The following is a 288,358-nucleotide window of genomic DNA, read 5'->3' as shown; positions in this document are numbered from 1 at the left end:
TAACACCAAACAAAGAATAGCATATTACTTTAACCATACTTTGAAACCTGTTAAAACTAATTATAGCACTCTTTCTCTCTTTCTGAATGTATTGTTGTAAACTTACTGTTGATTATGATGTTAACATTTTTGAAATGCATTAAGAAAGATGTGAAGATTTTCAGTCATTTGCTTTTATCTCAGTTTTTTTAGAGTAGCTAGTATAGTTTTTTAAAATTCATATGAAGGAATATTGCAAATTCCCGTTTGAAGAGTAACCACAAACATAATGTTTTAGCCATGAATAATCTCATTAAAATATCTTTTAACACTTAAAATGGCAAGAGTTCTGAATTGGTGATTTTTGAAGGAATAGTGTTGAATTTATTAGTTTTGTTTGGGAATGTTGATGTCAGATTGTATTGCTGTTCTCAGAGAGGAGGAAGGAGAATTATAGAATGATATTCTCATATTGAGATAATTTAAAGATATCTAATCCTACATTCTCCCTGATAGTTAAGTCCTTTCTAGAACATTCCTGACAAGTAGAATTAGAGTCTGTTGCCTTCTGGTTTTCAATTTTTTGATAAACTATACTTCTGGGAGATACAAGCTATATAGGCTTTTGATGTTGGAAAGACCTGGGTTGTAGTCTGCCTCTCTCAAACTCTAAAGTATATAAACTTCTTGCACTCCAATTTCTGTATGTGTAAAAATGAGGTATAATAATACCTGTATCTCTGGATTGTTTTTACTATTAAATGGAATACTATATTTAAGAATGCTTAGTATAGGGGCACCTGGATGGCTCAGTTGGTTAAGCATCCTACTCTTGATTTCGGCTCAGGCTATGAGATCAAGCCTCATGTCAGCTCAGAATGAAGCCTACTTGAGATTCTCCCTCTCCTCTCCTACTCTTCATGTCAGCCACCCCTCCCCCCGCCCCGAAAAGAAAAAATCCTTGGTATAGTGCTTAGCACCTACTTAAGTAAGTAATAGTTGTACAATTTTTTTTTATAGATCATTATATGAACTGTAATCTTATGAATTAAATTGAATTAAAAGTTTAAAGCTGTATTTCTATATTTTAGGCATATTTATCATTACTATATTCATGGCCCAAAAGGAAATGAAAAACATACATCAAAAGAAGTTGGACCTTTCAACAACATTGATATTGAAGTAAGATAAAATTCTTTCTTAAAATATTACAGATTATTACATATCTGTTCCACTTTCAAGTCACTCTGGATAAGAAAAAACAGTCCATAACTAGACAATCCTTCTCTCCCTGTGGTTCTCCAAAGTACTTTGGCAATTTGATATTTAAGTAAAGAAATCATTACTAGATGTATATGGTTTTTGAACCTTTATTTACTATAGTATTTGATTTCACTTTTTTCCCTGGCTTCTAAAGAGATATGAATTGTTGCTGAACAGCATGTCTCAAAGCAGAGAGAAAAAGGGATGTAAATGTTTCTTTTTGTTCATTGAAGTCTTACAGTGATGAAGTAAGATTTAGAAGCACAGAACATTTGAATATTGAGGTCTCAATATCCTTGCCCACAGATTGGAAAGAATTTCACATTCAAATCATTGTCCTACTTCCTACCTCTAAGCAAGAAGCCTTAAATGTACTCTGAGTTATCTGTTCTTCAGCTCTGCTTTGCTCTTTCTTTGTTTACGTTCTGTTATTTTAATAGTATATTATATTCCTTATTGAGATGCTACTTAGAGTTATTTAACCCATATATAAACATGTGTATATTTAATTAAGCTATATAATTACTTGTACAAATACAAGTTTTTGCCTTTTCTGTTGTTGGATCGTAATTGGGAACAAAAGTAAAGTCACCATAGAATTTAATTATTTTTGTTTTATTTTTATTTTAGATTTCTATGTTTGAAAAGGGGAAGGCACCTAAGATTGTCAACCTAAGGGAAATAGAAGATGACATGCAGACGTTGTATATAAACACAGCAGCTGATAGTTTTGAGTTCAAGGCTCATGTTGAAGGAGATGGTGTAGTAGAAGGGATTATTCGATATCACCCTTTCTTATATGATAGAGAAACTTACCCTGATGATCCATGCTTTCCATCAAGTATGTTAATCTGTTATCTTAGCTACAAAATGTAAAGTTGTGATTTATTAGTCGGGCTGTTAAGGCTAGATAAATAATAAAACTTTTTTCCTTAGGCATATCTTAAGTATTTATAAATTTTGTAATTCTTGATTTTTGTGTGAATTCACTTCCAGATGAATAAAGCACTGGCTTTAAAGAATATTACATATTCTTTACTCATGGATTTCTTAACTGAACTTCTAGCTATGGACCGCATATTTAATCCTTTATATATTCCCCATATTGTCTTCCCATTATCTTTGTAGACACTTGTAAAGAAGCTTAAACTTTATGTAATCGTATCAGTTTTTTCTGTATGCTTTCTGATTTTGTCTTGCTGTGGAAAGACTTCTTATACTTAAGATTATAAAAAGATCCTATAGTTTTATTTTTTAATTGTTTTATGTTTAAATCTTTACTTATAATCTCCTTTTTTGTGTGTACAATGAGGTAGGGCTTTGACTTAATGTTTTGCATGTGAGTGTTTGGTTTCCTAGGACCAATTACTGAAAGTTGCTATTTTTTAAATAGTTTGAAATATTATTTTCATAATTACATTAAATTCCCCTAAGTACATAGATTTGGATTCTTTACTATAAGGTATTGATCTATTTTATATTTACATACATGAGTAATGATACTCTTGTAGCTTTATACCATGTATTAATACCTGTTGGGTAGGAAATTCACTATTCTTCTTTGAGAAAATTCTTAATCTGCTTTTCTGGATAAATTTTGGAATCACTTTATACATTCACTTTTAAAAAATCTTAGTGGAATTACTGAAATTGCATTGAATTCATAGGTTAACAGTAATAAAAATTCCTCATTCAGAATACTTAGTATATTTTTAGTCTTGTGAGTTTTAGAACCAGATTACCTAATTTAAGTTCCATCTTTGCCACTTTCTATTGTGTAAACTTTGACAAATTACTTCTTCTCTCCATTTCTTTATCTGTGAAATGAGAGGTAATCTCTTTTTTTGGAGAGGTATTATGTTAAATAAGAAACTGGGACAAATCCTTAGAATAGTGTCAAGCTTTATTGAGTAAGCGCTCATTCATGTTATTTCTCAGTGGCTCTATATCCTTTCATTTTGCTGACCTCTTTTTAACTTATTTGTAATTTTTGTATGCTGTAGGCAAAAAGATAAAGTTCTTCAAAAGATATCTTAAAGTAAGAATCAAATAAATTGAGTGCTCTAGAAGGGTTCTCTAAAAGCAAAGTGATTTGGTTTAATAGAAAAAACTTCTTAAAAAAAAAAAAGAAAAGAACTTTTTTTTTTGAGGGGCAAGAAGGGCTTATTTTAGGTGAGTGCCTTAATGCCAAAATAACTAAGATGTTACTGTATTAGGATCATAGGGTTTGATCTTAATTTGCTTGGGTATATGAAAATGTCTTGGTAAGAAGCATAAAAATGTTATAGACAGTTATGCTAATTATGTGTTTGATGCTTTGTAATATGTTACAATTGTAGCTGTGTATCACCTGAATCTGATCTTTGAAAATTTAGTAGTTCATTTAAAGTAAAATTAAATTTAGTATTCTTAATTTGTTCAAATGAGATAAAGTTGTTGCTACTAGACACTGTAGATTTCCCAGGTGATTTTTGTGTGAACATATTGATTCGGACAAAATTGTGGAACTTACATTTGAGATACAGGATTCAAACTCCTATATTTGTAGGGAAGAGGGTTCTGCTATAGAGCATAATATATATGACCCTTTTACTGTATAAATAGATTTTAAAGATTATAGGCTCAGTAGCTAACTCTGATAAGCATATAAGTAACTAAATATTGACCTAAATCAGAAATACCACTGGTATTGTGGCACCACTTTGGAAATCTGCATTTCTGAGGGCAAATGAAGAGTCACTAAGTTTTATAAAAAGCAGTGTAAGAGATCTTATGAGTTTTTGTTAAAATTTCTCTGAAGCAACTTTAATATTTCACTTGAAGTTGGTTACTCAGTGATAAAAATCGCATAATTTTTATAGCAATAAACAGTTTGTTCCACTGATGCTTTTTCTTTAGAATTAAAAGATGAAGATGATGATGATGATTGTTTCATACTTGAGAAAGCTGCAAGAGGGAAAAGGCCTATTTTTGAATGTTTTTGGAATGGACGGCTAATACCATATACATCTGTTGAGGAGTAAGTTTTGATTTTTGCTGAAATTACATGCTTTATAAACCTAATTATTTTACTAATTATAATATTAATATTTTGTTCTGTTCAAGCTTTGACTGGTGTACTCCTCCAAAGAAGAGAGGGCTTGCACCAATTGAATGTTACAATAGAATATCTGGTGCATTATTCACCAATGACAAATTCCAGGTCAGCACAAATAAACTGACTTTTATGGATCTTGAGCTAAAGTTGAAAGATAAGAACACCCTTTTTACAAGGATTTTAAATGGACAGGTATGATTTTAAATATCAATTTTGAATATTGGTATGTTCTATTTTAAGTAAAATGAAAGTCACAAATATAGATTTGTACTAATAATTCACATGCTTTTTATTAAAGCAGAAGAGTGTGTGTGTGTGTGTGAGAGCATTTATGTGTTGACATTACCCCGAAATTTCAACCTGATTAGACTGTGTTTGGGTAAACTTTACAGATGTTCATTTAGATCTTAGTATCAAGACCTTGACAGTGAATAGAAGCCATAGAAACATGTCAATTTAATGAAAGCATATGAGAACAATATTATATACTACAAGAGCTGTATGTTGAAGTACAGTATAAAATTTGGTAGACTTAATTTTTTTAATGATTAAGATACTGGTTTTTGAACTGCAAATTAGAATAATTTAAAGTGAAATCATTTTTAATTTTCATTTGGAAATGATATATTATGGAGTTAGGTTGTAGGAAGAAATGAACTAATTTAACTATATGTGTTATGAAAAGCCTATAGTGTGGAGATTTCTACCTTACTAATTCTCTTAAAGACAAGCATTAAACAGCTTATGCTTGAGTATTAATCTCTCTGTACTATTTCCCAACAAAGCGAGGAACAATAAACAATAACACATTTTCTTACATATTATTAGAAAACACTTAGGGGCACCTGGGTTGCTCTGTGGTTTAGTGTCTGCCTTTGGCTCACGTCGTCATTCTGGGGTCCTGGGATCCAGTCCCACACAGGGCTCCCTGCAGGGAGTCTGCTCTCCCTCTGCCTATGTCTCTGCCTCTCTCTGTGTCTCTCATGAATAAATAAATAAAATCTAAATAAAAACCACTTAATTTTCATTTCATGTTTTAACTTTTTTGAATAGGTAATATGTATATATGATACATAAAGGAAAAATGTGTTTTTATAGCAGTGTTTCTCAACTTTTTTTCATTATCATCTTCATAAGGAGCTTTTTTAGCCCTTTCCTCCCCTAATCATTCTTCCTCAATGATATTTTTCACACTATACTGTATATATGTTTACTATATATATGTGTATCTGTGATTGATAAATGGAAAGAGATTTTTATCTCCTTGTTGAGAATGTGCATGGTTCACAGTGAGGAATTTTCTGCTCACCTCTTTCCCATGGCCAGCTAGTTCTCTTTCTTCTAGACAGCCAATGTTCATCATTCGTGGTGTACTCTAGGATTTATACAAGGGAAGGAAAGCTTTGTTGTTGGTAGTGACCACTGAGACCTTGGTTCCAAAGATGATAGCAGAGATTTTCTTTCTTAGCAATGCTTCTGTTAAAAATCTATGGGAGAAAGCTCCAGCAAAATGTTTTAGTTTTTTATTTTTCTGAGGGTAGCGTATGTGGAAAGAAAAAAAGGAATGAATGACAAGTGTCTGTGGTTATATTTGTTTACTAGTAGCTATGTTTCATAGAGCATTAAAGACCTTTTTTTTTTTTAACAGGAGCAGCGAATGAAAATTGACAGAGAATTTGCTTTATGGTTAAAGGACTGTCATGAAAAATATGACAAACAAATAAAATTTACATCTTTTAAAGGAGTAATTACACGTCCTGATCTTCCTTCTAAAAAGCAGGGCCCCTGGGCAACATACTCAGCAATAGAATGGGATGGAAAAATATACAAAGCAGGACAGTTGGTAGGTTTAACTTATTTCTAGATTCAATTTTTAAATAGAATTTGAAACTAAGATGTATCAGAATTTAACAACAACATAATGCAAGTTTTTGGCTCTTCAGGAGCCAGGAAAGAATGAAAAAGTCAAACTCATTTTAATTACATAATTTAACATGGCAATTTTTAAAAACCGATTTGTTCCCCTAAATCTCAATTAGCAAGGTTTTTATTTTTTTCTTGGCACCAAACTTTACTCAAACGCAGACTCTTAATTTTTTTATGTGATATAAAATAATATTAGGGAGAATGAAGAGATTTGGGAGAGGTCTTTTGTCCTTAGGGATATTACAGTTTAAAATCAGAAATAGGGGATCCCTGGGTGGCTCAGCAGTTTGGCTCCTGCCTTTGGCCCAGGGCGCGATCCTGGAGTCCCGGGATCGAGTCCCACGTCAGGCTCCCGGCATGGAGCCTGCTTCTCCCTCCTCCTGTGTCTCTGCCTCTTTCTCTCTCTCTATCACAAATAAAAATAAATAAATAAATCTTTAAAAAAAAATAAAATCAGAAATAACCCAAACATAAATAATAGTAGATGAAAAGGGAATAAGTGCTATGGAAAGAGGATGAATACTTCTTTGGCAGTCTGGAAGGAGAGGGTGAGGATTTACTGACTTTGGATGGGCCTGGGAGAAGAGCAAATCATGAAATTCTTTGGGCAAGAAGTGGCATTTGTATGGACCTTGAAAGAGGTAGAGGCTTGAGTGTTTGTACGGATATTACAAGGGTCAGAGGATGTTCATTTACTCTGTAAATTCAAGTCATCATATATTTAAAGCTTTGGAATTGGATGTGATCACTAGAGAAGTAGTGTGTAGCTAGAGCCTGGCTTTTCCAACATACAGGGGGGCTACAATGAAAAGGATGAGCTAGCAAAGGAAAATAAAAGGGATAATGGATGCCTGGGTGGCTCAGTGGTTGAGCATCTGCCTTCGGCTCAGGGTCCTGGGATCGAGTCACATATCAGGCTCTTTGCATGGAGCCTGCTTTTCCTGTCTCTGCCTGCCTCTCTCTGCTTCTCTCTGTGTCTCTCATGAATAAATAATAAAATCTTAAAAAAGAAAGAAAGAAGAAAGAGAAAGAAAGAAAGAAAGAAAGAAAGAAAGAAAGAGAAAGAGGATAAGCTGATGAGACAGAAACTAGGAGAATATGGTATCCCTAAAGTCAAGCCAAGAGTTACAAGGAGGAAGTGATCACTATGAGTAAGGTGCTTTCTCAGAGACCGTTATCTGAGCATAGACAACAAATATAGGTAAGTGCAGTGAAATAGCCAGTAGTAAAGTTGGATTGTCCTGCAGTCTGTTGTGTATGAATGAAAGGAAATAATTTAGAAATGAGGCTGAAAAAGTAGATTGTGTATGAATTCTTACAGTCCTTATCCAGAGTTTCTGAATTGGACTAATGAAAATTATCCTTAGATTTTTAAAGCCAAGTAAGGGAAAGATACATAGGCAAGCTTTGAGCCAACTAATTTGAAAGAATAACTTGTCAGAGTTTGTAATTACTATTCAGAGTCTCAAAGCATGATTTTATAGGGAGGGAGGAAGGGTTTGAGGTATGTTGGTTTTCATATTTGACTTTGAAGGATTCATGGACCTTTTATACACGTGCATAGCTCTGACATTTTTGTATGAAGAAGCCACTGTGTCTTTAGAAAAATTTTAAGAGTAAGTGGGAAACTCATATAAACAAATATAAAAAAGTATAACTATTAGAGTATTAGAATGCTTTTTTCATTAGTTTTTCTGATACCAAGTTTTTTCCCTTGGATGAAATAGTTCTGTGAAATAGTTATTAATATTAAGCCTGATTTCGTAAATACTAAAAGCCTTTTTTCTAAAACCTAAATACTAGGTCAAGACAATCAAGACACTTCCTCTCTTTTATGGAAGCATAGTAAAATTTTTTCTTTATGGTGATCATGATGGAGAAGTATATGCCACAGGAGGAGAGGTTCAGATTGCAATGGTAAGATAGCAAGTAATAAAAAATTTTTATTGAAAATCTCTTAGTACTGCTTTTGTTTAATGCTGAAATAAAGATATAGTATTTTATATTTTGCTAGCATTTGGGTTTTCTATTGAATAAAGTATTGTTAGTGTAAATTTTTATGTTTTTATGTTTCTTATTTGGTGATTTAAAGCTGTAGAGTTTGGGGTCCCTGGGTGGCGCAGCGGTTTAGCGCCTGCCTTTGGCCCAGGGCGCGATCCTGGAGACCCAGGATCGAATCCCATGTCGGGCTCCCGATGCATGGAGCCTGCTTCTCCCTATGCCTATGTCTCTGCGTCTCTCTCTCTTTCTCTGTGTGACTATCATAAATAAATAAAAATTAAAAAAAAAAAAAAGCTGTAGAGTTTAACATCTTATATATCCAATGTTTAACAAACATATACATTATTTCTGGTTGTCAAAAGTAGTTTTGTAAAGTGTTCATTTCATCCACATTGGAATAAAAATTGAAGTCCGAATTCTTTCTCAATAATAAATAACTCCAAAACCAAAGTGGGCTTTATCCTTCCCTGCTCTTTTTAATATTTGAATATTTAATTATGCCTAAGGAGGTTACAAGAAAAATAGAAATAAACACTGTAGTATAATGTAATGATAGTTATTATGATTTATATCCTTAATTAGGGTAAAATATGTTTCTTTAGGAGAATTTTCATTGTAGCCAAATTTGAAGAGATTTTTTTAAATGTTAATAAAAATTTTTTTATTCAGGAACCTCAGGCGCTATATGATGAAGTAAAAACTGTGCCAATTGCTAAGCTCGATAGGACAGTTGCTGAGAAAGCTGTCAAAAAATATGTAGAAGATGAAATGGCAAGGTAATTCACATTTCAAAGTGCTGGAGAAGAATAAACTAAAAAAATGAATTGTACATTCTTGAGTATGTTATGGACACATAATAGGACAGTTGTAGTCTTGGATTTTATATACTGTAGTGCACATCTTGCTGTTTAAAAATTGAGAGCTCTGGATGTAAAAACAGAATCCTTTGTTTTATATAAAAATGTCTCCCTTTTCTATATCTAAAGTGTCACTGTTACAGGCACTATGAATCCAGTATGTTAGGAAATAACTTGGTTTGACCTACAACTAGAAGAAAATTGTAGTAACTGTTGAGAAGTAAAGATTAGTGCAAGAGAAGTAAAAGAAAGTAGAAAAACAAAACTGTTTGTAGCTCTTTTGTAGCTAATCAGTCATTTTGATTCTCAGTGAATATCTATTCTTAAAAGTTTATTTCCCAAAGTTAACTTGCATTATACAAGAGCAGGAAAACCACCAAAAATGGGCAATTCCTGACAAATCCTGGCTCTTAATACCAAGAGATTTTTGTATTACTGTTTCAGTAACCACAGTAATGGTTAAGGAAGAAAAAATTTTTAGATTATTGATCATATGGAATTTTAGCTTTAACCTTTCAAAATATATCCGAAATATTAAAGTTTCTAGTGACTTCTGTTTATCTAATTAGATTATAATTAATGTAATTCATGAAACATTAATATGCTCATTTTAATAGACTCCCTGATAGATTGTCAGTAACTTGGCCTGAAGGAGATGAATTATTGCCAAATGAGATTAGGCCAGCTGGAACCCCCATTGGTATGTTGTTGTTTTTTCCATATTACTGAAAAAATGCTGTTTGTGTGCTTTACGTTTTGAATATGTAAAAGACTAACAATTTAAAATGCAATGTTCAGACCTAGAAGACTCATCTTTTTTGGGGGGGTGTAACTAAGATATTCTTATTTTAATTTTGAACCGATAGGTGCATTAAGAATTGAAATACTGAATAAAAAGGGGGAAGCAATGCAAAAGCTTCCAGGAACAAGTCATGGAGGATCAAAGAAACTCCTGGTTGAGCTCAAAGTTATATTACATTGTAAGTATGCAAACTAATTTGTATCTTTAATATTAATGTTCTTAAATGTGTAATACAGGTTTTTCATCTTTTTATAATTATTGATGATCTAGCAATCTTATAGACACAGAAGATTTGATTAAAGTTCAGAATTTCAAATGTGTTATGACTAATTTTTTTAATTGATATTTTTCTGAGGGTTTTTTTTTTTTAACTCTTTATTTTGAATTTTCCCAAGTAGGTAGCTGTGGACCTAAGATACGGTGCATATATGTATAGGGATTTGAATTAGATAGGAATTCATATTAGATAATCTATAAAATCTATTGTAAATCAAAAAATAATGTGTCTGAACCTTGAGCTAGATAGAGATACTTGGTTTAGATTATAGGCCTGGTGGAGAACTGGGTATTATTGCTCATCTTGTATTTCCCTAATTTGAATCATCTTGTTTGTTTCTTGTCCATTGTTTTTGTCTTGACGGCCTAAAAGTATTTTTACCTCTTATGTTTAATAATTTGTTCTATCATTATATACTTGGTGTCTCATCCATGGATTTTAAAGACACAAATATTCAAAATATGTTTTTCTGACATTTAAAAACTAGTTAATGATCATCTATACTTGAATCTTGTATAAATGTCTTGTTAGGTGTCTCAGCATTAAACAGTTTAACTTATTTCACTGAAATACTCCTATTTTTGGCTTCTGTGACACCCTGCCCCATAGTTCCCCAACTTTATGTGTGTGTAGATTAAAACAACAAAAATTTATTAGAATTCTATAGATCATACATCCCAGATGAGTTTCACTGACTAAAATCAAAGCGTCAGCAGGATTGAACGTGGTGCCTGAGTGGCTCAGTCCGTTGGTTTGAACCTTTGAACCTTTGGCTCATGGTTCTGGGATTGAGCCCTGCGTTGGCTCCCTGCTCAGTGGGGAGCCTGCTTCTCCCTCTCTCTGCTGTTCTCTCTGCTTGTGCTCTTTCACTCTCTTTGTCAAATAAATAAAATCTTTAAAAAAAAAAAAAGTGTCAGCAGTATTGCATTCCTTCTGGAGACTTTAGGGCAGCCTTGGCTTTTCCACCTTCTAGAATCTATATTCTTTGGCTTGTGGCTCCTTCCTCCATCGTCCAGGTCAATAATACAGCATTCTCTAATCTCTCTGTGACTGACTCTCCTGCCTCCCCCACCCCATATATTTTTTCCAATCAAAAATATTTTTATTATCTTAAAAATGTATAACGTATATTTATCATTTTAACATTTTTAGGTTTTACAGTTCGTTGACATTAAATACATTTATATTGTTGTGCAGCCATTACCACTGTCCATCTCCAGAACTTTTTTTTATCATCCCAAACTAAAACTCAGTAGTAATAACTCCCCATCACTTCATCTCCACATCTCCTGGTAATCATTGTTTTACTTTCTGTGTCCGTGAATACAACTGTTTTAGGTATCGCAATAAATTGAATCAAATAAGTGAAATCATATTCTTTTGTGTGTATGTACCATATTTTGTTTATTTATCCATTGATGGATACTTGGGTTGCTTTCATGTATCCGGTATTATGAATAATGCTGCTGTGAACATTGGTATGCAAATACCTGTTTGAATCTCTGATTTCAATTCTTTTGGATGTAGAATTGCTAGATCGCATGGTAATTCTAATGTTTAATTTTTGAGGAACTGCCATACTGTTTTTCACAGTGGCTGTACTGTTTTACATCCACACCAGCAATGTACAAGTGTTCCAATATCTCTACATCCTTGCTAACACAAAGGGGGGACAGGGATGGAGAGTTAGGAGGGAAAGAATCCAAAGCAGACTCTGTGCTGAGCACAGAGCCTGATTCAGGGCTCCATCTCACGATCCTGAGATCACTACCTGAACCGAAACCAAGACATTCAACCAACTGAGCCACCCAAGCACCTCCAATTTTTCTGTTTTAGCATTTGTTGTTTTTACTTTTGGTATTCTGTCCAAGAAGTCATTGCCAAATCCAATGTTGGGAAGCTTTTCTTGTCTAAGATTAGTTTTATCATTTTAGCTCTTACATTTAATTATTTGATCCATTTTGAGTTTAATTTATATAGATTCACTTCTTTTGCATGTGCATATCCAGTTTTCATAGCACCAATAATCAGAAACACTGTTCTTTCTCCATTGAATGGTCTAGGCGTTCTTATCAAAAATCATATGACCATACGTTCAAGGGATTTTTTTGGGGGGGGCTCTCTATTCCATTGGTCTATAATGTCTTTTCTTATGCCAGTACCACTGTTTAGATTACTATTGTTATGTAGTAAACTTTGAAAGGTAATGTGAGTTTCCTAACTTTTTTCTTATTCAAAATTGTTTTGGCTGCCTGGATTCCCTTAAGATTCCATATACATTTAGCAGGGTTTCCTATTTCTGTAAAAAAAAAATGGTATTGGGGTTTTGATAAGTATTACATTGTGTCTTTAAACCAATTGGTTGTTATTGTCATCTTAATCCATGAACGTGACTTTGTATCATCCAAGTGTGCTGAATTTATTTATTCACTACTAATAAAAAAAAAAAATAGTCACTTGAGAGGCTCCTGAATGATACAGTTGGTTAAGTGTCTGACTGTTGGTTTCGGCTCAGGTCATGTTCTCAGGGTTATGGGATTGAGCCCTGAATTGGGCTCCACATTCAGCATGGAGTCTACTTCGATCATCTCTCTCTCTCTCTGTCTAAAATAAATAAATGAATCTTTAAAAAAACATAAAGTCATTTGAAATAATATCCCTTTTTAATGTGTCATGTCACCTACTTGATGTATATTTTTTTGTTTATGAATTGCTATTTTTAATTCTATTTTTTCATTTTTTAAGTCATTTACATAATTTCAAAGTCAGAAATAAATCTTCAGAGAAGTTATGTCATCCATCTACTCTGTTTTCTTCCTCCCTGTTTAGTTAGTAATTTATTAGTTTTTGGCTATCTTTCCTGTTTCCTGCTATAATGTTGAACAAGAACAATTAATATTGTCTCTTTCTCTTCCTTACAGAAGAGGTATTATTTTATGTTTGTGTTTTTACTACTCATAATAATAGGTTGCTAGATCTTAGCAATTCTATATAAATAAACTATGGTATTTTAGTCTTGAAAACTCTTAAGGAAAATTTTTAAGATTTTATTTATTCATGGGAGACACAGAGTGAGAGACAGAAGCAGAGACACAGGCAGCGGGAGAAGCAGGCTCCACGCAGGGGGCCTGATGTGGGACTGGATCTCAGGACTCCAGGATCATGCTCTGGGCCGAAGGCAGGCGCTAAACCACTGATCCACTTAGGGATCCCAAGGAAAATTATTATTATTATTTTTTTTAGGAAAATTATTTTTAATATCAAAAGAAAATTATCTCTAATCTTTTGTAACAGTTAATCTTATTTACGGATACATTCTTAATTGAGATAAAGGAATTTTAATGAGCTGATGAGTAATTTTCATTATGCTATTCATTTGTATGGGATAGCTTTAGATCCTTTGATGAAGTTTCAAAACAATTTTTTTTTTCAAAACAGTTTCTAAAAATGTACGACAAATAAAGTTATTTGATGCCAGTGTGACATTTCATACTCATGTTGTGTATTCAGTTTCTCAAGGTATAAATATTTCTTTTTTCTTTTATTAAGCTTCCAATGGAAATAAAGAAATCATTTCACATATTAGTCAACATGGAGGAAAATGGCCTTACTGGTTTAAAAAAATGGGTGAGTTATTATTCTGAATGTTAAAAATTGTATCAGTAATTCTGTTGACTTGATTTTTAATTTCTTCTTAATTTGTACAGAAAATATTCAAAAGTTGGGGAATTATACATTGAAATTACAAGTTGTATTGAATGAAAGTAATGCAGACACTTATGCAGGAAGACCACTACCTTCAAAAGCAATTAAATTTTCTGTTAAAGGTAAGTGAAACACTATATGCCTACATATTATACCGAAAGTGTCATTTTCAGTAAAGGGATAATAGATAATAAAAGATGTTTGGCCAGTTGTGGGATCATCATAATCTTAAAATAGCCCTATGATTCTGCTCCATAATCGAATTTCTTCTTTAAGTTTTTATTTAAATTCCACTTTTTTTAAAAAAGATTTATTTATTTATTCATTCAAAGAGAGCGAAGAGAGAGGCAGAGACACAGGCAGAGGGAGAAGCAGGCTCCATGCAGGAAGCCCGATGTGGGACTTGATCCTGGGTCTCCAGGATCACACCCCGGGCTGCAGGCGGCGCTGAACCGCTGCCCTTAAATTCCACTTTTAATCGGTGTAATACTATTTGAAGTGTACAATACAGTGCTTCAACACTTCTATACACCACACAGTCCCCATCACAAGTTCACTCCTTAATCCCCATTTAATCCTATCCACTTGCCTATATAACCCATCCCTTTACCCATATTCCCTCAGGTAACCATCAATTTGTTCTCTAAGAGTCTGTTTCTTGGTTTGCCTTTCCTTCTCTCTTTTTTTTCCCCTTTGCTTGTTTCTTTTATTCCATATGAGTGAAATCATATGGTATTTGTCTTTCCCTGTCTTATTTTGCTTAGCATTATAATCTCTAGCTCCATCCAAGTCGTTGCAACTTCATGGTCCTATTTTTTTTTTTATTTTTTTTTTTATTTATTCGTAGAGACACACAGAGAGAGAGAGAGAGAGAGAGAGGCAGAGTCACAGGCAGAGGGAGAAGCAGGCCCCATGCAGGGAGCCCGACATGGGACTCAATCCTGGGTCCCTGGGATCACGCGCCAGGCTGACCACTGAGCTACCCGGGCTACCCTGTTTAAAATTTTTGAAGGCATCATTGTTTTCTTCTGTTGTTGCTTGTAGCACCTAAAGCTTTTCTGATTCTTGACCTTTGCATGTGAGCTTCTCTGCCCACCTCAGTCTCCCCTCTTCCCTGTTGCCCAACTGTTTAGGAATCTTTTTTTTGTTGTTCTGGTTTCTGAAATTTTAAATTCTCTAAATTTTTCTTGAATTACTTGATTTCCTACTCTATTTTCTACATCATCTAATATTAAAAGACAGTGAACATTTTGACTGGTATACTAATATTCTTTTTTCTACTTTCCATCTCATTTTCCCGTGTTAATGGGAGCTTCCTTTAACATGACATGCTACTATACTTTCTATTGAATATTTCCTTTCTGCTGTCATTTTTTTATTCTGGTTACTCCTTTTTCAAAGCATTCTCTGCTTACTTCATAAATCCAGTATCTTTAATAATTCTCTGAGGGTATTAGTAATAGTGGTGGTCTTTTGAAGCATTTGAACCTTATTTATAGTCTGTTTCCTCTGTGTTAATTTTTTTTTTTTTTAATGTTTGCCCTTTCATAAGTAAATGCTCTCTTACATGACTGGTGATTTGCCTACATTTAATCATAGGACATTTGAAAACTTTTATTTCATTTGGGGTGATTATGAGAATTTTTAGGTTTTCTCTCTTTAAGCTGTTCAAAGCCCCAAATAGAGCATTTTAGTCTCCTGTGAGGAGGGTAAACACCTGGCTGCCAGCATTTTGGGAGCAAACTGGAGAAGACTGTTGGGGGTCTCACGTCTACTATAGAATCTTTCACTTGATATTTTCAGCAGAATGTGATGCTTTTAGTAGTGTTTTTGTCCCTCACTTCTTGGCACTATTTTACCTTCCTCAGAGAATAAGCCTTCTATCTGTTGCTGGGGCTGAGGAAGGCAATTTACTGGTTTTGTGTATTGAGGGATGGAGACCTGAGGCGGGCTTTTTTTTCTCTTCTCTTCTCTTCTCTTCTCTTCTCTTCTCTTCTCTTCTCTTCTCTTCTCTTCTCTTTTCTTTTCTTTTTTCTTTCTTATTTTTTTTTAAAGATTTATTTTAGAGCAAGTGAGCATGAATTGGGAGGGGAAGAGGGAGAGACAGACTCTTACGCAGACTGTGCTCTGAGAATGGAGCCCAACCTGGGGCTGTTTCACACCCCTGAGATGACAACCTGAGTTGAGATCAAGATTCAGATCCTTAATCGACTAATCTACTCAGGCGCCCCTATCACATTCTTTTAGTAGCTGCAGAATGCATTCCGTAGTATGGATATGCTATAGTTGAAGCAGTTTTCTTTTTTTTTTTTTAATTTTTTTTTTTTTTTAAATTTATGATAGTCACACAGAGAGAGAGAGAGGCAGAGACATAGGCAGAAGGAGAAGCAGGCTTCATGCAGGCTCCATGCACCAGGAGCCCGACGTGGGATTCGATCCCGGGTCTCCAGGATCGCGCCCTGGGCCAAAGGCAGGCGCTAAACCGCTGCGCCACCCAGGGATCCCTGAAGCAGTTTTCTGTTGATGAACATTTCAGTCAATCTCAGTTTGTTTTTTTTTTTGTTTTTTTGTTTTTGTTTTTTGTCTAACCATGGGTTTCTATGTGAAAAAAAAAATTAATGCTGCTTTGTGTACATGTGCTAGAAGTTCTCTAGGGTGGATAAAAAGTAGAATTGCTGAGCTGGCATGTATATGCCTTAATGTTTTAAATATATTTACCATCAAATTGGCTCTGGTAAAAGGTGTGTCAGGGTACCCTCACCAACAGACCATGAGAGTTCCAAAGTTCCTTATGCTCATTCCTGCCTGGTGTCTGTATTTATCCTAGTTAATGGTTAAATTATTTAATTATTAGGTTGTGCACCTCTTCTCACCTATCTTTGGCTCTCTCTGTTATCTGTGAAAGCTTACATTTGCTCTGCTGATTTTAATAGTGTAAAGCTGTGATTCTCACATTTGACCTTCTGTCTTAATCACCTACAAAGCTTTTTAAAACACTGGACTGTGGGGCATCACTCCCAGAGTTTCTGACTCAGTAGTTTTGAGTGAGCCCTAGAATACACATTTCTAATAATTTCTCAGGGGATGACTGAAACTGTTTGACTAGAGACCACCTGTAAGAATAGCTGATTTATAGAAGACTTTCATGTATTCTGGATTTTAATCCCTTGTTGTAGATGTTGCACATATTTTCTCCTATAAAGCATCTCTTTTAACTTTGTGTATTATAACTAATAAGATATTTTAAACTTTATCACATAACATTATTTCATAGCTATTGAATACAGTAGTCCCCCTTGTACACAGGGGATATGTTACATGACCACCTCCAGTGGATCTCTTAAAATTACAAATAATATCAAATTGTATATATACTGTTTTTTTTTCTGTATATGTATACCTATAATAAAGTTTAATTTGTAAATTGGGGACAGTAAGAGATTAACAATAATAAAATAGAATAATTATAACAATATACTGTAATAGAAATTATGTGAATGTGGTCTTTTTCTTTCTTAAAATATCTTATTGTGCTACTATACTCACTCTTGTGATAATGTGAGATGATAAAATGCCTGTGTGGTGAGATGAACTGAGGTCAGTAACCTAGGAATTGTAACATAGTTTTAGGCTACTGTTGACCTTCTGATAATATGTCATTAGTAGGATCTGCCTCCAGACTATAGTTAACCACGGATAAGTGGGGGAAGGGATATTGTGTTTTGCCTTAGTTTTTTCTATGATAATGTTACAAAATTTATCCTTTATTATATTCTGATAATCTCATAGTTTAAGAACACATTTTTTTTCTAGAATTTTATATATAGTAAGATAAAGATCTAACTTTTCCCAGTTGGCTTATAGATACAATTTATATAAGTTCTTCACAGATTTAAAATGCCATCTTTATCATAGTTTAGTTTCCTGTGTATAAAATATGGCTATTTCTGACCTACAATGAATTTTCTCCTCATGTTTACTTTTTTTTTTTCTTTTCTTTTTTTAAGAGGGTAAACCAGAAAAGTTTTCATTTGGTCTTATGGATCCTCCTTTTCGTGTTGGAGTCCCATTCAATATCCCTCTGGAGTTTCAGGATGAATTTGGTCATACTAGTCAATTAGGAAATGATATTCAGCCAGTATTTGAAGCAAGGTAATTTGAAGGATCAATCTAAATGTGACTTTTTGTATTTACTAAGCATTCAGTCTTCTTTCTTTCAGCTTAAATTACTTCTGTGTTTAACTTTTATCATTTGTCACATTTATCATTTAAAGTGTTTAGTGTATTTTATGATATCTGGGGGATTTATTTAGCCCCGAGCTATGCTTTGTGACATGTATAAAGTGTCATATATAAAGTGCTTCATTAAAGTTTGTTTTGACTGAATTTACTGTGAAAGTTGTTTAGGTGAGACTGATAAAACTCTTTCTCCATTGTTTTTTTTGCAAGTAAGATGTGAAGTTATGGCTCCTTAAACTTAGTGAACCTGGTAATACAATTCATTTTTAAAACCATAGCAAAAAAAATAAAAATAAAAAATAAAATAAAATAAAATAAAACCATAGCAACAAAGTTTATGGTTTCCATGGATATTTGGGTCTTTCTGTAGAATTTATCTTTATTTAATAAAGTATTGTGATTGGCTTATATTAAGAAATAACTCTGAGAAACTTCATAGTGTGTCCAATGATATAACTAAGGGTATTCATTATTTTCAGTTATCTTTTTAAGGTGCCTTGGGAGAAATTCTTGTTCATTCTCAAGAGCATGAATGCTAAGTGTTTCTTTTTTGCATTAGCTGCCAAATTCATCTTTTGAGCCCACTTTTTATATATGCTTTCTTCTGTTGTCTCTATGTACTTTTTTCCCCTTGTGTTGTATTCGTTCACTCTTAGACATCTGAGCATGTGCAATACTCCAGGCATTTGCTAGCTAGACATATAGAGGTGAATAAGGACATAGTACTTGCCTTCTAGAAGCTCACAGATTAGTGATATAGTTTAGTAGTTAGATTTGTAGCATTTTTAAGTTCTTGAAAAACAATATATAGTTATAAAAAATATTCAAAATGAGTTTTTAGTTCTGTGTCCCCTTAAGTTGCAAAAAGTGATTCTTATCTTTTGACCTGTTGTATTCATTTGAATATTGTAAACAGTAATGAAAGAGCTGAACACTTAAATTATTTGTTTAAAACACTAGAAGTATCCCTTCTAGTCACAAATGGAAAATATTAGTGCATTATATGACATCTATTATTGATTATAACTCCATCATCCTATCCTTGATAGGATATTCTTAAATAGGAAATCTCTGTCACACATACATATTTATATTTGGGGTTTTAAACTTATTTTATAAAATCCTGATGGCATAGCCATGTGAATTTATCTTCAATAAAAACCATTTTCTGAGTAGGTTTTATTTTTCCCCCAATGTTAGGTGAATTTTTTAAAAATCATTCATGCATATAGTTTAAAGAATTAATAGTTTGATAAGGCTATTTTAAAAAAGCAATTTCTCATCCTTCTGCCCTCTCTATCTCACTCACAATCCACTTCTCAGAGAACCACCTTTGACTTTTTTGACTTGAATCTACTTGTAATTACTGCCATATATGTAAATTTTATATTGCTATTTCTTCCTTTTTTAGTTTTAGGCATTATCTCTTGATCAATGGCTATAGACAATGACATATTCTCTTATTGCCACTTCTCTTATTTATAAGCTTCCTTCCTGTTCCTCTGGTCCTCAATAAAGGTTATACTGTGGCTTGGTCAATATGTAGTGCTTGCTTTATTGCAATGATGTAAATACTAATCACTTTATTGTACATACAACTTTGTTGCTACTGTACTTTTTTCTTTGCTGAGTTTATGACAAATTAAACTGTAAACTCTCTGCCAAATTATCTCTTCTCAAAATGAGTACATAGATAATCTAGCAGTTTCATTTTTGTGGAGGTATATTTTTTGGAGTTTGTGATGTGCTACGTTCTGTAATGATTGTTTTTTTTTTGTTTGTTTGCTTATTGTAGTTCACATTCTGTGATCTTCCTTCACCTTTATCCTGGGGATTCACTATGTCTTCTGTGTTGGGGAAATCAAAACAAAACCTACCGTCAACTTAGAAAACTTCATCATAAAGTTAGAAAGAAAACAGTTTTACTGTTGACTAAACATTAAACCAGAATGTGATGATTATCACAAGCAATCTGATACAGAGACTGCAAAGACTGAAATATATGGATAAGTTGCTGGAACTCATTACATTCATGTTTTAAAGATAAAATAACTAAGTACCTTTATCACTACTTGTGGGATTTGCAATCTGGAGTCAGCTGACTAGAAGTTAGGCCCAGGAAACTAGGAGATAGGGCTTTACCTTTTTTGATGATTACACTGCAGAGAGTTGGCTCTCAGGTCCCTACGGAAACATTCCTGAATTCTGAGTCTGTTACATGGCTTATTTTATTTAGCATTTAACTTTTCATGGCTCTCCAGGTTTTTAAAAGAATGCCATGTCCTCCTTTTGCTGAAACACATCCAGTACATTTGCAAGAGAGTGCCCCTATTCTATTTGATTAAATTGAAAATTGGATGCTATTTTCCTCAAAATCAGGAAAGCATTATTCCATTTTTGCTTTCCTCAAAATTATGAATCATTGCTCCATTTTAGTTTTTTAGCTTCCACTGTTGCTGATAAATTTAAATTCACTTTGATTAATTTTCATTTTTGTGTTTTCCATGTATTATCTCTGGAAGCTTTCTTTATAGGATCTGCTTTTAATTTGCAACATGGCAAAATTTTATAGTAATAAATCTTTGCATAGATTCTACATCATTTGAAGTATTTTATTCTCTATTTTTTTAAGTTTTTATTTATTTTATTTTATTATTATTTTTTATTCATGAGAGACACACACAGAGAGAGAGGCAGAGAGAGACATAGGCAGAGGGAGAAGCAGGCTCCATGCAGGGAGCTTGATGCGGGACTCAGTCCTGGGTCTCCAGGATCACACCCTGGGCAGAAGGTGGTGCTAAATCGCTGAGCCACTTGGGTTGCCCTATTCTCTACTTTCCATCATCACGGTTTTCTCTTTCTGGAATCCTTATTTTTTGGTATTGAATCTTCTGGAATGTTTCTCTGATTTCCCTAATTTTTCTGTTTTTCTTTTTGTGGTTCTGCTTTTCCTTTCTGACAATTTTTTTTTTCAGCTTAATCTTTATAACCTCCCCATTGAGGTTTTCCTTGTTGCTCTGTTTTAATTTCTAAAAATTTTTCTTTGTTTTCTGAACTTTTTTTTGTAGATCATCTTGTTTTATGAATGTAGTATATTTTTTCACTGATGAGTGGTAGTTGTTTTTTTTTGGCTTTTTAAAACATTACATGTATGGAAAATTTTTGTTTCTCCAAGCTGGTTGCTTTTTGTTTGTTTGGTTTTTTTTTTCTTCTAATTTCTTCAGAAACCTGGTAATTTTTTATCATCTGCTTATAACTGGCTAAAAAGCAGATAAGGAAACTGAAAATGTGGGAGAAGCTGTTGAATATGAACTGCACTGTACGATGATATGTCTGTAATGCTTTACTGGGGGAGTCTTCTTTGTTGGGGTAGGCAGTTTTCTCAAATATTTGTTTGAAAATAATTTTATTCTCTTGCCTGGAGGGGAATAGTTTGTCCAGGTTCCCAGTCAAGAAAAGGGATTGGGAAGGTCTCAGCATCCATATACATTCATTCAAGATTACCCCTTCTGTTCTGTTTAGTATTTACCTTATCATTCAATTTATCTGCTACTCCCTGGTTTAGAGATTTCTCTTCTTTAGCCTTTTCAGAGATTAATCTTCCAGTCATCATCCAGAGGCTGAGAGGGAAGATCTGGGGATCAGTCTTTCTTTTCCCCTTTTTGTTTGCTCCTACTTCTAGAGGCATGTAGTACCACCAGTTCCAGAGTGGTACATAGGAATTCTGGACCATTACGTTGATTTCCAGCTTTTTCCATTGCTTGTTTTAGGGTTCAGTTTTCTTGGGAGACTAAGTCCTGTTTTCTAGGAAATGAGATTTATTGTTCTTGTCTCTTTTTCCTTTCCTTCCTTTTCTTAGCCTTTAATAGTAAATAAAAGAAATCCCCTTGTTTTCAAATTAGAAATGTAAGAGATAGTGAAAGTAGATGTGTGTGCGTTTAGTGTCCATTTTCCCTAGGGAGTCTTATTTTCTCTTACACATCACTTTATAGCTTTTTTCAAACAAGGCATACCATTTAATTTTATAATTTAATATTTAAATGCCATTCTTCAGAAAAATTAGGCTTTTTCTCCCCGATGGTGTCTCTTTTATTCCCTCACCTTATCCCCGTTAACAAGAGTAAAATGTTTACACTCTAATGACCTACATGTGGTCAAAGGCAATTTAGGAAAGAAATTGCTCATAGTAATAGATTAGGGAATCTCAGTATATATTCTAGCAAGGGTATATCATAAGACTGTACTTGATTATTTGAATTTTATCTAAAATTGCTATTTAGTTTAATAAGTGCCAAAAACTTTCTAATATCTTACTGGATGAAAGATTTGAAAAAAAATACATGGTGAAGTCTGAAGATATCCCTAAAGCTGGCCTATTTGTATATTTCCTTTCCTTAGACCTGTATACATGGTCTAGCATTTGATTATTTTCTGCCTTGTATCTTATTTAATAAATGAACTTTACATTTTAGAATTTTTCTTTTACAGTATTTGGCCCAGTGCTATCACTTACAGATGATTTTTGTTTGTAAAATAAGTTCTTGGGAATTTTCTCTTGTTGAATTATTCAATTTTAAAAAATATTATTAGATTTAAAATTTTTATTAGAAAAGTGAATTAAATACAAGAATGGCATGTGAAAATACAACTTATTTATAGGTAATGGAGGGGAAGTTAAAAAATAATTTGTTTTTTCCAGTGGTTTATCTTTACATTATGAAGAAATAACCAAAGGACCGAATTGTGTGATTCGAGGTGTTACAGCTAAGGGCCTTGTAAACTCTTGTCAAGGCAAGGTAAGCATTGTACATAAATGTTTTAATACATACTATTTCTTGTAAAAATAAAATGGAGAATTTAAAATTGGATGACGTGTTTTTGTAACAGGATAACAACGATATGGGGTTCCTAAGAATTAATCAAGATCATGTCACTAAACTTACCATTCACATTGCTAAAGGAAACTAACATGTTCACTTACATTTATGAATTAAATATTTGTTAACTGTCTTCATCTTCATTCCATTCTTTTCACATTCAGAGTCAATTTTATTAACAGTTACCCAGTACTGTTTTTTTTCTCTCCAACTTTTAAAATATTTTGAGTAATATTTTTAGAACACAAAAATATGAGAAACTTTAGTTCACATTTATGAACATACTGGGTTTGATATTTGGATAAAGGAATGTGTTTTTGGGAGAGATAAAATTAGGAAAGGTAAAAATATAAATTCCAATAAGGTAATTTTTCAGTCAGGTATATAAAGTACCTAATAGATTTACATGACTAAAGGGAATACTGTGGCTAATAACGAGTAATATATATCTTTTCTTCACTGTACCATTAACCTACAACATATATTCAGAATTTTTCTATCAAAATGGTGTTTAAAATAGAGCATACGAATTTCTTTAAATGCCATATACTACACTGCATTTTATAATGAAATCAAATTAAAGATCAATTTCTATACATCTTTCTGAATTCAGAATTTCCTGGAAAAAGAATTGAATTTCAGGGAAATTTGACTTTACTAAGATAAGCTTACTAAAAAAACTAAAATAGTTTCTGGATTTTTAAAAACTTTTTGAAATAACTTTATATTTACAGAAGAGTTGGAAAAATAGTATAATGAGTTTGCATATACTCTGTACCAGTTTCCTCCATTAATATCTTATATAACTATCAAGTTTTATCCAAACTAAGAAATTAACATTGGTATAATACTATTAACAAAACTATAGTATAATACTATTAACAAAACTATGGACTTTATTCACATTTCGCCAGCGTTTTTACTAATTAGTTTTCTATTCCAGGATCTAATCTAGGATACCACATTGAATTTAGAGATTTCTAGATTTTTGTTATTTTATACTTCATTCACTATTTTCCATATTTTTTATGATGCCCATCTTGATTCTGATTATTCAGAGGTTATTCCTTTTGAATTTGAAGAGACTGTTATCTGTAAAGAAGCAATATGAGTCCACATTTTCATCTCTTAGAGACATAAATGATCATGTTTCTCAATATAAATTTGCTGCATAGATTTCTGTAATGTTATGGAAATGAAAAAATAAATCAGAATTTTTGGCACTTATTAAACTAAATAGCAATTTTAGATAAAGTTCAAATAATCAAGTACAGTCTTATGATATACTCTTATTAGAATATATACTGAGAGTCCCTGATCTATTACTATGAGCAATTCTTTCCTAAATTGCTTTGACCACATGTAGGTCATTATAGTGTAAACATTTCACTCTTGTTAAAGGGGATAAGGTGAGGGAATAAAAGAGACACCAACAACATCAGTTGTTAAACTACTGAGCTATTTAGCAGTTGGATTTAATTAAAATAATTTTTTTCAACAGAATTTTAATTTGAAGGTTATTCTGCCGGGTTTAAAAGAAGACACACAGATTTTAAAAATTAGATTACTACCAGGTAATATTTTAATAAATATTTCTAATATTTACCTTTAAATAGTATTCTTATTATAAAATATATTAAGATGAAGTGTTTTTTGTTATGGTATAAGTCTTGAAAATACATCTGAATGTCAAGTATAGCACAGACAAAAATGAGTAATCGAAAAAATAGGAAAATATTTAGGAAGACAGGAAGTTCTAAAAGTAATCGGGAGAAAAGTGTGAATGTTGATAATATTAAGGAACTACTCTTAAGAGATATACTAATTAGGCTTATTTTAGAACTGACCTTTTTTATCTTTTCTGATATGACTGTAAATGTTTCTTTCATATCTTAAGAAAAGTTTCTCATGCATTTATGTTGTTAATTTGTTAGTTACTTAACAACCTGATAGTAAAGTTACATTAAAGTAATACAGGATAGGAAATGCTGGCTAATTTGAGAGGCAGTCTTCCAGATAGGTTCAAAGAGTACATTCTGATAACTCTTCTGAGTTTGAATCTAAGCTGTAACACTTATGAGCTAGGTAAACTTGTCCTGTGCCTCAGTTTCCTCATGTAAAATGAAATATCTACTCTCTCATGGTTGTTGTGAGGATTGAATGAGCTAATAATATAAGCAACATTCACTTTGCAAGGTTTTGTGATAAGGAATGGTAGACAGCACAGTTCAGTATGCATGAGTTCTCATTAACACACTCCTGTGCAAAGTGAGAACTGCGTGTCTTGTAAAACATAATAGCGCTTGGTGTGTCAGTTTTAGCTCTTTCTGATAATACTATAATCATATCTTTGTCCATATATGACCTTTTGTACTGTTTTTTTTTTTAAGATTTTATTTATTTATTCATGGAGACACACAGAAAGAGGCAGAGAGACAGGCAGAGACACAGGCAGAGGGAGAAGCAGAAGCAGGCTCTATGCAGAAAGCTGGACATGGGACTCGATCCCATGGAGATCCATGGGTCTCCAGGATCATGCCCTGGGCTGAAGGTGGCGCTAAACCACTAAGCCACTGGGGCTGCCCCCTTTTGTACTGTTTTTAAATGAAAAGAAACATATTAGCTGTGTCCTTTCACAAGTTTAAGTAGTTTGGTTTCCCTCAAGCACAAATTGATAAGGATGTCAAAATTAGCACACTGGTAGAAGTATAAAAATGTTGAGGCACCTGACTGGCTCAGTCAGAAGAGCATGTGATTCTTGATCTCCACATCATAAGTTTGAGTTTGAGCCCCATGATGAGTGTAGATTACTTACATCTATACATAAATATACAAACAGAAGCAAACTTTTTAAAAAGTTGTTACATATTAAACACAATGCTTTTATTTTAAAGATTAGTTAAAAGGCATAGTTTTGGGTAGTGAAATTCTTAGTAACTAGATTGTTTGACATTGTTTTGAATTTGAGAATGAAAACTGTGAAGTAGGGGGTAGCATGGCATAATGATAATGGTCAAGAGGTTTCAGATAACTTAGGACATTAACCTGAGCCTGCTGTTTACTAGTTGTGTGACCTAGACGAGGTACTTAATCTCTCTGGATTCCAGTTTCCTCATTTATAAAATGTGGATAATAATAATATGACCTTCTTTATTAAGCTCATTGTGAAGATTATGAAGATAGTGCTTAAAACTTAACATGTTGCCTGGCATATAGTAAAAAGTAAATAATAACTAATGTTACCAAAAAGTGTTTTTAGTAACTGTCCTTTGTGAATTTTTGTTACCAGCATTTAGCATAAATTGTATTTTTTTATTTTAATTTTTAATTTTTTAAAATTTTTAAAAAGATTTTATTCACGAGAGACACACAGAGAGAGAGAGGGGGGTGGGGTGGGAGGGAGAGACACAGGCAGAGGGAGAAGCAGGCTCCATACAGGGAGACTGATGTGGGACTCAATCCTGGGTCTCTAGGATCATGCCCCGGGCTGAAGGCAGACGCTAAACCGCTGAGCCAGCCAGGGATTCCCTAAAATTGTGTTTTAAAAATGTGAGCACATGAAGTCATCTTGCTACAGAAGTATAAGCTCTCTTTGATTAATTTTAGAAGAAATATGTGTAGTTTGCTTACAGCATCAAAGTAGAGGACAATCAAATTATCTGACTATATCATTACATGAACTGATTCTTTGACACTATTACCTAAAATGTGTGTTTTCTCTTAACATGTTTTTGAGAAATTAGTCATTGTACAAAGTTACAGTGTATAAATAAAATATTTTTTTAAAAACTTGAATATTTTTTTCCAGGATCTCTTTAAGGTTTTACACCTTCAGGTGATTTCTAGCATTAGTTACCATTATGTCATAGCTTATTGGGTAAAACGAAGTCTAGACATCAAAAATTTTACACAATCGAGACAGCTATGGTCATTTGTAGAATCTGTGCATTTTGGTGATACAAATGATTAAAGATGCTTATTTTTTTAAAAAAAAGCATTAAGAAACTAAAACTTGAAATGTTAGAAGTTTTTGTTTTTTGTTTTTTGGGTTTTGTTTTTGTTTTTGTTTTTTTTGCTATTTCAATATTTCAGTCTTAGAAACTTGAACCTGTATTTCATTATATAATTCTCTGGTAGGTCCCCCTCATCGATTGAAAGTGAAACCTGATTCTGAAATTTTAGTTATAGAAAATGGAACAGCTTTCCCATTTCAGGTAGAAGTTTTGGATGAATCAGACAATATAACAACACAACCAAAATTGATTGTTCATTGTAAGGTAAGTTATTTTAAGATAAGAATATGCAGATTTTATTTTGAGTAAGATGGTAGTAAATGGACATAACTGTCTCTTAGCTACTTTATAGTGAGACTTATATTGTATTTAGATCTTTAATGATTATTCCATGGAAAAATTTGTGGGTATCCCATTGCCTGTACTTTCAGCATCTGTAAGCCAATAAAAGCATCACCCATACCAAATTTCAAAAAGAAATTTATAGACAAAATATTCCTCTCCCTCCTCTCTTGGTCCATTTCCCTCAATTTAGATGAAGTATTTAATTTATGAATAGAATGATAGAAATGTCTTTTAGGGTTAAGGATGGATAGACAAATGAAGGCAAGTAAAAGCACAGAAAGAAAAGGAAAACCCAAATACATAAAGTAAAAAAAAAAAAATAGTGATTGAGGAAGTTGGTGTTTCAGAAGACATAAATTTAGGTAGAATTATTGAAAATTACTCTTCTCATTCAAAAATTGTCTAGAATATTGGTGAATTCTATTCCAGTTTTTCCAATTTATGGCCAGAAATAGTAGCTGTAGTGAATTATTTGAAAATTTAAATAACAGTTATTGAATAATTTGTTATATTTGATTGGAGTCTTAAATTATTTTGTATGTTCTCAAAAGTTTTTAGGTGCTCCAAACCTTCCAGTGTACGTTGTAGATTGCAGCAGTTCTGGGACCAGTATTTTAACAGGATCTGCGATTCAAGTGCAGAACATTAAAAAAGACCAGACTCTTAAAGCAAAAATTGAAATACCTGTAAGTTGTTACTATTCATTGATATTAATATTGTTTTCATATAAATATTTCAAATAGCTTTTATGTAACATTTGACTTTTAAAAATGAAGTATTTGTGGTTCTTTTAACTAAAGTTAAGAAAAGGCAACATGAAATGGTATAGTAACACTTTGTATTAGTAATATTTTTGATTAAATCTTTTGTAATACCTATTGCTACTAATTACATAGTCCTAAAATTATCATTTTTCTTATATTAAAATGTGGCATTTATATGTGAGGTTTTTTTTTGTTTCTTATATATTTACACTGTTCCTTAGAAAACCTGCTAAACCACCACTAAAAGATATATAAACACTTAATTTATATGCATAATTTAAAAAATAAATATCTGGTTAGTATTGTCACTTAAAAGAGATTTCTATAGTAATGTACTACTAGGATACTTGTTACTGGATAATAATACATCATAGTGGAAGGTGAAGCCAGGCTGGAGGAGGGCAAGCAGTTGTTGTGAGCAGTTGATTTCCTAAGATTGCAAAGTGGGACAACAAATACTTAAGTAAAATATTTAAGTGTGATTTCTCCATTATTGATGTGGTAGATGATGAATAAACCTAACCTAATCAGTTGATTAACTGATGCTTTCCTACTAAATATACATCACTTCAAATATCTTGAGCCTCAGAAGGGTAAAAGACAGCTTTTGTTGTTGTTTTTCATTAGAATGAGATGACTCTTCATTCTGCTTCTGATCAAGCTGGTTATATTGATAACCTTCAAATACCTGTTATGCTTTTTTTGTTGTTGTTGTTGTTAAATTCATTTTTTAAAATTCAGTAATGTGGACAACTTGTTTTTGAGCGTGCTGTCTCACAAAAGATCAGGAAGATTCAGGAAGGAAAGACATAGACTTAGGGAGGAATTGGGTTTGTAAGCAAAGAGTAACAAGCATTAGGAATCCTATCAAGCAGCAACAGAAGACCAAGAATCTAGATCAGGTAGGACAAAGATCAAAGGATACCTTATAATATGTAGTTAGAAAATGTTATCCAAAGGCGTTGACTTGAGTTTGAATCATGTAAATGCAAAATGTTTGTAAAGAGGATGGGTTATTTTCCTGATATTCAGGAATTTTGTATATGTCTTTATTCATGTAGATGGGCTTAAATAGAAATGACTGCAAATGGATGAGGAAGGAGAAATGAGCTAAATAAGATTGTAAAGATATTTTAGGCTTAGGCTTATTTTGAGTTTTGTGTACCTTGTGGAATGCACTATAACCTAGATAATTTATAATGTTTTAATTTTTTATGCCTTTAAAATCAATTTGGCATAATCCAGCTCATTCTTACTGATAATGTGGAGCATTGATGTGCCCATAATAAATTATAAATGTGTCAGCTTAGCCTTTAGTGCATCTAGAATCCTTGCTTAGCTATAAACAGCCGGGCAGCCCAGGTGGCTCAGCGGTTTACTGCCTCCTTTAGCCCAGGGCCTGATCCCAGAGACCCAGGATCAAGTCCCACTTCAGGCTCCCTCCATGGAGCCTGCATCTCCCTCTGCCTTTGTCTCTGTCTCTCTCTTTCTCTCTCTCTCATGAATAAATAAATAAAATCTTTAAAAATAAAGAAACAGCCTTATTCATTTATACCAATGTATTGCTTCAGTGTAAATAGTGTATTTTATGGCAACTATTTGTCTCTGATTTTATGGGAAGTTCTTAATATTTTATATATTTATTCCTGTTTATAGATGCTAGTCACCAAATCTGTCATGTGACTCCAAATAAGAGGAAGAGAATCATTTTAAATCCAAATGCGCTAGTTTTCGGCTTTAAGAATATGGCCACTGTCATTACTTATAACTTGATGGTGTAAAATATGGTTATTAGTAGTATTTTCTTTCTTTCTTTTTTTTTTTTTTAAGATTTTATTAATTTATTCATGAAGGTCACAGAGAGAGAGAGGTAGAGACACAGGCAGAGGGAGGAGAAGCAGGCTCCCTGCAGGGATCCCCATGCGGGACTCAATCCCAGGACCCTGGGATCATGCCCTGATCCCAAGGCAGATGTTCAACTACTGAGCCACCGAGGCCTCCCTATAGTATCTTCTTAATGACAAAACTTATGAATGTTAACAGTGTATAAGGTGATCTTCTGTAGTATTGGAAATAAATCCTTAATTCTAAATTAAAGCCCAGTAATATGTTTTTTAAAAGTGCAGATGTCATTCAATATATTTTTGTGTTTTTCTCTTTTTCTAGAGCTGTAAAGATGTGGCGCCTGTGGAGAAGACTATTAAGTTGCTTCCTAGTAGCCATGTTGCAAGATTACAGATATTCAGTGTAGAAGGACAAAAGGCAATCCAGATCAAACATCAGGATGAGGTTAATTGGATAGCAGGCGATACTATGCATAATCTTATTTTTCAAATGTATGATGAAGGAGAAAGAGAAATTCATATAACATCAACTTTAGCAGATAAAATTAAGGTAAGTATCTCAGATTAGTTATTTGAAGAACTATCATTTTATGATTATCAGGCTCTGAACAAGAAGTTTTCTAGGGTAGCTTTTAAGAAGCTTATCACAGAAAAATAATACTGTTATTTAGAGTTCCAGGCTAAATAACAATCCCTTTCATGCACTAGATTGAAATGTGAATGATTCGTATGCGACAAGTTCATACCTAGAAAAATGATTTTGAACTTAACAAAAGCCAAAGATTGGAATTCTCTTTTAGCTGTATCTTTATCTTCCTGACCAACTATTTCGACAGCCACAGTCAAGATCACCTTACCAATGCACTGTATTTGTGACTGTTCTAAAGGCAGTAAACAAAAGGTCTGTTAGAACCAAATGGTGAAACATTTTTAACAGGACCCTAATTTAAACATTTTAACAGGACCCTAATTTGACTATTTGAAATTGGCATACCACTCTCTAAAAGCATTATCCTAGAAAAAAAGTTTTGTAGATTTTCAGTAACTTCATATGGTCCTCATCAGTCAGCTGTAATTAAATTCATCATTTGTACCTTGTTAGGGTGAATCTGTATATTGAAACTTAACATCTCTTAAGAGAACCAAATCAAAATACATACTTATCACCTAAGGTAGACCTCTCTAGTACTCCTCTTAAGAATACTTCTCTTGATTGAAAGACTAGTGGGTATTCTGTGCTTACTCCTTTCAAAAGGTACAGTCAGTTCTGTTATAATGAAACACATGCATTTCTTAAAATCACTGTGCCAGATAAAAAAGTACAATAAAAATCACAGGGCTCATGGGGAAAATGGGAATTAGAGCCACAGTACTCAAACTTTCCAGTCACCTATTTAAAAAAAAAAAAGATAGGAAACTAATAAAATAGTACCAAAAATAGTAACAGTAACACATATTAAATGATAAAGACATTTGGGTTTTTTTTGTTTTTTGTTTTTTGTTTTTTTTTTTTAATTTTTATTTATTTATGGTAGTCACACAGAGAGAGAGAGAGAGAGGCAGAGACATAGGCAGAGGGAGAAGCAGGCTCCATGCACCGGGAGCCCGATGTGGGATTCGATCCTGGGTCTCCAGGATCGTGCCCTGGGCCAAAGGCAGGCGCTAAACCGCTGCGCCACCCAGGGATCCCTGATAAAGACATTTGTAAACAGTACAATAACATGTCAGTTTACATTGTGGAAGTGAGTATAGGAAAGGTTGCAGCCTGTGAGTTACTGTGAAGTTGTGGAAACTCCACTAAATGTGGACATGTGTAGCTCAATATACATAATCACACAAGATAGCTGGTAAGTTTGAGTTGTATTATATGTGTATTTCCATGGATTGGTTTAGCTGAGTACAGGTTTCCACGTTTGCCTATTGTTTTTACTGGTGATATTATGCATTAGCAAACATAAAATTTGCTTCATACTCAAACTGTTCCCTAGTATTTTAATGTCATTGGAACAAATTTGCATTTTTAAACCAAGCAGTATAGCAGAACCAACTGTACTTTTTTCCTTGATAGTCATGGAGAAAAAACTCAAATCTTGTGCGAGAAAATAATATTTTAAAAATTCAGTGTTAAGTCAGAGACAATACATCTCCCTTTCTCTGGAAAGCCAGCATTTGCAGACCCTTATATAAGGGAGACCCAAGTAACTAAATTTGTGGAGAGTTGCTCTGTGGGACAGAAGGTAGAAATTGTTTCTTTGTACTGTTTTATATTATAGACATCTTGAGTTTCCAGCTATAGGATCTGATATTTTAAAAGAATTTTGTTCAGCATGGGTTTAGCAGACCTTATTTTTAAATCTTACTTGAAATATTCCTTGGCCTAGCCAGTTTATCTTTTCCTTCCTAAATGAGGGACTGGAGGATTGTTATAGAGATATAATCCAGATCCTGCTTCTAAGGAGAGGCAAGCCATTTTTATCTATATCAGCAAATGTGAAGTCAAGTGTTTAAAAAGTGATACCAGGAACCTGACTTCTGAACTGGTTCCTTGCTTTCTCGTAGTTATGTTCACACATTCTGGTTTCTTATCAGTGTTAAGAAACATTGAGTGGAGAGCCTATACTTGTATAACTTTCATTTTGCCATTTTCTAAGCATGTGACGAGCATTTGACAGATTTTACCTCAAATTTAGTAGTTATATATTTATTGGGTTCCAGAAATGTTGAAACATGCACCTCTTTATTGGCAATAAAATATTAAATACTATACTTTTGTTAAAGGTATAATCATTAAAGTGATTTTTGTAGTCTTCAGAGAATTCTCCAGTATTGAGGAATGTCACCCCTAACTGAACTGGGAATCCATTGAAGGGATAACACAGCTAGAGTGAGGGAAGAAAGCCTTTTTAAAAAGTGTTGCTTCTGCTTCTTCCATTATTTTTTTTAAAATGTGTGTGTGGGGGGATCCCTGGGTGGCACAGCGGTTTAGCGCCTGCCTTTGGCCCAGGGTGCGATCCTGGAGACCCAGGATCGAATCCCACGTCGGGCTCCCGGTGTATGGAGCCTGCTTCTCCCTCTGCCTGTGTCTCTGCCTCTCTCTCTCTCTCTCTCTCTCTCTGTGACTATCATAAATAAATTTAAAAATAAAATAAAATAAAAATGTGTGTGTGTGATATATATGTGTATTATATATATTATATATATATGATAAAGAATAAAACATTTAAAAGATAAAAAGGTAACAGAACAGCATGAATTAGGGGCAAAATATTAGAATATGACTTGAGAATCACAACTATGGGAGGCTAAAAGAGTAAGTTGAACTAAAAATTCTTACATAGAAAGGATTAGAAGTTTAAAAGTAGGATAGATAAGGTACTCAATTTAAAAGAATCAAGTAACAAATTAATATATGGAATGCGGGATGCAAAATTAAAATAGAGCTAAAAGCATCCAAGAATTGATTAAAACCAAAAGGTGGCCAAAATGGTAGTTAAGTGGATATAACTGGTTTTCTTATCTTGCTGAATAGGAATTAACCTAGATCTTATTCAAAGCCCATATAAATAAGTTTATTTTAACAAAAATTTGCATATTACCTCTTATAATTGATAACATGATTTGACCTGTATGGTATTTTATTTTTTTAATTATTTTAAGAAAACGAATGCACACATGAGTGGTGGGGGCATAGAGGGAGAGAGAATCTTATGTGCAGCATGAGGCGATCTCATTACCCTCAGTTAATGACCTGAGCTGAAATCAAGAGTTGGATGGTTAATTGACAGGCACCCTTGATTCTGTGTTTATTCATTTGGTTGGGGGTTTTTGTTCTTTGTTTTAGATTCTACTTATGAGTGGACTCATATGGTATTTTTCTTTCTCAGTCTGACTTACTTCACTTAGTATAATACTCTCCAGCTCCATCCATGTCTCAAATGGCATCATCTCATCCTTTTTTATAGCTGCATAATACTGCATTGTGTATATATACACAAATAGAGACACACATATACATAGACACTTTTTAGTATCTAAATCATAGACACAAGGTGTCATTCGTCTGCTGATGGGCACTTAGGGTTGCATCCATATCCTGGCTATAGTAAGTAACATGCAGTAAATATAAGGGTGCATATGTCTTTTCAAATTAGTGTTTCATTTTCTTTAGATAAATACCCAGTAGTGGAATTATTGGATCGTATGGTATTTCTGTATTTAATTTTTTTGAGGAAAATACTGTTTTTTGCAGTTGCTGCACCAATTTACATTCCCACCAACAGTGCACAAGGATTCCCTATTTTCCACATGCTCAGCAATACTTGTCATAACTTGTGTTTTTTATTGTAGTCATTCTGATAAGTGTAGGGGAATAATACCTCATTGTGGTTTTGATTTGCATTTCCCAGATGATGAACGATGTTTAGCTGCTTTTCATGTGTCTGTTGGTCATCTGCGTGTCGTCTTTGGAGAGACACATATTCAAGTCTTATGCCCATTTTTTAATCTGACTGGAATTTTTTTGGTGTTAATTTTTATGCATTCTTTATATATTTTGGATACTAACCCTTTATTGGATATGTCATATGCAAGTATCTTCTCTTAGTAGATTGTCTTTCTTTTTTGCTGATGGTTTCCTTTGCTGTGCAAAATTAATCCCAATAGTTTATTTTTGCTTTTGTTTCATATGTCTTAGGAGACATATCTAGAAATATGTTGCTATGGCCAATGTCAGAGAAATTACTTCCTGTGTTCTCTTCTAGGATTTTTATGGTTTCAGGTCTCACATTTAGGTCTTTAATCCATTTTGAGTTTATTTTTTATGTATGGTGTTATAAAGAGGTCTAGTTTCATTCTTTTACTTGTAGCTGTCCAGTTTTCCCAACACCATTTAAGGAAAAAGATTGTCTTTTCCCCACTGCATATTCTTACCTCCTTTGAGATTATATAATTATATAATTATGGGTTTATTTTGGGGGTCTTTATTCTGTTCCATTGATCTATGTGTTTATTTTTGTGCCAGTACTATATTGTTTTGATTACTACAGCTTTGTCATAGTAGGTCTTCAAATCTGCTGCTGTGATACTTTCAGCTTTGCTGATCTTTCCCAGGATTGCTTTGGCTGTTCTAGGTCTACTGTGATACCATACAAATTTTAGTGTTACTTACTCTCGCTTTGTGAAAAATGCTGTTGGTATTTTGGTAGGGAATGCATTGTATCTGTAAATCTTTGAGTAATATGGACATTTTAACAATATGAATTCTTCCAATTCATGCATGAAATATCTTTCCATTTGTTTGTGTCATCTTTAATTTCTTTCATCAGTGTTTTATGGTTTTTGGAGTTTAGGTTTTTTGTCTTTTGGGTTAGGTTTATTCCTAAGTATTTTATTCTTTTTGGCGCAGTTGAAAATGGTGCTTTTAAAATTTCTCTTTCTATACATTGTTATTAGCAGATAGAAGTACTACCAGTTTCTGGGAAAATATCCTGCCACTTCCCTGAATTCGTTTATTACTTCTACTGATTTTTCGGTGGAGTCTTTAGAAAGGAAGGAACTTCTTAATCTTATTAATAAACCACCACCATTTATGGTCATAAAGGGAGGTGGGGAGGATGAGTTATAATTTAACTTTGATTCTTCAGTAAGATAAGTGGCAGTAGGAGGACCTTAGGCTAAGCTTTATATTTTTCTTAGATAATATAATTTTTCTTTCAGGTTAATTGGACTCCTGAGATTAACAAAGAACACTTGCTACAAGGTCTGCTTCCTGATGTACAAGTACCAACATCTGTGAAAGATATGCGTTATTGCCAGGTTTCATTCCAAGATGATCATGTGTCTTTGGAAAGTGCATTTACAGTAAGGTTTGTGGGAATATTATATTTTGAGGTATTTCAAAATTCATATGATAAGAAAAATGCTTTTATCCAAAGCATACTAGTGAAAGTTGTTTTTAATGTAGAAAATAATTGTAATTTCTATGAAATATGTGGTAGGTTGTCTTTGGAATAAAACTTCACTGGAGATAGTGATTAATTCATCAATCTTTCATCTCTTTGGTTAAATTCAGTCCTGTATTTTACTCTTTTATATACTCTGTGCTTAATTGGCTCTCTGGTATTTGTAAAATCTAGAACTGTCAATAAAGGAAAACCCCTTTAGTGCAAGCAGCAGTGAAAACACCTGTAAATGACAGATGTGAAAAATATAAAAGGTAACAGTATGACCAGTCAATATGTTGTTCACAAGGAAAAATTCTTTCATTTCCTAGTGATGATTTTTAAATCTGAGTCCAGATAGACCTAGTATTACTAAAAGAAAAGGAGAAGACTTATGCAAATATATATAAAAAAAATCTTTCACCCAGACCTGTCAACTCCTTGCTCACCTGTTCCAGTAAGCTCATTCACTGAATTCTTCCATCCATTTTCATAATATTTCCAGGCTCCATATTTGAGATTTTTTTTTTAAGAGAGCATGTATGTAAGACGGGAGGGACAGAGTGAGAGGGAGAGAGAGAATCCCAAGCAGACTCCACACCCAGCACAGAGCCCAATGTGGGGCTTGATCTCACAATCCCGAGATCATGACCCAAGCCGAAGTTAAGAGTTGGTCACTCAACCAACGAGCCATCCACGCACCTCTGAGATAAAATTTTTAGATATGGTACTCTCTACCCGCAGCCTGATCTCTTGATGATGAGTTATTCTTACTGACCTGCCTTTTCTTTCTCAGTTCCCTTTTCATAATTCCTTTTAATCTCGCATAGATGTTATGATTTATCACTTCTTTGCAAGCTGTCTTTTCTCTATTTCTGTTTGGGTTAATAGTGATCTATAAATTGAGATATTTGGAGGAGTGTTGTATTTAAGTTTTAGAAACCAAGTGTTAAATATATATATGTTATTCTTTAGCATATTGAAACTAATTGTTCTCTACAGTCAGTGGCATAACTAATTTTAACTTGTTAACTAATTTCAGACCGCTTCCTGATGAACCTAAACATCTAAAATGTGAATTAAAAGGAGGAAAAACAGTACAGATGGGCCAAGAGCTTCAAGGAGAAATAGGTTAGTATGGTCTGCTTTTTTTCTTTAAAATACTTACGTAATATGTGGTTATATTTATGTTTTGGCATACACGATCTGAAAGGAAAACCTTAGTTTTATATATATCTATTGGTTCAAAATCCATTGTTGGAAAAGATTGCTGTATTTTCATGGTCTTTGCCTAGGCCGACATAACTATGAAATCAGTTTGACAAAAATAGTTTCGTGGGAAAATGCTGGCTTTTGTTAGAAATAATAATAGTTAATATTAAAAGTGCAAAGTAAATGTATCAGTGGAGTCCTAGATTTTTCTTATATTTAGAATATTACATAATACTAAGTTATTTTCTTCAAATATTGATGGTGAAGAATCTGATTAACACCATATTAAATATATAAATATACTTAAGTAGATTCTTGGTTTTATTTTTTGGTGGTTATTATAAAAGAAGCAGGTATGATTACTTTTTATAAAATAATACATAAGAGAACAATGTTAGTGGTTTTCTAAGCATAATTTTCAGTATATAAATGTATTTATAGACATTTATATCTTTTATTAAAAGATAAAAGTTTGATTTTAAACTTTTCTTTTTTATATAGTTGTAATAGTTACAGATCAGTATGGAAATCAGATTCAAGCATTTTCACCAAGTTCTTTATCTGCCTTGGGAATTGCTGGGATTGGACTTGATAGCTCTCATTTGAAAACTACCTTTCAGGTATGGCTGCTTTTCATAGCAGTTGGCTTAGACCATTGGTTTACAATTAACAAAATTTGGGAAAAACTAAAATAAAAGAAGTTTGATTTTGGTGTTTACAATGCAAAATCATTAAAGGCATTAAAAAAGATTTTGTAATGACAAACTTTAAACTCAAAAAATAGAATAGCAGAAGGAATTCTGTGTTCCTATCACTCAGCCTCAATAATCATCACTTTCCCCATTACCATATCATTTTGAAGCAAATTCCACACATGATATCATTTTATCTCTAAATATTTTCATGTGTATATAGAGGTAGTTTTTCATGATTAGTAAAATTTCTTAGTGCTTACGTCCTGCATTAAATAGGAGGCTGGGGAAAAAACTAATTGGGCAAATTTGCAACTGTGGAGTTGAGATTAGCTTGAAAAATAAGAACGAAAGTGGAATTATTTCTTTAAAACATGCAAGCAAACATGATGTATTCTGTTTGGAGAGATCGAAGACAAATTTTTTTGGGGAAAAAAAAAAGATGTCTTTTGAGTTGGGCCTTTAAGGAACCTGTCAGGCCAGAGAAGGTGAGAGAGGAGGAAGGAATTCTAAGGCCAAATAAAGTTGAATCCATTCAGAGCACTTAATGCTTTTTTAAAACTCTTTATTCCTTTTAGAGCCTCCATTACATTTTTAACTTGACAAAATAATCACAAGAGTAGCCTCTTTGTTGCCCTTCCTTACTAGAGTTTCTTTTTTCACTAATATGTTCGACACAACTCACTGTATCTTAGCAATGCTGAAGAACTTTTCGTGATATTTTGTCTACTTTACAAAGGTAAAGTTTAGTCCCTGACTTTCAGGTTCTTCTGTTATTTATCTTCATCCCATGTATATCTGAAATTAGAAGATAACTATGTTTCTGCTGTTATACATGAACAATCTCTATACATAGACACCCAACCTTGCATTCAGTAATTTCTCCTAAATTGTAAACTGCCTTCCTATATCTTCAATCTTCCCCATCTGTTCGAGTCCCATCAGGATGTAAACATGCTGTCATATCTCACATCTTAAAAAACAAATTGCCACCCTCCTTTCCCCCTCATACTGACCAAAACGTCCTTTGGCCCTAATGCTTTGTCCATCTATTGCTCTATTTCTCTTCTTTCTATAGTATAACTCCTTAGAAGGGTTGTATGTATTTTGTTTTCACATTTTTTTCTGTCATTGTGAATTTCCCATTCTCATTTTATGCCACCTATCAGATCTGTCAGCATTTAATGCTGTTAATATAGACTTTCATCTCCCCAGTATGGCCTAAAATATCTAAGGTATTACACTGAAGCATAATCTCACACCTTTCTCCTCCCATAGCTCATTATTCTTTAGTCAAGGTGACTTACTTTCTTCATGTTGTCATTTTACAACTGGTATATACTATCTTGACTCACTTTCAGTCTCTGCAGAAGAAATGGAGCCTTCTGTTTTAAAACTAGTTTTTTAAAAAATAGTGGTTTGGATGGGGGGGGAGTAAGTAGTTTTAAGATGTCACCATTTCTTCAAATTATTTCTGCATTTACATAAAATGTACTGCTATTCTAAAGTACGTTCCTTTGATAATTTCAGAATTAGACCTTAAAAAGCGCCTTTCACAGTTTTATACTTAATTCTATTTGGACTCATCTACAATTTGTAAATGCATATACAAATTTCATCTTTAAGATTTTCCAGAAGTAAAGGGGATCCTTGGGTGGCTCCACGGTTTAGCACCTGCCTTTGGCCCAGGGCATGTTCCTGGAATCCTGGGATCGAGTCCCACATTGGACTTCTTGCATGGAGCCTGCTTCTCCCTCTGCCTGTGTCTCTACCTATCTCTCTCTCTCTCTGTGTCTCTCATGAATAAGTAAATAAAATCTTAAAAAAAAAAAAAAAAAAAAGATTGGAAGTAAAACTGAAATAACCTCGAAGAGGGCTTAAACAAGAAATCATATCTTTGAAAGGGCTTTTGGTGTTTCAGTAATAAGTGTGGAATTCTAGGTTAGACTTTACATATTTTCAGCTTTCAGTATGTTTTATTAATGAATATTTGTTTTCCAAATACTGAAAAGTTCTGTGCTCATTGGGATTTGGGTAGAAATTAATTTTAATTATTTTTGCCATCTCTTTGTACAGAAAATATTGTACAAACAGTTGTTTGAGAATGTAAAACATGAAATTTTAAATCTGATTTTTAAAAATCTGATGGAATAGATTTGTACTCAGAAATTTAAGATGACAAAGTTAGTAATGGTCATTGTTAAAATATGAATGGTATAGTTCTCCTGCCAGTATGGAATTAGTTTTTATCATTCAATCACATTGCAGAAATTATAGGGTAGTTTCATTGATTCTCATTAACATGATGTGAACCAGCGATTGAGCAGTAACAAATCAAAGCCCCTACCTTCTTGGAGATCACTTTATAATGGGAAGAGCACACAGCAGGTAAGAAGTGAGTGATAAGAAAAATAAAATGGGGTAATGAAAACAGTGCCATTATGTGGGGTGGTCAGAGAAGACCCTCTAATCATGGTAACCTGTATGAGAGATAAAAAGAGAGGTCATGTAGGTTGGTAAAGAATTTTGCAAATAGCAGGAAAGAACAACTGCAAAGGGTATTAAACCAGCATATGCTACTTGGGGAATAAAAAGACCATATAAATAAGAAGGACATTAGAAAAATATAAGGTGAAAGGACATAGCCAGAACCTTTTAGATCTCTCCCTCACAAAAAAGAAATTCAGTTTCACTTCTCAAGGAAATGAATTTCATAGTGTGCCAGTATTGGTATGTGTCCAAGGTATTTGTCATTGTTTTATGCAGAAATATATCTATATGCATATTGGTAAATTACAAAATTTTCTTTTTTTCTTTCTTTTTTTTTTTTTAATTAAGCATAATATCCTGTCTTTTCTCAACCTACTTTTCTTCACTAGGAAAATACACAAAGTATAAGTGTAAAAGGCATCAAATTTATTCCAGGCCCTCCTGGAAATAAGGATCTTTGTTTTACTTGGCGTGAATTTTCTGACTTTATTCGAGTGCAGCTAATTTCTGGACCACCAGCAAAAGTTCTCCTTATAGACTGGCCAGAATTAAAGGAGGTAAGTAACTCTCTGCCTTGATTAAAAATTTATTATCACATGGCTTATTACTTTCAGATTGTCAGTGGATCAGCATAGATATATTTTATTGTCAAAGTAATAACATAGCAATAGTAATAATAACAAAAGGACAAAATAATATTATTCTGAATACTTCATTAGTTAATTCATCACTTGTGTTCTCATTTGTTAAAAAATAGTGTAATACTTATGAATACTATGTAATGTGCAGAATTGTTGATCACTAGATTGCATACCTGAAACCAGTGTAACACTGTATGATAATTTTACTGGAATTCTAAGTTTATTTTATTTTTTATTTTTCTTAAAGACTTTATTTATTTATTAATGAAAGACACAGAGGGAGAGAGGCAGAGACATAGGCAGCAAGAGAAGCAGGCTCCATGCAGGAAGCCTGATGTGGGACTCAATCCTGGGACTTCAGGATCATGCCCTGGGCCGAAGGCAGGCGCTCAACTGCTGAGCCACCCAGGGACCCCTGGAATTCTAATTTAAAAAAAATTTTTTTAAATATTGTAATTCACACCTTTAAAATTTTACTGCAGAAATTTATAAATCTGTAAAAGTGAAAATAGCATAATGAACCCCCAGTTTCAACAGTCACTATTTTTTCCCAATTTTGTTTCATTATTCTGTCTTACTATCTTAAATGTTTGCTCTGGAGTTTGAGAAGTATGCCTTTCTATGCAGGTAGTTAAATCTTAAATACTGATTATGCAAATGTCTGTTAAATGTGTTGAATTTTTAACAAATGTTTAGAATTCCGATTTTAAAAAGTTTAGATTTTGGTATTTGTTTTTGGTCTAACAGGGCCTTTACCTGTTGGTATGAAAGCTTACATTATTTTCTAAAGGGAAATGAGCTTATATCACCATGGTAATGAATGAAATTATGCTATTAAAGGAGAGGATCATCTAAGAAAAGTTTACATTACCTGTGCCCTAGTTTGAGATTGCCCTTTTTGATTTGTGAGTTTAAAATAACAAGTGATGACAGTGAGCATTAAGAATTTTTTTCTGTGATATTGTGTCGACTGAAGAGTTTTACTGAAAAGCCAGTGCATTTATTTTTATCTAGGAGCATTTATACTACATAAATTAATATGTTCTTTGTGCCCAGTAATGTCAATAAAGGATTTGTTTATTATGTTATGAAATAATTTTTTACCTTTGAGGTGGAAAAATGTTGGCATGTCCATCTTTTAATATGATTTTGTGTTGAGGAATGTCAAAAATAATGATAGCTTAACTCAAATTTCTTAAAAGATTAATTTGTAGACCGTAGAAATCCAGAAATTTTTAAGACAAACCAATTTCTTGTTCTGTCACAGATATATATATGTAGATAAGGCTATAAAAGTAATCATTGAATATCTCATCTTCCTAAAATTTCCTAATTAATTCTTGACCCACTTTCCCCCTAAGCAGGATGTGAAGTGGAAAAGGGGAACTGATTTGCCAACTAGCTGATAAATAGACAAAAATATACATAAATGTTATATATTTTTCTCATTTAACCCTAACATGATGTATTATTATCATTCTTATTTTATAAATGAAGAAACTGAAATCCTGAAACATTAAATTCCATGCCAATACTAAAAAGTGGCAGAGGGCAGATTTGTATTTATGAACATTCGATTTCGGATACTAGCTTTTTCCACTTTTTCCCAGATAACTTTATGACTAAAAGTGTGGACTATAAGCTATTTTTAAAGAATATTCTTGGGCAGTCCCAGTGGCCCAGCAGTTTAGTGCCGCCTTCAGCCCAGGGCATGGTCCTGGAGACCTGGGATCGAATCCCACGTCAGGCGCCCTGTGTGGAGCCTGCTTCTCCCTCTGCCTTGTCTCTGCCTCTCTCTCTCTCTCTCTCTCTCTCTGTCTCTCTGTCTCTCATGAATAAATAAATAAAATCTTTTAAAAAAAAAAAGAATATTCTTTAAAATTAGTCACTATTTGATGTATAGACAATTAACATGATTATGAATAAAGTACCACAGGGCAGCCTGGGTGGTTCAGTGGTTTGGTGCTTGCCTTCGGCCTGGGGCATGATCCTGGAGACCTGGGATCAAGTCCAGCATTGGGCTGTCTACATGGAGCCTGCTTCTCCCTCTGCTTGTGTCTCTGCCTTTCTCTCTGGATCTCTCATGAATAAATAAATAAACTTAAAAAAAAAAAAAAAGGAATAAAGTACCAGGATATGTTTGCATTTGGAAACTGTCATCAGTTTTTTTTTTAATTTGGGCTTTTATTTATTTATTTTTTTTTAATTTACTTATGATAGTCACAGAGAGAGAGAGAGAGAGGCAGAGACACAGGCAGAGGGAGAAGCAGGCTCCATGCACTGGGAGCCCGATGTGGGATTCGATCCCGGGTCTCCAGGATCGCGCCCTGGGCCAAAGGCAGGCACTAAACTGCTGCGCCGCCCAGGGATCCCTAATTTGGGCTTTTAATAAACTTTGGCAGATGGAATATAGTCAAGCATTTTAACCAAACTAGTCTCAAAGGCATCTTTTTTTTTTTTTTTTTTTTTTTATTTATGATAGTCACACAGAGAGAGAGAGAGAGAGAGAGGGGGGGGGGCAGAGACATAGGCAGAGGGAGAAGCAGGCTCCATGCACCGGAAGCCCGACGTGGGATTCGATCCCGGATCTCCAGGATCACGCCCTGGGCCAAAGGCAGGCGCTAAACCGCTGCGCCACCCAGGGATCCCTCAAAGGCATCTTTTTTTAAAAAAAAATTAAGTTCTGCCTGAAACAGATTATAAATTTTTTTCCCACTTCTAGCAACCTCCTAATGTTATTTGTTAACCAACAACCTCCCTGTGATTGGAGAAAACACAGGGATCATTATTGACAGGAGATGATAAATCAGCTTTACTTTATCACTAGTTTGTTCTCTCCCATCTTCTTTTTTTTTTTTTTTAACTTTTAAAATCTGACATATTAGACTGGAACTTTATCAGGTTTCTCACTGAACAATGTGTTTCCTTTGATATGTTCAGTATTACTAGGTCAACAGGCAAATTCCCAGCATTACACAAGCCTCACATAAAGGAGGGAAAAAGCAGGAAGTATTTTAAACCAATAAGACTGTAGATTATCAGTGACTAGTCCTATTTAAGGAGCACTAGAAAGCTGTGTATTACTGCTTCATGTAGAATGGCAGAGTACTGACAATTGACAGAGGAGCTAAACTATAACAGCCAGTACTACATCTGAGAACCTAAGATAGGCTTTTATTTCCATTAAAGTCATTCTAATAAATAACTTAGGAATGTGTTAAAAGCCAGTAATGTTGGATGCCTGGGTGGCTAAGTGTTTGAGCTTCTGCCTTTGGCTCAGGTCCTGATCCCGGGGTCCTGGGATTGTGTCCCACATCAGGCTTCCTGCAGTGAACCTGCATCTCCCTCTACCTCTCTGTGTCTTTCATGAGTGAGTAAATAAAATCTTTAAAAAAAAAAAAAAAGCCAGTAATGTCAAATGCTGTTTTTTCTTTATTATATTGATAATTTCTATAGGAAGATGATCACTTGTGACATATAATTTGACTTTCAAAAGTTTAATTGATGACAGAAGCCACTTGTGACTAGAACAGAGATAAAAGTTAATCATTTAACATGTGTACAAGTAGTAATTACATTGTTTGGCACATATGTTTTAGTGCTTCTTAAAATACTTATATCTATTTTAGTCCATTCCAGTGATAAATGGAAGAGAATTACAGAATCCTCTCATTGTTCAGCTTTGTGATCAGTGGGATAATCCAGCACCTGTATCACAAGTTAAAATAAGTCTCATAAAAGCTAACAATTTAAAGGTAGGTTTTAAATATCCGTTACATAATTTTCTTCTACTTAAAATTTTGAGTTTTATTGTTATGATAGTGTTATTAGATGTCATATTTTTAAAAATATAGCCTTATATAACCTTTATTATTATTGTTTAGTTTAAATCAAAGATTTTTGATAATTATTTTGAGGAAGTAAAGTTTTTATCTTGGAAGCAATGTAACAAGGGGCAACATTCTATAGTTATGATTGAGTGGTTATTACATAATAATAATATTTGAATTTCAGAATAGGATAAATAGATAACTCACCTGAGAAGGTGAGTAAGGCAAATAGAATGACCTGCAGTATGGGTTAAGGAACAAGTAATATTCAAAAACCTTACAAGCTGAGTCGTGTGAGTACCTGTCCTCTACATACTTACGGAGAGCTACCAGGGCCTGGGCATAGCTGGTACACTGATACCAAGTTGTATTTCTAGGGTATGGGGCAAGCATAAATATGGCCTTGTAACATTTGGGGGGTAAACATAGTGCTTGATACCAAGAAGTCCAAGATTAGGTACCACCTATTTGCATGAGCCATGGGATAGCCAGTTGTTTAGGTTCTGGTGGGCACTTCGCCTACTACAGAGTTGGAGGGCCCCCCATGAGGAAAAATAGGTGAAGCTGCCAGCTGCAAAGTTGTATTTTGACACAGACCCTCCTGTTGAAGAAAATTAATTTGTCCCAGTCAGGTTGTTACCCAGCAACATGGAAAGTTCCTGGGGTTATATTCAGCTGGGTTTAAGTATCCCTCTATAAACATTTTATAATTTTATTGGATGAAAACAGTTGATATTATGTAAATATTCAGTTCTCCATTAATTAGTTCAATAAGAATGCTAAGAGATTTCCAGGACCTGACAAGTTGATCTTCTATATCATTTGGAAGATTAAAGTGCCAAGAATGGCTTGTGATCCACATGAACTTATTTTCATAGTAAAATTCTTAAAGACTGTTTAAAGAGACTATGATATTGCTTGCTATACAACCTAAAATAGAAGCCTTGCTTTAGAAAAATGAGTTGAGAGTGGATCAGAGAGTAAATGAGATGGGTACAAATACAGGATTTTATTCTGTCATTTTGATATTCCTTCTCATTTTTGTGTAACTATTGCCTTTTTTGTTTGCATGTACCATAATTACCTAATTTTTAGGTTCCATTAAGCAGAAATAGGAATTAGGGCTTAGGAAAGAGTCTGATACTCTGCTACAACAGTTTACAAATTCACTTTTATTCTTAATATTTGCTTCTAGAAGAGAAACTGATTATTTTTTTGCCACAAATAAGAATATTATTTTAGTTTCTAGAGAAGCATTTGTAGAAAGCTGAGAGATTTTTCTAACCAATGATTAGTACCATTGATTCTTAGTCATTTGAAAGTAAACTTTGGTCATCACTGAGAGAGTCATAACTGCAACAGATACAAGAAGCACATCTGAGTAAACAGCGAGAAAGATGAAATAACAGTATATAGTATTACATACTATTATACTGTAGTATAATAGTAGTATTACGATGCCTTGGCTTAAACATGTATTTATGTTTATTTCACCTGTGCCATTCTCTTCAAACCCCAGTTTTGGAATATGCCTTCAGTGTTTATATAACCAAACTTCACTTGAAATATGAATGTTATTGAAACAGTGAACATTGAATTCTGCAACTTAATAACAGAAATACACTAAATTGTAGTTTAATCGGTAAAGATAAGTGATTATTGTCCTTTGGGTTATGTAATTATGTACCACGTTATTTCTACTAGTTCAGATTAGGACATTAAAGATTTTAAAAGTGTGTGCAAATGAAACTTTTAAAATAGTAATGGAGGAAAGGAACATTGTAATAGAGGAAAATAATTTGATCTCTAGAATTTTCTAATTTACTGTTTTGTTTTGTTTTTAGCTCACGCCTTCAAATCAACAGCATAAAACAGATGAAAGGGGCAGGGCTAATTTGGGAGTGTTCAGTGTTTATGCCCCTAGGTAAGAACCAAAAATTTGATAGTTGTTAGTATTATAGAGATTGATGTTTCTTATTCCTTGTTAAGGTTAAGAGTAATAATTAGCCTTCTATTTAGTGGAAGGAGATGGAACTAAACAGGATAAAGAGGTTTTTTAAATGAGTTAAACTTTGTGTAAATTGTCTCAGAATTTTTAAGTTCTAACTAATGTAATTTGAACCCTTTGTCTGTTTTTTTCCCCTCTCCCTGTTAGAGGAGAACATATGATGCATGTTAGAGCCATCTATAACAAGAATATCATAGAAGGACCTATAATTAAGTTAATGATTCTTCCAGACCCTGAAAAACCTATTCGTCTCAATGTTAAATATGACAAAGATGCTTCCTTTCTAGCAGGGGGTATTTTCACTGGTGAGTAAGTGACAAATTTCAAATAAATTTGTAATGATAATTTGCTTTTTACATTAAAGGAATAAGTTATCTTCTATGTTAGGCATGATAAAAAAAAAAGCAAAAAACAAGCCTGTGATAGTCTTTTAAATGGCAAAGAAAGTACGTTTGTCTTAGTTTTGTTTTCTTTCATCTCTGTGTCCTATATTCATTCCCCTTAATGGTTAAGAATAAACTGAAAGTTTCTACATAAACTGAGAGCCTGTTGTAATTGAGTTTGTAAATGTTCATTCACTGGATTTGAAGCTCTGCAAAAGTTCTGCCATTTAGCAATGGCAAGAAATATGGGGGCTCTACTAAATAGGTTGTAATGTCATCTTCAACCAAATAATTAGAACTAGGATTGCTTAACTTAATTTGAAAATACATCACATCAGAATTTATGATTAAAGATGCTCTAGAACAAATTGGGCTCTTAGACCTCAATGGAAATTGTCATATTCATTATTGGAACTGTCTAATGCAAGAGACTCTTAAGCAAATAATTTCAGTGGAGTGCGGCAGGTGCCAAGTCAATAGGAAATGGTATTTATTACCATTACCATTGAAGACCTCTGTTTTCTTGAATGGATAAATTCCTATACATAATTATAAAGAATAGAAACAAGCAGAGCAAAACATTTAGAATAGAAAATTAATCATTTTTAATAAGTTACATATATACAACTTTTATAATCATAATTATGAATCTGTTTTGGGTGATAAGACCTATTTCCTGTGATTAAAAAAGTAAATCTATCATATGGGTACCAAATGAATGATAAACATAAGGGGAATACTATATGTAATAATAGTTTAGCTACCCTATGCTATTAAAAATCATGAGAGAGGGACGCCAAGGTGGCTCAGTTGTTGAGTGTCTGCCTTTGGTGGCTCAGGGTGTGATCCCGGAATCCCGGGATTGAGTCCCCTATCGGGGTCCCTACATGGAGCCTGCTTCCCCTCCCTCTGCCTGTCTCTGTCTCTGTCTGTCTGTCTCTCTCTCTCTCTCTCTCTGTATCTCTCGTGAATAAATAAATAAAATCTTTTTAAAAAAATCATGAGAGAAAATAAACACTATATTCCCAAAATATATAAAGCATAAGGATTTATGACCAGTTGCCTTAAACCTAGGTTTAATATGAGTATCCAGTCTAACCTTTGGTCTTGCCTAGTAATTTTATAGCATTACAGACTGAAAATAAGACAATGGACTAGTAATAGCAAAGATGTATGTGTTACATTTCTGGAGGAGACTTAGCACTAGAGAGAGTTGTCTGTTTTGATTAGTACATTTTTATAGACATGATTGGGGAATGCTGATTGTTTTCTTCAGAATTTCATTATTAATATTTAAACAAGATATATAGTTTAAGACATAGAGTTATTTAACCAAATCCATTAAATGGACTAGAAAATAATTTTTAATATTCATCATGACAGATTTTATGATTACTGTTATTTCTGAAGATGACAGTATCATTAAAAATATTAATCCAGCACGTATCTCCATGAAAATGTGGCAGCTGTCTAACAGTGGGAACCGACCACCAGCAAATGTGAGTTCTGGAAAGCATTATCAAAGTTTAAACTAGCTCTTACATTTAACTTAAAATTAAATGTACTTAAAATTAAATATGCTAGAGAACTAGACATTAACCTGCATCATCACTTGAGATTTTAAAAATATATCAGTATGTCTCAAAATTAAGTGTTGGTGCCTTTCGAAAAAAGCAGCCTACATTGTGATATTTCTTAAACTTTTAAGCTATATTACACTTTAAAATTATCTGAAGGACAGTGGCATAGGGCAAAAAGCCATTGAATACCACTAAGAGATAATATTGACAATGAGATAGTAAAGAGATATGATTGATACACTTGCAGGATAGAGAAGGGGGGTGGAGTGATGAGAACAGTTTGAGGTCTAAAAGAGCACAGTCCAAAAGAAATATAATACAAGTCCCACATGATATTTATATTTTTCTAGTTACAACATTAAAAATGTAAAAAGAAAAATTTTAATTTAATTTTAACCTAACATCAAATTACTATTTCAGTGTATACTCAGTTTTTAAAATTTATTAATGAGATTTTACATCCATATATGTTACTAATTCTTTGAAATTTCCTGTGTATTTTATGCTTGTACCCATCTCTTTTTGAACCAGATATGTTTCAGTTGCTCAGTAGCCACATGGAGCTATTGGCTACCATATTGGACAGTGTGAACCTAAAATTGAAAGCTAAAGCATATTAGAGTGTCTTAATTTAACAATGCCTTTCAGGATTTATGATTCATTTTAATTATGTGTTTAGGAAACTAGCTTCCTAGATTTATACTGTCCCATCAAGCAGCTGTTACCTTAAAACTGTGTCACCACCATGGAGATCTATTTTGTGCCCTTTAATAATGGTATATCATCATGACTTATCCCATTATTAAATTTTAAAATGCATGTAAAGTTATGTATGTATTTATAAATCCAGATGTGATCTGTATTTGCATTTGGGAAAGATAATATAAAGTTTCATCCTGAATATACTATATGTTAAATGTGATTTCTCCTTCCCCCACCTTCACCCCTATTTCCTTTCTAGGCAGAAACATTTAGTTGTAATAAAATAAAAGATAATGACAAGGAAGATGGCTGCTTCTACTTCAGGTATTTCTCAAATCATTTGATTTTTTTGTGCATAATGTTTACAAAGTGATTTCAGCCTTGATGGTACTTGTCTGCTCAACTTGGGAAAAATAGTTTATGATTGAAAAGAATATGTTTGTATCTCTTAATTTTTCTCAGGAAGTATTTTGAGAAAATGTGTATATTATTTGTAAGCTTTGTAAAATGGTTTGGGGAGAGACTTGTGATAGTTATATTAGCTTTCAAAACAATTAAAGTCATCAAAAAAATAACATTGTCAGAGCACTTTATGTTATTATATAGGAGGTTTCTGTAGTTCAGAGCTTAAATGTTATGAAATAAAACACATTGAACTAGTTTTTTATGGTTTAACTATATGACTTTAAATTTAATTCACTTGAATTTTTGTTTCTCTGTTCTAGACTTCTACTTTGAAATAGGAAAATTGGTTTTGAATAGACTATGTCCAGGATTTCTTTCATTTATTTTTAAATGAGAAATGTTCTTTTAACTTTTAGACTAAGTTTTGTTTCTTCAAATATATTAGTCTCTTAAATCATGTAGAAAACAAAAAATGCGGTTATAAACATTGTTACAATAATACTGGCATTTATCATTGCCTGTGTATTTACCTTTATTGAGATCTTTGTTTCTCCATGTAGTTTCAAGTTATTGTCTGTTCTTTCATCTTACTCTGTAGTATTTCCTTGAACATTTCTTACAGGCCAGGTCTAGAAGTAATGAACTCACTTAGCTTTTGTTTATCTGAGAATGTCTTAATGTTCCCCTCACTTTCTTTTTTTTTTTTTTTTAAGATTTTATTTATTTATGAGACAGAGAGAGATAGAGAGGCAGAGACACAGGCAGAGGGAGAAGCAGGCTCCATGCAGGGAGCCTGATGTGGGACTCGATCCCGGGTCTCCAGGATCACGCCCTGGGCCAAAGGCGGCGCTAAACCTTTGAGCCACCGAGGCTGCCCTCCCCTCACTTTTCAAGGGCAGTTTTGCTGGATATAGGATTCTTGGCTGACAGTATATTTTTTTAAAGCACTTTGAATATTGGTCCATTGCCTTCTGGCCTCTAGACTTCCTGATGAGATATCTGATCAGTTTCTTGAGAATCCCTTGTGTGTAATGATTCACTTCTCTCTTACTGCTCTCCATATTCTTGTCTTTGCCTTTTGAAATACTCTCTCTCTTCCCCTGGTGAGAGGATACTTGCTGGTGTCCTAAAGGTCCCTCAGGTTTTGTTCACTTTTATTCAGTTCTTTTTCCTTTCTGTTCTGTAGACTATGATATCCATTATCTTCAGATTTAGTAAGTCTTTCTTCTTCTACTCAACTCTGCCTTTGAATACCTGTACTGAAATTTTCACTTCAATTACTGTATTTTTCAGCTCCAGAATTTGTTTTTGGTTTCTTGTCGGCTTTTCTGTTTATTGATACTTCCATTTTTTCCCTATACCACTTTGATTTTCTCCACATGTTGCTTCAGTTCTTTGAGCATCTTTACAATAGGTGTTTGTTGTGTTTTGTTGTTGTTGTTAGAGAAAGAGACGGGAGAGTACAAGTTGAGGGTTAGGAGCAGAGGGAGAGGGAGAGACAGTATTTGAAGAATGGCTGGAACTACCCAAGTCTAGTTTTTATTTATTTATTTATTTTATTAAAGATTTTATTTATTTATTCATGAGAGATACATAGAGAGGGGGCGAGGTGCAGAGACACAGGCAGAGGGAGAAACAGGCTCCATGCAGGGAGCCCAACGTGGGACTTGATCCCAGGTCTCCAGGATCAGGCCCTGGGCTGAAGGCGGCACTAAACCACGGAGCCACCTGGGCTGCCCCCAAGTCTAGCTTTTAAAATAAAAACCTCAAGACCAAGAAATAGCAAAAGTGTCCACCATTCATAGGAAAAAAACAAGTCAGCCAAAGCTGTTCCTGAAAACCCTGATGGCAAACATACTAGACAGGGACTTAAGAAACACTATCTTAGCTCAGAGTTGTAGGACTGAGCCCCACTTTGGGCTCTGCACTCACCCAGGAGTCTGCTTGAGATTCTTCCATTTCCTTCCCCCTCTACACCTCCCCCTGCTTGCTCTTTCAATCAATTCAATCGGTCAATCTTAAACAAAAATCTTTGCTGTGTAGGCAGATGGGCAAAATAGGGAAAGGATATTGAAAGGTGCAAACTTGCAATTATAAAATAAAACATTAGGATGCAGTCTATAGCTTAGAGGATATATATAATTAATAGGTATTTACATTAATATGCAAATACTTTGTACAGTGATGGTAGCAAGTTTTATTGTGGTGGTAGTCGCTTTTTTATATGTATAAATGTTGAGTCACTGTGTTGTACCTCTGAAACTAATATAATAGTGTATGTCGACTGTATTTCAATTTAAAAAATTAAATTTAAAAAGTGGTTAAAAGGAAAGATTTTTAAAAATCATGTACATGGTCAATTATACAAATAAAATATATTTCCATATATTGGGTATATTTGAATACATGAAAATATTTGCATTCTTAATGTGTGTCAGTCACTGTGTTTGGTGTTCTGCATATAATCTCAACTTTTTAACCTTTAAAAACAAATAGAAAATTCATAAACTTAAAAAGATATGCAGTTTTATGACTTCTCCCAAAGTGAATTTCTGTACAACCACTACTGAAGTCAAGTGCCAGGACCTGGGAAGCCCCACCTTGTGCCCCTCCCAATCATTACCTGCTTCCTTCCTGCTACACGTACACACACACTCACACACTAAACTCTCTCCTGAGTTGGTTTTCTTTGCATCCCCAAATTCTTCAGTTGTGCCCATTTTTAAACTCCATATGTACTATCTTTTGTATACAAGTTCTTGGAGGATCCCTGGTGGCGCAGCGGTTTAGCGCCTGCCTTTGGCTCAGGGCGCGATCCTGGAGACCTGGGATTGAATCCCACGTCGGGCTCCCAGTGCATGGAGCCTGCTTCTCCTTCTGCCTATGTCTCTGCCTCTCTCTCTCTCTCTCTCTCTCTCTCTCTCTGTGTGTGTGTGACTATCGTAAATAAATAAAAATTAAAACAAAAAAACAAGTTCTTTCACTCAGCATTATAACTTAATCTTTTTCATGGCTTGTAGCTATAAATTCATTTATTTTCATTGCTGGATAATTGCTAGATCTTACATTATGTGTATGTTTAACTTTATTAGCTGGTGCCAAGAAGTTTTTCAAAGTGTTTATGACCATTTATACTCCTACCAGCAGTTATGAAAGTTCCCATTCTACATTCTCCCCAACAGTTGGTTTTATCAGTCTTTTCTGCTTTGCTTCTTATGGGTATGTAGTGATATTAAGTTTAGTTTTGTGTTTCTCTTTTCATAGTGTATTTATTGGCCATTTGGATAACCTTTTGTGAAGTGCCATTATGGCTTATCAGTTTTTCTGTGGAGTTTTCTTTTTCATATTAATTTGTAGCAGTTCTCTATATATTCTGGGGATAAGCCTTTTGTTAGACATCTTTGCCTATTCCATTGCCTTGCTTTTGGACTGTATGATATCTTGAACAGAAGTCCTTATTTTTTAATATAATCAAACTTGTTAATCTTCTCCTTTTTAGGTAGCCCGTTTAATGTCCTTAAGAAGTAATTTCCTTACATTTAAGCCTTGAAGCTATTCTGTATAATTGTGTTGAGGGTTCCTGAGACCACCCCAGGTTTGATGATTGATTTGGAGGACTCACAGAAGTCTATTTATAGTCAGACATCTATGATTTATTACAGTGAAAGGATACAAAGCAAAATCAGGAAAGGGAAAAGATGCATTGGGCAATGTCCAAGGGAAAACATACACAAATTTCCAAGGGTTCTTTCCCAGTGAAGTCACACAGGACTTGTTTAATTGCCCAACAAGTTATGATAACACGTTAAAAATGCTGCCAACCAAGGTAATTTTATCAGAGAACTAGCACTCAAGAGTTTTTTAGGCGGCTAGTCGTATAAGGGTCTTCTGCCTGCGCATATCAGAATTCAGATTCCCAGAAGGAAAGCAACAGTTTGTCATAAGCCATATTATTTGTAGAAACAGTTTAAGCTTTGTGAATCACTCTTAGCAGTTAATGGTGGGAACCTTTCTAAAATCTGAGTTCACAAATGCTAACCAAAGGCTAAGCTTGTGAGCAGGGCTTTGCATCTACTTTGTTAACTTTTTTTTTTTTAATTAAGTAATCTCTACACCCAGCGTGGGGCTCAAACCCATGACCCTGAGATCAGTAGTTGCGTACTCTTCTGTTGCAACCAAGCACTCCTAACTTTGTAAAGTTTTTAAATTATAATTTGTACAGTTCTACTTGGAATTAATATTTTTTGGAATTAATATTTTTAATGAATGCTGTGAGTTATATTAAAAGTGGGCCATTTGTTTTTATGTATGTATAAAACTTTATAAACAGTTGTGGCTGCTTTATTTCTTGAGATCAATTTTTTGCAATGCCATCTTTAAATCCTATGTCCAAATATGTGTATATTTTACTCCATTTGATTTCTTTGCCTATTTCTCTATATTTTGCCATACCTTCTTGATAAGTTTGGTATCTTATAAAACAAGTCTGCTAACCTTGTTCTTCATGCGTATCTTGACCCTTTATTTTCCATATAAATTTTAGAATCAGATTATCAAATATTCAGTAACACAGCTTTAATAACAATATCTATTGGGGGGCACCTGGATGACTTAGTTGCCTAAGGATCTGCCTTCAGCTCAGGTCATGATCTCACGGTCCTGAGATCTAGCCCTGTGATGGGCTCCCTGCTCAAATGGGAGTCTGCTTGTCCTTCTCCCTCTGTGCCTCCCTGCCATTTGTGCTCTCTCTTGTTCACGTTCTCTCCCTCTCAAAATAAATAAAATCCTTAAAAAAAAATACTTGTTGGGATTTTTGTTTCAGTAAAAATTTGGGAAAATCTTACAATCTTACAATCTTACAGTATGTCATATTCCTCTATTTAAATTTCTTTATTTTCTCTTACATCATTTCATAAAATTTTGAAACAAGGTGTCATACATTTTTCCTTAGGTTAATTTTTAATTAGTTGATATCTTTTCCAGTTTTATTGAGATATAATTGACATATAATATTGTATTAAAGTGTACAACATAATGATTTGAGAGATATATATCCATCCATCCATCCGGATGTATTCCATAGTAGTTTGGTTACTATCCATCACCTTAATAGCAACAATTTTTTTTCTTATATTGGATACTTTTAAGATTTACTCTTTTAACTTTCAAATAAACACTATAGTATTGTTAACTCTATAGTTACCATGCTATACATTACTTCCTCAGGACTTATTCTCCTTTTAACTGAAACTTTCCATCTCCCAGTCCCTGTCTCTGGCAATAATCAATCTCTTCTTTGTATCTACAAATTTGAGGTTTTTAGATTCTACATATGGGTGAAATAATAGAGTATTTGGGAAAAATACTAGAGTATTTATAATTTTCTGTCTTATTTCACTCAGCATAATGCCTAGATAATTAATATTTTGGATGCTATTTTAAACAACATCCTTTAAAGGGGTACTTGGGTGGCTCAACAGTTGGGTGGCTGCCTTTGGCTCAGGTCGTGATCCCAGGATCCGGGATCAAGTCCCACATCAGGCTCCTGCGAAGAACCTGCTTCTCCCTCTGCCTGTGTCTCTGCCTCTCTCTCTCTCTCTCTCTCTCTCTCTCTCTCTCTGTGTGTGTGTGTGTGTGTGTGTCTCTCATGAATAAATAAATAAATCTTTTTTTAAAAAATCCTTTAAAATTTTTTATTTTGTTGTTACTGAAATCTAGATGATTTGTGTTTACTCACATTGTAGCCAGCATCTCTCCTAGCCTCTTTAATTTCAGATTCTTTGAGATTTCAAAATATTTGCACATTCATGTCGGTGAATATATGATAGGTGGATTACTTTCTAGTCATTGTGCATTTTCTTTTTCTTGCCATACTGCAGTGGCTTGGACCTTCAGTAAAATGTTAAATAGACATGATGAGAGTGATCATCCTAATTTCATTCCCAATCCTGAATTTCATTTGTAGGTATCTTTATCAGACCGTTCTTTGTAATCATTAGTAAGAAAATTTTCTATTTATTATGAACTGACATTACATTTCATCACCTATTCAAGTAATATGTCATATTTTTGCTTTCTTTTTTAATGTACTGAGTTTTGCAGAACATTAATTTTCTGTATGTTCATTCAGCCAGTCTTGCATTACTGGAGTAAACCCAGTTTGATCATGGCCCATTACCAAAATGTGTTGGTGGATTTGTTTTGCTAATTGTTTGGAATTTTTACATTTACATTAATGGGTCAAGATTGCCTATACTATCTTATATATTCTTTTTAGGTTTGGAATCTAGGTCATATATGCCTTACTACAGTAACTGGGAGAAGTGGTCCCTAAGTCTTGGTTTATTTTCTGGATCTTGTGTGAGAGTTGTCATTATTTCTTCCTTAAATGTTTGGTAGATTTCATCAGTGAAGCCATCTATGCCTGGAGTTTAGGGGAGGAAGGTTGTACTTAATGGATTCAGTTCCTTCAAATTCAGCAGTTATGTGACTATTTGTATTTCCTGTGTCATCTCTGCTCAGTTTTGGTAACTTACAATTTTCAATTTGTCAGTCTTAGCTAAATTTTAAAAGTTGTTCACAATTTGTAGACTCTGTAGTTATCTCTCATTCAAATTATTTGTACTTTTGTTAATTGGTTAATCATACCTGGAGATGTAAATTTTGTAGGTCTTTCAAAGAACCAACTTCTGCCTTTTTAAAACTACTTGAGATTGGTTTTTTTTTTTTTTTTTTTGAGATTAGTTATTTAACACATTTATTTTCAGCCTGTATATACATATATATGTATGTAAAGCTATAAATTTCCCAAGAGTTTTTACATTGTTATTTGGATCAAAATATGTTTTCATTTCTATTTTATTTTCATTTTCTGCCCATGGCTGTTTTTCAGAAGTGTACTGTTTAATTTCTAAATCATGGGATTTTCTTACTCTTTGTTATTGATTTCTAGATTAATTCTGCTATGGTCACAGAGCCTGCCTTGTGTAATTTCATTCCTGTGAAACTGACTGATAATTGTTTTTGTAATATGTGCATATGATCAGTTTTTGTAAACATATTCCATATAGTAGAAAATAATATGAGCTGCATGTAAAATAGTGTTATGTTCATTACTTCAAAATTTGGTAATTATTGTGTTTCAGTTTTCTGTAATTAAATTTTTTCTATGTATTTTAAACTTTGCCATGTATATGTATTTTAAAGCCGTGTGGTAAATTTCCCATTATGGGTGTGAATTTATTTTCCCTCTGAGTTCTGTTAGTGTTTACACATTTTAAGGCTGTGTTATTCTTTACATATAGACTTACATTATTATATTTTTCTGACACATTGAATTTGCTATCATTATGAAGTATCTACTTTTTTCTCTAGTGATGCTTGTTGCTTGGAAGTCTGCTTTGGTAACAGTATACCAACTTTCCACATAAGTGACATGCAGAAACCACTTTAGGGATCATGAGAATTAGTATTTGTATAAATATCTTTTTTCATTATTTTTGTGTCCTTATATTTTAAATGATCATTTATAGATGGCATAATGGGTTTTTTTAAATAATCTTTTTTTGTATATTTTTTATTGGAGTTCGATTTGCCAAAATATAGTATAACACCCAGTGCTCATCCCTTCGTTAATAATCCTTTAATTGAAAAGTTTAGATCTTAGAAATAATTACCAGAAGCACTTGTTTTTTACTCTACCTTACAGTTTTTCAGTTGATTCTACTATCATTTGTTCCTTTTCCTTTTAGATTTATTAAGTGTTTTTAGTTATCATGTGTTACTCTTTATTAACTTGGTCTTCTTATTCTCTAAATGATTTTTTTTTGAGAGGTTACAACATGCATAATTACATACTATACCGGTGTGTGATGACACTTTGCATTTTTTACCCTCTCCTTGGTCAATGCATGAATCTTAAAACACTTAAACACCATTCTCCCTCTTGCAACTTGGATGCCTTTGTTGTGTGTGTTAAATCTATCAATACATAATTATTTCATATAGTTAGTGTTCACGTAGCTTTATTAACTCATTTCTGAAGGTTTCTGTTAATCTTCAATTCAGGTTTTCCATTCAGGTTTTCCATCTAGGATCATTTTGCATCTGAGAAGTTCTTTTAGTATTTATTACCTCTAGTGTACATCTGCTGATGATGAATCATCTCATTTTTACTTGAAAATATATCTATCACACCTTCATACTAGAATAGTATTTTTCTTGAAAATGATACTTTACTTTATATTGGCAGTTTCTTTCTTGCAGTACTTGTAAGCCAACCTTCGCTATCCTTTTATTTATGTTGAGAAGCTAGCTGTCATCCTTATTACTATTATTATTTTTAAGATTTATTTATTTGAGAGAGAGAGTGTGTGTGTCTGTGTGCACACGCGTGCGTGAGTCAGGGGAGAGGGAGAAGAGTCTTAAGCAGATGAGGGGCTCTATCCCAAGACCTTGAGATCACATGAGCCAAAACCATTAGTTGGTCCCTTAATAGCTGTACCACCCCTGTGCCCCAGCCTTACTATTATCTTGAAAAGTAATTATTTCTATTCTTTTTTGTTGGGTTCTGCTTATTCTTTCCCTCTTCTTTTTCTGGCATATTAGTTCTTACAATGTACTCTTTCATCCTCTTTCTATTTGCCATTCTTTATTGTCTCTCTTCTAGATATTTTCTTCTAAACTACCTTCAGTAACTGATATCTACTCAGTGTACCCAATTTGCTGTTAAATCCATCTTTCAATTATCAATTTCTATTCAGTATTTTTAGTGTTATTTGTTTTTTAAGGCCTAGTTCTCTGTTGGAATTTTCAGAATTTTCAATCCTGTCTGTAATTATGCTAAGAATCAGTAACCAGAGTTTATCAAAGCCTGTCTCAAGTTCCTTTTAGTCTGATTCAATGGGCTCTTATTTCTGTTGTTCTTATTTTTTGTTGTTTACCATACGTTTTGCTTATGAATATTTACAGAAATAATTTGAAGCCTAAAGTATTTTCTTTCTCCAGGTCAGGTTTACATTTGTTTCCGTTATCTGGGCCAGTAGCAGTCTGTTTTCTTTTCCATCCACATTCAGAGATTCATATGATTTAAAACTGAATTGTAAAAAAAAATAATAAATAAATAAATAAATAAATAAATAAATAAATAAATAAAACTGAATTGTTTCTCCCTTGGGACCTAGGATAAAGCCTCATATTACAGGAAATATTTGTTGAATGAAGGCAAATATAGTGATAGTCATTCTTTTTTTATTCATTTACTTTTTGTAGAAGGAGTAGAAATGCTGATGTTTTGAATACCTTCCCTTTTTATTTAAAAGGTATCAGTAATCTTATCTCTTTCTTTCTAACATAGGGATAAAGCAATTCCTAACAAAGTGGGAACATACTGTATCCAGTTTGGTTTTATGATGGATAAAGCAAATATTCTTAACAGTGAACAGGTTTGCTTGCTCTTTTTATATACCGTAGTTAGCTTTACATTTTCTTGGTTAGTATAGGAATGAAATGGTTTTGTTTAAAAGTGAATTAATTATTGGATGCAGTTGATAATAAAAGTATAAATAATGCAAATTCCAGAAATATTAGACTATATTTAAAATAGGTTGATTAATATGACCTGATACTTAAGTTACTTTTCCATTTCTCTTTATTTTGAGGAGTTCAGTAAGCGTTTTAATGTGTATCATGGTATAGTTACTCCTATCAACCATACATGAAAAATTTTCAGTTAATAATATTTTATGTATTATAATTCTGAATAATGAAGTTTTCTGGATAATGAAGTTAAAGGTAATCTTGATATACATCATCTCCATTCAATATGTTAGTGTACTAAATGTCTAAAAATTACCTGTATTCCTAAATCTCCTAAATTTGCCCTTAGATGGCTGTTAACATTTGAAAATTTATCTCTGACAAATCTTTCTACTGAATTTTAGAAAATAAGTTGATTAGTTTTGGGTGATTAATGGAAATCTATCTTAGAAAGTAACATTACATTTTTTTAGTGTATGCTAGCATTATTTCTTGTCTTACTCTTAAATACTAAACCATTAATATATTGTTAATCACAAAGCTGCTTCTGTTTTGTAAGATTATAGTTGATGTTCTCCCTAATCAGCCTGTGAAGTTAGTGCCTAAAATCCAACCAGCTACACCAGCTGTTTCAAATGTTCGCTCAGTTGCCAGCAGGACCTTGGTCAGAGATTTACATCTTACTATTACGGTAATGTTTATTTACTTGCAAACTTGTAAAGAGTAACAAAAATTATTTTTGTTTTAGTGTGCAAAATAGTTCTTTATAGAGTCAGATACTAATTATTCAGTTTAAGGCTATAGAGAAAATTTGTGTGGATGAAATATTTATAAACACCTTTGTATTTTAATACCAAGTAGAACTGACTCAAAAATGCAGAAATTTGCCTGCCTTTCTTAATATATACGTTTCTTTAATCTCCTGTTTCCCATATGTTCTATGAATATGTGTGAGACAAATTGACTCCTCAGTGTCCATTTTACTGATGGGAAAGAAGGAAGTAATTATTTTTAAGAGCTCTGCTCTGATTGATCATAGTGAGCTCCTCAAAGCTTTTGATTACTGGAGGAGTAAGTAGCAATAGACCTGCCAAGAATATTAAGAAAAACATGTGACACTAGTAATGGGACTTGACCTTTGTGGAAAATTTTCCTAGTGGGATACTATGTTCTTGGTTTAATTTTACCAGTTCTTCTAATTCGTTTTTTATTGTTTCCTTGAAGGATGACTACAACAATCATACCGGAATTGATTTGGTTGGCACTGTAGTAGCTACCATTAAAGGATCTAATGAGGAAGATACAGATACACCACTCTTTATCGGGAAAGTGAGAACACTTGAATTTCCCTTTGTGAAAGGTTCAGCTGAAATCACGGTAATTTATTATGTCTTCTGGTAGATAACGTTACTAAGTCATTTAAACCACAGTGTTACAATACCTGTTCATTTGTATATATAGCTATGAAAATGTTATAAGTATAGCATTAGATTAAAAAGTGAGTGGAAATATTTTGTGATTTTGCTGTAAGCTATTACAAATTGAACTTGTGGGATTATTATTACTTTGGGCAAGAACCCCTTTTTCCCTGTGAATGTTCTCTCTGATTATAATGATTTTTGGCTTCAGTGATAATATATTTATGTATTCATATATTTAAAAGTTACCATTCTGTGGATAGAAGCAGAACATAACATAGCCAGGTAAAATGTATACATATCTAGAAAAACTTAACAAAGCAGCTTACCTTTGTTACCTTTTTTTTTCCAAAAGGGAAATATTTTTACTTGTATAAAAAATACACAGTACAAACACATAAACAATCACTGTTTTACCACTCTTCAGAGATAATGATGATTAGCAATTTAGTGACTTACTTTGCAGACTTTTCTGTACAAACACAAATACTGCACAGATACCCTATGTGTAGATGACTTATATACATGGGTGGGGGGTAAAATTTCATTAATAAAAATTTTTTATAAAATTTATAAAATTTTGCTTTTATAAAAATTCTTATTGGACACATCTTTGATGTATTTCTTCATCATTAAGTATAAACGTACACCATTGTATTAATGAACATAAATTTATTTGACCAATCCTAAGTGGAAATTTAGTTTTTCTTTCTTTTTTTTTTTAATTTAGTTTCTTTCCAAAGCTTGTAGTTATCACTAGTGCTTTTTATCATGTTTCTTCTGTGTATATGCTTGCATAGTCTGATTATTTCCTTAAGAAATTACTAGAAGCCTAATTGGTGGCAGGATATGTTTATTTTAAGCCTTTTGGTCATTAGCTATTGCCAATTGCTGTTCAGTTTATAGTCCCACCACAAATTTGTGTATGTTTTTCATAATATTGCCAACTCTAAATATGAATAATTTTTAGAATTCTAACCCAAGTTTCTTATGTTTAAAAAAATACTTTGTTACCAGTAGGTTGAACATTTTTCTTGTTCTTGATCTTTTTAGGATTGTCTCTTGATGCTTTTTCTTTTGGAATGTTTATCATTTCCTTAACTTTATATTAAAGATATATATATTTTAAAGATTTTACTTATTTATTTATTTGAGAGAAAGAAAGAGAGCAGGGGTGGGGGAGAGGGAGAAGCAGGATCCCTGCTCATGCAGGGCTTAATACCAGGACCCTGAGATCATGACCTGAGCTGAAGGTAGACACTTAACCAAAGTCAGTCTCTATTGGAAGAATACACCTAGCCCACCCTACCTTTATCCTGTTTCCTTGACACTCCCCCACCCCTAGCCCCTTGTAGGCATTTGAAATTGCTACCCCAGCTATACACATTTGTGAGTTTAAGATGGTGACGTAAGCTATTTCCTTGCAGCTGCATGTAGAATTGAAGCTTCATGTCATACATAGGAATTTCCACTAGAGGTTCCCAATGCCACGCTGAATAAGCAGAAAACTGTTGAGTCCTCCATGGCTTCTGACTCATAGATTGCTTTAGTAGGTCTAGGGTAGGGCTCTGGACTCTTACCAAGCCAGTAATTCTCATCAATATGGACATTTAGGAAATACTGGCTCAGAACACAAGGTTATTTGTAAATATTCCATGTTTGCTTGAAAATATGTACTGTTTTCTGTAAAGTTATAATCTAAGCTTATTGTTCAAGTTTGTTAATTATATTAGAGAATTCTAAATTCTCTATACTTTTGTTTATTTGATCTAGAAATTTCTGAAAAAGGTTTCTAAATTTTATTCTACGTATTTGTCCATTTCTCATATGCCACATTCCCATTTGTGCTTGGATCCAGTTATGGACTCTTCAGTTCTCATTTTTGTTACTCTGTTTTTCTTTGATAAGTTGTACATCAGAGATTGCAAACTATAAAACTTTGAAATAATATAGGAAAGGCCTCCTTAAGACATAAAAGAAAAGATTTTATATTTTTTTAAATTTAATTCAATTAGCCAACATATAGTGCATCATTAGTTTCAGATGTAATGTTCAGTAACTCATCAGTTACTGATCACCCAATTACCAGTTACATCACCCAATAACCCCATCCCCTCACCCAAAGATTTTATATTTAACTATATAAAAAGTTAAAACTTTATATATCATAATCATATCTTAGAATTAAAAGAATGATGGCAGCGTGTTGATAATTATTGACCCTGAATTGTGGATATGTAGAGAGACCATTTATCTGACCATACGATAAAAAAAAATGTTCTTAATTATGTTGTGTAGAAATATTGCTCTGCACACATAACAGTGTTGGGTTAGATATATTAAACATTTTTAAATCTGAAGAACTTCCTACAAATCAATAAGGAAAAACAATTTGGTAGAAAAATTTTAAAAGTAATTTTTTAGTAAAAAATAAAGAGTATGAGCAGGCAGTTAATGGAAGAGAAAGTAAAAAGGACCAGTAAATAAGATGCATGACCTCAGTACCAATCAAGGAAATGCTAAGTGAAATGATAATGACTGGTTGTTTTTCATCCATTTTGGAAAAAGAAAACTTGATAATGAAGTGTTGGCCAGCACCAGCGAAACTAGATATTCCTACTAATGATGAGAAGATAAATCAACGGGCTTTTTGAAGGGAAATTTGATATTACCTATTAAACTCTTTTTAATGAGTCCTATTTCTCATTATTCTAGAGAACACACAGAAAAATACTGAAACATACTTTCTTTGCTATATTAAAATTGTAGTTAAAATTTTTTAAGGAAACTAAATGTTCACCCAGCAAAAGGATATGTACCATATACCTATACTATGCATAAATTTCACAGATTAGTATCTAGATATTCACTTGTATTGATCAACAAATTAGATTGCTGAAAGAAAACTGATGAATTCCACAGTTTTAAAAACATGAATTACATGTTTTAAAAATGTGAACTGTATTTTCTGTGTTTATATTCATGTAAATACATTGAAAACAGCTTTAATAACTAAGTATGACTGCATATTAGTTTAATGGTAGATTTGTATTCTATAGTCCTTGGAAAGAAAAGAATTGTTATCTGTACTTTATAATTTTATTTCATGGATTGCTCTGCAAGTGTTTTACGGATTTACGTTTTTAAAAATTCTGCTTCTCTATCTCTGAATTGTACTAGTCTAAAAAATAAAATAATATCTTGTTTCCTGTAAAGAATGTAAAAAAAAAAATTAGAATGTAAATATATCTTCATTATTTACTTGTTACGTGCTATGGTCTTAAGCTAAATTATATTGCTGGTGTTTTAAATGTGCATTAATAAAGAAAATACAAAAAATACAAAAATAATTAAAAAAATAAAATAAAGAAAGAAAATACATTATAAAAAATCTTCTGAGCTTTTTAGGACCTCTTGTTTGGTCACCTGGGATTAGTGGGTCTACTTCCATGGTAACAGTTGTAACTTAAACTCACCATTGGGCTTTGGGCATGTCTGTGACTGTTTTTATAACTTTTATGCCATCCACTGTTTCACACTGCTTCAGCTTCTTAAAGGCTAGCGTCAAAAAGACTTTGCCAGTTAAGATAGTAATTGGCCATTGATACTTCTGTTCCAAAAGAAAAGATACCTTTTTTCTTGTAATTATCTTGCATAATCTATCCATTGATAAGATCATAAAAAGTTTTATGTCTTGAGTGATGCTGATGTTTTAATTAATGTTGATGAGTCTTAAGGATCAGTCAATGCCTGTTGCCTTTAAAATTTACCCCACTCACTTGGAAACAACACAGTAAGATAGATATGTAACATTTATACATTGACAATACCATTTTAAATCTTGTTTTTCTAACTGTTCTTTTCTTTTTACAGAATCTAGTGCTGGCAGAAAATAGTCCTGGAAGGGATAGTACTGAATATTTTATTGTATTTGAGCCTCAGCTACCAGCTCTGTCAAGAACATTAGAATCATATATCCTACCATTTATGTTTTACAATGGTAAGTTTTTAGGAAAATAGAGGATTTTTCTTATGTTTATGGTACTTTTTTTTTTATTATTATACTTTCCATTAACATGGTGCTTATTAGTTACCTAATCATGTTATGACATGTTTTGAAAAAGTCACAATTTTAGAATTGTTTAAATTATCTGAATGCTTTTTCTTAGATGTTAAGAAGCAGCAACAAATGGCAGCACTTACAAAAGAAAAGGACCAGTTATCTAAGAATATTATAATGTATAGAAGTTTATTTGAAGCCAGCAATCAGCTTCTTGATGAAATGAAGTGTAAGTCATTCTGTATTCAAGGATAATAAAAAATTAGGCTTTGGGGAATGGTAAGGCATAAGGTTGAGACCATGAGACAGAAAAATTGTCTACTTTCCTGGACTACAAATAAACTGCAGAACACTGCAGTAATGGTTGCATTCTTGGTTATCATTTTAAATAAATTTATATCCTGCTTACCTATAAAAATTTGAGATTTTTTTTAATAGAAATCAATCTGTGGAAATTTAAGGCTTTTAACAAGACAGTAATGTTTATATCTGGCTCCAGGTTCTAGCAGAAGATACTAGACAGTCTTACTGCAGAAGTGATATGTAATTTAATTTTTAGTTGAGTCTTGTGACTGTGTATTTTGCTTAAAATATTTGCGGTGTGTCACACTATGGAGGTGTACAGGGCAGCACACATGGTATAGAAGCATCTAACTTTTAAGTAAATGCACCATGTTTGCTGCAATTCATAATCAATTTTATAGATTTAAAATAAGACTTTGGGTTGTGGTTTATCTTTTTCCATTTGTCAGATTTTTTCGTTGTGGTTTTTGTCTCTGTATTAACTACATAGTTAAAATTTTGATCAGTTAACTAACAAATGTACTGCCTGCCTCAAGGTACTCACTTTTGTATATCCAAGGTCAATGATATTTAGAGGATAATAGAAGCTATGTAGGATGATAAGAAAATACATCAGTAGTAGCATTCAGGGTTCTTTTTATAAAGTCTTACTTGGTTCTTGTCACAATCTTATGCAATTATGTATGTTATATATAGTCATGTGAATCAGGATCAAATGATTTATTACTTGGAGTTTGCAGTATTAATATATACTATCTTCCTTAACCACCTTAAAACCAAATTTGGGTGTGGGTATTTTTTTAAAGACATTATTTATTTATATACTTACTTATTTTATGAAAAAATAAATAAATTTATTTGACACAAAGTGGGAGTGAGGGGGGTACTCTGGAGAACAAGCACAGGGAGAGGGAGAAGGAGAAGAAGGCTCACCACTGAGCAGGAGCCCAGGACAGGGCTTGATCCTAGAACCCTGGGATCATGACCTGAGCCAAAGACAGATGTTTAACCGACTGAGGCACCCAGATGCCCCTAAATTTTATTTTTTTAAAACCACCTTAAAAACCAAATTTTCTTTCTCATTATTGTGTATTAGACCCAAATCTTAATTTTAGACTTAGTTTCATTTTGGATTTCTAAAAGAATCACTTATATTTTTTACTTTAGCATCAGTCATTACAAGGTGGGGGGAACCCAAGAGATTGAAAGTATTTTTAAAAACCTGTGTTTCTGGGATTATTACAAATTGATGCAGATTTGTTTGTTTTGTTTTTAATTTTAGGCCGAGTTGAAGAAGCAAAATTAAAAGAGGCTCAGTTGCAAAATGAACTAAAAACACATAATATTGACATCCCTACAGCACAACAGGTATAGTTTCCATGTATAAGTGAAAGGCTTTTTTTATTAAATTATAGTCTCTAATTTTTTTTTACAATTCATTTTTTATTTACAGAGTAATGGGCACACTTGTTTTGGGGGTACCAAGACATGTGGATTGGTCTAGTCACTAGACATTAAAAGGGGCTAACAAAATGATACTTTTTTCAAAGAAATTGAAGTTTGTATTTCTAATTTAATGACACCAATAAGTGAAATTAATGATACAACAATTTGAGAACTGTGCTGAAAGGGCTTCATAAGCTATAACCAGTATACATGGTGGCAAAGAAAATGAGATAAAGTGACAATAGATTTCTTAAAACTCATGTTTTTTTTTATGTGTATAATGCTGTAGTTAGTTGCAAAGAGAAGTCCTATTGTAGGTTGTGTATTTCCTAAGATAATCAGTGAGGTGAAAACTTTACATTACTATAACCACATTGTTTTAAAGTGATGCTTGTTTAATAACTTTATATTCTTGAGTTGTCCAAATTGTTGATTTTTCCTGCTATCCTTATGGCTGTCTGGTACAGGAGTAATAGCCTTGTAGTTAATTTTTCTTTACAAATTACAGATGCCACACATTGAAGCACTTTTGAAAAGAAAGCTATCAGAACAGGAAGAACTGAGGAAAAAACCTAGAAGATCGTGTACTCTTCCAAACTATACTAAAGGCAGTGGAGATGTTTTGGGAAAGGTTTGTGTTTAAACCTTTTAAGAGGCAATCAGTACATTTTATTACGTTATTTTGTTTAAAATGTGTTTTAATGTGACATTATAATAAAATAGTGTTGATTTCTTTGTACTTTTTAATTTTTTCCCATAAATTTCTTGTTCTTATTACTATAGTAGGGATTTGGCAAAATTTAAAACAAATGCATAATTCCATAATTCTTATTTACTATTGAAGGCTATGGTAGAAATTAGCATGTTCAAGGCTTATTATCTACTTACAGATGCTTTCGTGTCATATGACTTTCTAGATAGCCAAGACCCTTCCATGTGCTCAGACTTGAGTGAGATAATGAAAGAAAAAGATTAGAATTTTTCTGAGTCTAATATTGTTAGAGAGTGAATTCTGGGATGTTCCTAGAACTTCAGAAAAAACAACAATAAGTTAATTGTTACTTGTTAAACTTTTCCATTTTAATATGCATCTCTCCTTTCTGCTTTTACCTCTGTTTTAAAATTGAGGAAGCTGGGATCCCTGGGTGGCGCAGCGGTTTGGCGCCTGCCTTTGGCCCAGGGCGCGATCCTGGAGACCCAGGATCGAATCCCACATCAGGCTCCCGGTGCATGGAGCCTGCTTCTCCCTCTGCCTATGTCTCTGCCTCTCTCTCTCTCTCTGTGACTATCATAAATAAATAAAAATTAAAAATAAAAAAATAAAATAAAATTGAGGAAGCTGAAAGTAAGGTACAGAAAGACTTTTTAGAAACTTGTCCAGGGTTACATAGCAAGCAGTTAAAATTGTAGAACATGGACTCAAGACCAGGAGTTTGACTCCAAAGTGTGTATGTTAATCACTGTTCTTTATGCCTGTGTACATACTACTTTTACAACCATTATTTTTTTTATAGTGTTTCTAGTTTTTGTATGAGGATATTGAAATTCAGAGAACTTAATTGTCAATATATAGTTATTAAGGGGCAGAACTTAGACATAAACCAAGGTTTCCCTGCCTTCAAAGTCCAGTGTAGTTTCTTTATAAGTGGTTCCCTAACATCACAGGCTAACTACACAGTGAAAATAGAGGGTAATGGTTACTCTAAAAATGTGTGGCCATGTTTGCTGTTGAAACCATGTTGCATGAATATGAAAATTGAAATATTCAGTTTTCAAATATGAAAATTGAAAAATTAAGATGAAAATTTAGGGCAGCCCGGGTGGCTCAGTGGTTTAGCGCCGCCTTTGGCCCAGGGCGTGATCCTGGAGACCCAGGATTGAGTCCCACATCGAGCTCCCTGCATGGAGCCTGCTTCTCCCTCTGCCTGCGACTTTGCCTCTGTGTCTCTCATAAATAAATAAATAATTTTTTTAAAAAGATATAAATTTATAAATTTTTAAAAAGATATAAAGATATAAATTTATAAAGATTTTGATTTATAATTTTTAAAATTTTTAGTCTTCAGAACCAATTTAAAAAATTTATAGAAAGAAACAGTTTATAGAAGAGGCAGTCCTGTGATTTAAGCATATAGATATCTATAGTTAGCCTGCTTTGGGGTACTAACATTCCACATTCAATGGTTATTTGATACAGAATTCTTAATAGATAAGATTTTACCAAAGCATAAAATAAATTTTCACAGAAGAAATGTATTTTGAAGTCTTTCATTCAAATATTTCTTATTACGTATCATGAAAATCTGGGGGAAACCTTTGGAATCTCATTTTATGTAAATTCTCCTCTGTCCTCTAAGACTACAAGCCCTCTTCTAACCATCAAGTGGAAGTTTTCTACTCCTTTCAAATCATACTTAATCTTCCTTGATTCCTCTTTTAAAAAATTCTTCCTGGTATTTATTCTAAAACTAGAATAAATGTGGAATATAGTAAGGGAAGGGACAAGAGGAGGAAATTTTCGCCTAGACATTATAAAGTAAATAATTTTGTAATTATGAATACCTCAGTTAAGTTGTATATTTTAGTCTTGCCCTCCTGAATCCCAAATACCTATAAATCCCATCTGTATTTCTTTCAAGTGCCATTCATCTGGTATCCCTGAGGAAAAATTGATAACATCCATGAAAAATGGCTAGAGTAGGCTCAAAAAAGTTGAAAAAAGTAGTTAAAGCTTAAATAAACAAAACATTGTATATGGGTACACAAGTAAAAAGATTGAGTTATATCTACAAAAGGATTAGGTTTTTGGAAAAGAAAATACTGTATTCTTAAGGAGAAACCTGTGTGTAGTTTAAGGAGAAAGTGTAATGTTAAGGAGAGCTTCTGCTCATAGCTTTACTTGAAATAATTACCCCATGGGCCGCCGGGCAGCTCAGTCAGTTAAGCATCCAACTCTTGATTTTGGCTCAAGTCATCATCTCAGGCTTGTGGGATCGAACCCACCCACGTTGGGCTTTGTGCTCAGTGGGAAGCCTGCTTGGGATTCTCTCTTCCTCTACCCCACTGCTTGTGCATGTGCATATTCTCTTAAATACCTGTCGTAACACTTGTGGTCACAAGTAGAATGAGATTAGTCACTTTGATTTGCTTCTTCTAATCCTTCCTTTGTTTGCTGGAACCTTTCCTTCCTCCCTCCCTCCCTTCCTTCCTTCCTTCCTTCCTTCCTTCCTTCCTTCCTTCCTTCCCTCCCTCCCTCCCTCCCTCTCTCCCTCCCTCCCTCCCTCCCTCCCTCCCTCTCTCTTTCCCTCCCTTCCTTCCCCTTCTTACCCTCTCTTTTCCTTCCTTCCTCCCTCCCTCCCTCCCTCCCTTCCTCTCTCCCCTCCCTCCCTCTCTCCCCTCCCTCCTTCCTTCCTTCCTTCCTTCCTTCCTTCCTTCCTTCCTTCCTTCCTTCTTTCCTTCCTTCCTTCCTTCTTTCCTTCCTTCCTTCCTTCCTTCCTTCCTTCCTTCCTTCCTTCCTTCCTTCCTTCCTTCCTTCCTTCCTTCCTGATTTTATTTATTTATTCATGAGAGACACAGAAAGAGGCAGAAACATAGGCAGACAGAGAAGCAGGCTCCCTGCAGGAAGCCTGTGCAGGAGACCCAAAGAGCGGTAGAGATATAGGCAGATGGAGAAGCAGGCTCCCTGCAAGAAGCCTGTGCAGGACTTGATCCCAGGACCCTGAACCAAAGTCAGACGCTCAGCCACTGAGCCACTTGGGTGCCCCAGGAACATTTTTTTCATCTTCATTTACATGTACTAGTTTCTTTGCATGTCTCTCTTCTTACCTTTATTCCACTAACGTCTAGAGAATTGGAATACAAGAGTAGATTTTTTGATGTTTCTAACAATGACACAACATTTTCATTGCTAGGGCAGGTTTTTGCTGGCTGGTCAGTTAAAAAGAATAAAGGGTAGATGTGACTGTACCAATGTAGTAAATGAGGTTTTAAAATTGGCCCAAACTTTTTAATGTTGTTAGACTGAGCAAAATGCTTGTGACTAAAGTATTTGTAAATAGGAGAGTAGCCATTTATCCTAAGTTCCAGTGTGTTCTTATAAGCAGAAATTATTATTTGTGACATTTAGGTTTGTTTTCAGAAAAGAATATTGGAATAAGATACCTACTTAAAAAGGTATGATATATACTTATTTCTAATCGAATCTTAATCTTCCATCTATTTAATATGTATATTATTTAAATGTATATTATAACTTTATCAAGACATCTCAATACTAAAGATACCAACTGTGAAAATTACATCATTAGTTAGCTGATAACATTGTAAATATTTTTTCTTGCTCATTTCTAAAATTACAGGAGTTTAATTTGTAGGACAGTTTTTCCAAAATTTAATAGCAGAATCGATGTTTAATATTCAAGCATGTATAGCTTGAGAATTTTTTAATTCTTATATTTCAGAAAAGTTTTTGCTATTTAGATGTAGGCTTCTTAAAATACTTAATATCAAATTTTTATATACTTAAAAGTTTTTTAATTGATTTTTAAAAATGGCTTATAGATTGCACACCTGGCACAAATTGAAGATGATAGAGCTGCAATGGTTATTTCTTGGCATCTGGCAAGTGACATGGACTGTGTAGTCACCCTGACCACTGATGCTGCACGTCGCATCTATGATGAAACCCAAGGTCGTCAGCAGGTCTTGCCCTTGGATTCTATTTATAAGAAGACTCTTCCAGATTGGAAAAGGTTAGAAAAAAGTGGGAGTGATGATTTTTTTCTGAAATATCTTTTCTGTTAACAAAGGGCTTAATTTTAAAATGGTTTCTATAAAAGATGCCTAAAACTGAGCAGGGACTCAAATTATCTAGATTATTTTTATCTTCATTACAAATGTGTATACTTCATGAAAGTGGGTATTGCAGTGTATTTACTTATATATGCTGGCCATATTTAATTTGCCAAGTAAATCTTACTTGTATATAAGTTACGTGGACACATACAAACCCAAAGAAGATTTTTGGCTTTTACATAGGAAGGATGTCAATATCATTGATGAAATATGAAACTCTTTTATTTGGAGTAAGGGTATAGATGAATGTGTTTTGTCCTGTTTGTCCATTGAAGATAAGTAGTCATGTTTTAGGTAGAGAAGATCCCTATTGGAACTGCCAGTAACAAAGTTGAAATGTAAGAGACTATCTAGTTAGAATGTTTTATTATTTTGGTTTAAGTAATTATTTCCTCATTTACTTTTCAAAATATGTTTTTAGGGAATAACCATGCAAACCAATTAGGCATTTTTTTTATCTAAATTTAAAAATACTTTATATATAGTCTGATTTTGACCTTAAAACACTGGAAGGAAATGCTAACAAAACAAAAAAATGTAGAACAGTATTGTTAATTTTCTCAGATTCCTAAACAAAACTTTACAATTGGGTAGGAATAGGGCCTATAAGGAGAATAGGAACTCTAATATATTAAGAGCTTACTGTATTATTAAACTAAATGTAATTCATTGTAATCTAAAAATAGTTTTAGGAAACAACCAGAATTTGAACTCAAATCTATCAGTTTCTAAAAACTCCTGCTGTATTACTGGTCAGTACCCATTTTAAACAGTATTGGAAATCTAGTCAGATCATAATTCCTGTATTCATAATACTTTTTGTGTGAATAGTTTTTCCCTTTGGGGGCGCTTCTTTTATCATAGGAATCTGTGAAGACAAAGTTAAGAATCTTTGATTTAGGGAAAATATGGATTTGGTATTTAGGACTAATGTTTGCACTAGAAACTAATTATCATCCTGTCTGTTCCTGGTGTTGTAGCTCTTATTGAGATTGAGTTAATTAGCTCCTAGAACCACCCCTACCTACCCTCCAGCACTCATACTTTCAAGACTTGTGAAAAGCTATGCCACATGGAACCATGAGAAAGGTCCTGACACTCCAGTCAGCCTCCACTTCTTGAATATCATTGTTTTCTCTGGGCTTCAGTTGTTCATTTTGTACTGTGTGGGAAGGGACAGGGAGCCAGAGTACCAGATCTGTCTCCCTCACGTGGATATCTTCCCCTGTCCATACTTGGGCCACTCTCCACATAATATAGTCATATTATTGGCATCCCCATTTAGGGCTAGCTTTAGAGGCTGCTTTTCTTTTTCCCTTGTGAAACTCAACAGTTAGTTTATATTAATTTTAGTAGACAGATAAAACTAAGTAGATACTCTTATATAGTAAATATTCTCATTTCTAAGAGTGTAATAGGTAATCATTAGGAGTGCCACTTGTGGATGGGGAAATGATTTAAGTGATCACAATACTGATAAGCAATATATACATACTATTTTATATATTTTTTTTATTAGAAGTATATTTTTAATATATTTTTAAATTTTCTTTTTATTCAGACCTCTACCTCATTACCGAAATGGAAAATTGTATTTTAAACCCATTGGAGATCCAGTCTTTGCCCGAGATTTGTTAACATTTCCAGATAATGTAGAACATTGTGAAACAGGTAAAGGAAATTATGGTGACTTTTTAAAAAAGATGTTACACTTATGATCCAGATATACAAATTACTGGTTGTAGAAATTTATGTTCTTGTTTATTTAATAAGTTATAGTTTTATCAATATTTTAATCTTATTTTTTCTTGTTCAAGTGTTGAATAAAATTCTAATGTTACTATTCTTCCTAAGAAAATTTTGTAATGTGTTAATATTTTAATATAGCCAAAAAGGATGTCATAATTTTTTAAATTTAATTTTTTAGTATTTGGTATGCTGTTAGGAGACACCATTATTTTGGATAATTTGGATGCTGCCAATCATTATAGAAAAGAGGTATGTATTTGAGGATTTTTTTTTAATTTGTAGCTCTAATTTTAATGTATATTTTTAAAGCTTAACATACTAGGACCCTATATAGAAATAATTTTATGATAATGTTCACATGACTAACCTTGTCAAAACTGATTTAAATCCTACAAATTGACAAGCAGTGCAAAAATGGGTATAATATATGAATGAATGGGCCAAGAAACAACTTCAAATGAGACATGTTTTTGGGATTTGAAATTTTCCAAAATTCAAAGCCAGTAGCTACTATTGATGATAGTATTGGAAAAAGAGTATTCTCAGATAATGTTGGTGGAAATGTAATTTGGTGTAACTCTTATTTGTTGTTAGGACTGCTGTGATAAAGTACTACAGACTAAGTAGCTTAAATAATAGAAATTGATTGCCTCACAATTTTGGAGGCTTGAAATCCAAATTCAAGGTATGAGCAAGATTGATTCTTTGTGAGAGCTATGAAGCAAGGGTTTGTTCCAGGCTTCTCTCCTTGGTTTGTGGATGGTCATCTTCTCCCTGTGTCTGTTCATATCTATGCCTGTCTATATCCCCTTCTTATAAAGATACCACTTAATAGATTAGTACCTAACTTTATGACCTCATTTTAACTTCGCTATTTCTATGAAGACACTTATCTTTAAGGTCATGTTTGGAGAAATTGAGGGGTTAGGACTTCAACATTGGAATTTTGCAGGACAAAACTCAACTAATAACACCTTTGAAGGGCAGTTTGCAATATAAATGTTTCAGTTATCTATTGCTACCTACCAAAACACTGCAAAAATTAGTGGCTTTAAACAATAACAACATATTAGTTCTCAGGTCCCTGTGGACATCTCTGAGTAGTGTTAGCTAGTTGCAGTGGTGGCTAGTTACACTTAGAATGGTGGGAGCTCCAAAGTGCCTCACTCACACAGTTGGCAGTTGGTGCCAGTTAACTTTCTGGGAATTCAGCTGCATCTGGCAACAGGCTCAGCTGGCTCTGTCTTCTGGGATTACTGTTTTCACACACATCTCTACCCCAGGGTGCTGTAGTATAATGCCATTAAGAATTTTTAGAAATTCTTATCTACTTAAGAGAATCTAAGGAAGCAGTGCCTTAAACCTGAGGTCATAACAAAGGGACATCCTTAACCTCAGGATATATTTTACAAGGTGGGCACTGTATTTTACTCTTAGTTCTGAGGCTCTCCATTTTGGTCACAGAACAAGCCAGAGATAAAAATCACCCAGCACATCCAAGATTAGAAGTATTTCCTCAAAATTATTTTTATTTCTTTATTATCTTTATTAATTTCCTTGACATTAGTTCCTGTTTTTATCTATCTCCCACTCATACTGACTAGATGATATTGGCTACTGCCCAGGCATTGAGCTATAAGCTGGCAGACTTGGATCTCTCCAAGTGAAGATATATATAAGAGTATAAAAGATTTTATAATGAGAAACATTGGAAACAATTTTAAATGTCCATCATTTAGGATTGGACAACTCCATTATAGTAATTTATACAGTAGAGTATATGTTGCTGTTTAAAAAGTATAATAAGTTTTTATGTCCTAACAAAGAAGGTATACAAAATATATTTTGTTGAAAAGGTTAAAATCATGTATAAAATGATTCTTTCTTTTAAAAAATAAGCTTATGGTGGTGAGGGGACAGCCAAAATGGGTGAAGAGGAGTGGGAGATACAGACTTCAAGTTATGAAATGACTAAATCATGGGAATAACAGACACAGCATAGGAATATAGTCAATTATACTATGATAGCAATGTACGGTGACAGATGGTAGCTACATTTGTGGTAAGCATAGCATAAAGCATAGAGATGTGGGATCATTATGTTGTACACTTGAAACTAATATAACATTGTGTATTTCCTATACTCAGAAAAAAAATTAATTTAAAAATATATGAGTTATGTACTCTAAACAAACCGAAGAATGTATTTTATACTGTTGGATATACTTAAGTTATCACTTCTGTTTTACTTTTAAGTTTTACTTACGAAAAAAGAAATCTCAAGGAGGGCCTTTCAGAGCACTGTTCTCTAGAGGTTTAATAAAATAATACATATAAAGCATTAAGCATAGAGTCTGGAATATGGTAAAATTTCATTAAAGTTCTCTTTGTATCTGAGATCCAGGGGTCTTGAATTTTTGTAATACACAGGAAGGATTACATTTAATGAGTATAGTGTTAGGAGCTTGGAATTACCAAGTGATAAACATGTATGAAAAATATAGGTTTGTGAGTTACTATAACTAAAAATGAGTAAGAATGTTTGCGGTTACATAAGAGAAAACAGGCCAGTTTAAAATATAAGCCAGTATCTATAGAAAGTGTATTCTAGAATCGTGGATACCTTAGAGATAATATATACTCTCACTTTATAAATGAGAAACTTGAAGTTCAAAACAAATAATGAAGCTGTACTAAATCACACCAACTTATGGCAGAACTAGAACCATCAGAGAAATTTTCCTTTGGACCCAGTTAAGAAGAAATAAATGTACCCTGATTTACGAGAGCTAAATTAGTGAGATATTGAAAATTATGCAACTAATTGGGGAATAGTATTTGATATTTTCATGAATGTTTCCATGGGAACCTAATAATGGCTATAATATACTATACCAGAAAATAGTTGTGGATGGAGAAGCTACTATATTCTGGTAGTGATTAGCATATTTATATATCCTGATTTACAGAGTAGAAACCATGCCCATTAAATGTCACGACAATATAGAATCTACTAGGAGAAGATGAGAAACTTACTAGTGAGGATAGAATTAACAAATTTGGATAATAACTAAGGTTCTACTTATTCAACATTTGGACACTTGACTATATGAGATACAGTGGATGCAATTACATGTTGAACAACTGGCTCTCTGGTCAGTGGGGTGATGAGACCCTGGTTTGTAGCTTTTGCCCATGGTGTATTCCTATCATGGCCGATTTCCAACTGCCTATGTGCAGCCATTGAATGAAGTGCTCAAGAAGATTGGCTCTCATGACCCAGTAAATTCTTGCTCCAGCACATCATCCAGGCACAGTGGGTTATACAGAGATGGACTAGACAACTCAAATTCTTGCAGAGATTAACTAAAAGGCTATTTCTGGCTATATATATCATTAGAGTATGTATCTTAATGTTTGAACTGGCAAAAAAAGTAAGGTTTCTAAGTGATGGTAGAACTCAAAGATAAATAGAACAAGCCAGGTTTTGCTTAGAGAACATGTGTCAAACTAATTGAAATTGAGCTCAGAGAGTAGGAAATTGAGTGTCTCAGAGGACAGGAAACAAAACCCAGGGCTTTAATCAGAGTGGGGAATCTGATTCCCAATAACCGGGTCCCCCAAAGGGCTAACCCTTAGTATAAGTTGAGCAAAAATCCTGCCATTTCCATTTCAACTCCCAAGTGCCTCTGCAGACTGCAAGATAATTATCGCTCTTGAACCTTGGCACCAGGTAGAAAAGGAAAAACAAAACAAAACAGGTTGTTTTCCCAGAGAATTCATCAATATCAATAAATTGGCCTTTGTTTGCAACCAGCATTCATAATACTTGAATGGTCTGAAAAATCTCAAGGTAAACATTTGGTTTCACATGGTGCTGGACTGGTAGTGTCCTTAGATACCTGATTGGAGGAAACACAGATTATCCCTGGAAGAATTCATCTTTATCTTAGACCTGAAGTAATTTCCATATTGAACATTAAAGCAAATATTTTTAAAGTGTATTTAATATAATTTAAGAAAAGTGTTGAAAATGAGAAAAGAGCAAGTTGACTTGAAAAAATAAATAGAGCTTTGTTAAAACTAGAAAATATACATTAAGAAAAATAAGATTCTCACTGGGAAGGTTAAACAGCTTAAGAGAGAATTAGTGAATTGGAAGCTAGGTCAGAAAAATTGTCCAGACTGCAGCCCAGAGAGAAGGAATGTAAGAGGAGCAGGTTGAGAGTCATGGACACAATGAGAAAATCCCAAATAGTAAATAAAGTAATCAGAGTGCCAGAGTGGAGGTAGAAAAGGATCATAAGGCAGTATCTGAAGAATCTAATGGGTGAAAACTTTTTCGAATTGGTGAAAAACACTGATCCATAGCTTTAAAAAAGAATGTAGAGGTGCCTGGGTGGCTTAGCTGGGTGAGCATCTGACTCTTGGTTTTGGCTCAGGTTGTGATCTCATGAGTCATGGGATCAAGCCCCACATTGGGCTCTACACTCCGCATGGAATCAGCTTGAGGATTCTTTCCCTCTGCCCCTCCCTGCACTCGCTCTCTCGCTCTCTCTAAAATAAATAAATCTTTTAAAAAATTAAGAATGTAATAGAATATATGACAAAAGCTGGTGCATTATTTGTTCCTCGTAATTGGTGTAGCAAATACTGATTGCTTTGCTTCTTAAGTTTCTAATCAAGTCTTGTAATTCTACCAGTTAAGTACTATTGGAAAGCTTTTCTGAGAAAAGGCTTTTATAGCATCCCTTTGTAATACTGTTTTTGCTAGTGTTACTGTTTTCCCTTCCTCAATACTTTATGCCATTTGCTACTTCAACCTGTCAGCTCCTCTGTTTATTCTACCCCCACTCCTAGTCCCCACAACAGTGTTGAATAGGCATTTCCCAGAGCCATTGGACTGTTGCTCACTCACTGAATTTACAAAAGCTGTTATTACCATTTTTGTCCTAATTGAGTGCTTAGAAAGGTAGAACTGTAAGACTGAAGGACACTTTGAGAGTTGAAATTGTCCATGGAAATAATATTTGCAGAATTGTTGTAGAAGGGAGCCAGACTGTCCTTTTTACTGGAGGCTTGTAACTCCTACTGTCAGTCTGTTAACAAGAGAATGGACAAGTCTATAAATTTGAGTGTGTGTTAATTTAATATGGCATCAAATCCTTAAAAATATGATCTGAGTTCTGATAAATGGATAGTACATGATTCCAGTTTGTATTTTTAATGTTCACTTTAAGAAAACATATTAAATCCAAACTAAAACTAAAAAAGATGTGATTGTAGTAAAACAAAATTATAGTAAAACAAAAAGATTGATTTCACCAAAGAGTTTTTTTTTTTCACCAAAGAGTTTATCATAGATTTTCCTCATATAGTCATCTTATTGCATTTAAATTTTCTTTTTAAGATTTTTTATTTTTGAGTAATCTCTACAGACCCAACATGGGCTCAAACTTAAAACCACAAGATCAGGAGTCCCATGCTTTACCAGCTGAGCCAGTCAGGACCCCCTGCATTTAAATTTTTTTTAAGTATCCACTTCAATGGGAAAACATTTGTAAAGTACCTCTGGAATTATATTAAAAGAATAAATACTAGTTATGATTTTATGTTATATTTTTTCATTTATATTTTTCATTTTTAAAAATCAAATTTAATATTTTTATAATTCAGACTACGCCCAATATTAGATTGAATTAGGTATTTTTACATATTGTTAAATTATATTCTTCAATCATTTTTTAGTATATGTGTTCTATTTCATTGTATGGATGTACCCTAATTTATGTAACTTGTTGAGACATGCAAGTTTCATATCTTTTATTAAAACAGTGTTTTAGCGCAAATTGTTCACATCTGTGATTTTTCTTCAGAATAAATTCTTAGAAGTGAATTGCTGGGTGGGTCTTGCAAAACCAAGCTTTTTAATACTTACTATATTTCCTTTGAGAAAGGCTGTCTCAGAATAGATTAGTACAAGAAGACTTTCTCCCTAGGTCTCCCAACATTTCAGTGTGTGGTATGTCTTAACATTCTGAGTAGTCAAAAGATCTTACTTGAATTCCGCCTCTCTCATTTTACATTTTATTTTTGTCTATTTCCTAGGCCTTTTTTGAAAGACCATTCTTAGAGATCATGAAATACTAAATCCAATGTCTTTCTTTTATTGTCCGACTTCTCTGAAGCATCTAATTCTTCACTAACCCTTCCTACTTCGCACTCCATGACTTAGGCTTTACTACGTAATTCTAGTCATCCCAACTCTGACATTACTAGCTCTTTTTCTTCCCATAGTTGAGATCATGGTATTATCTCTAAAGATTAAGCCTGTGCTTTTCTGTATTCTTCAGTCTCATATCCTCTTTTTGCTCTCCCTTGGTCATCTGGAAAATTTGTATGTATCTAATAGAAGGAAACTGAGGTAGTGATGCTGTGCTTTTCAGATCATGGCTCTCTGGCTTCTCTCTTCCTTCTTATTATCAATTAAGCCGTCAGTTTGACTGTTTCCATTTGCATTGTCGCTATTCCAGTGTAGGTTGACACAAGAAGTAATTAATTCATCTGGCCTGCCTCTAGGTTGTTACACCCAGTTCATCTTATATTTCACTAGCTTATTTTGTGAAAATACTACTGTGATCATGTCATTACTAATCTTAGAACCCATAGTGATTTGCTCATTCTTAAAACAATTGAGATACATTTTATAGGCTCACTAATTAATATTCATTTGCTTACAATAGGTTGTTAAAATTACACACTGTCCTACACTGCTCACCAGAGATGGAGATCGCATTCGAAGTAACGGAAAGTTTGGGGGTCTTCAGAATAAAGCTCCTCCAATGGATAAACTTCGGGGAATGGTATTTGGAGCTCCAATACCAAAACAGTGCCTGGTCTTAGGGGAACAAATAGGTAGGTTGAATAAGTACTTAAATAACAATTTCTCATTTGATTTCAATCCTTTGGGGCTTATGTATTTCAATCCTTTCATGTTTTTCTAACATGAAAAATTAACCAGTAAAAATACGAATACAATGTTTTTATCAACTACTTTTTTATGTCAGGTAGTTTTGAATTATATAGAAGGTAGGGACTAGATTACAACTAAGAACTTTAATTTTAGGGTGTATGACACGTGACCTCCCTCCCCAGTTTCCCTTCTGCAGGCCTTTCCCCTTTACAAGAGGTCGGTCCCCTGCAGGCTGTTTGCTCTTTTATATAGTTATAATATGCTTGGGTATCTACTTTTGTAGCAAGAAAGTCATTGTCATTATTAGCTTTAAAAATGTTTTTGACTACTCTAAACACCTCTTAGAAGCAGAATCATATACGGTTATTTGTCCTTTTGTGACTGGCTTATTTCACTTAGCATAGTGGCTCCCAGATGCATCTGTGTCGTAGCATGTGTCAGAATTTCCTTTCTTTTTAGGCTGAATAATATTCTCCTGTATCCATATACTTCATTTTCTTGTTAACTTTTATTAAAGCATTATATGCACATAGAAAAGTATACACTTGGTAAACACATAGCTTGATAGATTTTCACAAAATGAGCACTGCTCCTGTATTAAGGAATAGAATATGATAGATCCCACAGAAAGTCTCTTGTGCACTCTTCTGTCACTGCCCAATCCCCTCTCAAAAGGATAACAACTTCCTTGACTTAAACAGTATGTCTGTTTTCATAACTTACGTAAATGGAATCATGCAATACATACTTTTTTGCGTATCTGACTTTGTTCATTCAATGTATGTATGTTAGTTATTCATTTTCATGGCCAGATAATATTCCATCGTATAAATATACTGTAGTTTATTTCTTTATTCTGTTGTTAAGGAACTTGGATAGTGTTCAGCCTGTGATTATTACCTCAGCCACCAGCAATATTAATATCAATATTAATATTTAAGTAATAGCTGGGAAAGATGGTGAGAAGAAGGTTGTTTTGTATTCTTTTATGATATGATCAGTCAGGTACAGCTGAAAGAGGAGATCCAGGAGAGGCTCAAGAAAACCATGTGTAGTATACTCACAAGTCTTAGAGACAGGAGGCATACCATACCACTCAGGACCATAGGGAAAAACACAAGTATGGTGAGGAGACAGAAGACCAGAGCAAGGAGAGTGCTTAGGCTACAGCCTTTATTGAGGTTTCCATAGGAAAAACAAGGCATGGCAGGGCAAACAGCTTGGGATCAACTACTATGAATAATTTCAATGGGCTTTGGGCTGTAGATCTGATCTCTAGGCAAGGGATGATGATTAAGGCAAAGGAATACTGCTGCTTGGGGTGCACAAGCCAAATAGAAGAGGTTTGGCTCTAGATTGGTTAGTTTGCATGCTAATTGGCCAGCCCCATAAGGGGCAGTCTTTACCCAGTCAGAAAGGTTTTTTTAAGATGCTAAAGCATCATAATACACAGAAAATTAAAATCATATATGATACCAAGGCTGATGCTTCTGTTTATGATGGCAATGCATGCAAAAATCTCTGTAGACAGTAAGTGAACATCTACACAAACTGATTTTAAAAAAATCAAAAAACAATTCAGCAGGACTAGTGAATCAATATAAAAAGCCTCAACTCATGTCACTCTAGCACTAACAGCTCATGGCAGTGGTTCCCAAGCCAAAAAGAATTATCTGTGGAACTTTAAAAATGCTCAGCTGTCATACTGACAATTTTCAGTTTACCTGGGCTTCTGAATGTTAGTATAACAGTGTGAAGCATCATCTGTAGATCTTTGGAAAGGAAACATTTAATTAAAGATTTTGTGGGTTATCAAATATGTAAAGTTAACAGATAATGCAAGGGTTTCAAAAATACAACAGTTACATATCTTTCTTGGTAAATATCTTCAAAAATACACTACACATACCAACTAATGATTCAGCATTAAGAATTCAAATATTAGGGGCACCTGGGTGTCTTCAGTCGGTTGAGTGTTAACTCTTAATATCTGCTCAGGTCATGATCTTAGGGTCCTGAGATTGAGCCCCCCTCAGTGGGGCTCTGCACGTAGCAGGCAGTCTGATTGGGGTTCTTTTCCTCTGATCCTCCCCCAGCATGTGCGTATGCTCTATTTCAAATAATTAATAAATCTTTTTTAAAAACTCTCAAATATTAATTTAAAAAAAATCAAATGAGATTATTCAAGATTATTGGTATATATAAAATATTTCTGGTTGTAAGTCAATAGCAAACAGCCCTGACCACTTTAAGCATGATGGGAACGTACTGGCAAGAAATTGGAAGAAATCACAGATTCAAAGGAGATTGGAAACCGCCAAGATAAAATCAAGGATGACTCTGTGGCATTCAGCAACCTTGAATTCCTTGTACCTAGACCTCAGTTTGCATTTTGTAACATGACTCAGACTTTGCACTCCTAGGCAAGGGAAATTCCTTCTCAATCAGCTAGCCATAGTAAAGTGCAGATAGACAAGAACTTTGAGAAACCTCTTTCTTGTATATCGTGGGATTATTAGAGAAAAAGCAATTTATCACCACAAAAATTGTCTACTACTAGCACAATTAAAAGCAAAGTGTCTTCTAAGTAATTATCCCTATACGGTGTTTTGCATTACAGTATTTGATACGAGATATGAGCAAATAAAATCAGCATAAAACAAAAAATAAGTATGTACATGTTATAAAGTAAGATGATTAAAAAATAAGATCTCGAGTAACATGTAAATACATGATTTTTTTTCATTAAAAAGCAAAGACACTTTGATTTTTAAAAATCTGGTCCTGGGATATATAAAAATTCTGTCATTTGTCATTTGTTGGGTGCTTAATATATGTCAGAAAGTATAGTAAAGTTAGATGAAGTGAATAAAAAGAGAACTTTGTGGCAATTTAAGTAAGTGACCTACACAGTCCACATGATTAGTAAACTATAAAACAGGAATATCTTCTGTAAAGGCTGTGTCTCTCTATGACACTCCTTTATGTTCTTTACAAGGAATCTCCTAAACAAAATATAAATTAAAATAATTAACAAAAATGTCATGTAAATATTAAATAGAAGAAATCACCAGTAACAAGTATTAATCCCAAAGCTGACCTCAAGGCAAAGGCACTAGAAGTGCAAAGATAAATTCATTTTGATGAAAGGATGTATTCCACACTGCAGGTACAAAACTAAATAAACTTGATGCAAAAAATACAGAACCTAAATTTTTAAACTAGTAATAATAGAAACATTGTTTTGAGGAACAGTTTTTCTGTGATAGGTTATTGGTCAAATACGCAATGAATTACCACGTCTAATAAGTATTACCAGTACTTTCTTCGGTATTTATAGAGTATGTCACAAAAATTGGTCATGAGGGAACCCTGGGTGGCGCAGCGGTTTAGCGCCTGCCTTTGGCCCAGGGCGCGATCCTGGAGTCCCGGGATTGAGTCCCACGTCAGGCTTCCGGTGCATGGAGCCTGCTTCTCCCTCTGCCTATGTCTCTGCCTCTCTCTCTCTCTCTCTCTCTGTGTGACTATCATAAATAAATAAAAAATTTAAAAAAAAATTGGTCATGATTTCAGAGAATCAAATTGCTACTCAGCTATAATGAGACTATAAATTTTAAAAAGCAAATCTTATATAGGAGGCATTTTGTAGAATAATGTATTAGAACTTTAAAAGTAATTATTCCTTTCATCCCAAAGTAACTACCCCAAATAGTGGACATTTAGAAAAAAATATTTCATCAAAAAAGAAAAAGCTTAAGTGAGCATTACAAATCAGACTTAGACAAGACAGCTGAGATCAAATATCAAATCTATAAGCTGAATGCTTTTATTATTAAATGAGAAAGCAAATTAACTAAGCATTCAAGTCAAATGATAGGAAAAATATATTTCAAGAAACAAGTACAGCCAAATGAATTAGAAGAAGAAAAAACCTTGTACTGAATATGCAATTCCTAGAGATGGTCTTTAGGCAGGAACAAATACAAGAAGAATGTTGGCTCAGAGGATCTATTTAGACATAGAGAAATCTAATTTCTTAGGTTTCTATAACATTTTAAATACATTTAGCATCTCTAAATAAAATGGACTAAATTATAGAAAATTGCAGATGAACAAAATTGCTTCAAATAAGGCAGAAAACTTACATAGACCATTACCTGAGAAAGTGTTCAAACAGTTCATCCTTAAAGTTTTATAAGTAAATGTTTAATATATACTGTTGTATAATATAAATATGAATAATATCCACATCATCTTATGAAATTAATAACAAACCTATTTCCAAAAATAGAGAAAAAGAAAACTAGGAATGCCTGGGTGGCTCAGTGGTTGAACGTCTGCTTTTGGTTCAGGGCATGATCCCGGAGTCCTGGGATTGAGTACTGCATCAGGCTCTCCGCAGGGAGCCTGTGTCTGCCTTTGCCTATGTCTCTGCCTCTCTTTCTGTGTCTTTCATGAATAAGTAAATAAAATCCTTAAAAAAAATTTTTTTTGATATTAACCACTCTTCAGCTATATTCAGGAAGTTCTTAGTACAGTTAAATAGAAATGAGTTTAATATTGAAAGGAACAGTTTAATGGCTTTACATACAATGATTTTGGCCGAGATGTATCTGTGCATGACTAGCTTCTTTGCTTCTGGTCCGTACCCTAGTGTTCTGCCTTCAGAAGAGCTTCCTTGATGACTCTACCTGAAATTAGAAGAGCTTTTTGATACAGAAATACTAAAAGAAATGAGGAAAGAAAATATAGTTAATTTTTATAGTTAATTTTTTTAAGTTTGCATAAAATTTTAAAGCACTGTGAGGAAAACAGGCAAATGACAAACTGGGGAAAAATTGCAACATATGGTAGACATAGGTGTTATAGCCCTACTATTTAAAGCAACCTTTAAAAATCAAGAAAAAAGTTTATGGAAAAATAGGTGACATAAATAAGCAGTTGTCAGTGGAATAATAATAGTTAATATTTGAAGGCTTACTTATGTATTAGATACTTTTTAAGCTTGTCACTGGAATGATTTCATTTACTACTGCTCTCCTCATTTGATAGATGAGGATGTTGAGGCTTGATCAAAGGTTAGAGAACTTCCCCAAGTTTAGAACAATATACGTATTCAGCACGGCAAAGTGGAAGAGTAGAAAGAAAATTGTTTTATTTCTGGATTAGATAAGGTAATTTTCTTCTCCATTATCCTTTTCTATATTTTTTCCAGATCTGACCGAACAGTGTATTTATAATCAGAAAGGTTCTAATTGCTTTTAATACTCACATTCTTTGAACCGTAATTGATCTTCTGAGGAATATGCTTAAATAAACCATCTGACATACACACAAGACTTTTTTCTTCAACTCAGATGAATATTTGAGAATAGCACTTTTTTTCAAACTAAACATAAGAAATGTCAAGTGCTTTAGTTGAATTTAGAATCTGGGAAATGCCTATTAAAATGTTAAAAGGAAAGTGGTTAGAACATATAAATGCAAATATCATATATGTTAAAAATAAAACCTGCAAACTTTGTAGAATGAAAAACGAGAAGAAAGTAAGTTGATAGACCTACTGATTTTTTTCCTAACCTTCCTTTTCTATATTACTCCAAGTTTTTTATAGAGATCTTATAAGTAGAAATACTTCTTAAAAAAATTAAAATAACTCTGGATATTGCAGAAGCCAAGATATGAAAGAAAAAGTTATTAATAGCAACTGAAGAAAAATCCTTTTAAAATAGCCAATGATTAAAAAAAAAATAGCCAATGATTAGTTAATATATAATTTATAAATGTGACATTAACACTTTTATTATGTCCATTTATTTCAAATATGTATTATATGTGTGGCCAGTTTAGAGATTATTATAGCATACCTAATTTATTCTACTTCTCAGTTATTACTCTCCATTTATTTTGTTGTTACTGTTTTTTTTTTAAGATTTTATTTATTTATTCATGATAGACAGAGAGAAAGAAAGGCAGAGGGAGAAGCAGGCTTCACGCAGGGAACCCAACGCGGGACTCGATCCCGGGACTCCAGGATCGCGACCTGGGCCAAAGGCAGGTGCTAAACTGCTGAGCCACCCCCCCAGGGATCCCCTGTTGTTACTGTTTTAAGTAAAGCCACTCTTGATGTTTTTAGATGTAGTGACCAAGATTATTTAAGTGCTGTAGTATTCAGGGCAAGGATATTTTGTTTTGTTCTATTATGGAAATAAATAGAGCAGTAACAATGAGCTCCCATGGACCTACCATCTAGGCACTCGTATTTCATTCATAATCTTCTTGTCTCACAACTTGCCTCTCACCACCTCTCCCCATGTGGATTATTTTGGAACAAATCAGAGGTTCTACTGTATTTTCTCATTTTTTCTTAGTCATAAGGGCTTACCATGTTTTTGCTGAATAAAATTCTTAGAATCATGTAGGGCATAAATGTTTGAAGAGATCTAAATATTTAGTAAAGTCTGCATTCCCATCTAACTTCTTGAATCTTCTATTAGTAAAAAAGTTGCTTCTGCCTTCTAAGCAAACCTTGAATACTTGACTAATACCAGCCCTTCAGCTGTACTTTCAATTCCTTTATATTATTTTTGGTAGCTTTGCATAGGAGGTCATTCATCAGGATACATTGAAATAATCTGTATTTTCTTGAATATGTATCCTACAGAAGTTAATGCATTGTATTTTGAGCTTTATATGAATTAATTTTTTAAAGTATTTTTCTATTTTCATAGGAAAAAAACATGTTTTTTCCCCTTATAAGGTAATTGAAATTTTTAGGCAACATATAAGACCTTAAAAATCATTTATAGCCGAAACTAAATGTGAATTTTGAATTTTTGTCTTTGGCAAAATTTTGTTAAATGCATTAGGAAAGACTTTTATAGACACCATGATAAACAGAAGTTCCATTTCATGTACAAAAAATTCAGGGTTGATAAGGCATATTAAATTAAGCTGCTAAGGGGTACCTGGCTGGCTCAGTTGGTGGATGCAAGTCTTGATCATGGGGTTGTGAATTTGAGCCCCATGTTGGGCATAGAGATTACTTTTCTTTTTTTTTTAAAGCTGTTACTGTCTATCTTCCACATAAAATATGAATCTACTGTTAGTGCTGCATTTAATGGGAAATATTTAACATTCCATCTTATAAAATACAGGACCACTGTCAATTAAAGTGCTTGAATATACTAATTTCTTGGGTTTTTAAAGTTTGGAAGAACCTCATAACTAACTTATTAGGAATAGGATATCAGACTCTTGACTAGAGAGAACAAATTCATGGTTCCCAAGTGGAAAGGGAGGGGCGGGAGATGGGTTAGTTAAATAGGTGATAGGGATTAAGGAGGGCATTTGGGATGATCACCTGGTGTTTTCTGTAAGTGTTGTATTACTATATTGTACACCCAAAACTAGTATTACACTGTATGTTACATAGAATTTAAATAAAAACTTTTTGGGACACCTGGGTGGCTCAGCGGTTTAGTGTCTGCCTTTGGCCCAGGGCGTGATCCTGGGATCCCGGGATCAAGTCCCACATTAGGCTACCTGCATGGAGCCTGCTTCTTCTTCTGCCTATGTCTCTGCCTCTCATGAATAAATAAATGAAATCCTTTTTAAAAAATAAATTAAAACATTTTTTAAAAAAAGAAATAGAATATCAAGCCCTAATGGCCTGAAGTTTTGTGTATTGTCTTCTGAAGAAGGACAGCATCACTGATAAACAAGTCTGACATAATTTTGTAACACATTCACATACTAAATAAGTATTGTTTTGCAGTATTTTACTGTGTGAAAACTGTACTTTACAATGTAAAGAATAACCTATGTAAAGTAAGAAAACATTATATTACTTTGAAATTAGAAGTACCACATCAGACTAGAAAACCAGTCATTTTGCCACATACCTTTAAAAGTTATCAAAAGGTCATAAAGAATTATGGATCGTAAAGACCTTGCCCTTGCTCGGTTACATATAGAATTTGTATATAAATATATGAATATATTCATGAGCATACACGGGTATATGTGAGTGTGTATTTGCCTGCTCATCAGAATGCTAGTTGTTCTCTTTTCCATACACTGTTCTTGACCTTAAGGTGTAGAATATTTCATCTTCTATCTCATGTCATATCTAATATACTCAGACTCTTAAAATTTTTTTTATAGTTTTAAGTGTAAACTAGTGTGCATGTTAAATATTTGAATTTTGAATGTCCATTCCCATGCATATTAATCATTGTGACCAGAGTGTCAAGAGGCCAGATAGTAAAATTTGAGGCCTTGTGAGCCAAGAGGCAAAATTGAGGGTGTTACGGAGGGTATTTATATAACCATTTAGAATGTGACCATTTAAAACTGTATAAAGCATTCTTGTCTGTTGACTGTAATTTGCTGACCCCTAAATTAGAGTACAGTCCCAGTATTTAATATTTAGTGTCTAGTAAATCATACAGGCAAAAAATAGTCTCAAACCTGAATATTATGGGACACCTGGGTGGCTCAGTGGTTGGGCGTCTGCCTTTGGCTCTCGGCGTGATCTCAGGATTGGTGATCGAGTCCCACATCGGGCTCCTTGCAGGGAGCCTGCTTCTCCCTCTGCCAATGTCTCTGCCTCTCTCTGTGTGTCTCTCATGAATAAATAAATAAAATCTTAAAAAAAAAACAAACCTGAATATTGTGAGGTACCTGGGTGGCTCACTCCATTGAGTGTCTGCCTTCAGCTCAGGTCATGATCCCAGGGTCCTGGGATTGAGCTCCACATCAGGCTCTCTGCTCAGCGGGGAGTCTGCTTCTCCCTCTCCTCCTCCCCCCAGCCTGTGCACGCTCTCGTGCTCTCTCTCTGCCAAATAAAATCTTTTTAAAAGAAAAAGAAAAAACCTGAATATTGGAATGCCTGGATGGCTCAGCGGTTGAGCGTCTGCCTGCAGCTCAGGGCATGATCCTGGGATCTGGGATCAGGTCCCACATCGGGCTCCTTGCAGGAAGTCTGCTTCTCTCTCTTCCTGTGTGTGTGTGTGTCTCTCTCTCTCTTTCTCTCTGTCTCTGACTCTCAGGAATAAATAAATAAAATCTCTTTTAAAAATAAATAAACCTGAATACTGCAATACATTTTTAGACATAGTAATTTATAGAAAGTTTTTTGAAAATTAAGTATTTTATCAAGAGTGCATTTCTGAAAGCTTTAATAAGGTAATGGTCATATCTTTTGGAAGTATTGATTTTCTAGTAGTACTATACGTATTTAAAAAAATTTTTTTAAGTAATCTCTGCACCCAGCATAGGTCAAACTCATGACCCAAGATCAAGAGTGGCACATTCCACCAACTGAGCTGAGCCAGGCACCTCTAGCGTTTCTATATTTGATGCATATGCCACCCCCCTCAACTTGTCTGTGTGGAATTAGATTGAATAATGACTATCAAAACATTAACTGTGAGAGAGTGATCCAGTTCACAGAGTACTTTTACATAGAAAACTCTTTCCTGACACAAATTTATTAAAGTCAAGCAATTGAAAATTAAAATTTAACGAGCACTAGTTTTGTGCAAGGGTCTAAACTGCATTTTTATTTCATTTGTATACATTGAACAAAGTCTTGAGGCTTTAAAAATGGTTCCCAAATGTTACTATAATACAATACCTAGTGTTGCTAATTCTTCTTTCTTCAAACACTGACTTGATACGGTATCAGTTCTTTTTTTTTTTTTTTAAGATTTTATTCATTTATTCATGAGAGACAGAGAGAGGCAGAGATACAGGCTGAGGGAGAAGCAGGCTCCATGCAGGGAGCCTGACGTGGGACTCGATCCTGGGTCTCCAGGATCACACCCTGGGCTGAAGGCGGCACTAAACCGCTGAGATACCCGGGACTACCACCCCAGTATCAGTTCTTTTAATCAGATGTCTTTGGTTTCTTTGCAGATCTTCTCCAACAGTATCGTACTGCTGTGAACAAGTCGAACAGTGTGATCGAGGACCTTAACCGTCAGTTAGAGTACCTTCACACTCCTGATATGAAGAAGAAAAAACAAGAACTTGATGAACAAGAAAAGAATCTGAAACTGATCGAGCAAAAACTAGGTTGGTGCTTGCTTTTTGTTACCTGTACTTTCTCTGTATGAGGGCGGATATTTATATTAGAGTTTAACTCCAAGAAGAATGTGAATGACGCATAACCTAAGTCAACACTCTTATCCTCCAAGTCATCTGATAAATGCTTATAAGGTTTTCTCTTACCAGAAATAGTAGGAAGCATTCTCAGTATGATTAATTCTTTTTCTTTTTTTTTTTTTTTGATTAATTCTTTTTCTATAAATTAAGATACTATAATAATCCCAGTCTTTTAAAAGTTCATTTTCTGCATTTTCTATCTTTACAGGTATGACTCCCACACGGAAGTGTAATGACTCATTGCGCCATCCAGCAAAGGTTGAAATGACAGATTGTCCAATTCCTCCTAAAAGAATGAGAAGAGAAGCTTCAAGACAAAATAGGTGAGTTTATTCTGACCTCTGAGTTATCATTGGTTAGTTTATCAAAGCTTTTAAGTCATACTTGAAAATCAGCATGGGGGGCGCCTGTGTGGCTCGGTCAGTTGAGAGTCTGATTCTTGATTTCTACTCAGGATATAATCTCAGGTTCATGGGATCAAGCCACCAAGTCCGGCTCTATGCTGACTGTGGAGCCTGCTTGGGATTCTCTCCTCCTTCTCCCTCTGTCCTTCCCCATTCATGTGCTCTCTGTCTCTGTCTCTCTGTCTCTGTCTCAAAAATAATTCTAATAATAAACTTCTTAAAAAAATAAAAACCAGGATGAATTTATTCCTGATTTCTTCTTTGAGCCAGAATTAGGGGTTTTGTCTGATTTAAAAAGACTAAGTGATAAATAATGAAGATAAGACATAATTATTATATTTTCCTAGGATACTCCAGTTTTCTAAATGATTTTTACTAATTATTTGGAAATGTTTCTAGTTTATGTTTTGTTTAAAATCAGTGTCAAGATTTAAATTGCTTTTCTGTTGTTTGGCTTACCTTGTAAATACACTACATTCTGCTTTATAAGATCAGCAGTTTGCTGAGTTAGAATATACAAAACCAGTTGTATATTATTAATTTTTAAAATGCATATAAATGGTTGGTTTAGAAAATCAGATACCATTTAGATAGCACACCGAAAATCCCAGCAAAGCTACCTGCAACCTAACTCAATGGTAAGACAACTGTCCTTTTTAGATTAGATATTAGGCCATCCTTTGGAGGATAGCATGATACTGGGATTTCTTGTACATTATTTCAAAAGGTTTAAATATGGACTCTGCCTGAATAAGTGTCTCATTGACTATAGAGGAGTTTCTTTGAGACTTTAACAGTCAGAATTGGTATTCCATGCCCTATCCATCTACATATTCTACATTTATTCAGTTATTGTTTGAATGCTTATTTTGTGCTATCTGTTGCTGATGAGTAAAAGTAGCATAGTTCTTGCTCCCTCATGGAGCTCTACAGTCTTGTGCAGAAGGATAGTTCCAAAAAGTAAACATTTTCCTGTGTATGGAGTAATGTTAAGTTCTATGAAAGAAAAAAGGATGAAATGATATAAAATGATGGGGAAACTATGTTGGTTGTCAGGAAAGATGCATTTTAGAGAAAGGATGAGAAGCTGCCAGCCATATAGGAATTAGTTTCAGTAAACAGAAAATAATGAACGTTCTGAGAAAGTAGCAAGTATTGTATGTTTGTGGAACTGAAAAGATGTTTGTGTGGCTGAGGCATGGGAAGGGGAAGAAGCAAGAGTGTTTGGAGAGGTAGGCAGAAGCCAGGTTATCTGCACTCCCAAAAGAGAGAAATTTGTGTTGCTAAAAATTGTGAGAGAAAATTCCTTATCTCACTGATATCTCTTGAGTACCTAATATTGTGTCCAGATGGGGGCAAGTGTCTTGGAATTGCTGCCTTTGAATTATGGAAGAGAGATGAAATGATAATGAGATTATGAGAGAAGTGTTTCCACATGTGAGTATGTGAATGATGTATATTTATTATGAGCACGCAATATATATATAGGAACTATTAAGCTGACTGCTGAAAGTGTGTTGGGGTAGTACAGCACCAGAAGAATATTTGTAATTGGTTTAAACACAACAGTTTTTACAAATCATAAGTTCAAAATGATGCAAGAGAATCTTCACTGATGATCACTGGCAATTGCTAGGGCACCAACTCATTATTGTAAAAATTGATATATCCATATAGTAAAGACATTCTTTTTTTTTTTTTTTTTAAAGATTTATTTATTTTAAATAGAGACTGTGTGGGGGCAGGCAGAAGAAGAGGGAAAGAGTCTTAAGCAGACTCCACGCTGAGCGGGGAGCCTGATGTGGGTCTCAATCTCACAGCCCTAAGATTATAACCTGAAGTGACTGAAAGCAAGAGTCAGACACTTAACCAACTGCACCACACAGCTGCCCTTTTTCTGTTTTTTTTTTTTTTTTAAAGACATGGTCTTACTTAAATGAACTGTTTTCAGAGTAACCAAATAGTTGAAGTTGTGTGTGTGTGTGTGTGTGTGTAAGCATAAGGGTAGTATTTAATGATTCATCGGTTGCATATAATACCCAGTGCTTATTACATCATGTGCCCTCCTTAATGCCCATCACCCAGTTACCCCATCCCCCTTCCCCCCTCCAGCAACCCTCAGTTTGTTCCCGTAGTTAACACTCTTATGGTTTGTCTCCCTTTTGCTATATTTATCTTATTTTTCCTTGAAGAAAGTTATTTATAGAAGTTCTTCTTTAAAAGGCATGATAATAAATAAATAAATTAATTAATTAATTAAATTTTAAAAAATAAAAATAAATAAAAGGCACGATAAAATTGTGACATGATTTTGCCACCCCTAATAAAATAATAGATTTAGGCAATAATAATCAATAGATACTCAAGTGATTAAGTAAAAAGTTGATGGGGAAACTTAGTAATGGAAAGATCAGATTGATACACATGAATCCACTGATTGATCTTAGCAACACTAAAAGTAGGACATTTACTATTATGTGATTGAGTAGGAAATAACCTGAATCCAGTGAAGCTTCTAATTAGTGTTTCCTGAGGTTCTGCAGAAGAAGTAAGCAATCCAGAAAACTATTTTCCCCAAGATAGTGTGTAAATGGTAACCTCCTAGGTGCTTGGGAAGGAGGTTAATGCATTGCAAAGAATAGATACTGTAAGACATGAGAGCTTAAATCTCTTACAAATTAAGAACAGTTTGATTTAACTACAAGTATAGAGGAAAAAGGAAGTTAGAAACAAGTTAAATGATACCACCAAGAAGTATCAGCCAAATCCAGAATGTCTAGAATGGGACATTGTACAGGACAAATGACAGTTTTATTAATAAAATGGTTCCATAAAAGAAGGAAAGGAAGGATGAACTATTTGTTATAGAATAAAAGTGATTGAAAGGTATAAGAATCCAATGCAATGTGAAGTCCTTGTCTGGATCCACATTTGAATGTTTAAAATGACAACTTTGAAAAAACTTGAAGAAATTTTAGTATCACCTAGATATTAGCTACATTAAGAAATGTTGTGTATAACAACATTGTATATTTACATTAAAATAACTATATTATTAGAAATGTGTACTGAGGTATCAGTTAAATAACATGATGTCTGGGGTATACTCTAGAATACTGCCAGGGACGCCTGGGTGCCTCAGTGGTTGAGTGTCTGCCTTCCACCCAGGGTGTGATCCTGGAGACCCGGAATCAAGTCCCACATCAGGCTTCCTGCATGGAGCCTGCTTCTCCCTCTGCCTGTGTCTCTGCCTCTCTCTCTCTGTGTCATAAATAAATAAATACATACATACATACATACATACATACTAACTGCCTGCCAGGGGGAGTAAAAAATGATAGGATATCAAAACAAGATTGGGCAAAATATAAAACTATTGCAGCTTGAAATAGGAATTCAATATATTAATCCCTTTATTTTCATGTAGATTTACTATAATTTTTTGCAGGGTTATTTTGTTGTTGTTTATTTACTTAAGTAATCTCTATACCTAACATGGGGCTTGAACTTATGACCCCAAGATAAAGAATCACATACTCTTCTGACTGAGTCAGCCAGGCACCCCTCCTATAATTTTTAAAGACTATCCAGGTTTGTAACATCAGGGAGGAAATACCTACCAAGCAGTTCTAGACTAAAGTATATATTCTTGAAGCTGCCCTATATAGCCTCAGCATTGAATTAGCCCTAAACCTTGCAGTTACTACAATACACTACACATGTCACTAATTTGAATCCTAATTAAGATTTTGTAGCAATTCAGAGGTAGTATGGGCTAGAGTTGATTTTTTTTATCATTATGTTGTTAGTGATAGTATCATTTCCATTGAAGTCATACATGTAAATAAATCGAATGGTATATAAGATTTAGTGTTGTAATATGAGCCACATATGTAATTTAAAGTTTTCTAGAAGCCGGATGAAAAAGAAACAAAAAAAAGAAAAAAGAAAAACTGAGATTTATTTTAATAATTGATTTTTTTAACCCAGTATACAAAACATTATCATTGCAACATGTAAACAGTGTAAAACATTCTTGAGATACTTTAAATAATTTTTTCATACAAAGTCTTTGAAATTCAGAAGACAGCAAATCTTTAAGCACTAGTTACATGGCAAGTGCTCTGGAGCCACATGTGGCTGATGGATACCAAATTGGAGAGCACAGGTGCAAAAGAGAGCTTATGATGATGAAATCTTCTATCTTCTGCATCTTGATGAAATCTTCTATCCTCGCATCTTCACCCATCCATTCCCCAGAAGCAACCTTTGTTTTAATTATTTAATTTTAGTTATTCTGTTGCCTCCCTCTTTTTTTTTTTTTAAGATTTTATTTATCTATTCATGAGAGACAGAGAGAGGCAGAGATACAGGCAGATGGAGAAGCAGGCTCCATGCAGGGAGCCCGACGTGGGACTTGATCCCAGGACCCCAGGATAACGCCTTGGCCTGAAGGCAGGTGCTAAACCGCTGAGCCACCCAGGGATCCCCATCTCCCTCTTTTTTATATACTCTATCCATCTTATCCGCTTTAAGACAGCACAGGTCACCTGACCACTTGGTGTGGATGTCCATCATCCCTAGCCTACTTAATGACTTTCAGACTGAATTGTTTGGAAATGTTTTAGAACTTTCCTTCTGTCATTATATTATTTAGTTATAGTCTGTACTATAACCACAAGCAAATCCTCTATGCTTTTTTCAAAGATAGAAAGCTATAAAAATGCACACATTATTTTGGCTATGTAAATATTTAGTACTAGGCAGAGTTGTGTGCTAGGATTTTATTGACTTCTCGATAAAGTTTTAGGCCACCAATTAGGGTTCCAAATATCAAGATCAAGTGAGTCTTCCATAGTATATCAGTTTTTTTAAACATGTTAAATTTTAACTCAGTTCCTATTTAGACTGTTTCTCGGATGTTAATTTTTCTGCACTTTCTAATTTCCTTTTTTTCCTTTCACTATTTACCTTTGTTTTTTTCTAAAGAATTTATTTGAGAGAGTGTGAGCATGAGTGGGAGAAGGGGTAGAGGAGGGAAGAGAAGGAGAGAGAAAATCTCTCAAGGCAGACTGTGCTGAGCATAGAGCCTGACATAGAGCTCAGTCTCACCCTGAGATCATGACCTGAGCCAAAATCAAGAGTTGATCAACCACCTGAGCCTCCCAGGTGCCCCGTTTCACTGTTTACCTTGACCACATATTCTTCCTCCTCCTCCTACAGTGACTAGTAACTATATATATATGTAGATCTCATGGGTCTTCTTTGGCTACTCTTGGGTTGAATCCACTGTTTCTTGGATTCCTTGTGTTTCTCTCATAACTTTCTTAGGAAAAGTGTATACAAAAAAACTTGGGAGTCCTTGTGTATCTGATAATGCCATCACTCTGCCTTCACATTTTTTTTTAATTGTATTTATTTATTCGAGAGAGTGCACAAGGAGAGGGGCAGAGGAGGAGAGAGAAAGAAAGAGAATCCCAAGCAGACTATACACCAAGTATGGAGCTTGACATGGGGCTTGATCTTAAAACCCTAAGATCATGACCTGAGCCGAAACCAAGAGATGGACTCAACTGAATGAGCTACCCAGGAGCCACCTGCCTTCACGTTTGATTGAAGTTTTCTGGGGATAACAAGAAACAAGTCTAGAGTATACCAAAAGAGAAGGGACGGGGAAATAGTCTGGAGACAGTGGGAGACGGTCTGCCTGCCTGATGGAACTCAGGAACAATAGAGTGAATGGGAGCAAAATGAAAAAGGAGAGGAAACCACAGCCTAGAATATGCCAGATTTTCAAAACAAATGTTGATTTCCTTGTTTCTAGGAATCAAAGATACCACCACAAAGTTAGACAATAGTAATTAATTAAATTTTGGGATATTGGCTTCAGGTATAGTTGGTGGCACCCTTAGACACTTATCTAATGCTGGCACCTAGGGAGCTAGCAGCCTGATAGTTGGCTCTCCAGCCATGCACTTATAAAGCAGAGCCTGCTGGCTCTTGGACTCTGCTCTGCCCTGTCCCACCTAAAGTTTCCACTCAGAGGAACTTGATGGAAAAATAGTTACGATTTTTGTTAACAGGAGAAAAAATCCAGGCCAGAAGCATTCTTTTTCTTAAATGTAATTATACAGCCAAGAAACATGCATATGAGAGAGTCAACATGTGAGAGAAAATCCAAGATAAATAGTAAAACCAACCCTGGAAGCTGATTCAACTGAACTTAAAATTTTTAATTCCTACTTAGATTTTCAGGAGTCCTATTAACGAAACTCAGAGTGTATTATTAGAGACAGCCAGGATAAGATCACAGATTACAAATACTATTGCTGAAATAAAAATTTCAGAAGACTAAAGTCAAACTTCCCAGAAAAATAGAAAAAAAATATATGAAGGAAACATAGGGAACCAATTCTGTTCAGAATCCTAGAAAGAAGAAAATGGAGAAGTAAAAAATACGTGGAAGATATTTTCCCAGGGATAAATTAAAGGGTCCACTGAAAGCCCAGCACAATGACTGACAAAAGATGTGCCAAAATATATTTCATAATACAGTTTTAGAATACCAAGGAAAAGGGGAGGAGTGTAAATGTTTCCAGAGAGCAAAACAGAACCATATTGGCTACACAACTTTTGACACAGGAAGTAGACACAAAAAATTCACCATTTTTGTTTAGCTTTGTGGTGGCAGGGTTACAAGTTTTAGGTTGGGGGTGCCTGAGTGCCTCTGTTGGTTAAGCAGCTAATTCTTGGTTTCTGCTCAGGTCATGATCTTATGGGTCATGGGATCAAACCCCACATTGGGTTCTATACACAATGAGGAGTCTGCTTAAGAATTCTCTCCCTTTGTGCTTCCCTCTACTTGTGATCTCTACTTGTGCTCTCTCTCTCAAATAATATTTAAAAAGAAAAGTTTTAGGTTGAAAATTTGGTACATTCTATCTCATGGCTTTCTCCCCCTTTGCATACTATTTATATTTGGGAGATTTAAAATCAGTTTAAATCTCCATTAAAAAATTTGTTTTTAAGAATTATTTTTATTTACTTTAGAGCACAAGTAGGGGAAAGGCAGAGGGAGAGAATCTCAAGCAGACTCCTCAGTGAGCCAGAGGTAGGGCTTAACAGACTGAACCAACCACCCAGGCACCCCTAAAATTTAAATTAAGATTTAATTAGTAGTTTCCTCATCCTTAATCTCTACTAGTTCTCCATAGATCTTGAACTAATAATTCTTGTACAGTCTCGAGCATTTGAAATAAAAGTATCTTGGGGTACCTGGGTGGCCTAGTTGGTTAACCATTCTACTCTTGATTTCAGCTTAGGTCATGATCTCAGGGTCGTGAGATCGAGCCCCGTGTCAAGCTCTGACACCTGGAGCCTGTTTAAGATTCTCTCCCTCACCTTCCACTCACTCTCTCTCTCTCACAGACACACACACACACACAAGAAATGAAAGTATCTTACAGTGTTAAAATGCTGATATAGTTCATCCCTACAATTGGGAACAAATATTAAGTAGTAAACAGCAAGCAGCATGACTTTGTATTTATATGTTTTATTTTTATTTGTATAGGCATATACTATGTGTAAACTGAGATTGTATACCATGTTTCATCAACTCTAAGAGGATATTATAAAAATCACCATTTCATGAAACATTAAAAAAAAACTTTAGATTAACTCATGACATTAAAAGGTAGAGTTCAAAGATGTTAAATGTGGGGGAAAAAATGTGGATCTTGGAATCCACAAAATTTGCTTAGCAGTGGATGATTCTCTGCAGTAGATTCAATAGAGGCTTTAGTTTTCTAATTGATTTTCTACTCATAGAGTAAAAATTAGCTGTTTATCAAAAACGTGTCTTCTATTTGGAGATGGCAGATCAGGGAACTTTCATTAGAAAATTATTTAGATACATCTGACTGTTATCTGAATATATATATGTGTATACATATATATGTATTATCTATATATAATTAGATTATATAGATATAATTATATATATGATTAATATATATCTGACTATACACATACACACATCGTGTTCATCTCTATATGATGGATCTATATGGATCTATATGGATGTTTTTAAATACTTGTCCTTATTTTGTGACTTTCTGTAATCACTATAATTCTTGTTTACTTTTAAAGTAGTAATTTCATGTAAGAAAAGGGGAAAAGAAAAATGAAACTTCAGTTTTGGGGTCTAAGATACACCATTCCAAAGAACTGTGGTACGAATTGCTTAACCTTTACTCTATGTGTTAAGTGCTGCTTTTATTTTGAGGATCTCTCTCTCTCTCCCTCTCTCTTTGGCATACATGTGACAGAAGTAATTATATACAAAGATTTAATTAAATATGTTTATACTAGGGTGTCTGGGGTGGCTCAGTGAGTGTTAAACATCTGCCTTCAGCTCAAGTCATCCCAGGATTCTGGGATCAAGTCCTGCATCAGGTTCCCTGCTCCATGGGGAACCTGCATCATCTTCTCCCACTGCCTGCCACTCCCTCTGCTTGTGCTCACTCTCTCTCTGTCAAATAAGTAAATAAAATTTTAAAAATAAATAAATATGTTTAAATCAAGAATTATCTAATTAATGGAACATAGTTCCATTTGGTATTTAACCATCTAGTTCTGCTGAGGGAGTTTAGGAAAACTATGGTACATAAAATTTATTTTTTTTCCACATTGACCAGGATTATAACCAAATCAGATGTGTGAACAATTACAGAGAAGAGGAGGCCATTGGTCTCATGAAGAATGCTCTGCCTTCTGCAGCTCTGTTTCAGAAGACCGAGAGGGTGACTTACCGGACTGAGTATTTCTGGGGACAATACGATTATCTGGGCATGCGTTTCCATGTCAATTCAAATGGGACTGGAAACAGCCCTTCAATTTTATGAATCTCACGGGACAGTATGGATTTACTGGAATTATTCCAGTCATCATGCCCTTTGGTTGCAAATGTATCAGAGGAAAATGTGCAAACATTGCAGTGACTGTAAAACTGGCACATGGCATTTATTAATCCTGAAGAAAAGCATATGTACTATTTTTCAGTATGATTATCATGGATATGCTAGAACTATTTCTTGAAAACAAACCTTTTTATTGCTTCTGTGTGAATTTATTTAACAAAACTTTTTTGTCTGTTGTGTTTAAGGAAAGTTCTAGAGGTTAAGTATTTAAATGTAAATATGTGAGGAAACTCTTAATGAAGAATTCAGAATAAAAATAGAAAAAGCACAGGTATCTGGAAATTCAAATGTTGAGATACAGGGAGTTAAAATTGATGAGTGAATTTGTGACAGCAGTAGCATTTTAAATTTCTAAAGACTTATTCTGTATATATATATATATATATATATATATAAAATATGCAGCAGCAATTTTTTAAAGTATTGTTTGACTTTATTAATACTAGATGATATAGTCTCAGCCTTAATTCTACATTTTCATTATTTTGTAATTTTTTATTACTATTTTTAAAGGGTTACAGAAGTCGTACACTCCCACATTAATAATAGTCTGCTAGAAAGTTGCTGCAAAAATGTTAAAATTCTGTGTTAATTCAAGCTAATGTATGTCAATATATATGTTTTTGTGTAAGTCCAGGACTATTGGTTTGTGAACTTATTTTGTAAGGAAATGCTTTTGGTACAGTTTTGTGTCCCAGGAAATGTGTGTGTTTTTAATCCTTTCTGAATATACAGTGAGGTTAATAAAAAGGATTGTTTCTTCCCTATTAAATACATAAGTGTTTTCCTTTTTTAACATTGAAAGCTCTCTAAAAGTTACTTGGTAAAAACTATTACAATATTGATTTATCTTTATAACTGGAAGTCATTTAACTTTTGTTGAAGAAGGAAATAAATTGGCAATAATCTAGCTAAAGGAAAGAATAGATTCCTTTTAAATGACACTTTCTTACTAGTTAAATGTTAGTGCTAAAAAAAGAGTTCCAAAAAAAAGAGTTCCATCTTTCAAATTGTTTATACTTTTTACTATATGACTTATTTACAATCATTATGAAATGGGTGAGATTGTTATATTTTTAGTATGTAATTTTCTAATTATACTTGTTAGTAAAATGTTTGCATTTATATCCTTTTTATACTGTCAGAATGTCTTCAGTTCTGTCAGCTAAACATTTTCATGAAATCATCTCTTCCTCTTCATGACTGTGTAATTACATTTGTGAAATTATACGTGTTAATTTTTATTTGCATGCCTGTTGAACACTTTGTATTTCTTTTGACCTCAAAAAGAGATTGCTACTTTTCATTAACACATATAAGTTTAAATTTAGGAATAGAGAGATAGCAACATTAAAATTCATTGTAGGACATTTGGCCTTAAAATACTAATTATCGGGCAGCCGGGGTGCCTCATGGGTTTAGCGCCACCTTCACCCCAGGGCGTGATCCTGGAGACCCAGGGTCAAGTCCCACGTCGGGCTCCCTGCATAGAGCCTGTTTCTCCCTCTGCCTGTGTCTCTGCCCCTCTCTCTCTCTCTCTCTCTGTCTCTCATGAATAAATAAATAAAATCTTTAAAAAACAAATACTAAATATCTTAAACATAAGGTCGTTTCTCCAAATCTGGCTTTGTGCAAGCAGTTATTTCGTTTACAGATGCATCAATAACCTAAGTGTCTGAAAATATCTTAATTCCCTTTTGGAGAGTGATTAAATTGGTGTTAAAGAATCACCTATCCCAGTGATAAGTAATTTATAGTGTAGACAGACATTCATAATATTATGTTAGGAAGCCTAAATTCAAGAAAAAGTCCAATAATATGAAATAGATTCCCAGTATTCTGATTCTTTAAACCATGCTTTAATATAAACAAATGTGGAATAGAAAATATTAGTAATTATATCTCTGCAAAGTACTGTACTTAAATCTTTGCTAATAGCATTTATGTTTACCTTTCTCTTGTGTTTTCTCCCACACTTATTCTTAATTGTTTTTTTTTTAAGGTTTTTATTTTTAATTTATTTGTTAATGAGAGACACAGAGAGAGGCGGAGACACAGGGAGAGGGAGAAGCAGGCTCCATGCAGGCAGGCCGATGCGGGACTTGATCCTGGGACCGCGGGATCACACTCTGGGCTGAAGGCAGACGCTCAATGGCTGAGCCACCGAGGCGTCCCTTAATTCTGTTTTTAATTTTCGAAAAAAATAGAAAATTGCATTTCATTTTTCTACATTTTTATTTTAGAATAAAGAATTATGTACCTTGACTATTTACTTGATATTCCATTTGGGAAGATTTTAATTTTTTATTGGTGTACTTAAATATAATTGGAATTCAGTTTTATGCTTGAAAATAGCAGGATCAAAAACCAATTAGAGTGAGACCATTACACAGGGAGAGGGAGAAGCAGGCTGTGCTAGAAAGCCAGGGAAATCTTGTAGATATGAGTTCTGTGATATATTTAGTGGTAAGTGGTTAGCAAATTTAGTGAAAAAATTTATTTCCATGCTTGTATAAACCAGAAGTTGGTTTTGATTTGTTAGACTTCTTACATATTTCTCCTCTTCAGTAGTTTTGCAGAGTGAATTACTTCTTGGAAGAACTGACAAGTCAACCATGGATCCCTTTGTCAACTATAATGATATAATGAAAAGTCAGAAGAATCCTAAAGAAAACAATCAGATCTGTTGAAAAAGAATAATAAATTGAGCTCTGGCTACATTTGTATGAAATAGGTGCTAATTGCATAATGTTTTATATAGCAGAATTTAGATTATTCTAAATAATAATGGATGGTTACAATGGTTGTCTAGAATGGAGTGCCATTTTCATAAGACATTTATAAATATGATTACTGAGATGCTTCAAAATATAAAACAAAAAAATTGGCCTTAGTTGTTTGAAATACAAAATAATTTTTATTGCAGAATTTATGAATTCATTAATTTAGCAAATACTTATATCTGCTATTTTGCAAACTAGTGTGTCTGACCTGTGGCCAAAGATAATTGCTATCAATGAGTAACATGCTGAATAAAACATTTACATGTATATTATTTACAGAAGACACAGTACATTAAAAACATTTAAAAGATGGAAAAGGATACATCATGCAAATAGGAATCAGCAAATTTGGAGTTAGATCAATACACAAAATCAACTTAGAAGCATGTTATTAGAGATAATGAGAGACACAGATTGTTTGTTTTTTTTAAGATTTTATTCATGAGAGACAGAGGCAGAGACAAAGCCAGGGAGAGAAGCAGGCTCCCTGCAGGAAGCCCAATGCAAGACTCGATCCCAGGGCCCCAGGATCACGACCTGAGCCAAAGGCAGACACTCAACCACTGAGCTACTCAGGTGCCTGAAAGAGGGACATTGTATAATAATAAAAGGGTGAATCCATCAGGAAGATATAACAATTCTAAATGTACATGTATCTAATGACAGTACCAAAATACGTGAAGCACAAACTGACAGAAATGATGAAAAGACAATTCAGCCATAACAGATGGAGACTGTATGCCCTGTTTTCAGTTAGGGATAAAACAGCTATACCAAACACAATAGAAGACTTGAACACTATAAACCAACTAGACTTAATAGACATATAGAACATAGCACCTAATAACAATGTACATTCTTCTCAAGCACACAAGGAATATTTCTCATGATAGATCATAGACTAAAACATAAAACCTTTAAAAATTTAAAAGGACAAATAATACAAAGTATGTTCTCTGATCACAAGGCAATCAAAGTTGAAATAGATAATGGAAAACTGGGAAACTCACAAATAGATGGAGATTAAGGAACTAGATAACCAATGGATCAGAAAAGAAATTTAAAATTTCACAAAATATTTTGAGATGAGTGAAAACATACAACATATCAATTTATGGGATGCAGCTAAAGCAGTGCTTAGAGGGTAACTTAGAGCTGTAAATGACCAAGAAAAAATCTCAATAACCTGATCTTTTACCTTTAAAACTAAACCTAAGTAAGCAGGAAGAAATAGAGGTTAGGGTGGAAGTGAATAGAATGAAATAAAGACTAGAAATACAAGGGAAAAAAGTAATGAAACCAGAAGTTGTTTCTTTGAAAAGATAAAAATGAGATAACTTAGATGAAATTCCTGGAAAGACACAAGCTATTGGAACTGACTCAAGAACAAATAGACAACTGAATAGACCTATAACAAGTGTCAAGATTGAATCTGTAATAAAAACACAAAAGCCAAGGCCCAAATGGATTTACCACAATTCTGCCGAACATTTAAAAGATTAATGCCAATGCTTTTTGTTGTAGATCATATGCTATTTAATAAAAGAAATAATGAAGTTGTTTCCTTCTTCAGCATTTTCTTTAAGAGAAAAATCTTGAAATTTATAGGGATTTCTGATGTCAGAAAAACATGAAATGTAAGATTACTTAACAATTTGCATGTCTTAGTTCATGGCAGTCAGCATATGTACAATTATAATTTGCATTCCAGTTACTCAGACTGAGATATCCTTCCTCAGGTTAAATATAGTGTGAATAGGAGATCTCTTCTAAAAAGTAAGATGGAGTCTGTAGAATGGCCTCACTGAATTGGTAAGTTAGCTTTCTCCAGATTTTGGTGATTTCCCCAGTTCTTCCATGATTTCTCAGTGTTCTAGCCATCTTCTGGTAAGTCATGGTCTTCTGGTTGCCTTTTCTTTTCCCTCAAAGTTGGGCAAGTTTTTCTTTGTTTTTGTTTTTTAAGTAATTTCTACCCGCAGTGTGTGGCTCAAACTCATGACCCTCAAGATCAAGAGTGGCATGCTCTTCTGACTGATCCACCCAGGTGCCCCCCTTCCTTTTTTTTTTTTTTTTTTGTTGTTGTTGTTAAGATTTTATTTATTCATGAGAGAGAGAGAGGCAGAGACATAGGCAGAGGGAGAAGCAGGCTCCGTGCAGGGAGCCTGACGTGGGACTCCATCGATCCCTGGTCTCCAGGATCACACCCTGAGCCGAAGGCAGCACTAAAGCGCTGAGCCACCCAGGCTGCCCCCTTTGTTTTTTGATACAAACTGACAGATGCCTTTGATTTTATCTACCCACTGAATAGAGGATGCCACTTCAGGATTACACAGAATCATGAAGATATTCAAACAGTTGGAGCTTCTTCCTGTCTTTGCTTCCCTTTTGCTGGAAAACAATAGGTTGTACTAGCTGGTTTTCAGTAATGTTCAGTGGACAATAGGATCCAACGGTACATTAAAAGAATTATTCGCCATGACCAAGTGGGATTTATACCTGGGCTGCAAGGGTGGTTCAACATCCCCAAATCAATCAATGTGATACACTACATTAATGAAATAAAGGACAAGAACCATCTGATCCTCTCAATAGATGCAGAAAAAGCACTTGACAAAACAGCATTCTTTCTTGCTTAAAACTCCTCACAGTATAATTAAATATAATAAAATGATAGTTGATCCAAAACCCAAAAGATTCAACCCCCAAATTGCTAGAACTACAAGAATTCAGCAAAGTGGGAGGATATAAAATCTATGCCCAGAAATCAATTATATTTCGATACACTAACAATGAAACAGAAGAAAGAGAAATTAAGGAGTCAGGCCCATTTGTAATTGCACTCTAAACCATAAGATACCTAGGAATAAACCTAACCAAAGAGGCAGGATCTGTACTCAGAAAACTATAGAGCACTCATGAAAGAAATTGAGGAAGCAACAAAGAAATGAGAAAATGTTGCATACTCATGGAAGAACAAATATTGTTAAAATCTATGCTTCCCAGAGCAATCTATACTACTCAGTGCAATCCCTATCAAAATACCACCAGCTTTTTTCACAGAGCTGGAACAAATAATCCTAAAATTTGTATGGAACCACAAAAGACCCCAAATAGACAAGAATGTTGAAAACGAACACGAAAGCTAGGGGCTTCACAGTTCCGGACTTCAAGCTGTATTGCGAAGCTGTGATCATCCAGACAAGTATGGTACTGGCACAAAAACACGTAGATCAATGCAACAGAATTGAGAACCCAGAAATAGACCCTCAACTCTAGGGTCACTAATCTTCAACAAAGCAGGAAAGAATATCCAATGGAAAAAAGACAGTCTCTTTCACAAATGGTGTTGGGAAAATTGGACAGCCACATGCAGAAGAATGAAACGACCATCTTACACCATACACAAAAATAGACTCAAAATGGAGGAAAGAGCTAAATGTGAGACCAGAATCTATCAAAATCCTAGAGGAGAACACAGGTGGCAACCTCTTGCTAGACACATCTCCAAAGGCCAGGGAAACAAAAGCAAAAATCAACTATTGGGACCTCATCAAGATAAAAAGCTTTTGCACAACAAAGGAAACAGTCAACAAAATCAAAAGACAACTGACAGAATGGGAGAAGATGTTTGCAAATGACAGATGAAGGGCTAGTATCCAAAATGTATAAAGAAGTTATCAAACTCAACACCCAAAGAACAAATAATCCAATCAAGAGATGGGTAGAAGACATGAACAGATATTTTTCCGTAGAAGACATACAGATAGCCAACAGACCCATGTAAAGATGCTCAATATCACTCAGCATCAGGGAAATAAAAACCACAATGAGATACCACCTCACATCAGTCAGAATGGCTAAAATTAACCAATCAGGAAACAACAGATGTTGGCAAGGATGTGGACAAAGGCAAGAACCCTCTTACACTGTACGTGGGAATACAAGCTGCTGCAGCCACTCTGGAAGTTCCTCAAAGAGTTGAAAATAGAGCTACCCTACAACCCAGCCATTGCACTACTGGGTATTTACCCCAAAGATACAAATGTAGTGATCTAAAAGGGAACCTACACCCCGATGTTTAGAGCAACAATGTCCACAATAGCCAAACTATGGAAAGAGCCCAGATGTCCATAGATAGATGAATAAATAAAGAAGATGTGATACACACACACACACACACACAATGGAATACTAAGCCATTAAAAAATGGAATCTTGCCATTTGCAATGACATGGATGGAACTAAAGGGTATTATGCTAAGTGAAGTAAGTCAATCAGAGAAAGACGATTATACTATCTCACTCATATGTGGAATTTAAGAAACAAAACAGAGAATCATAGTGGAAGATAGGGAAAAATAAGACGAAATCAGAGAGGAGACAAACCATAAGAGACTCTTAATCATAGGAAACAAACTGAGGATTGCTGGAGGGGGAGGTGGGGGGATGGGGAAGCTAGGTGATGGACATTAAGGAGGGCATATGAGGTAATAAGCACTAGGTATCATATGAGATTGATGAATCACTGCTACCTCTGAAACCAATAATACATTATATGTTCATTAATTGAATTTAAATGAAAAAATATTTTTAAAAATTCCTACAGCTCAATAACAAAAAGCAACCTGATTAAAAAATGGACAGAGGCTCTGTATAGACATTTTCCCAGAGAAAACATACAGATGCACAACAGGCACGTGAAAAGGTGCTCAATAACATTAATCATCAGAGAAATGCAAATCCAAACCATGATGAGATATCACCTCACACCTGTCACAATGACAGTTTTAAATCAACCCTAAAAAAGGGAATTTAAAGATATAATAATCCTTTTTAAAAAGCAGTGGAAGTGGTACCTGGGTGGCCCTGTTGGTTAAGCTTCTGCCTTTGGCTCAGGTCATGATCCCAGAGTCCTGAGATTGAGCCCCACATCAGGCTTCCTGCTCAGCTGAGAACCTGCTTCTCCCTCTCCCTGTGCCCCTCCCTTCTGCTAATGAACTCTTTCTCTGCCAAATAAAATCTTCTTTAAAAAGATAAAAATAACAAAAGGTAGTGGAAAATCTAAATTTGGGAATAAACTGAATAAATAATAGAAAAGAGAAAATGAAGAGAAAAATCCTAAAGCAATAAGAGATGGAATAAGGTGATTTAATGACATCTTGCCATCACAGTTGGTCAGGAGTCCAGAGATCATGAGGATAAGTCCTGCTCTCAGAGCCAAGCCCTCCCCAGAATAGTGTATTTTTGACTCTTTGAATAAACAGTCAAAAAATATTTTAACAAGTATGTCGAATATGTTTTGAGCCTCAATATTAGTAAAGAATGGAGTTGGGCTATTTTTTAAGATTTTATTTATTTGAGAGAGGGAGATCACAGAGGGAAAGGAAGTGAACACAGAGGGAGAGGGAGAAGCAGACTCCCCACTGAGCAGAGGGCCCGATGCAGGACTCCATCCCAGTACCCTGGGATCATGACCTGAGCCAAAGGTAGATACTTAACCAACTGAGCCACCCAGGCATCCTGGAGTCAGACTTACAGAGTTTTCCAGACATAGACAAATGCACCATGATATTCTTAAACATTTCTGTCTCAAAGAAGCACCCAAAGCTTTTTTTCAGGATGATTTAAAGGATACAGATCCCCATTTTGCTAGGTATGCTTTTTAAAAGATTCCTCCTTATTCTGAAATGTATATATCTATTTTACATTATATTATAGATTTTATTTTTATCAATATATGTGAGAAATGAAGCAAACATCCACTTAATAACTAAATACCTACAAGAGCTAAATGGCTGTCAGGAACAAGAATGCTGCTCCAGAGGCTCTCATGTGCCCTTCTGATCTCCCTCTCTGGAAGAAACCATTATCCTGCTTTGTTTCTCTCTTCCTTATCTTTATAATTTTATCACATAGTATGTATCCCCAAACAACATGGTTAAGTTTTGGCATTTTTTTGAACTTTAAATTTTTAAAATCATACTTTAATGGAATAGCCTCTCTAACTTGCTTCTTTCAGCTAAAATGTTTGTGAAAGGGGCAGCCCAGGTGGCTCAGCGGTTTAGTGCTACCTTCAGCCCAGGGCCTGATCCTGGAGACCCCAGATCAAGTCCCACGTCGGGCTCCCTGCATGAAGCCTGCTTATCCCTCTGCCTGTGTTTCTGCCTCTCTCTCTCTCTCTCTCTCTCTGTCGCTCATGAATAAATAAAATCTTTAAAAAATAAAATGTTTGTGAAATTCATCCACATTGATGTGTGTATCAGCAATTCATCCATGTTCATTGCTGTATGGTATTCTATCATAACGTATTGTATATATACCACAATTTATTCATTTTACTTTAATGAACACTTGAGTTGTGTCCTGTTTCTGTTAGAAACAATAATCCTTAGAACATTTTAATATGTTTCTCAGTGTGCATGTATAAGATCTTGTCTAATTTCTATATCTAGGGGTGTGATTGATGGGTTTGAGGGTGTGTGGACTGTTCCACATACCAGATCTGTTTTTCCAAACTGTTTTTGGAAAATCCATTCCAATCTATACTGTTTTTCCAAAGCAGTTGTACCAGTATACACTCCCAACAGCAGTATAAGAGAGTTTGTCTGCATTCACCATAAATAGTGCTTGGTTTTTTTATTACATTTTTTTAATTTAAATTCAATTTGCCTACATATAGTATAACACCTAGTGCTCATCCCATCAAGTGCTCTCCTCAGTGCCTGTCACCCAGTTACCCCATCCTCCCCCCCAAATAGTGCTTATTGTTAGAATTTAAAATTTTTGTCAAACTGGTAGTAAGTAATGGAATCTCCATCTTAGATATTAATTAGGTATTAATTTGCATCTCCATGATATTAATGAGGTCGAGCATATTTTTATTGACCATTTGAGTTTCCTCTTTCGTGAAGTGCAGATTCTAATCTTTTGTCCATTCTTCTGTTGGATTGTCTTTTTCTTATTAATTTGTTAAATTCTTTTTTTTTCAGATTTATTTATTTATTTATGAGAGACACACAGAGAGAGGCAGAGACATAGGCAGAGGGAGAAGCAAGCTCCCTGTGGGGAGCCTGATGTGGGACTAGATCCGTAGACCTGGGATCATGACCTGAGCCAAAGCCAGACGCTCAATCACTGAGCCACCCAGGTGCCCCATATCCCTTCTTTATGTTGGAAACATATGAGATATATGTTGCAAACATGTGAGAGGACTTGGAGGTACCCAGGGGAGCTTCAGAGAACAGGTAAAGACTCCAGGGTTGTACAGGTGAAGTTCTGCAGACATGGAGAAAATTCAACACAGAGGGAACAGTTTATGCAAAGATTATATTTGTTTAAGGACCTCCAATCAACATAACTTGGAAAAGGTAAAAAGGAGAAATAACCACTTGCCCTTCCCAGGCAAATTAGATTTACTTCTGGATTTAACATTGTTCGTTTTAATGGGGATGAAACAGATTTGTGTGTTTCTCTAGTTTGGGCTTTCACTCTGCTCATCTCTGATAAAATACAACATATTTTTGAGCAAGGGGGAGGCAGGAAATTAAAGGAAACCATCCTCTAAAAAAATTTTTTTCTTGTCCAGATTTGCTCCCTTACAATTTTTGTATTACCCTGAAGAAGTATTTAAAACTCCAACCTAATGGGATTACTTGACTATTCATAATGAATCTATCCTTCAGAGGACATAATTTATTTGTATTTCCCTGGGTATCATTTAGGATCAGCAGTTCAAAGCCTGAGGTGGATTTTCCTCTTATTTGTTATCTCTACAGTTGACAGATCTTTCTGGCTAAGCAGGGATTTGGCAATGTTGGGTTCTTAATTCCAGCTTTTTAAAAGGAAAACTAATTCTGAGGTGACATATGTTTGAAACCTCATTTGGCCCCTTATTACCTCATTCATTAGAGGAAGAAGCACTCTGGCTGGAGATCACATGCTGTGGCCCAGTGAGAGGGTGACTCTTATTTTGTTCCCTGACTGACCGGGTCTCAGAGCGGGGTGGAGAAGGCCTGAAAATAGTCATTTCTTGGCTGTGTTGGTCAGGCGGGAGGGCCTCTCTAACATGGGTCCATTACAAAGAGAAACAAGGTCTCTGGAGGTTGGCCTCATCAGTTACCGTGGATATGATGTGAACAGAGTTGGTTAAGGCCCAAGAAAAACTTTAGAGAGGTTTAGATTTATTTGAGTCATTTACATTTGTTAAAAGATAAAACCGAAGTGTACTCTTCTAAGTTTGAGTTTTCAATTTGTTTTCAAGTTAGCATCCCCAGATCCCAGTTCTCTCTCCAATTTAATCCCACTTTCCTCCCTGTGTATAAACCATGTGTGAACTCGGTCAGCTGTCTTATAAAAGTCAGATGTCTGTCTGCTTTCTCTCACTGATTCAATGAATATTATTAAATAAAATGTTATGTGCCAGACACTGTGCCAAGGATAGGGATAAAATATAAGATGAATTAGAAACATTTTTTTTTAATTCAGCAAACATATTCAAACTAATCGATGATGTTGGAAGTCAGAATCAGTGTGACTTTTAGGAAGGATTAATGATTGGAAGGAACCATGAGGGGCCCTGGGGTGCTGGTCATGTTTTGCTTCATGATCTGGGTTCTGGTTACATGGCTGTGTTCACTTCATGAAAATTCATTGAGTCACTTAGGCACTTTTTTATAAGAATGCTATACTTTTGGGCACCTGGGGAGCTTAGTGGGTTAAGGATCTGCCTTTGGCTCAGGTCATGATCCCAGGGTCCTGGGATCCAGCCCCGCATCAGGCTCCTGGCTCAGTGTGCAGCCTACTTCTCCCTCTCCTTCTGCTCCTCCCCCTGCTTGCTCTCTCTCCCGTTCTCGCTCTCTCAAATAAATAAAATCTTTTAAAAAAAGGGAGAGAAAGAGAGAGAGAATGCTATACTTTGGTAAAATTCACAGGAGAAAACCATAATCTACAAATACTTATTTTTAAAAATCCTTTATGAAATTGGAATCCCTAGTACTAAAAGGGAAGATTCTTTTTGGGTTGAAACACATTGGAACTGAGTTCTGATAGTTTTTTTTTTTTTTTTTCTAATGTTCTTCCTATTTTCCCCAGGAATCCTGGCACCACTCTGCCCTCAAACAGTCCTTTGGAAAGCATAACCTCAGAATACTCAGGGAATAAAATATTTTTGTTTATGTATTTTTAAAAGTTAGGGGGAAACATGTAAGGGCATAATAGAAAACCAAGGCACTTTCCTGCTTGATCCCTCAACATTCTCTAAATATGAAACCCTTGTTTTACCTATATTTTGCATTAATCAAAAGATATTAGTAACTTTTATCTGCCCATGGCTTATTATTTATGTTGTTTTAGATTTTTTAACCAATGAATGTTCCAAGATGTCAATAGGACCTAGAAAGAGAGCTGCATTTAAGCAGGCCCTTCCCTGCTCTGCACTACTTAAAAATGCTATGACCAAGCCAGAGCATTTTTTTGGTATTTGTATTTTTATTATTTTATTTTTTTAGATTTTTAATTTAAATTCAATTTGCCAGGCAGCCCAGGTGGCTCAGTGGTTTAGCATCGCCTTCAGTCCAGGGCCTGATCCTGGAGACCCAGAATCGAGTCCCACGTCGGGCTCCCTGCATGGAGCCTGCTTCTCCCTCTGCCTGTGTCTCTGCCTCTCTCTCTCTCTCTCTCTCTGTGTGTGTATGTGTCTCATGAATAAATAAAATCTTAAAAAAAAATTCAATTTGCCAACATACAGTATAACACCCAGTGCTCATCCCATCAAGTGCCTTCCTGAATGCCCATCTCCCAGTTACCCCATCCCCCCATCCACCTCCCCTTCCACAACCCTTTGTCTGTTTCCCAGTTAGGAATCTCATGGTTTGTCTTCCTCTCCAATTTTCCCCCACTCATTTTCCCTCCTTTCCCATATAATCTTTCACTATTTCTTATATTCCCTGTATGAGTGAAACCATACGATGATTGTCCTTCTCCGACTTATTTCACTCAGCATAATACCCCCCAGTTCCATCTACATCGAAGCAAATGGTGGTTATTTGTCCTTTCTGATGCAAGCCAGAGTGTTTAAATAGAATGGAGCACCACAGTGTTCTTACTTAGCTCCTGAGGATGAGTTTAAGAATGATTAAGTCTGAGAAGACAGAGCCAAAGAAAGCTCATGCAAATGTCCACCTTCATCAACCAACTAAACAACCAAGTTTTCAGTGCTTAATCAAGTTTTTTTTTTAATAATATAAAACTACAAAAAGTTTCCAAAATGCACATGAGGCAGTAACAGAAGAATTTGATCCAAGTAAGGTTTTTACTTTAGTTTTGACTTTTGAACACCAATTCTTTCTCATTTTTTGATTTTATTATTTGCATTGACATTTACTAATGTTTTAGTCTCTATAAAGGCTAAACAAAATGTGGCTTTCAGTTCATTTTAGGCCTCTGAGAGTGATCACATAATTTATTGTCCAAACCCAGGCACTTTTGAAGATGAAAAGAGACACTAAAAATCATTAATAGTGTTAACTGATCCACAACAGGACTGGCCTGGGCAAATCAGGACATCTGGTCTCTCTACCTATTGTTATAGATAAGGGAAAAAAGAGAACCAGAATCGTTTTGTTTTGTTTTGTTTTGTTTTCTCTACCAGCCTACACTGTGCCCATTCCTCCTGTTGAGGGCTCCTCAATGCCACCTGGCCTCTCTGCCTCACCTACCCCTTGGCTATGTCTAAGACCACATACCTTAGTCTGGCTACTCTACCAGCTGGATGCATTAGAAACATACCAGGTATAAGGTCACATTAATTGCCCCTTCCTTGCAAGCAATCACATTCATTTTTGATATCATATCAGATTTAAAGCAAAACAAAAACTGTAACTCTTCGCTTAAACCCATACTTTTCCATAGACTTTCCTAATTAACATCCAACTTTTCTGATTGCCTCAGCTCTATTTCTTCATCATCACGTAGCTACACATTTTTTACTATGTTATATTCTATTTACTGACTGTAACTTTATGTTAAATCATTTCAGTCAATTAAGATGAGAAAGAACTAAATCTGTTTTGCTCTGGCTCCCACATTGCCTAGTTCAGTGTTCAATATGCAGAACTCGCCCAATTTGCTTACTGACAAAACAAACCTTTTGATGGCTACAAAATTTCAAGAACTTTCCCTTATCCTCCCAAATGTAACATTTTCTGACTGTTCCTGGACTTACGCTGAAATATAGTTCATCCTCATTATTCATAGATTCTGTATTTGTAAGTTTGCCGACTTGCTAAATTTATTTTTAAGTCCAAAAGCAATACTTGTAGCATTTTCATGGTCATTTGTGGACTTGTGCAGAGTGGCAAAAAACTTCCCTGCCCGATGTGCATGTTCCCAGATGACATCCAGCAAAACAATGCTCTGCTTTCTTGTTTTCCTTCTCATACTGCAAGTGTCCTTTTCTTTCCTTTTTTTCTTTTTAAAGATTTTATTTGTTTATTCATGAGAGACACAGAGCGAGAGAGGCAGAGACATGGGCAAAGGGAGACGTAGGCTCCATGCAGGGAGCCCGATGTGGGACTCAATCCCGGGCCTCCAGGATCACAACCTGGGCCAAAGGCGGCACTAAACCCCTGAGCCACCTGGGCTGCCCCAAGTGTCCTTTTCATGGTAAATTTAGTGCCATACTTTTTTTTTTTTTTTTTTTGCATTTTTGTGCTTTTTGTTGGTGGTTTTGCTATTTAAAATGGCCCTCAAGCATAGTGCTGAAGTGCTAGTAGTGTTCCTGAGCACAGAAGGCTGTCCTGTGCCTTATGGAGAAAATATATGTTAGTTAAGCTTTGTTCAGGCATGAGTTACAGTAATGTTGGCCATGACTTCAATGTTATTTATGAAATACAGTATCTTTAAATAGAAAACACACATATGTACTGATTGGTTGACAAAAACATCGTGACTGGAGGCCTGTAGGAACCTAACCCTGTATTTCCCCCTAGGAGCAATTGCTCAGTATTTGTTAATTCAGTGTTGGCAGCAACTTTATGGGATATGCTGCATCAAATAATGAGAATTAACCGTACTTAAATACTTATAACATTGTTTAGGACTGCATATAACCTGAAATACTAGAATTAATTTGTTCATGAATACTATTTGAATGAGTATAGATTGAAATTGTGCTAAAATTTAATAATGTATTTTATAATCATCAAACACATTCTGCCTATTTAAAACATGTTGATTCCAGAATAATCAACTCTTATTCCATAAATAAATGATGAACTACAGCATAGTTTGATGTGGCTCATATATAAGACATTACTGCCTAAGCTATTATAGCTGTCTTGGAAAGAGATCTAATTCTAAGAGCCTATTTTTGTCAGTTATTTCTTATGAAGAAAAAAATGTGTTCAAAACCACACCATAAGTGTGACAGCAATAAATTCTCAAACATATTATTTGGCTATAGGAAGCATTCTTAGAACGAAGAAACATCTGAAAAAAATTAAGAGATATGGAATTAGAAACTAATTTTATCTTTTTGAGGAAAAAGATATTCACAATTGAGTTGCCTGCTGATCCTGAGTTTATTTTTGTAGTTATTGATCCTTCCAAAGTTCTCACTGAATAAATTTATTTGCAACGCAGAAGATGAACTCTCCTGAACAATAAACTGAGCTATATGTTTTCCCCTGGAGGGCAATAAAAAAGAGAACTGGGATGGAAGTCAAGAGCCCAGTATTCCATTTCTGACTATCCCATTTAGAGTCATTCTGAATGAGTCATGCATGTGCTTTCATGACAGCCATTTCTTTATATTTCTTACTTAGAAAGGAGAACTGTAGTAGATGCTCAGCTGCCCATGCCAGTTGGCACAAAAAAAAAAAAAAAAAAAAAAAAAGAATGACAAAGCTCAATAACCTGATTGCAAATCTGTTGCAGTGCTAAAGTGGTAACAGTAACAATTGTGAATATTTATCCTCCACTTGCCAGGCACTCCTCAGTTTGCCTGGCACTGTGCTAGGCAGTTTATGTGTGGTAACCAAATAATCCTCCCAATAGCCACACGAGGCATTCCCATTTTCAGAGCAGAAAATGGAGGATAGAGAAGCCCACTGACTTATCTGAGTTCATTCTACTAATAGATGAGGGTACCCAACTCCATTGCATGAGGTCTTGACCACTGCTTGTTTTCATGTGTGATTTCAGGCATGATTTTAACAGTTTGGAAGTTCTCATGTGATGGTTTAAATGTAAGTCATACCCCGCTGACCAATATAGGGAAATTTGTTCCTGCTGTCTCTCAAGAAAGATGATTAAAATAATGGCCGTAATCCTTAGTAATGTCATTGAATTAATCAATTGATAAATAAGATCAGTTCTGGGTTCAGAAGATAGAGATTTTGAATCTTTATCTTTGTACAGCAAATGGACTATTCGCAAATAAGTATATTAAGAAAAAATTGAAGAGAGTGATTGTCCTTTGTTCTGTTTGGCTCTATTTGAGCAAAGCCTTTGACAAGACAGGAAAGCAGCTGTTTGTAAATTTTGAAGTCTAGGGACTCACTGACTTCATTCTGAGGGTGCCTATATCTAAAGTAGCCGAATGAAATTGTATCAATCAAACCTTAGCATTCCAAAACAGACTAAGCTAGATGGTACAGTTGTGTGTTTTTTTTTTTTTTCCTCAGAGATATTTCTGTCTTTCTTTCCCTACCAGGCTGCATTTCTTTTTAATGAAGTGCATCTTATCACTAACTTATGAATGCATAGTAAGACATTTTCTCAGGGTTCATTATGTTAGGAATGCTTTGCAATCAAAATATTCAAGATATCCAGTCTACAAGGACTTCCTCCCCCATGATTAGATAAGCAACACAAAGAAGTAGTAAAGACATCTAAAAGTACACCTAGACATGGGGGGGGCACTTTTTTTGAGTTCTAGAGAGCAAAACAAGACATGTGAAGGATGGGACACTCACGCTAGTCTTATGACTCTTGACCACATACATCCTAGATTCAAATCAGTTCATCTTGATCAAACATCATGTGCTCAGATGGCTGAATATAAGGATGGGAGGAAAATACCCCACTGCTGCCTCTGTAATGATCACTCACTCTCTCCCACCAGGTAACTGAAGGGGAGCCTGGGGGAACTGGAGGCCTAGCAGGTTCACTGCTTCATGAGATGTGCCCCCCAAGTACAGAGCCTGATGGGCATTTTTATCACGATCAACAGTGAGGAAATGAGTTTTAGGAAGTAGGTCTAACTTTGCATTTTTGTTTTAGCTAAGTTGGTCACACAGTTGAGAGTAGACGTTACTATGAGGCACTTTGATTTTAAAACAGGAGAAATGCCTTCAGATTGTGATTAGAAACTGACAGTTTTCAAGTGGTTGTTTAAAGTAGTTGGCGGCTTATAAAGAATTCACATTTACAGAATTCTGCCAATGGTACCTCCATTATTCCTTACGGCTGGGGCCACATGACCTGCCCAACCAGTCTCTTTCCTAATGTGCTTAAGCTCCCTATCCTCGGGAATCTTCCCTCTGCTTTGGGAGAGGGTTTTCTGGTTCCCAAGTTTGATGTGTCTCTTCCCATGGCTTGAGGAGAGAAAGGGAAGGGGGTCCCTTGGGATCTTGGCCTTAAGTCTTCCTGAGAGCTGAAAATCTTCTTCCATCTTCCCAGAGCAGCCCCACACCAGGTACACCTGGACATGTGCCTAGAGAAACACATGTGACAAATATTGTCTCATGGCATTGACTGTACATCAGAAATTTTCTACCCTTCACTACACAGGAATGCCTAGAAGCTCTGTGAACACAGAGCCCACCCAGGTCAGTTTTGGCTCACTTGTGAATTCTCGGTATTTTCACACAATGCCTAGCCTATAACAGATGCTCAGAATAAAATTTATCTACTGATAAGTGCCATTTTATAGCTGATTAAATAAAGAGGTCACGTGATGTGATGAGCAATGGGTATTATATGCAACTGATGAATTACTGAAAACTGCATCTGAAACTAATGATGTACTATATGTTGGCTAATTGAATTTAAATTTAAAAATATAGTATTGTGGTCATCTCAATGGAAAGTTAGTCCTCAAACTCTTGGACTAGAATACAGCTTCCTAACATAACTCCAACGGATAAAGTAGATTTGACCTCATCAGTTCAACTCACTCTCAAGTTTGAGAATAACCTGTACTGAAGAGCCATTGTGGTTGTTAGCTGCTGGGTGTAGACATGCATCATTTGTGTTTCCTTTTTTTTTTTTTTTTTTTCCCCCTTCTGTCACTTCCCTTCATTTCTGTGCTTGGTTTCTTCCCTACCACAGTTCATGAACAAAAACGGTGTTAGGGTGGGGACGGTAAGAAATTCACGAAGACACAGATTGGGCTATGCAAGACCACTTTTTATCCCTTTCTGTGATTTCCCCCTGTGGATGTATCTTCTGAAGGCTGGGATGACTCCAGCCCTTTATGTGCATGATCTTCCATAAGAGAGTTCATGGAAGGATTATTTCCTTACATGGCATAATTTTCTGCTTGGCTCTTGTGAGGTTTCTACTTAGGGTATATCCTTTCTTCTGTTTGCAAATCAAAATGCCCAACAACATCATCAAACCACATTAGAAATAAAATGGACCAATGGCTTCATTTGGTGAAAGAGCAAATGTTTACTGTCCTTGTAACAATCCACAGCCAGCAGCAACCTGTTCATTCACAGATGCTGTAGTTTCTGCAGTCTGCAAACAACCTCGCTGCAACGTTCATTAGATAAAGCAGGTTGGTTCAAATAACAGCCCCAGCGTACACCCCTTTGGCAGGGATTTTATGTAACATTCTTCTCTATGGGGTTGTCTGATCCCCAAAAGAAATTGGTAGAGATTAGTGTAACTCAAGAAGAGTCAGAAAATACGCAAGCAAGTGAAAAGACAAACGTCCAGCAGGCTTTGAACTGTTGGGAGCAAATGCGACGGTCGTGGCGACTTTGATGTTGACAGGAAAAGTTCAGGGTGGGACATGAGAAGCGGAGGCTGTGAGATTATCTTTCAGAATTTAGTGTGGCATTCACTGGAGCCTGCTGCGGTGCTCGGGCAGCTCTGGTGCGGGGAGGGGACCCCGAGGCCCTGCACCTTGACTTGGACACTGAAGCGGACGCTGCGGCCCGGGGAGCGGAGGGGACCCGCCTTCACTTCCCCCGAATCTCCTAAGCCCAAGCGCGGCAGAGGAGGAAACCCGAGCCGATCCCCTCCCAGGGCTGATCCAGATGTCCCTCGTTCCCCCCGGGGAGCCGGCACCCGGCACCGCAGACCCGCCGACGGCGGCCGCATCCCCAGGGGCCGGGGCGCGCCGGGGGAAGGTGGGAGGCGGAGCTGCCCTGCTTCTGGGAAGACACCAAAGGAATGAGTAATTGGACATTCTGTAACTTGGACCCTTCTCCTAAACTCTTTCGCCCTTTCGCCCCAAGCCCCCTGCCGAGAGGCCCGGGACACCGGAGACCGGGGGCCGCGGTGGAGGAAGAGTCACGTTTCGGAGAGGGAAGTGAAATAAAGAGGGCGGCACCCGGGGGGACCTGTGCGTCACTGAGGGACCGCGGAGAGGCGCGGGCGCACGGGTGGGAAAGGAGCAGCGGGAGCGAGAAGCCGGGCGGCGGCTCCTCCACGCGGCCGAGCGGCCCCCGCCTTCCCCGGCCGCGCCCCGTGCGCCCGCAGCCTCGCGGCTCCAGCCTCCGCGCTCGGGATCCGGCCGGCGGGGCGCCCGGCGCGCGCGGAATGTGGCCGCGGACACGGCTCCGGCACCGCGCGCCCCGGCGCTGGGCGCTGGCGCTGGCGCTGCTGGCCCTGGGCGGCGCAGGGCTGTGCCTCGCCGGCCCGCAGCCCGCGCAGCCAGTGCAGCCCGCGAGGCCCGTGCAGCCCGCGAGGCCGGGCGCCAGGAACAAGTAAGTGCGCGGCCCTCTCCCCGCAGCCGCCCCGGGCCCTGGGCCCCGCCGACCCTCCCCGACCCGCAGCCCGGCCCGCCGCGACTCCCGGCCGAAGGCGACGAGCTGCAGCGGGGACCCCGTGGGCTGCCCCGACGGCAGCTCCTCCCGGGGGGGGGGGGGGGGCGTGCGCTCCGCGGCCCGCGAGAGGCGTCCCGGGTGGTGTCGCCCGCCCTGGAGCCGCGGGGCGCCGGGAGTGTCGGGCAGAGCAGGGCGGCCAGACGCAGACTCCGGGAATCGCTGAAGCCCCCGGGACCGCCGGCGCTGCTCCTCCGCGTCTTTCGTCGGCTCCAGGCGCACGGGCCCCAGAGGCGCAGCCGCGCACCCCGGGAGGGCTGCTTTGTGGCGCTCCCGCCTGCGCAGAGCCTGCGGCTTCCTGACCCCCGCCTCCCCCAGCCTCATTGCTCTCGGGGTTCACCCTGTGCTTCTCGCTCGCTCTCCTTCACCCCAGGAACTGGTGCGCCTACATCGTGAACAAGAACGTGAGCTGCTCCGTGCTGGAGGGAAGTGAGAGTTTCATTCAGGCTCAGTACAACTGTGCCTGGAACCAGATGCCCTGCCCGTCCGCGCTGGTGTAAGTGCCGGGGCCGGGGCCGGGGCTGGGGGGCGGGCGGGGTGCGCACCGGGGCGCGGGCGGTGGGTGGCGTCGGAGCCTGGGGCTCTTCCAGAGCCGGAGAAAACCGAGAAGTCGGAGCGCCGAGCGGGGTCCCAGGCGCGGGAGCGGCCCCGAGCGAGCAGGGGGATGCGCACGACTCGCGAGCCTGTGGCCGCCGGGGCAGAGGAGGGGTGAGCAAAGCCCCCACCCCCACCTCTTTTTTTTTTTTTCTTTCAATTTTATTACTAACATAAGGCAGCTGGACCTAATTAGATCCACATTGTGTGTTCTGGGGCACAGAGAAGATTCCAAAATGTATACCGCTAAGAACGTTGAAATGTAGGATTAGTCGAGAGGTTTGTTCTAGCCCGTGTCTTAACACAGGCGAGTTTCGTCCAAATGTCCCCATAAAACGCACCTCTTCCTCTGTTGTGGCTCTCTAAACTCAAGTCCCAGCAATAACTTGCTTTAAAGTGAGAACCGCCCCCCCCCCTTTTTTTCTTCTTCTTCTTCTTTTTTTTTTTTCATGTTTGATTTGGGGATTCAGCTAAGAGAAAATGGTCATCGTTTTGATGAAAAGTAATCATCTTTTTTGCTTATAAAGATTTCACTATCTATAAAAAAAAAAAAACAGGAAGCAATGCCTTAGAATACAAATTCCCTTAAATACATCACACACATCCAATTGTCTTCTGGCAAGCCTTTGTGTTTTTGTGTAAGTCGGTTATCAGAGGATGAGCGATGTGAATCAATGGCTGTTGGGAACACATGTGATGGTTGAAATTAATTGTTTTCCCCTAAGAATAAGTTGTTTGTTTTAGGGCACAGTTGTCAGTACAGCAAAGAATAGCCAGTAGGCGGATCTGTCTTTGGCAAAGCAAAGGGACAGACTGAAACTGTACTCCAGGAAACTTTTTTCCAGAAGGCAGTACATGAGCCTTCAGGCTTGTGGGGTGGACATGGTCTCTGGATCTTTCTACATGGGGTGTTATGGGGACTGCAAACAGGGAAGAGATAATTCCTGTTAGGCCAACAACAACAACAACCTAGAAGAGACCCTCACTTTCAAATATACAGAGAAACAGGCAGAAATGGAATCCCTGACTCACCGAACTGGGTTTGTCAGAGGACTGCAGTACTGTCATAATGCCTATCTCTGCTTGGTCATTTGGCCAGCAGTCAGTGAAATAAGAACCAAGTAAGATTTTTACATTGTGGTAGAGACACAAAGTATTCAACACAATTTGAATGGATTTATTTAAACTTAGAATTATTATTCAGAAACATTTCACTTATTTTACTTAACTACATTTTGTGGTTTGTTATACCCTTAATACTTACTTGTGGCAACTCAGATACATGAATTTTTTCACTTGGAGAGGTAATGCTTTTCATTTAAAAGATGTTTTTTCAGGCGCCTGGGTGGCTCAGTCTGTTAAGCATCTGCCTTTGGCTCAGGTCATGATCCTGGGGACCTGGGATGGAGCCCCACATTGGGCTCCCTGCTCAGCAGGAAATCTGCTTCTCCCTCTGCTCCTCCCCTGCTCATTCTCTCTCACACACACATGCTTTCTCTCTCAAGTAAATAAAATCATAAGAAAAATAAAAGATGTTTTTTCCTTTGAATTTTCTGTAATTATTTTAGTGCTTGCAAAATTAAGTGATGATTTAATTGTTGTATTTGACCAAAACTCAGTGAAATAGATTCTTTGTCGTCATTGGGGAGCAAATCACCTCCAGATCAGCAGGTTAATGAAAGGCAATTGGAGCATATTTTTGCCACCCTGTGGGAAGGACAACAAAAATTGCTATAAGAAACGACAGATGTTTTTATTGTTTTGTTAAATAAAACCAAAACAAGTGACCTGGGTGTTTTTCTTCAATAGTAGTCACTTAAAGAGTTCAAGTGTGTTTTTACATTTTAGATACTGCATTGTAGGTGTGAAATTCTAAAAATAAGAACAGGCTTTTAGCTAATCAAGCTGAAAATGTTGAAATAGTTAATTCAGTAAAGAGGAATGGCTTACCTTATTTTTCAGCTAGTAAGTGTTTCCTAAATTTTGATGATTGGTGGGTGATGGAAATCAAAGCCTCTTTACACTTAAAGAGAATGAATGGCTGTTTACCATGGAATTTCCCAGTTGTGTTTCTGATGAATCCAGAAACCCTAGAAACTTCTCTCAATTCATGGTCGTTGTAAGGTGAGGTCTTCATTATTGGATCTTAGAACCTGAGACATGTGGAAGCGAGAATCCTTTGGAAACTCATCCTGCAGTTACTGAGGGATACTTTCCAAGTGGTAGAAGTGTAGGGCTGGCGTGGCGGTTGGCTGAGATGTTGGAGCTAGAATGCAGTTTGGCAGCTGGTGCCAGCTGAGTGCCTGGGAGTAGCAGGTGTGTGCCAGCAAGGCCTGAGAGAGTTGGGCCGGGTAGAGTTTCTAGGGATGGTGGAGGGAAAGGAGGAAGAGGAGCCAGGAAGGGAGAGAGCAAAGCCGACTTTGGAGGAGGAAACTTCATCTTAGGGATCTCAGGGTCTGGAGAGGTCTGGAGGCTGAGGAGTCCATTGAGGCCAGTGGCTTTAGCTAGCTGGAAGAATTTACTTCTGCAGAAAGGACAGTTTCAGGTCAATGTGGGCAGGCATTGCAACTTGTATGAGATTAGGGGAGTAAGTTGAGAAGAAACTCAGTTAACACAGGCATCAAATATGTTTCAAAGGCTTTGCTGGAAAAAGGGAGTTGATGGTAGCCAAGCAGATGAAGAATCACTTAGAAAATGTTGCATGTTCTAGGACAGAAGTGGAGAATCCAAAGGAGACACTGAATATACTCTTAGACATAGGGGGAAATCAGCTAGGAAACGAGCTTTTATGGGGAACTCCATAGAAATAAGTGGACAACATCTATGCCTGGTCATGTTATTGGGTACTGAGCCTCTGTGGGCTGTAGAGACCTAGTACATGTGCATTTCCAGAAGGTTTAGACCTCGCCCCATTTGCCTACATGAAGAGCCTTCGGTTCCACACTGCAAATTTGGGCACTGTTATGTGAAACTAGGAGTGGAGAGGGTTTGTGTTATATGGGCATTGAGTCATTACTTTCCTGAAACTGTAAAGAAACTTCTGTGTGTCAGGTGCTATGTTAGGGCTTTTTATTCCATACACGAGGTTATTTAATTCTTGTAACAACCCTTCAAGATGAATACTGTGGTCCCCATTTTGCCAATGAGGAAGCAGAAACTAGATGTTCCCTAACTTGTCTATGGTCTCATGACAGTAAGTGGCTGAGCTGCCCGCAAATCCAGGGTTCCGTTGGCCCCATAGCAATGGAGAATGCATTCGTTCGTTTTAACGTGTACTTTCAGTGGATTGCACCATACTCAACTATTAAGAAAAATTACACCTTCTTTCATGGAAGCCAATTCCCTGTAAAAGTGATTGAGAACTGTGTGTGTATGCGTGTGTGCTCAAATATCTTTATTGTGAGTTATTTGCTATGATGCATTGGACAGTATCATTTTTCATAATGTCTGCTATGCTATACAGTTTCTTTTTAAACTTTTCTCCAGTTTTATTGAGATTTCATTGACATATAGCACTTCATAAATTTAAGATGTATAGCATAATGACTTATATATGTTGTGAAGTGATCGCCACAGTGAGTTAACATCTATCATCTCATAGAAACAAACAAAAAATGGAGTTTTTTCCTTGCGATGAGATGCTTAGGATCTACTCTCTTAACAGATTTCAGATATACCATACAGTGTAACTACACTCATTATGTTGTATATTACATCCCCAGGACTTTATGTTACAACCAGAAGTTTGTACCTTGACCACCTTCATCCATTTCCCTCCCACTCCACCTTTACCTCTGGTAACCACAAATCTTTTTCTGTGAGTTTGTGTTTTTTTTAGATTCCATGTATATGTGAGAATATATACATACAGAATTTGTCTTTCTCTGACTTCCTTTACTTAGTATAATGCCCTCAAGGTCTATCCATGTCACATGGTAGGATTTTCTTTTTTTTTAATGGCAGAAGAGTAGTCCGTTGTGTGTATACACGACAACTTCTTTATCCATTCATCAGTCAGTGGACACCTAGGTGGTTCCCATGTCTACTGTAGATAATGTTTCTGTGAGCACGATGTGCAGAGATCTGTTTAACATAGAATTTTTGTTGCCTTTGCACATATACCAAGAAGTGAAATTGCGGGGTCATTTGGTACTTGTGTTTTTGACTTTTTGAGGAAACTCCATGCTATTTTCCATAGTGGCTGCATGGATTTACATTCCCACCCACAGCATACAAGGGGTCCCTTTCTCCACATCCTCAGCAGCATTTATGTCTTGCCCTTTTGATGTCTTATTTTAATAGTATCCAGGGCTTGAGTTGGGTGAGAGTACCTCCCTGGAGCACATTATTTTAATGTGAGGAGCCCCTTCATCACCTTATATCTTTTTTTAAAAAAAAAGATCTTATTTATTTATTCATGAGAGACACAGAGAGAGAGAGAGGCAGAGACACAGGCAGAGGGAGAAGCAGGCCCCATGCAGGGAGCCCGACTTGGGACTCGATCCCGGGACTCTAGGATCAGGCCCTGGGCTGAAGGCGGCGCTAAACCGCTGAGCCATCCGAGTTGCCCATCACCTTCTATCTTTAGAGCAACTCCATAGGGGCATTATCCCCATTCTACAGAAGGTCATTTAGTTAGGAAGTAGCTGGTCCTGGATCCAAATCCAGTCATATTTCCAAATCTTAGGTTCTTCCCCCTCCACACCTCACGGTCCCTTGGTGTCTGGACCCACATCTGAGGGTGCATGAGTGTGGTGCCTGCCACAGTGCATGCTGGGACATTGGCACCTCTGGTGAGATGGAAGGGTGGGGTGATGGTCTAAGATTTCCTAGATCCCCCTCTATGCAGGTTGGTGGTGTTTGGGTGGACTGCTGGTAGGAGACAGCACCATCTTCTCCTTCTTGGACTAGGCATTGTTTCCTTTCATGCATCATTCATGGTTTGTGGCAAAAATGCCAGAGAGTCCATAACCTCCCACTCTGCTTGCATCAGTCCCGCTGACTGCTGTTAGTATTTGAGGCATTTGGGGGCGTCCTGTATGCAGAGCAGCTGCCTAGTAGGTGAAGACATCCGGGGACTCCCAGATGTAAGGCAGGATTATTTCCCTATATTTGCTTTGCTCCCAGCTCAGGGTGAGGTTTCCTACTCTCTGAGCCCACAAACTGACTTGGCTTTATCAGCATCTACCCAACCCCACTCTTGCCCCCTTCTTGGGTGTGTTGCATCTGGGTGGAATTTTTCCTATGAGCTTTTTAAAAGAATCTCATCGGTTGGGAGCGGAACTGGGTGGGACCAACTAGGGGAGCCTGTATTGCTGTGATAGCACAGAAGAAGAATTTGTGAATTTGTAGCAGGTGTGAGTTCTACGTGCTGAGTTTCAGAACTCCTCTAATTGTCAGATTCCAAGGGGGAGCAGATGGTCATTCAGTTGGAAGAAGAGTTGTCTATTAGAAAGCAATCTCAGCCAGGAAAAGCTTTTTTTTTTCTTTTTTTCTCTTCTTTAAACAAAGAACACTGAAGGCTGTGAAAATAATGAGGACTTACATCTTCTGGAGTAAATTCTACAGTTTCTACATCTCCAGGAACAGAATTCTATTCAACTGGAAAACGTGCCTCTTATGTGTATAGCTTTGGGGGAATTCTTTTTCCTTCAGCTTTTAAACATCTTGCAATCAACTGGCTGTTAAAAGCTTTGCTCCTTGGTTTTGAGGGTAATTTGAATCAACTGAGGGAGCCTGAGCTCGGAGCATCTGGAGAGGGGGAGAAGGCAAGTCTTGAGAGGCGGTACCCAGACCCTGAGAGCCGCATGCATGCTCCTCCCTCCTTAGGTTGGCCTTCCTTATCAGCTCTTCCGGGGCTGCCCTAGAATCTTCTGATCTTCCTTTCAAGCTTCTTTGTACTTTTGTTCTTTCCCTCTTCTTAGGTTTCTGGTAGATCAGATGCTGGGTTCGTAGAGCCCTTCCACAGTCATGTTTTTCTCATCACAAACTCAGCCAGATTAGTTAGGGCAGAGATGGTGGTCTTAGAAGTCTATGGTTATGGCTACATTTTCCACCTTTCTTATCTTGGAGAAAAATTAATGGGATTTAAATAGAGCTTGCGGTCTTAAGAAAAACAATTGCTTCTCGTTAAACCCCATTTTGGTCCTTTTATTTGGTCTTTCTCCACAGATCTACTCTGTTGGCACTTGGTAAATGAACTAAAATTCTGAGGTAGTCAGGAAAGGGGAGGCAAATGGAGCAAGCGTCCCCTGAGGTGGTCCCTCGAGGCTAGCTCGTGTGGCCAGTGTGTTCTGGAAGCGGAAATAGAAACCTTGGCTTCGGGCCTGAGCTTTAACCGTTACCGAGCTGTGTGACTTCAGGCAAGTCCCTCAGCCTCTCTGAGGCACATTTTTTCTCATCTCTACATTACTATAGCTGTCAGAACTTTTAAAAGTGTGCTGTCATACTCCTATAGGATACACTGAGCAGTCATGTCTCGTGACACCCTTTATTCTCCTCGTGTGGAGTGTTGTTGCCTCTCAGGTGGCCTTATCTTTGAAGGCTCTGAATTTGAAGTTAATGCTTCTGGACATTTAGAGAAAGACTGAAGGCTGAAAACTGAAAGAAACTCAGTAAACCGAGGTAATAAGTAAATGAAATGAATAAAATCAACTTCCAAACATGCAGTTAACTGAGAGATTGCTTTGGAAGCAGAGCCAGCAGTGGCTTCTCTGGGGAGTGCAGGTGAGTGATCACGGCCCATTTAAAGGAGATGTTGCAGCTGTGGGGGGCACTGGGGCTCGCTGGGTGGAGAGCCAGCGCCCTGTTCCAGGTTGCCAGGGCGGAGGAAAGCTCTGCCCATCCTCTGGCCACCTTTCACCAGCCACAGCGCTGCTCTAAGCCTTTGCCTTGAGGAAAAAGTCCTCTTCCTCCAGTTGCTAATAGCGGGCTGTTAGCACTGTTTACTGAACGTGCGTCATACAGCAGGTACTGCACAGAACAGTTACCCAGTGTTTTACATGCTGTTTTTTTAAAAACCTAAAGCTGACAGACTGTGCCAGCGTTGAGACACCTTACAGACTGTCACCCAAATGTTCTGATTTATTGCTGGTCCAAACAAACACTGGCTTTTTTCCTTTTTTTCTTTTTTTACTATTGCTTCTGTCCTTGATAAAAGCTGTTTTCTGGACTTAAAGATAACAAAGAACCACTTGATAAAATGATGCGAGCCTCACTTCTCACGAAGAACAATTTTCCTGGACAGCCTGAGAGAGGAGCATAGTAGCTGTTAATGTGATGGCAGTTCACATTGGAGGAGAATAATGAAATGATTAAAATGAAACCAGTAAGTTTTCCTCTTTTCTTCCTGTTTTAAAGTGGTGATGTGTGCTGGACAAAAGGAGGGAGGGTTCAAACTAACCAAATCCCTGGTTTAAAAATGCTGTAGAAGCAAACTTTTCTGGGTGTGTTAGGACCCAGCTGTTCTTTTGCTTCCCCCCCCCCCCACCCCCGCCACAACTTTCCACTAAGAAAAGATTAGATTAGGGAATACGCCTAAAAATCATTTTCTGCAGTGTCAGCCTTTCAGGGTGGAGTATTTTACTAGGCATTTGCTTAAGAGACCAATGGTTTAGGTGAAGCCTTCACAAACTGGCCATTTTGATGGAAGGGAGTTTGCTATGAGACCCCTCAACTTTTTCCTAACATTCCCCATCTTCATTCACATTTGTAATTGTATGGGGTCTGCTGAATGGGCTTTATTCTTATCTTTTACAGAGATTTGCTCACAGTCTATTGTAAAACAAGGTTCTAGAGATTTCCTTCCTTCTTCAAGTTGTTATAGCTGCTCAGCAGGGGCGCTGTTGGAGGATCATGGGATAAGGACCTACATTTTTTTTCTGAACTACAGTGGTGCAAACGCCACTTGTTTTTCTGCTAAGGTTCTCCATATATCTTGATTTTTAACATTTAAATTCAATTAGCCAACATAGACTATATAATTAGTTTCAGATGTAGAGATCAGTGATCCATCAGTTGCATATAACACCCAGTGCTTACCACATCACATGGCCTTCTTAATGTCCATCACCCAAGTTACACCATCTCCCCACTTCCCCCCCTCCAGCAACCCTCAATTTGTTTCTTCTGGTTAAGAGTCTCTTTTGGTTGTCTTCCTCTCTGAAAGCAGAGCCCCAAAGCTGTGGCTGTGATTGCGACAGAACCCAGGGTGGGGTGAGTTTCACAATCCAGCCGTTTGCAGGAGATTGTATTCACCATTAAAAGTGTCTCTCAGGCTTGTGTTGGTGTCAACGCGAGGAGCTCTCCCGTGTTGATGGAATGAGGCCTTGGGCAGGGAGGCCGAGTTGAGCCTTTCTGAATATTGTGAACATTCCAGAATCTCCAGTCTGGCCTGCTGTCCTGACAGTGTTCAGGCCTGGTTCATGCGTCAGGGGGCGTGTGCTGGAGATTCTTCAGCTTTCAGCGGGGGCAGCAGCTTTCCAGGACGACAGTGCCAGGTCAGCTCTGGCTTGGTCATGATAAACGAGGCACCCTTTTCCCATCCCAACACGCTGCATCATCTTCTGGCAACTCACAATGTTTGGGAGTCATTCTGTTGCATTATTGCAAAAATAGCAAGATACAACACAGATTCCTTGCTCACTGATGGTGCAAGAGGAAAGGCAGAAATGCTAATTTGTGTCTTTGATGTTTTGTGTGTTATTTTGCACAAAATGGCAACTTTGCCTTCAAATTTCCATTTTGTAAAAACAATTAGAAAAAATTCTGTTTCAGCTATCTTCCCTAGTAAATGATCCATACCTTTAAAAGTACAAAAATAAATATTAGGTGTAAATTCCCAACAGATAAAGTAAATAGTTGTGCAAGGAATAATCTGATATGTTTTTAAAAAATGCAAAACTTTAGTTAAATCCTAATTGTGAAAAATCTGAAAAAGAATGATGTGGTTTTGGTTTCTACTTGATTGAGTTCTGTTATTGCATTGTCAAGACAAGACTACCTGATAAATAATTTCATAGTCCTGAAGAGATTTTAAAGACCCTGATGCAGAAATGTGTTATATATATAATCTACATAAATCAAATATATTTAAAGTTGTATAATTAAATGCTTTGACATTTTTATGCACACGTGATACCAACATCACAATCAAGATATTGAATATATTCATCACCCCCAAAACTTTCCTCACACCCCTTTGCAATCCTTTCCTCTGGTTTCTCCCCATCTATTCCCCAGGTACCTGTTGATCTGTTTTCTATCACCATAGATAAGTTTGCATTTTCTAGAGTTTGATAATATAGTCATATAGTATGTACTCTGTTAGCCTTTTTTTATCCAGCATAATTATTTGGAAGTATATCCATTTCATACTATATATATATCAATACTTGATGACTTTGTATTGTTGTATTCCTTTGTATGTGCATACGACCATCTGTACATAGTTGCCTTATAGCTGAGAACTTGTGGCAAAATGGTGTAGAAAATCATTTGTATTGATAGTAAGGTTACTTCTCTGATTTTTCTGAAGACAAATTAGATGGTATATTAGATACTCAGATAAATGGGGCACTAGATAAAACCATAGTGGATGGGGTAAGAAAAACACATTTCGGGGGCACCTGGGTGGCATCTGCTTTCAGCTCAGGTCATAGTCCTGGGGTCCTGGGATGGAGCCCTACTCCCTGCTCTGTAGAAAGTCGCCTTCTCCCTCTGCCCCTACCCCCTTGTGTACCCTCTCTCTCTCTCTGTCTCTAATAAATTAATTAAATAAAAAGAAAAACACATTTCACATTTATAGCACTGGAAAACACTGAATTGAGGCTACATAATTAGCTTAAACTATTTCAAATTGGCAGAAAGCTCAGCAGTGTTAAGTCTTATTTAGAGACTCTTGGTTACTCAGTTTCATTAAACATATATTTTTGTGGAAGGCCTATGGCTGGCCCAGGACTAGACCCCACAGGGACAAAGCAAGGAACCTGATCTCTCTCTTGCCCTCCAGAAGTTCACATCCAGTCAGTGAATGAGACATAGAAATAATTTACAAAATAAAAGGTGAAATGAGAATTGCTGTACAGAAGTACAAGTAGTTGAGGATGTTCAGAGGTAGAAGTTACTTCTGCCCGAGGGGAGTCTGAGAACCTGTTTGCAGGTGGTGACATCTTAACAGGGCTTTGAAGAATGGTTCCAGTTGAATATATGCAGATTTGAGAGGACACCAGCATAAAACCAGAAAACATGGCTAGGGCCTAGTGGTGGGAAATGAAGGGGCATCTGTGAGGAAGTGTAAACCCGTGTCTGCAGGGCTGGCTCTTCCCAGGGCTGAGGGAAGACTGCTCCAGCCTGCTCTCCCTGGCGTGTAGATGGCCACCTTCCTTTCAGGATCTGTCCCATCCTTTCCCTCTGTGTGTTTGTGTCCCATTGGATTAGGGCCCATCCTAATGGCCTTGTTTTACCTTGATTACCTCTGTAAAGACTCTGTCTTTAAATCTGGTCACATTCTAAGGTACTGTGTGGGAGTGAGGACTCCAACATATCTTTATGGGGTGGCACAATTCAACCCATAACAACCAATGTTGGGAGGTTGGACTTTATCATTTAGGCAAAGGGGAGTCATGGAAGACTTTTGATTTGGGACGCCATCAGAACTTTACTTGATCAGATCAAATGCTGATCAGGCTATGTGTGCAAAATAGATTTGAGAAGGGGAGAGCCAGGTGGAGGCGAGGGTTGGTGAGAGGGGCCTTGTGGGGAGACTGGCTGCAGTCCACACAGAACCTGTGGTGGGTGTGGTGGGGGTAGCCAACCTGGCCATGAAAAGGATGAAAAGCAGCAGCCCAGTTGATGGCTAGGTGGCCTCTCCTCTATGCTTATTGCACAGTAGCACTGCACAGGTTGAGGATACATGAAGAGCTGTCACTGGGTGATCTGTGTAGTGTGTCGTGAAGGGTGTTGATAAAAAGGACCACATGTTGTGAAGGAAGGCCAGTTAGTTCAAGGACTGTCATTTGAAGGTTGTGGCAGGAATGCCTTTATCCACTGGACAGTCACCTCATTATTCTTCACCTTTGGTCAGAAAACAACTATAATTCTTCACATGAGCAATTGAGACCATTATTGTGGGAGGAACCTGTATCTTTAGTCTTATTGCAAATTTTTGTCGTATGGTAAATTTATATATGCCCACGTGAGCACAATACATGGAGTGTATGTATATCATTTATATAGAGCTTTATAGTTTCACAGTTTTCACAGCTATTGTCAACTTTTATTCTTATAATAATATATGAGAGGTAAAAGGGGCTCAAATAGTATAAATGCCAATTTAAGTTTTTCTAGTTAGCTAATATATAGTGTAATATTGGTTTAAGGAGTAGAATTCAGTGATTCATCACTTATGTACAACACCCAGTGCTCATCACAAGTGCCTTCCTTAATGCCCGTCACCCATCTAGCCCATCCCCCCCACCTCCCTCCACCAATCCTGAGTTTGTTCTTTATAGTTAAGAGTCTTTTATGGTTTGCTTCCCTCTCTCTTTTCCCCTTCCCCTATGTTCATCTGTTTTGTTTCTTAAATTCAACATGAGTGAAGTTATATAATATTTATTTCTCTTTGATTTATTTCACTTAGCATAATACAGTCTAACTCCATCCATGTCATTGCAAATAGTAAGATTTCATTCTTTTTGATGGCTAAGTGATATCCATTGTATATATACCACATCTTCTTTATTCATCAGTCAATGGATGTTTGGGCTCTTTCTATAGTTTGGCTATTGTTGATAATGCTGCTATAAATATTGGGGTGCAGGTGCACCTTCACATCACTATTTTTGTATCCTCTGGGTAAATACCTAGTAGTGCAATTGCTGGGTCATAGGGTAGTTCTATTTTTAACTTTTTACTGTTTTCCAGAGTGGCTGCCCCAGTTTGCATTCCTATCAGCAGTGCAAGAGTTTCCCCCTTTCTCTGCATCCTTCCCGACATGTGTTGTTTCCTGTGCTGTTAATTTTAGCCATTCTGACAGGTATGAGGTGGTATCTCATTGTAGTTTTGATTTGTATTTCCCTGAACATGAATAGTGTTGAGCATCTTTTCATGTGTCTGTTGGCCATCTGGATGTCCTCTTTGGAAAAATGTCTATTCATGTCTTCAGGCTATTTCTTAATTGGATTATTTGTTCTTTGGGTGTTGAGTTTGATAAGTTATTTATAGATTTTGGATACTAACCCTTTGTCATTTGCAAATATTCTCTCATTCAGTAGGTTGCCCTCTAGTTTTGCTGATTATTTCCTTCACTTCATAGAAGCTTTTTATTTGATGCAGTCCCAATAGTTTATTTTTGCTTTTGTTTCTTTCTCCTCAGGAGACATATCTAGAAAAAGGTGCTATGGCTGATGTCAAAGAGGTTGCTGTCGATGTTCTCTTCTGGGATTTCCTGTCTCATATTTAGGTCTTTAATCCATTTGGAGTTTATTTTTGTGTGTGGTGTAATAAAGTGGTCCAGTTTCTTTCTTTTGTATGTTGCTGTCCAGTTTTCCCAACGCCATCTGTTGAAGAGACATTTTTCCATTGGATATGGAATCTTTGTTGAAGATTAGTTGACCATAGAGTTATGAGTCCATTTCTGAGTTTTCTACTCAGTTCCATCGATCTGTGTGTCTGTTTTTGTGCTAGTACCATACTCCCTACAGCTTTGTAATATAGCTTTAAGTCCAAAAGTGTGATGCTGTTCCAGCTTTGCTTTTCTTTTTAAGTTGTTTTGACTATTTAGGGTCTTTTGTTGTTCCATACAAATTTTAGGATTGCTTGTTCTAGCTCTGTGAAAAATACTGGTGGTATTTTGATGTGTAGATTGCTTTGGGTAGTATACACATTTTAACAATATTCCTCCAGTCCATGAACATGGAATGTTTTTTTATTTCTTTGTGTTATCATCAATTTCTTTCACAAGTATCCTATAGTTTGTAGAGTACAGATCTTTTACACCTTTGGTTAAGTTTATTCCTAGGTATCTAATGGTTTTTGTTGCGATTGTAAATGGGATTGATTCTTTGAGTTCTCTTTCTGCTGCTTCAATACTAGTGTATAGAATTGCAAGACATGGGGTGCCTGGGTAGCTCAGTCAGTTAAGCATCTGATTCTTGGTTTTGGCTAAGAGCAGGATCTCATGGGTCATGAGATGGAGCCCTATACTGGGCTCTATGATCAGTGGGGATTATGCTTGAAAATTCTTTCCCTTTCTCCTTCACTGACTCATGTGTGCATTCCCTCTCTCTCTAAAATAAATAAATCTTAAAAAAAAAAGAAACGCAAAACATTTCTGTAGATTATCCTGCAAATGTGCTCAATTCATGTATCAATTCTAGCAATTTTTTGGTGGAGTCCTTCTGGTTTTCAACACAATATCATTCATCTGCGAATAGTAAAAGTTCGCCTTCTTCCTTGCCCATTTGGATGCCTTTTATTTATTTTTTGTTGTTGTGGTGGTCTGATTGCTGTGGCTAGGACTTCCAGTACTATGTTGAATAACAATGGTGAGAGTGGACACCTCTGTGTTCCTGACCTTGGAGGAAAAGCTCTCAGTTTTTCCCCATTGAGGATGAGATTAGTTGTGGGTCTTTTATATATGGTCTTAAGATGTTGAAGTATGTCCCTTCTATCCCTACTTTGTTGAGGGTTTTTATCAAGAATGGCCTTTGTCAAAGGCCTCTTCTGCTTCTATTGAGAGGATCATATGATTCTTATCATTTATTTTATTAATGTTGTGTATCACATTGATTGATTATTGATTGATTTGCAAATACTGAACCACCTTTGCAGCCCAGGAATAAATCCCACTTGATTGTGGTGAATATTTTTTTAATGTACTATTGGATTCAATTTGCTAGTATCTCATTGAGAATTTTTACATCCATGTTCGTCAAGGATATTGGCCTGTAATTCTCCTTTTAGTGGGGTCTTTGGTTTTGGAATCAAGGTAATGTTAGCCTCATAGAATGAGTTTGAAAGTTTTCCTTCAATTTCTATTTTTGGAACAGTTTGAGAAGAGTAGATATTAACTCTTCTTGTGTGGAAGAATTCCCCTGGGAAGCCATCTGGCCCTGGACTTGGGTTTGTTGGGAGATTTTTTTTGGGGGGGGCGGATTTTTGATTACTGATTCAATGTCTTTGCAGTTTATAGGTTTGTTCGGGTTTTCTATTTTTTCCTGTTTCAGTTTTGGTAGTTTATATGTGTCTAGGAATGCATCCATTTCTTCCAGATGCCAAATTTGTTGGTATATAATTTTCCATAATATTCTCTTATAATTGTATTTCTGTGGTGTTGGTTGTGGCCTCTCTTCTTTCATTTGTGATTTTATTTATTTGAATCCTTTCTTTTTGATAAGTCTAGGTAAGGATTTATCAATTTTATTCTTTCAAAGAACCAGCTCCTCATTTCATTGATCTATTCTATTTGTTCTTGGTTTTCTGTTTTTTTCTATATCATTTATTTCTGTTCTGGTCTTTAGTATTTCCCTTTTTCTGCTGGCTTTATTTGCTATTCTTTTTCTAGCTCCTTTAGGTGTAAGGTTAGGTTGTATACTTGAGACTTCCCTTGATTCTTGAGGTAGACTTGCATTGCTGTGTACTTATAAATGCCAATTTATATTTGAGGTAACTCTTGAAGATTAGAGAAGTTTTCAGGTCTTTTCTAACACAACTAGTCTTTGGCTAAGTTGGGACTGTAACAGTTCTCATGGATAATAGAATTGGATGTTGTCCTCCATATGGTCTCCACAGAACTATGATTGCTCAGTATAGGATCCTGGAGATGCAAGGAAAGCCGTAGGGTGGTGGCTGGTACGCATCCAAAGGATGTTTGCTAAATGCATGGTTGAAGGAGAGCGTGTGCATTGTTAATTTTTCTATTAAGACTAATTTTTTTAAGAACAGTGTAATGTTCACAGCAAAGTTGAAGGGAAGGTGCGTAGATTTCCCCCATTCCTACTTTCTCAGCAGACAACAGCCTCTCCCAATTCTCACCATTCCCCACCAGAGTGGTACATTTGTTACAGTCAATGAGCCTACATTGGGATGTGATAATCACCTGAAGTCCATAGTTTACAGTAGGCTTTATTTTGGGGAGGGCCTGTGATTTTAGCCTATTCTTCCTCTCATTGTTAAGTATCATATGTACTGAGTTCAGTTTTCAATTTTTAGTCATGGAGACCATAAGTTTGAACAATTGTCTTTTGTTTGTGTTTTTAAATGAAAATTGTGGGGCACCTGGGTGGCTCAGTAGATGAGTGTCTACCTTTGGCTCAGGTCGTGATTTGGGGGTCCTGGGATCAAGTCCCGTATTGGGCTCCCCATGAGGAGCCTGCTTCTCCCTCTGCCTATGTCTCTGCCTCTCTTTTTGGGTCTCTTATGAATGAATAAATAAAATCTTTTAAGTAAAATAAAATGAAAATTGTGACACACATATAGTCTTGAAAATAATTGTTAATACCGAATGAAAATGTGGTGCCTTGCAGCTAAAATGAGGATTTGAGTGAGATGTGTTAGATTCCAGTCAGTCAGTCAAAGTAATGACATGACTTAGCTTCTTGTGGGATGCCTGAGTGGCTCAGTGGTTGAGCATCTATCTGCCTTTGGCTCAGGGCGTGATCCTGGGATCTGGGATTGTATCCCACATCGGGCTCCTTGCAGGGAGCCTGCTTCTCCCTCTGCCTATGTCTCTGCCTCAATCTCTCTCTCTCTCTCTCTCTCTCTCATCAATCAATAAATAAAATCTTAAAAAAAAAAGCTTCTTGAACTGGCAATCTCAGTGTAACCTTTAAAAATTTTTTGTCAAGATATAAGTGTACATTGACTATCTCTGATACATGGTATAGCTTTTGTTCTGTAAGAGTTCATGTTATAGAATTGTAAATCAAAATTCAACTGAGTAAATTTTAAAGATTGTACTAGTGTTATTCAATAATTCATGAATTAGGGAGCATCGCATTTAGTAGAGAGAAAGGAGCTCCAAAGAACTGTTCAAAATGAACAGCTTTTATAAGTAGAAAATGGTGGTGGCGGGTAAGGGAAGTTTCTAGCAAAGAATGTATTGTTTCAGACAAAGTTGCGTTTGTATGGGGGACAGCAGGGGTCTATCGGTGGGTTACCTCACTAGTGCTGACCATGTAATTCCAGATTAACTGGTTAAAGGTTACATTCCTAGGAGAGACTTAAACTGCAGTTAGGTTAGATATTGAGTCTTGGCTTGCTGACATGGGGCTTAACACAAAAGATTCCATTTGGAGTCTGTTTACTCTTTTTTTTTTTAATATTTATTTATTTATTTGAGAGACAGCATGGACAGAAGGGGCCAAGGGAGAGAATCTCAAGCAGACCCCACACTGAGTGTGGAGCCTTGGGTGGGGCTTGATATCATGACCCTGAGATCATGACCTGAGCCAAAATCAAGAGTCAGCTACTTAACTGACTGAGCCACCCAGATGCCCCTGTTACTCTTTTTTTAACATAAGTACAAAGAATGGTTTGGTATTACTGGGAAGTTACAATGACCAAAGACAGAACTTCATTTTGAGATAGTTAAATTATAAAAATATAGGAAGTATTTCAAAGATTAATTTTGTGGCTTTGAAAATATTACACTTGCTTATATATTTTATTTATAAAAAGTGAAGCCAGTTTCAGTGAAGGCTTTGGGTGGTGGGCCAGATTAGGCACCTGCTTATTGGGAGGACAAGAACTACTACTTAAACCACATATTTAATTGTTTAACTTAAATTAAACAGCACAATGATGCAATCTACATAATATTTCTTTCCTTTTTTGGGTAATTTTTACATTTAAATTCAATTTGTCAACATATAGTATAACACTCAGTGCTCATCTCATCACATACCTTCCTTAATGCTCGTCACCCAGTTACCCTATCCCCCCCCTACCCACTTCCACTTCAGCAACCCTCAGTTTGTTTCTCTGAGTTAAGAGTCTCTCATGGTTTGTCTTCCTAATTTTTCCCCATTCAGTTTCTCCTCCTTCTCTTACGGTCCTTTTCACTATTTCTTATATTCCACATATGAGTGACACCATGATATTGTCCTTCTCCAATTGCCTTAATTCACTCAGCATAATACCCTTCAGTTCCATCCATATCCATGTAAATGGTAGATATTCAATCCTTTCTGATGGCTGAGTAATATTCCATTGCATATATATCTATCACATCTTCCTTATCCATTCATCTATCAAAGGACATCTCGGCTCCTTTCACAGTTTGGCTATTGTGGACATGGCTGCTATGAACAGTGGGGTGCAGGTGTCCCATCATTTCACTACATCTCTATCTTTGGGGTAAATACCCAGTAGTGCAATTGCTGGGTCATAGGGTAGCCCTATTTTTAACCCTATGAGGAACCTCCATACTGTTTTCCAGAGTTGCTATACCAGCTTGCATTCCCACCAACAGTGCAAGAGGGTTTCCCCCTTCACATCCTTGCCAACATTTGTTGCTTCCTGTTTTGTTAATTTTAGCCATTCTCACTGGTGTGAGGTAGTATCACATTGTGGTTTTGATTTGTATTTCCCTGATGGCAAGTGATGTGGAGCATTTTTTCATGTGCCTGTTGGTCATGTTTTGGTCTTCTTTGGACAAATGCCTGTTCATATATTCTGCCTATCTCTTGATTGGATCATTTTTTCAGTGTTGAGTTTGATCATTTCTTTATAGATCTTGGGTTCTAGCCCTTTATCTGATATGTCACTTGCAAATATCCTCTCCCTTTATGTAGGTTATGTTTTAGTTTTGCTGAGTGTTCCTTTGTTATACAGAAGCTTTTTATTTTGTTGAGGTCCCAATAGTTCATTTTTGCTTTTGTTTTCCTTGCCTTTAGAGATGTGTCTTGCAAGAAGTTGCTGCAGCTGAGGTCAAAGAGGTTGTTGCCTGTGTTCTCCTCTAGGATTTTGATGGATTCCCATCTCACATTTAGGTCTTTTCATCTATTTTGAATTTAACTTTGCATATGGTGTAAGAGAATGGTCTAGTTTCATTCTTCTGGATGTGGCTGTCCAATCTTCCCAACACCATTTGTGGAAGAGACTGTCTTTTTTCCATTGGATATTCTTTCCTGCTTTAGAGATGAGGGTCCATTTCTGGGTTCTCAGTTTTGTCCCATTGATATATATGTCTGTTTTTGTGCCAGTACCATACTGTCTTGATGATCACAGCTTTGTAATACAGCTTGAAGTCCGGAATTGTGATGCTCCCAGCTTTAGTGTTCTTTTAAAACATTCCTTTGGCTATTTGAGATCTTTTCTGGTTCCATACGAATTTTAGGATTATTTGTTCCAACTCTGTGGAAAAAAAGTGGTGGTATTTTTTTTTAAGATTTTATTTATTTATTCATGAGAGACACAGAAAGAGAGGCAGAGACACAGGCAGAGGGAGGAGAAGCAGGCTCTCTGCAAGGAGCCCAATGTGGGACTTGGTCCTGAGAATCCGGGACCATGCCCTGAGCCAAAGGCAGACACTCAACTGCTGAGCCATCCAGGCGTCCCAAAAGTGGTGGTATTTTGACAGGGATTGCACTGAATATGTAAATTGCTCTGGGTAGCATATACATTTTCACAAAATTTATTCTAATCCATGAACATGGAGTGTTTTTCCATCTCTTTGGGTCTTCCTCAATTTCTTTCGTAAGTGTTCTGTAGTTTTTAAAGTATAGATCCTTTACCTCTTTGGTTAGCTTTACTCCTAGGTATCTTATGGTTTTTGGTGCAATTTTAAATGGGATTGATTCCTTAATTTCTCTTTCTTCGATCTCATTGTTAGTGCATAGAAATGCATCTGATTTCTGTGCGTTGATTTTGTAACCTGCCACACTGCTGAATTGCTGTATGATTTCTAGCAATTTTGAGGTTGAATCTTTTGGGTTCTCCATATAGAGTATCATGTCATCTGTGAAGAGTGAGAGTTTTACTTCTTTGCCAATTTGAATGCGTTTTATGTCTTTTTGTTGTCTGCTGAGGCTAGGACTTCTAGTCCTATGTTGTACAACAATAGTGGGAGTGGGCATCTCTGTCATGTTCCTGACCTTATGGGAAAAGCTCTTGGTTTTTCCCCATTGAAAATGATATTTGCTGTGGGATTTTTGTGTTTGGCTTTTATTATATTGAGACATGTTGTCTCTATCCTATACTGTGAAGAGTTTTGATCAGGATGCTGTATTTTGTCAAATGCTTTTTCCGCATCAATTGAGAAAATCATATGGTTCTTGTCTTTTCTTTTATTAATGTGATCTATCATGTTGATTGATTTATGAATGTTGAACCACTCTTGTATCCCAGGAACAAATCCCACTTGGTTGTGGTGAATGATCCTTTTAATGTACTGTTGGATTTTATTGGTTAGTATCTTAGGGAGTATTTTGACATCCATATTCATCAGGGTCTGTAATTCTCCTTTTTGATAGGATCTTTGGTTTTGGGATCAAGGTAATGCTGGCCTTATAGTGTTTGGAAGTGTTCTTTCCACTTGTATCTTTTGAAACAGCTTCAGTAGAATAGGTATTATTTCTTCTTTAAATGTTTGGTAGGATTCCCCTAGGAAGCCATTTGGCTCTGTACTCTTGTTTCTTGGGAGGTTTTTGATGACTGCTTCAATTTCCTTGCTGGTTATGGGTCTGTTCAGGTTTTCTATTTCTTCCTGTTTCAGTTTTGGTAATTTATAAGTTTCCAAGAATGCATCCATTTCTTCCAGATTGCCTAATTTGTTGGCTTATTGTTGCTCATAATACGATCTTAAAATCGCTTGTATTTCCTTGGTGTTGGTTATAGTCTCTCCTGTTTCATTCATGATTTTATTAATTTGAGTCTTTTCTCTTTTCTGGCTAGGGATTTATCTATCTCATTAATTCTTTCAAAGAACCACCTCCTATTTTAGTTGATCTGTTCTACTGTTCTTCTGGTCTCTATTTCATTGAGTTCTGCTCTAATATTTATTATTTTCTTCTCCTGCTGGGTTTAGGCTTTATTTTATTTTCTTTTTCCAGCTACTTTACGTGTGACATTAACTTGTGTATTTGAGATTTTCTTACTTTTTTTTTTTTTTTAAGATTTTAAATCTCTTTTTTTTTTAATTTTTATTTATTTTATGATAGTCACAGAGAGAGAGAGAGGCAGAGACACAGGCAGAGGGAGAAGCAGGCTCCATGCACCGGGAGCCCGATGTGGGATTCGATCCCAGGTCTCCAGGATCGCGCCCTAGGCCAAAGGCAGGCGCCAAACCGCTGCGCCACCCAGGGATCCCCGAGATTTTCTTACTTTTGATAGAAGATTGTATTGAAATATACTTCCCTCTTAGGACCGCCTTTGCTGTATCCCAAATGTTTTAAACAGTTGTGCTTTCATTTTTATTAGTTTGCATGAATCTTGTTAGTTCTTCTCTAATTTACAGGTTGACCCATTCATTTTTTAGTAGGATGCTCTTTAACCTCCAAGTATTTGAGTTCTTTCCAAATTTCTTCTTGTGATTGAGTTCTAATTTCAAAGCATTGTGATCTGAAAATATGCAGGAGACAATCCCAATCTTTTGGTATCAGCTGAGACCTGATTTGTGGCGCAGTATATGGTCTATTCTGGAGAATGTTCCATGTGCAGTTGAGAAGAATGTATATTCTGTTGCCTTAGGATGGCATGTTTTATATATATCTGTGAAGTCCATTCTTGTCCAGTGTGTCACTCAAAGTTTTTGTTTCTTTGTTGATCTTCTGCTTAGATGATCTGTCCCTTGCCGGGAGTGGAGTAATACATTACTATTAATGTATTATTATCTCTTTACTTTGGTTATTAATTGGTTGATATAATTGCTGCTCCCACATTAGGGACATAAATTTTCATAATTATTAGGGCTTCTTGTTGCATAGACCTTTTAAATATGACATAGTGTCCCTCTCCATCTCTTACTACAGTCTTTGGTATAAAATCTAATTTATCTGATATGAAGATTGCTACCCCAGCTCTCTTTTGAGGTCCATTTGCATGGTAAATGGTTCACCACCCCCTCATTTTCAGTCTAAGGGTGTCTTTAGGTCTAAAATGAGTCTCTTGTAGACCAACATATGGATGGGTCTTGCTTTTTTATCCAGTCTGATACCCTGTGTCTTTTGACTGGAGCAGTTAGTCCATTCACATTCAGAATGAGTTTGTAAAGATACAAAATTAGTGCCATTGTATTACCTGTATACAGTCCTTGTTTCTGCAGATTGTCTCCATTTCTTTGGGCTCCCTTTTTGCTTACAGTCCCCCTTAATATTTCTTGCAGTGCTGGATTGGTGGTCACATATTTCACATTTTCCTGCCTATCCTAGAAGCTCTTTATCTCTCCTTCCATTCTGAATGACAGCCTTGCTGGATAAAGTATTCTTGGCTGCATGTTTTTCTCATTTAGGACCCTGAATATATCATGCCAGCCCTTTCTGGCCTTGTAGGTCTCTGTGGAGAGGTCTGCTGTTAATCTAATATTTCTCCTACTGAATGTTAGATCTTTTCTTTCTTTTTCTATCTCTTGGATATGAATGCCTGTTTCATTCCTCACATTAGGGAAGTTCTCAGCTGTGATTTGCTCAGATATACTTTCTGGTCCTCTTTCTCTCTCTGCACCCTCAGGAATTCCAATAATACAGATGTTATTTTTTTTTTAACTACCACTTATTTCTCAGAGCTTCTCTTTGTGGGCTCTTAGTTTTTTTTTTCTCTCTCTCTCTCTCTCTCTCTCTTTTCCTCTTCTTCCTTCCTTTCCATCAACTTGTCTTCTGTGTACTTACTCTCTTTTTCCTCACTTACCCTAGCTGTTAGAACATCCCATTTAGGCTACAACTCAGAATATTTTTAATTTTGGCCTGATAAGATCTTATTTCTGCAGTAAGAGATTCTCTAGAGTCTTTTATGCTTTTTTTCAAGCCCAACTAGTAATTGTAATCCTGAACTCCATCTCTGACATGTTACTTAAATACATATCCATTAGATCTGTGGCAGAGAGCAATACCTCTGGTTCTTTTGTTTGTGGTGAATTCCTCCTTCTAGTCATCTTGTCCAGTGCAGAATGGCTGTAAGAGTGAGTAGAGTCAAAAATACCTATCATGACCCAAGCAAAATACACACTAGACAATTCTAAAAAGGTCAGAAATCAGAAAATAAAAAAGATGATGAAAATGAAAAACAAATTAAAAAAGAGAAACCAAAGAGAGAGAGAGAGAGAGAGAGGGGAAGAGGAGGAGGAATGGGAGGGAGAGAGAATAAAATCTCACAGAGTGGACAAAACAAGGTGATCCATTTCGTTCTGAGTGTGTTTTGGTTTCTGTGTTAGAAGATATTAAATTCCAAAATAATAAAAAAATATATATACACAAAAATAAAATTGAATACAGTGAAAGGAAGCCAAAAATGGAGAATATATCTATAACATGTAATCGTAAAATATGAAATTTAAAAAAGAAAAAACTTAAAAATGAAGAGTTGATAAAATAAGAAACTAGTTGAGGTGGAAAAAAAGAAAAATTATTAGAAAATTTTAACCTGAAGGATAAACAAATCATAAGAGAAAAAATCAAGTTATATATACTATTTTCTTCTAGTCCTGAAGTTTTACAGTTCTTTTTGGTCAGTAAACTTGCTGTTCCCCTGTTCTTCCAGCTGGTCTTCTGGGGGCAGGGGCCTGCTGCATTGATTCTCCGGTATCTGTGCCTGGGTGAAGATGCACTGTCCCTTGCCAGGGGGCCTGGCTCAGTGTAAGCTGGTTTTCTGTGTGTGATTTTTGTTCTCTGTAGGTTTTCTATGCCTCTTTTGAGGGTGAAAGGGGAAAAAAGGCCAAGCCCCGATTTCCAGCCCCGGAACTGAAAGATCGGGGTGTGTGCCAAATTCTGCAGACTTCTATGGTGCTCACTCACTCAGATTCTCCCTGGGGAAAGTAGGGGGACACTGATTTGTGCAATTTGTAGGTTTCCATCAGGGAGAGACTTTGTTTGCTGGTGCGTGAACCTGCTCTGCCCTTCCTGGAGGAAGCAGAGAGTCACCTCACTTCTGCCCATTGGAAGGCCCTGTCATGGAGAGCTGTCATCCTGTGGAGTGCACACCCAATCCACCTTCCCAGACAAAGCGGAGGGTTGCTGCATTCCAGTCCTTTGCAGGGACCCAGCATGGACAGTGGTCACCCGATCTGTCACGGTTTGCAGTTTATGTCACAACAGGCTGAGCCTTCTCTCAGGCTCACTGACCTAATCCCATTTCCCTGCTCTGATGCTTGGAACTCTGCTGGTTGAGGCACCCCTGTTCTTTCTGTACCTCCAGGAATATTGAGACCTGACTGTCCCTTCCTGTGATTTTGCCCTGCTTCACCACTGAGTACCTTTCAGGCAGGGAAGTCTCACAGGAGCAGATTTCTAAAGATCCTGATTTTGAGCCTCAGGGCTGCAGCAGCAGCCTGCCATCAGCTTACTCACCCTTTATATTATGATATATCCCCTCCATTTCTCTTCTCTGCACTCCTACCTTGCAAAAAGAGTTCACTTTCCTATTTGTGGAGTTCCAGCCATTCTTTCTTTATATCTCAAGTTGAATTCATAGATGTTCAGGATGGTTTGATAGCTATCTAGCTAAATTTAAGGGACCAAACAAAACAAGGACCCCCACTCTTCCACCATGTTGCCTCTCCCCACTATGTAATTTCTCTTAAAAAATAAACGTGATTTCAAGGAAATGGAAGCAAGCTACTATCTTTGAAACTAGTTAACTGATATCAGGTGGGCTCCCCTTCACCTCAGAGTCTATATATTTGTCTTCCCTCTCAATTTGCAGGAACTTGGATGCCCAGAAGATTCCCTCCAAACTGGGATAGTGTCTAAGGTATATGGTCCAATAGCCCTCTGTGTACTTGGGTTCTCTTTGGCTCTCTCAGAACCACATGGAGCTGGCCAACATATGGAACACCATATATCATCCAGTCCCCTGAGAAAAATTCAGTCTGACCAGACTGCATGAATAGTGAGGACATTACTGAAGACTGTGGTAACACAAATTGTTAGAGGATGCTATCGTGTCACTAACCTTAAAAATCCACTGGCTACCCTAAGTCATGTTGAAGAACAGCTCCTCCTTACTTCCGTCTCCTCCTGCGGCCTCCTGCTCTGTCACCGATAACCATTTGAAAGCAAATAAGCCAAATTTTTCTTCTTGCCTAGTTAGGCAGCTCCCACCCCCTGCTTGCCCACACCTTCAGAACTGGATTTGGGTGGGTTTAGTAGCACCTTCCAAAGAAAAACCGCACTTTCTAAGTGGAGCGCAGGTGAATGAAATTCTCTCCACCTCACTGTGTTAAATGTTAAGAAAAAGCCTAAAGTAATTTTGGGTTATCTTAGACAATGTGAGAAATATGAAACTGGACTATAACATTTTGGTCCCTTTTCTCCCCAGTGTGGTCACAAATTAGAAAAGATTCCTGTATTTTTCAATGCTCAGATTGTTTTTACTGAGAATGAATTGGCCTGAAGGAAGGTGTTATTTTGTATCTGCTGAGAAATTCCTACTGTCTTAGGATTTTCTAAGCATCTAAGGGGCCTCACCAAGTCACAGGTGTGGCCTAAAGCTTGCCAACATCCATGGTCTTCATCCAAAGGACTGAGATCCCTATAGGGGAGGGATAGATGTTGCAAACCAAGTCAAAGGAACACAGGAAAAAAAAGATTTTGAAAGGACCATGACTTTTGTAGGAGAATTTGAGGAAATGATTTCTTCTCTTTAAAAAAAAAAGAGGAAGCAATCAAAATAGAGTTATTTGGTAGTTCTGGAAAGAAAGGTTTGGATCCCCAACCACGGAGAGTCGTATTTGCAGTGAATATCCTGTGCAGGGCTGAGGCCAGCAGATGTTCTCGTGGCTCACACTGTGGGAACCTAGAGGATGAGGGCATCAGGGAGTGAGCAGGCTCTGGGAACGTGTGATCCTGGCTCTGGGAAACGAGGAAGCATGATGTAAGTTTGAGAAATGGAACGGTATAGAATTGTGGCGTGGGGGGGTGAGGGGGTGCGGGTGCTGGGGCGGATGGGGGAGCAGCCTGCAGCAGTGATGACCTTCCTGGAAAGAATCCTGTGGGACAGTGCAGGCCTTCATTACGTGTGGATTACTGAGCCCTCCAGAAAGCCGTCACAGTTGAGCCTGCATTGGCCGGCCCCCCTCCCTATTGTGGCTTTACTTTCGTAATGGATTTCCCAAAGTCAAGAAGTTAAAACTAAGAATGTAGACTCAGGAGCACATGCCCAGGCCATTTGTCACAGTGCTGGACACACCCTGCACTTGGAGACGTTTTAGCAAATGCAAGCTTCTCCTGACAAGGTGCCCACCACCCTGGCGGGCCGTCCAGGAGTAGCAGCCTCACTGTCTCCTCGGCCCACTTGGGGCCCAGCCTCTACTGAGCTGCTGTGGTGTCCCCAGGTTGCCTTCCCTTGGGACAGCAGAGTCGCTGTGTCCCCAGCGTGAAGGTGGGGATGAGTGTAAAGGACTGAGGGGAAATACCGCGTGTTATACTATGTGATCCAAACAAACCACTGAGGGGCAAAGAGGAGTCTAGGCTTTGAAATCTAACTTGCCACCCTACGAAGTAAGGAAATTAATTCAAGAGAAAACACAAAAATAAGCAGCTTAGGATTGTGGTGCCTCTAGCAAATATAGCCTTTGTGCTGAGAAGCAGACAGTCTCCTGTGTGTACGTTTTCATTTTGAACACATTCCTTTGGTCTAGGGTATTTTTTTTTTTTTTAAGGCGTACAAAGCTATTTTGTAATCTAATACCAATCAGGACTCCTCAATCTTCTGGTTTCATTAATGCATTTTGTATTTCAAAACTATATTTGCCCAAGCATTCTGGCGTTTAACACTGAGATGGATTTGCCTAAAAACCCAAGGAAAATATTTTCTATTTCTTTCCTTCCATTCATTTCTCCATGCAGAGAGCTAGTTAAAATTGTGTCCTAGAAAAGGCTAAGATGAAAATTCTGGTTTGTGTGTGTGATGTGCTGTAACCTGGAAGAAGGCCCTTTGGTTCTCTCACTTTGTCCTGTGAGGGAAACTTTCTCATCCTGTGGAAGGTTAGCATTGGAAGGGAGCTTGGACAGATAGCTCCTCAGATTGTAGAGATTTTAATCGCAGATGCATGCGGTTTCAAGTGGTCAAGGTTCGATAGTCAGAGAGAGTGGATTCAAATCAAATGACAAGTGTCTCTCCTGCTGGTGCAGAACCACTTTCCCTTCAACATAGTTCTAGAATCGCTGCCAGTTTTTTTTTTTTTTTTATTCAAACTTGATAGCCTCTGTTGCCTGTGTTTTCTGTTGCTCCGTCCATAAAAAGCACATTTTTTTCATTGATAGACAAACAGTAATAATAAAAGCCAGAAAAAAAAAACCCAACCTATTTGTCAAAAGGAGTTTCTAGAAAGGTTAGTTTACTGTCTTGTCAATCTCTAAATTAGAACATGAGACCAAACTTTGTAAAAGTGAATTACTGCATAGAAAGCAGGGAAATTTTGACACTTGCCACAACATGGGAGAACCTTGAGGGTGAAGATGTTCAGAACAGGCCGCCCCAGAACACGCCACTTTGGCACATTGAGTACATTCACCAGAAGGCAGTTGAGGAAGAGCAGAGACGAGAAGAGCTCCCTGTCTTTCTTCTTTCTGTCTAAAATCAGGTTTATAAGTTCCTGCCTCTCCCGTACCAGGATGAAGGAATGACCCTTGTCACTGTGGATAGACAGTCTCCACCAAGATGCATCTGCATAAGCAAACTTCACTAACAGCCTTTATCTTCCCTTCCCTTCCCTCACGTACTTCTTAGCCACATTTTATTGCCCCTAGAAGCCCAAACCCCTTTTTCTTGGTGTAGGCACTTCCCAATTTGTCACCTGGTGTTAAAATGGTATATTAGGCCCCAGAGTCTAACTGCTTGTTTTCATTTCTTTCCTCCGAAGCTTCCAGGCATGTTAAAATATCAACATCAGTACAATGTGGATGTCTTTTCTCCTGTCTTTTGTCCATTTAATTCACAGGACCCAGAACAAACGTAAGAGGATAGAGGAAAAGTGGTTTTCTCTCCTACAAGGACATTGGACTAAGGGAAAGAAGCCGGTCATGAAAGTTCAGATGTGATATGATTGGGCTTATTCTAAGTCCCCAGAGAGGTCACATTTGCAGAGACAGCGGGATGGTGGTCACAGGGCGGGAGGGAGGGCGTGGAGGGCTAGTGTTTAATACGTGCAGAGCTTCAGTGTGGAAAGATGAAAAGAGTTCTGACAGGGACACCTCGGTGGCTCAGTGGTTGGGCGTCTGCCTTCAGCCCAGGGCCTGATCCTGGAGACCTGGGATCGAGTCCCACATTGGGCTTCTGCATGGAGCCTGCTTCTCCCTTTGCCTGTGTCTCTGCCCCTCTCAATCTCTCTCTCTCTCTCTCTCTCTCTCTCTCTGTGTCTCTCATAAATAAATAAATAAAATCTTAAAAAAAAAAGAGTTCTGATGGTCCTACAACAATGTGGGTGGACAGTGGACTTAATGCCACTGACCTGTGCTTGTAAAAATAGTTAAGATGGGAATTTTCTTTTTTTAGGGCCAGGGTTTGAATCAGTTACAGCCTCACGCCCCGCTCCCCTCAGCCCCTACCACGTCCACGGCAGACAGGGCTAATCCAGCAGAGCAGTCTTCCTGGATGGGGCCAGAAGGCTTTGCCACGGCTCCCACACTACCGTCCCCACCTACCCTTCCTTTCAGCACACTTCCCTGGTTAGGATTTTCCTGAACTTGGGGGGAAAATATTCTTCTTCAGCCCCCTGTTATCTCCTGGTCTTCACCCTATTTCTCATTTCCTATCACAGCACACTTGGTGGACGAGGTTTTGGGGGCTGCACTGTACCTGCTCTTGCTTATTGTGTCCTGTTTTCTGACCCGGCGTCCTCTCTCACCATTGATCCGAGCAGCACTGGCTCAGCTCCCTGAGAATCCCCTTGTCTTAAACACAGTATCTCTCAGGCCATCTGTTGCTTGACCCTCTCAGTGGCACCAAAAATGTGAACTCACTGGCCTCCTTGACATGCTCTTTTCCCTTTGCTGCTCGAATAGTGTGGCTTTCCATCTCTCTCTCCAGAAGCATGTGCTGGCCATTTTCTGCTTGCCTCCAGATCCACTTTCCCTCCTTCTCCATCCTGACTTCATTCTAGGAATCTGACCTGGGTGGGTTGTGATTTCATCCTTTCATTGTCTTCGTGAAAAGAATTTCACAGAGGTGGGAAATTCCTTGCCTGGCATTCAGGTGACTAATGAGAAGGGCTGTTGCTTTTGTCTAGGGATACTTGGAATTGGTTACTGTTTCCAGAATTCTCTCACTGGTACCGCCTCACTGGGTTCCCTCCCCACCCAGCCTCCTACTGCTCCGGCTGCTCTAGGCCATCTGCTCTCTCCATCCAGAGGGTGAGTTGGAGGGGACGGTTTGTTCTACAAGAACCCACAGCTCCTGTTCAGTGACCTTCCCATAATACTGTAGTCACAGACTTCGTTTTCTCTACATTTTGATAACCTCATCTTTCCCTTGCCCTTTCAGACCTAGGGTTAGTACATTTCTTCCATCTTTTTTTTTTTTTAATTATAAGTTATTCAATTAAATTTAAAAAAACAACAGTGTACTCATTTCTCCCACCTCCATCCCCTACCTCTGGCAACCACAAATATCTTTTCTGTATCCATGAGCTTGGTCTTTTTGTTACTTTGTGTTTCTTTTTTTTTTTTTTTTTTTTTTATGATAGGCACACAGTGAGAGAGAGAGAGGGGCAGAGACACAGGCAGAGGGAGAAGCAGGCTCCATGCACCGGGAGCCTGACGTGGGATTCGATCCCGGGTCTCCAGGATTGCGCCCTGGGCCAAAGGCAGGCGCTAAACTGCTGCGCCACCCAGGGATCCCATACTTTGTGTTTCTTTTGTGTTTTTGTTTTTGATTCCACATGCAAGTGGAATTTGTATTTGTCTTTGTCTGACTTATTTCATTTAGCATAATACCCTCAAGTTCTATATGTCTTATCACAGATGGCAGGATTTCATTCTTTTATGGCTGAGGAATATTCAGCATGTGTGTGCATACACATCTTCACCTATCCATCCAGGCATTCAAGTGTCCATCCATGGACGCTTACGTTGCATCCATATCTTGGCTATTGTGAATAATGTCACAGTGCACGTGGTGGGGAACAGATATCTCTTCAAGTTAGTGCTGTCATTTCCTTCAGATAAGTGTCCAGAAGTGAGATTGCTGGATCATATGATGGCTTAATTTTGAATTTTTTGAGGAACCACCATACTCTTTTCCACAGTGGCTGCACCAATTTATATTCCTACCACCAGTGCATCAGGGTTCCACATCCTTACCACATCCTTTTTTTTCGACATTCTTGCCAACACTTGTTATTTCTTGTCCTTTTTTTTTTTCTTATAAAGAGATTTTTAAAAAGTGATTTTATATATTTGAAAGCAAGGGAGAGCACGAGTGGGACAGTGGAGGGACAGAGTGAGAGAGGAGCAGGCTCCCTGCTGAGCGGGCAGAGCTGGATCCAGGACCGGGAGATCATGACCTGAGCCAAAATCAAGAGTTGATACTTAACCGACTGAGCGATTCAGACACCTCAATTACTTGTCTTTCTTGATACCAGCCATTCTGACAGATTCATAAAGTGACATCCCATTATGGTTTTGATTTGCTTTTCCCTGATGATTAGTGATGTTGAACACCTTGTCTCGAACTTGTTGGCCATCTGTATGTCTTCTTTGGAAAAACATCTATTCAGATCATCTGCCTATATTTTAATCAAAAAATTGTTTTGCTTTGAGTTCTATGAGTTCTTTATATATTTGGATATTAGCATCTTATCAGATATATGATTTGCAAGTATTTTCTCCCATTCAGTAGGTTGCCTTTTTGTTATGTTGGTTTCCTTTGCTGTGCAGGAGCTTTTTAGTTTGATGTAGTTCCACTTGTTTACTTTATGTTATGTGTATTTCACACATATGTTATACATATTTACCACAGTTAAAAACAAAAAGTGAAAAAAGAAAAAAAGTGAATTCCAAAAAAAAAAAAAAAAAGTGAATTCCATGCCTGGATGTGGAAAACTTGGAGTTGTACCTAAATGTCGGATAACTGAGTCTGCTCTGGGTGTGCATCCTGAAACTCGCTGAAATGACTTTTGCTTGTATATACATGGTGGCTTTGTCCCAGATCAGTGGTTATTTATTTGTCCCCACTAGGGAGAGGGAGGCACCTTTTCTTTCTAGCTCCCTTCTCCATCCTTACATCCCATTCCTGTTGAAACTGTGTGGGACCACGTGTGGAATGAAGCAAGAAGAGTTAGCTCTGGGATTTTTGGGGACAAGCCAGTGCCTGGAGAAAGAGAGGAATTTACTAGATAATCTGTTTTTGGGAGAAATCCCAATTTACTAGATCATCTGTTTTGGGGAGAAATCTCAATCAATCTGGAACAGTGAGTGTTCCAGTGGGGGCACTGGGCTTTAGATTTGTGCACTTTTAGTGGCATGTATTAAAAAAAGAAGTTAGAGATGAATACTAAATGTGAGGAAATGATTCTTCCTTCTAAGTCCTTATTTATAGATAGAAATGATCCTCTGCCAGTGATGTGTGGTTATTTCTGAAAAGCCTTCTACTGACAATGTGGAAGGGATATGGGAGGAAAAAGAAGACAGGTGGGTGTGGGACAGGATTGAAGAGATGAACAGATGTGTGCCTGTTGCTGTTCCCTTGACGGGCTCATGACTCTCTAGGCCAGCTCTGTGCAGTAGCTCTCCCTGTGATAGTGGAGATGTTCATACTAATCCTGCATATGGCTCTGGAACTCCTGAAATGTAGCCAGTGTGACTGAGGAACTGAATGTTTGGTTTTGTTTACTTTTAATTAGTTTAGATTTAAATAGACACCTCTGGGATCCCAGGGTGGTGCAGCGGTTTAGCACCTGCCTTTGGCCCAGGGCGCGATCCTGGAGACCCAGGATCGAATCCCACGTCGGGCTCCCGGTGCATGGAGCCTGCTTCTCCCTCAGCCTATGTCTCTGCCTCTCTTTCTCTCTCTGTGTGACTATCATAAATAAATAAAAATTAAAAAAAAAAGAAAATAAATAGACACCTCTGAGTAATTAGGATTAGACCTGAGGACAGTTTTGGGGCTTCTAATATGGACATTGGGTTCCCCAAAACCTCCTCAAAAGTAGACTTAGTATCATTAAATTTGTTTGATTAATCAATTATTGATTGATGATGAATACTGCATTGTTTATTGAGCACCTACAATAGGACAGGCGCTGGGTTTAAAAATGGGGATATTGTAGAGAACAAAACCAACAGGAATTTTTGCCCTCACGGGGCTTATATTCTGTGAAAAGACAAACACTGAACAAGTGTGAATGGAAGCATGTTATGAAAGAAGTCTCATCTCCTGCCCGTAGGAAGGAGTCTTTATGTGTCTAGGGGAGGGGGGAAGGGGAGTGATGTCAAATGAAGGCTGTCATTTTATCACATTTTGTTTTAACAGGGACATATCCAGTCCTCTGGTCCCTAAACTCTGATTCAACTTTTCCAGTCCTCTTGTTGCCACCTTCCTTCTCAGTAGGATCTTCTGGGCTGATCTGATGTCTTGACATGGTGGTTGAACCCATAAACATGGCGAACCCTTGTTTCACACCCTCCCGTACCCTAGAAGGGTTTCAGAGGGAGAGGAAGGGGAGGAGAGTTGAGAAGATGGGAAGAAGAGCACTGGCAGAGGTTGGGGTGAGCTCACACTGTGGGGTGGCGTGCTGTCGTAGCCCCAGGGGCCCCCAGAGTGCCCGAGGCAGCTGTGGACAGGACTCCCTTGAGGAACAGGATTTGGTTACAGTCTCTACCCAAGACTGGGATGGGGGCCAAAGCTGCAGCCTGAGTCAGCCTTCCAGCTCCAGTCCAGCACCGCCTTGACTCTGCCTTGAGCTCGGTCCCTCTGCTTGGCCACCCCCAGTGGGGTGCAGTCAGCTGATTCAGTAAGTGTCCAGGGGGCACCTCCTGTCCACTTACAGCCCAGGGGTCCTTGGGGTAATACTGGGCTCTTTGGGTCAATTCCCTCCCCCTGCCTGGCTGTCCAGCCCTTTGTTGCCTCAGAGGCTCCTGGCTCCCAAGAGGAAGGAAGGCTGATGGCTGCCCTGAGTTTTGGGCTGTACTTCTCAACTCTGGCTGCACTTGACGATTACTTGGGGAGTTTTTGAAAGGCACAGATGTCTGGGCACCCCTGGCCCCAGACCAGTTAAATTAGAATTTTGAGCATACAGGCCTGGGCATTTTTTTTTGAAAGCTCCTTGGCCGGGATGTGGTCCTGCAGAGCGCTGAGGAGTGGCAGGAGGCCCCAGGGATCCTGCCGTGTTCCTCCCAGCCTCTGGAAAGCCTCCTGGAGGGCTCTCGTGGAGGCAGACACCCCATTTCTTCAGGGAAAATCCCTGGAGGGCTGCACAACCCTACCTCTTCCTCTCATATCCTCCAGATGGAGGCCTGAGGACCCACGGTCGCCTCTGGGACCTGGGTCATCGTGCACGGCGTGGCTGGAATGTGAGCTTTCCCACGGCTGGAGGTGGCCCCTGATGGCTTCCAGCTGTCGCCACGGGCCAGGGAGGCCTCTTCCACCCACCGGACTTAGAGATGCTGTCAACCTGAACTCCGTGCTGCAAACCGGAAATCCTCCAGGACGCCCATCAGGCTGAGGGTGGGAGTGGGGAATGTGTGTGGGGCTGCAGGGGAAGGCAGGAACTCCAGGGAACCTGCCCTAAGTTATGAGCTGGTTCCAAAATAATAACTGCCTGCAAAGAAAATAATGAGGTGTGTTGGAAGAGCAAGCACTTTCTTACACTCGGCGCAGCAGCTGGGGCCAAGGCCTCCGGGCAGGGAGGGGATCCCACTTGCAGCATCAGGTTTTGCTCCCCTGGCCCTGCTCGGCCCCATCCAAAAGGCTTTGCTGTGGGCTGTCATCTGCTGGCACGTGTGCAAAACCCAAGAGCAAACACATTTTCACATTCAGTCTTACATGCTCAGAGGAACCAAGTGTTTCTGAGATTACACATTTTTGCAGCATTATGCTATACTTGAGCATGCAAAACAAAGAAGTGGAATTTTTTTCTTTTTCTTTTTTTTTTTTTTTAAGAGTTCCTAGGACGATACAGGGAATTCTTTTGGTAGGCAGGGTGCTGGGGGCCTGGGGGCTGGGGTGTACCTGGACTGTGTCAGATGCTCAGACAAGTGTTTGCTGAAAGGGGACAGCAGCTACCCTCTGACCCAGCTTGTAGGGCTTTGCAGAACATCTCTGGGTGGGTGGGGTTGCTTCAAATTTAAGGCAATCACCAGAGTCACTGCTTCTGTGTTCTGTGTGCTGGGAGGGCCATCTGGGTATAGGAGAGAACACTTGGGTGTAAATCCCAGCCCTGGCCCTTCCTGACCATTGGAACATGGACAGGTCATTTAACCTCTATGAGCCTCTGTTTTCCCATTTGTGAAAAGGGGAAACTCTAAATAGTTGGGCCTTGGTGGGGGGTTGTGGTGGTGATAAGAGAGAATAAAGAGCCTAGAAGGGAAGTCTTGTCCCACTCCCACCCCTTACAGGCCCTTCTTTTCTGTTTCATTCATTGAGCTTTCTCTTCTATTTTCCTTGAAAAAGTCTCCCTCTGGAGCCTCTCAAAATCTGTGCACCTGAACCCCACCGCAGACCAGTTAAATCAGAACCTCGGAGAGGGAGACCTGGGCATTGGCAGTTCTTGATGGTTCCCTGGTGATTCTGATGCACGGCCAGTGTTCGAACCACTGCCCTAGAAGGGCCAGTCACGCGGGGGCAGCGACAGGTGTTGGGATGCTGATGCTTGGGGTAGTGCTGTCTGCAGGGCCCTCTGGGAATTCCAGAGGGTCACCTGGGGTCCTGTTGGTTTTAGATGTCATGGCTTTGACCCTCAGGGGCAAACACCCATCACGTTTAGTAATTTGCAGTTTTCTCAGGAATGTGACTTTGAACTCCCCCACCACCAGGTAGGTGCCTGAAATGGAGTCACCTAGCTGGCACCAGGCCCCACGCATCCCCCAGCTCTCCCCTGGGCAGCACACAGCAACCCTGGGGAAGTAACAGCCAATTTCTTTCTGGGAATTGGCCCCCAAAGAGAAGGGCAGCTGCGAGTGCTGGTGTACACAGTGAGGAGGAAGTGAAGACGTTCTAGAGAGCCATGATTCGAAGCTGCAAGTAGAAGTTAGGAGCTGCTTGCATCTGTGCTGTGAGCAGAGGTACCCAGGGGGGTGTTGGATTCCTGCATCCATCCCTCTGAGTGTCTAGCGTGCTGCTGGAGTGCCACTCACTGTTCCAGGCCCTGGGTCTGGAGGGCTTTATAGCTCATCAAAAGAATCTCTATGTGATATGCACATGTGTGGGGCAATGTGTACTTTTTTTTTTGGTTTTTAAGAGAGAGGAGGGAGAAAGGCAGAGGAAGAGGGAGAGAATCTTAAACAGGCTCTATGCTGGGCTTGATCTCAAGCCCCCCAACTTGGGGCTTGATCTGAAGACCCTGAGATCATGACCTGAGCTGAAACTAAGAGTCGGACACTTAACTGACTGTACCACCCAGTGTACTCTAAAAGGGATCTTTATTTCTGTCATTAGCTGTAGGGATCGGGGCATCTCTTTAAAAAGATCTGAGTACCAGTAGCAGGAGGTACGCTCTCTGAAGGCTCATGGCTGCTACCTTTTCAGGAAAGAAGGTGCCAAGATAAATGCATTGATGCTAGGGCAGACAAAGGGAGATTTCTTTAAATACAAGACAGATGACCCTCTCGAGTTACCCAGAAGAAATCTCCACAAAGCAGCAACAACAAAAAAGTAGAACAAAAATTTTTGGGTGAAACAAAAGCTCAGTTTGGGAGTCATGGGGCTGGGCTTTTTCTAGGTTGTCAGTTTCTCTAGCCTTCAGTAGGAGGGGAGCTGGAGGCAGGTAGGTCTAAGAGATGGAAAAAGGAGGCCAATCTGATTTTGGCTTAACCCCAGGGGTTCAGGGCTGAACTGAAGAGACCAGTGGTCTTGGAGGAAACAGACGGGGGCCTGGATCCTGTTCATTCAGGTACAAGCCAGGTGGGTGCCAGGGCGCTCACAACAGCAGCCAGTAAAGAAAGATGCCACACTTTTCTTCGGCAGGTATCGTGTGAACTTCAGACCCAGATATGTCACCAAGTACAAGACAGTGACACAGTTGGAATGGAGGTGCTGCCCTGGCTTTAGAGGGGGAGACTGCCAGGAAGGTCCCAGGGACCCTGTGAAGACTCCCCGCCCCACACCTGCCCGACCTCGAAATAGCATGAAGAAAGCCACAGGTAACTTCTCTGAGCTTTGCTGTGCATGACCACCTCTGATCTCTCCAGTGCTCCTCCAGACAGTAAGACTTGTGATGGTGGCGATACTTACAATGGCGATCTCGCCAAGGTCTTAAGTAACACACATATGTGCCGGGAGTAGAAACATGTGGCATACAAGTTTATTTGCAGAAGCAGTAGCAACCAGAGTACAGATTTTTTTTTTTTTTTTTTTTTTTTGGTAAGAAAATTGCTCTGTTAGGGCCAACTTATGAAAGCCAAGGACATAGCAATCAGTGTAGGGGACAGCTTCAGACTGGTGTTGTGTGTGGCACAGATGACAAGAGACTCAGATGTAGTGATGCTTTGTCTATTTTTACTTTTCATCTACAAGCTCCCATGCATCTGAATTTGAAGGAACTAAATTGTCTTTTAAAAAAATAGGTAAATCAGAATCATTCTCACTCTGTTTGGGGTGAGATGTTTGCAAAGCTAAGCTCCCAAGTTAGAGGCATCTAGTGAAGTTGTTCTTAAATTTGTTTCTGAATTCTTTTTTTTTTTTTTTTTGAAGTAACATGAACTCCGTGAATAAGAAAACAGTGATAATTTTCACCTTTACTTTTAAACATAACATTAAGCGAATGACTTTTATGGATAAAAATTTTCTGTCCTTTTATTCCAAGTCACTTTATCATTCCTCTTTTTTAACTTGAGTGAGAATAAATGTAACCTAGGTTTTCTCATGAATTTGATGGTTAGGTCTTCTTTACATGATTATATTTTCCCATGAAATATTGTCAATTTTGAAACTTGTAGTGTTTCCCAGTATTGTCTGTAAAATAGACTTTAAAATAATTTTTTTAAAAGATTTTTTTTATGCATGAGAGACATGGGGCGGGGGCAGAGACATAGGCAGAGGGAGAAGCAGGCTCCATGCAGGGAGCCCGATGTGAGACTCAATCGCAGGACTCCAGGATCACACCCTGGGCTGAAGGCAGGTGCTAAACCGCTGAGCCACCCAGGCATCCCTGATTTTAAAATAATTTTATGACAAAAGTAATGCACATCAATTAAAGAATGTTATAAAGTGTAGGGCAATATTTAGTTACACATAATCTCACCACCGTACAATAACTACTGCTAACATTTTGTTATCACACATTACTCTCTTTCCTGTGTCTGCATGTACATTTTGTTAAAGAAAAATCCATTTATTCATTCCACAAATATTGATTGAGCTTCTATATCTGGCAGGCTATATACTAGATACTTGGTAAAAGTGACAAAACAAGGCAGACAGTCCCTGAACTCACAGAAGCCAAACATCAGACAAGTTAATTACAAGTCATCATAGATACTATGATGGAAACACAGGAAGGGGGTCTGTTGGGTCATAAGAGTTTCCTTTTGTTTCCTTTTTATTTTACAAGAGTTTAAACCTGTATGTAGTTTATGAATCGAATAGTAATAGCTTTAAAAGGACTCTTAGGAAGGCAGTGACCCTCCTTCTCCCTCACTTTCCCTTCCCAGAGGTCATCACTTTAAACTCTTTGGACTGTCTTTTGGAATTTACCTCCATATCTATTGACCTCTTATTATGGAAGGTGAAGATTTGCTTTCCAGCACATGGCTCCTATACCCTCATCCTTTCCATACAGTTTATGGCAGGTTTTTAACTTATTTAATACTTATTGTTTACAGTGTAGTAACTGCATAGATAATGTTTACAGCTAAACCATGTAGTATACTATGAATCTGTTGCCTTCCCTTTACAGCTTTTTGGTTTCTTTAGAGTTAGTAATTATCTCATATTTTCCTTTGTTTGAGTTTTTATGTCTTGTCCCTATTTCACCCAGGGTTGAAATAGGGACAAGATTATCTATATGTGATTATCTGTATGTCCTCTCATTATGTCCAGATATGGGTGATTATCTGTATGTCCTTCTCATTATGTCTGGGTGATTATCTTTATGTCTTCTCATTATGTCCAGATATGTCAGTGTCATCTTCTTGAAGCAATCTCTCCTAGAACTTTCTTACCTGCCCCACTTGGTCATCCTTTCCCTGTTCACAGCTGCCAACCTGTGAACTTACTTATCTCTCTGTCATTGATTCCCTGCTTCCTGTACTCCTTGTTTATTCTCTGTTTACTCCCTTGTTTTGGTAAAGCACATTCTCCAATGGTTTTATGAGAAAATTGTATATGGGAGGTATACTTTCTAATATCTTATGGTTTCAAAATATTTTTATTCTAGCTTTAGAATTCTAGATTGGAAAGAATTTTCGTTTAGAATTTTGAAAGCATCACTTAATTTTCTTCTAGCTTCCAATGCAGCTGTTAAAATGTCCAAAACCATTCTGATTACTAATTTTTATATGTGACATGGTTATTCTTTGTTTTGTTTTGTTATGCTATTTTAGTGGGATTTCAGAAGGGAATGAAATGGAAACCCTTATCTCCAATCCACTATCATTATAAAGAACATACTATTTTTTTAAAAGATTTTATTTATTTGAGAGAGAGTGTATGTGCGTGAGAGTAAGCACAAGCAGAGGGAGGAACGGGGAGGGGGAGAAGGGATGTGGGAGATTGGAGAAGCAAGCTCCCCGTTGATCACAGAGCCCAGTTCTTGATTCTTGGGGCTAGATCCCAGGACCCTGAGATCATGACCAGAATGGAAGGAAGTCGAAGGCTTAACTGACTGATCCACCCAGGTCCCTCCCCCAAGAACACACTATTTTTAGAACTTATTTTTTAACTTAATCTATAACGAATAACCATTCATTAAATAATTTACAGTATCATTTAATGGCTTTTGAGAGTGTGATTATTTGAACACAGTCCTCTACTATTGGTCACTTAAGTTGTCTGCAGTTTTTCACTATTCTAGGTAATATTTGAATAAGCATTTTTTCCTGTTAATATTTTAGATTCATCCCTAATTACTTACTAGGATAAACTTCTAGAAGTATAATTGCAGGGGCAAAGGGATTCTGAGATTTTGATACATATTGCCAAATTATCCTTCCAAAAAGTTGTAGCAATTTCCACAGTCACCAGGAATATGTAAAAGCAGCATTTCCTTACATGCTGATTTCCCCCTCATTCTCCTGCTTTTTGCTTTATTTCCTTCACTCAGAATGGTATTTCATTTGTGTATGATTCAACAACTTGTTTTTGTCTCCTAGTGTCTTGAGTTAGAATAAATTTTTCAGTGTGGAAAATAAGGTATAGCTCTCTGCTTGGGAGTTTGGCCATCATCTGAATTCCAGTCTTGGTTTTACCACTAAGTTGATTTTAATGAATAATAGCTGTTGTTATGATTATGTACAAAAGTTTAGGGGAGGAAAAAATGATGAAAATTAAACTGAAATATCTATAATGTTCTACATTTACTTCTAGTGCTTGTTCAATGTACCTTAATGCATTTTATTTCATTGTAATCTGTGTTGTGTTTGACTTTTTCCACCCATCACGATAGTCTCCATATTGTCTGTGCCAGCTTGTTAATGTTAACCCTATCACTTTATTTTCATTTTATGACTCATCACAATCATCCTTATAACTTTTTTTCCTTTTGGTCTATTCCCTTGGAGGCATATTTCTCAGAGTAGGATTATAAAAAATTGAATATTTATATTCTTTGATTTATTGAGTTCTAGTATATATGACCATGTGGTTTTATTGCTAGGAGAGGCCAATAGAATCACTGCTTTATCTTTCTTTTGCTTTTAATTTCCCCAACAGTGCTAAACAATGTCTATGAGACTTTTTTAGCATAGCACTGCTACTAAAAGTAGAAGAACATTTAGGAGTTGCTTGGAGGATAACTTACTGCTTATATGATATCATACCACCCAAAAGCTAATGGGTGGATCTTGCTAAAGTGGCTTCTTGTGGTTTTAGAGTGTGTAGTCAACAATTGGGGTGTGGCCGCTGCTCACTAATGTGGGAATTATGTGTTCATATGACAAAGTAGATTAAGAATATTTCCCTTTAGGGTAAAAGAAACTGTTGACTGTCTATTATGTGTCATGTACATCTTAACAACCCTAGCAGGGAAGATAGTACCTCTGCTTCATAGGTGAGGGGATTATAGTTCATAGAAGTTAATTAACTCACTCAAGGGCAGATAGTAAACAGCATAGCCAGAATGCAAGGGGAGGTCTATTTGACTCGAAGCCCATGGTCTTTTTCTCTCTACTACAATAATTGCCTGTGGTGAGAGGGGATCTATAAGTGAAGGTTTAAGTGTATCCCTGTTTACTTTCTTTGCAGAAAATGGGAAAAGGTAGAACACTTTAAGTCATATCTAATTCTTTCTTTGTAACAGATAATGAACCAAGCCAAGTCTCAGAGCCCAAGAAGACTTTGTCACCAACTCCTGCAGCAGCAGGACCAGGTCAAATGGTAGATCCAAAACAGGGGCCACAAGAACTTCAGGAAAAGAAAATCCAGGTGCTTGAAGAGAAGGTTCTCCGACTCACAAGAACAGTTCTTGATCTCCAGTCTTCCATTGCTGGAGTGAATGAAAACCTCAAACATGCCATTCAGGACGATGCCAGCAAAATGTTGGCATCATGGCTCAGTAACCTGCACCCCCAGCCAGTGCCTGACAGTGCTGTTGGTGGAGACACAGAAACTGTCCAGCTTCCTGATGTCCTCAACAATAAGGAATCTGGCATGAAGGACATCAAGTCTGAATTGGCTGAGGTCAAGGATGCTCTGAAGACCAAGAGTGACAAGCTGGAAGAGTTGGATGGGAAAGTAAAGGGGTATGAAGGACAGATCAAACAGCTCCAGGAAGCTGCCCAGGGCCCTACGGTGACCATGACTACCAATGAACTCTACCAAGCCTACGTCGATAGTAAGATTGATGCCCTGAGAGAGCAGCTCATAGAGGGAATGGACAGAAAACTGGCTGATCTGAAGAACTCGTGTGAGTACAAGCTGATCGGTCTCCAACAGCAATGTGATGACTATGGGAGCAGCTACCTAGGAGTGATTGAGCTTATAGGGGAGAAGGAAACAAACCTGAGAAAAGAAATAAATGATCTTCGAGCCCAGATACAAGCTCCTTCAGCTCAGTCAAATTGCTGTGGTGGTGAAAAGAATGGTGACTTTGGGCAACAGATCAGGATGTTAGATCAGAAAATCGAAAGAGTTGCTGAAGCCACCAGAATGCTGAATGCACGACTGGACAATGAATTTGACCGCCTTGTAGTTCCAGAGCCAGATGTGGACTTCGATGCAAGATGGAATGAACTAGATGCAAGGATCAATGTGACAGAGAAGAACGCGGAAGAACATTGCTTTTACATTGAAGAAACCCTTCGGGGGACCATTAATGGCGAGGTAGATGACTTGAAACAACTTCTTGATCAGAAAATACTGTCTTTGGAAGAACGCCTGGGTAGTGTTCTCCTAGATGTGGCCAACAGCACCGAAGCAGGACTCACTGCCCCAGCCTCAGGCTTACCGGGTGTGTCAGGGGCTAGGAACAAACAGGTCATGGTAGAGTTAGACAACCTAAAGAACAAAGTTCAAGTTGTTGAAGATATTTGCCTGCAGAACTTTCAGAGAGAGCCTCATGGGATAGAAGATACTTTGCCAAGTGGAGAAGACCACATAATGGATGATAGTTTGAACCTTTTGAAATCTTTAAATGATACAATGCATAGGAAGTTTCAAGAAACTGAACGTAGCATCCAGAAACTTCAACAGGATTTTAGTTTTCTTTATTCTCAACTAAACCACACAGAAGACAATGTGAATAATCTCCAGAATGAACTGAGCAATTGCAGAGAAGGTAAAAATGTTGCAGCGGGTGGGTTTTCTAAGGGGGGTGAGCAAGAAAGGACGGTGGAACCTCTCCCATCTCCCCGGGACCCCATGGCTCATTGCTGCAGCCAGCTAGAGGAGAGGTGGCAGCAGCTGCAGAGCCAAGTCCTTTCTGAGCTGGACACTTGTAAGGAAAATACTCACGGGGTCCAGAGGGACATCTCTGTGGTTGAGAGCAGGGTGTCTCAAATGGAGAAAACCTGCAGCAAACTGGACTCCATCTCAGGAAGTCTTCAGAGGATCAAGGAGGGACTCAACAAGCATGTCAACAGCCTCTGGAGTTGTGTCAGGCAGATGAATGGGACACTCCGGTCACATTCCAGAGACATATCTGGCTTAAAGAATTCAGTCCAGCAATTCTATAGCCATGTTTTCCAGATTTCTACTGACTTGCAAGATCTGATCAAATTTCAGCCATCAGCAAGTAAGTTGACCTTTACAATTCCATTTCTTGTATTTGTTTGCATCATGTATTGTGCTAGATTTTGGATGGCCTGTGGAATTAACTACATCAGTGCTACCCAAAGTGTGGTTCATAGATCTATGCCAGTTTGTGAATCACTGGTGCTGAATGGCAATGAGATAAATACCAACATTGAGAGTATTTAGACACTTTTATTGAAAACAATTGGACATCAGTGTCACATTCAAGCACACCACCTATGCATTTTGCAGAAGTATCAGTCGACAACAAATTGAAAATGACGAGGAATACTCCTTCGCCACAGGGAAGATGGCCAAATGTTGATCTCTATATATTTTCATGCTGGTGAGCTTAGATTTAGGGTCAGGTTTTTGACGTAACAGCTTGGAGCCTGGATCTTGTCCCATTAATTATTTAGGGAGTCTCCTGCATGCTTATCAGTTCACTTCTCTACAAGCATCACTTTTTGTTTGCAGATATCATGGTAACCTTTGTCCTCTTCATCTTTGGGCTACCTCCTATTCCCTGGAATCTGAGGCTTATCTGATGGCAGGTAGAGTACTGTCCTGCTCCTTTCCAAAGGCAGAGACAAGACCACGCACAGAAAGCATTTTAGAGGCAGTGACTGTGTAAGGCCGTATAATGCGTAGAACAAGGGAGTGCACTAACTATGCTTACGGCAATGCTTGCTGCACGTTAGATTCTCTGCAAATGTTTGTTGGATGAATGAATGGTTCCTTAATAATATGAAGTAATACACGCAACAAAGTTCATTTCTTTGTTACTTGAGGGTTCAGCCCATCACCCCTGAAGGACAGAGCTTCTTTTGTGCCTGGATTCTTTCATTTTGGTAGTCTCAATAATGAGGCAGCCTTTTCTAATCGGAGGCAGAGAGGGAAAGTGAGTTCACATTTATTGAGCACTCCCTGTGTACCAGCTCTGGGCCAGTTCCCTCAGGGGACCTGTCGTAGAGCCCCGCAACAACCTCATGGGGAGGGTGCATCAAGGGCTTGCTGGGGGCCAACCGTATGCCCAGAAGGACCCCACTTCCCCATCTGCCCTCTCTCTGTTTTCTCCTCTCTTACTTTATCACCTTTTCCACCTTGCTTAAGTCCAGGTGACAGAGGCCTTCCCACACTGAGATTTTGTGTCCTGGAGTGAGCCTCTAGGATTTTATGTCCAAGCTGAGATATAAAATCCAAGGAGATGAGGGCTGGAGCATGAGTGACAGATGAGCGGGTGGCAAGTCATATGCAGGTCCTCAAGAAGCTGGAGGGCCTGGGGTAGCCAGGTGGGAAAATGCTTCAGATGTTCCCAGAGATAAGAGGTTTGTAGATAAGGAGGTATCCAGGGCAGCCAGGACCAGGGAGCTGGCCTCCACCCCAGTGCTGGGCCCACTACATATACTATTTATAATCCTCCCCTCCTCCCAGGCCCACACAGCTCCTGTATCTCTGGAATGTTGAGTAAAGGTCACAGCACTGTGTGTGTTCACAGAATGATTGTCCTTGGGGTGACAGTGCTGTCTGGACTGGGCTTTATCTTAACAGATTGAACCAGATATTTCCAGTTGATTTGCAACTCCCAGGCAGTGTGGGAAGCTGTGTTAACTCTTTCACACTTGTCTGTTGAAGGAGGATTTGGAGGTGAATGTCTTTAAAGAGAATGTAGCTTCTAAAAGATTATTCTTCTGGAATGAATTCATTGCTGTGAATGTAGAATGTGTGGACTTTTAAGAATTCCATTGTTTGCAAGGAACCAAAAATAAACAAGCAGAGCCTTCTCTCTCCTTGTATAGCATCCAGGTCTAGGAGGTCTGGAGTCTGAGTAGCAGAGGTCCAGGGGCAAATCTGGAGCTAAGGTCACAGTGAAAGTCACACGTCAACCGGTTAAAAGTCAACAGAACATTGACTGAGCACCTGCCATGTGCAAAGCTCTGTGAGAGACGTGGAGATAATGAGCAAGCATGATCCTTACCCTCAAGGCATTTTCAGTCAGAGTGGTAAAGACACACAGGTCTGTAGAAAGGATGAATGTGAGAGTATGTAAAGGTCCAGCTGGTGGTGTAGGGGTTTATTCTTTTAGTTCATAAGATCTTACTGAGCCTCTATTATGTGGTAGTTAATGAGCTATGTGCGTGGATTTTGTGGATGACAATGCATGCGGCAATAACAGTCTGGGAGTCAACAAGCTGACAAAGGGATGGTCACAAGAGCGGGGTGTGCATAGGCACACTGGGTGTGTGGAGAAGCGCCTGTGGCCACTGTGGGAGTCAGAAAGGGCTCCTTAGAGGAGAGCGCCTCTGAGGCAGGCCTTCAAGGTTGAGTAGGTTGAGAGTTTAGAGGCTGGAGGGGTGAAGAGTGAGGTGGAGTGATAAGAGAAGCTTCTGGAAGAGGTGTTACTAGAACAAATAATTAAGGGACAATTAGGACCCAGAAAAGCAGGAGGGGAAGGAGTACCTGGGGAGGAGTTGCTATGAATGTGTCAGTTATTTATTGCTGTGTAACAACGTACTCCAAATCTTGGTGGCTTAGAACAAAGATATATTATTTTCCATTATTCTGTGCATCAGGAACTTGTCAGGGCTTGGCTAAGCTTGGCTTGGTGGTTCTTCTACTCCACTTGGCATCAGCCTGAGGCAGTCCCCCAGTGTATCAGCTGGCAGTTGGGCCTGGCTGGGCTGCAGGGCCAGGAAGAACTCAGTCCCATGCCCATCACCATCAGGTTTCCTCCATGGGGCCATTCTCTCTCTCATCCATGTGACTAACTTGGTCTTCACAGCATGCCAGTCTTGGGGTAGTCCCACTTACTGCATGGTGACTGGAAGCTGCTAGGTCCCTTCTGGGCTGGGCCCAGAGCTGGCATGGCATCCTTTCAAAGCACGTGAGCTCTTGAAGGATGGTGTGGTTAGTAAGTGTTGGGAGGGAAGGAATACTAACGATAGTTATCATGTCTCCCTCAGTGAGTAAAGGTCCAGGGATGAGGACACCTGTTGTAGGTCTGGACCAGTAACCAGATTGCTGGCCCAGGGATGCAAAGCCTAGCATTTCTACCCAGTGCACTGTGCTTGGATGCTGTTCTTTTCTTCAGAAGCATCCCTAGGGGGCCTGAGCTATCTCGGAGGCAGCCAGTACAGGAGCAGAAGGCACTTCAGCTGATGCTCAGTTAGATCCAAGTCTGTTTTGTCTCCCTCCCATTAGTGCAGATGTTCTTCCTTGGGACCTAAGAGGGACTCTTGAAACTTTTTTTGCAAATGTTGGCTATTTTTTTTGGACCAAAGGTCCATGGCTTTTGTCTACGACTCAGAGAGGTGCCTAACTTCCAAAAGGTGAAGAACCAGTATCTCACCCTAAGCTCAATAAAGAGGTTGTGATGCCCCTCTGTTGGCCCCCTCCATCCCACCCATTCATACCTACACTCATTCATTCAACTGGTATGAACCAAGCCGTGTCCGTGCTGCAGGGCCAGCCCGCAGGAGTGTTGCACTCTAGTATGAAGACAGTTTGCTCAGCCAGTGATCAGTTGGCAAGGAAAGACACAAGAGAGTGAGTTCATGAGGAATGGGAGACAGCAATATATTTTAGGTGAGTGGGCATGGAGGGTTGCTCGGTGGAGATGACCTCTTTGCAGAGCCCTGCAGAGATCTGTGGAAAGTGTTCCAGGCAGACAGAACAGCATGTTCAAAGGCCCTGGGGCAGTAATGAGTTTGCCCTGTTTGAAAAACTCAGAATGCTAGTATTAGGAAGTATATGAACAATGCGGGGGCGGGGGGGGGGGTCCTAAGCGTTAAGGTCAGAGAGGGGGTAGGAACCAGCTCATGTAGGATTTTACATGCTATGGTGAAATATCTGAATTTTAAGTCTGATGAGAGACCACCAGAGGATTTTGAGCCAGGCAGTGCTTATTATTTCCCAGGTTTGCAATCCCTACCTCCAGGCTTTCTCTGGGACTTTGGGTAAGTCATTTATCTAATTACCTCACTTTTCTGCATCTATTAATTGGAAATACCAATGACACCTCAAAAAGTTGGTTTAAAGAGGATTAATACTCCAAAGGAGTAGAGTAGTAAACAGTACGTGGCCCCTGGTGATCAGTCAATATTACCTATTTTAACCCTGTGTCCATTATAATAGATGTTTACTCTGCTCCTGGCTGAACTTCTCTCCCTTTCTCTTCCTGTAAACCCCCAGGCACCCAGCCTCCAGCAGCCTGTCCACATAGTCTGTCCACATGGGACCAGAGCCCTGAGTGTCAGACTCCTGTCTGCTCTGTGGAATGCTCTGGATACCTGGTGGGGGTTTACTCTCTTTCCCCATTTCTTCTTTTCTTAATTGGAAAATTGGTCAGGTGGAAAGTGCAAAAAAACCTAGAAATCTCCTCTCCCTAGCATTCAGGATTCACGTTCAAATACTTTTGTTGATGAGAGGCTCAGCACTTAGGACAAAGTTAGGTTTGTAAGTCCTTTGTCCTTCTGTCTGATGTGGCCATAGGGGTTTGGCCATCTGCCTGGACACGCTCACTCCCATGGTTACTTCTGGCCGGCACACACTCCCTTTTCCTTGGTCAGCATCTCGTGTGGCTGGGGTTGCTCTGTGACGGGCAGCTCCAGGGTCTGCCCCCAGTGTGGGTGAAAGGCATCTTTTCTTGCCTTTCTGGGCCCCAAGGACTCGAGTGTTGTCAGGAAGGCCGTGGCCAGCTGCCGCACTTGACAGCCCGAGTATCCCTGCTTCCTGGTGTGACATAGATGCTGAGTCCTGCCTGGACTCCAGTGTTTCCGCTGTGCCTCTTACAGTGCAAGAGAGAGGAGTTCCTGGTGTTGAGAAACGTGGGGCTCTGGCTGAATGGAGATGCCAGGCAGAGGAGTCTTTCTGTGCATTGGGGAAGCTCTCTTACCCTACATCACAGTGCCAAAAAGGGACGTGCCCGCCTAGATGCCATGATGTTTCAACAGACTCCAGTGACAGCAACATTACTTCCTTTTTCAAATCTCCCCATCTGTCTCTTCTGCTCATGGCTGAGGGATGTTTCTTCTAGTACTTGAATTATACTAAATACAATGTTTCATTTAGGAGGGTTAGAGATGTAAGAGCCACATCTTTATCAAGTTGCTTAATGCAAGCTTTGCTACAAGAATGAAAAAGCACAGATTTTCCAAATATTTAACCATAAAACCTGGCCAGGGGAAGAGTGGTCTGTTGCTACAATGATGGTGTGGGCTCCCCATTTGATATTGGCTGAATCTGGGGCCAGTTTGGTCCAAGACAAGACAGCATGATGGAGCACGTCAGGGTTTCATAAATATATAAAGGCTAGAATAAACTGCTTACACTCAGACCATCCTGACTCCAGCAATACGCACCCTTTCACCCTGTGGGCATCTAGTGTTTGTAATGTCCTGTGGTGGGAGTAAATAGTAGCTACTTTTCTGCATCCTAACTTTTTTTTTTTTTTTTAAAGATTACTTATTCATGACACAGAGAGAGGCAGAGACCCAGGCAGAGGGAGAAGCAGGCTCCATGCAGGGAGCCCAATGTGGGACTCGATCCCGGGTCTCCAGGATCACACCCCGGGCTGCAGGCCACGCTAAACCACTGGGCCGCGGGGGCTGCCCTGCATCTTGACTTTGAATTTAGAACCGTGCTGTTCTTGGGGCTGAGCTCTCCCGCAGCTGATTGGAAAAGTCTTCTGGGAGCTTTAGAAAAATAACTCCTGGGCTCAGTTGGGAGATTCCTGCAGAGTAGGGATGAGGTGAGACCCAGGAATTTGTAATCAAATTTGTAACGAAAACAACCGCTAGCTCTGGTCCCAGAAGCATAAGGAAGGCCACTCCAAGCGCAGCAGGATATAACCTCCCAGGGCGAGCCGTCCCCCAGAAGGGGGGAGAAAGAGGGAGGAGAGAAGAGGAGGAAAATGAAAGGCCTGGCTTTCCCGCTGCCCAGCAGCAAGAGGGGACCTGGGGCAGCCAGGCCACCTGCGGACTCTTCCAGCTGTTGGCACCGAGTGCTTTCCCCTCTTGGTTCCTGCAGCTTGACAGTAAGTCTGAAAACCAGGGAGCGGAGATCCTGTGCATTTCCGTCGGGATTTTAGAATCAGCTTGTGAAATTCTACCAAAAAAAAAAAAAAAAGTTCCCCAGTGACGTTGAAGCTCAGCTAGGGGAGGCTCCCCCCGCCCGAGATCCCGTGGCGGCCACTTCCTTCCCGTTGCGGATGCCGGGCGGGGGGCGGTGTGTGCCGCTCGTGGCCTCTGGGTTGGGCTTGTCGGTGCAGCCCCCGGCCTCCTGCTCCGCGGGGCTCCCCGCCCGTGGGGGCCGAGGCCTGGGCCCGCGGGGTCGCGGCTCCGGCGGGCTCTGGGTCGCGGCGAGGGAAGGGCCCTGAAGTCAGGGCCCCCGGGGCTGTGAGCAGCCCGGCCGCTCAGCTCGGCTCCTGGACGAGTGGGCAGGGTCTTCTGCAGGCCTCCGCTTCGGTACAGTCAGAGTTGGCTTTTACTATTTTTTTAAAGACTTTATCTATTCATGACACTCACAGAGAGAGAGAGAGAGAGAGAGAGAGAGGCAGAGACAGGCAGAGGGAGAAGCAGGCTGCACGCAGGGAGCCGGACAGGGGACTCGATCCCGGGACTGCAGGATCAGGCCCTGGGCTGAAGGCGGGCACTAAACCGCTGGGCCACCCAGGGATCCCCGGCGTTGGCTTTTAGTGCGAACCTGAGCGGCGGCTTTTCGGGGCTGGGGACCAGGCCTGCCCTGGTGAGGCCACATGGGCGGGTGAGGACTGGAGCACCGGGCGTGCGGCCCGGCCCCCCTGCCTTGGCCTCTCGCCTTGGACGCCCGGCCGCGACACTGGGCTCCTCGGGAGAGCGCAGTTCAAGGGGTCACCCTGAATTAGAAACACGTGTTGAGCTCAGAACGCCATCTGCCACCAGGAGTCATCTTTCCAGAAGGAACAAAATGCTGTCCAGTCTTTGTTACAACCTTCTAATAAATGTATATGCTTTGGAAACACCCAGTGCCCGGGGGGCAGAAATGCCTGGACCCCGCAGCCTGCTCCTTACCGTCCTGGCTGAGGTGGTTGGAGCAGTCGGTGGCCCACAGCAGGCGTGGCCACACTCCCCAAGGAGAGCCGTGCAGCCTATTGGTTCCATTAAATGCTTTCATTCTCTTCCCTCTGCCTTCCACCAGTGTGACGAGCCAGGTGCTCAGGGAGTAAGGGACGTAAGAGCTGTCACAGTCTCTGCATACCAGCACTGCCCTACTAGGCCCCCCGAGTGACAATTACTTTTAGCAAAATATTAGCCTAGTGTGATGGTTGGCAGGAATTAGGGCACGGCCCATAGTACCTGCCACCCTTGCAGCCTTCATTCATTCACCAAACCAAACACTTAAATGTCTCCATGTCATGTGCGAGGGCCCTGTGGCAAGCCGAGGGTAACACATATTAAAATGTGTCCTCACTGCTCGGCACCCAGTACAACAGGAACAATGTTTAAAAATTGAAAGAGCCTTTGGAGGCTCAAAGTGCTTCAAGGTTCAGAGGCAGGATTGTTCAAGCTCTGTTGGGCAGATCCACGATGGCTTCCCGGGGAGGCAGAATCTGAACCGGGACTTCAGTGAGGCTGCAGGAAGGGGCTGCTCAGGGAGTGTGGTCATTAAAAGAAAAGGCACAAAGGCACGGAAGCTGGCAGAGGGCTGGCACCAGGAAGGACACTGTGGCTGCGGGAGGAGTTGGAGCAGGTGGTGGGCTCGGGAGGTCAGAGGAGATTTGGTGGGATTTCCTGAGCATTGCGAAACTATGCAGATTTTTGAGCAGGGACCCTGGCTAGAATGCTTTCGAAAGAGCAGATGCAGAGTGACGGCAAGGGTAGAAACAGGCCGTCGGAGAGGGTCTCCTGCGATTACGTTTTATAAAATAAATAAACAGGGATCCCTGGGTGGCGCAGCGGTTTGGCGCCTGCCTTTGGCCCAGGGCGCGATCCTGGAGACCCAGGATCGAATCCCACGTCGGGCTCCCGGTGCATGGAGCCTGCTTCTCCCTCTGCCTATGTCTCTGCCTCTCTCTCTCTCTCTCTGTGACTATCATAAATAATAAATAAAAAAAAATTTATAAAATAAATAAACTGAGAGACTTCCAGTGAAACCAGCCCCCTGTTCTCGCCTATCCCTGGCATTTTTTTAGCTCCCCAGAGGCAGCCATGTGCAACTCTGAGGGCTATCTTCCCTCAGAGATATTTAAATTTTTAAAAAAAATTTTTTTTTTAATTTTTATTTACTTATGATAGAGAGAGAGAGAGAGGCAGAGAGAGAAGCAGGCTCCATGCACCGGGAACCTGATGTGGGATTCGATCCCGGGTCTCCAGGATCGTGCCCTGGGCCAAAGGCAGGCGCCAAACTGCTGCACCACCCAGGGATCCCTAAATAGATATTTAAATAGATATAGATATTTACCTCTATAGTTTTAAATTGATTCATTAATTTTAGCTTTCTATACAGATATTACATACATAGTCCTTAGACATTATATATTATGTATCAGCTGCAGGCATTAGTTTACATATTAGGATTACTCCTATCTCCCCTGCTTCCTCCCTCTCTCAACTCCCAGTAGAATTTACAGAAAAATCAGTAGTCAAACATCTGAGACTAATGATAACTGAATTAAAAAAAAAATCAGTACTCAGCATTTATGCTGTTATGAGCTAAGTAGTTCAACATAACTGAATATCATTAGGTTGCTTTTTGGTTTGCTTTTCCTTGAATAAGTAGCAGTGTTACACTATTATTTGCTAGATTTTATGTATCTATTTTGGATTCCTCTTATCCCAGGACATCCTCTCAACATAATTTTCTATTCCATAAAAAGTACCAGATCATTTGTTAGTTCCATTTTTTTATTATTTTTAGTTCATGACCTCCCTTCTGAGGTTCTCACTCTTCTGATCCAATCTGGACTGCTTAGTCTGTGGACTTGCTAAAGGATTTTCAGTTTGAAACTTCCTTCACTACCATCCTTGAACGTCTCCTGTCTTGGATTGTTGTCTTTTTTTTTTTTTTTTTCATGGTTTACTTGTTTCAGTGGAGCATGTTTTCCAAGCTTTTTAAGGAAACAGGCCTGATAGTTTTTTTGTGTGTGTGTGTTTTAAATATTGCATGTCTGAAAATATTTATTCTTGAATCATAATTGATGGATATTTTGGTTGGGTATAGAATTCAAAGTGAGCATTTATTCCCTCAAAATTTGAAGACTTTGTTTCCTTGTCTTCTGGTTTCTGTTGTTGAGAAGCCTGATGTTGCCTTTTGGATTCAAAGTCATTTTTAAAATTTTTCCCCCCTGAAAGCTTCTAGGATCTTCCCTTTGCCTCAGTATTCTGAATATGTGCCTTGGTTTAGGTCTTTTAATCAGTAATTGTGCTGGAATCAAATTGTGTGTGTATTTGATAATTCTCGCCTTACCACCTCATCATCCTATGTCTCAATTTTTCTGACTTTTTTTTTTCAGGGAAGATTTCTGGGTTGACTAATTTCTTATGGTTTCCTTCCTGTTGTCTACCATTTCATCTTCCTGTTTTACCTTCTGAAAGATTTCCTTGATTTTTGTTCATTTTATTTGCTTATTTTGGCCAGCATATTTTTATTAGCAAAGGCTCATCCTTATTCTCTGATTATGCCTTTTTTTTAAAAATACCGGTCTATCCTTGCCTTATGGATGGTGTCTTCTGTTTCTTTTAAGGGTTTCATGTTTTTGTTTTCTTGCATTGTGTGTTTCTTCAGAGTTCCTTTTTGTTAGTTGGATGACTGTTTTGGTTTTTTTCTTATTGGAGGCTTTCCTTGCACATCAAGTTATCTTGGCTGTGGTTCACATTTAAAGTTGAGGCACTGGATAAGATTTCATACTGGTGGGCTTCCTTATGGGGTGAAGATTCTCCCTATCTCCAACCTAAGCTATATAAGTAAGTGTTCTGGGAGCTGAGCAGGAAAGCGGGTTGGGGGGCCTCCTAATTCAATGTATAGACTTTGTGTTTCCAGACCGTTTTCTCATTCCTGTCCTCCGCTGTGGCTGAGGTCTGCCTTTCTGCAGTCCCTCTGCCTCGGTTTCTGTCTAACCCAGCCCTTCTCAACCTGAGTTCTGAAGAGAATTGAGGCCTGATGCTGTTCCATTGGACAGCATGAATTCTCTTCTCTGCATTTAAGGGTTAGTTCTGTAGTATCCTTGGGATGACTGAGAAAATGGGGAATCATTCTCCATGGGGCTTAATTCTCTCACGGAGCTGGTCAAGAAAGGCTGTTTGGGGCTGGAGGTGGGCGAGGTGTGTGGCACTATGGTGGAAGGGAAGCATGTGGTTCATCCCCATCATTACCTTAGTGAGTTTTAAAACTAGACAGTGGGTCAAAATACAATCACTGATTTTGCCTGGACACAATTGTATAGATTTGGAACCTGACCATGGCAGGCTCCATATAGACCGCAGGAGTAGGTGGGGTTTGCTTTTGAGGCTGGTATCTGCTGGTCCTGTTTATTTTTAGATGCCATGTGGGCCCTCAGGCAGGCTTCCTGGAAGCCTGGTTCCTGGAACATACTCCGAGGAGGAGGGGGTGGCAGCTTCCTGGCTGTGTCGCAGCGCCATCCCATGAGCGCAGGGAATGTGAATCAGAAGGTTCCTTCTGTGGGAATCCCCTCAGTTGGTGATCTTAAGGCTGTGGCGAGAGACATGAGGTGTTTCTGCTCCTTTGGGCCCGGTGCCTGCAGCAGAGGTGCCTCAAGCTCCCCGACACCTGCTGGGATCGCTGTGGCATCTGCATTTGGCAGGGCCTGAGCCCGTGGAACCATCCACAGTGACTCCAGGATGTGCTGGTTTGAGAGAACGTAAGGTGGTGAAATCAGAAGTTTGGAAGTGAGGCCAAGCATGGTGCTGTTCTGGGAGTGCAGCCCTCCTGTAGAAAGGCTGAGAATCCTCCCCTCAGCCTGGCCGCTGCGCAGGGGGACCCCCAGACCTTCTCACCGGCTCCTGGGTGGCCTGAGGGTAGCTGGACCCGTGGCCCACCTTCTGAAGCTGTGAGGCTGCTGTCCCCACGCTGCGGTGGCTGCTGTGTGTTCACCCGTCGATGCTGCAGGGACCGCCACCAAACACAGACCTTCGCGGGGAGCCTGTGGCTGAGCAGTCAGGTCGGAGGCTTTTTTAACCCTGTGTTTCTCTCCACTTTCCGAATGCTCAGCGGAGGAGCCCCCCGAAGCGCCCCCGCCCCGAGGAAAGGCTCCGCAGGCGCCTGGACAGCCCTTGCAGCCGGAGCTGGTGGAGGCGCCCACGGAGGCCTCTCATCCCAAGCCGACCCCTCTGCTGAGGCCCAGCGCCCCCCCGCTTCCCGAGGACCCCAGGAAACGGCCGCACACAGGCCAGCGGCCTGTCCTGCCCCAGAGACCCCCGAAGCCGCTGCCCCCGCCAGCGTGGCCGGGCTGGGCAGGGCTCCCCTTCTTGCCCGGCTCCACCGGGGTCATGACGGAGACTGGCGAGGCCGGGCCTCCAGGGAGGACGGGCGTGTCGGGGAGGGGCCTGCCCCAAGGCGTGGATGGCCAGACCGGGCAGGGGCCCATCCCCAGCGCCGAAGGCTTCGCGGGAGCACCAGGTGAGGCCTGAGAGGGGCCTGAGACCACGTGGGGGGGGGCAGCCTGAGCCTTAGGGGTCGGCTGCAGGGGCTTCCTGGGTGCGGGTTCCAGCAAGGAGCTCTCCAGGGGTGCTGAGGGACGAGTTCATGCTAATCGGGCCCCCAGAGGCTGGGGCACCCCCAGGGAGGGTGCAGTGAACACTGCCTCCCACGGGCTGGGACGCTCGGCCGTCCTCCAGGCGGGAAGCGCCCCTGGGAGACAGTGTGGACTGGAGCCTGCGGAGCAGATACGCCGCCCCTCGGAGTGGGTGGGCTGGAAGGTTCTGGCTCAAATCAAGCTATGTGACCACAAGCTTTGGCACCTGGGGCAGCCTCATAACCCCTGTAGGGCTCTGTCACAGGCAAAGTGGGGGGTAACAGGAGCTGGGGTGGGGGGACGGCTGTGAGGGTGAAGGAGGAAAGCCTTGTTGGGTGCTTGGCCGGTGAGGGTCCTTGCGAGCTGCTGTTGGGGGCAGGGGATGGCGCTGGGATCCCTGGAGCTGCCGGGTCTCCTGGAGCTGTCCCGACAGCACTGTCCCGATCACCTAGTAGTTCCATGTCACAGGGGGGCAGCTGAGGCTCAGGTCACGTGGGCTGCAGGAGGGCAGCGCAGACCTTTGCGGGGGGGCGGGGGGGGGGCGGCCCAACAGCGCCCCCAGGCCCCGGGGCAGCGTGGGGGGGGTCTCCGTCCCTGCCCAGGTGCTCCCCGGGCCACCGGGCCTTTCCTGCGAGGACGCTGCCTCCCAGCTCCGTGCTAGGGCTGTTCATACTGGGTCGGACCGGTTGTCCGTTTGTCCGTCGGCGCACTGGAGTGGCCGACGCTGCCTCCAGCCTGCGGTCAGCCAGCTGGCCCCCGGGACTGGGAACCTCTGCTCCCGGGGAGGTGCCCATTCCGGGTCTCTCTAAAGCAACAGTGTGAAGGGCAGGGAGCAAGAGGGGGGCTTGCTGGACATTCCACTCCCATTTTGTTTTTCAGGATACCCCAGCGCCCCTCCGGTGGCCGCCCCAGGTACGTTTGTGGGGGAAGCAGCGGGGGCTCAGGTGCCTGTCCTGCCGCCTCCCTCGGGCTGTCAGCGCGGGTGGGAGCTGGGGTCCCCCAGCTGAGGGGAGTCGCTGCTGACTGCACCGAGCTTTGCCCCTCAGAGGGTCAGCGTCCCGGGCAGACAAGGTGGTGCTGGCTGGCGGAGTTGGCGGGGGGCTGGCTGCCTCGGCCTGGTGCGGCCGTGCCCCCCAACCCCCCACGCGGTGTCACACGGCCGGCCTCTCGGTGCAGGGCGCACACGTCCCCCCCGCTGGTGCATGTCCCGAGCTGACAAGGACGGTCTGGCTCTTGGGGCTGAGGAGTGCGTGCCCCACGTGCCCCACGTGCCCCACGTGCCCCACGGCGCTTTACCACCTTAACGCCAACAGCTCGGTGAGGTTGCCTGTCCCGACGGGCACACAGGTCTCCGTGCTCTGGGCCCTGACCTCTGACCCCGACCACCTTCTCGTCCTCTGGGCTGCAGGGGCTCCGGTGCCCGCTCTTGTGGCTTTCTCCGCGGGGCTCACCCAGAAGCCTTTCCCCAGCGATGGGGGTGTCGTCCTCTTCAACAAAGTGCTGGTCAACGATGGAGATGTGTACGACCCCGACACCGGTAGGCTCCGAGACTGGCGGGGTCCCGGCTGGTTCCCGGGCCTGGGGCCGGGTGGCGGGGCACCACGGGAGATGCCTGAGCAGCCGTGGGCACGGCGGACCAACTGGCCCTCGCTGCTATCCCCACTCTGTGGGGCTTCACGGAGAAGCTTCCAGCTCCAGGCCGCAGGGTGGGCGGGGAGCACGCGGGGACGTCCTGTCCTCTAGCCTGAGATCAGTGGACCAGCCCCCGCCTTGCTGTGGGAAGCCTTGTTCCACTGGTTTGTGGCCCTCCCCGCTTTCCTCCAAGCCATCGAATGGCCTTCTTCCTCCGGATCTATTGTCCTAACACCCTGGGACGGGACAGACAGGAGACCAGCCCCCTGCCCGTCACCTTCAGATCCAAAAAAGGGGACAGCAGTCCTTCCAGAAGGCGCCAGACCCCGCCTGTGGGGTCCCCTGCTCTGGAACCACTTGAGCTGCAGGCCTGGGTTCTGCCTGTGGCGTGTGTTGTCCACCAGCCCGAGGGTAGTGAGGACAGATGTCACCCTGGGTTCCTGCGCTAAAGGACTTCCTCCTTTCCGCCACACCTGAGCCTGGGCTTCTGTCCATCTTTGTCCCCGGGGACTGGACTCCGCCTTCCTGAGAGGCCAGCCATGGGCCTCCCGCCTCCTACATGAAGGGCCCCGCTTCCCTGCCCAACCCGTTGGCAGCCCTGGGGTAGGTTGGGGCAGAGCAGCCGGGGCCTGTCTCGAGTGGCCCCACACCTCGGAGCAGCCCGTCTGAGCCCGTCGGGCACCAGCACCCCGCGGTGCCGAGTCCTTCCCAAGGAGCTGCAGGGTGGGGGTTCAGGGAGGTGACGAGGAGGCGGGGGCCGTGGGGGCCCTCGGCAGTTTTTAGCTCTCACCTTCTCATCTGCCCTGCGCGGCCGCCATCTAGCAAATCCCGCCTGTTCCTAGGACAGTGGCTCTTAAGTTTTAGTGAGCATAAAAATTACCTGCAGAACTTGGAAAAATGGAACTCCGTGTCCTCCAGGCCAGCTGGAGTCAAGCTCAGGACTTTAAAATCTTTTTTATTTATTTTTTTTATTTGAGAGAAAGTACGGTTGGTGGGGGAGGGGCGGAGAGAGGGGTGGGTAGAAACAGACTCCCCGCTGAGCAGGGAGCCTGCCGGGGCTCAGTCCCAGGCCCCTGAGCTCATGACCTGAGCCGAAGGCAGCCGCTTAACCGTTGAGCCCCCCAGGTGCCCCAGGATTCTGCATTTTTAACCTGCTTTTGAGGCACAGAGGCAGGCAGGGTGCCAGAAGGGCCTTTGTTTTCAGAGACCTTTACTTTCTACGCCAGTGCAGCCTCCTCCTGGGCCCTGCCCCCATGCTGCCCTGGTGGGGGGACAGCTGCTCCACGCCGACAGGTCACGCGATCTCTGCAAGCAGGGGCGGTGGCAGACGTTTCTTGCACATTCCGGGACGCCCAGCCCAGAACTGTAGCCTCTCGTTGAGTCCTCATTAAAGGAAATTCTGGGGGACCCCGAGTGCAGACTCCCCACAGGCAGCCTCTAAGCAGGGGAAGAGGCCATGGGCCCAGGTTCTGGGCCCAGGCCTTGTTCAGGGTCCAGCTGCCTCGGGAAGGCTGTGAGCTCTGATTACTCAGCATTCCAAGCGGGCTAAGAGTAGGGTGGCCGGCATCTTCGATTTTTCAGGGAAGATTGAAGATCCAGCCCCTGGGATTCCTTCTCAGACTCTCGGCCTGTGGTCAGGGTCTGTGTCTAGGCACCCCCCTATCCCACCCCCCCTCCAGCTCCTGCCAGTACTTCCTGGGGGCTCTGACCTTCTGGCTTCAGGGGCACCCAGTTGCCACTTGGCAGACGGTACATCTGCAACTCCCTCTTCTCTTCCCTGTGCCGCCTGCCTCCAAATACCCCTTCCCCGGCTTCTCCAGGCCCACGGCCTGTGGGTCGTTGGCTCAATGAATGCCAGCTTCTTTGTGGCCATAAATGGTGCCACCTGTATACTGGTCCAATACAGGGAGCCTGTGGTCTCTCCCTGGGTTAGTGACTAGCTTTGTGGGTTCTTTTTGGTCCTGTGTCCTCAGGAGGCAACTCCAACATTTTGTGGATTTTGTACCCAGCACACAAGTTGTGGGGCTTATTCTATGTTGGCCTTGGTGGGGTGCTTTCCATGCTGGAGGAAACTCCCAAATGGTAACCAGGACCTGGCTGGTGAGGGGGGAATGGGCCTGGGCTGGCCTCAGCCCTCTGTCTTCACGCCTGGGCCGTGCACTAGGTGGGCCTGTCACTGGGTGGGTGTCAGGCAGCTGCAAGTATCAAAAGGGGCTACCCACCCCCTCGGGCCAACCTGCCTTCTGCGGGTCTGGTGACCAACTCTCCCAGTTGGTCTCCGGGGACAGTCCTGGACAGAGAGGAATGGTTGGTCTCCCGAACATGGGTTAACCGATAAGCTGTCGCCAAGGTGCTGTGATGTCACAGGACAAGCGTCTGCCTCTCTCCTCTCAGGGATCTTCACGGCTCCGTATGACGGGCGTTACCTCATCACAGCCACCCTGACTCCTGAGAGGGATGCATACGTGGAAGCCGTCCTGTCCGTCTCCAATGCCAGCGTGGCCCAGCTGCATACAGCCGGCTACAGGAGGGAGTTCCTGGAATACCACCGGCCCCAAGGGGGCCTGCACACCTGTGGGGGCCCGGGCGCATTCCACCTCGTCGTGCACTTGAAGGCAGGAGATGGTGTCAACATTGTGGTGACTGGGGGCCGCTTGGCCCACACAGACTTTGACGAAATGTACTCCACGTTTAGTGGGGTTTTCTTGTATCCTTTCCTCTCTCCCCTCTAGGGTGGCCGGGGCGAGCTACGGGGAACTAGTTGTGAGGACTTTGGAAGCTTTAATATATGCAGTTTATTATGTATGTAACTGGAGCACTGGTCTAGTTTTCCGCAAACCTCCCCACACCTCCCCTAAGATACAGGCCTGAGCATCCCCGGGCAGGGGGCGAGGACACGCGTGCCCGATGGGGCCACTGTCTTCTGTCGTTCCAACTGGCCACCTGAGGAGCGGGGTCCTCCCTGGCCGATCAACCGCCAACTGGGGGGCGCAACCTGCCGCCCCGTCCTGCTGATGGAGGGAGAGCCGCTGGGCTGCAGGGCTGAGGGCACGAGGGCGGTGAGCCGCACCTGTGGCCACGGTCTTTACTTACTCCACCTGCAGGACAGAAGTTTAAACACTGAAGTGGCACGTGCCACCACTGAGAGAGACCTGGGGGCCATGCGCACTCCAGGCCTTTGCCCAGCTGTGAGGCATGTGCAGGAGGCTGTGCAACCAGGGGGCCGGGGGGGGGGGGGTCCTCCTTGAATGACGTGTACCTAAGTGCAAAGACAGGGAGTGTCAATAAAGACGTAAAACCACTTCAAGTTACTGAAGTCTGTGCCTTATGGATTTAGAGTTGTTGCTAAAAAGCAAACTGCAGAAAGGTAAGGAGTTTTAAATGCCTGTAGAAAGTGAGCTTGAATAAATCAGTCTCAACCGTGTAATTGTTATCCCTCACTATCTAAGCTGTACACTTGGGGGGTTTTTTGCTTATAAAAAACCAGATGAACTTGAAGGTCAAGGCCCCCTGTGCTCCCCGCAGCTAAAGAGGGGCTCCTCTGGGGGATGCTTAAACTTCACATCTCATCAGCAGCTGCCCGAGCTAACGAGATTGCTTGCTCACTACACAGCTCACAGCAGATGCAGCTCTAAGGACTCTCGGGTTCCCAGGCAACAACAGCCCCAACATAAAACCGATCACACACTGAAAGCTGAGATCATCGCAGAAAAGCAGGAATCTTCCCATGGAGAGCACGTTCCGTTCCAAGGAAGCCCAGGCATGCTGCTCCTTTATCAGCAGCCACAGAAACCTCTAGGACACAAGACCCTTAGCTTCCCACAGGCTCTGCTCATCGGGTTGGTAAAATCTGTTGGCCAATCAAGTGCCCCCAGGGAGGCAAGACCCCCTAGAGCCCCAGGGAAAGATGCGCATCAGAGAAACTAGTTTCCTGAGCCTGAACTCAAGCCACTGGATACCGTGATGCTATAAAAATGCTGAGTTTCCAGGAATGCTTGCAAATGAGATAACACAATGGCTGCTGGACACTTCAGAGAAGGGCCTTCTTTCTCCTTCCCCTGCTCCAGGTAGGGAGACATGACCACGAATTGCAGGTTTGCAGTTTTAGGACTTCAAAATCTGGATCTCTGTCTAGGAGTTGGCGTGGGGAGGGTATTCTCTTTCCTTGTTTCTACAGCTGGGGAATCGGCTAAAGGTGACTGTCCTACAAATGACTCATGGAAAAACCCAACGCAGTGGTGCATTTTCAGGAAAACCCAGTTGGCACATGCACATACTTTCACCCTCTCTGCTTCACACCCCCCCCCCAACAATCTCTTACAAGTGCCAAAGGGGACAAAAGCTCAACAGCTGGAAAGGCAGGGTCCACAGGCCTGAAGCTACGTGCCGAGCACTTAGGTACCAGGACAGGACTTCTCAAAGGCACTGTTGCCAAGAAAAAGGTCAAGGCATGCACTTATGCAGAGACAGGACTGGGTCATTTTTTTCTCCCCCACACGGAACATTAACAAATGGCCTCATTTAAATGATGAACAGAGGGATGCCTGGGTGGCTCAGTGGTTGGGCGTCTGCCTTTGGCTCAGGGTATGATCCTGGAAACCTGGGATCGAGTCCCACATCGGGCTCCGTGCAGGGAGCCTGCTTCTCCTCTCTCTGCTTCTCTGTGTGTCTCATGAATAAATAAATAAAATCTTTAAAAAAAAAAATAAATAAAAAATAAAAAAAAAATAATAAATGAACAGAATAATACCACCAGCACTAAAAAATGCAAATTAGTGCATACTGCATTTGCAGTTCATTCCATGGTAGTGCATTAATCTAGCTTTCTCAGTGGCCCTATCATCTTCAGTCCTGTGGTTTCTCACGACTGAAATTTGTTTGTGATTAGTGTTATGATTAGAGTCCATGCTTGCAGATCTTTATAAAACATGGCTTCATGTACATCTGCACCCACTTTCTGGACATGTTACCTTCTTCCCCTACACTGTCCGATCAAAGAAGGAAACAGGCAGGCTACAGCCTTAGCTGCAGGGATGAGCCCTCGCGGCGCCACTGCAAGCTGGCCCCTCTACAGTCAACTGCCCTCTGAGCGCATCTTTCTGTTCCCTAAGTACACCCCAAGGAGCGCGGTCCCTCACGCTGCTCACATCCAGGCAAAGCAGCACAACATGGAAAGCTTTCCCTACTGGAAGGCAGGCTCTCAAGAAGGGCTCTGGGATTCCCGTCCAGCATATGCTGCGTCTGGTAGAGTCCGGCAATCCGAGGGGAAAAGATACTCATTTAAATAGCATGTGGAGTGTGGTTTTTGATTCAAGATCACTTTGAGTCTCCGAGGCTGCTGAGAGCATCAGAACTGCTAGGTGGTACTCACCTGGAGGGAGGGTTTAAGGAAAGGGGGCGGTGGCAACAGCTCTGAGCAGGCCTCCCAGGGGTTGAGGCCTGAATGGCTGAGGGGGTGTGGGGACCCAGCCTAGAGCGTGCAGCGAGAACACCCCAGGAATCACTATGTATGAATGAATCACTCTCTGGCAGAGCCTACAAAGCAAGAGAGGTTCATTCCCGTGGGCACTGCCTCACTTTTGGAATCAGGTTTTATGAAAACAAGCACCAAAAAGAAGTCCTTTCTGTAGACGAATGTGTCAGCAAAGATCAAAATGCTAATTTATGGAAATTACCAATTTCTGGCAAGAGTACAGAGACGATGGTTCAAATGTCCTCTAAAGGAAGGAGTCAAATGCATTCGGTTTACGTTTGTTTATTGTTATAACATCTTGTTTTGAACATCAAACACCGCACCAAAATATGAGCCATTTATCTCAGGGTAACGGTCTTTGCCATGACCAAGAGTACCGTATGGATGTTCACAATTCCTGACAACTTAAAACTTATTAGTGGCATTGCTAAGAATCGAATACTTCATCATAGGCTAACTGTAATTATTAAATTAAAACAACAAAGTTCCCCCCCTCCCTTTCTTACCGTCAAATCAAACCAAAAAAGTAGTTTTCACCTGGAAAGAGCACTTAAACAAAAACTCAACTTTTAACCAGTTTCATTAAACACAGCATGTTCTAAAATAGGAAAACAAGGCTTCCCAGAGTAAACAAGATACTTAAAAAGATGCTAAAATTCCCTGGAAGAGGCTGTTTTCACCAACTAGCAGAAGGAGAAAGCATTTACTATCTGTTTGTAAAGGTCCTGCCTGCACCTTCAGGAACAGACCCCGGAAGGGCCACACATGTGCCTCCCGGACACAGGCACCTTCTGGTTGTGTCGCTGGCTATGGGTCCTCAGCTGTTCTCCCTGCGACTGTCAGCAGCTTTCATTTTAGGACATCACCCTGTAACTTTTTTCTTTTCCAGCTGAAAACTATGTAGATGGTTCTGAGCACAGCAAACAGTTCTCACACGGGGGCTAAGTGTGCATGCTTCCGGGCCTGCACGTGCACGTCCCAACGCCTGCCGGAGATGCAGACATTGGCGCCAGGGCCACACAAGCTTCAGCACGTGGGTATCAAGGCATATACTCAAGTCGGGCTGAACTGGAGAGTGGGAAAGGGGCCAAGGCCACTGCAGCAGTAGACCAACCAAAACAATGACTCTGAAAAGCCCAATCCGCCGGCGATCACCCCACGAGACCGCCGATCACCGAAAGCAGCACGAGGCTCGGGCTCCTTCAGTAACTCACCATGGGAAGGGTCGGTGTACAAACACACTTGAGGGTAACTCTCTTTCACAGAAAGAACAAATGTCATTTGTACCAAATGGCAATGGGTTTCAGCACAAACTTAATACTTTTGTAACACTAGAGTGATAGTAATCATCTACTTTCAGCAAGAGGGACTCCTTTAAATAAGGAAAAAGACTCACATTAATTAGCGAAGGTACCCACTGGATCAACCTGCAGCAACAAAAACGACAAAGTCTAGTGCTTATGGACACAGGGCCGGAGGGGTCAGCTGCCCTGGGCAGGGGCTGGCAGGCTGGACTCCTGGGCGGGACCTTTACGAGGCCCATGTGTCCACAGAGAAGAGTTCATCAAGGAAAAGAAACTGTCTCATCAAAAACTCTTTAAAGGACAGCCTATAGAGGACTACAGAAGTCAAGAAGATTCCTGTACCGCAGCATGCAGAGAAGCCCTGGCAGCTGAGGTTCAGCACAAAAGCTCAGGCTCCTCCTGTGCAACCAACGTGGAGAGTCTGGGAGGCCCGCACCGCTGCTCTGCCAGCACCTGAATTCACTAACTGGGCACAACTTCCTCTAAGCATAACCTAGTTTGCCTAACCTACTGTACATAAACTATTTCAATGACTAGTCCTCGTACTGTGAAAGGTGGGGGGTGCGCGCTGGAAGCAGCACCTGTCGCTCCTCCTTTGGAGTATGTGCTGCCATGTTCAGCCGCTGAGAACTGTGTTCAGAGGGCTGGGCCATCACCTCCGCATCCACTAGGACAGATGGCCGGACTAAAAGGGCTTCCAACTCTCCAGTCTGGAAAAATAACCATCCCCCTTCTGCATCTCTAGGTCAGTATTACCCGAGTGGGGCAGACTGGAATGAGGAGTGCGAGGAGAGCACCACAGCGGGGGCCGGGCAAGCAGAGGTGGACAGGGGGGCGTCTGGACCCGCAGCTCCCGCTCTCTGCCCTGGACTTGGCTGACCGTGGCCGAGGCCTGTGTGCATGTGTGCCTCCTCTCCAGTAGTCCTCTGGATTCCAACACGGAGGTGGCCCTCACCACCCAGGCTCTCAGTCCTGGAGGGGCTGACAGGGTGGGCCCACCCCTGGTGGGGTCTGCTCAGACTGCTGACTCATTACACCCAGGCTGGGAGAGAGTTGCAGGCAGAGGGACACGGAAAAAGGCTCTTCCAAGACCCCACAGGAGTGCAGATCTGCATTGCTAAGGCCTCTCTGAAAACCGAGCTGTAGCTTGTTCAATCAATGTCTGCCATCAGTGCTCTTCTTACAGGCACCAAGCAGACAGCAAGACCTGTTCGCCTAGCCAGGTCCAAGACAACTTCCGGGCTAGTCACAGTTGAGAAGGCAATGAACTAAGGGGCTCTTCTTCTCCAGAAGCCCCCATCTGGGGGACTGGGACTCATGACCCGGGCCCCATTGGGAGCAGCCCACCCAAGCAGATGTCCTGTTTCCCTGTGGTACGGAAGAAAGAGCCCACGGCAGAAATGTGCACAGGTGGTTTGAACCATGTCACTAACTGGACCTGAAGCAGCTCAGTGGACCCTGATCGCCTAAAGAAAGCCCTGGTTGTAGAGAGAAACACTCTCAACTGCCCAGTGGAAATTATAACACTTTACTGTATACATGTTTTGGTCCCCTCTCAGCTTCTTTCTTCCTTTTAAATCATTCAGTTAAAGGAGCACCAGCACACACCTGACACAGCACGTGTATGAGGACCACAGCGCTAGGAGCCCAGGCCTCCGACCGCAGGTCCAAGCTCCTCCACTGTCCCCTTCCCCCCCACCAACCCTGCCCAGGGCACTGGGTCACAGCCCTACCAGGCCTGGGAAGGGGAAGGAGGACCATGGTTGCAGCTCCAGGACTCTCCCAGTGCCTGCTGGTGCCCGGCCATCCACATGGGTCTCGTCCTGCACCTGTGGCTTGCAGGGTTGCCCAATGTCCTCTGCCCAGCAGAAGTGCTGGTCACCTTCCCTTGCTGTGAGGTGAGGGACTGAGGACCTCCCCCTGGAGGTGTCACCTCATGCCAGATCATCCAGGTCCACTTTGGGGATCGGGTCCCGCCAGTAGCAGAAGGAGCTGAACTCTGGGCAGGGAAAGGCAGAGTTCTGTTCCTTACTGAGAAGTGGGAACACGTGCTCCACGAGTTCGCTCAGCCTGTGGTACCTAGGAGAAGGGATTGGGAAGAAATGCATAAACTGCCCCTCTGAAGCAGGTGAGGGCACAAGACTGAAGGCTGGGAAGCAGTTACTGAGGCTCCTCAGAGCAGTGGCACCTGAGAAGCCAGCCATCCCTTCCCAGTGCATGGCCCTCCTCTTCAGAGTCTAGGATTGTAGCGATCCTATTATACCTGCTATTACAGACAAGAAAACACCCAGGCAAAGAGGAAAGCCTCCCAAAGGCAGGTATAGCTCCGATATTTCGAGTGGGGCCGGATCCTCAGATTCTCCATCCCCAACTTCACCCTGGCTGCAGGGTGGTGAACTGAGAAATAAGAACACACTTACGAGGACTTGTTTCCTTTGGTCCTTTCTTGTATTAATTCACCCTTGGGGTTCACGGTGAATATTCTGCAGTCTGGAACTCCAACTTGTGTGTAAGCATAGACATCCTGGACAAGAAAACATTAAATAGGGTTATTATGAGAGAAGAAGTTAGGAGAGGCTTCTCTGGTTCCTTGTGAGCCAGAGAATTGCACAGATGACTGTCTACAGAAAACATGTGGAGTTGGCACAGTGCAGCTCTGCCACTGAAACTGAGCTTTAAACAAACCCAAACTGAAGAGTGGAGCCCAATGCAAGGGCGCTCAAAGTCAGTAAAGTGGGTGCTGAGCAGAGGCCAGGGGCCCTGGAGAAGGAGATGCCTGCTGCCTGCCAGAGGCCAGAGAGCAACACCCTCTGGAAATGGAGGGCCCCGTGTGTGGGCAAGCAGGTTTGGGAAGCATTAGTGAAGGCTGAGCACTCTGTGGGGTGGATCTAAGGACACAGCTTAGAACCACTTAGAACATGAGTCAGAGCTACCTGAGGAGATGAATCAAATCTAGAGAAACAAGGTGCCCTTTTTCTTTCACCAAAACTCTAGGGCAGGCATCCACCTATAAGACCTCCCCACAATGGCAGAAATTTGGAACAGATAAATGAAAACCCATTTAGCAGAACATTCATTTCACTTATACACTTGGTTTGAGAATGAGGACATGGCTATACCCTAAAAACTACAGTCCTCTGAATTTTTCCCTCATCAGAATGTGAAGTTCAGAGGAGACACTTACATTTGGACGGTTTCCAAAGGCAGCATAAAAGGGCTGCTTAGATGGGGCAAACAGATTCTTGATATCGTTTAGACACTCAATTTTGAACTTCTCTGGCTTCTTTTCTATCACTTCCCTAAGGGGGAAAAAAATACAAATACAATGAGCAAATAGAAATGGCAGCTTTCCCTGGTGTGCGATCCTGAAAAGATGTCAGTCCTCACAATCATTTAAAAAAACCTTTTCTAACTGGTATCTCTCTCTCTCCTTCTGTGCCAGTTAAGACAGACTAAGATTCCGAGTGTAGGGGTTTAGGGATAGAGAAAGCTTGACAGTTCGACTTTTTTGGATGGTGTCTGACACAGACTGGGTGAGCTCAGGGTTATAGTGCCCTGGGGGAGCCAAGAACCAAGAGATGCAGAAGCTCAGAATCAGATACAAACCCTTACAGTGAGCTTGACCTTTCACCTCCCCATTCAGGCCCCTCCCCCCCGGGGAGTGGACATACAAGTGTGCATGCAGGAGAGGTACCTGTGGAAGGCAGAGAACAGGCTGCTGGGGGACAACATGAGAGGGCCCCGAGGCAAGATGGTACCCTTGTCATTGACCCAGTGCAGGTAACCACGGGTCATGTCAGCCATGCCAATGGCACGTGCGGAGCAGTATAGGAACTTGTAGCCATTCCTGAAACACAACATGTCCTGTTTAGAAGCATCCTTTCGTCAAAGAAAAAAAAAAAAAAAGCACTATTCTTTTAAGAGATCCAAATACAGTTCTTTTCATTTATTGTGAAAATCAAATTCTTGAATTTAATAAGGAAAGCAGTTAAGATTACAAAGATATCATGGAAAACACCACAGGGAAGCAGGGAGGTATATACAACCAGGCATTTGCTAAATTCGTAAGTATTGATGTATCTTTAGCATCTAGTCCACAAAAGTCAAGTCACAGAACAAAAATCTTGGACTACCTTTAAACTATCTGCCATAAAGGAAAGTTGCAAAGGATCTTATTTATAAAGACAATTTGTAAAATGCAAACCATTCTGTAAAAAAAGGAACAAAATCATCCCTGGAGAACAGATACACAATTTTCCTATTATGGGCATTCTCATCTAATGGTAAGACACTGAATTTTCCAATCAACTTAACTCATATGTATCATGGTCCACAAAAGCCACAGCACTGTCTTCCTGTTGTCCCAACAGAGAGGACCACATGGACAAAATGTCTCCCCCATGCATGCATGTATTACCTACTCAATGAAATAGGTTTTTAAAAAACCCAATTAATAAAACCAAAATGAAAACTGGCTCTCCTGTTAAGTTAAAGCTAAGCCCCTAAAGGATAACTAGAACTGTAGAAGCACGTGGTGCCTCCAACTCATAACGCTGTGAGGTGGAAAGGAGACGGGTGAGACGTGTAACACGGCAACTGCTTCATGAATGGTGGCTGGCACTTTTCTTTGTGAGGCTACTCAAGCACATGGGACATGTGGGACAAGGCACCTACTCGTTGATGGAGTGGTAGAGCTTTGCTATACCCTGATGAGTCCAGTCTTTACCCAGCTGTGGAAGAATCTGGCCCAAAGCATCAGATCTGAGAGGGGAGAAATAAGAAAAAGTATCAGGAATGAAGCACATAGAGCCTAGTTCAATACCAGCTGCTAAAAACCATAGGATAGCAGCAGGGTTGGGGGAACGATCTAATCTACAAGGGCAACTTTGTTATGGCTTATGCAACAGTGCAGCAGTTCCCTGCAAACCCACCCTCCGAGGAACTTCAAAAAGTAGAAGCCAGATGTTCCTTTTCAGAGATAATTTATAACCACACATCTTCTTTTCTTCCTCCCTAATTGCAACATCTTCTTACTTTAAATTTTTTAATGCTGGAACTTGGGGACCACATAACTGAATCTTTCCAAAAGTTACCCTCAATCCTAATTTGTATGGCTCCACTCATCTTCTCTAACCACAGAATGGCCCTGTACATGACCATGTGTGATCTCAGCATGTGAGTCTCAGTGTGTATAGTTTACAAACCTTCCTGACACGGAGGGATCCCTCACCCTCAACCCTCACTGCAACGGGGTCCCTCACCTCACCCATGGCCGTCTACCACAGGCTCGTGCTTACTTGGTTATTGTCCCATCAATATCAGAAATGATGATCTTGTCATTCCAGTTCCACAGGTAAATGGTCCCTGCACAGCGGCAGGTACCTTGATACTGGGTTGTAATACTAAACACGACATCATTTGGGCCATCTTGGAGCTTCAGTTTTGCCTTTTATTAAAAGTAAAAGAATAAGAAAATCATAGAGCAATGATTTTGAAAATTAACGGTATGTCATTTTGATGAAATTACATAAAACAGATAAAAGTCAGTTTCCAATAGTCATTGAGAGATTGCTAAGATATAATGTTAAGTGAAAAAGGACCCTAATCTCTAAAGTATGTACGTGTGTGTACGTGTGTGTGTGTGTGTGTGTGTGTGTGTGTGTGGAGGGGGATATATAAAGAATGGAAAGAAATACATAATCAGATTATTGTAATAAAATAAAATCAGCTAAAGACATACAGCCATACAGCTTGCAAGAGAGTCTGAATATTTACAAAATCCCCACCAGTGTTTCAGGGCCTCAGCTCAAGGCAGGATGGTTTCTGTTATGCTGGCACACAGCCAGCCAGTGCTGCACATACAGCTTGCTCACAAGAAGCTGAGGGAGCCATTGCCTGAATGATGTTCTCGAATTCTAAGAGATTTTTTCTGGTTCCACCTAAAAAACCCAATGTCTCTGGCTCTTCCTCCAACCAGACTGCCCTAGGGGCAAGACCATCTCAAACTGAAAACAGAGGAAGATGAGTGACAAATAAACAGGAAAGAGGAAACTGGATCTAAATAAGAAAATGTCATTTTTCTCTGTTATAGATCCTAAAAGACAGTATATGGCTCAGAAATGGGCTGGCTGTGTAAGAGTCATCTAGGAAACAGGTTAAAATATAGATCCCTTGGTTCATTCTGAGAGACTGAAGTGGAAATCTAGGGTGGAGAAAGAAGCCATGTCCCAGGTTCCCCAGGTGGTCCCCAGTGGTGGGAGATGCCGTCCTACTTTATGTGAGTGTTTATACAATCACACACACCATGTCTTGCGTGCAGGGCTTGGGATAGTGTGGACAGAAGAGGAAGCATGTCCAATTAAACAGTTACTAAAACAAGCTGACTGGATCCACATGTATCACACACGACTCACAATCTGGTCCGAAGAGAGTCGAAGAGACTTCTTATATGAGGTTGTGCTGCCATGGCTTGGGGGCTCTGTGGGAACAGGGTCCACTTTGATGGACTCTTCGAGCTCCTGTGACCCCTCATCACTGGATGAGTCATCCTCAGTCAGCCTATTCAAGAGCAATCCAGTTACTCAAGAGGCAGCAGACCGTTTTTACTGAGAAGAGCTTTTCATGTAGGATCAAGACAAGATCCCACATCCATTCTAGGGATGGGAAAAGTTCTTGTTTCCTGAGTACTCCTATCGTGAAGTGAGAAGGACACCTTCCTCCTCACTCTCGTGATTAACCCTGCAGTTACAGTCTGACCATGACCAACTATTTTCTGCTAAGACCAGTAAATGCTCTTAAGTCTACTGACTCCTGCTAAAAAAGATACATATGTTTCAAAAAATGCAAACTGCAGAAAATATAATGGCTTACACTGATTTTTAAAACTAAAAAGAAAGATTTGATCTTTCTTTAAAAAAAGAGAGTAGAGAGCAAGGAAATGAATGCTCAGGCTTAGACCAACTGCTGAATTACAGAGTTAGAACAGGAGAAAGAATCTGGCTGGAGAAGTCCAAGAACAGCAGGAAGGATGGGGTACATGGTGGCACCTCCTTTCAGGGTTAGCCAAAACAAATATCCAGAGGGGTGCTACTCCTTCTAAGAAATGAAATGGACCCACACCAATTTTTGATTTTTTAAAAAAATTTGAAATAATCTCTATACCCAATGGGGGACTGGAACTCATGACCCTGAGATCAAGAGTCACATGCTCTGAGCCAGCCAGGCACCCTCTGAAATTCTTTTCCATCTCCCTGTGCGCCTGACAGGACACCAGAGACAGCACATCTCAAGACTCCTTAAGATCTCCTTCCCACAGGCCTCCATTTCACAGGCATCTGATTCCACAGCTCCAGGATGGGAGCAAGGCATTGAAAAAGCAGTGATGGGTACCTTCAGTCCTCTCAGCTGATTATTATTTTTAAGAAAAGCAGAAGTTATCATCTGCTAATGGAGAGGCACCAACATGCCGTTTACTGTCATGGTTGTCCGTAAGACATTTTTGACTAAAAATTAAACAAAACTGTCAAAATCAATTTGAATACAATGGCTAAAAAGCAGAGGTAGCCCAAGTACTGTGAGCCCAGAGGAAGGACAGGGCACCCCACCTGCCACTGGCTGGCTCCTTTGCGCTCGATGGCAGATCACTGGTTGGTGGCACCTCGGATTTCCCTTCCTTGGCCTCTGGCAGCTAAAACAAGATAATAATGGCAATGTACAATTTTTCCCTCCCAACGACTGACAGGTAAAAATTTATCAGCAGCCCTTTCTAGGAATGGGTAAAATGGTTTTCTGAATCCACAACTTAAAAATGCTTAAGCAGATTTTCTCTACTTTGAGCCAAAGGATAGAAATCAGAGACAGAGGTCATGTGCTGCTATGCAAAAAGCTGTCACTGCAAAGTCACAAGTAAAAATTTTAAAAGGGCACCATTTCAAGTCACAGAATAGAATACAACCAGCCCACACTGATTAGGTCTTTGCAGGGGCATCTATAGTACAGAACAGACGTCACTGAGGTCACTGCCACCAGGGTCTCCTGCTTGGCAGGAGGACAAGTTCTCGCTTCTATCTGGAAGGTAATGCAGTAAGCAAAGCAGAAAGAGCACAGGCTTTGGAGCTTGATTCATGGCCAAACCCCAGCTCCACCCCTCAGCAGTTACGTGTCCTTGGTCAGGCTACATTACCTCTCTGTGCCCATTACTTTGGTGGAAAGTGGGAGCTCAAACATCTATACTGTTAGACTGCAGCAAAGAGAGGCAAATAAAGCATCTAGCACGGTTCCTACACATCTAACTGTTCAAAATGGTGACCATTATTATTGCAGGAGAGTATTCTATAGCCCAAATTCACTTTCCTGTGCTTGGCAAAAAGGTTTTTTGAACAAATTAAAGATTCACTTCTTTTCAGTCTACAGAAAAAAATTACCCCTCCTCCAGGTCAGTTACCTGTTTGGTCATGCTCTCTCTCTTACGCCAAAACCACCAGCGACCAGATTTCTTTGGCATCTTATCTTTGACCCAGGACTCAACTGTGGCCTGGAAACAATTGACTTGGGTCAGTCTAGCCATTTGTCACAAAGCACCCAACTACTTTCCACCAGCAGTCTGCAGGATGCTGCCTCATTATGGAATGTGAGCAGCATTCTCCCCACCTCCCAAACTCCTCAGAGTCTGTAACACCTCTGAAAGGTAGGCAGTCCTCTTTTGTAGTAGCATAGCTTTGTGGCAGTTCTGTGGTAAGAGACCAGGTGGTCTGGCTATTTAGGAGCAGGGGGCTGGCAGGTCAGCTGATCTCATTTCTTTATCCTTGGAAAACATTTTCTCTGAGAGACTCCTAACTCTGGGAAACGAACAAGGGGTGGTAGAAAGGGAGGTGGGCAGCGGATGGGGAGACTGGGTGACAGGCACTGAGGGGGCCACTTGATGGAATGAGCACTGGGTGTTATGCTATATTTTGGCAAATCGAACTCCAATAAAAAAAATATACAAAAAAAAAAAAAAAACCCAAAACCAAAACAGAAAAGAAACATGTTCTTATGAGTTATGAGGACCAATTAGGCTCACAGACAGATTTGGAACAAACCTTCAGATTCTACATAACACGCTTATTGGCCACAACTTGACCCAATCACCCTGATGTCATACTTCTGGTGGCCACATCAACATCTTCTTGCTGCTGCTTTCCATATTAATGAGATGAAATTTTTTTTTTGTTCATTCTGTACTTAACTAACAATGAAAAAAATCTCAACTTTTATACCTAGTCAAAAACCAATATAAATATCTAATAAAAATGACAAAGACAATGGCAGCCCAGCAAATTTCCTAGATTTTGGGTGTGAGATAATTTGAGTGGGCATGTAGAACTCTTTGGATCATCTAGAATATTAAATTAATTTTAAACCAAACTCTGAATAGTACCCAGTTTAGAAATGTGCACATATGGATGTTTCTAAATATCGTATGCTGTAATATTTTTAAAAAGGAAAACAAATCGTGGATCATCTCACCTTCGGCAGACTCTTCTGGAATACTTGCAAGCTAAGGATCATGGGAGCAGCCAAAGCCCAGTTATAATAACTGTGTGAAATAAAAATTGGGCAAAACCGTTACACGAAGAAGGGAGGGAGTAGAGAAAGGGGTAGAAAGGAAGGGAGAAAGAAAAGAGGATGAACATAGAAAAACATAAAATTCCTAATTCTTCTCAATGAAGCAATGTTCAACTAAATTTTTTTTGTCACATGAATGACCTTTGCTTCAAGCCAAACTTCTCTAAGCAGACAAGCAGTAAAACATCTAAGAATAACATTTCATTGCTTCATTGAAAAATAAGGCTGAGGTTTCTCTTTCACTTCAAAGTCACTGCCCACTAGTTCATTTATAGGAGATGGCACATTTGATAGCAAGAAAATGATAAGAGTTAAAAACACCACTTTGAAAAAAAACTCTCCAAGAGTATTTAGCAATTATAAAAACAAGAGTATTTACCGGTTATATATCCGTATTACAAGGTTAGGATTATCTATGAGTCCAGGGTTTTCTGCAAATTCATGATAAGTAATGATATGCTCCATGAATTTTTCTGCAATGTAAAATAACAACGATCCTTTGGTTAGAGATTACATAAATTCCTAAATGGGATTATAATACTCTACGTTGAAGGAACTATATATAGAATAAAATGAGTCCTTTAAAAAACAAAACTTTTTTATATTCATCAAAAGCAAAATATACTTTTTTAAATCCAGGATAAGAAAGAACACTTCCTTTTTCTATCATCCTTCCCCTATTCCACCACTCCTCCTGCAGTTAAAAAAAAAAAAAAAGAAACAAAGAAAAAAAGAAAGAAGAAAAACAACCACTCAAAACCACAACAACGAAAAAACACAAGAGGGATATAGCAGAGACTTTTAGGAAAATAGATTACAGATGTGGAGGGGGGTGGAGGAAGACACAAAGACACACATGTGCACATTCTCTGGAACTAATGAAAACGGCAGCTTCATCCTTAACACAAACTTAACTGGCAGGCAACCGCCTAACTAGGGAATATTTATGGGGATCTCACAGCTTTAAGTGCATGCTACATTAGAAAAATAATCAAAACATTTTACTATTGCTTGGAGGAAAAAAACTAATAAACACATACCAGAATTTGGTTTAGGGTCTGTCAAGAAATAAATTCCAAGTTCTTGAGAAATGAATGAGGATTCTGCATGAATTTGTATGCTCAGTTTCTAAACCTGCACTCTAGAAGATGCAGGTTAACAGAGATTTCGTCACCAGGATTGTTCCTCCTGGCAAGATGTATATTAATCACTTTTACTTGCCATCTGCCTCCTCCAATAATAAATTCTACCTAAGTTACCCAGATTTTTTAAGTATAAATTTTATAGTTTATATTATTGTGTATTTTCCATTCCACTTCCCACATATATAGAGTTTTTAAAGTGAAGGTTTATGAGGATTAAGAGCTATCTGGCCACAGTAGACTCTGGATTTCTTACAAATAATAAAACACATAGAATAAAGAGATGGAGAAGAAAGAGGCCTAATGAGCACCCTGTGACCTTTAAAAAAGAGCAAAGATTAAGCAAAACATAACTGTAACACTCAGGGCACCCAGTCTACTCAATACAGGACTTCAGGTGCTTTGAGGGGGGAGAGAAGACAAATGATGATACTAGTCGTAGAAGGAAAATCTTTCCTTAGGGGAAAATCAATCAGGGGCCATCAGCCAAACTGAGAAAATATTAAGAAGAATTTAGGTTACAAAGGAAGGTAAAACCAGAAAGGCCAAGAACTTGGGAAGACACACGAGTGCTCAACCTACCTCAGAGTCATCTGAATTGGCTCCACTAAGCTTCTTCCTTTCTCTGGAACAACTGTACTTTCCGAGGCCAAGTCTCAAGACTGAGACAGAAAGTAACCCCTTCTACTTTTTGACAGAAAGACTATTTCCTCAACCGACAATTTTCCACAACTTCAGGCTTTACTCTCATGTCTCAGGCCCAGTGCTTTCTAAGAGGCTGCTGGGCCACAGTCCACACATGTGAACATCAAAGACAAGAAAATGGACACAGTGTGATCTGACCCTGGCCACTCTGTAAACAGGGCAGCCTGAGCATTCTCCGTCTTCAAGTGACATGAGCATCTTCAAGACATTCTTACTCACCCAAGCCATTTATATGTAAGGTCACTCCATAGGAGGTACCTTAAATGAGGGACTAAAGGTCTGACATTAGGGAGATACCTGTTACCTGCACAAGGTCATTAAAGAATTTAATACCCTGAAGTGGCTAATCAGCAGGTTTTCTATCAAGTGATGACCAGATTGCTTTCTCCAGTGAAGACATGGCATGACTACCCAACGTACCTTTGGAAATTTCTCCGTTTTCACTGAGACCCCCACAAAGGGAGAGGGTGACATCAGGCAAGTCCATAGCAGAATCTGAGAGGCACTCGGTGCCACTATCTGCAGCCGCACTTCCCACAGACTGTGGGGACTGGGAGCCAGAGAGCGTGTCAGACTCGGGCCACTGCCGGGAGCCAGGGTCCGATTCACTGTGGGCAGGGGATGGGGAGAAAAGGATTTGACTTATTTCAACTTTTTGCATTCCTACCTTACTACATGGTACTCTAGGGGCTTGGATCAAATCATATAATTCCCTTAAAAAAAGGAACAGACCAAACTACAGACAGAAACTTTTCTTAGATAAAGCTTAGAATCCGCCATTAAAAATAACCCAATAGCACTGCTGCAGAATTAACTGTGAGTATAGTAAATATGTCACATAAAAATCACCACAGGCATTCCCAGTAAGACAAACTTTTCAACTATAGCCTTTCTGATTTTAATTAAAGGAGTAAAAGAGTTATAACCATTTATTTACATCTCCATGATGAAAATGACAGAGTAATTAAGAAAAATCTGATGTTTGGAAACCTTTGATCCTAATTTCCTAGAAAAAGCTGTGGTACTATATACATCCTGTAGAAAATTACTATAGTTCAGAGTTGTCTAGGCTTTTCTAAATTCATCTGTTACTTTGCAAAGTAGAACAAAGAAATTAAGAAGGAGAAAATTCTCAGGAAGTAGACGAACCTTGAAAAGAAATATTTTGAGAAATAAACTAGAAATAAACTATTCTTACACTAGTGAGGTTCAGGACTAAAGGTTAAGTTATTCAATATTTTCATTTTTCCAGAGGGTAAAGGCACAGAAGCCGGGATTTAGAAGATGATCCTGAGGGTAACTTTGTAACAGAGCATAAACCTGAATAAAAAGGAACAAGGAAATAGTACCTTAAGTTTCTTATTCATATTTACTGCTCCACGCCCTCTGAATGGACATTTAATGTCACAGTGAGAAACTGTTCTAGAAGTTTCAAATTCTTTTATTTTATTCAAAAAAACAATATACTTAAATGTATGTGATCCAGTGAAGCTTTATGATCTTTTTTTGGGGGGGGGAGGGGAGGATTCCTCAAATTTGAGCAGTAGGTGGCAACAGAGTATGGATAGGCCATAAATAGAAAGCAGTTTCCAAAGCTATTATGCTTTGCATTTGAACCAACAAAAGATTTAGGTTTCTGGAAATTTTCTTTCTTAATAGCAATGCACACCTATACCGCGATATTGAGATTAGATCAACAAAATATTCTTTTCACTGGAAATAGTGAAAATGCCAAAGCCAATGTAAAGCAACAAAACCTGCTATGTTGGAGTCAGAGGGCAAAGCTGACCCCTGGGTAAAACACAAACAGAAAACTGTAATGTGTTTCCACTTTCTCCTGGGCCCATGGCTAGATCCCCTTGTAGTTAGGTGTGATCATATAACCGAGTTTTCAGATGTGGACTAAAGGGGCGTTCCATACCCTTCCTAAGCCTGGCTCCTGAAAACTCCCCTATGTGAGCCTTTCTTTCCCTACAGAGGCCCGAAGGGAACAGTGGAGACTCAAGATGGAAGAAAAGCTTGTGTTCTTGAATCCCTGTGTGCAAGGTGCCTCACACCAAACACCAGCACTGGAATATCATGTGAGCAAGAGATCAACTTCTATTGTGGTAAGCCACTGAAGTCCTGTGTTTTGTCAGAGCAGCTAGTGTTATCCTAACCAATGTAACCTCTAAATACATGGAGGACGCCATCTGACTCCACATGCTGCCAAATCCACTAGTGATGTGATGTATATTAAAGTTTAACTATAATTAAAAATACTGGATACTCAGTCAAGATGACATGGATCATGAAAGTTAACAAATGTTTGTAAGCATCACAACAGTTTTACTACCTTTAGTTATAAAATGTCTCAAGACATAATTTGTTCAGGAGGGAATAAACTAACTTGGTAAATATGCAATGACCCTATGCAGTAAGGTCCTGTTGCATTAGTTCCTCTCCTTTTTTAATAAAATCAATCCACTCCTCCCCTTTTCTTAAAAGGGAAACTAAGACATCAATCCTTGGAACACTAATAAATAAGGACTGGGAAATCTGAAAGTGATAATTCTAAGACAGCTACATTTTCACTTTCTCACTGGAAAAAAAAAAAAAAAAAGGAGGACTTCTAGTTCTTTCACCTTAAAAACTAACTATGACTTTATGTGAAGAAGGTATTTTAAGACAAATTTAGGGCAGAGAGGTAGGAAGGAGCTTTGAGAACCTTCCAAAAATATCTATAAAAAATTTTAAACATCATTCAATCTCCATCTTTCCATTTTAAATAAACACTTAATAGATTTTTCAATAATTTATTTAGAAGTGTTTAATTATGTGTGCCTATAGCTCAGTATATTCAAACCATACTTTCTGTGAGGAAAAAGTAAACTGTTTTTTTGTAATCACAGAATCTTCTAATGGAATTTCCCTAAGGATAGACATGAACTTTGGACAACAGTACAAATACACTATATCTGAGGTTTTAGAGTTCTTCAAAGAGGGAAAAGGAAGGAGGGTGACAAACGGTGACAGCTCTAGAGAAAAAGTGGGGCACACAGACTAGCTGGTGCCCCACATTGGTGGTGTCTCACTGGGCCCAGCCCAAGTTCAGAAAAAGCCTGGGAGCTCAGACTCACTGAAGGAGTGGAGACATTCTTTATAAATTGTTTTTGAATAAAGACATATTACCTTTAAAATACATAATAAATGAAATAATGTTAATGAATTTTCCCAAACATGTTGAGTTTATATTAATGACTGTAATTAATCTGAAGTTATAACCATTGGTGGTATAACCTTACATAGGTTTAACTAGTATACCTCTTCTCATTATATTGAGAATTTCTCCCTAAATAGGTAAATTATTAGTTTCAAATCACTATAGTCCAAACAAAACACAATTTCTGAATTCCCCAAAATCTGAAGCAATCATCCAACTTAGCTAACGCTCACCATAACCTTGCTCTTTTTTCTTAGAATGTTTTGCTTTAGAAACAGCCATTATATTTCACAGCTGTTTACCCTTCAACATGTAAGAAATACACTACCTTTTAGGGAAATAGAGCGCTGCAACTTCAGGTTCTAGAGCCTTTAGGTCATCCAGGTAAATATCATCAGGTCCCTGGTGCTGGCTTCTTTTGTGGACGCCTATTTTTATAAGAAAAACACATCAGTGGTAAAAACTTGTTATTTATAACTCTGCAAAAAAACACAAAAAGGTTTGCAAACAAAACCAACCATAATTCAAACTCCATTTTATTTTTAAAGATGTCAACTAACCATTCACTTGTGTTGGTTCTTAACCATCCACACCAATGGAAGAGAAATTCGGTGTTACGCACATAACAGTTGTACAATAAACATGTGCTAACTTATTCTTTCATTTGTTGTTACATGCATAATCCTAGTCCTAAATCATTTATATTTGATGATAAAGTTTTCTTATGGTATGAAGAAGCATGACGAAACCTGATGAAATCACTGGCACTGAGAAAGAGGCGAGTATTCTAAAACTGTGAAGGAAGGGTTGCTAGAAACAGGACAAGTCACATGGTGTCCAAGTATCACCAATAATTACTTTCTGACCACAAAAGGATAAAAATCTTTTTACAATGGAGAAATCTGGCAGACAACACTTTAAACAAATGGTTGCATTAAGAATCATGAGTAGTGGGACATTAGGAGATGCTGTATGAAATACTCAATATATCCCACAGGTAATCTTCAACTCAAAAAATAATGTTTAACCCAAATCTAATTAACCCTCCAGATTTGTACTGCCCACTATAGTCAGTCACCAGTGTCCTAATCTGAAGGGAGCTGTATAAAATGTGTTTAAAAATGTGTAAAACACATACCAGGTTTCTAAGACTTAGTATAAAAAATGTAAAGTAGTTCAATTTTTATATTGATCACATGTTAAAATAATAAATGCGGACTTACTAGCTCAGAATATATTACTAACTTAATTTCACTTATTTTTAATGTGAGAAGATTTAAAATAACATACGCAGCCACTGCATTTCTACTAGGGAGTGTTATCCTAAAGCTAACTTCCAGTTTAAGGAAATATGGAGATGTCACCTTGAAAAAAACTATCAGATACATCCAGAATGTGAGAAAGCATGCATGAGAATCGGCTGGGCTCTTGAAGAGGTCAGTATCATGGGGAAAGAGGGGGAAAGAGGTGTAGTGGTGTGTATGTATGAGAGTGAGGGAGTTTGTATGTGGGGGAGGGCTGTTCCCTAAAAAGTTAAACACAAGAACCAAATGCAATAGTAAACCTTGATGAGATCTTGGTTGGGGGAGGGGGATGCATGGACTGTTAAAAAGCCTTTCTTGGCACATTTGGGGAAATACGAATATGAATTACTTAAGATGATTATGGTCCTGTGGTTATGAAGACAACGTTCTTATTCTTTGAAGGTGTATCTTACGGTATTTAAGGGTAAATGTCATGATGCCTGCAAACTGTTTTCAAATGGTTTAGAATAAAAAGAGAGAGTGAGAGAGGAACAAAGCAAATATGCATTAACACTTTCTAGTAAAAAGCTGGGGGGAGAAAGAATCAGGCCAAATGAATGGTAGAAACTACTCAGCGTTCCTATCTCTAGTCAGTTCCTACGTTATGTGCTAAGAATAGGGGCCATTATTTTCTAGACTAAAACAAAACATTCACCCTGAAAATTGGATTTTCCTTCCTTAACAGTTCTCAGAGGAGAACACATGGGTATGGGCCTTTGGTTGCCGAAGTGCTGAGTTATGAAATAGCATGAACCAAGTTAAGCTGGATCATCAGCTGGATGTATTTGGCCACAAATACCCAAATTCTTTTATTTTAAATAAGTTCTTTTTTAAAAATTTACATTAAATTAACATATAGTGTATTATTAGTTTCAGAGGTAGAATTTAGTGATCCATCCGTTGCATATAACACCCTACGCTCATTCCACCATGTGCCCTCCTTAATGTCCATCACCCAGTTACCCTGTCATCCTACCCACCTCCCCTCCAGTAACCCTCAGTTTGTTTCCTATAGTTAAGAGTCTTTTATGGCTCACCTGTTTTTGTCTTTTTATTTTTCATTTCCTTCCCCTATGTTCATCTGTTTTGTTTCTTAAATTCCACATGTGAGTGAAATATGATATTCGCCTTTCTCTAAGTAAGTTATTTCTGAGTGACTCTGAAGGTCATTACTTCAGGTGGTTATTTATTAAGTTAGTTTGTGATTATCTAACCTTTGTGTTAAAATTTTTTAAAAAGTGAAGTAGATATTTGGCTATTATGTGATAGTAGGTATTTTTAACTTTCAGGTAAAGTTTTACTTCCCTAAAAATAGGATCCAGGGCCAGTGCTCAGACAGTGAGTATGTTCTGACTCTTACTGTACTAATAAGTGTCAACGGCCAACTTTGTATTTTTAAATAGTAAAAATGTTCTGATTTATTTAACTTGTATTCCAAAGTGAGTTGTTGAACTAAGAGTCAGACCCAATCTTTTATATGCTTCAGAAGGCAATAATGAAAGAATAGAACACATACTAGTCATTAGTGCATTTATTTATATCCCATGTTACTGAAAAAAAGAAAAAAAAGGTACTTAATTTGGTCTCACCTAATCAGATGTTTCAGGTGAAAACATTTTTCTCTCATCCATTTTTTTTTCTTTTTGAACACATAATTTTTGAGGACTCCACTTTATTGACATACTTTGTCAATAAAGTGGTTAATTTTATGCATTAACTGATTTGAACATGCTCATTAATTTTTTTTCTCAATAAATGCTTCCCAAGGATATACTGAGTAGGAGCAGTCCAGAGAGAGCAGAGAAGTAGAGTCCTCCTGCAGGGGAATGTGTAGTGCAGTGGAGAAGCCCTATTGCACAAACAATCCTAACAGTTTGTGATAGGTTCTGATCAGGGAATACAAATACAAAGGTAGCCACATATCATTTAAAACACTGAAATAATTTATCATCTAAATTTACAGTACTTGATGCCAAATCAAACAAATGATTACCTTTCTTCTTTGATGGTGAGTCTACTTTCACTGCAGGTTTTGATTCTGAGGGGGTCTCCACTAATGATGGGTTAGGAAGGTGCTCTGCATCTAACATAGATGAAATCTGAGGAGGTTCCAGGGGAGGTTCGAGAAGTTCTGCAGCAGAAGTTGCATTGCTCATCTGCTTACACAGGGCTCTGGGTTTGGGTTTCACTATGGTACAGACTGTTTCTCCCATAGAAACATCTTTTTCAACTGCATTTATGAGGTTGTCATCACTGGGAATTACCCGAAAGTGAGTATTTTCTGAGGGTGTAATCGTAGCTGTCCTAGGATGATGGTCAGATCGCTCTCTTTTGCTGACCTAAAAAAAGTTGAATTGTTTAAAAATTATAACGAATGCCTTTGAAAGTAGTTTAATCTATTTCTTAAGCTAGATGCAGGTAAATGTATTCATTTTATTTATAACAACACATCTGGTAAATACTGTGATTTTACGTGAGATAGTTCATAATTAGGAACTGGGAAAAATTAACCACATTTTGTTCAGTTATCATAATATTTACAAGAGTTCTATTTCTAACTGCTATACTATGAAGTGTTAAACACCGGAGAAGACTAAGGAACTAGGACAATTTTTGGATGCTAAGATGGAGAATATTCATTTTCAGGGGGAAAAACTTGAGTGCTATGTGAAAATTTAGCCCTGCATGGACTTATCTCAAGGCTCTGTTAAAATAGCGTTAAAAGTGGGTAGTCAAGTCTCAGTGCTTTGCTTTTACATATAAGCAAAATATGTAATGAAAAAAACAAATTTAGAGGGTCTAAATATTCTTTCTCTCAAGTAATGTATCTTTCCAATTCTTTCATTATGAGCTGGGAAAAAAGCTTTCATCATCAATTTCCTATGTAAAACTTAAGTGTGGAAATTCTAGTTTCCTTTAGGTGTCTTTTAATTTTCCTTCTTAAAATGTTAATTGACATTATTTACTAAATAGAAACACACAAAAGAACACTGGATTCTCCGTCGCAGTTACGAAAAATGTTAATTTTTATTTCCTCACATGACCACATGAGGGCACTATCATCACTTATATTCACGTTTGCTGGCTCAGAAATCCCTCCTCCCCCCTTCACTAAAGGACAGAGACATCTCATGGGTTTTTATCTAGACATATTCCACAGGCAAGTAAAGAGTACCTTGGTGGACTCTGGGAACCCTCCCCACGTCCACTCCATGTGGGACTCAGATCTGAGCAGGCTCTCGGCAGGTTTCACCTCCAACTCTGAATCACTCTTAGGACATACTGCCGCTGGGGAATAGGGGCTATAAATAAACACAGGACAAAGAAATGTGATGCCTTTAAAGTCAGGAACTTCAGTTTTGTTGAGTTGGACAGATTAAAAGAAATATGTTTGAATATTTCATCTTTATCCTGACACTATAAAGACTCTATTGAAGGGAACATCAATTATTTCTTCCATTTGAGTTCTTTAATAATAAAGACACCACCAACCAGTATCTACTGAGGACTTGCTGGGTTCGCTGTAAATACTTTATATGCATTATCCCATGGATTCTCACAAGAAATCAACGAGAAAGGCAATTTTATAGGAGATGAAATGCACAGATAGGTTAAAATAATTAGTACGTGAGAGAAACTGGATTGGGACATAGAACAAAGTCTGACTGCATGTTTCTTCACATTATCTAGTTACGGTTAATAGCTGACACTTTAATATTAGAATTTAAGAATTGTAGAAGGCCACATTCTATGCTGATTATGCAGACCTACACTGACCAACACAGTGAGGATAAGTCAGATTAAGTTTAGGAGCAAAATAATTATTCAAGAGGAAAGGTCCATATTCATGTTAAAAGTACTTATTCATTCAGTTCTCCTGTATGAGAGAAATATTACTACTACCAAATAACAGAAAAGCTATTTAATATATTTTTCCTCAAAGAAAATAAATTTTGAAAATACTTACTTGTCTAAAGGGGACCAGTCTCCATCAGATAAGGGGTAGTGATCCCCAGAATGGAAGAGCAAAGGCTCCTTATATTCATCTTCCTTTAAGGAAGCATTTGAAGATCCTCTGTGAAAGAAAAAAAACAAAGTGAGGAACAATGATATTATGTCAGCTTAAAAATATCCCCAAATCTACTGATAACATTGTCTAGATGATACAAATGAAGACAGCCAAATAAGTAATAACTAATCCTCATAAGAGGAAAATATGAAGGAGAAGGGAGATTACTGATGCCACCCATCATACACTAATGCAATCACTACTGAAGTATGGGATAAACAGGAAGAACAGAAAAGATGTGATTAAAAATTCCCTTAGGGCCCTTCAGGGTAATTGATTCAAAGGCTAGAAGGGGAAAACGAAGGCTTTATGTATATTTCATTCAATCCTTACAAATCTGAGGTAAGAATAACCTATCTTAGATATTAAATAATCAAGGATCCAGAGAAGTTTAGTAATCTACCCAAAATCAAAGAGCTAGTAAGTGGCTGAATTCAAAACAAGTAAGCCCTTGTTCTTTCACTATACTCCCCTGTATATGACAGAAAACATAAGACTATTAGCTGACGATGAGCTGTAGTTCAAAATTTCAAAAACACCCTAAAAACTTAAAACATGCAGAACTTATTTTTTCTTTTTGTTTGGGCCAAGAATTACCTGAGAACTTTATCCTTATTTAGAATCTACAAGATGTGGGGATATGAGGAAAATGATACAAAAATAAATGCTTTTAAGATCCATACAGAGACTTCAGAACAATAGGAGGATGAACTGATGCTGATAAGCTTTTAATTAATTTACCCTTTGGTTTTCTTAAATTTTCAGTTAACGTAACTAACTTGCCATATAACCTTGAAAACATCCCTCAGAAGCACCATGGGCCCCAGTTTTTCATCTTCTTTGGAAATTTATCACTTGTTCTATTTCAGAGTCTATATGAGATTTATGAAGTATATTATATGTTGGGAACTCTGAAAAGTATAAAGAAAAGTACAAATAAAAACTCTGAAAAGTATAAAGCACTATAACTTTCCAGTTCAAGAGCTTCTTATAGAAAATTCTACATTCTACCAGGACAGATATTCTATGTAAAATGAGAATATCCGTATGACTTAATTTGGTAGACTAAAAACGGAGAAATCAGTTGATTAATTTTTAATATTACCTTTCTTCCTTTGTATCATTTAATGTGCTCTGCTTTACCACTATGTCTGCTTTGTCATAGTTTTTCCATATAGCTGCATCATCTAACTTAACGTTTTCCTAATCTTCTTTCTCTCAAAAGAATTAAACTCTGACACAATACCTCATTCAAGGGAAGAAAAATATACTTGAAAAAGGCAGACATCTAGGTAAAAATACTCTATTTATTAAAAAATGAAACTCAAATGATAAAAACTGTAAAAAGGAAAGCCAGATGCTTATCAACAGTCCTCACTTGACAAATTTGAAAGCATAAGACAGCCTGACCCATCACTATTCATGTATTTGAAAGCGGTTTGAAAAGAACAATGTAAAAGTCATAAACTTAATTAAAAATATTTTATATTTTGAAACCTATTTTGCTGCAGTATAAAAGGTAAGACCAGAAGAGTTCAGCGGATTTAGTAAAATACCCAGAGAGACAGAAAGAAAGAGAGAGAGAGAGAGAGAGAGATTAGAAATTAACAACTTCAGGGAAGATATGAAATGGTCTTCTCTGGGGATAGCTTGACAAAAATAAAGCCCATTAGTTCAGACCCATTAGATGATGGAAAAGGTTGCTGATGTTGAGGTTCCCTTCAGTCCTATGACTCATTAACTAAACCAAGACTTCTAAAAACTTGCTAAGTGCTTTTCAAAATGGCATATATGCCTGAGAGCATTCGACAGTGTAGGCAGACCACAAGAGAGTAACATAAATGAAATACATGATATAAAGATAAAAGGTAGTGTAAATATTGGAATGTGAAGACAACAGTGTGAACACTGGCTATATGTCAAGATACAGGACCAATACACACATTAACGCTGAACAGCAGAGAATTTGCAGTAAACAGTTTAACACTGAGTCAAGGTTGGGGGAAGTGGGAGGTTCAGTTGCTAAAGTTCATACTAAATGTATATAATAGAGCAATTCAGCATTCACAGATGCATTTAACAAGGCTTCAAATTTAATACCATTTTATAAACCAATTATCTTTCCTATTCAAAAGCCAACAGAGGTTACATGATACAACTGTCAAAATTCACTCGACTGCATATTTAAGTTCTATGGATATTACTGCATGTAAATTAAACCTCAATTTTTTTTTAAAAGCAGCGGGGAAAATCAAAAGGAAGCTAAAATAAATGAAAGATTAAATCAATTTTCATCTATTTAATTGGTGGTATATAAGAGATAAATGGGGTTGCTAACTACCATGACCAAAGATCACTAACTCTGTAAACAATGTCTATCCTCAGCCTTACCACAGTATTGGTCAATTAATTTCAGTATGGCTAATGGTCTCAGTTTGCTTTTGGATATAGGGCATTTCCCATAGAAGATAACATGGTAGGACTGAAAGGAGCCCTAAAATGTTTCTCTGTCTACTGTGTCAGAAATAAAGGGGAGGTGGTGCCTGAGTGATCAGTTGGCTAAGGGTCTATTGACCTCAGCTCAGGTCTTGAACTTAGAGTTGTGAGTTCAGGCCCCACACTGAGCTCCATGCTGGGTGTGCAGCCTACTTTAAAAAAAGAAAAGAAACGAAAAAGAAATGAAGGGGAGAAAACGCAGACTGTAAGATTCCTGTCACCAAAGAAGAACATGGAGGGTTCTCCAGAAGCCAGTTATTGATCAGGAGATGAAGTATGCAGCCTCAGGGCAACAGATGCTGTTTATAAAAAGTCTTATGCTCCCTGTACCTAGTTTCCAGATATAACTTACAAACATGTCTGCTTTGGGGGATTAAAAAAGAGACTCCTTTCTGATGATGTAGTCTTAATTCTCCATTTTTAACAGTGCTGGGATTGTGCTAGAGCACCATCCAATTTGACAAGTCTCTTCCCTCCAAAAGACTACTCAGCCTAGGTGCAATGTTTTTAATACACATACACTAATATAGTCATTCCATCTTCTGGAAGGACAAACAAGGCTTCTATGCTATATACAAGCCAAAGTCTATCTTGAGGGAGAGACTTAATAGGTATAGTTTACACAAAGCTCAGTATAGTTTCAGGCTCTCCAATTTTCACCAATGTGTCTCTTTTAGCTGTGCAATAGCAATCTGCTTTAAAGAATGATTTCATCTCTCACCTGCTTCCTTCAAGGAGCCTCAATTAACCTTAATTCTATTCCATCGAAATTCTTGAAAAGCAGAGAGAATGCTATTTAAATAGAATGTTATTTATTAAATTAAAATAAAAACCAATTTAAGAGGGCACCTGGATGGGTCAGGTGGTTAAGCGGCTGCCTTCAGCTCAGGTCATGATCTCAGGGTCCTGGGATTGAACCAGCAAGACTGGCTCCCTGCTTAGTAAGGAGTCTTCTCCCTCTCACTTCTGCCCTCATCTCCCTACCCCCTGGCTCATGCCCTCTCTCTCAAATAAGTAAACAAAATCTTTAAAAAACAAAACAAAACCAATTTTAGATGTTTCTCTGGAAACACAATTTTTCTTAAGTGTAGGGGCCCGAGCAGGGGAAGATATTTGAAAGTTGTAAACTTCCCAACCCCACCTAATTTCTAGGTTGCACAACTGCAAAAGCAGTTGACTTTCCATTCTTTTTTCTCTGATTCTTTAACCTGTTTAATGTACTGTTAACACTTCTGATCCTAAGTATCTCCCCCCACCAGTTATTTTAGAATCTAGATACTGAGCTGGAAGGGGCCTTGCTAACCGTGTAGTTTAACTCTTATTTTATAGATTAAGAAATAAAGGCCCAGGATGCCTGGGTGGCTCAGGTGATTAAACATTTGACTCCATTTCAGCTGAGGTCATGATCTTAGGGTCATAAGACTGAGCCTGTGCTCAGTGGGGAAATCTGCTTCTCCTCCCTCTGCATGCTTGCTCTTTCAAATAAATAAATAAATAAATCTTACAAGAAACAAGGGCCCAGACCAGAGTTACAAAGTAACTGCTGTTCTACAATCCAAAACATAATGGGCCTCATCTTCTAGCTTTCAGCTCAGAGCTTACTTCAGTATACATCTGACCTGAATTCCCTTAACTGTTCTATTTTGTCCTTTTTTTAAAGTCCTGATTTCTGTTGGCTACATAATTAAGCAGATCCTGTTTTAAAGAAATTTTAGGAAAGAGCTCCTCCAAGTGGCAGTACCAATGATCCATGGTAATCTAAAGAAAAAGCAAACCACCAAGCTCCTGAAAATTATTACAATGCCCTAGTTCTAAGTGCATTCAGACATGCCTGCTTACCAAGCAAGCAAGGTTCTGGCTCAAAGAGAAAGTGGACAACCATTTGTAACTGTCAACCAAATCAGTACTCTGACAGATTTGGCTAACTCAGCCTTTTTGTACAATCTGGAAAAGTATGGCATGCACTAATATTTTTGTGATGCATTCACTTACAACACTCATTTATAAAATTCCTTTAGAATAATGATTCTTGTGCATTTAGTAGGCAATTGAATATGTTTTAGAAATATTTTAACTTCCTAAATTGAAGCTGCAGATTGTTCCAGAATTCTAAACTTTGTTCAACTGTGTTATAATAAAGGATACATGTCATTAAACTTTGAAGGCAAAGAGTTACTTCAGGTCCTTTCTGGTGGATCTTGGAAGAACTGCAAGTAGAACTTTAGGGTCACTTGTGGGCAGCAACTTCTTGTCCAATGCTCATCAATAAAGTAAACCACCCTGCCGACACACACATGATCCTCTTTTCCAATGCCAGAGCAACCACTGAACAGGTCTAAGTTAACCTTTTAAAAATCAAAATCTTGAACAAAAAAATATATGTTTTAGCCCCAACTTATACCTTTTAAACCTTAGGCACTGCTGACTTGAAAACTGCCATATATTTTCAAGTTCTTCTACTGAGCTGGTAAATAAGAAGTAATCAAGATTTCTCACTTAATGACAAAAAGCCTCCATTCCTCTTCAACTTACTAGGAACATTTTTGTGATAAACTCAAAATAACTCTAAACTTCTCAGAAATAGGTGAGATACCAAGACCAGGACCCCACCGAGTGGAGATATACACTTAAGGGAGCCCCAGGGCCAAGTCACTAATTCAGATCTTCTTTGTGACCTGTAATTCATTTGGCTTTTGGAAACCTACTGGATGGAAAGATATGCACTGCTGGTCTGCTCCAAGTGACATTTTATACCACAGCAGGATGTCTGATGGCAAATTTTATAGAATAGCAGAAAAGAGAAAGGAAAATGCCTCTTGCACTGATTCCACAATAAACTGACCTGGGGAAAAACAAATCCAAACTTCACCCTGAGGATCCATAGAAGAAACAGCAACTTGCCATACCTGAGCTCTGCCCAAGCTCCTGCATAAAGCACACACAGATGCCCCGCACTTGCACAAAGAGCCCTACCTTGCTGACTGGGCCGCCTTGTCATCATCAGAGCTCATTTCCACATCCACAGTATCCTCTGCAGCAGGGGAGGCAGGGGAAGCATTTTGGTCTTCCTTCTTACTATCCTGTTTGCATTTCTTTCTCCTTCGTTTTTTCTTTTTCACAGAACTTGAAGTGAAAACTGTTTCTGTTTCCAAGATGTGTGAGATATCTGAACTCTGAGATGGTCTTTCATTTCCACCAGATTTCACCAAAGGAGCATCCATATCTTTAAAGAACTGGTCTTCAGTAGGAATTGGTGAGGTGGCAAGGTAGGCAGGAAGTTTTTCCTTAAAGAGAACATGGAAAAAGAAAAGTCCACAACAAGTGGACAAAGAACCAAAAACAATAATGAACTCTTTGTGTATCTAAATTCACAGTGGCAGAAAGAATACACAGTCCCTAAGTAAGAAGAGTGTCTTATACTGAACTATGGCACTGCCCAGTCTACTCTGAATAGGCCTTTACCCTGGTACACACAAATAGTTCGTTTGGTCCATCTAACTGAATGTATTTGAAGGAATCGATATACCAAATTAGCACAAACCCACAACAACTGTAATTAAAGCACAGCCAAGTAAACTCTCTGTAAAGGGAAGTTCAAAGCGGCAGCAGCATTCTACAGAGGCAATACAAAGCATTCTGTCAAGAACTTACGAAGAACAGTAGTAACAGGGAAATAAGAAGGCAGGGATCTGGAACATCCCATCAGATGGGGGCAGCAGGACAGGTAAGTGAAGTGAGAATCTATGGTAAAATCTGTGTTTGCTAAATTAAATGAGGGTGGAGGAAGGTGAGTAAAATAGACAATACCCTGTTAACAAATGAAATTAGTGGATTTTAAAATTGCAATGTATTTAAGACAGACTTTTAGGAATTCAAATGACGAAAATAAGACCCAAACTCATGGGATGCCTGGGTGGCTCAGTCGGCTAAGCATCCCGCTCTTGATTTCAGCTCAGGTTATGATCTCAGCGGACTGGGATCGAAATCCACACTGGGCTCTATGATCAGCAGGGACTGTGCTTGAGATTCTCCCTCCCTCTTTCTCTGTTCCATGCCGCTAGCTTGTGTGTGCACACACACTAATTAATAAATATATCTTTAAAAATAAATTAAGTAATTAAACTTGTAGTTTAATATCAAATAAATAAATGATCATTTGGTGTTCAGAAAATTAACTTCTTAGTCACTGACTTCATCCCTTTGTATCATGGGGAAATGGAAGATATGTAATAGAGGTATAAATTAACCTCAAATAACTTAAAATTTTCGAAAGTTTTTACATAATCCTGAAAATGAGTGAGTTTCCATAATTGTTCTAAATCAAGCTTTTGAATTTGGCTTTGGTAGACATATTACACCAAAGCCAAAATTTTGTTTATCCAAGCAAAATTTACGTTCACCAGCAATATATACTTACAGAGAAACTGTGACAATAGGATATTATTCAGCATGCCCCCACGGCACCCAAGTGAGGGGCTGTGGTCTCTGACTTTTGGGGCCTTTTAATTCAATGGTCCTTGTTATAAATAAAGTTTACTGGTGCTTCTTAAAAGTTATGTGGTCTCTGGTGGTGTTTCCTAGTTCTGTTATAGCCCTGTTTGTAATGTGTGGGGTGGGCGGATGAAACAACCTAAATCTCTGTAAGCATTAGATGGTTAAACCATTAGATGGTGCCTTCATACTATGGATGACTGGGCAACTACCAAAAGGACAGGGAAAGATCTAGAACTACTGGCTTGAAAAGGATGCTGACAATATACAGTTTAGATGAGCAAAGTTTAAGAGAAATAAAAATGTAAATAAATGGAAGCCAGATGAGTTTTGGTAATGTCTATTCCCTTTAAACTATAAACTCTTGTAGGTTATTTTGATTAAAAAAAAAAAAAAAAAACTATAAACTCCTAAGAGGGTGGGGGCATGTTATATTCAATAGTACATGACATCGAGTAGTAATTTCAATGCTGTTGGTGAATTAACTTTTTTTCATTTTAAGGAGAAGTACACTATTCTAAAGAGAATGTGAACAATTTGATGATACATGAATAGAAAAAAGAGGCTAGAAAGTTGACACTCTTCAAGTTAACCTTGCTAAGTATAGTTATAAATGGAATCATCAGAACTAACCACGAGAACCAGATAACAAATGATCAATAACCCAGTCCTCTCACTTGTTTATATAAAACCTAATCAATCACTGCTCTGAAATACACGATTTTAAGGAACAGATCAAAACACATCAAAAATATTTATTCTTGTGATAACTCATTTACTGTTTCATTCTGCCTTTTGCTTCAGTCTCTATCCAGGTAAAACTTTGCTCAGGCCAAGTAAACACAAACAAGGTAATATAAAAACAAGTAATTAAGGTACTGGAAAAAATACTGGTCTGGAAAGGTTCCCTTTCATAATCAAATTTTGTAATGCTGCTCTACATATTGACATATAAATTGTTGGCTTCTCTCTAAATTAAAAATGATGAAGGATCTCATTCTGCTATTTTTTGTGACATTTTTTTCTTTGTGAATTTTATGACATCCAACGAGCAGTTCCATCTTCAAAACCCTCAAAAGTAATCCTGTATCCTTAATAACTTGAAGGCTGTCATTTTTGCTAAGATTTTAATCTTTGTGCTAAAAGCTGTAACGAAGCCTCTTCTAAGATCCACGTTAACTCCATTAAGAACTGTTTACCACCATTCACATCAGTAGATGGGGGTGGGTAAACAAACTGCTCTTTAACCGAAAGAAGCCAAACATGTAATAATCATTTAAAAAGATATAGGCCAATTAATTCAAATCTTTTGAGACCATAATAAACTAACTCACAAGACTATTCAAGGTTAGAGATCCAACATCCCTAAACAAAATGGTAAATACGTTTTCCAAGTTTAAAGGTCACATGTACAAATACACAGCCTGTAGAGATACACCTTCATTATTTAGGTGGAACTGAGAGTATTCAAGTCAAGGTGTAAACTCTAATAAATACTAAATAAGAAAGCTCACTAAATACAGAAAAAGAGCAAGTGCAAAGGTCTTCTACATGCTCTCTGTACCCTGACACTTGGTGTGAAGAAAAGTTCCTCACTCCTCTAGCTCCTTTCTGACAACTTAGCACTTCAGTCTAAAACTAAAACTTGTTTAACCTGCAACAATCATCTCTATAACCATGAAAACTGCTGAACATTATTTCTGTTTTGGGACAGGTCCTGGAGGCCTGAATACAATCTGCAAAGTGGATGTAACCCACTAGACTTACATATTCCTCTTCAGTCTCCTCCACAAAGAAAGCTTCCCCATTGTCACCCAATTTCATGTGAAGATCCACTGCATCGCCATTGATTTCTATATCAATCTAAGAGGACAAATAAAGTGTGATTTAGTATTAAAACTTTCATTGAAGCTAAACCAAACCTAAATTCTGGGTTCTCAAGCCAAACTTAGTACTGAGGTTCCTAGACTGACAGTCCCAGAGAAAACACTGCTACTCGCCCTAAATACCATCCTACCCTAAAGAACTAACCAGACCCTGGGGCAGGAAGGGGATGGATTAACAGGGTATGGAAAGAAAATGTCTTATCATCTATTTTTAGAACATAAAATGTTTTACTTAATTTCCCAAATGGCATAAAATAGGGGAAATATTATCAATAAGCATTTGAGCACTTTCAGAGTTCTAGCACAGACAGGCCTTACCTGGCATGGCTCAGAAAAACTTACACATTTCAGTTACTGTGGTATGTTAACTGTAACTTTCTGTAACTGCAGAAAGTACAAACTTCACTGCCTGCTCTTTTGTCTACAAATCACTAAATAAAAACAGATGCCCATCATGATCGGTAATCTATCATATCACTTTTCAAAGTCTGTTGGTTCTATTGGTGACTAGTCAAAGCATATATGTTATTTGATTCAGACACAGACAGCAAAGCTTATAGTTCTAGTTGTCTTCTTGTCTCCCACTGAAAAACCCATGTGACATTTTATAAAAATGGATAATTAAGAGGAAACTAGCCAAGATCAAAGTGCAACCTAATGAAAAGTAATATTACTAGAAGTAAAATAGAATAGCTGACTTAGGAATGGTGACCCTGCTACCATTGGAAAGTCTCAAAATGTACAACCAGAGAATGTAGTAAAAGTTAGCTTATCTACACAAAGGAGGAAAGTGGCTGTGACAAAAGGATGAAGATGGCTTAGAGGAAGTGATACAGGAAAAAAACTTCACATTGAAGGAACTCTCAGATATACTTCATGACATCAAATGTTCCAAAGAGGAAAACCTGAAAGCTGATCCAAACTATATGATAATCTGCCAAAACAAAGAAAAGATGCTTGTTCCATATCTTAAGTTTTACATTAAGAAGATAAGCATTGTTCAAACCAACTATCTTGGTAAGTTATTTTATAAAGAAATACGACACTTTAGTTCTCCAAGTTTCTAATGTTTTAAATTGTGACATAGTAAACATCATTTTACTATTTTTCATTCTTATATATTTATAACCGACAGAAATGTTTAAAGGTTTGTAAAAATCATAGAAACACCCTAATTTTTCTCAATTATTAAGTTTGCTTTGCATGGTTTCAGCTTGCTCAGTCATGTCAATGATTTGTACTACCATGCAAAGAACTGTTTATATAGAATATTAACTACTTATCACTTAAAAATAATGTAATTTATTCATCTGTAGATTGTGAATATCTTTAAATACTTTATAATAAATGAATATTAACTTCCAAACTTTTTTTAGAATTTTTTTTTTTTTTTTTTTTTTGTATGAGAAAGAATACGCAAAAGCACTCAAGGATGAGCAGGGAAGAGTCAGAGGGAGAAACATACTCCTTGCTGAGCATGGAACCTGACATGAGGCTCAATCCCAGGACTCTGAGATTATGACCTGAGCCGAAGGTAAATGCTTAACTAACTGAGCTACCTAGGCGGTCCCCAACTTTCAAAACTCTTACAGATAAACTTGTAAACTCCAGTTAAGACTGGTTCAGGGGACATAAAAACTAAAATACAGAAAAATCTAATATAGATATAAATAGAGCAGTCCACAATCTAAGTGTACTTAGCTTTGCAAGGCCCCTATGGTGAGAACAACTGCATGGTCTGTTGGGTTTTTCCCAGTGAGGACCAATTATCCCTTCTGACACTGAGTGTTGGGTCACATCAGGTCATTGGAGGTCATTAGTTGACATATGTTGTTGAAATACTTGTTATAAAAATCCTATATATATATAACCACACTGAAGGGTAAGGAATATAACCACACTGAAGGATAAGGAAGAAAACTAATCTAAGTGGAAAATGGCATTTTGACTAAATATTCTAAGTCTAAAGACAAAAAGAAGTACAAACCAATCCTGTAGTAATTTTTTTAAACAAATCAGAGGTAAGGGTTAGCAGTTCTGAAACTATTTTATGTGTATTCTAGGACTTAATAAGTAAACATATTGTAGATAACAAGAGGCATGTTTCTCATTGTCAGAGAAATAAGGTACGAATAAGGAGATGAAGAGGAACCTTCTGGTGATAAATTGGAATCAGTGGGAACTCATGATTTTTACAGATGAAGGTGTGTATATCTCTGTTTGTAGATTTTTCCAGCTCTGCCCAATGACAAGTCCTAGGAGCAATGACACCTTAATTAATAATGAGCACATCTAGTGACTAGATTCTTTGTTTCTAGATAGTATTCTCTATTAAGAGGAACCACCATTCCTCAGAGAAACAATATAACTACAGGTAAAGTAGATTCTTCTGGAATAGCTTATGGTGTCAAAAAATAAGGAACTGCTTAAAAAATGACAAGAGCATTTCAAAAAACTCAATTTGAGGAACCAAACCCAGGACAATGTGAGCAACTAAATAATGATAATAACAGATTATAACTCACAGAGTAAAATTAACATTCAGAAGTTCATACTGATTTAAATAATTGAATAAACAAGAGAGAAGGAAAACTTTTTGATACAGTAGTATTTCAATTAATAAATGCACTAGGAAGGATGGAAACAGAAAATGATTTGGTAAACACCACAGTAATAATAATTTAGCAAACACCCCAGTAATAATTGTTGCCTGCTGATTCATCAGTGTATGGTAAAATTCTTGGGTGGAAGTATGATAGAAAACCGGGTGCAAGTCTCCCAAATTTCTTCCCACAAAGAAATTCATAGTGGAGAATCCCAGCACACACTATCGACGTAGGGACCAACGTTGTTAACGTCACCAGTAATCAGACATGGCACCATGACTGGTTTCCTGAGATGATGCACTGAGAAGGGCATACTATCACTCTGTTATTCTTCCCCAAATGAAAAAACATCAGACAAACTGAGGGATAATCTACATAATAACTATCTGTATTCTTCTGTACTCTTCAAAAATCAAGGTTGTAAGTAAAGACAGAATGGTTAGAGAATATAGGTGAAAGCAATGAGAGACCCTGGATAGGATCACAGACAAAAAGACGACAGCAGTGGAAATCTGGCATACTCATTTTGATGTACTACTCCTTGTAACTTGGTATCTAAAACAATACTCTCATCTATATAGTCATATTTCCTACCCTGTAGCTTAAAGTTGTTCAACATATATGACTGAGATGTTGAAACAGAATTGATTTACTTTTTAGAATTACTGGCTTGTAGGAGTGCCTGGGTGGCTTAAGAGGTTAAGTTGCCAACTCTTGATTTCAGCTTACATCATGATCTCAGGGTCCTGGAATGGGGCCCCACTTTGGGCTCCATGCTCAGTGGGGAGTCAGTCTGAGATGGTCTCTCCCCCTCTGTCTCTCCCTCTGCCAGTGCTCTCTCTCTAAAATAAATAAAATTTCAAAAAGAAAAGAAAAACAATACTGGCTGTAGCAGGCCCGTTCTGGCATGCCATTCTTCAGGTAAGGGGAGTTCTCTGGGAATCTAGTCATCCTCTATTTCAGACCATCTGTTTCAGGTGAGGCTTCACAGTAAGGAGGTTGGGCTGCTGTCTAAGCCAAGCCAATCAGTATATTCCACCCCAGCTATAGTGACTGCTCTGCAAGATATATGTGACCCAAGTCTGACAGGGAGGCTAAAGACTGACACTTCTGTAGGAAGAAACGGGTCTCTACTAGGTTGCTGAGTTCCTGGGAAGTAAGTCTGCAGGTATTGTGGCATCTTGCATCAGAGAGCGTATGCGCGTGCGCGCGCGCACACACACACACACACACACAAAGGGAGGGAGGGCTGAGAGGTGGGAGGAATAAGAGTTCTGGTAACACCCTCAGATTCTAAATAAAGCCCTGATAACTTCAAATGCTCCTAGACTTTAGTTATGCAAGCCAATAAATTCCCTTTTTTGCTTAAGCTAATTGCAAGGTGGACTTTTGTCACCTACAGTGGAAACTTCCTGTCTAATACACTGGGTTATTTAACTTCAGTAAGTAAGTAAATCATTAGTTTTGTGTTAAATCAACAAAATTAATATTTAAAAAGTATCAACTGCAGGTTTACCTTCTGAAATTCAATTCCTGAGTTACGAAGTATACTGGGAATATTGTGTCCTATTTGATAGAACAGATCAATGGCAGTGGGAAAATTAGTATATTCTTAACTCCCTAACCAGAGGCTTTAAGGTGATTATGATTCCAAGTCCAAGTCTACCACTTCATAGGTGTCACCATAATCGGGGTCTTAGTTTAAAATCAATGAATAGCTTGCCGTAATCCAAACTGACCTAAAATAAGATTTAATCCAAATTGCCTGAGTATCTCAAGGGAGACAAGGTTTCAGTTTTACTGTCATAGGAAAGCTGTGTTTTGGTTAAATAGCCAAATTTCCTCCCAAATATATCCTTTTGGATTTCTGGGATACTATTGCCAAGAAGTAATTTTCTCTTTTCCCATGTCTTATGGATAGATTCCTATTAAAATCCAAGGTTTTTGGTTTTTAAAATTTGTTTATTCATGAGAGACACAGAAAGAGATGCAGAGACATAGGCTGAGGGAGCAGGCTCCCTGCAGGGAGCCCAATGTGGGACTCGATCCCAGGACCCTGGGAGCACGATTTGAGCCAAGGCAGACACTCAACTTCTGGGCCACCCAGACATCTCTAAAATCCAAGAGTTTGATAAGGCATTTAACCCAATCATTTGGGCAGCCTTGTACAGACACTGTACCTCTTAATTAGAGGCAAAAATCATGTAGAAAGAGGTTTGTCTGTCCAGATACTATTTACAGATACACAAATGCTCACATATACGTTAGCCTGCAGATTCCATTCTGAAAGGCCAGAAGACTTAACTAATCTGCTGATCAAAAAAACTCAGATCACAGAAAAACAAAAGTGCCATATCAGCCATTTTATGAATCAATCTTTGCACAGCTCATGGCAAGTTTCAGTGCATAAACAGTCTGGTACAGATTCTCCTAGAGCAGATAAAGTCTGAAAGTACTACAGGTTAGTGTTACTGGCAAGAAATAAAAAATTCCAAGAAGCTAACCTGTGGCTGAACACTCTTTTGCAATGGAATGTTTCCAAGTTACTAAAAGAACTGCAACTGGTTTTGGTTTCCAAAGGGTGACTGAACACAGGCCAGACCTCACAAACCCTGCCACCTGGCAACGTGGCTCTCCAGTGGAAAACTGATTTATAACACCTAAAAGAAAAAGATGTGTTTTGGCAGCGGGGAGGATAACTAGCTGTGTGAAAATTCATGAACATTTTCTTCCATTCTCAAATAACCTAAGTTTAATTAAAATAGAGAGAAACTTCTATTTTAAAGAATAAGATTGCCTATGTAAAATAGCCAAAATCTGAAAATAGATGTTTCCAACTTATGCCAGTGGTCCTCTAACATATAGTTCTATGCTCCAATATGGTGTGGATCTTTCATCGTGCTTTAAAATCCTGACAAAATCTCCCTATATTGTTCAGGTAGATTATGTGGGGTAGGAGTAGAAAGAAAACTACTACTATGTACCCGCAAGGTTTTATTATACCAGCTCAGAATTCTATTTATTTATTTATTTTTTATTTATTTATGATAGTCACAGAGAGAGAAAGAGAGAGAGACAGAGACAGAGACATAGGCGAGGGAGAAGCAGGCTCCATGCACCGGGAGCCCGACGTGGGATTGGATCCCGGGTCTCCAGGATCACGCCCTGGGCCAAAGGCAGGTGCTAAACCGCTGTGCCACCTAGGGATCCCCAGCTCAGAATTCTAATTCGACTGACATCAAATACATTAACAAGTCTTCCCATTGCTGCATTACTTGAAGGAGAGAGGATGTAGGAAAAAGGCAAACCAACACAAATTATTTTCTTTCTGAATGAATTTTCCCCATAGTAAATAAAAGCCAATAAGCCTATGGCCTGTAGGTTTGCATTTAGTAAGATACAGAGACAAGTCCTGGTATCACTAACAAAATTTAGATACAAATAAGATTTAACAGCTTTGTCAAAACAAATTTGGCATTAATTTTGTTTAAATAAATGTAATGTATTCCTGATTACATCAGTCTATTCCATTCACAAATGGTACAAAGGCACTGCCCTAAATACTTTAAAGTGCTGTATAAGGTAAAGAAATTTTCTAAAGACATCTAACCTTTCCCATTTATAATCTCAGTTTCTCTATTTTGTTCTTCTGAGTTGCAACAGATAAGATTATCAAGATAATTTTCAGCCTTTCTCCCTCTTGGAGAGACTTTCTATAGTAAGGCTTATATTCAGCAGCAATTTCAAAACAATACATAAAGGTTGACTTCTCAGACCATTACCTTCAACATCATACAGGGCACCTCCCCTTCCACCCAAAAAAAGCCCAGAGAGCACAAAAGAACAATTTATTATTTTATTATGTAATCTTTCACCCTCCTTGAGAACAAGTTGTCCTCTGCACTTACCACTTTCTCTTTGGATCTCAGGACCCCCAGCTTCCCAAACCGAACGTGGAAAGGTGAACACTGATAGGTGCCATCCTGCTGCCGCACCACAATGACATCGATGCACCCAGACAAAGTGGCTTGGTTAATGCCCTTGTAGAGTTCCTTCACAGTGACAATCACCTGCCCAGCCAGCTGTCCTACATAATTCATGGTTTGAAACTATAACGACAAGAAAAAAAAATTAGGTAAGATAGTAACAATGAATGTGAATCTAATGACAGAGAAAAAACACTAATACTTGAAAGTATATTGCACATTTATCATATTACATATTATTATTAACCTTGCTGATTTCGAACCAATTAGTCTCACGCTACCACTGTTTTTACACATTTCTATGCAAAGAACAAAATCAGATGTGGTCCTCTTTTGTATCTTGAGAGGCTGTCCCAGCCAGGGCCCTCACACATGCGTAAGTTCCTTTTACTTTTCCATCATCACGGATCCTGCCAGCTGCCAGTATGGGAAATTTCCCCCTAAAGTTTAGAATCTGCACAGAACCACCAAAGAACACAGACTACCACCACTGCCCTCTTGCCCAAGAGCCCTGGGAACATGGGGCAACTGCATTCACCTTGACCACAGCAGCCAAGCAGAAAAAATGACCAATGACCACCTCCAGAAGAAATCGGAGAACAGGCTGTTTCTACTGAAGACAAATAAGTGAAATGCATTTTTCTATGAAACTATTAATAGAATATGGTTCAGAGACGGGTTAGGTTAAATAAACCCTGGGTGGGGGGGAAAAAAAAAAAACCCTGGGTGAGGTAGATTAGCCTAACCTATTTATAACATTACTTTTATCAAAAATTCCCTCAATACTTGAACACAACTCACTGGAACATTTTCATGTTCTATAAAGCACAAAAAAGGCTCAACCATAATTAACTAGTCAAAATCAGAACCACTAGGCTATGAAGAACTCCTCCTTTGAAAGGGTCAAAGAAAGACAGGAGTGTGCACCTGACCAGGGCTGAGGGACAAGAGGAAACACTTCCTCTGTGCCCCACAGTCATGTGGCTATAGCCAGGACTGTTTTTTTGTTTTTTTGTTTTTTTTTTTACCTGACCAACAAGTTGGGGAGCCCACCATATAGTATGTGTTGAGGATTAGTGGGGAAGTCTCCTTGAATCTCTCAACTCTTTTACTAATTAGAAAAAAAAACAGGTCTTCTCCAGTCTTAAGGTTGTAAAATCTTATCTCCAGTTATCAAATACCACACCATATTTCATTCACCAGACACTGATACCCTTAGTATTATGTCAAAGCACAATTCAGCAAGTCATTCTCCTGGGGACAGGAGGGACAAAGACCAAACAAGAGATCCTCCACAGCTCTGGCTAATCCAGAAGCCAACTTTTACTCAGAGAACAGACAGATTATTCCCCAGGTCATTCATCACAAGTACGGTTGTCTCTTTAAACTCAGTTTTTCAGGAACCTTAAGCTCAAAGTCACATGCTCAGAAAAGTAACTCAGAAAAGAGCTCATATTCATCATATTCTGTGTTGTCAGAAGTCCAAAGCCAAACTGAGAGAAAGAATGTTACTTCATCAGGAAAACTCTGGGGCCTTCCAGGACATCTGCCTCCAGAGAAATTCCCCCATCTCCTTAAAGATGAGTGAGTGCCTGCTGGCAGTACCCAGATTCCACTCAACATTTTTTCTCCTCTTATACAGAGATGAACATGTCATCAAGACCTATCCGTTTTACACCATTAAGCACAGCCACAATAATTTTAACCTAGAAAAAAACTTTTGAATATTTTAAAGCTAATGTTATCGTGGCCTCAAAATGTATCTACAGAAGAGATGACTTTGAGGATGTAAACTAGCAGCAAACCTTACTACTAAATGAGGTAGTATCCTTTACAAAATAGTTACAAGTTGGTGTGATTTTGGTTTTAGAGTAATTCTTTTTTTTTTTTTTTAAGATTTTATTTATTTATTCATGAGAGACACACAGAGAGAGAGAGGGGCAGAGAAACAGGCAGAGGGAGAAGCAGGCTCCATGCAGGGAGCCCAACGTGGGACTCGATCCAGGGGCTCCAGGATCAGGCCCTGGGCTGAAGGTGGCACTGAACCGCTGAGCCACCTGGGCTGCCCTAGAGTAATTCATTTTATAAGGCTAAATTAAGCAAGTGTTCAATAATGATTTCTTCAGTGAATAAAGGAATCATGATCAAGTGAACCATCAATAATAAGGGAAAAAGAGAAATGTGTAGGGAGGAAATATTGTTTCATCAGAATATTCATATTACAACTCATTTTTAAAAATTAACTTTTTATTTTGCAGTGACTGCAGACTCCCATGCATGTAGTTTTAAGAAATAATAGAAAGAGATCCCATGTATCCTTTAAACCAACTTCCCCCAATGGCAACACCTCGCAAAATTCTAGTGCAATATCACAATCAGGATATCAACACTGATTCAGTTAAAATGCAAAACATTTCCATCATCACAAAGATTTATCCTACTGGACTTTTTAAGCCACACCCAGCCACTTCCATCACTCTCTCCTTAATCCCTGGTAATCACTTATTGGTTCTTCATTTCTGTTACTTTTGTCATTTTTAAGAAAGTTATACAAATGGAATCATATGGTATATAATCTTTTGTGATTGCCTTTTCCCACTTATATTGCTATGGAGATTCATCCAGGTTGTTGCATGTATTACGTTCATATTCTATAAGTAATATATGTTCACAACATGCTTTTGGCTTGTTACAGCATGTATGTTAATCAGCACAACAAATATAGCCAATCTTTGTATTACTGCTTGACAGATTGGTAGCAATTAAAGAGTTTTATTACAAATTTTTAAAAACCATAACTTATAATTACACATATTCTTTTCTTAAAAGAAACCAAAAAATGGTAACTTTAAGCATCTCCAATTCAGCCATAAAACAAGTCTCATAAACTAATCATGTAATGAGCTTACATCAACTAGAGGCTTTAATAAGATCCATAATTAAGTATAACTATTATCTATTCAAAATTATTTTAATTACCATGGTTAAAAGATATGCTGTTATACAAGAAAGCCTATTGTGTACATGCCAGTTGCTAAATGTAGAAAAATATAGGTTATCAAATGATTGGTTTCCTCTTAGCAGATATAAAATAATTCTGTTTATATTATGAAGGCTGGGAAAACCAAAGTAAAGGGAGTCCTGCTGCTGTAACATTCACTAACCTGGGAATGAGGGGCATACTTCCACAATGAGGGGCATTCTAACCTGGGGGACAGGGCTCCCTCATGGTTAGGTTTGGAGGAAAAGCAGCTAATTGTTGTATGTATGATAACATTAAACAGCTTTTTTTTTTTTTTTTTTTTTTAATTAATGAGGGACACAGAGAGAGAGGCAGAGACCTAGGCAGAGGGAGAAGCAGGCTCCCTGAGAGGAGCCCGATGCGGAACTCAATCCAGGGACTCCGGGATCACACCCTGAGTCAGAGGCAGATGCTCAACCGCTGAGCCACCCAGGCATCCCTAAACAACTTCTTTTTAAAGCATTATCTAGCACCACAAAACTTCACTCCTACATGTCCACCCCAGCACTACCCATAATAAAGCCAAGAACAAATTCAGGCCTCTGATACCTGTCCGGTTCAACACCTGGGAAAGCAGGACAGGGGCAGAAAGATAATCAAGTAACCCAGTCACATGTCGAGGATACACCTCACTGAAGACAATACCGTTTGAAATAAAACAAAGATTTAAAAATATAGCAAAATAATATACACTGTAAATTATTCATTATAGTCAGTGGTGAGAAAAAAAAACAGAAGAGAAAATAAATTCAAGAACAGACAGGGACCGAGAACAAGACAGAGGGACGCAGAAAGAGACAGATGAAAATTCAGAAAAAAAGCAAAGACAGAATAAGAATACATACATAATCAGAAAGCAGAAGGACATAAAGATGCCTATACAGAAAAAACAATGTGGAACTGAAGGATGTTCACAGAGCAGCATCCCTATCTTCAGGCTCACAAGCACAAATCAAATCATTAACTGATTCTTAGAACTGAAAATATTTACTGAGTAGAGACTTTCAACAAATACCAAAAGCACTTCTGGCACATCCCTGAAATATGTTAATCATCACAGTACCAGCATCTAATTTTTTGAGAACTTAGTATGTACCAAATTCTTAATTCTTTTTAAAGGCATAGGAAGAGGAAATGCAGAGAGAGAGAATCTCAAGCAGAGCGAGAGCTCCATCTCAGGATCCTGAGATCATGACCTGCGCCGTAATCAAGAGTAAGATGCTTACCAACTGAGCCATGTGCCCCACCATATACCAAATTCTTAAGCATATACACATGCATTATCTCAGAACCACCTTATGAATCAGTAAATATTATTTCTATTTTTAAAGATAATAAAATTAGGGCTTAAAAAGGTTACGTATTGTGATGGACTGTTTGTGTCTCTTCCTCAAATTCATATATTGAAGCCTCAAAGTGATGGTATTTGGGGGTGGAGCCTTTGGGAGGTAATCGGGTTTAGATGAGGTCAAGAGGGTGGGACCTCCATGATGGGATTAAATGTTCTCATAAGAAGAGAGACTTAGAGGGCAGCCCCAGTGGCTCAGCAGTTTGGCACCGCCTTCGGCCCAGGGTGTGATCCTGACGATCTGGGAGAGTCCCATGTCCGGCTCCCTGCATGGAATCTGCTTTTCTGCCTGCCTCCCCCCACCCCCTTTCTGTATCTCTCATGAATAAATAAATAAAATCTTTAAAATAAAAAAAAAAAAAGAGAGAGACTAGAGCTCATGTTTTCACCTACTACGGGAGGAAACAGAGAGAAAGTGGTTGTGTTCAAGCCATGAAGAGGGCCCTCATTAGGAATTAAATTGGCCAGCACCTTATCTCAGACTTCCAGCCCCTAAAACTGAGAAATAAATATTTAAACCACCCAGTCTGTGGTATTTTGTTATAGCAGCCTGAGCTAAGACAAGTATCTTCTCAAACATAATTGCCATACTGTTTTTCAATGTTGGAATACTTCACTCACTTCTTCCACCAAGTTCGTAACTGTATCAGACAGCCCCAGTTACTCTGTCCACTAGAACTCACAATGAATATGTGCCACTCTCTTCTAAATGATACCATTATACACCAAAGAGTTTGTTGTACAATTGTAACTAGGTCTTATCTATTCTGGGCTAAGCATTTTTCTTCCTTAAAATATCTAAAATGACTGGGTTTACTTTCACTTTTATGACAAACTGGAGAACTTTCTTTTAATGGAAGATCCAAAACTAGACACAGTGGCACAGGCTGGCCTAACTGACGGTATATACAATATATAGTTTGTTTAGGTGCAGGCACTGGCTCCCATGGGCTATGTTAAATGCTGGGAGCTCCCAAGACAGGGAGGCACTTACTGATCACTAAACTAAAAATGGAAGGAATCAAAAGACAGTAATTAACTAAGATACTTATTAGAAACCAATTGGCCCCTATGCACAAAACTCAACAGACTAAATCAGTCTTTCATAAATGAAATTCAATAGTGTCCACTATCCAATTTTTCTTATCAAATATTTTAAAGTAAATATACACTAGTATCTGGAATAAATGAATAGCTTTCAAGATTCAATTATTTACCCAAAGTTTAAAGATTTGCTCAGCAGCTTTTCCTGAGCATCAAGGAAACTAAATAAACCATCATGATATATAATAGAGATTTATTAAATGGAGTCCATCAGTAAATCAGTTCAGGTAGAGATCCTCTTCCTATAAAAACTGCCCCAAGTTATTTAAAGGTGTTATGTTCAATCAAAAATAATTTTTGCTAAGGAAAAGATATAGGAACTATTAAAATACAATTTCTAAATTTTTATCAATAGAAAAATGGATACATTCCAAACCACTCATATATATCATCAAAATCTATTTCTTAAGTATCTATTCAATACATACTGTTATTACTAGTTAGCGGTACTACTAATAACAAACACTACAGTTATTATAATTATTATAATGTCCATTATATGCCAAGTGCTATGTAAACCTGTACATTAGCTCCATTTTCACCAGTATCTGGAGTTTAGTATCAATATCCCCATTTATATGAGGAAACAGGTTCAGCAGTGTTCAATGTCACCACACTAAGTGGTGAAGCTGACATTAAACTCAAGTCTGATTCTAGAGCCTATGTCCTTAACTGCATCTCTAAGGGACAGAAATGCTCTAAGCACTGATCCTAAAAGCACTGATGAGACTCCTCAGATTTCTTTTTACAAGTGAGCTGCTTTTAGCAACTGGAATATTATTTTTACTTAATGCTAAGTGGTCCTTCCAAGTCTCCTCTGCACGCTATCACAAGAGGTAGCAATGACTACTAACTCTCTCCTGTTAGGTCTGTATTTCAAGATTAGGAAGTGGACTTCCTGGGAGATCACGTGTGGTCAGGGCTTGTGGAGAGAGATGAACAGCTTTTAACCAAGAACCTGACCTTAATATTCTGTCTAACCTTCTGCTCACAGATGTGAACAGAAACTTCTAGATACTTCAAGAAACAAACACCAGAATACTGTTGCCTTGTACAAACTCCAGCTTACACCTATGCTCCTAGACCAAACTCTTTCAGGCATCCAAGCTTATATTCTGCCCTAAGTAGCATTTAGTATTTTCCAAGAACCTTCTCAAACATACTTCATTTGATCTACAAAAAGAGAATTTAGGTTATGTAAGGCAGACATTTTTGCTTTCATTTTACACTTAGACTGAGACAAAAGGTATTTACTTTTGTCCCTTACTATTCACCAGAACCCAGCTGTACTGTGACTCAGGGTCCCAACCTTCTTGCTACTTCCCACAGTACCTTAAATCATGGCGCTCTCAAGGTCAACTGGTAGCTCTAAGGGCAAGAGATCTCAGGTCTAAACTCTAGTTGTACTTGAGACCCTACAGTTCTCCAGGAATTCCAGAGTCTCTTAAAGGTAGCCAAACATGAACCTGGAGGGCACCATCAGCTGAGAACTTTTACTTCTTTTAAAGTAGGAGATGAAAGGCAGCAATGGCAGACACAGTAGCACCTGCTGCAAGCTGCTCCCTGGTCTGGGAGGTCAGACATATGCAAAAAAGTCCCCCAGAGGACTTGCCCACATCCTGTCAAGACATTTTCTAAAACATTTACTCTATGCCCAGCAGACACAATGGAGATCACAAAGAACTAAATGAGGTTACAACTTCACTAGACATATGTAATGGAAAACTATACAAAATAGTGCTATCTCTGAGTGACAATAGACAACTGACACTAAGCCTAACAACCTCAGTCTTCCTGGAGAAGCCACTCTTGGTTGGTCATTTAAATTCAAATAAATGCCTTATTTTGTACCACTCAGCCTTTTATCCTCCATCATAACAAAACGCTAATTTGTTTTCCTTATTTTATAATTAGTTGCCTATTAACTGATTTATAAAATAAGAAACAGGAAATAGCCACAGTGCAAGGAACAGCCCCTGCCCTGGGTGAGGGAAGAGCCTTACCCCAGAGCTCCAAAATAGATAGTTCACTAAGGCTCATTTGATTTCCCTGAAACTGAAGTCCATGAGGAAATGCTGACAGCTGCGCATCTAAAATGCACTGCCCTGAAGTCTCAAGATCATAGCAGGTCCCCTTCTTTCCTGCAGCTACTGAAACAGGACTCTCCTTCATTTCTAGGACCATTTAGTGCACGGTACAGAATCTGTAAACTAAAATCCAGTGTTTCTGTGCTGTACAAACTGTACAAACAATTCAAACAAGGGACAGCACAGCTCTAAAGGCAGAAGAAGTGCAGAGGAAACAGAATCAGCAGGATTTGTGACAGACCCAAGGCGATGCTAAGGGAAAGGAAGCAGCTGGCTAGGATCACACCACAATTTCTAGACAGAGGTAGAAATATATCTGGCACACAGTTGGGATTCAGTAAATATTGCTGAATGAATGGATAAACCAACTTACATATGGAAACAGAAAGCGCTGACTTGGGGAACTTTCTATTAAGGTTGAACTTTAAGAATTTTTACTTATTGCATTGGTTTAAGATTTTGTGTTATGAAAATTATCCTTAACAGTTTTTTTAAATGCACATCTTCTTGAAGTTTAATAATTGATTATGAAGATGAGCCAGGTTAGGGAAGCATAGTTCCATGGAAAAGCAAGAGATCCTATGATAAAATTCCATGCCCATTTTTGCTACCTCTAAAATCAGTCTGTCATAAAATGAACTACAAGAAGGCTTAAAGTCTTGGATGCTGTCTTGCAATCTTTCTTCAGATAAGATATACAGGGGAATTCTAGAAATCTTTCTGAGCTCGTGTCTAGCTCAGAAGATTCTTTCCTGAGACAAAGATTTATCCAGGATGAGGTTTTCTTTGGAGGATCTGGGGTTCTAGTCAGTTATCTATTATGAGCTTGCTTCTTTTTTTTTTTTTTAAAGATTTTATTTATTTATTCATGAGAGAGACAGAGAGAGAGGCAGAGACACAGGCAGAGGGAGAAGCAGGCTCCCCATGGGGAGCCCAATGCAGGACTTGATACTAGAACCTCAGGATCATGACCTGAGCCTAAGGCAGACGCTCAACCACTGAGCCATCAGGTGCCCCATGAGCTGTTTTTTTAAAGAAGAACCCTACCATTTTCACTGTTTGAAGGCACAGTCAGGGACCATTTTAGATCTAACCAACTTTTTTCCTGCTAAGTGAAGAAAATTGCCAAGGACCACACTATAGGTTAGTATTTCCAAAGAGTAGTCCTATGAGCATCTATAATAGAATCAAGTTTCGGTGCTTAAGAATGTACATTCTCAGACCTCTCAATTCAGACATAGAACACTGGAAGTGAGGTCTTAAGGACTGGTTATCCATGATTCTGATAGGCATCCAGGTTTGGGAACTAACTCAGTCTCATTTGTCTTCCCAGTCTTGATTCAGCTTGAGAAAACCTCAGTTGTTACAGGCTGAAGTATGTATCCTGACCTTTAAGGTATACCTATTATTACCTTGACATGTAACACAAATTAAATAGACCTTGAATTTCATACATTTTAATAAACAGCTGACCTGATCATTTTATAAAACTTAAATTCTAGGACTGGCAGCAGTTCTGTCAACATTTTTAAAAGATTTTTAAGTAATCTCTACACCCAACATGGGGCTCGAACTCAAGACCCTGAGATCAAGAGTTGCATGCTCTGCCAACTGAGCCAGCCAGGCACCCCTCATTTATAAAAAAAATTCTGATCTGGGAAGATTGCTCTCCTAGCAGTTCATTCCCTAATTACAACCTAATACTATGCAATATCACCCTTCAGGATAGATAGGTGAAAAGATGAAATTTTCTGATCCAATATTCTGATTTTGGAATTTGAACAGACCATGATGCTATATCAGAGGGTAATAATAAGGCTAAATCAGAGGGTAATAATAAGGCTCCCTGCATCACAATGATTTCATCTCTAACTCCCCCCCGCCCACCCCCCCCCAAAAAAAAGGGTTAACTCTCTAGTAACCACATCTGTGCTTTGGGACTCAGGCCTTAGCACCAGCTGACTGATGGGGTAGGGAGATCTCTGACCCAGATAGATATTCTTGAAGTGTGTATGGAGAGCCAAAGCGACAAGAAATTAGCTGGGCTGAGTTACTTGAGCAATAATCTAGAAGACCTACCACCTCAAGACACTGAGATGCCACACAGCCCCAGCGCCTTGCCCTCTCATCACTTCTCTGACTCATGAGTGATCATAAGTTTCTCTGTTTGCTTGGCAGGTTCAGAGTCCATTTCTGATGTTTATCAATAAATGACTTAAATACAGATAGGCTGATACTGATTCTAACCTGATAAAGCCATCTCTCTATAACCCACCACAACCCCCAACCCCCAAAAACACCCTGAGAAAACTAGTGAAAGCCTCCTCCCCTGAACTCAGACTTTTTTTTTAATGGACAGTCCACACACAATGTTAATTTCAAGTGTGCAACATAGTGATTTGACAATTAAGCTTGGCTGGTGAGTCGATAAATTCAGATTTCTAATCTCACAACATATTCTCTTCAAGGAAGTTTGCAAGCACAGATTTCTGCTTACAGGGCTCACTTCTCTATGATTTCATCATGCTCACTATCTCCAAAGTGGATGAATAATTATCTTGGCCTGAGTAAGGTTGAAAAAAGGGAAGACAACTTTGCCACCACAGCAAAATACATAATTTTTTCCCTGAGTGGTGGCCCCAAATTTTAATCAAACATCTGCTTTGGCTTTTCAGCAGGTACAACTGAAGGAAGGACTGTAATACCTATCTCATCTTCAAAAATAATCAATTCCCCACTTTTCACCCCAGTCACTGACCTAATAATTTTCAGAACATCCTCCAAAATCCAATCTAAGTTTTCTTCTCAATCTATCCAACTAATATTGTTGGCTGTTAATCTAATATTTTATAAGAGGAACAAGGAAGTTTTAGTCTTCCTGGATGAAGATGAGATGGGAATAAAGTATGCCCACAACAGATATGAACACAGGACAATGCAAAAGAAAATCAAAAAGAGATGGGGTGAGGAGGCATGGGCTCAATGGGTGAGAAGAAAGCAGAAAAGTAACAAGGTCTGTGGCTATGTGCATCCAAGTCACCTCATCCTGCCCTTTCTCTACCACAGCACATAAGGACCCATCACACTTCAGGCATTTGTTTATCCACCTCCAAGCTCTAAGTTCTGACAGAGAAAGAAGTGTTGTAGGCTTCACCGTCTCCCCAAAGCCCAGCCCAGTGCCTAGCAATGAGATGTTCTTACTAAGCATTTTTGGATCCATGAATGTATGAATCGATGAATGCAAGATCTAGTGAACAGAATCAGCAAGGAGATGGAGAAATATACACTATGTTTTGTACTGTAACCTAAATAAATTCAAAATGTAAGTGAAGATATATGTGTATAAATATTCACACAGCCACACATTAAGAAAAATGCCCAGAAAGGTGAGGGCAACCCAATGTTCCAAAACCAATGCTCAGGTATTCTGAAACCAATGCTTTTCTCCAGATGCTGGTTAAGACTTCACAGAGAAAAACTTGCATAAATCTAGTGCATGTGACTGACAATTAAAAATGACACACACCTCCGATGGATAAACAAAAACATATCCTTCCAAGAATAAATGACATCTGTGCAGATCGCTCTGAAGAACACTGAGCAGCCCTAGAGCAACTTATAGAAGAGACCACTTGCTGGCCTATCAGGGAGAGTCAGTGTGGGGAAGTCAGCTGAGGCAGAGGTGAGGTGGAATCTGACAATGATCATACCATGACCAAAGACTATTACAGAAAACAGCATGAAACAGAACTTAGGTTATCATTTCCTAATAGTGACTCTACTTACAGGAAAATACCCAACATTAGAATTCTATAATGCACAGCCTTCAAAGTAAACAGCTGGTAGCAATAGTTTCATTTTTCTAGTGCTCAGCAATGTAACAAAATATTCACTTTTGTAAGCAACAGAATTGGCATAGAGCAAGGAAAACTAAATGTTCAATTTTACACATCTTTAGATTTCACTATGCATAATGAAGTATGTTCCTTGAGTAGATCCTAAAGTGGCTAAGCAGCACACTAGGTAAAGTGGGCCCTACCTACTTACCTCATCCTGCATCTCACTCCTGTGACCGAAATCATTTCAAACTATGGCAGCTCTATAAAATTAACAGTTCTTATATTTCTCTTTGTCATTCCTCCCTTCACTTCCCGAATTACAGGATAATGCCTTGAAACTAAAGGCAATTCTGATAATTTAGTTCATATTTTTTCCTGTCATGCCTAAAACATGCCCATAATATGTCACCTTCCCAGGTACATAAGGTGACATATTATGTTACAGGGGACATATAAACTGGAGACTAGAAAGAAACATAGAAGTGAAATCATTAAGAAGTGTAATGCATTTAAGATTCTATTTATAGTTAATCAGGAAAGACATTCAACTATTAGTCAACATCAGTCTAATGGTTATGCCTATCAGCATATAAAAACTTCTGGCTAAATGCTCATGCCAAGTCCAATGTGAAATGCAATTTTAAAATTTCAAACAGCTATACCTTGAACTATTCAAAATCAATTCTTTTCTTAAAAAATGAAGGTGTACTTTACATGGACTAAAATTAACCCTTTTCTAGGGTATAGTTTTAACCATACAATCATGTAATGACCACCATAATTAAAACATAGAACTAGATCCTTTCCCAAGATGCCCTCATACCTCTTTGTAGTCCATGTTTTTCCCCCCATCCCCTGCCAACCACCGATCTATTTTCTGTTCTATAATTTTTGCCTTTTCCAGAATGTCACATAAGTGAAACTAGATAGCATATAGTCTTTTGACTTGGCTTCTTTTACTTAGCATAATAATGTATTTGAGACTAATCGATATTGTTTGAGGTATCAGCATTTTGTCTCCTGGTGTTAAGTACATAGTATCCTACAACATGAATATTCCAAAGTTCCTTTATCCATCTACCAGCTGAAAGATACCTCGGTTGTTTCCATTTTTTGGCAATTAAAAATAAAGCCACCAAAAACGTTTGTGTACAGGCTTTTGTGTGAACATAGTTTCATTTCATTTGGGTAAATAACTTAGGAGTGGGACTGCTTTAAATCTATTTTTGCAAGGTTGCTTTGCAGCTACTGTTTTTAAAGTTTCTTCAGTATATTCAGAAGAGTTTGCTATTAAAATAAATCCCTCTTTAAATTATTTTACAAAGTGGCAATAATTTAATTGTTTTAGAAGTCTGGATTTTTCTATGTGGGAGTTGCTTAAAATAGAGATTCACTTACACTGGTGGAAATTCAAACTCTTTACTCACACTGTAACTTTTTAAACTATGCATATCCTTGAAAAAAAACACATACACCCTAACCTACAATTCAGATGTTTTATTCCATATTCTTCCTAGTGTTAGCCATGGGAAAATGAGGAAAAAAGAGGAGAGGGCAATAACATTTATCCCTTCCAAATGACACTGTATATACCTCATCTCATTTAATCCTCACCATCAGCTGAGGTAAATGCCGTGTGCACTGTACTGGCAAGAACACTGGGCTCACAGAAGACAAGCAATTTATACGGAGCCAACAGTTAGCCGGTGACACACAGACACAAGCTCAGGTATGTCTGCCCCCAAAAGCCCGAGCTCTTTACTGTATCTTGGGACCATAAGCTCCTAAAAACACTAATGCTAAGTTTATGTAATGTTCAGGGCCATGTGTAAGTAGGAATTTCCCAAGTGCTTTTAGAAGGCCATGATGACTCTTCCACATGCTATCTATCATACGTGAAAAATGGTAAGCTTTTTATTATGAGTAGTCCTGAAGGTATGACTACATTATAGTCATAAACATATGTTTTAAGGAACATGTTTTCATCCTACACCTTACAGGGTAAGACAACTCTGTGGCTAACCTATTTTGGTAGTGATCTCTGATAATCATAAGCAACTATAACATAAAATAGGAAATCTGTTTGGCTCACTTTCACATATGAAAGGCACACAATCTGAACAGGTTTCTACGGAAACCATGTTATTCTTCCAATGATGACTATCACTTTAGTCCACCCATTGGTAGGATACAATTTCCTCTGAAACATTCTGACTTTATTTGAAGTTCTTTCTATTTATTCACTGACCTAGATGTCAGGAATTGACATCATAACTCTGGCAGTTGAAGTAATAGCCGTGAGACTGGGAACAAATAAACATGTTCCTCTAGTTTGTAGATCTAGGGAAAGACATGTTAAACTTAATTTATCTTCCTCTCATGCCCCTCCCCAAAACCTCAGTTAATATCACAGATGAATTAAGTTGACAATTTGAAATTCCCTCAAATCTCCATTATATACTTAAATTACATACTTAACCCTGGTTAAGTTCAGGTAGGAACATCCCAGATGAATTAGTCCAGTAGGATGTGAAGGTCACTGCACCTACTTTAATTTTACAGCTACTAACTTAACAAGCACCTGCAGGCCTCAAGTTCACAGTCTAAACATCCTCAACAACTAAAGGCTGAAAGGTTTATTATCAAGTTTGATAGACCAAGTACCTACCTTAGAAAGAATACTGTGCTTTAGAAAAAGAATGCAGACTGCCTTATCAAAAAGAAGATAACTCAAGGATTAAAATAAATTTGGCTTTAGTGAAATTGTGAACCTTTTGTCATTTGAGTGGGTTGTGTATATACTAATATACACATGGCCTCCCTGTGCATTCAAACCACTAAACATTCCCGCAAGTGTGCTCAATTTCTCTGACAAATTTTTGTAAAAATGCTGGCCATGAAACTGGACTGGTTTCCACTCCACCAGAAAACTGGAGACTTTCTCTCCTAAGCTGACTGAGTTTCCTTAGTTAGAAGGGGTAGGAGTGACATAAAAATTCTTTTCAGTGGGCAGCCCGGGTGGCTCAGCGGTTTAGTGCCACCTTGGGTCCAGGGCCTGATCCTGGAGACCCGGGATCAAGTCCCACGTCAGGCTCCCTGCACAGAGCCTGCTTCTCCCTCTGCCTGTGTCTCCTGCATCTCTCTCTATGTCTCTCATGAATAAATAAATAAAATCTTTTAAAAAAAGTTAAAAAAAAAATTCTTTTCAGTGTAAGAAGAAGAAACAATCACTAACCCAGGCATGGAAAACGATGATTCAATAACAAAAGAAGTATTCATCAATGAAGACTATTTACTTAATAAAGCCACAAGAAAAAAAAAAAAGTCACAAGAGCCTTCAGGTCCACAGTCTACCTAATAGATATATATCCCAAAACTATTGTTTCCCAAGCCTGATCAATCATAAATACCTGGGAAGCTTCTAAAAATACAATTTCCCAGAGAGAAGGCTAAAATGAACCCCGTGGTATTGGACTAGAATCGAAGTCTCCATGGACAAATATAGATGTGCTTATGCCTAGGCTAGAATGCATATTTAGCATCCTAGCTTTCTCTGTTAAGAAGATATAGAATCAAGGACAGTATAGAAGCAACAAGCACACCTAGAGGCCAGATCTTGGGTTTCTAAATACCATTCTCTATTAAAAAGAACCAGGACTCCTTGGAGTAGTTAATTCCAGGGCTGGAGTAAAGGAAAAACAAGTTGAGGCTGGAACATCTAATAGTGCCAGAAAGTAGGAAATGGTTAAAAATCAAAAGAATAGTCATATGTTGAAGGAACACAGGAGCTAATGTGAATGATCTCCCAATGGCTAAAGCTAACACAACTTGGGCAACTAAATAATGATAGCATTTGACTACAACCTACAGAATAAAATACTCATGAATCTACATTAACATAAGTTAATAAATAAGCAGGGAGAAGAAGGGGCAGCTTTCTCTTAAAGAGGAATCCCCATTAATATCACTATTAGACCCCCACAGTAATAACTGTGGCATGCAATGGATGTTAAAAATAGAGGACAAAAGTTTGAGGAGAAACAGGTTGTTTATATATTCTCAAAGTCTCTCCTAGGATATATATTCATTACAAAAGGAAAAAAAGTTTACAGTGGAGAAACCTGGCAGATACCATCTTAAGCAAATTAGATAAACTTCACCAGTAATAAAACATATTACCATCAGGGAACTCCTGATAGGACATCATGTCTGTGGTATTCTAGCCAAGAATACATGACCTCCATCTAATTAGGAGACAATATCAGACAAACTCAAATTGAGGGAAATTCTACAAAATATCTGACCAGTACTCTACGAAGGGGTTAAAGCCACAAAAGACAACAACAGACTGAGAAATTGTTACTGGCAGACTACAGTGACTTTTCCAAATGCGAGTCTGGGATTTTGGATTTGATCCTGAAACAGAAAAGGACTTTAGTGGAAAAAAATATGAATAAAGTCTATAGTTTAGTGGCCTTTTTAATGATTTGAGAGAGAGACCAAGTGAGAGCAGTGGACATCAGGGGCAGAAGCAGAGAGAGAGAGAGAGAGAAATCCCCAGCAGGCTTCCTGCTGAGCACGGGGCCAGATGGGGGCTCAATTCCAGGACCCTGAGATCATGACCTGCGCTGAAATTAGAAGTCAGATGCTCAACCAGCTAAGTCAGCCCCTGTAGTTTAGTTTTAAAAACAAAAAAATTCCGGATGCCTGGGTGGCTCAGTGGTTGAGTGTTTGCCTTCAGCTCAGGGTGTGATCCCAGGGTCCAGGGATCGAGTTCCACATCAGGATCCTTGCATGGAGCCTACCTCTCCCTCTGCCTGTGTCTCTGCCTCTCTCTCATGAATAAATAAATAAAATCTTTAAAAAAAATTCCTAGGCTCCACTATATCCTTTATTGTCTAAGAAATCTATTTTGTTTTGTTTTTCCTTTTGGTGTGTATTTAAAGTTCAGAAGAGGTTCACTGTCCTTGGCTGCCACTAGAATCAATGAGGAGCTCTGAGGAACCTCTGATGATTAGGCCACTGACCCTAGATTATAAGAACAAGTACTTTTTAAAGCTCCAAGAGACCCCAAAATGGCAGTTTATCAAGCTGCGTCTGAGGCAAGGTGATCAATGCCCAGTTCCCTCTTGAAAATACCTTGCTGCATGGGGTTGTGAACAGAACCGAAGGGTGTACTTCCTATTCCTCTCTTGTCTCACTTCCCCTAAAGGAATTATTTTTCTAATAAGTTCTGAATATCAGTCTATAATGGTTATGACTTCATGCTTTGTAAGAATATAAAAGATGACAAATGATTTTTATAATCTTAACTACTGCCCCTTGACCTCTAACTTACCATAGCCTCTCTATTTGCAGTTCAAGTGGAGTTCAGAGAAGTCTCAGAGAATGCAATAAAACTCTAGAGATTACACAGCTCTCTCTTCCTGTTTTCCTGGGATTCACCATAGGAGAATTTCTGAGGAAGGTCTTTTCTACATAGACACAGCTAGGAGTAAGATAGTATGACACCAAGGGCACACAAAGTTCTAAACATGATTTTATCACAGAATTAAAATGGTACTCTAATGAAATAAGATGAGCATATTACTACTTCCACCCTTTCACAAATACCTTCCCTAAGTACCTTAGGTTAAAGCAAAGAGAGCTCAAATAATGATTTTAGATTATGTAACGGATTTCAAAGAAGGGACAAATTAAAAAAATATATCTCTAGAAAGAGTGAAAAATAACCAATAAAAATTATTTTCCCTTTCAATTAGATAATAATGTGCAACACAAAAATTATCTACTCTAGAATTTTTTCTACAATTTTTTTCTTCAAATGGGTTGATTTTGAGTATTTAATACCTAAAACGTGAGTGTAAAACATTATATAAAAAGATAAGTGTTTTTTCCAAGAGAGGTAAGATTTTTATTTAGATCCTTTCAGACAGTTGTGTCCAAGTCCTTTAGACTAGACCATAATGGGATTACGACTTATTTTTCCTATGTACATTTCCTGACCAGCATCTGGATCAAATTGGCAAAACTGGGATTATCCTAATAAACGAGGTGAAACAGTTGAGCTAACTGAGAGGATGTAATCCACAAAATTCCTGAGGTCATCTGTGTCTTCAGGATTAAAGAGGCAAATGAGTTGTGAAAAGCAAAGATTCTAGAATTTATTCCCCCCAAAACTGCCTACCTAGTAATACCACCACATTTCTGTGAGGAAATAAAATTCAATGCAACTAGTATTTAGGTTTATGAACACTCTCCATGCTGGATTGGAGGAAAATGTTTGGTTTTAGACCCATTGACCCAGTGCTATTCTAGGATTTCGGGCAGCAGGAAGTAATGAAAAAATGTGCTACGGGTAAGGGGACTGAGGGGAGGCTTCTCCATCCTCCACCAAATATTTCCTAACTCCGTATAAAACACTGCCCCAAGCCACATGCCCCGCCTACCAGGTGACTTGCTATCTTCTACCACCGGTGTAGTTTACAGTAAATCTTGCTATCAATAACACACATAAAATTCTCTCCCACAACAATAAGCTTTTTGGATTCAACCACACTAGTGCCCATGTCCTCTGATAGAGCACAGAGGGACAAGGATGGAGAAGCAGTGCACTCTTGCTTCCTGGAGTTCCCTGCAGCTGGTGAGGACATGAAGACAGAGATCCAGTTCACACTTCTACCCCATGAGCGTGTCTCACAGCCCTCTGTGCATGGGATTCTCAACTCTAATAAGAATGGCCAGATGCCATCTGGAGTCTCCAAAGAAAGGCTTGATTCTAGAAGCATTTCCTAGGATTACAAATTTGGCTGAGAACTCCTGTAGTACATGCTGCCCTAATTTAAAAATGCAGTCAAGGTAGTTTAAAATAAGTGATGGAAAACAAGGCCAGCAGATTATTTTGGAACTTCAAGGTATTTAAATATGAAATAATTTGGCCATTTCCTTACCAACTAAAGGAATTATCCTCATCTATTTAAAAATTATGGAAACTATTTTTCCAATTCCTAATTTCTAACAAAGCACAAAAGTCTTCTTCTGGTTTTTTAAAATCATGAGATTTATACATTTATGTTCCAAACCCACAAAATCATCTCAAGATAGAGACATTCACCCAGGCAGTATATGAAAAGTAAGGAGTGTCAGGGTCACTGAGGGCCTGGACCCCTGAAAACTAGGTTTTTCCCTCTCCCTCTTGCCACACACACACACCCAAGTTACAAAGTCTAACTATTACATCATCAGTACAGCTTATTAAGCAGATATCAAATCTAGTGTCCCAAACAGGAGCCATTCAGAAAATCAAAGTATCTCTTGGGGCAGGGAGGTGATTCATGGGACTTAAATGTTCTAACATTAATATAAAAGGGAACTGTTAATAAAATGCAATCTAATCAAATACCTGTTAACCTCTCTCTAGAAAACACCAGTAGTAGGAAGCATAAGAACTTTGTCCCAAGATAGGTGGTTTGTGTGTTATTACTATTCACTAAAAGAATTTTTTAAATGTTTCATAAAGATTCAGCTATGTTCACTACTGTCCCCTCTGACCTCAACAAATATGCATGAATCCATATATACATATACACCATAATATTAAAAAGGAAATTTCAGAAGTAAACTGCTTCTCTCCCTATACTTGACTTCCATTCACATGCAAACAATGTTCAGTTCCATTAGTTCCTAAGAACCCTGAACAAGTACACTTTCATCAAGAAGTCCAAAAAGCAAAAAAAGCACACAAACATGGTAATATTTTTAAAGGTAACAAAAATTTATATAACTTTAAAATCAACATGATTATGAACCACAGATTTTAGAAATTATGTTTTTTTTTACTCGTTTTCATAAACACATACATCCTTAATTTTCTAAGAAATACCTTTCTTTAGTTAATGGTAAAAACCTCAGATTATTTTTAAAGGAAAAGGTTTCACAGGGTTAAATTATATTGTCCTTAATTTACCTGATTTTATTTCCTTAATGCTGACTTCTAGAACTTACACTCATATATGATTTATTTTGGATCTTGTCTAGATTAAAAGAAAAAAAAAAAGAACTCAATTGCATTTTCGTCACATGTCAAGCTTACAATATTTTTTTGTTTCCAATCATAGGAGAGGGAAATACTGCAATCACTCTTTTGTATTATGTATCAGAATAAAATGCTAGTTTCAAAATACTAGTTTAGTTTTCAAAAAATTTTGGCTAGGACAATAAAAACCATAAAACTTTTAAATGCTTTTTATTCAACTACTGCACTTACCTGCAAAGAATGTGAAACCATGTATGTTTAATCTGAAACCTAGTTTTAAAAAATTCTGTTTAAAGCAGCAACCTCATTTTTTTCTCGGCAGAAAGTTATTTGTTAAATAATAAACAGAAAAAAGTAGAAAGATGATGTAGCATGACTGAGGGAGAGCAGGTACCAAATATTTCAGCTAAATGTAATACTAAATTTAATAAAATCCAGTAGGGTGCTACATTTTCCAAAGAAAAGGCATTAACCCTCTTCTCTCAGTACTACCCAGATTGAGCAAGCAAGCGAAGGGAACAGGACATCAGTGCATGTAACTCACCAGGATGCCAGCAGGGGCCTTTCCATGGTAAACACCTCCAGTTTTACTTAATGAGCCTTCATGAACCTTCTCCTCCTCCTCCTCCTCATCTTTACTATCTTCTTCTAAATAAAACATCTTAAAACTGAGCTAGCTCATCAAGCATGGTTTTTTCCCCAGAGAAAAAGCTACAGTTCTAAATTATCAAAACGGAAAGCCACTCTGCTGACAAACTGAATGCAAACTGTTTGCCGACCCAGTAATATGGTTAAAACCGAAAGGAAATGGTTCTTAAAAAAAAAAAAAAAAAAAAGCAATACATAAACGACTTTACCAATAAGATTTGCTCAAAACACCTCTCAACCCCTTCTCTCTGAAGGAGATAAGGAGGGGCATGGGACAGGCTATGCCATATGTTTACACTGATAGGTACCAAGACCTGCCCAATCACATGACGGTCACCGCAGCTTCCATCACACAGGACAGGGATTGAGTTAATGATTCTCTAAATCAATCACATCCTCATTTTTAGAAATAAAAACAACTATATATAAAGAGAAGTAATCTTATAAAAATTAATCATTTGAGGGAAAACAGTATATATGTATTTTGTAAGTATCAACAAGCTTCCCAAAGACAGCAGGTTATATATGCTCTATAGAATTCAGTAACAACTTTTTGCCCTATTGGCATGACTCAAAATATTTTCACAATTCCAGATGGAAGATAGTATGCTCAGCCCTGTAAATAATGAAAAAGTTTAATAATAAATTATGTTAATATATTAATTATATTTTTACATAATAATAACTGAACAATTTAAGAGTATGACACTGCAACACTATAAAATGCAAACATTCCTGGTATTTTCTATTTCTCCATAAATCAACATCTAGTAACTTCAAGTGAACTTTTCTAAAACTCAAAAACATACTTAATACATATGGACAAAATATAGTTTTTAATTAAAAATATACTATTTTCTTCAATACAGTGTGGTTATATTGTGGCTAGAACCAACTGAGATGTGCTGTAAGCATAAAATACAATAAAAATGAAGTGTGAAATAAATTCCTAATTTTTTCATATATACATGTTAAAATAACTTTTTGATATAGAGTTAAATAAGATATATTCTTTAAATTAAATTATCCTTTTTTTTTACTTTATGTAATTTAAAATTATGTATATAACTCCTATTATATATCTATTGGACAAAGCACCATCTTAGGGCCCAGAGACAATCTTGAGAACAAGGAGAGAAAAAGGACATTCAGCCAGAGTTCTACTAATGAAGAAATGAAGATAAAAGGATTTCTCATCATGCTATAAAAGTACCAAATTAATTCATCAACAATATACTAGCTGAGCCTCATATATTTAATGATGTTCAAATTATTAAACTTTTTCTTCTGCTGGTAATCACAAAAAGACAGTATTTCCAAATGTTTGATCAAGTAAAAGGAGGCTGATAATGTTTACTACAGCAATATACCACCAAGATACACAGAAGAGTATTAAATGGCTGAATTAAAAACAAAATTCACCAGTATGAGAAAGAGCAAAAATGTATCTTTCATTCAGTACGTTACACTGCCCGGTGCCCAGCCTACCCAACACTAATGTGAGCCTGGAGTACATGTAAGTGCCCATGGGTGCTTGTAGCCTAACTCAGTATACATCAGTTAACACAAATTCTTCCCTTTAAAAGAGAAGTGATTTTTTTTTTAATCTAAATATCACATAACATTTAACAAGTTAAACCTTTCCTTCCGTGTCTGGATCCCAAGCATCAGATGGTAGTAAGAAAAAAACTGGTATTGGGGTGCTGCCAATGGGAAAATAATAAAAGGAGAAATAAGACATCAGGGAGAAGGGGAAGTAAAAGAGAATGAGAAAGAAGAGTAAAGAGAAACTACATAACTACATAAGATGAGGAAGGAGGAAAAAAAAAAAAGAGGAAATAAAACCGGAAGAGATGAGAAAATACATAAGTGGAATACTAGAAACTGTTAAGAAGAAGGGTATATGTGGGATAAAGAAACAGGCAAAAAGGAAAAACAAAAACTTTATCCATTTTAAAAGTGAGTCAACTAAGGGGCGCCTGGATGGCTCAGGCGGCTGAGTGTCCCACTCTTGGTTTCAGCTCAGGTCATGATCTCAAGGTGTTGTCAAACCCTGCATCAGGCTCTGCACTCAGCACAGAGTCTGGTTGAGATTCTTTTCCCACTCCCTCTCCTTCCCCAAACCCCGACTCCTGTGCTCTCTCTCTCTCAAATAAATAATTTTTTTTTTTTTTTAAGTGAGTAAATTGAGGCCCAGCAAGACATCAGGCAGTTAGGCCAAGGTCACCCACCTAGACCCAAGTTCTGGTTCAGTACTTTCTCCCATGATGCCAGGTTACAACCAGAAGAGAAAGTGCTGAACAAAGGAGAATGAAGTTCCACCAGAAGGAAAGACAGAGGGCTAACAAGAGAAGAAAGTCAAGAGCCAGAGGTTGGTGGGTATGAACTCTCCTCAAGCACACTTCACCTCAAAGGTTTCTTACACAACAACCAGGCCCTAGGCCAATCACTTCAGTTTCCTGCTAGTTTTGGTGTTGTTTCACTGTTTGGACTGATGACTCACAGAATGTTCTGACTGCAAGTGAGCACACACCATGGACCCAGACAGGGTGAGTTCATCTTCCAAACACTGACTCTGCAAGAGGCACCCACCTCCAGTTTTCCCCTGTGGTGACCTGTGGATCACCTGACTCCCAACTAGTACCCAACATTCTAGTTCTGGCCCATCATTTGAGTGGCAGCACTTGGACTTGGTCAATGAAAGTTAAAACTACAACCAACAGTTCCTAACATCTATATGATTTTTCAAAGAAAAACACTACTGTACTGCCAATTTTTTTCTCGAAAGCAAAGATAAATGGTTGAGTATCAAGTGAGACTGCTTTTTACTTTTACACAGCGTCTTTAATAACCTTTAAAAAATGCGTAGAAATTGGAAGTTTTTCCTAGACTTCAATCTTTCCAGAAAAAGTCTAGCTTAAGGAAATAGAAACAAAGCTATAATGCTAATCAGGAGAGTCAGACTCTTTTCTTAGACTCCACAGATAATAATGATGCTAGTAAAATACACACTTTTTTTTTTAAACTACTAATCCCCAAAGTATATGAGACCAGGTATTAAAAGGCTTTTTAAGAAGACATAAGGATTTACTTAAAACTTCCTAATCTGAAACCTGCTTATCACAGGTTGAGCTAAATTGGTTCAATATAAGTAGTTACCCCACAAGTTATATTCAGACTTTAATTCAAAAAGTGAAAATAATCTACACCCTCCAGTGGTCAGACTGTGGAAGAGCAATTTATTTCTACTGAATTAACCAATGAAGAGATAAGAACACTAAAAAGTTCAGATAGATTAGTAGAAAATCATGATGAAAATATTTTTTAAAGCCTCAGTTACAATGAATTCATAATCTGTACCATAATTGTTTTACAGTAAAGGAATTAACTCAAGTACATTTCTATATTTTCAAGGGCACTCATGACAAAGAGACCCACATACAAAGGACCACAGTCCACCTGAAAGAGTTCCTTGAGCCAGATGGCTCTCTTATCATATATACCAATGCTACTTCTATATCTGATTAAGTACTTACAGACCAAGAATTCAACAATAATCTCTTGATATGTAGTTTCCTGGGGAAAGTGTAAAAATTCTAGCATATATAAAATCATATAAATAATAATAAATATGCTAGAACCTCAAGAGGTAAGTGTCTAAAAGGACATAACCAATTGACATTCCATATACGTAACTATCACAGACAATGAGAACCTACTCAAGTTTTACAGCTGCTAGATGGAGAAGTCAGGATATAATAAACCAAGGCCTGACTCCTGAGCCTTTGCTTTTAACTGTATCGCTGACATGTAATTTAAAATTTGCTTGCTATCATTTAGTAAGCTTAAAGAAAATAGCACCCAAGCAACTGGGACTATCATTTTAATAAGGAATCATCATAGGCACTGCTGAGAAAAGTCATCCTGGTAGGACAAACAGGTGAGAATATAAATTATCTATAGCCTTAAATGCCCCCCACCCCCAAACAGAATCTGGCAACCCTGTGATAGGCTCTCTTCCAATTTGTTTCTTTTTCAAACCTGCAAGTTTCTCAACTTGACTATACCCACATCACCCTTCCCTCCCCATCAGAATATGCAGCATTTCATACTCTTGTATGCAGGTTCATTTATGTTCTTCAGGAAATGAATAGCAAAATGGCTAAGATACATTGCTATGACAATAACTTAAGGAATTTGCTTTTATGATATTAAGAAACATCTATCCTACATCTAATTCTCTTACCAGATTTTAATCAAATGCCTATATTCAAAGTAAAACAAAAATAATCAGAACTCTTAGATTGTCTTTCAGAAATCAATTCTGCCTACTTGAATCTAAAAGTCCCCTAAAATGCTTAAGAAAAAAAATACAGCATGGGTACCCAGATTTATATATGACAATAGTTATATTTCACACATAACAACAAATGCAATTCTAAGATGGCAGGATTAGTTGCATTTGGTAAAGCCTTAAAAGTCAGCTTTGCTACTCTTAGAGGTTAAATGCTAGTAATGTCTAAAATTTAACCTTGCAATGCCAGGACAATAGAGGATCCAAGAAAGCAAAGAAGCATCTGAGAGCAGCAAGTTTAAAAGAAAGATTTTTCCTCTTTTAAGGACATAGTACCACTGAAACAGAGACAGCATGTGACATTTTATAACTATCCCCCCCGTCCCATGCAACAAACTTCATAAAACTCTCTGAAGAATAGGTATTTAGTTTGTGTAAAAATCATTAGCCTTGGCAACAAATTAATTCTACTCAAGCTTTTTATATATATCTTTTAATCACAAAACTTCTGGATATAAAAAGAAATAAAGCAAACAAAGGTTATCTAAGCTAAATGTTCATGAGAAATTGTATGGCAAGCCAGTATTTATACTGAAACCATAGAAAAAAACACAATACGAGCAGCCTAGTACTAGTTATCTAGTATTTAACTCTGAGTCATACTCTAGAGCTAGTCCTTTGCATATATTATCTTTGATCTACACTTCTGTGAAAGATTTGCTTTTATCCCTATGTGTTTGCAAATGAAGAAATAGAATAAGAGAGATTACGTGATATAGTCAAGGTTATCAGCTAGTTTTTAGCAGTGCCAGAGCCAGGTTCAAACTCTAATCCACTTATTTCCAAATTTCAAGATGTCTTCTATAGTATTTTCTAGGACTTCATATTAGGTTGGAACACAGATTTAATGAGCTAGGTATTTTAAAAATCTCAAATACAAATGAATCTAAAAGAATAAAATATTTAGGAATAAAACTAATCATAATCAAAGAGATAAAAACTTGCATATTTAAAATTACAAAACATGGGATCCCTGGGTAGCTCAGGTGTTAAGCGCCTGCCTTGCACCCAGGGCGTTTTCCTGGAGTCCCGGGCTTGAATCCCACATCAGACTCCCTGCATGGAGCCTGTTTCTCCCTCTGCCTGTGTCTCTGCCTCTCTCTCTCTCTCTCTCTCATGAATAAATAAATAAATAAAAATCTTAAAAAAAATTACAAAACATTGCTCAAAGAAATTTAAAAGGACCTAAGTGAAAAAAGACATCATGTTCGTGGCACGAAGACTTAGTATTGTTAAAATGTCAATACCACTCAAATCTGCAATCTAGATTCAACACAATCCCTATCAAAACTTCAAAAGACTTTTTTGCAGAAATATAAAGCGAATCCCCAAACTGATATGGAATTATAAGGGACCGAAAACAATCCTGAAAAGGAAGAACAAAGTTACTGATTTTAGCAGTTACTACAAAGCTACAGTAATCAAAATAGTGTGGTACTGGCACACAGACAGATATACAGACCAATAGAGTAGAACTCAGTCCAGAAATAAAGCCAAACATCCATAGCTGGCCAATGACTTTTTTTTTTTTGCCAATGACATTTTAAAAAGATTTTATTTATTTTGAGAGAGAGCAAGTGACCACATGTATGAGCAGGGGGAAGGACAGAGGCAGAGAATCCCAAACAGATTCCACACTGGGCACAGAGACCAATTCCAGACTCAATCTTACGACCCTGAGATCATGATCCAAGCCAAAATGAAAGAGTCAGATGCTCAACCAACTGAGCCACCCAAGTGCCTGACAGCCAATGATTTTTGACAAGGGTGCCAAGTCCATTCAATACGAAAAGAGTCTCTTTAATGTATGGTACCAAGAATGGGATTTCCACATACAAAGGAATGAAGTTGGAACCCTATCTCACATCACATAGAAAAATTAACTCAAAATGGACCAATGTCCTAAAATAAGGGCTAAAAACACACAAATTTTACAAGGAAACATGGAGTAAATATTCATGATTTTTTATTTGGCAAATGATTCTTAGATATGACATCAAAAGCATGAATAACAACAGAAAAACATAGATAAACTGGATTCCATCAAAATTTAAAACATTTTTTTTGTATCAAAGGACATTATCAAGGAAGTGAAAAGACAAACTACATCATGGGAGAAAAATACCTGCAAATCCCGTATCTAAATAGGCATTTAATATCTAGAATATATAAAGAATTTTTATCAAGACCATAAAGACAATCCAATTAAAATATATGCAAAAGGCCTAAGAAGCTCTTCAAAGAAGATATACAAATGGTCAATAAGTACATGAAAAGATGCTCAACATCATTAATCATTAAGAAAATGCAAATCAAAACCATAGTGAAATATCACTTCGTTTCCACTAGGATGGCTATAAAAATAAAACAAGAAAATAAGTGTTGCTGAAGATGTAGAAAATTTGAAATCTTTGTGCAACTGAAATCTGATGGGACTGTGAAATGGTGGTCATTGGGGAAAGTAATTTGGCAGTCCTCAAAAAGCTAAAGCTAGGGATCCCTGGGTGGCTCAGTGGTTTGGCGCCTACCTTCAGCCCAGGGAGTGATCCTAGAGTCCCAGGATCGAGTCCCACGTTGGGCTCCTTGCATGGAGCCTGCTTCTCCCTCTGCCTTGTCTCTCTGTCTCTCATGAATAAATGAATAAAATCTTAAAAAAAAAAAAAAAAAAAAAAAGCTAAAGCTGGAGTTACCATATGATCCAGCAACTCGACTAGATACATATCCCAAGTAACTGAAAACAAGGACTTGTAAACCAATATTTACAGCAGCATTAGTCACAATAGCTAAAAGGTGGAACCCAAATAAGCTCTCAAGTATACCCTCTTTAGAGAAAATGTACACATCATTAGTAAATGTGTATATCCATGTAATTGTGAATCTAATTTTGGGGTTTGAGGAGCTGCTGGAACGTCTCAATGGCTCGTATGGAGAACCCAAGTAAAAAACCCCTGATTCTAATTCAAGCTGTTGTTTGAAAGACAAGAACATGCAGGAACTGAAAAATTAAATTGCTTCCCAGCTGAATTAGATAAAACATTCTCAATCTTTGTAATTTGAAGCCTTGCATCATGTAACAACCCTTAAAATGGAACAGTATAGAATATATGGAAATACATGCCATTCATTCCTTCAGAAGGGATGGTGCTGTGGAAATATTCATTTAACACATATTTTTCCAGTGTCTACTATATATGTCAGGCACCAGTACTGCCTTTATCCCTGGACAAAAGGAGTTCCTGCCCCAGGCCCTGCACTTTGCATGGCCCTCCATACCACAAACCCCAAATAAAAAGACAGCATTTATTTTATTACTTACTATTTTCATATTTTCAGATCTCTAGGCAAGGGTTTTTTTTGTTTTGTTTTTTACAATCTACCTCATGGAGCAGGAGGGACGCACAAGCCAAACTGCTCCTACACTTGCCCCTCAAACCTCCCCAGCCTACATGTGCTAGTGGCTCAGGCTGTGACAGGACAGGGCAATGCTGCGAAACAGCCAATGGTGGGAATGTTGGCCAGGCCAGGGACGTGACTGGATTCATAGCTTTTAATAGTTAGACCAAGGTTTCTCAACCTTGGCATAGGCACACTGAAGTCAGATCATTTTTTCTAGGGTGTGAAGGGGCACACTATCCCTGATCTCCAACCACTAGATGCCAGTAGCACTCTCCCCAGTTGTGCCAAGCAAAAATGTCTCCAGTCATTGTTTTTTTTTTTTTTTTTTTTAAAGAGTTTTATTTATTTATTCATGAGAGAGAGAGAGAGACTGAGAGAGAGAGAGGCTGAGACCCAGGCAGATGAAGAAGCAGGCTCCATGCAGGGAGCCTGATGTGGGACTTGATCCCGGGTCTCCAAGATCAGGCCCTGGACTGAAGGCGGCATTAAACTGCTGAGCCACCTGGGCTGCCCATAGCTTGGGCTTTTAGACAGATTGAGTTTTAAATTACATTTCTACTACTTACAATATCCCCAGTACTTATCCTTTCTTTGAGCTTCAGCTCAATTGGAGCTTCCTATGAACCCTCCATAGAGCTAAGGTCACCAAACCCACCATGCCGGACTGTTTTCAGGAATTCAGTGAGGTAGCACCTGGAAACTACTAGGCCTTAATAAATATTAGTCCTTTCTTTTCATTAAAAAGCAATGTACTAAATACCTTCAAGACCTCTGCCACACAGGTGCCTACAGATAGATGACTGATCGTTAGACTAGAATCCCTGCCACTGAGATGTCTGCTCACTATTTACTGAGGGACACAGGAAATAAATGACTTTTGATCTAATTCCCACTTTAATCAACAGCTCTTTTTTTCTTTGTTTTAGCTTTCCATACCATTTTCCCATTACCTAAGGTCTATCCAACTGAGGCCCATCCTTCAGCATGTTTGTTCAAATAATATAATTCAGATTCCATCCCCAAATGGCCAAAATAAGACTAACATGGGTCAAAAGAATCCAAGGGGTGTAGGAAATGGTCTTAAGAACTATTAGATCCAGCGACTCCCAGATCTACTATACACTTGGTCCAAATCAGATCAGTCTAAGTCATCTTCCTCAGTGTATTTCCTTTTTTCAAATTCTGGTGTAAAACTGTTTAATCACATTTACATTCTAACTCTATTTAACATGAAGGCTGTCTTTTAAACACTTCTAAAGGCTATAAATAAATTGATCCTATTGATATGCCACTGTCCAACATGTTATTAGGACTCTTCTTTTTCTGAAAGATCCTCAAATAAAATTTCGGTACTACACAGGATAAAAATCACTATCATTACTATATGGTCACAACTCTTAAACAACAAAGAAGTAATTATTATTCATCTCTCTGACATGCATGATCCACCAGATGCTGCTCTAAAAGATTTCTGGCTATTCTGAAAAACCTAACATATCTTAAGGAATAAAGACCTTCCACCACTTAGCATAAAATATTTCAAGACTGAAAGCAAATTATAAAGAAAAGGGTGTTCCAAAATGTTTTAAGAATGACAGCGTCAAAAAAAAAAAAAAAAAAGGACAGCATCATTGAAATGTGTATATCACGCTAAAGTGGGCAATGTACATTTATTTGATTGCATAAATTTTTAGTCACATTCCTTCATAGTTATATTTTTTATAGGAGTATCAACAGTTTCTTTATTATTCATTTATAATGGAATGCAAAACCGAAGAACTTGTATCAGATCTTATGGGTAAACTTTCAACTTCATAATGTTTAATCTTTTATTTAAACAACAGTATTTTTCATCGTGAATAATATCCATCAACTGTCATCATCTGTCACCTCCATCTCAATAGAAACTGCAAGGATCCAGGAAAGAAATGACTATTTGCTCACACTCCAGGACAGTTCTGTATGTATTTATCACATACCACATATCCCAGAACAACAGAACCACATCCATTTCTCCCCTCCCTACCACACACAGACCAACCACATCATTTGTTTTTACAGACCTTGCCAGAGGTACCAGCTTCTCTAAATTGCCTAGGAAACTCAAAGCAAATGTTACCTTTTGCATGAGAGATACCAGATTCAACACTTCGTGAATAATATGTATACTTCATCTTTGGAGCTTATATTTTTCTAAACTTAAATGAAATTCAAAGGGATATTAGTGAGGTCAAAGCTATAGCAATCTCCTATGGGACATCATCAGAACACCAAGACATTTCTTTATAACCCTTCAGGGTACCACGATGAAATCAAGACAGTGCTACAATTCTAGTTAAAAGTGACTTCTACTGGGCAGCCTGGGTGGCTCAGCAGTTTAGTGTCGCCTTCAGCCCTGGAGACCTGAGATCGAGTCCCATGTCAGGCTCCCTGCATGGAACCTGCTTCTCCCTCTGCCTGGGTCTATGCCTCTCTCTCTGTCTCTCATGAATAAATTAAAAAAAAAAAAAAAAAAAGTGACTTCTACTGCAGAAACAGTTTGACCAACCTCACACACTGCATCAACCGTCTTTCAGTGACTCCTGTAGGTGAAGAGAAAGATCTTCCCTGATTACTGGTAGCATAGTAATAAAAAAACAAACAAGGTGGGGGGAGTGTCCATTCATTAGCTTCCTTAACTGATCAGAATTCCTCACCTCCAGTAACACATACTCATTTTTTAACACCTGCAGTGTCTCTTGCATTTAACTCTCAAGAATGCAGAATCCCCCTCCTTGTTTCCCAGAGAAATGTATTTTAGATCAGGAAGCACAAATTCACCACTTCTCCACTCTTCTCTTGGAAATGCCTGGGATCTCTGTCTCAATTACACAAAACACGGTGACCATGAGGCCAAGAAGCAGGGATGTGAATTCCTGTGTAGCCTGCAGAAATCCTGCTCCCAATTCCAGGCATCCCATACTGGTATCTGCAGAGGCTCCTGGGGAAACTGGTAGAGGCTGTGGAGATGATTAAGTCTTCCACTAGAAGCCAATTAAAACACAGCTTTCAAATTTCAGCTTTATTGTACACAGCTACTACTGGGACCCTAGTAGAATTTTCAGAATTGTTAGGAGGGGGACCCCCCTCTCTCAGCCTGGGAGGACATCTGGGTGGATAAAGGGAGAAGCTGTGGAGACAGCAGCCATTGCCAACTGCACCGCTACTGTGAAAGCCACCCATAGCTCTAATTTGAGCTGTGTCCTAGTTTTATGTAGCTTTACAAAACAAACGCCAGGTAAGGCTGCATGGCTGTGTTATCACAAGCTGACTTGCACACTGAGCTACTGCAACGAGAGGACTTCCAAGAGCAACAACAACTTAGTGAAGCAACATTTGGAATGGGGGAAAATAAAGCTTGTTTCAACTCACTGACCTGTTTAAAAGCAGGGTTTAATGTGTTAGGCACTATTCTACTCTGAGCTTAGATCAAGCAGTGAACCTGGCTGATGAGGTGCCGGCTCTCACAGCACTTAGATTCTAATAGAGGAAGAGACAGGAAATAAAAATAAAATTCCAGACTGGGCTAACTATTATAAAGGAAGTTAAAGAGAGTGATGCTGCTAGAAAGTAAGGGAGGAAGGGCTACTTTAGGTAAAAGGATTGAGGAGCCAAAACCAAGAAAATGTAGGACAGAATTTTTAAAAACAAAGTCAAACCAGAAAGGCTCAATCTGAAAAAGAAAGAATGTAATTAACACAGAAGACAGAGCATGAGAACCCAGCTGATCATGTTCACATACCTATGTCATGATATATTTAGGATTTACTTTCTCACAAGACACTGCTACAGTCATGCTGCCAACCTTCAAAGTTACTTTAGAAACAAAGGGGAGAAAACGAGGTACCTCAGATACTAAGTGATTAAACATTCAGGAAACCAGCAGAAATTTAACAGAATGAATCAAAACAGAAATCTCCAATTGTAATCTAAAAATTACTTCCTGAGGGGATCCCTGGGTGGCTCAGCAGCTTAGCGCCTGCCTTTGGCCCAGGGCACGATCCCGGAGTCCCGGGATCGAGTCCTGCGTCGGGCTCCGGCATGGAGTCTGCTTATTCCTCTGCCTGTGTCTCTGCCTCTCTCTCTCTCTCTCTCTCTCTCTCTATCATAAATAAATAAATAAATAAATAAATAAATAAATAAATAAATAAATAAATCTTTAAAAATAAAATAAAATAAAAATTACTTCCTGAGAGTTGCTTTCTGATCTTCTGCGAAGACAGATGTGGCTAAGAGTTTCTAATAATATTACGATAACTAGACAGTCTGTTAAACACAAAAGATGGCATATACTTGATCTTCATTCCCTCTTAAAACTCACCATTCGGGGGCACCTGGGTGGCTCAGTGGTTGAGCATCTGCCTTTGGCTCAGGTCGTGATCCCAGGGTCCTGGGATCAAGTCCCACATCAGGCTTGCTTCTCCCTCTGCCCATGTCTCTGCCTTTCTCTGTGTCTCATGAATAAATAAATACATAAAATCTTTAAAAACAAAACAAAACAAAACCCACCATTCAAAATTATACTGTGATCCCAAAAAACACTAAGTTGAAGTTCCAACCCTCCCTACCTCAGAATGTGATCTTTTGGAAACAGGATCATTGTGGAGGTAGTCATGTTAAAATGAGATCATCTGGGCAAGCCCTAAACCAATATCCCTAAACCACTATGACTGGCTTTCTTAGAAAATGAGGAAATTTGGACCAAAAGACAGACAGACACATATAGAATGCCATGTGACCATGAAGGTAGAAATCAGCATACTGTATCTACAAGCAAAGAAATGACAGAAATTACCATTAGTTAGGAGAGAGGCATGAACAGATTCTCCCTACAGGCTTCAGAAGGAACTAACCCTGCTGACACTTTGATTTCAGACTTCCAGCCTCCAAAACTGAGACAACAAATCTTTCCGTTGTTTAAAGACCAGGTTTGTGGTACTTTTTCGCAATTTATTTACTAACATGATAGTTAAGAAATATAAAAGGAGTAATCCAGAAGCACAAAGAGAATGTTTAGAGAAAATGAAAGAGGTTGTCAAGTTTCTGAAAGACCAAACATGGGAGAAAAAAAAAAAAAGAGGATCAAAAAGCAAGGCTGTGCTCAAGCTCAAAACCAGAGCCCACACTGGTGGAGGCATGCCAAAAACAAACAAACAAACAAAAAACATTACAAGACAATTTCCCCAGAGTCAAAAACATGATTTTCCAAGTTGAAAGTTCCTACCAAGTAATCAGCACCAGGGTGGAGAGGTACCTGCACTGCAGTGGGCTCTACAAAGGCAGTCATGACAGAAAGATGCTACTAGACAATGTTAAAGGCTCCGCAGTTTCTTTATGGGCAAAGAACTCAAGAAATCACCACGTGGGCATGGCTCTACAAAGCAGGATGCACATCACACTCTCAATCAGAGAGTGCCCCAATGCCAGCTGCCTCCCAAACTTTTCTGAGGACATACAGCTGCAGATGCTTCTGCTTGTGGGGGTGAAGTCTCACCAGATCTAAGAAGCACCTGTATATTCTGAGTGTTTTTCTGTCCTTCTGATCTACAGAGACTGATAACATACTGCCCTCTAGCCGGGTTTGAGTGTACAAAAGCAAGGCCAAGAATGTGGGTTCACCATGAAGCCAGGTGTGGAAGGCACTTCCCAAGTGTCCTAGCCACTCCCTCCCTGTAAAGGGTACAGGAACCAAGCTGCAAATCACAAATAAAGGCACTTCACCAAAAGATGAGTAAAAGGAGAGAATTTAAAAAGAGATAAAACTGCTTTAAAAAAAAAAAAAAACCTGGAAGGGAAAGGATAGAAAGAGTGGGAAGGAGAGAGAAACAGAAATTAAAAAGCTTGGGATTTCTCAACAGTAAACAAATCCAAATTCTAAAAACTATTTCCATTCTAGCATTCCATAGCCTACCAATTAAGTATGAGGCTAGAATAAATTTTGAGACAGGTAAGGTCTCAGAATTGACCTCCTGTGAACCCCTTCTCAAAAAGCTACAGGAGGATGTGCCCATCAGAATGAGGAAGCAGGTTGACGGAGGACTATCTAGGAAAGAAGACCAACAAAGGTGAGAAACTAACAGGATGCAGGCGAGGTGTTCACTGCTCAGAGTCCTGTAGTTCAGTCAGAAACTGGGGACCTGGGCAGCCCGGGTGGCTCAGGGGTTTAGCACCGCCTTCAGCCCAGGGCCTGATCCTGGAGACCCGGGATCGAGTTCCACGTCAGGCTCCCTGCAAGGAGCCTGCTTCTCCCTCTGCCTGTGTCTCTGCCTCTCTCTCTCTCTCCCCAGGTCTCTCATGAATGAATAAATAAAAATCTTTAAAAAAAAAAAAAAAAAAGAAAGAAAGAAAGAAAGAAAAGAAACGGGGGACCTGAATTTGTGATTAATCCCAACAAAACAATGAACTCCAGCGAAAACAAAACTTTGAACTGGTGTAGAAATAAAATCACTGACGGGCTTAGTTTTAAACAGTGCTTGGCCATGAAAACATACATACCTACCATTGAGAAATTAAATTATGATACGATTACATGGGAAGGGTAAAAGGAAGAGTGTGTAAGAAGGGTTATGTAAGAGATGAATCCTCATCTAACACAGTCGGAAATCTACAGAGAATATCTAAAACTGAAAAACCAAGCTACAGTAGTTTAGGCACATATGCATAAAATTAAATCCCACAAGAAACAGGTAAGAGTTGAAAGAAGCTGCTTCTAGGAAGTAATCAGCAGTGGTATTCTTCACTATATATATCTCAAAGTACTATCTGAATTTTATATGAATTTTTAGACATAAAAGATGAAAAAAATTAAAAGATGAATAGAACTATCATGTGATGCAGTCCTATAATAAAGAAACATATGTATAAGGAATAAAAACTACTAGAGAAATGAAAAAACAAACACCAAGTAAATATGAGCACTGTGGGGTTTTGTTTTCAATTAGGAAAAACTCTTTTCTAGCTCTCCACATCAGCACTGAGCTTTAGATATATGTCTCATTAAGACAAAACAAATGAACAAGAAAATTTAAATACATAAAGTTCTTATTAAGTTATCTAGTTCATTCACCTGGGAATGGCAAATGTCCTAACAAGAAAGCCATTTTCTTTCTGTGTCAAAGATATTAGCAAAAGATTTAGCCAACATGGATAAGGATGACAGAAGATTTAAAAAAATTATCCACCATTAACAATACAGGCTTATGAGTATTTTTCAAATAGCAGAGAATAAAATACCATGTAGTTTTATAACCTAAGGAAACTTTAATGATAAGCAGTTATTAAAGTTTATAGAAAAATATTAAAGACTTTATGAACTAGTCAGCAAAAGTTTTTTGGTTTTTTGTTTTGTTTTTTAGTTAAGCACTCATCTGTAGTGTATATACTAGGTATACAGAACAGCTTTGCCTTCTAGATACATAGAAAAGGCTCCACTTACAGGCACAGACAACAAAATTCAGAGAGTAAGAGATGAAATGATGGCAAAAATCACTAGGCTTAAATTTACAGACATGTAGTGCATTAGGCTTAGATACAAAATTGCTAACATAAAAATAAGTTTTCCATTTTGATCGATAGAGATAAAAGTTCTGGGTCAAGAAAATATTAAGCAAGCACAAACATTTTCAACTAGACATCATATCCTTTTTTAAAAAAAGATTTATTTGAGAGAAATAGAGCGCTCGAGTGGGGTGAGAGGCAGAGACAGAAGCAGACTTCCTGCTGAGCAGGGAGCCCCATGCAGGGCTCAAACCTAGGACTCCAGGATCATGACCTGAGCTGAGGGCAGCTGCTTAACTGACTGAGCCACCCAGGCGCCCCTAAACATCATATCCTCACGCTAAAAACATTAGCACAGAAGCTCACACCAAGATACTTCCTTTGACTCACTCTCAATCACTCCCCTGTCTATCCCCCCTACCTGGTTTTATAAAATTCTGCTTGATATAGAGGTAGACCCACTTAATTCTCCTTCAAGACTATAAGGTACTTCAAAGCAAGAAGGATGTACTATTCACCTTTTTTCCTTTTGCCCCTGTGCCTCTCAAAACTGGCGCATCTTGTCTAGTGAGAAATCCTAGCCTGCCACCCTGCCTCTGGACCTCTAGGTGGCTTGTGGCTCTGGTTTAATACACAACCTCATCTGATCCTCAGAATAAGGCCATCAGTAGATATTGTTATCTACGTCTTACAGAGGAGACAACTGAGTAAGCTATATGCCAAGCACAAAATCACGAATTTGGGAATTCCTAAGGGCTATGAATGTGTTTCTGTTTAATGAGAAGTTATTCTGTATTGAAGAGTTAATACCAAATCATTGATTTATTCAATTACAGTGAGTAAAACACCATTAAAATTCCATCAGAGCAAATTCTATCTGTAGATAGTTGCCGAGTCAAATGATATACTGAAGAAAGTGCCAATTTATAAAAAACAAATCTGTTCAAAAATGCAAACTCAGATACTCAACAATATTAGGGGTTTCAGCTGGCTACCCACAATGTGATGGGACAAGTGTTCCTACATGAAGTAATAGGCTAGAAGCTCTGTCCAGCTCTGAAACGCTGTAACTCAGGGCTCCTATGCATAATCCAGTCCCACATAAAGCAAGGGTTATGGAGTTTACTTCTTGTATAAAAAACAGTCAAAATTACCAGGGAAAATCCTTCAAGAAGACATCATGTTGAATACAAACCATGTCTCAAAAAGTCCAACTGAGCCTATTTCTTCCTCCCAATACTAAAAAGAACTGACTTTCTGTCAAGCTGAGCCAGAGACCAAAATTCAGCTAGAGTTTAGGGGCTATGTGTTGTTGTTGTTGTTTTTTAAGATTTTATTTATTTATTCATGAGAAAGAGAGAGAGAAAGGCAGAGACACAGGCAGAGGGAGAAGCAGGCTCCATACAGGGAGCCTGACGTGGGACTTGATCCTCGGTCTCCAGGATCAGGCCCTGGGCTGAAGGCGGTGCTAAACCGCTGAGCCACCAGGGCTGCCTTAGTGGCCATGTTTTTAAACACCAGATTCCCAACTCAGCCCAGTTATATGCTCATGTTACAGAGGCAGGCAGAAGAGTATCAGCTTCATATCATCCAACTCATTCTAGACCCAGCACCACCAAGTGGGGTTAGCCAGGCCATCTCCTTTGCTTTCTTGGTGGTTTTGCATATATAAATGATTCAGAGAAACCCAGAGCTCCTATACAGTAGGTGCTATGCTTTCTATTAGCAGTTTATAGATGCTGAGGTTAAGAATAAGTTCTCCAGTTCTACCTAATAAAGTCAAAACAAAACTGTTCCCCCAAATTGGTTTTGGCATGTCAATCAGATTCACGAGAATTCTTATCGTCCTTGGGCAGTGTGGTGGCATGGGAGCAAGGGCAATGGAATGAGATCAAGGTCAGTACATAGTCACATGCCTTTGGCAAATCTTTCAGCTTCACAGTCTTCACCTAAAAAATGCAGCTACTATCTCTACCATGCATAGTTATTGTGCCTCTTAAGAGAGAATTTATGTAAAACATAATGCCTCACCCAAAGATGTTCAATAATGTAACTGCAATGACAATCTTTTACAAACATTAAACATCTCCTAGAAACAGTGTTCCTAAAAAGTAGCCATCAGCACCATTTTAAGGACTGAGTCTCAGTGAACAGAGTATATTAAAGACACCAAAACTCCAAATGTTTACTTTTCAAATACTGCTACTTAGGATATTTTGAATTCGTTGAACCAGTTAGAAAACCTTACAACAAAAAATCACTCCTTTCTTATAAAGCATCTGTTTAATACACATTTTAAATTATAAAATAAAGAGCTTTCAGGGTGCCTGGGTGGCACAGTTAGTTAAGCATCCAACTCTTGGTTTCAGCTCAGGTCACGATCTCAGAGTCATGAGACCAAGCCCAAAACAAGCTTCGAGCTCAGCACATAGTCTGCTTGAGAGATTCTCTCCCTCTTTACTTCCCTTGCTCACTCTCTCTAAAGAAATAAAATCTTTCATTTTTAAAAAATAAGAGAGCTTTTTATTTAGAAAGTATGTATATGTATAAAAAAGAAAGTATTTATATACTTCTCTAGATAAGTCCTGTTCCTGTGTAGTTTGCATGTAAACAGATGTTATGGCTATAATTATAATGTTCATTAGCTAAGTATTATTCAAAAAATGTTGAGATTAAAGTAATTTAAAAAGATATGGACACTTGGGTGGCTCAGTGGTTGAGCATCTGCCTTTGGCTCAGGTCGTGACCTCAGGGTCCTAGAACGGAGTCCACATCAGGCTCCCGGTAGGGAGCCTGCCTCTGTGTCTCTCATGAATAAATAACTAATAAATAAATATACAGACTCAGCTGTTGGGGAAAGTAACATACCACAATTCAAAGAGCTCCAATTCAGAGTTCATAATTCATATCTACTATTTCATGGTTTTGCTGTCTGAGATTCCTATTTATTAAGTAGGCTCTATGCATGGGGCTTGAACTCACAACCCGGAGATCAAGACCTGTGCTGAAATCAACAGAATGAGCCACCCAGGTGCCCCAAAAGGCTAAATTTAATAAATTATGTCCAAATACCTGATAAGACCTATTCACATTCTGGATACTTCTCTTTTAGAATCAGTAAACACCAAGTCTCAAAAAAAAAAAAAAAAAAAAAAAAGGCACCAAGTCTCTATTATAGCTGGACACATCTATCTTGCCAGGTGTAACACATGTCACATCATAATGCGCTGAAGAAAGTAGAGCCATCATGGAATTGTACAATTCCACTGTTTACTCAGGAGTATAAAGAAGGCTTTTAGGTAGGTTTCAATTCCAGATTAACCAATGAATTTATGATTCTTTCTATAAAAAAGAAAACATTTTGGGCAGCCCGGGTGGCTCGGTGGTTTAGCGCCGCCTTCAGCCCAGGGAATGATCCTGGAGACCTAGGATGAGTCCCGCATTGGGCTCCCAGCATGGAGCCTGCTTCTCCCTCTGCCTGTGTCTCTGCCCCTCTTTCTCTCTATCTCTCATAAATAAATAAATAAAATCTTTAAAAAAGAAAACATTTTGCTACAGATCTAAAAACAGAGGTTTAAAAAGATATTTAAATCAATTATCCCATTATATTTCAGAAATAAGTAAAAGCAGAAACTCTGTCACTAAAATTACTTGGAACCATATGCCTATCTTTCTTCTGAGTAAAATCACTGAGGGACGCTTTTCCAATGCTCAGCTTCTCTTCATCTAACAATTACTTAGTTATGACCATCAAAACCAAATAATGTTTAAACCTAGATACTGGTACCCCTTCTTTTTTGAAATACTATGTCTTTAATCATGTTTCTTAAACTTTTCAAAACCATATCCCTTTACACTCCTTATAATGTAACTTAATATTTCAACTAAATTCACAAGTGACCCCAAAAGTTAAGAATCAAAACAATGGGAGACAGCACAACAAACCTTCAAAGAATTTCCACCACCCTGCAAATAAACAGGTCTGCACAGCCACTCCGCTCACTCTAGTGGATCTTTCTGCACATCAACCTATGAAGGTCTGTCCTTTCATCTTTCTCCATCGGTTAACTTTTAAAATCAACAGATCCTATCCTCAGGTGTTCAGGTTTGAACGTTCTTTCCTCCTCTCCTCAAATCCAACTTTCTCTACTACAATCTGACAAACCTTTCAGGCTAGCTTCTTATCACTTCTATTCAACAGTCCATCTCTCCCCTACTCCTTCTCTTAGTTACACATTTACAAAAAGGAGGCAAACTAGCACTGCCTGCAGGCCACACAGGGTGTTTGAAAATTAAGGAGACAGTAGTTATTTACTTTAATATCAACTAACAGCTAGAGGAATGCCACAGATGACTTAAGAGCAAATACAAAGTAACACAACAAGATCAATGTCTCTTACAGCTGAAGTTCATGGAGGAAAGTGAGTATTGAAAATAAGTAAATGTTTGGGGCAGGTGGAGACAGTAGGGAGCAAACTGATATGAGAGAACGGAGATGGGAAAAACACATTTGCTAAAACAGGTGAGAAGGGATCACTGGAGATTCTTGAACAGGAAAGATTTAAAAAAAAAAAAATGCCAGGAGTTGAAAACAAGTTAAAATTTATAAATCACTTTATATTTTACTTATGCTTTGCCTGGCTGAAAAAAATAATTCGAGGCAGTTCAGGCAAATACACCTATTACTAAACAATAAAATAAAATTGGTACAAAAACAAAGAATATGAATTAAAGACAGGAAACTAGGTTACTATTCATAAAATCAACTACAGTAACTACAGAAGTAAAGACTTTTTCTAAACTGTTCAAATATGCCAACAAGTCAGATTAAGGCAATCCTCCAGCTACCTGAACATCATTAGGTAGGCTTTTCTACGAGCCGGTGTTCATCCTCCAAAGAAGGAGAAAAGTCTAATTTGGATGGTTCATGTTGAAAATACAGAACAATACAGATAAATATAAACACCACATAATAAAGTTCTAAATTCAAGGATTACAAAAATAGTTACATCGATCCTAAATGGAGTTTTAAAAGAGCTCTATGAATCCCCCATTTTTCTAACACATTTATGTAGTCTCTCAACTTACATATTTGACCTGAATAAAAATAATTTTAGAAAACCGTACTTCTAACATATAACCCACCTTGTCTTTCAGCTGTATCCTCCTTGTACAGAGGTAAAATTTGGTAGCAAAAGGAGCTGATGCTGTAACCATTCTGTTATGCTTTACAGATTCAATGACTTCTGGCTCTTTCATTTTCTTGGTAATAATTTTAACACCAATTTAAATTGACAAAAATAGGAGGACAGAAATTCAGTATCCAGGGGCTTTACAGGAAAAAGAATCTAAATCGTAGTCAATGAATCAAATTTAAAAACTATCTTATCTTCATTCTAATCCTCAAAGTCACATTCAGAGCTTTATCTTGCATTGCCACACAGCTTATCTCCTAACAGATTCTTTTTTCCTTCTTCCTTATAGATAGGCTGAAAAGAGCAGAATCATCCAGTCAGAATTTCAAAGCAGAGGCAAGCCATATGGGCCAAGCTTTCTGTGGTTGGGCAGGATCAAGTTAGCCAGAGGTGAGGAGCACAGAGCTGGAACGGCCCCACCACACCCAGGTTGCCACGGACTCTCAGAGACACCTAAGCTGCTTCATTTGGACCTCAGCGGTGAGCGACTTTCTCTCACACATTTGTCTTCAAGAGTAAAGGAGCGTACACATGTAAAGCATTTAGTGTTAGTAATAGTGCGCCAGTAAAAAGAATAAAGAATCAAATTGACAGCAGGGGAGGTAGATTCCAAAAAGTGCAGTTAACTGCCAGTAAAGCCACCAAGAAATCTTATTAGAAGGCCTTCTGATACAGCCATAAAGCTTACTACTCCAGCCTATAATAATTATCCTCAAAGTTTTTTTTTTTTAATTTTTATTTATTTATGATAGTGACACACACACACAGAGAGAGAGAGGCAGAGACACAGGCAGAGAGAGAAGCAGGCTCCATGCACCGGGAGCCCGACGTGGGATTCGATCCCGAGTCTCCAGGATCGCGCCCTGGGCCAAAGGCAGGCGCCAAACCGCTGCGCCACCCAGGGACCCCTCCTCAAAGTTTTAATATGACAATCCATATTGGATTCTGTCAACTGGAGGCTCTCTGCCTATGAACCTGTGAGTTATTTTCGTTATGATGGCGGCAAATGACAGCTAAAAGACTCTGGGGCTAATAAAACAGATAAAAATGGGCTTTCAAAACAAACGTCCCAAACCACGGTCTAGCCATTCACTGGCAAGATAATAAGCACACACATACACACACACGCAATGACAGCTATCGGGTCAGAGCAAAAAGGGAAGGATTTAAATTAAAGGCAGGCAGGTGGACTTAAGTCAGACTTAAAGAAAAACCTTCTGACTTACATCACTAAGCACCTAAGGGAGGTGCTGAATCTATCTCCCCATAAGACAAAGCTTCCAGCTAAGTGTTACTGTGCTGCCTTATATGAGGAAATACTGTATACAAAACAGCATACCCAGGGGAAATAGCTGTTGACACAGAGCGCCAAGCTATCTTTAAACCAAATATTAATATTTAAAATAAGCATTGCAAAATCTTCCCTGTTAAGACTCATGAGCTTAATTTAACCTTTTACCACCTCTCATGCGTGGCACCATCAGGATTATTCAACCAAAGCTCACAGCTCAGGAAAGTTGAGTGAACTCCCTTCAGGAAGTGCCACAAGCTCTCAGGTCACTGGTAAGGACACATATACACACTGCTGCTTCCTACCTTTATTCAACAGACCTCCATGGAGGTTTTTCTAAAAGTTGGGTCTGCGTTTGGTACCAGGGAGCTACCAAAGTCTGGCCTCGGAGGACCTTCAGTCCAGTGCAGATGACAGTCCACTCAGTAAACCAAAAATTACAATACAGGGTGAGGAGTTCCTTCACTGCTACATTCTTGGGCTAATGAAGGACACAACGCCCAGCTGACTCTGTTAATTGTTTCTCAACAGTGGCTTTACTATAGAGTTGAATGGTTTTCAAATGTTCCCATTTCCAGTTCCTCTTAAACATAAAGCTTCTCTGTTGGTTCTCAACTCTGCCATCACGTGAGAACATTTCATTTCCAGCATTCCACAGCTCTACCAACATTTACTTACACTTCAGTCTGATAGATCACAATTAACCATACATTAGTTGTTAGAAGCCACCCACACTGGCCAGTGTAATTTCATAGATGGCCTTAGGCCTGCTTTTTATACTCAGGCTGGGACTGAGGTGGACTGCCCTTCAGGCAAAGTGAGGATGCTTCACTAGGCGAACACCAGAATCCTTCCCCTGCACCTTGTGGGCTCTGCCGCCACCCCCCCACATCACCATGGGCCCCCCCACCTCCCACTCCACCTCACCCTCCCCTCCCACTCCAGCATCACCCACCACCTCGGCATAGCCTTCTTACCTCAGCATTCCCCCCACCTCGGCATCACCCCTCTATCTCAGCACCCCCCCTCGGCATCGCCCCCCTACCTCAGCATCCCCCCCATTCCAGCATCACCCCACCACCTCAGCAGGGCCTTCTTACCTCAGCATTCCCCCCACCTCGGCATCACCCCTCTATCTCAGCACCCCCCCTCGGCATCGCCCCCCTACCTCAGCATCCCCCCCATTCCAGCATCACCCCACCACCTCAGCAGGGCCTTCTTACCTCAGCATTCCCCCCACCTCAGCATCACCCCTCTATCTCAGCACCCCCCCTCGGCATCGCCCCCCTACCTCAGCATCCCCCCCACTCCAGCATCCTCACCTCGTCATCGGCCCCCTACCTCAGCACCCCCCCACCTCAGCCTCACCTCCCACGCCAGCATCACCCCACCACCTCAGCACGGCCCCCACCTCAGTATCACCCCCCCTACCTCAGCAGCCCCCCCACCTCCGTATCTCCCCTCACCCCACCCCAGCATCGCCCGCCACGCTTTTCATTCTTAAGCCACGAAACTCAGACCATCAACATACAAACCATATGGGCCACTAAATAATTCGTAAATATTTCAAATGTATCTCAAAACTGCATTGTCAAAGAATTATGAACCAGCCAGGCGAGATTTCAATAAACAGTTAACACAGGGCATCTCTACTGGGCAAAGAGCTGCAATAGGACCTGGCCTGACACCAAGACTCTCAAGAGCCTCTTTTTCGGTCTAAGACAAACAGGTTTGGAAAAATCATCCCGAGATGCACAATTTAAAATTAGTAGAGCGGCTTAAGCAACCCTTCCTATAGCATTTTCAAATATTCAGACTTCCAGCACTTTCTGAAAGGAAGGGTGATCCTTCCGGTCCTGGTTCTTAAGTATGCCTTCAAAACGTCATACGGAATTCTCAAGGAGAATATTCTCAATCTGTTCAGAAGAGTGGAGAAAACGGTGACCCTCGGGGTTAAAAGTTGAGAGAGGGGCCCCCGCTCTGAGACTGGCTCTCAACACGTTCGCTACAGACTGAGAGGTGCCGAGGGGAACGGGGCTTCGAGAAGCGAGCGAGGACTCACACTCGGGGCCGGGTCCACAAGCCGGAGGCAGAGACGCGGGGCGAACGGCCGGCCGGGGACGGGGAACAGCAACTTCCCAGCCCGGCTCCGGGCGGCTCACGTGCGCCGGGCCCCCTCCCGCGGGGGCGGGGGCGGGGGCGGGGGCGGGGGCGGCTCGCGCGGCCTCCGGCCGGGCCCCCTCGCCGCGCGCCGCTCGGCCGCGCGTCACCCCGGCCTCCGCTCCGGCCTCCGCGCCAGCACCCCGCGAGCTGCGGGCGCCCTCAGTGACCGGCCCTCGGGCCGCGGCGCGGGCACCCGGACGCCTCAGGGTCTCCCCGTCCTCGTCCGCCCCGCGGCCCCGCGCCCCCCACCGCGGCGCACCCCGCGCGCCGAGCGGCCTACGTGACGGCGGCGGCGGCGGCGGCGACGCGGGGGCAGGGGTCCCGGCCTCCCCCGAGCGCCGAGGCCGCGCCGCGACTGGGGGGCCCGCGCCCGCTTACCTGCGGCGGCTCCGCTGCCGACCCGCGCCGGCGCCCGCGGGCGGCCGAGGGGAGGCGGCGGCTGCACGGCGCGCTCGCCGGGGGCCGAGGGGGCGGGGCCGGCCGAGGACGCGCGCGAGGCCCGGGCGCCCGCCGCCGCCGCTGCCTCCGGAGCCGCCTGGGCCGCAGCCGAGCCGGGCGGCCCTCATGAATGGGACGCGGCGGCGGCGGCGGCGGCGGCGGCCGAGCGGCGGGCGGGCTGGCGGCGCGCAGGCCCCTCCCCGGCCACGTGACGCCGCGCTCGGCCGCCGCCTCCCGGCCGCGCGGCGCCTTAGCTGCCTCCCGCCCGGGCCCGGGCCCGCGCTCGCCCGGGGGGCGGCGGCGGCGGCGGCGGCGGCTGCTCCTCTCCTGCGCTGCAGGGCCCGGGGCCGCGGCCTCTAGCTCGGCGCAACGCCAGCCGTGCTTTTCTAAAAAAAAAAGAAAGAAAAAAAAAAAAAAAGAAAGAAAAAAAAAAAAAGTTTCTGCTCGACCCCATGGCAACGTTGCGGCGCGTCAGGTGGAACTTAGAGCCCGACCGCCAAAAAGAGAGACGGGCGCGCAGAATATTAAAGTGTGAGAAAGGGCCGCCCGGGTGGCTCAGCGGTTTGGCGCCGCCTGCAGCCCAGGCCGTGATCCTGGAGACCCGGGGTCGAGTCCCACGTCGGGCTCCCTGCAGGGAGCCTGCTTCTCCCTCTGCCTCTCTCTGTCTCTCATGAATAAATAAATAAAATCTTTAAAAAAAAATAAAGTGCAAAAAAAAAGGTATACAGTCGAATAATGCTTTATAATCCACGTGTGACCACCAGGAGCCTGTCTGGGTACTCTCCACTGCTCCCCGATCCTATAATACACTGTTTAAGGGAGGGATTGCCAAAAGCGTCTATGACTGCACGCTGGTTTTTATCTTTTTTGCGGCCTATTCTATTGTTAAGAGTTATGTATGGAAGTGCATGTCTTACTTCCAAATGTCACGTAATTTCTCAGCATGCATTCCGTGGATGATGATCCATATAACGTTGAGGATCTTGGAAAATAGGCATTTACATAAAGCTTCTGCCTAGGGAGCACGTTTCTTCCCACCGGCTTGGCTGTGCGGGACCCAGGAAACAGGCCGCCCGTCTCAGGGCCCCCGTGTGGTTCCGCAGAAGGAACGCGGCAACCACTTCCTCCTCTAAGTTGGCCTCTTTCGAATGCAGCCAAGCTTTGGCCCATCCTTAACCAAGGCCCTACTGAGACTACGTAGTTTCACGGCACAAGCCCACTAAGAATTGCCCTCTTTTCTCTTGGCTTGCAAGTGAAATGAAAATTTTAAAACACAAGAATTGGAATTCCTCTTCCAATATTCCAAGGCGTTTTAATCCTCTATGGAGAAGTGGAATTGAAGACAGAAAAAGAACTGGATCCTCACTTTCTACATCAATAAAATGGAAATAGTAATGCCTTTCTCACAGGATTGTTTTGCCTATAAAGTGCCTAATTTAGCTTGATGTTTAGAACCTGGAACATGCTGTTACTGTTTGCCTCTTTCCTTTCTTCCATTTTTTTCCCACATAAGACTTTTTCCTGTTTCTCTCGGGCTATTTTTGCTACCTGCTGCCTTGGGAGGGAAATACTCTGCCAAGCTTCCTTCCTTCCTTTCATCATTCAGGAAGCCCTAGACATCCCCTCCCTTCCTCCAAACAACTTTAGATTTGTACCTCTGAATGATTCACATTTCTAATATTTCCTCATTCTCTGGTGTCTACCTAATTTACACCACGACTTAAGCAAAGTAGGGACTCATTAAATATTTGTTGCATGATATCCCTTCATTTCCTGCCCATGATGCCGAAGAAGTCTGCGGGGAACCACGGGGTGCCCACCTACTCCACTGGAATGTCAGAGGAAGGAATATCTTCCTTCACCTGTCCTCTGGCCCCACCACCTTCCAGCTCCGTGGCGGACCTTCACTCTTCTTGTCTTCCCCGCTTTCTCAACTCAGGATTCAATCCTTAGCTTTAGCAGGTTCAGACTTCTCCCCCTACTTAAAGGAGGAGAAGGGGCAAGAGGAGGAGAGGGAAGGGAGGCTATCAACTTCTATCGCAGGTTCGCTCCCCAAGGCAGCCAAGCTACCTGGAAAGAGGAGTCTCTGCTTTTTCATTTCACCATCTCGTTCGGCTTCTGTTCCTCCTCAGCACCTGAAACTGGTCAGGCTAAAGTCAACAATGACCTTCTGGTTGCCAAATAGAGTGGATCTCTTTCAGTATTCTCTCTCACAATCTCTGCAGGGTAAGACACAGTTGACCACGATTTCCTTCTTGAAACTCCCCCCTCCTCCAATCAGCCACCAACTCCTCTGAGAGCCTCATGCCTGTGCTTGGTGGCTTTAGACATCTTCACCAGCATGCCCACAGTGACATCCAATTCAGGCCCATCATGTTTGCTGCTTCAAACCTGCTCCTCCTGAATCTCCTATCCTGGCTAATTGCACCATCACCCATTTAGTCACCCTAGCCAGAAAAAAACATGGTAGGGAGTCTCATTTCCCTCTACTCTCATTCCACGTATATCAAATCTGTTCATTTCTACGCTAAGACTCTCTGTAGAACTGCCACGTTGGCCACCTGCAGGGTCCTCCACAGTTGCGTTGCACAACCACGTGGCCTCACCCCTTTAGCGCTGAGGCCCTTGCTGTGTGTCTTAGGACCCGTTGCAGACATATCTGAGCTGATCTTCTGCCCTCCAGTTCTCCACAATTCTAAGTAACCTCCACTCTGAATTGCAGATCTACCTATAGCACAAGCTATTGGCAATCCATGCCTGGAGGGAAAAAGTCCCAAGTTCTCTAGCATGGCATCTGGGTGTTCTTTTTCTCTCCAATTTTCTCTCCTACTCCTTCCGGCTGGTGTGCTTTAGCCATTCCTTTTGAAACAGGATAATTTTTGAAATACTAACTTCTATCTTTCTCCGTACATTTTTATTCTTTCTCCCTCCCACCCCCACCCCATTTTAACAATGTAGTCAGGCATTCTGATTGTCTCAAGGAACTTCTGGAAAGCAGAAGTGGCCTGCAAGACATATCCTTTATGTCTTTAATTTTTTTTTTCTCCTTTATGTCTTTAATTCCCAACCCTCTAAACTCATTGAGGAACAGATCTAGGTCAAGAGGGAGAGAGCCAGTGAAAAGGGTTCTCTTTAAGGGAACCCAGAAGTGGGGAGGATTTTTCCCTAGAATAAGAATCAAGTCTCCCCAGCTCAGAGTTGGAAGGGAGATCGTTTTATGCCCTCCCTCTGGCAGCTCCCATGGGAGGTGATTAAACCTTAGAGAAATAACTTTGTTGTTCCCAGCTTATGCATCTCTTCTCTGAGGACTGTCAATCCCAATGAAGAAGTGAAGTGATGCAAGCTCGAATTAACAAGAACTTGGTTTATCAGGAAATAACAGAGGAACAGCAATTTGGGAAATTCGTGCTGTAGCAAAAAAAAATAAGTCTCAGCTTTCTGTAAAAGAGGCATTTACAGGAAATCATTCTCTCAGATCTTAAGTTCAGTTCTGTGGGTGAATGAGCAAGATTCTCCATTTCATATCCTCTGGTACCATTATAGATCAAAATCCTTTTCACAGGACAAAGACTACTTAGCATTTTCTGAGCCATCAAAGTATGCTTGGTTCTTTTAGAAATCCCAACAACAAACCTATGAGGTATCTCTATCATTAACACCAATATATTAGTGAAGGAACTGAGGCACAGAGAGTTTGAGTGACTTGCCTCAAGGCTCACAGCTAGTAAGCAGTGACCCTGGGTTTTGTCCCCAGGCATACTCGACTCCCAAACCTGTATACTTAACCACCTGTTTTCACCACTGGTTAATTGCCTCTACCATCCTACCCCAATGACTCTTTTTCTCATGCTACTAGTTCACCTTGGATACAGATCAGAATTATAGCTTTTATTCCTCTCATAGTAGGTGCCCAATAAATATATGACGAAAAATAAAATAAGGATTTTCATTTCTAGTAAGATGCTCAGGGAAGTGTCTGGACTAACTCTTTCAATGAAAATGGCAACAAAAATACTGGGTAAAATATTAAAAATATATTTTGGCATCTATAAACTGGCAAGAAGTTGAACAGTAGCACCAGGATACAGTAAAAGCCAGAAACCAGTGAGTTAAAAAGAACCCAAAGTCAACTCTTGCCTGGAAGGTATTCACTGAATCTAGTGAATTTGAATATTGGTTTTCTGTCCAAGAAAACCTATCCCAAACCTTGGGAGTCTTGGGGACAGAGGTGAAAGCCTAGAGTCTGCTCTAAGCATGCAGTTTAAATACAAGTCTCAATAAAGTTGGGACTCCAAATGCAAGATCATAGAGTGAGAAAAAAAAATCAATTGTTTTTGAGCCCACCCAGAAACCTCACTAAAGTTGATCATAGATTGAGCCATATGGCAAGTTTCAACAAATTTTGAAATTTTTGCATATTGCACAGACCATATTTTCTTACTGCAATTAAGTCAAGAATCTTTTTTTTTTTTTTTAAGATAACTAGGGGGCACGGGGATGGCAGAGCCAGTTAAACATCAGTAATTCGGGATCCTTGGGTGGCTCAGCGGTTTGGCGCCTGCCTTTGGTCCAGGGCGTAATCCTGGAGTCCCGGGATCGAGTTCCACGTCGGGCTCCCGGCATGGAGCCTGCTTCTCCCTCCTCCTGTGTCTCTGCCTCTCTCTCTCTCTCTCTCTCTCTCTATGTCTATCATGAATAAATAAATAAATCTTTTAAAAAAATCAGTAATTCTTGATTTCAGCTCAGGTAAAAAAATCTCAGGGCTGTGAGATCAAGGCCCATTCTGCCCCCACCTAACCCATAGGGCTCTGTGTTCAGTGCAGAGTCTGCTTGTCCCTCTCCCTCCCCCTTTGCCATTCCCTCTTGCTGGCTCTTGTGCGCTCTCTATCTCTCTCAAATAAATAAATCTATTTAAAAAAATAAAAAGTAAAGATAACTAGATATACCCATTTGTTTGGAAACTCAAAGGTCAAAGAACAAATCATTCTGAAAATCTGACAATATTTAAATGCTACGTGTATTAAATAGTTGATACTATATGAAGAAAGTTGAGAGATAAAACTAAAGAAGTAAAGGGAAATTTCTAGACCTAAAAGCTTATAATAAAAGAAAAAACAGTTTGGGGTGCTTGGATGGCTCGGTTGGTTGAGCAACCAACTCTTGATCTCAGCTCAGGTTTTGATCTCAGGGTCCTGAATTCATGCACTGGGCTCCATGCTGGGCATGGAGCCTACCTAAAAAAAAAAAAAAAAAGAAAGAAAGAAAGAGAGAAAGAAAGAAAGAAAAAGAAAAGAAAGAAGAGAAAATAGTTTGAAATATGAAGAGTGAAGGAGTTAGAAAAAGAATTGCAAAATAAAGTCAAATAAAATAGAAGAAATAATTTAAAAAGGAAGAAAATAATAAAATTGAAAGTAAACATACAATCGAAAGGACCAAATAAACCAATCATTGGGAAAGATTTAAAAATTTTACAAACCTTTGGTAAAAATGATCAAGAAAAAAGAGAAGTCACAACAAACAATGTGAGGAATAAAGAAAAAGTTATAATCACACATGATGCTAAAATTACAGATTAAAAAACTCTGTGAACATTTTTATGTGAATTAAATTTGAAAATTTAGATAAAGTGGAAAAATTCCAAGAAATAGAAATATAAAACAAGACTAGATTCATAACCATTCAAGAACTTGAATCTATCATTAAATATTTTCTGTAGAGAAAAATCAGGCTGAAATAATTTTACCTGTGACTTCTACCAAACATTCAAGGAATAAATGATGCTAATCTCACAGAAGCTATTCTAGAGTATAGAAAAAGAGAGATTATTCCTCAACTCATTTTATGAGGCTAGCATAACCTTATGCCAAAATTTGACGTGGCGAATGTAAGAAACAGAAATATCAGGGCAATCTCACTCATGAATATAGACATAAAAGTCCTCAACAAAATTTCAATTTATGTTCAGCAAAATGATACATCATAACCAAATTGGTTCACCCAGGAATTTAAAGTTAGTTTCAGCTGAGAAAATCAATTAATGTAATTTATCACATTAAAGATTAAAGGAGAAAAATCGTATCATGATCTCAATAGATGCAAAAAAGCCTTTGATAAAATGCAATATCCACCTAGAAGAACTCGTAATAAACTAGGAATATTTTCCTTGATAAAGCATATTTACAAAAATCTACAGTAAACATCATAAGTAACCATTCCTTTTAAAATGAGGAATAAGAGGGGCACCTGGATCGTTAAGTCAGTTAAGTGTTTGACTCTTGATTTGGGGTCAGGTCATAATCTCAGGGTTGTGAGATGGAGCCCCATGCCAGGCTCCATGCTAAGTGTGGAGCCTACTTAAGAGTCTCTCTCTTCTTCTGCCCCTCCCCCCACTCACACTCTTTTTATCTCTCTATAAAATAAAAAATAATAAAATAAAATAAGGAACAATAAAAGTATGCTGCCATCTCAAGTATTGTACTAGAGGACTGAAATAGTGGAGTAAGGCAAGAAAAAGAAATAAAATATATACAGACTAGAATGGAAGAATCACAATGACATGATAGTGTATGTAAGAAATTCAAAAGAATATGTTCATAACCTATAGAGATGAACATGAGAGTTTAGCAATGTTTTGACTTCTAGCAATGTATATTGACTTTTGTGGGTACAAAAATGACAAAAGTCATTTAGCATCTATATATACCAGCAATAAACAAATGAATTTTTAAAAGATGACAAAGTTTACTATAATTACCACATACTACTTAACCTATCATATTTCTATATGATTGCCCATTCTTCATTGAACCTAGCATAAAAATACATGGGTCTAACTTGCTTCTTCAGTTTTTCATTTTCTTATGAAGACTCTCATGTCTTGTAAAAAAATAAATTTGTATGGTTTTCTCCTGTATATCTGTCTTTGTCAGTTTAATTTTCAGACCCAGCCTGGGACCCTAAGAGGTTCAAGAAAAACTTTTTCTTCCTATATAGTATCAAAACACAAAACACAAAGTACTTAAGAATGAGCCTAACTAAACATATGCAAGACTTTTATAATGAGAATTATAAAACTTCATTGAAAAGCTATAAGGAATACCTAATTAAAGAAATATGAAAAAAGAGAAAAAAAGAAATATGATACTGGGCAGCCCAGGTGGCTCAGCGGTTTAGCGCCACCTTCAGCTCAGGGCGTGATCCTGGAGACCCCGGATCAAGTCCCAGGTCAGGCTCCCTGCATGGAGCCTGCTTCTCCCTCTGCCTGTGTCTCTGCCTCTCTCTCTCTCTCTCTTTCTCTCTCTCTCTCTCTCTGTGTGTCTCTCATGAATAAATACATAAACTTTTTTAAAAAATATGATATTTGTGGATAGAAAGACCCAATCTCATAAAAATACTGATGTTCCACAAATTGACCTATAGATTCAATGCATTTCCATTCAAAACTGCAACAGAGTTCTCTTCTTGAAAAAGAACATAAAGGGAAGATTTATACTCTTATATAGCAAACCTATAGTAGTCAGTAAGGGTAATATTGGGACAGGGATAGACAAATAGATTAATCAAACAAAATAGAGAGCCTAGAAACAGGGCCAGTATATATAGTCATTTCATGTATGGTAGAGGTGGCAAGTCAGATCACTGAGGGAAAGGTGGACTTTGCAATAAATGGTGAAGAGGCAGTTGATAATCCACATGGAAAAGAATGTGGACTCTGTTCTTATGGCATATTCCCAAATCAGCCTTAGTTGGATTAAAGACACATACAAGAAAAACAAATTTGCTTTGTTGTCATCATTTCAAGGATATACTTCCTTTTTCATCTTGCCACTTCTGAAATTGTGATGTTTCTTACAATCAACAGCAACTTGTATTCAATGATATGTGATATATAACTTTTAGGAGACGGTATAGGAGAATATGTTAACAAATTCTGGGTAGGGAAGTTTTCCTTACATGAGATATAAAAAGCATTAACTGTAAAGAAAAAGATCGATAGATTTGATTAAAGTTAGAACTATTTAAAAAGATAAAATAGAGTAAAACAAAACAAAAATAAGCATTATTCTAGGAAAATATATTCACCACATATATAATCCACCAAATAGTTGGATCCAGAATATATGAAGAACTCCAATGAATCAATAAATAAGTCTAGCAATCTGTAGAACAATTAGCAAAAGAAACAAAGGAATTACACACACAGAAAACATGAACAAATTATACATAAACATATGAAAAGATATTTAGTTCCATTAGTAACCAGGGAAAAGTAAATTAAAACTATAATGAGATGCAACTACCCACTCAACAGAACGACAAAAACTTTGAAAGTTGTTCAATGCCAAGTGTTGACAAGGGTATAGATTGACCAACAGAGCTCAGACACACTGCTGGTTGGAATTCAAATGCATAACAACTTTAGAAAAAGGTTGGTATTACCTAGAAAGTTGAAATATACATACACAAAGATTCAGGAATTTCAATTTTATGTATATATACCCTCTAAAAATCCTTGCACAAATGTATTCAGAGACACATACAAGAATCTTTACAGCACCATTGCTCTAATTGTAAAGAGCAAGAATCCAAATGTTCACCAAAGGTGGAATAGATAATTAAATTGTTGTACAGACAAGGAATACTATACAATTATCATCAGCATGAATGAATCTCAAAAATAAAATGTTGAGTGAAAAAGCAACAAAATATTAAAGTATGATTCTACTTATTCTATTCCATAAACAGGCAATTCTAAACAAGATATCATTTAAAGATAAAAGCATAGGCAATAAAAACTAAAAGAAAAACAAGGAAGTGGGTAACAGAAATTTCAGGATAGGATTTGCTTTGGTAGAAAGAGAAACCAGGAGTCTGAGAGTGGCATACAGAGTATCATGGATAGAGTGTCTCGGGTGATGGGTATATAGGTGTTTGTGTGTATCTTTATTTTATGATAAAAATTAAAATAAATGAAGGACAAATGAAATTGAATCAATAAATAAATACCTCTCTGTATTTTAAAAAAATGTTATGGTGTGCCTCCAAGCTCTGTAAGTTTATCTCCATGGCTTGCAAGACAAATTTGGTATGTCTTGCAACTTCCCTAACATGCTGCAGGCAGTAAATTCTTTTCAATAGTGTGATACACAGCTTGTTTTGTAATAAATCCTTCTAAATGATGAGCAAGATGGACCAGAAGTGCAAAAAGAAATACCAGAAGTACAAGAGCTCTTCTAAGAAGTCACTCACAATATATCTGTCTCCAAATCATTCCAGTTAGGTTTGTTGGCATTCTTTTAAATCAGTGGTTATAATTCTTAGTCCTGAGAACAAAGTCACCTAAAGATGGGCTTTCTTATTTTCATTGGTTATGTGCTACTGGGATTATCAAACCAGGGACCTAGGAGGCAAATGTGTCTGACCTGCTGCGGGGTAGAAAACCCCTTAGGTCCTGTCGCTGCTTGAATCCTCCCAGTGGTGGGTAGTCCATCATGCTGGGGGCAGTTCATTCCATGATCAGGCACTAAGGATTTTGGCCCTACTCAGTAGGCAGAGCTATGTCTGGGAGACCTTCTCAGGATCACTCAGTGTCACCTAGGAGATGGACTTTGTCTGAAAATCATTCCCTTGTGAGAGTACCCACCACCTTCCATCGTTGGGCCGTTTAGAGAAAACATTAGGAAGGATCTGATTATTAGCACCTTGAGATTTTTCCTCTCATTTGTGGGGCCAAGTTTCATCAGCACATATTGTACATTGTAACCAAACAAATAATGGTAACAAAAATAATAATTTAGAAGTTATGGAGGGAGGAGAGATTTTAACCAGCCTAAGAAGGGCTCTGCCCCCAAGTATGTTAGAAAGCCCGCAGCGATTCACTGCCCTGTTAAGACTCTGCGGCAACCATTCTGACGCCAGTCTGGACAACTTTTTCTCTGTGAATATTAACTTTCCTGTGCTTCCAGATTGCTTGTTTCAGCAGCTCCTGTCCTTATTTCTTTCCAGAACAGCCACTAATTTGAATGGAATGTCTGGACAACCACAAACTATTCTTAAAGAATGTGTTTGCCAAGTACATCTGGTCTCTTTATCCTCTTCCAAAAGACTTCAAAAACCGTCCTTTGTTCCTCCTTGGTCTGGGGGTGTTAGTTCTACATCATGATCCTGATGATGTGTGCACTCCTTCCCTTCTTTTGCTTCTCCTCATTTTCTCCCTTATGAAAGCTCTTCACTAAATTAATTTTCTTGGCAACACAAAAGGTTTTTCCTCTCCTCCCCCCTCCCTCCCTCATATTTCTCTAAATGGCTTACGAATGCAAGACACATTTCTTCCAGTGTTAGAAAAGTCAGGGGGAAAGGGTATGGCCTTGTAGATTTTTTTTCTTGTTAGACCTCAAGCTTTGGTGTTTTTACTCAGGGAGTCTTTTGTTATTAAACACTAATCTCCAGAATTTATGAAATAAATGCTCAGCAAGCTTAGGGTGCTATGTAGTTATTAATTAATTAGCTAATCTCTGGAGCATCACCTTGAGTGGGTTAGTTACAATGTGCCTTCCACAGACTTCTGTGAGGAAAGAGACTACTTTTGAATGCAGGGATGGACCAAGTTTGTGAATATTACCTTCTGGGTGCAGAAGAATACAGCACGTGTCTCAGAGGGTACAGAGAGCAAGAAAAAGTAGAGCTGGAACGGGGATTCTCAAAAGTTTCATTGTTGAAACATGAGCCATTCCCAACTGTCCTTCATCCTCAGCCAACACATCCCACCCCCATTCCATCTTCCCCTTCATCACATAACACATGTTACTGAGACTTTCTGTTTTAGCTGGAGCAGAAAAGATAAAGGAAAGGTACAAACAGAGGAGTGGCAAGGAGGAAAATGATAAGAAGCCCAGGCCTCTGCACAAAATCAGAAATCAGCTTTAGTAACTGACTGTTATTAACAGAATTAGCTTTTTTTTTAATAAAAGTTTTATTGATTTATTCATGAGCGACACAGAGAGAGGCAGAGACACAGGCAGAGGGAGAAGGAGGCTTCCCGCTGTGAGCCCGATGAGAGACTCAATCCCAGGATCCCAGGATTCTGACCAGAGCTGAAGGCAGACACTTAACCACTGAGCTACCCAGGTGCCCCCGGAATTAACTTGTAATAACTGAGCAAGAGCAGTTTGGGGTGAGGGATAGAGGGTGCTATGGGAAAAAAATCTTCCCCATAGCTGATGTTAGCACCATCAAATAACAACCGTCCTTTCCAGATTTCTCATCTCCTCAAACTTTCCAGAATTGTTTTATGATCCTGCGCTAGAAAACGCAGCTCTGTATGTCTACAGCCTAGGAGCAATTGCAGCCTGGGAAGGGGGGCCTTTGAAAAGATCCTAAAAGAGGGGATCCCTGGGTGGCTCGGCAGTTTGGCGCCTGCCTTTGGCCCAAGGCACAATCCTGGGGTCCCAGGATCGAGTCCTGGGTCGGACTCCTGGCATGGAGCCTGCTTCTCCCTCCTCCTGTGTCTCTGCCTCTCTCTCTCTCTGTGTCTATCATAATAAATAAATAAATAAATAAATAAATAAATAAATAAATAAATAAATATAATAAATAAATAAATAAATAAATAAATAAATAAATAAATATTTAAAAACAATAGAAAGAAAGAAAAGATCCTAAAAGATAGTAAAGGAAATTCAAACTGGGGCTGTGGAATTTACAACGGAAACAAACACTTGATCTGCCCTCCTGTTCTCAGATTTGAGTCTAAATTTAGATCATGGTATAGAAGAGCCTGTGAAGCTTTTCTTCCTAGGCAGGCATCTCTTTACTTCTTCTAATTTAGCTTCAGAGAGGAAGTTTTACATTGTTATTGTTTTGGAGATAGAAGCTTCTCAAGAGGACAGCCCCCTTGGCTTCAGAGAGTCTTATCAACTCACTTCTGAGTTGTACTCAAGGAAACATGGTAGTAATGTTTGCTACAACTTCTTTTCATATCGCCATTAGATAGGGAGACCTGGAGGATGTTTGCCTGGGTGTAACCGATATGGTTGTTAGGAGCCAACTATTCCCCAATTTAAAGTTTCAACAGATATCAATGCCCTAGGCCTTTTTTTTTTTTTTTTTTTTTTTTTTTTTGCCCTAGGCCTTTAAATGCCTGACTGGTTTTAAGAGAAAAACCCAGCAACCCGGAAATATCCACAGCAACAACATTAATTACCCCTGTGGTCATTCCTCAGCTAGACAAATGAGTTTCTGACAGCTTTGGTGACATATACCATCTACTCCCCACCATTTCTTCCATCCACCCTCTGGTCTGAAGTGTTAACTAGATATGCCCCCTGTCCTGCCATGTATGTCCTCCCAACTTGGCTCAAATTGTTCCCTCTTTCTGGAATGTTCTCCTGCACCCTCCATTCTACTAATTCTGCCAAGTTCTGAGCAAGGGCTGCATCTGCATGAGTCTTTCCTAAGTTCATCAACTGGATGTAATTTTTCCTTTCATATTATTGAATGACAAAGCAATTTGCTTGTATTTCACATAATGCCCCATATTATGATTATTTATATGTAAATCCAATCTCTCTTTCCAGATTATTTGATACTTGATCACCTGATACATGGCTAGTTTATTATTGTCACTTCAATAACATCTAACACTGTGTAACATACTGCAGAAAAAGCTTAATAAATATCTGATGCACAAATGGATGAATGTGGCCTTTTAAGTAAGAGCAAAGATGTATCTACGCAATAGGTGGATTGTGCCATACAGCTAATGTCCTGTGGGAAAACCGTTGCAGGACAGTGAGCAGTTTCCCTAGGCCTGTCCCGGAATATTTGCCTCTACCAATCTCCAACTTGGTTTCCCTCTTCTTCCTTCTATGTACCAGTCACATTCATCTCCTCATCACTGCTGGAAAATGTTATGCTCATTCTCAGTCTGCAGCTTTTGTTACAGCATTTTTCCGATCTGAAATGCCTGGCTTCTCTGCTTCTAATTGTCTAAGTCTTGCCCTCCCTTCAGGCTGAACTTAAAGTCGTCTTCTGTTTTATAAAAAGATTCAAGACAGATTTCTAAAAGAATTAAACTTCACTTTAAAAAATTCCTTTCATGTTCAAAGTCTCAGGAGCATGGCAGCAATATTACACGAAGTGAAATGTATCTGTATTTCTCCCACACATGAAGTATTTAATTTTCAAAGATTGCTAAAGACTCTTATGTCTTCCAAATTTAGTGCACTTCTAATTAAATGTTTTCCTGTCTCATTTCATTGGGAAAAGCCATAAAATGGCAGGCAGATCAATGAACAGCAGTGATATTTCTTTCAAACTTAGCATCATAAATCACCTTGGCTTTAGAGAGCCATACACATGCTAAGGATTGGTTTATTGGATTTAGTGATTTCCTCTTTGCAAAAATCTCAAAGATTGATGAAGGTGGCAAAGCATAAAGCAGAGAAGTGTCTAGGTATGGATGTTTGTGTTCTGGTTGTGGTGTTTGTGTGCAAAATGTGTGTTAAAAGATAGGGATCCCTGGGTGGCTCAGTGGTTTAGCACCTGTCTTCGGCCCAGAGTGTGGTCCTGGAGTCCCAGGATCGAGTCCCACATCGGGCTCCCTGTGTGGAGCCTGCTTCTCCCTTTGCCTGTGTCTCTGCCTCTCTCTCTCTCTCTCTCTCTCTCTCTCTCTGCGTCTTTCATGAATAAATAAATAAATAAAATATTTTTAAAAAAAAAAGATGAAGTTGGCTTTTTCAACCTTGGATCACATATTTTAAAAGAGCTGGGTTGAAATATTTGGAGGGGACTGAAAAAGCAATTATGGGAGTCATGGGAAATTTTTCATTCACATTTCTCAAGAGGGGGGTAGGCAATGCATCTGTTTAAGAAAAAGAAAAATGGGAGCTGAATTTATAGAAGCCCCATAAAGGAGAGGAAAGTAAGAAATTTACAATTTAAAGCTTAAAAATGTGGTAACTATTAAACAAATTCCTAATTAAATAAAAGGGAAGATGGAAGAAGGAAAATTTCCTAAATGCTCAGAAACTGGAATTATGAAATTTGGACACCTGATAAAAAATTTATCTTAACTTTCACAATTGTATGAAGAATAAATTAATGTTTATAATAATATATAGCATAGAAAATTCTAGGAGTTCAACTAAACCAATCTAAAAACACTTATAATGGGATATGTATCTGTGAACTAAACATATCTTACCTTTTAGTATATGATAGACATACGATTTTATTTTTTTTTTTGACATACAATTTTATATGGATATTCCCAGCTAATTTTCATTCATTGATTAATCCTTATATCACTCCAGTTGGGTCCATGGCCTTGTTTATGTCTCATATATATGAATGCAGAAGCTACTAACTAACTGAGCAAGTTGTGTGACTTGCCCAAAGATACTCAGTTAATCACAGTAGAGCTACTTGTGAACAGAGAAAAACCTCTGACTCACCATGTAGCCTTTCCTGGTTGTGAAAATTTTCTTCCTGTTTATATTTTTAATTTAACCAGCATATACTGTGTACCCAGAAAGATTCTAAACATGGCACAAGGCAGAGGGAAAGAAGGCACAGTTTCTGGCTTTCCCTACCAAGATTCTTACAGTGGGGTTTTCCGTGAACATAGGAAAGGATTTTGGACATGGGGCAGGCACCATGTGATAAATGTCTACTGTCAGGCCAGAGCTTTAAGTAGAAGTTAGTTATAAAGTAAAGACAAACATTTTGCTTCCTAAAACTTGCTGTTTGGGCGCTCAGGTGGGTGGCTCAGTTGGTTAAGCATCTACTTAGTTAAGCATTTGCTTAACCACCCGTCTGAGTTGGTTAAGCCACAGCTCAGGTCGTGATCCCAGGGTCCTAGGACTGAGCCCCGCACTGGGCTCCCTTCTCCATAGGGAGCCTGCTTCTCCCTCTGTCTCTGCCTGCACTCTCCCTGCTTGTGTGCACTCTCTCTCTCTCTGTGTCAAATAAATAAATAAAATCCTAAAAAAAATGCTCTTCATTGAAAGTTGGTGCTAAACAAATGTTAGTTCTAGCTACTAACTCAATCTTGTTGTTTAGTATTTTGTGTCTGGACATTTTGCAACCTAAAACGAAACTGACTTTTTTATACCATAATAAAGATCATTTAAATATCACATTTTCACTTAAAAGATTAGATTTCTTCTAAGTATTCAAATGGACACAACCTCTAACCTTCTGTGGTTCCTCTAATACTACATAATCTATTGGACAAATGTAAAAGCATTGTCCTAATAAGTGTTTTACATGTATTATCAACTCTGTCCCTGCAACAACTCTAAGAGGTAGGCATTATTTATTATCTCCATGTTACAGATAAAATATGGATGCCCAAAATATTGAGTAACTTGCTTAAGATCACACAATTAGTAAGTGGCAATTGGCTTCAGACTGGCAGGCCCCAAAGCCACCACGATATATAAGCACATGTGAGAAATAGACCATCAGACGTTTGACTTTATATGAAGTCTTTGCAAAATTTAGTTTTTCTCATACATTTTGTGCTCCCCCACCCACCTGATCCACCAAAATTTTAATTTAAAAAAATTTTTTAAAAAGATTTTATTTATTCATGATAGACACAGGGAGAGAGAGAGAAAGAGAAAGAAAAAGAGAAAGAAAGAGAGAGAGAGACAGGCAGAGGGAGAAGCAGGCTTCATGCAGGGAGCCCGACATGGGACTCGATCCCAGATCGACAGGATCACGCCCTGGGCCAAAGGCAGGTGCTAAACCACTGAGCCACCCAGGGATCCCCAAAGATTTTTTTTAAATTTATTCATGAGAGACAGAGAGAGAGAGAGAGGCAGACTCACTGGCAGAGGGAGAAGCAGGCTCCACACAGGGAGCCCAACGTGAGACTCGATCGCGGGTCTCCAGGATCACGCCCTGGGCTGAAGGCAGCACTAAACCTCTAAGCCACCAGGGCTGCCCGATCCACTAAAATTTTATAAACCAGGAAAACAATGTAATCTCAATCATTAGAAGTACAGAACTAGGGAACTTTTAATGTCTGCACAAATCAATGTAAATGAAATCATGAAAAAGGTAAGAGAGAGAGAAAAAAAAATCTTTTTAAAACTTTTTCAGACTCAGGGGCACCTGGATGGCTCAGTGGTTGAGCATCTGCCTTTGGCTCAGGTCATGATCCTGTAGTCCTGGGGTAGATAGAGTCTTGTATTGGGCTCCCTGCAGGAAGCCTGTTTCTCCCTCTGCCTATGTCTCTGCCTCTCTCTGTGTCTCTCATGAATAAATAAAATCTTGGGGGAAAAAAAAACTTCTTCAGACTTAAGAGAATTACTAATTCAACCAATGTCCTTCACCTTTCAATCCTTAAGGTGATAGATTTTATTTCTTGGGAGATGGTCATTGTGTCTGTTTTTAACATCTCACAGCACCATAAAGAAACAAACTGACATGACAAAAACAAAAGATCCCACCAAGTCTGAATTTAAAATAAGACAAGAAAGCATAGGGCTTCTCAGAGGTAAACATTAAATAGATTGCCACTGAGCATGTATCTTTGCATTATGTAAATCAGAAACTCTAGAGAGTAATCAAGTCAAATTATGCCCATCACACCTTAGAGCAGCCATTTAGAAGCATCTCATGTTATTTCCTTCTTACTCCTCATTTCACCTGACATTCATTGCCCAAAGGTTATTTCCACAAAGCGTATTTCTGCACATATTTCCATGTGGTCTCCTTTATCACATGTCCTTAGGTCTTTTCTCCCCAACTCTTAATATTGAGCCTCATTTCTTTTTCAGGCCTTTGCAACTCAGTTCTTGCTTCACTGCATTTCAGTAATTCATGTTGTACAGCATTTGTTTTTCCCAGAGGTTCTAGTCTGAGCCATATAGAAAGATGCTCTCTTGATATCTGGTAAAGTGAGGTGGTCGTTATGTCAGGAGATCATTTGGGTGGGGTTTTCTCCACTGATTACCAACGATCATTTGGCTCTACAGATGTGGCATAACTAGAATCCTGAAACACCCGGCTCCCCTTGAAACACAGTCTCTAGTATGGACCCCAGATTTAGCATCAGGGGCCTTTGTTAAAATAAAATATGTTTTTCAAAAGGGATTAGAATTTCCAAGAGGAGTCCCATCACTCAGCTTAGAGGACGCTGAGGGAACAATGCTCAGGACAGGGATGTTGTGAAGGGGCTGGTTCTTGGGGCAGGTGGACTGTGGTGGGAGACTGGCCTGATGTGAGCATCACAGCCCAAGGGCTGGAAGTTTGACAGCCAAGAACCAGCATCAGATGAGTGGGCTGTAGGTGCACCGCACAGAGGGCAGATGTAAATACCAAATGGAAGAAGACAATTCCCCAGAGTGGGAGACTGCTCCAGACTAACTGATTAGTTACATGATACCAGGAATGCTTACTATTGGAGAAATGGATCTTAAGTCTTCCCCCTGCCTCCCCATCAAGCACAGAAAAACAATAAAACTCACTTCGCAGAAAGAAGTTTTCTTGTGCAAAGTGAATGGAGAAATTCGTGAGGTATTCTGGGGCTTTAGTTATTTCAATACTTGGAGCGAAAATATGCTCCTATATATTTATTTGCCTAAAACTTAACTCCAATTGTCACAACAAACCAAAGTGAAGAAGGAAGTAGGACTTGCAAACATATTTTATAGACAGCTGCCATCTGTCTTGAAATGGTGAAAGCCTCCTCAAGAACAGCTCTTGCCCTGATTCTTATCTCTTATTTATTTAATCCCCTCCCACTTTTTCTTGGTCCTTTCCATGGCAAAGTGTTCACTCTCTCCAATAATACAGAAATTGTCCTGGCTCTTTGGGCAGGGTCATGGGAAGCTGGATGTTTACACGGCGGTGTAATAGAGGAAATCCTTAGATGTTTGGGGCAACTGACATTTCTACCCCTCCTCCTTGTCAAGGACAGTGTTCTTTTCATACCCAAAAGCGAGTCAGGAACTCATCTAACAAAGGTGGCTTCTCACCTGGGGTTTTAGACCAGTACCTCAGTGCAGCTGAGGAGAGAAAGTCACAGGGCTGCAGTGTTAAGTTCCCACACTTACTTGTCACATGACCTTGAGAAAAGTACTGTCACTTCCCTGTTAGTTTACCCATCTATAAAATGGGGATCAAAGGCCTGACCTTGAACGGCCTCACCAGATTGTATTACCTCATGTATGTCCAAAGTGCTGTCTCATCTAGGAAGAACTTTAAAAACATATCTCATGCAGAATAGGTGATGTAAGAAAATTTCACAAAAATGAATTCCTGTTTCTATACATTTCGAATGATTTCTGTACTATGAACGGATACAGAAGCACTTCCATAATATGTTCTATTTGCCCTTTGAAAAGTTACCCTCAGGAAAACAAGGTAGGAACTAAAGGAGGGAAGTGGGAAGAGAAGCCCCTTGTTATTCACCTAATATGTGGCAGGTGCTTTCCTGGGCACTTTTTAAAGAAATGCACTCATTTAATCCTCACAAAATTGCCATATGGGAGAGAGTGCAATGTTCTTACCCCTGCTTTCCAGTATTGTGGGTGGGGAATGTAACTTCTACACAGTCAGAAAGTGGTGGATTTGAGGCCAATTCAGTCTAGCTCCATGATTCTTCCCCTGCACTAGAAGAATCCAACTCAACTCTATTGCTCAATGGTATTGCTAATCTACAAGGGAACAGTGATTACAGAGTCAACAGGGGAAAAATTTTATACACACAAAAGACTTGATTTTGTCCCAAATGGCCTTTAGTGAGTCAAACTTTTAGCACAAGACACAGAACTTTTGGTGGCAAGTAGCAAGACTCATTTGAATAGGTTTAGCTTAATGAGTTGAATAAGGCCCCATCACCACTGCAATATTTAATAAGATAGCATCTGAATGGTAGAAATTTAATAGGTTGCTTTCGATTCTAGTCAGCCGTGGTGGGTCCAGCTTTTTGACCCAATCTGGTAATTGATTCTATATTTTATGTGCTTATTTTTCCCAATTGTGATAGCAAGGATTCCTACTTAGGAAAGAAAGAAAATAATGACATATTTAGCTCTCAGGGATAAAGATCTCCTGAAAATGTTTGAAATATATATAAAATAGCCAGGGCTTCTATTCCAGATTTCTTTATATTACTGTCACAGTCCTCATAGCTTCACCCAGATTATCTCATGCACCTACCTCTTCAAAGGGCCTCCTATTGTGGAAAAGTAGTCTGTGAATTCCAGAAAATAGTTTTAAAAGGTCTGAGGATTATGAACAGCTCTGGTGTAGCTTCTGCTTGCTGAAATGGCTTAACTGTGCCGATGGGTCCCCATGGATGGGCTGGGGTTGGGTTGACAGGGAGAAGTGTTTACTCAAGACTAAGCAGGCCAATCCTGGTGGAAGGTAGCCAAGATCGAGCAAGGCAATACAGAGCACCCTGGGGAGTCCTGAGAGGGCAAAGGCTCCTTCTGTGAGGAGGAAGTGCCATGCCAGACCCAGGCTGGGCTGCACCAGTACCAGAATGCTTAAGGGTGCTTATTTCAAGGCCAGCTGAGAGTGAGGCAATGGAAGCCAAAAGGTAACCCAGGTTGCTGTAAAATGAGCAAGAGTTTGCATGATGAGGCCAAGGGATAGCAACAGGAAGCAGAAGCAGCAATTCCTCTATTCAGCAGGCTTTACGCTCCTCAAAGATAAACAACCACCACAAAATGCCCATCACATCTTGGTTTGTGTCCAATTCTGTAAACAGGCACTGGATATCTCTTCTGTGCGAAACACAAGACATGGTGCCAGATGCAAAGAAGAGGAGTGAACTCTGATAAAGTCGCACGCCAAAAGAGGACAGACATTAGTGAGGGAAATAAACCAAGAGGAACTTTCTGAGGAAGATTCTAACAACTGCCTGGATGGTCTCGGCCTCAAGTGACCTCTCTTCTATCTGTATTATCCAGGAGGCACTTTCTTGAGACCTTCTATCTTTTTTTTTTTTTTTTTTTGAGACCTTCTATCTTATATTCAGCTTGTTCACTTATGATGAAATATTTATGGAGAAGCTACTACATGCCAAGAGTTGAGAGATGTGATAAGGCATCAGACGCAGTGTGTGTCCTCAAGAAAATTTCCTCCCTTGCTTGGGTCCATTGGTTGGTCTGAGACATCTAAGGTCATAGGCTTTCTTTGCAGTTAAAGTGCTCTTTCTCTCTCTCTCTTTAAAGATTTATTTATTTTAAAGAAAGAGAGAGAGAGAGAAAGAGAGAGTAGGGGGAGGGGCAGAAGGAGAGGAGAGAGAGAATCCTCACGCAGGCTCCTGGATGAGCACAGAGCCAAATGTGGGGCTCCATCCCACCTCTGCAAGATCACAACATGAGCCTAAATCAAATCAAATCTGACACTCGACTGAGCCACCTAGGCACCCCTGCATCTAAGCTCTTACCATCACCCTGGACCCCTGAGTCCTGCATTTCTTAGCTGCCACACTGCCCACAAAACTGGACTACACATGAGATGCTCCTCCTCCCTACACCGCTCCTCCCCACCCCCCCACTACTCCTGCCCAGGCCCAGAGCTGCTCCCCCCCACCTGCTGGTCTTTTATGCAGCTGTTCCAAATCTTTCCCACTCTCCTCCAGCCATAAATACATCCTTGTACTTTACTCCATCCATCACCTTAGCTCTCTAATTCCAGGAAACCTGCCCAAGTACATAAAAAAATGTACGACGTCTTCACGTTTTCTCTCACCTTTCCCTCTGGCCTCCTTTTCTTCCCTCTTGTCCCAGGGAAACCTCATCTGGCTTCTCCACAGCACCTTTCTCTCTGCTCCCAAGTAGATGGATACCATTCATTCTAAAAAGAAAAGCTTTCCTCCAGCAGGGCATCTCCTATCCTGCTTCAATCTGAGCTCTTCCTTCTTTTCAATGAGAATTTCCCAATGGAGGAAGGTGCATCTGTGCCTCTGGCAGCTTGTCTCTGTTTTCTCCTAGCCCACTTGTGCTGCTCCCCGCTCCCTGCGCCCCCTGCAGAGGTCACTGTGAATCTTGGAGCTCACCTTCTACAATTCCTGGTACATGCCACATTCCTGTTTCTCCTATTTTCTGACAGCCCTTTTTTCAGATCTTGTCCTGGTTCTCCCTTGTCTCCTGGAGATTAATTTAGGTCAACTCAGGCGCTAGCATTCTCTTACCCCATCCCTCTTTCTTGGGAGACTTCACACACTCTGCATTGCTACTGTCCCACCACAGCAGGACCTTCTAATGTATGTGTAGGGACTTGGTATTTCCTCAGTTTCAGATCCAAGTTTACGACTGCTTGCTAGACATCAATTCCAATTCAATACCCCCAGATCCAAATGCATTCTCTCTTCCCCAAATTCTTTACCTCTGTCTCCTAAATCTTAAACACATTACCATTATCCCCGGCGCTCAAGCTTGAGGCTTCAGTGGTCTCCAATGCCCCTAATCTCTGCCTCTTCCTCATCCACGCCATTTCATGCTCACCCCAGGTCTGTTCTTTGGGAGCATCTTCACGTCTGTGCCCTCTTTCCTATTCCTTCTGCTACTTTTACAGTTCAGGATTTGGAAGCATGCAGTGCAGTTGGAAATATGGAGGCCAAAAGAACAGATTCAAATTCCGATTCCCCTGGGACCTATGAATAGAGCCAGCAAAAGTCACTCTGGGTCTCCATTTCCTCATCTAAAAATCAAGGTGATAACACCTTCCTCTTGGAGCTGTCAAGAAGATTAATGTAAGGCATAGTTCATGTAAAGGGCCAATGACTATGTGTGCGACAATGTAGACATCAAAATATGTTAATTTTCTTCTTTTCTTTTTTTTTTTTTAGATTTTATTTATTTATTCATGAGAGAGAGAGAGAGAGAGAGGCAGAGACACAGGGAGAGGGAGAAGCAGGCTCCATCCCGGGAGCCTGACGCGGGACTCCATCCCAGGACTCCAGGATCATGTCCTGGACCAAAGGCAGGCGTTAACCGCTGAGCCACCCAGGGATCCCCATTCTTCTCTTCCTTTTACTCAGATTGTTTTGAAATTCACTTTTGTTAACTATTTTCCTACTTTTTTTTTCTCTTTGCAATCTATCCCATATGCTAGCACCAATTATCTTTCCAAAACTTGGATTTATTTTTTTTTTTTAAAGACTTTATTTATTTATTCATGATAGTCACAGAGAGAGAGATAGAGGCAGAGACACAGGCAGAGGGAGAAGCAGGCTCCATGCACCGGGAGCCCGATGTGGGATTCGATCCCGGGTCTCCAGGATCGCGCCCTGGGCCAAAGGCAGGCGCCAAACCGCTGCGCCACCCAGGGATCCCAAAACTTGGATTTAATATTCAGTTATTTTCCTGGTCAACTACTTCTGGTAATTTCCTATCACCTGAATATTGCCTGCTAATCTTCCATGGCATGATAGTCTAGGCCTTCGGTGATTTGAGGCTATTTATTTCCACTGGCCTTTAAGTACTTCTGCAGGACTGTAAATATCCACAGGGCTGACATCAAGCTTTTTATCCAAGTTCCTCCAACCCAATGACCAGAACATAGCAGAGAATTAGTGCATATGTATCCTGGGTACATCAGCTGCTATATTACCACCCAACTTCACCAAACGTTCATTCATTTCCTTAATGAATTACTCCTTCAGACATACCCACTATGCTTAAGCTTCTTGGGCCATTGCATTTAAATCATTTCTGTGTTCTGAGTTGAAAGCCCTTTATAAATATTTATTGATAATTTCTAAATTATTCATAGTGGTTGATGAGCCCTGAAGGTTCATTATATTATTCTTTCTATATCTATGTATCACTGAAAGGTTCTAGGATAAAAAATAATTTTAAATTTAATGAATAAAGGAAATGAAAAAATTAATGGATAGACATATACCCACTTCTGTACATTTGTTCACTCTATTCACTCCACCTGTTATGTCCTATTTCCACCAGTCCAAATAGTACAACTTTCAAGACCCTACTTTTTTTCAGTTCTCTTAATTTTAAATTGATTTTTTCTTTTTTTTTTTAATTTTTTTTTTTAATTTATGATAGGCACACAGTGAGAGAGAGAGAGGCAGAGACACAGGCAGAGGGAGAAGCAGGCTCCATGCACCGGGAGCCCGATGTGGGATTCGATCCCGGGTCTCCAGGATCGCGCCCTGGGCCAAAGGCAGGCACTAAACCGCCGCGCCACCCAGGGATCCCCTAAATTAATTTTTTTTCTACTCTTTACTTCTAAAGCATCTTGTTTGCTATTTGTGGCTCAGAAGCTAGTTCTCCTATAATGTCCACTCTCTCCTTCTTCTGTGGAAAGATGTTCAATTTTTAGCTGCACTCATGCCATTCAGAAAAGACTCCATTTCCCAACTTGTTTTGGTTTGCAGTAACCAGGTGATGAAGTCCTTACCAGTGGGATATAAGTAGAATGGTCCTGTGGTGACTTCTGGGAACCTTCCTGTGGTCACTGGCCAGATAGGCAAGAGGTGTTTCTAATTTTAAAAAAAGGTGGAACTCAGGTTTAGTATTTTCTCTAGGTGCCTAAATAAGCTAGGGTGTTGATACAGAAATATTTTCATAAGAAAATGGTTTTACCTAGTATATCTTACTCTGAGGCATCTCAGCAAGCCAGCATGAACCTGAACCTGAATATGAGTTTGTGTCTGCATTGGCCTTGAGGAGTTGGATAGTAAACAAAGAGGCACTGTTAAAAATGTGTCAGGTTAGATTATGTAATGGTGTCGCCAAAGTGGAGGAAAGCTATTAAAAGAATGACAGTAAGAAGAGTAAGAGAGCTAGAAAGTAGCTGGACTTGCTGCACAGTATGCAACAGCCAATATTATTTTAAAATAAATTCTAAGAGAACAGTGTGATATCTGACACACACAGGTCTATGAAAACACTGTGGCATACCCAGGAAGAATGGATATATTTGTAAATAGTGTTCCACTGGGTGCTACTGTAAGTAAAAACAATCAAGCTTGAACTCAAAGTCTGTCATGAAGTGTGACACGGAATCTTTTTCATTGAGTGTCAATAGAAAGTTACGAATCAAGGGGTTTTAGTAATTTATTCAATGCCACTTCTTGCCATCATTTTGAAATTGCTGAAATGGATATAATGAGTTCAGAAAGCAAACCTGATGCCTTTGTGAGAGATGGAGGCACATTCATCCTCTGGGTGGGATTGCCTCTGGAGATCCCCTGCTTCTTGGAATTTGCTTAAGTAAACATATATACCCAACATGTGTTTTTGCGCAGAAGGAGGCATTAATTGGCTAGGGTGGCTTTAGCCAAGTATTCATTAGCTTATTTTATTGATCTTTTTCTATTCCATTTGGAATTTTACTCTCTCCTTTCAGTTACAGCAAAACAGCTGGAAAATGAGGAAATGTATCTTCCCAATGAATGAATATTTAATATTTATTGAATAATTGAGTGAATAAATGATGTGAACACATTTCTATAAATTGTTGCTATAACTAGATAATCATCATCTGCTTTACGTTACTTCTTAGTTACTAAAGGACAATAATGATGTGTTTATCAATCAGTATTTATTGCTCAATCCCTGATTATCACACAGTCCCAGTAATCATACAGTCAACTACTATATAGTGCACTTATCAATCAGTGTTCACGGCATCCAATTTCTGTGTTAGTGTGAGGAATTCATAAGGCTCATTTTATACACTGAGTAAAAAATACACACAAATGGAAAATAATTTCATTCTAACATGTGAACATACTACTCATTGTAAATAAAATAGGAGTTCAAAGGAGAAATATGCACACAGCCTGGAAGGAAAGTTAAAAGTGACTTCATGGAGCAGATAAGCAGCAAAGAACAATTAGGATTTGATGGGGCAATATGAAGGAAACAGTGATTCTAGGGGCTGGAAAGTCATGAGCCAAGCTCACAAGACAAACTCATGAAATTTTGAGTAGAAGAATAGCAAAAAGTACATTCTGGAATACTGGTCTGGTTGTGTTCACCGGGATAGAAAAATGCTTTTTTTCTTCTCACAACACAGGGCCTCGGGCATCATGGAGCCCTAATCCATGTGTGTTGAGATAAATGAATGTCTTATTTATAATAGAAATAATCATTCTCCCTCCTTTATACCATTGGGAATACAATAAGTGACATGGTTCTTTTCTTTCTACCTTCCATTTTTCTTTCTTTTTACATTTTCTCTGATTTTTCCATCTTCAGACTCATTTCCCATCTTTCTCTCCTTCCTTTAGTTTCTTGGCCTGTTTGGAGTTTAAAGTAGACATGCAGGAAATGAGATAGAAGGCAGCACAGGACAGTGATGACTGCTGATCCTGTGTCCAGGACGATGGATGAGCGGCCACTGTACTTATCACCTGACATTTCCTCCCACAATGTTCCCACTCTGACTCCGGGAAGATGCCAGAACCATCTTTGCCAAGCCTTACAATATTGCCTGTCTTCCAGCTGAAGCTACTGCATTAACTATGTTTCCCAAAGTAGGATAATTTAGTCATCAGAAAAAGCATATCTTAGAAAAAGAATGTTGTACCTCCTTGTTTATTTATGGGCATCATTATTTTCTGACAAGAGTTTCTTTTTATAATTAGGTAATTCAGTTTGAGTCAACCGCTTCTTTGTGATAGATACTGTCCGAATAAATATTGTGAATTAAAAGCTTTATTTGTTAAAGTTTATTAAGTCTTACAGCAGAATTTTAAGGCTGGTATATATGTATTTTCTGCACAGCTAGGAAATAAAGTCAAATTGGATATTTTCTATGATGACCAAACATGCTCACATTTGGTTTTGCTTTCATGCAAAACATAATAAAGCACAAAGACAGAAAAAACAAAATAAACTAAGAATCATCAGCAATCATCCCACCCTATAGATACAAACTGTTATATATACCATGTTATATATAAAACAGCTTGATATATGTATCTTTGTTTTTTCCTCTTTATTTATTTATATGATTTTTAAATTTTAAAAAAATGAAAAGCATTTTCTTTTCCAACTGGGCAATATATCGATCAATACTGCTGCTCAGCGTTCCCTCTGTGGATGACTGTTTTTCTTAGCCAATCTCCTATCCTTTAGTATTAAAATTGCTATCCATGTTTGATATCATAAGTAGTGTTATATTAAACATGTTTATTCAAATATCTTAATACATCATCTCTTTCCTTACAATAAATTGTCTAATGTAGAATTTCTCTGCTCATGAGTAAACATTTAAAAAATTTTTCCATCCATGTTTCTGCTTTTCCTCCTTCCCTTTTTACAAAACTTCTTAGTTGCACTCTTAGGAAACAATGCCATGCCCAGATATATTGTGAAGGCCCAAACTTTCTGGCTCAGGTGCTGGATATATCTGCTCTTTTCCACATAAAAACCTGTTCTCTATAAA

The 288,358-nt window shown here is 38.9% G+C and overlaps 3 protein-coding genes across 18 annotated transcripts in view; 2 read left to right on the top strand and 1 right to left on the bottom strand.

Annotated features, from left to right (window-relative positions):
• The window catches only part of SMCHD1 (structural maintenance of chromosomes flexible hinge domain containing 1), a 146,357-nt gene extending 43,860 nt beyond the window's left edge, over positions 1-102,497 (top strand). The window contains exons 9-50 of one of the 11 annotated variants that reach the window (XR_013381227.1): positions 1,071-1,161; positions 1,873-2,083; positions 4,141-4,261; positions 4,348-4,531; positions 5,988-6,182; positions 8,069-8,182; positions 8,936-9,042; positions 9,741-9,823; positions 9,990-10,103; positions 13,752-13,829; positions 13,910-14,029; positions 17,915-18,059; positions 22,846-22,942; positions 24,525-24,597; positions 27,161-27,300; positions 27,933-28,067; positions 30,312-30,539; positions 35,705-35,853; positions 36,971-37,059; positions 37,642-37,760; positions 40,712-40,879; positions 44,593-44,718; positions 46,638-46,717; positions 46,949-47,106; positions 48,568-48,683; positions 49,726-49,790; positions 59,227-59,314; positions 59,968-60,099; positions 60,633-60,785; positions 64,700-64,826; positions 64,996-65,115; positions 66,472-66,557; positions 67,144-67,266; positions 71,196-71,386; positions 73,051-73,160; positions 73,417-73,487; positions 79,982-80,153; positions 90,133-90,291; positions 90,590-90,704; positions 92,135-92,222; positions 99,485-99,589; positions 102,338-102,497. Coding sequence is in view for 5 of the 11 variants with exons in the window: in XM_077900177.1 (XP_077756303.1) it covers positions 1,071-1,161; positions 1,873-2,083; positions 4,141-4,261; positions 4,348-4,531; positions 5,988-6,182; positions 8,069-8,182; positions 8,936-9,042; positions 9,741-9,823; positions 9,990-10,103; positions 13,752-13,829; positions 13,910-14,029; positions 17,915-18,059; positions 22,846-22,942; positions 24,525-24,597; positions 27,161-27,300; positions 27,933-28,067; positions 30,312-30,539; positions 35,705-35,853; positions 36,971-37,059; positions 37,642-37,760; positions 40,712-40,879; positions 44,593-44,718; positions 46,638-46,717; positions 46,949-47,106; positions 48,568-48,683; positions 49,726-49,790; positions 59,227-59,314; positions 59,968-60,099; positions 60,633-60,785; positions 64,700-64,826; positions 64,996-65,115; positions 66,472-66,557; positions 67,144-67,266; positions 71,196-71,386; positions 73,051-73,160; positions 73,417-73,487; positions 79,982-80,153; positions 90,133-90,291; positions 90,590-90,704; positions 99,485-99,509 (4,978 nt within the window). In the remaining 6 variants the exon portion in view is untranslated. Of the gene's footprint in view, positions 1-1,070; positions 1,162-1,872; positions 2,084-4,140; positions 4,262-4,347; positions 4,532-5,987; positions 6,183-8,068; positions 8,183-8,935; positions 9,043-9,740; positions 9,824-9,989; positions 10,104-13,751; positions 13,830-13,909; positions 14,030-17,914; positions 18,060-22,845; positions 22,943-24,524; positions 24,598-27,160; positions 27,301-27,932; positions 28,068-30,311; positions 30,540-35,704; positions 35,854-36,970; positions 37,060-37,641; positions 37,761-40,711; positions 40,880-44,592; positions 44,719-46,637; positions 46,718-46,948; positions 47,107-48,567; positions 48,684-49,725; positions 49,791-59,226; positions 59,315-59,967; positions 60,100-60,632; positions 60,786-64,699; positions 64,827-64,995; positions 65,116-66,471; positions 66,558-67,143; positions 67,267-71,195; positions 71,387-73,050; positions 73,161-73,416; positions 73,488-79,981; positions 80,154-90,132; positions 90,292-90,589; positions 90,705-90,835; positions 91,018-92,134; positions 92,223-99,484; positions 100,539-102,334 lie in introns of those variants that run through there. The other 10 variants (XR_013381226.1, XR_013381228.1, XR_013381230.1 and 7 more) reach the window with 10 other exon arrangements.
• Positions 102,498-118,949: 16,452 nt separating this feature from the next.
• On the top strand, positions 118,950-178,674 carry EMILIN2 (elastin microfibril interfacer 2). The gene is made up of 8 exons (XM_077899745.1): positions 118,950-119,485; positions 119,976-120,098; positions 155,468-155,643; positions 159,957-161,888; positions 173,093-173,500; positions 174,495-174,527; positions 175,024-175,152; positions 177,642-178,674. The coding sequence occupies exons 1-8, from the start codon at positions 118,950-118,952 to the stop codon at positions 177,977-177,979; spliced, it is 3,675 nt and encodes a 1,224-aa protein (XP_077755871.1). The 3' UTR covers positions 177,980-178,674.
• A 2,312-nt stretch (positions 178,675-180,986) lies between these two features.
• Positions 180,987-262,014, bottom strand: LPIN2 (lipin 2). 6 transcript variants are annotated; one of them, XM_077900171.1, is made up of 21 exons: positions 261,914-261,931; positions 244,483-244,601; positions 217,440-217,640; positions 210,807-210,902; positions 207,522-207,832; positions 201,951-202,058; positions 201,159-201,285; positions 199,977-200,322; positions 197,008-197,107; positions 193,898-194,085; positions 192,010-192,103; positions 191,532-191,601; positions 190,468-190,557; positions 189,629-189,711; positions 188,438-188,582; positions 187,322-187,470; positions 186,699-186,785; positions 185,719-185,871; positions 185,209-185,323; positions 184,445-184,548; positions 180,987-184,103 (listed from the first exon to the last, which is right to left on the bottom strand). In XM_077900171.1, the coding sequence occupies exons 2-21, from the start codon at positions 244,582-244,584 to the stop codon at positions 183,959-183,961; spliced, it is 2,814 nt and encodes a 937-aa protein (XP_077756297.1). In that variant the 5' UTR covers positions 244,585-244,601; positions 261,914-261,931; the 3' UTR covers positions 180,987-183,958. The 6 variants fall into 6 exon arrangements, with proteins under 6 accessions (XP_077756297.1, XP_077756296.1, XP_077756299.1 ...); XM_077900170.1 differs by lacking the exon at positions 261,914-261,931 and adding an exon at positions 249,711-249,812; XM_077900173.1 differs by lacking the exon at positions 244,483-244,601 and having other exon boundaries at positions 261,914-262,014.
• Positions 262,015-288,358: the final 26,344 nt, after the last annotated feature.

Source organism: Canis aureus, chromosome 6, assembly GCF_053574225.1.
Source record: "Canis aureus isolate CA01 chromosome 6, VMU_Caureus_v.1.0, whole genome shotgun sequence".
Taxonomy (NCBI): Eukaryota; Metazoa; Chordata; class Mammalia; order Carnivora; family Canidae; genus Canis; species Canis aureus.
The sequence above is the reverse complement of the archived record's forward strand: the minus strand, read 5'-3'. Positions and strand labels throughout refer to the sequence as shown.

What these genes read in the sequence shown, in the direction of transcription:
- EMILIN2 (XM_077899745.1), top strand. Translation starts at nt 118,950, where the DNA reads ATGAGTAATTGGACATTCTGTAACTTGGACCCTTCTCCTAAACTCTTT. An exon ending in CAAATTTCAGCCATCAGCAA is followed by an intron (nt 161,889 to 173,092) that starts GTAAGTTGACCT and finishes CCGAATGCTCAG; the next exon opens with CGGAGGAGCCCCCCGAAGCG. An exon ending in TGTGTACGACCCCGACACCG is followed by an intron (nt 175,153 to 177,641) that starts GTAGGCTCCGAG and finishes CTCTCCTCTCAG; the next exon opens with GGATCTTCACGGCTCCGTAT.
- LPIN2 (XM_077900171.1), bottom strand. Translation starts at nt 244,584, where the DNA reads ATGAGAGACAGAGAGACAAGGCAGAGGGAGAAGCAGGCTCCATGCAAG. An exon ending in GGTTCCCAGAGTCCACCAAG is followed by an intron (nt 200,323 to 201,158) that starts GTACTCTTTACT and finishes AACTTTTTTTAG; the next exon opens with GTCAGCAAAAGAGAGCGATC. An exon ending in ACCAAAGGAAACAAGTCCTC is followed by an intron (nt 184,104 to 184,444) that starts GTAAGTGTGTTC and finishes CCCTTCTCCTAG; the next exon opens with GTACCACAGGCTGAGCGAAC.